Source organism: Anguilla anguilla, chromosome 4, assembly GCF_013347855.1.
Source record: "Anguilla anguilla isolate fAngAng1 chromosome 4, fAngAng1.pri, whole genome shotgun sequence".
NCBI lineage: Eukaryota > Metazoa > Chordata > Actinopteri > Anguilliformes > Anguillidae > Anguilla > Anguilla anguilla.
The window spans coordinates 8808576-9073813 of NC_049204.1; the positions used below are offsets into that span (position 1 = coordinate 8808576).

At 40.0% G+C, this 265238-nt stretch overlaps 17 protein-coding genes and 1 long non-coding RNA gene across 52 annotated transcripts; 8 read left to right on the forward strand and 10 right to left on the reverse strand.

Moving 5' to 3' along the window:
* The first annotated feature begins 2723 nt into the window (after positions 1 to 2723).
* Positions 2724 to 9996, forward strand: cavin4b (caveolae associated protein 4b). The gene is made up of 2 exons (XM_035413082.1): positions 2724 to 3644; positions 9139 to 9996. Exons 1-2 carry the CDS (start codon positions 3276 to 3278, stop codon positions 9787 to 9789), a joined length of 1020 nt encoding a protein of 339 aa, XP_035268973.1. The 5' UTR covers positions 2724 to 3275; the 3' UTR covers positions 9790 to 9996.
* Positions 9997 to 12201: 2205 nt separating this feature from the next.
* Positions 12202 to 74522, reverse strand: dnah5l (dynein, axonemal, heavy chain 5 like). 2 transcript variants are annotated; one of them, XM_035412861.1, is made up of 77 exons: positions 74390 to 74522; positions 73473 to 73695; positions 72387 to 72487; positions 71506 to 71694; positions 71010 to 71084; positions 70757 to 70843; positions 69902 to 69973; positions 69091 to 69192; positions 68389 to 68575; positions 67829 to 67994; positions 67221 to 67314; positions 66971 to 67069; positions 66629 to 66810; positions 66041 to 66160; positions 65146 to 65347; positions 64934 to 65029; positions 64528 to 64701; positions 63932 to 64021; positions 63085 to 63240; positions 62291 to 62430; positions 60655 to 60806; positions 59829 to 60036; positions 59348 to 59435; positions 59139 to 59262; positions 58866 to 59035; positions 58514 to 58606; positions 58064 to 58267; positions 57127 to 57207; positions 56389 to 56790; positions 55323 to 55441; positions 54591 to 54727; positions 53939 to 54101; positions 53709 to 53820; positions 53150 to 53278; positions 52221 to 52420; positions 51694 to 51847; positions 51008 to 51274; positions 50248 to 50376; positions 49259 to 49474; positions 48841 to 48987; positions 48447 to 48619; positions 46668 to 46846; positions 46259 to 46446; positions 44330 to 44524; positions 42895 to 43029; positions 41745 to 41934; positions 41249 to 41466; positions 40509 to 40820; positions 39956 to 40045; positions 39263 to 39499; positions 38737 to 38904; positions 38079 to 38285; positions 35728 to 36057; positions 35129 to 35335; positions 34512 to 34754; positions 33613 to 33767; positions 32481 to 33145; positions 31909 to 32189; positions 31436 to 31651; positions 30521 to 30688; positions 29993 to 30211; positions 29006 to 29182; positions 28090 to 28284; positions 27242 to 27397; positions 26473 to 26655; positions 25776 to 25946; positions 24790 to 25168; positions 22272 to 22543; positions 20805 to 20969; positions 19960 to 20227; positions 19054 to 19175; positions 18388 to 18735; positions 17380 to 17568; positions 16349 to 16481; positions 15165 to 15373; positions 14608 to 14829; positions 12202 to 13333 (listed from the first exon to the last, which is right to left on the reverse strand). In XM_035412861.1, exons 2-77 carry the CDS (start codon positions 73693 to 73695, stop codon positions 13109 to 13111), a joined length of 14040 nt encoding a protein of 4679 aa, XP_035268752.1. In that variant the 5' UTR covers positions 74390 to 74522; the 3' UTR covers positions 12202 to 13108. The 2 variants fall into 2 exon arrangements, with proteins under 2 accessions (XP_035268752.1, XP_035268753.1); XM_035412862.1 differs by having other exon boundaries at positions 13109 to 13333; positions 73473 to 73714; positions 74390 to 74486.
* Positions 74523 to 76394: 1872 nt separating this feature from the next.
* On the reverse strand, positions 76395 to 86808 carry dmap1 (DNA methyltransferase 1 associated protein 1). The gene is made up of 13 exons (XM_035412869.1): positions 86652 to 86808; positions 84697 to 84905; positions 84403 to 84488; positions 83755 to 83859; positions 83434 to 83525; positions 82938 to 83133; positions 81913 to 82071; positions 81471 to 81638; positions 79273 to 79458; positions 78738 to 78809; positions 78252 to 78324; positions 77534 to 77817; positions 76395 to 77100 (listed from the first exon to the last, which is right to left on the reverse strand). Exons 4-13 carry the CDS (start codon positions 83851 to 83853, stop codon positions 77041 to 77043), a joined length of 1389 nt encoding a protein of 462 aa, XP_035268760.1. The 5' UTR covers positions 83854 to 83859; positions 84403 to 84488; positions 84697 to 84905; positions 86652 to 86808; the 3' UTR covers positions 76395 to 77040.
* An 883-nt stretch (positions 86809 to 87691) lies between these two features.
* Positions 87692 to 96985, reverse strand: armh1 (armadillo like helical domain containing 1). Of its 4 annotated transcripts, none has more exons than XM_035412872.1 (12): positions 96098 to 96985; positions 93417 to 93648; positions 92921 to 92989; positions 92666 to 92832; positions 92318 to 92514; positions 92034 to 92118; positions 91491 to 91607; positions 90790 to 90856; positions 90464 to 90593; positions 89542 to 89619; positions 89071 to 89167; positions 87692 to 88513 (listed from the first exon to the last, which is right to left on the reverse strand). In XM_035412872.1, the coding sequence occupies exons 2-12, from the start codon at positions 93620 to 93622 to the stop codon at positions 88491 to 88493; spliced, it is 1236 nt and encodes a 411-aa protein (XP_035268763.1). In that variant the 5' UTR covers positions 93623 to 93648; positions 96098 to 96985; the 3' UTR covers positions 87692 to 88490. The 4 variants fall into 4 exon arrangements, with proteins under 4 accessions (XP_035268763.1, XP_035268761.1, XP_035268762.1 ...); XM_035412870.1 differs by lacking the exon at positions 96098 to 96985 and adding an exon at positions 94419 to 94440; XM_035412871.1 differs by lacking the exon at positions 96098 to 96985 and adding an exon at positions 94419 to 94439 and having other exon boundaries at positions 89086 to 89167.
* On the reverse strand, positions 94513 to 95658 carry LOC118224978 (piggyBac transposable element-derived protein 4). Its single transcript, XM_035412874.1, has 2 exons — positions 95139 to 95658; positions 94513 to 95017 (listed from the first exon to the last, which is right to left on the reverse strand). Exons 1-2 carry the CDS (start codon positions 95152 to 95154, stop codon positions 94611 to 94613), a joined length of 423 nt encoding a protein of 140 aa, XP_035268765.1. The 5' UTR covers positions 95155 to 95658; the 3' UTR covers positions 94513 to 94610.
* Positions 96986 to 97572: 587 nt separating the features above from the next.
* On the reverse strand, positions 97573 to 107428 carry ndc1 (NDC1 transmembrane nucleoporin). 6 transcript variants are annotated; one of them, XM_035412867.1, is made up of 18 exons: positions 107229 to 107428; positions 105990 to 106110; positions 105696 to 105797; positions 105163 to 105337; positions 104788 to 104914; positions 104542 to 104650; positions 104393 to 104444; positions 103931 to 104063; positions 103210 to 103302; positions 102703 to 102784; positions 102129 to 102293; positions 101770 to 102033; positions 101124 to 101236; positions 100791 to 100841; positions 99475 to 99538; positions 98920 to 99020; positions 98477 to 98637; positions 97573 to 97959 (listed from the first exon to the last, which is right to left on the reverse strand). In XM_035412867.1, exons 1-18 carry the CDS (start codon positions 107265 to 107267, stop codon positions 97896 to 97898), a joined length of 2016 nt encoding a protein of 671 aa, XP_035268758.1. In that variant the 5' UTR covers positions 107268 to 107428; the 3' UTR covers positions 97573 to 97895. The 6 variants fall into 6 exon arrangements, with proteins under 6 accessions (XP_035268758.1, XP_035268757.1, XP_035268755.1 ...); XM_035412866.1 differs by having other exon boundaries at positions 101124 to 101239; positions 107229 to 107427; XM_035412864.1 differs by having other exon boundaries at positions 101124 to 101239; positions 104542 to 104647; positions 104788 to 104920; positions 107229 to 107427.
* Positions 107429 to 107937: 509 nt separating this feature from the next.
* On the forward strand, positions 107938 to 112714 carry LOC118224591 (low-density lipoprotein receptor class A domain-containing protein 1-like). Of its 2 annotated transcripts, none has more exons than XM_035412127.1 (6): positions 107938 to 108163; positions 108282 to 108339; positions 108580 to 108720; positions 109480 to 109617; positions 110733 to 110861; positions 111384 to 112714. In XM_035412127.1, exons 1-6 carry the CDS (start codon positions 108137 to 108139, stop codon positions 111542 to 111544), a joined length of 654 nt encoding a protein of 217 aa, XP_035268018.1. In that variant the 5' UTR covers positions 107938 to 108136; the 3' UTR covers positions 111545 to 112714. The 2 variants fall into 2 exon arrangements, with proteins under 2 accessions (XP_035268018.1, XP_035268019.1); XM_035412128.1 differs by having other exon boundaries at positions 108640 to 108720.
* dio1 (iodothyronine deiodinase 1) lies at positions 112130 to 115138 on the reverse strand. Its single transcript, XM_035412126.1, has 4 exons — positions 114699 to 115138; positions 114424 to 114567; positions 113478 to 113677; positions 112130 to 112898 (listed from the first exon to the last, which is right to left on the reverse strand). Exons 1-4 carry the CDS (start codon positions 115027 to 115029, stop codon positions 112833 to 112835), a joined length of 741 nt encoding a protein of 246 aa, XP_035268017.1. The 5' UTR covers positions 115030 to 115138; the 3' UTR covers positions 112130 to 112832.
* Positions 115139 to 115816: 678 nt separating this feature from the next.
* On the forward strand, positions 115817 to 120304 carry LOC118225115 (tctex1 domain-containing protein 1-B-like). 4 transcript variants are annotated; one of them, XM_035413156.1, is made up of 7 exons: positions 115817 to 116212; positions 116334 to 116371; positions 117088 to 117193; positions 117630 to 117823; positions 118346 to 118471; positions 119202 to 119282; positions 119527 to 120304. In XM_035413156.1, exons 4-7 carry the CDS (start codon positions 117638 to 117640, stop codon positions 119872 to 119874), a joined length of 741 nt encoding a protein of 246 aa, XP_035269047.1. In that variant the 5' UTR covers positions 115817 to 116212; positions 116334 to 116371; positions 117088 to 117193; positions 117630 to 117637; the 3' UTR covers positions 119875 to 120304. The 4 variants fall into 4 exon arrangements, with proteins under 4 accessions (XP_035269047.1, XP_035269050.1, XP_035269048.1 ...); XM_035413159.1 differs by having other exon boundaries at positions 115818 to 116212; positions 117668 to 117823; XM_035413157.1 differs by lacking the exons at positions 115817 to 116212; positions 116334 to 116371 and having other exon boundaries at positions 116391 to 117193; positions 119575 to 120304.
* Positions 120305 to 121741: 1437 nt separating this feature from the next.
* On the forward strand, positions 121742 to 133246 carry acot11b (acyl-CoA thioesterase 11b). Of its 2 annotated transcripts, XM_035412932.1 has the most exons (16): positions 121742 to 121925; positions 123787 to 124010; positions 124609 to 124678; positions 126176 to 126236; positions 126488 to 126589; positions 126732 to 126867; positions 127204 to 127360; positions 127962 to 128081; positions 128340 to 128478; positions 129012 to 129067; positions 129213 to 129279; positions 130083 to 130166; positions 130293 to 130426; positions 131299 to 131430; positions 131503 to 131629; positions 131934 to 133246. In XM_035412932.1, the coding sequence occupies exons 2-16, from the start codon at positions 123821 to 123823 to the stop codon at positions 132081 to 132083; spliced, it is 1725 nt and encodes a 574-aa protein (XP_035268823.1). In that variant the 5' UTR covers positions 121742 to 121925; positions 123787 to 123820; the 3' UTR covers positions 132084 to 133246. The 2 variants fall into 2 exon arrangements, with proteins under 2 accessions (XP_035268823.1, XP_035268824.1); XM_035412933.1 differs by having other exon boundaries at positions 121742 to 124010.
* Positions 133247 to 134956: 1710 nt separating this feature from the next.
* On the forward strand, positions 134957 to 154743 carry tnni3k (TNNI3 interacting kinase). Its single transcript, XM_035414307.1, has 25 exons — positions 134957 to 135173; positions 135661 to 135769; positions 135923 to 136008; positions 136364 to 136461; positions 138373 to 138483; positions 138868 to 138966; positions 139051 to 139189; positions 139593 to 139737; positions 140118 to 140222; positions 140345 to 140439; positions 140559 to 140708; positions 141599 to 141685; positions 142036 to 142092; positions 142195 to 142287; positions 142380 to 142437; positions 142802 to 142996; positions 143219 to 143323; positions 143764 to 143816; positions 144569 to 144621; positions 144887 to 145019; positions 145280 to 145389; positions 150494 to 150553; positions 150875 to 151044; positions 153917 to 153996; positions 154280 to 154743. The coding sequence occupies exons 1-25, from the start codon at positions 135134 to 135136 to the stop codon at positions 154354 to 154356; spliced, it is 2508 nt and encodes an 835-aa protein (XP_035270198.1). The 5' UTR covers positions 134957 to 135133; the 3' UTR covers positions 154357 to 154743.
* On the reverse strand, positions 144568 to 148437 carry LOC118225624. 3 transcript variants are annotated; one of them, XR_004764856.1, is made up of 4 exons: positions 148380 to 148437; positions 147771 to 148262; positions 144770 to 147502; positions 144568 to 144648 (listed from the first exon to the last, which is right to left on the reverse strand). XR_004764856.1 is itself a non-coding variant. In XM_035414312.1 (3 exons), exons 1-3 carry the CDS (start codon positions 148429 to 148431, stop codon positions 146028 to 146030), a joined length of 2019 nt encoding a protein of 672 aa, XP_035270203.1. In that variant the 5' UTR covers positions 148432 to 148437; the 3' UTR covers positions 144628 to 146027. The 3 variants fall into 3 exon arrangements, 2 of the variants coding, with proteins under 2 accessions (XP_035270203.1, XP_035270204.1); XM_035414312.1 differs by having other exon boundaries at positions 144628 to 147502; XM_035414313.1 differs by lacking the exon at positions 144568 to 144648 and having other exon boundaries at positions 147420 to 148262.
* A 2194-nt stretch (positions 154744 to 156937) lies between the features above and the next one.
* Positions 156938 to 173911, reverse strand: erich3 (glutamate-rich 3). Of its 16 annotated transcripts, XM_035414303.1 has the most exons (17): positions 173643 to 173911; positions 171873 to 171966; positions 169838 to 169963; positions 168751 to 168822; positions 168366 to 168494; positions 167570 to 167725; positions 166632 to 166826; positions 166351 to 166531; positions 165653 to 165839; positions 165232 to 165476; positions 164952 to 165155; positions 164059 to 164523; positions 161783 to 161920; positions 160408 to 161258; positions 160238 to 160314; positions 159646 to 160006; positions 156938 to 159567 (listed from the first exon to the last, which is right to left on the reverse strand). In XM_035414303.1, exons 1-17 carry the CDS (start codon positions 173660 to 173662, stop codon positions 157108 to 157110), a joined length of 5961 nt encoding a protein of 1986 aa, XP_035270194.1. In that variant the 5' UTR covers positions 173663 to 173911; the 3' UTR covers positions 156938 to 157107. The 16 variants fall into 16 exon arrangements, with proteins under 16 accessions (XP_035270194.1, XP_035270196.1, XP_035270195.1 ...); XM_035414305.1 differs by having other exon boundaries at positions 159646 to 160314; positions 160732 to 161258; positions 173643 to 173910; XM_035414304.1 differs by having other exon boundaries at positions 159646 to 160314; positions 160660 to 161258; positions 173643 to 173910.
* Positions 173912 to 174135: 224 nt separating this feature from the next.
* Positions 174136 to 193290, reverse strand: slc44a5b (solute carrier family 44 member 5b). 3 transcript variants are annotated; one of them, XM_035414308.1, is made up of 24 exons: positions 193076 to 193290; positions 192375 to 192423; positions 190873 to 190946; positions 188019 to 188103; positions 186913 to 186997; positions 186673 to 186801; positions 186019 to 186079; positions 185592 to 185715; positions 185182 to 185226; positions 184643 to 184675; positions 183768 to 183851; positions 183151 to 183263; positions 182437 to 182568; positions 181304 to 181403; positions 180745 to 180837; positions 180409 to 180496; positions 179958 to 180220; positions 179647 to 179741; positions 179020 to 179123; positions 178017 to 178090; positions 177863 to 177933; positions 177339 to 177427; positions 177048 to 177132; positions 174136 to 176784 (listed from the first exon to the last, which is right to left on the reverse strand). In XM_035414308.1, exons 1-24 carry the CDS (start codon positions 193110 to 193112, stop codon positions 176678 to 176680), a joined length of 2220 nt encoding a protein of 739 aa, XP_035270199.1. In that variant the 5' UTR covers positions 193113 to 193290; the 3' UTR covers positions 174136 to 176677. The 3 variants fall into 3 exon arrangements, with proteins under 3 accessions (XP_035270199.1, XP_035270202.1, XP_035270201.1); XM_035414311.1 differs by lacking the exon at positions 185182 to 185226; XM_035414310.1 differs by lacking the exon at positions 184643 to 184675.
* A 2931-nt stretch (positions 193291 to 196221) lies between these two features.
* Positions 196222 to 202926, forward strand: rabggtb (Rab geranylgeranyltransferase subunit beta). The gene is made up of 9 exons (XM_035416138.1): positions 196222 to 196368; positions 197663 to 197770; positions 197883 to 198080; positions 198316 to 198421; positions 198781 to 198833; positions 199101 to 199211; positions 199496 to 199621; positions 201590 to 201739; positions 201977 to 202926. Exons 1-9 carry the CDS (start codon positions 196366 to 196368, stop codon positions 202115 to 202117), a joined length of 996 nt encoding a protein of 331 aa, XP_035272029.1. The 5' UTR covers positions 196222 to 196365; the 3' UTR covers positions 202118 to 202926.
* LOC118226479 lies at positions 199912 to 200587 on the reverse strand. Its single transcript, XR_004765047.1, has 2 exons — positions 200432 to 200587; positions 199912 to 200159 (listed from the first exon to the last, which is right to left on the reverse strand). It is a non-coding gene; the product is annotated as an uncharacterized LOC118226479 (long non-coding RNA).
* Positions 202927 to 211035: 8109 nt separating the features above from the next.
* Positions 211036 to 243159, forward strand: LOC118226595 (adenylate kinase isoenzyme 5-like). The gene is made up of 14 exons (XM_035416359.1): positions 211036 to 211514; positions 214201 to 214387; positions 215520 to 215690; positions 215776 to 215948; positions 217140 to 217253; positions 221468 to 221659; positions 224097 to 224187; positions 227863 to 227939; positions 234994 to 235036; positions 235446 to 235481; positions 239989 to 240152; positions 240793 to 240909; positions 241379 to 241522; positions 242326 to 243159. The coding sequence occupies exons 1-14, from the start codon at positions 211455 to 211457 to the stop codon at positions 242389 to 242391; spliced, it is 1635 nt and encodes a 544-aa protein (XP_035272250.1). The 5' UTR covers positions 211036 to 211454; the 3' UTR covers positions 242392 to 243159.
* Positions 243160 to 250351: 7192 nt separating this feature from the next.
* On the forward strand, positions 250352 to 262944 carry nexn (nexilin (F actin binding protein)). 2 transcript variants are annotated; one of them, XM_035413887.1, is made up of 14 exons: positions 250352 to 250516; positions 254649 to 254737; positions 255181 to 255372; positions 255964 to 256045; positions 256411 to 256559; positions 256825 to 257016; positions 257135 to 257311; positions 257866 to 258054; positions 258173 to 258364; positions 259433 to 259624; positions 260296 to 260517; positions 261975 to 262166; positions 262261 to 262624; positions 262754 to 262944. In XM_035413887.1, exons 2-14 carry the CDS (start codon positions 254711 to 254713, stop codon positions 262765 to 262767), a joined length of 2184 nt encoding a protein of 727 aa, XP_035269778.1. In that variant the 5' UTR covers positions 250352 to 250516; positions 254649 to 254710; the 3' UTR covers positions 262768 to 262944. The 2 variants fall into 2 exon arrangements, with proteins under 2 accessions (XP_035269778.1, XP_035269779.1); XM_035413888.1 differs by having other exon boundaries at positions 257138 to 257311.
* Positions 262945 to 265238: the final 2294 nt, after the last annotated feature.

Below are 265238 nucleotides of genomic sequence, written 5' to 3' on the forward strand. Positions count from 1 at the left end.
GTATCCACAATGAAAACTTTTGTAAATGTTTATCCTTCAAACTACATTCATAACATGTTTCTCCAAATTCAGCAGTTTTGGTTGACTCAAAAAATCGGTGTGCAAATTGAATTAAAAAAAAGCTTTTCCACAGAATTCAGAATAAGAATCAAAGATCAGCGCTTCACTGCATGAAAATAGAATCACTGTTGAGTTGTATTTGGGACAGGGGAGGAGAGGAGGGGTGCGAGAGGGGCAGGCTGACGTGAATGAGAGAAGCTTTCTGCTGTGTAATTATAGGACAGGGCTGAGGGGACTGCAGCAGCTGCCGGCTTCAATTTGAGGAGATTCGTCGGCCCCCCGTGGGACATGCCTGTCGCCCCTTGAGGCGGGATCGTCTTGCTCGCGTCGCTAGGGGACAGAAGCGTACGCATCCTGACCTTTTGATATTCTGAACAGAAATAAAAATAAAAGTGGACCCGGAGGATAGGGCAATAGACAACAAAACCGCCCATGTCCTGCTTCCAATGTTCACTTCACAGCAAACCAAAAAAACCATGGCAATTTGCATCCTGCTGTTTTGTCATCTGTTAAATTATAGAATGTCTTATTGGCAGCAGCGAGGGGGTAGGGGGTTTACAGCAATAATGACCAGCGTCAAAGGACAAAACCCACGAAGGAGGTCTATTTTTAAACATGACAGTATATGGTGGCTAAGCATTAAGGGAGGGGACTATCATGCTATTTTAAGCCAGTCAGAAACAGAATCCTTCAGAGACAAAAGGGAGAGATGTACATGCAAATGCACAAAGACACATAACTAAACTGTATACCCTGCCTACACATCTAAGGATCATTAAACCGGTTTTCAGCACTGAATGTCCATGGACATAAACCATTTTTTATGAGGATTTTTCTGTGTGCCTTAGTCATTAGCTGTGCTGTACATGGTTAGAAATGCATGCTGCTCAAGTACAGGAACTGTAATACATGAATGAATGAGGTTGGGGCCAAGTTTATTATTGATCTTAGCTCTGAAAACCATGATTTTATTTTTTATTTTTTATTTTAACCTGTATGTACCCAGGGTAGGTTCACTGAGCACGGATGCTCTTTTGCAGGTACACCCTGCTTCACACTCATACACATTCACACCTGGGAGCTGCCCAGTACAACCACAATCCTCTATTGTTGGCCACTGAGCAGCTCCACGAAACTAATGCACACTGTATTGTATCCATATATGAACAAGTTTGTAAAGTTGCCATGTAATAATATTTTGGATCCTTGCCTTATGAGTGGTGTTGACTGTGGCGCACACCACACCATTGACATCAACAGAATTCAGATCAATCGAGAGCTATATGCAGCAACCAGCCATTATATGGTGCTGTGTATCATTTGCCCATGGCCTGAGGATTTATCTTGCTAACTTAGCACTAATATTATTGCTCAAAGGTTTTTCTTTCTTTCCAGTTCATTCAAACAATCCTCATCAGCAATATAGATTTGAGTTTAACACTAGGGAAAGGAAGGCAACACAATAGCTGGTAAACAGGTGCATTAATTTCGCTGACTGGTCACCAAAGCATTTTGATCCTGGATTTAGCCATACTGTGGGCAAGGTCAGTTTGCTGGCGCTGCTCTAGAATTACCTCACCAAGGATGAACACTATCTCAGCTTGATAATGCAATGTTATGTCTTGGTATTGTAGTGTCATAACAGACAACTCTACAGAGCCACCAGAAAGAACACCAAAAAGAATACACCATTTTCTGTGAAGCAGAATATAGCAATATAGGCAAGGTTAGACATTACACTATTACAAAATGTGAACGCATAGATGCCTGACATAATACTGATAGAGATTTTACTCTTCCCATCCAGTTATTTCAGTCATTTTCTGTGCAGTCTGACATGAGATGAGGGCTGGTACATCAGAGCTCATGAGGTCCATTGCACATTATCAGGCTACGCCTATGATCTTGTTAAAACCCACTCTCTGGGTCCTTCTACCATGAAGTCAGGAATTGAAAGTTATAACAGACCAATGATTTCATCCACAAATGTATACTTACTGTTATTCAAGAGAAAGAAAAGGGCAACCAAACTATTTATTAATCCAAGCCACGTTTCATAAATGCTATGTGTAGATTCCAGTACAGAATTACTTTATGCTTATTTACCTCTATTCACCTGAATGTGATTACTTAAAAATGATCCCTTAAGCGTATGCAGCCTATCATAACACAGACAATTGCTAGAAGAGTGATTTCTGAGCTCACCAGTGCTTTTTCTTCTTAATGATGTTCCAAACAGTTGATTTTATTTTTCCTTATTTCTCAGCCTCATAATGGCTTCCTTGGCTTTCATTAGCACAGATCTGGTCCTCATGTTGACAAATGCCAATAACAGAGTAACAGACAAAGGCAATCAAAAGCCTGGAATCAAAGTTAGAAACTGAAGGCTCTCTTATACCTCTCTTAAGGAAGTAATTGAAAATGGCAGATTAAATAGAAACACCTGTGATGCCATTTGTCCCAAACATTATGGAGCCCTGGAATGAGGGGACTTTGTATAACAAGTGCCGTAATTTTTAAATGGTGAAAATACCCTTAAAACAGAGAATGCACACTTTAACCACACGTGAATTGTTCAGTACAGAGTACAGAGTACCGAGCCAAGTCAAGAAAAAATATGTCTTTGTCCCAAACATTATGAAGCTCACTGTGTGCGTGTATACTATATCTGTACATCTATGTGTCTGTGTGTGTGTGCATTGGGACATGCATACATGCACATATTTCTAAACTAATTAAAGTGCAGTGTAAAATGGAAAAAATGAATGAATCACTCAGGGTGTAACAGAGGGGGAATGGAAGGGGGACTTCCATTATTCCAGCATCCAAAAGTGTCACCTTACAAAAAGTATTTTTAACCATGAAACATGTGTGGTGTCAATGTTGCACCCCTCGCTCTCCCTCTCTGCGCTCTGTGTGGTATTGCTGCCTTCTCCGATCCGACAGAAATAAGCAGCCCGCACTGGGGCAGGTGGTCTCCACATTATTTCGCTGCGAGTCCCAGCGAAGCTCCAGTCGCAGTGAGGTCCTCTCCAGCTCTTATCTCCTGCGCTCTGCCACACTGGATCTGGGTCCATAGCTCCGAGAATCCCAGGCTGGTGAGAGTCCGTGACCCCGGGTTCTGTTTTTCGCTGCTGAAGAAAAAAGGAGGGTGCTTTCAGAGAGCGCTGTGTCTGTATCTTCACCAGGATCGAGAGTGGTACTGAATCCCAACCATGGCGGACAAATTTGAAGTGTCAGGCGTTGAAGATGAGACGGCTCAGCCGCTGAACCTCCTGTCCTTGCTGGAGCGGGTGGCGGGCATCATCAACGAGGTGCAGGCGTGCCAGCAGCGCATGGAGGAGCGGCAGCTGGAGCTGGAGGGCAACGTGAAGAACATCCAGTCCGAGGTACTCAAGCTGGCCAAGGACCACACCAACACCAGCAGCACGGTGGACAAGCTGCTGGAGAAGACCCGCAAGGTCGGCGCCAACATCAAGGACGTGCGGGTTCGTTTGGAGAAGCAGAACCTGCGGGTCAAGAAGGTGGAGACCACGCAAGGGGAGCTGCTAACCAAGAACAAGTTCCGGGTTGTCATCTACCAGGTAAGCCCAGCAACTGTCTACAGCAACTTGAAAAAGAGTTCAAACAACAAGGCCGAAGCAAGCCATTCATTAAGTTGTGTGTAGGCACAATGCATTAGGCCTGCAGAATCTTCTAGAAAGAAACAAGTCAGTTACAGTCTCCCAGTTTATCACAAGAGATTCATCAATGTTAAACACATGAAGACAGATAAAATGTGTTTTTTCATTGCATGTGGAGACTATTGTAATTCCATGCTCAAAAATAACAGTTCAGTGCAAAGGATTTAACCACAATAAGGATACAGAATAGGCTTTTCACTTTGGCCTTTGGAAGGTCCTTGTGCAGGATACAATCCTGAGCATTACACAGTAAGTAAAATGGAAGAGGGACATCGTGAGGAATCCCCTTAAGTTCTCTGAATATAAATGCTTTGAAACTGTTGTTTGTAAAACATGGATGATGCACAACAATGTAAATAGGGCAACCTGTGTGTTTAAATATGTTTTTGGTGCAGCTCACATAACATGACTGATAGGAAAAGAAGCACAGGACTGCGTTGTGGTAGAATGCTTCTCATGTGGTGGAGCCTGAATGGAGCAAGGTACTTTCCCCAGTAGACCAAGAAACAGCTGATGGGTGGAGTTTGTCAGCCTTGAAAGCAGGCAGCTGCAAGTTCCATCCATAGTGGTCCAATTATTCTTAGCACATGACTTTCCCTGCTGCTACTGTCAGGGACACGTGATGAACTGCAGTCCAGAAAAGGGGTTGTGTGCTGCCCCTATGAAACGTAATATGCTACAGACAGCCAATGTCAGTTTGACAAGGCAGGCTCGCCAGCCAACAAAGTTCTACTTTGAGCCTAATCTTGGCTTGCTATTGGATGCTTCATTCCAACTGCTCACAAGGGTAAGCAGGCAAGCACCAATGCAATGGATAGTTAAGTACTGAGAACCAAAACAAAATTTGTAAAATAATTTTAATCCCTGATTTTAATTACAAATGTTAATATGATATTTTCCATTGGAACACAAAAGATTGTATCTTCTGCTGGTACAGAAAACATTTGTTGCAATCACTTTTAGAATATTAAATGTCAAGGATGTTCACAGATTTGTTTTTTTTAATTTATTTCACAAATTTGATTTCTTTCATTTGATGTTTTATTAATTTGGAATCATATATTATAAATATATCAATAATCAACTTAAAATATTAAGTAAAACCAGTGCCAAGGGTGTAGTAATAGGAATTCATTCTGCATTAAAGGCCTATGATTTACGCTTCACTGGCAAATAACTGCAAATGTAATTGAGCTTTTTTTGGAGCGAAAGGTCATTATGTAATGCATGCAACATGCCGTATATTATACTATGAATCTAACCCCTGAACACTTAATACAGGCAAATTTTCACCTTTTTAGCATCTTAATGCAAGTACTTGGCAATTTACTGCTGAGCACAAATAAAGATAATATATTTTCAAATAACAAACATGCTAATGATTCTTAGATTTTTAAACATCTCTTCAAAGACAAATATCCTCCATACTATTTTCCAGCCGTACTGTAGAAGTATTGTAAGGCGTTTCGTTACAGTGCGGCAATTCTCACATGTCGCTGTTGTTGAAGGAAAATGAACACTCATCCAGTGTACTAAATAGTAGGCAACAGTAGGCAAGTGCACTGATTCAGACATGGCCTAAAAGTACCCAAATTCACGTTGTGCTATATTGCAAACAATTACATAAAGAGAGGTTTAAAAATTTTGTCCGATGATCAAATGACTTAGGTGTACAAATAGACTCCTAATTGGTGAAAGTGTGGACACATGGCCATTAAATTTGGTAGATAATGAAGAATTCAAAGACAAAGCAAATGATAATGAGGCAAACCTGCATTGTGTTAACTTAACACAATGACTCTGGGATTGCAAGTGTGGTTGGAACAAAAACCAACATACACAAGGGTCCCCATGGCAGAGTTTTGGCACCATTGCTTTGTAGTGAATAACAGGGGCGTTCAATCTTATCCGGTCGATGTGGGTGCAGGTATTTGTTTCAGCCCAGCATGTTGATATCTGATTCTACTAAATAATGAATCTTGGTCTTCAATCAAGACCTAAGTGAATATGTAGAATCAGGGGGTGTGTCTGAATCAGCGGACTCACCTACTATATTGAGTATGCTAATTGAGTATACTTTCTTAAAAAGTTGTTAAGTAAAAATACCCAGATGTAATACTTGAGTGGTGATAGTATTGGTAATGAGGCAGTGGTTTGTAGAGGAACAGGGAGTTCGTTCCACCACTGGGGAGCTAGGGTGGAAATGCTCTGTGGTAGGGACGTGTGAGAACCATTTACCTGGATGGCAGGAGGTGCAAGTCGCCCTGCTGCCGCAGAGCAGAGTAGTGCAGTGTAGGCGAGGGTCAGGACTTGATCAGAACCTGGTCCTGGCAGCGACCAGAAGCCTGTGGAGTGACCTGGGAGAACATTGGAAGGTTGAAGACTAGTTGGCCAGCAGCATTTTGAATCATCTGTAGTGGCTGTATGGCACAAGCTGGCAGGTTTGAAAGGAGGAAGCTGCAGTATTCAAGACGGAAGGTCTTCATTGCCTGGACAAGTAGCTAGGTGGAGTGCGTAGTCAGGTATGGTCGAATTCTCCTGATATTGAACAGGAGGAATCTGCAGGACCATGATGTTGCCTTGATATGCTCCTTGAGGTCCAGCTGGTCATCCAGGACCACCCCTCAGCTCTTTGCAGAATGAGAGGCAGTCACTACTGTGCCATCAACCGTGATTGAGAGCTTGCGTAGTAGGGAGGTCTTGTAGGGGATGAACAGCAGTTGTCTATTCAATTGGTTGTCTTACTTTGCAAGTTGAATGGTCAACCACCTACTCACGGTAATAGGGTGACGCAAATGAAAATCCAATGTAGTTTTTCCAATTGTAATTGAAATTAATAAGCAAATGAAATTAATTAGCCTTTTTGCATTTTTATTTGAAATAAAGAACCAGATTATGCTTCTAAACCCATCAATCAAAATGTGATAACAAAAACATGAGCCTTTGCAGCACCTTCAGTGAGGATGTCTTGTGAGAAACCTCACTCAAAAACAGAAAAACGTGTAGGCTAAACGATCTGTCACATTCTCAATTCTTAATCCCCTCCTATCCCTCAACATGCGCTCAAGAATTATTCTTGAAACCTTCCAAACTCATCCAATGAAAAAATATAGTTGTTTAGGGCACTATGTGGCTCTTCTTCTCTCCATGATTCTGTGTGATTCACTCATTGTTATGAACACAGGCTCTTTTATGTGGACGTGCAGGTAGCTTGAGCGAGAAATCCTTGGTGGACAGAGCGACAGACTGACAAGATCCTTTCAGATTAAGGTGTCACCTTAATGAGCGCTACTGATTTCATTGTGAGGAAATTTTTTGTCAATTAATAGTTGCGCACATTGCCAACTCGGGACAGAGCCCTAACAGTGACTGTATGACTGTATTTACAGTAATTGGTAAAATCTTGTGAGTGGCTTTTATTTGATTAAATAATGTAATCTGACACATTGCAGATGACTTGATCGTGCTGGAGAGGTAGAGCTCAGTGACTGGGGTCATGTTGGTGTGAATCATGAAGCTGATTCCTGCTTGTGTGCCTGTTTGCTTTGGTTGTGTGCTGTGTCAGCACTCTAGGGTTGAACTAGGGTTGTTGAAAAAATGATTCCAGTTGTTTCCACTGTGAAACTTCTCTCAGAAGCCACATGTGAATTTTGGAAATGACCATTGACCCAGTATGAAAAGCTAATCATTTCCATTCTGCACTGTCTGTTTTATACAGTTTTATGTTTTTTTCATCCTTATAAAGGGTGAGAATAATTTGGAGTACAGTATGTGCAGAGGTTCCTCAGGCTTTAATTCTGTTTTTACTGTTTAGCTACTCGAAGGTACAATGTAACGATGCCCAAAACCTTAACCGCGACTTTTCAAGATGCAGAGTTGTTATTGTCAATGTTAATGAGAAACCCCCTATGTCCTTTTAAATTCTTATGAAATAGTTAGCAAATATAATATCTATTCTACTTTGGCACGTTACAAACTGCTGCACTCTCAGTAACTATTACTATTTCGCTGTATTATTACAGTAATTACAGAGATATTTACAAAGAAAACTTGAATTGGATTAAACATTTAATTGTGGTCAGTGATTTAATGGGTAACTCGACCCAATGTAAGGGGTCTCTGATCCCTGGACTGAAAGGGAGATCAGTGGGTTTAAACCTGATACTGTGTGGAATTGCACATTCACTGGGTTAGGATTCAGGGCAGCAGCCAGTGAGATGACAAACTGGAAGACACCTGCTCTGCTAACTCAAAACCCTCCTTTTATTGGTGCGCAGATAAGTCTGCTCTAGCCGCAGTATATCATTTTCTGTAAAATTGTGGATCGACACACTTCTCAGCATCATGTTTTTACATTCGTTTTTCAACGTGCACGTTGGAATCACAACTAATTTGGATTCTGAAATGTTTTTTCTACAAAATACCTTCCCTAGAGCCTTGCAGACACTTTTAATCAGTAAAGCTAGAGCCCAATTCGACAGGTTGATTGAAGTTTAACCAATTGAAGTCTCTGATGGTTCAAAACAGCTGACTTTTTACCCATAGGCAGACTTTATGAACAGTCAGTTCATGAGAATGTCTGTATTAATAATGAGGCTGTGTGGTGTACTCTTGTGATTAGGGAGCTTTCAAATACTACGGACAAATCATATCTACCATTGTTCTTAAGGGGACAGCAATCCTTGAGCACCTCTTTTCAACCACTGCACATAGTATTTACATCTATACAGTAAATACCCTGGCTTAAGATCATATGATTTTCAGAATAAAAGCCACAGAATCTAAGCTGCCTCTGCATAGCAGGTAAATAGTCCAGCAAAGATTCAGGTGCAAATACACTATATGACCAAAATAATGCTTGGTCATAGGGGCTGGGGAATCAATATCAAACTCACTCCTACGCCCCTGGTTAATAATCAAATCTGATCATACGCATGTTTCCTGAATGAGACACAATAACCATAAAACCAAAAACAGAAAGGAAACCCAAAGCACTCATTCAGGACTATGCTACACACAATGTCATTGCAAAAATATATAAATTATATGATAAGACAATATATTTTTAGGCATTTTATTCTATGAGCACATTTCATTTTATATATTGTGATTTGTGATTTATATATATATTTATATATAGTGATTTGTTGTGTGAAATATTTTGGCATTTTTAAGTTACAGCAGATTATTATTATTATTATTATTATGATTGTGCATTTACAGTTACAGCCCTGCGATAGATTGGCGGCCTGTCCAGGGTGTATTCCTGCCTCTTGCCCAATGCATGCTGGGATAGGCTCCAGCGCCCCCGTGACCCTGCTCAGGATAAGCGGGTATAGATAATGGATGGATGGACAGATTTACAGTTACAATTGTGACTTTATTCTCTCAACAGGGGGATAATGAGATCCCCTCAGTGCCGGCTGCGAAGGCGACGAAAGGAGCTGGAGCAGAGGGCCCTGCCGACGAGCCGGACGCCATCGATCCCCCGCCCGAGATGTCGTCAGACGAGGAGTACATGGTGGTGGAGGAGGCAACCTCGTCCACCGCGGGCCGCCTGAAGAAGACGGGCCTGAAGCGCATCGAGAGCATCAAGGCGACGTTCTCCCGGGAGAACCTGGCCAAGACCAAGGAGAGCCTGGGCTCCAGGGTCAACCGCCTGGGCGGGCGCATCGTGACGGCCGAGCGCAGGGAGAAGATACGCCAGTCCGGCGAGCGGCTAAAGCAGTCCGGGGAGCGGCTCAAGGAGTCGATAGCGAAGAACGTGCCGGCCAAGCTGAACCTGAAGAAGGAGAGGACCGTGGCGGAGGGCCAGGAAGGGGCGGAAGGAGCCACGGAGGGGGCCGCGCCGGTCCCGCCTCCCAAGGGCCGCAAACCCAGCCCCGACGTCACCTACACCGAAGTGGCGACCGAGGGCAAGATGGAGGGTCCCGTGTCAGAGCTGACTGGTGCCCGGAGAGTGGACGAGGGCAAAATGCAGTTCGGCGACGAAGGCAAAGGGGAAGGGGCGGAAGTGCCGATGTATGACATGAAACAGCTCTCCTAAACAACTGGAGCTCCCTATGAGGAACAAGAGTAGAGCGACACTGCTGTAGAGGTGAAGTTCCAGAAGAATGGTCTGATTTTATAATTTTCTAATATTACAGTAACCCCATTTCATTTTTTTTTTTTTACATACTGACCACTGAGCTCAAAGGAGTTGTAGTGTTAGTTTTTCTTTTTTTTAAGGTTTTTGGAGTTGGGTGCAGTTGGGTATAAAGAAAGCAGATAGGTCAATTAGAGACCTGGGAAGAGGATTTTATGGTACCGACACAGAAGAGTTTTGTTATTGGAAAATTCAGGGGCTTTGGAAGTAGCACAACAGTTTTTTCACTCTTATTTTTACATTGAAAAGGATATAAACAAAATAACTGAGTGAAGCTATTGGAAGATTTGTGAGATTTTTTTTTTGTGGACTATTTTAACATGAACTGGTGTGGTGTTGACTGCCCAGTCATTGTTGTTGACTGGCTGACCACGGAACAATAGAGTGGATTTCAATCTTGAAGCAATCATACTATTAAATGAGAAACTGCAAAAATAAGGTACTGCACTCATGATGATTAAAGTGTAAGAAGGCTACGTCTTGTTGTTGAAAAGATGTTGAAAAGCAAAGTGAAGTAAGTGATATGAATAAAAATAGAAATGGATAATTTAAAGCAGCAGGTTTGTATCTCATGCTCATTTCTGACAAATAATCCAATACATTTAATTTTTGTTAATATAAAAATGTGGCTATAAACTATAAACGATCTCTGTCAGCTGGTCTCTGAGGAGTATCTTCATTTTAAAAAAAGAATAAGACTTTGCATTTCTACAAAACTACAAAAAATGGATTAGGTTTTTCCCATAACACTGTAAAAGACAACACCTGTATTCTATTATATGTGGTTGTCATATTTTACACAGTACTATGTGCTTCTCTGGAGGCAAGTTTTGTCAAAAATATTTAAGTTTATTTGTAAAAACTTGCAGTGAATTATGGGTAATTGTGTTTTAATTGTCAGTGCTTTAGGTACCATGCAAAAATGCAACTGCTAGTTTATTCTGTATTATTGCACAGTGTTTCAAAACACACACATTAAGTACGCTTCTTGCTGCACTACATAGGGAATTTTGCATGATTTTGATTTAGCATTTTGTCCAAATATCTTGCATTTCAAGTGTCTGAATGGACGACTAACCACTTTGCAGCTAAAGTTTAAAACCATTTCTAAACACAATAACAGTTTACAACATTTTTTTGTAACCAATATTAATTTATTGCATTGAATCAATGAATTTATTTTCTGTTTGCTAATTTTCACCTTTCTTGTTAATAATCAGACATTAACCACAGTGATTTGCATGCAATTTCAAAAATCAGAAATGTAAAATTGAAGATTATTATATTATGTGTAAATTTAATATATTTCTGCCACCTTTGTAAAGACTACAGTTCATTTAGCATGGTTTCGATTTGTTTGATGTGATCATATTTAATCTAGCAGAACTCTAGAAGCAAGGTGGAAGCATTTATTTTCTTTTTATAGGGCAGCTTCTGAAAAACTAATGCATTTTCTTTTATGTTTTTATTTCTGGAAGAAAGGAATATTACTTTTAAAAATAAACAGCATAAAAACAATATATTTTGAAGTCATAATAATGTCAAATTTAATCTGAAGAAAAACAAGTTTTCAACTTACAAAAATTCAAAATTACTCACATATATAAAGAATAGCCTATAAGTCATTCATTCAAATTAATAAAATATAAGCATGATATCAAAATTAGGCCGAGCTACAAGAAACTATATTGGCTATCTTAGCTCACTCACATTATACAAAGTAATGCACAAAGCAAGGACACAATGTTTCCAAATTATTTAAAGTAACTTGGCCCTATGTGCACAAGCATACAGTACATTCATGGGGGAAATATATGTCTGGATAGGTTTGTAAGATTCAATATATATATTTTAATAGGCCTAAATATTTCTAATTTCTTGCTGTATTAATTCATTTTGATTTATTTTTGATTTTACAATTGGTACATTATTACATTGGTATCTTATTTTCAAGAACTTGTACATTTTGTAAAATAAACCTGACAACCAAGTACAAACATTTTCTTTCTCGGGTGTAAGTATCCATCTGTGGTTTGAAACACTTTATGCAAGCCCCCTAGTGGCCAGGATGCCATTCTTGCATTATTATTCAATGTGATATCAATGGTTCATCTTAAACCATCATAATGGCAAATATTGTGATGATGTAATCGGGCAGGAAAAAGAAGCATGAAAAACACAAAATACCCACAAGTTTTGGCTTTATTGTGTTAACATGAGAAATGTGTTAATTCTGTCAGTTCACATGAGGTGAGAAGGTACAGAAGTTAATGTTCTTAAGGGCTGGGAGTCTGTGGTCCTCATGGTCATTTCTGTAGGAAACCCTGAAAAGTGCCAAACTCTCAGTGCTATATAGGTATGAGGCATGCTGCCATGTCGGGATGGCATACCTGCCATCGCAATATAAAATCTGACAGCTATGTGTAAGTATGCAGTATCCTAAATTGCACTTTGATGAAAAGTAATCTTGAATCCTTTATAATCACTCAGTAGTTGAGGGTAAATTCTGAATAATATTACACAATCTTTGTGCAGATAATGAAGATAGGTGGAATGTTTGCTGCATACTTATCAAAATAATATCTAAAGGAAAGCCCAGGTTATATCACCAGACCTGATTCATACAGAAGGTAAATTTATTTATTTATCAGATGTATTTTCATTGCAGTTTTTCAAATAATGTGGTTGGGTTAACTGTTCTAATAGTTACAATATTTTGTGTGCAAGAAGGCTTTGCACCTTTACAGAGTACACAAAGCAACCTCTTCAAAGTCCAGAGACAAATGTGCAACACGGATATGAAGACAGCTGGAACTGACTTACAGGCATTATGAAAGGAAGTCACAATGACTACCAGAAATAGATATCCAATTCCACAATCGCAGACAGCATAATGAAATTACAGCCAGTTTTTAGCCTCCCCATTTGATAAGAGACATGAATTAAACAATGCTGCATTAATTATAATTGAAAATATTTAAAAGATGTATAGTATTTGTGTGCCTAGAAAAAGGGCTTGAAAGAAATGAAAGAAAACAACATATTCCTGGCATTAATAGACTGCTATATTAGTGCCATGATTTATATTTGTGTCTATGACAATCCAAACACAATAATTGAGCTGGAAAAAACGAAAACAATTTTTAAAAAAAGGATTCCTCAACATAAAAGAACAACATTCATATATGACTGACCAGCGATGCTTCTGGGGAGTCAGGTCTCATTTGGAGTCGCAGAGCAGAGCCACTCCCCGCAGGGTCCAGTGCTCGGGGGCCTGCGACGTGCGCAGGAACAGGGAAAAGATGTAGGTGAGGTCGGTGCGTCGGGGTTTCTTGTACACGGGGCAGGTGTACAGGCTAACCCCTTGCTGTTGACGTTTGGGATCGGGGGGCGAGGAGGTGCTGATGGCGTAGACGTGGACCACCGGGAGGGACGTGAACAGCACCTGCAGGGAAAGCCGATTATGCCCAGATCATTCAGACAGTGCAGTATGTGCATTATTACGCCCTAACAGTACCTGTTGTCAATTGACTCAAGAATTTTTAGTTCATGTTTTCAGAAAGCCTGGGTTTCAGTCAGACAATGATGTTACCATTATAGGCTAAAGGAATACAGCACCCGGTCTCAATGCCATAGACTTGTGGTGAAATATTCATTTTCTTTAGCTTGGAGTCATTCCTCTAACATGCATTTAGATGCTGTATTCACATAACATATGTTCTATGCTGGGTCTTCATTCAGAGCTTTTTTTGCACCCACGTAAAAGAAATCTCTCGCTTTTGTCCACTGAATAAGATACAGTGCCCTCTCTCTATTATGCTCCTGACCTGGGAATATCAGAAGAGGCAGTTCAATGTACAGAACATCAGTAAATGGCAAGGGTCTCATAAACCCCCTAAAACTAAACACTTTTATTTTTTTGAGGGGGGCGGGGGTGGTCAATGCATTTTGTCTTCAGAACAAAAAATAAACACATGGTAGCCATGTTTTTTTATCATTTTAGTAATGCAATTTGTGTATGCACTGTTTCTAACAATGTTCTGTTAAAAGGCAAAAAGCATGCTCTTACCAGTGATGGACCAAAGCTATTAAATGCATCAGCCTATCAATGCATTTACTTACTTTTTTTGTACTAGTGGTGACTGCCCACTGATTTTTTTCAAATTTCAAGCACTTGTTACTGCCGTTACAGTTGCATTTGCATACCAAAAAATAAAATGGTTACTAATTTTCAACCCTTTCGACCACAGACATAACGTGGTCTCTTCTGAAAGGTTCCCATTGGGAGTTTGAATCACTAAATATTACTGAAACAAAGTAATAAAACAAAGTAAGCTCAAACACAGTGGAAGTTTTTTATCTCGACCAAAATATTTTTTTTTTTGTTGTGGATACAGATGCTTGAGATTGTGCCTGGTGGATTTGGTAACAATTTAGACTCTCCAATTAGCCATCCCTGCATGTCTTGGACTGCGGAGGATATGCAGACTTTCAACCCGACTTTCTGCTATGAGGCTACTGCACCACCATGCCAACGATACTATAACCATAGATTTGATGATATTACATTTGAAATATTCCTGGTTGGGAGGCTGATGCAGCAGCCAAATATATCTACGTATGTGTGTAAGTATCCCTAACTCTCGCAGAAGTGCTAAGAGAGAAAGCAACAGCAAATGGTCATTATTAGATTTCCGGAAAAATCTTTTTTACACCAACCTTGGGAGACGACTCTGTGAGTTTAACGTTTCGCCTGTCCCACCCAGCGCCATCCAGAAACAGCCCATAGATGTAGACTCCACCTATGTCCGCCGGTGGGGGCCCCGTGACATCCTCCCTCATCATCCTGGTGACATCATTGTGCAGGATCACAGTGTCGAGAGCCCAGCCTTTGGACAGGTTCATCCGCGTGGTCTCTTGGCGCATGGCTGTCAAGAAACCCTTACAAAACCAAGACACACAGAAGAGCACATGACACAAGAAATGCAAATTCTCAGACGACACAGTGCAAGAACTGGGTGGGTTCTCACTGGTATGCCATCCTAGTACTTGTGATTTTTGACTGTCTGATTACTAGCACTTCTTACTGAAACGGTACCATTGGAACCAATTAAATACTCTCAAAAAGTGCAAACCCCGCCTTCTGGTCATACTGGCAGGCTCAATTACACCAGGCAAGATCAATAGACCACAGAAAAGCATTTGAATCCAAAACAAATACGCATTTGACCCAGGTCTGCGTACTGTACTCCCTGACCACCATCCTTTGCCCTTACCTGGGGATTAAAGAAGCCAGTCAGCCAGAATTGGTTGGGTCTCCCGCTGAAGAGCCAGGCGTGGAACTGCTGGTTTCTCTCCAACAGCTCTGTAAACCAGAAGCCCAGCGTCGCCGAATCCCAGGAGACCTTGTGCCACAGCCGGGGGATGCGGGCATCGTACATGTTGTCCAGAGCATCCCTCAGGTCTTCAGACATGATGATGGTGCCTGGAGGAGCAGTAGCAAAAAACATCCCTGTTAATCTGGGTGCTTATTTTCAGTATAACCCAATGCCAGGCAGCATTAAGCCAAGGGGGCTCATTTCACGAAAGCAATTTGTGAGGATTTCACTCGCAGATATCTCGCAATATCTCGTCAAAACGTGTTTCGCGAAAATGCATCGCTTGCGAATCGCAAGTAAAACTGCAACAGCTACAGACCTTGCAAATATGGTGTTTCCTTTGATATTGAGGAGATGGAGGCCAGGCTCCAGAAAGAATCTTCTGTGATTGTGCCCACCTTTTACATAACTACAGAGATAATGAGATGATCGAATGATATAGATTTCCACAGCACAAAATATTATGTCTATGTGACCTTGACAGAAATCTTAGGTCTATCATTAATGGAAATATGGCCTTATACCAATCTCGCTTCAAGTGTCTCCTCACAAACAGACATACAGAAGCCCGGGAAGCCTTTGAAGAAACGAACACCTTGCCACCACGAGGGTGGATCTATTATGCTATGTGGATTTGTGGCAGCCAGTGGCCAATGTATTCAACTAAATATCAACAAATTCTGAAAGCTAATATCCCAGAGTCAGTAAACAAAATGAAGCTGAAAGGAGTTTGGGTATTTCAAGGCAATGATCTAAAGCACGCCAAAAACAGCCATCAAATAAATAAAAGATTACGGTGTTGGAATAGCCTTCACAATCCGCAGATTTGAATCTATGGGGGGAGATCTGAGGCAGCAGTGTAGTATAATGGCTAAGGAGTTAGTCTTGTAACCTAAAGGTCGCAGGTTCAAGTCCCCGGTAGGACACCGCCGTTGTACCGTTGAGCAAGGTACTTAACCTGCATTGCTCCAGTGTATATCCAGCTGTATAATTGGATACAGTGTAAGTCGCTCTGGATAAGGGCGTCTGCTAAATGCCTGCAAAACTAAAAACTAAAAGATCTCAAACCTTCACAGACTCACCGTCGATGGCAAGTTTGAGGTCGGTGAGGGTAATGCGGACCCGTCCAATGATGCGCTGCATGCGGTCGATCTCCTGTCGTAGGAATATATTCATGGGCTGGAAAAGCCCCATCTTCTGAAGCCGGGCCTTCACCTGAAAATATTCCAACAGCACTGTCATAGCAACATCTGCTTGCAAACAATTACAACAACAGCTCCAGGTAATGATTCACCATTTAATTTTCCCCCCGTGAAGTACATCTAAATGGAATCCATCAAACAAAAAGACTGCAACTTCCATTGCATTGGGATAGCAGATATGCCACCCGACCAAGTTACAGCTTGGTGGGGTGGCATGCCCCATACCTATACAGCACTGACAGATGAACGATGTGAATGTGTCTTGAATACCACTATTCTAAAAGGGTAAGTCTTGTATTCAGTAGTATGTATTCAGGGGAGTTTACCTCATGCAGTATGTATTCACAGGGAGTTTACCTCATGCAGTATGTATTCAGGGGAGTTTACCTCATGCAGTATGTATTCAGGGGGAGTTTACCTCATGCAGTATGTATTCAGGGGGAGTTTACCTCATGCAGTATGTATTCAGGGGAAATTTAACCTCATGCACTATGTATTCAGGGGAGTTCACCTCATGTGGTATGTATTCAGGGGGGATTTACCTCATGTGCTATGTATTCAGGGGGAGTTTACCTCATGCAGTATGTATTCAGGGGGAAACTACCTCACATGGTATGAAGTCAGGGGGAGTTTACCTCATGTGGTATGTATTCAGGGGGAGATTACCTCAAGCAGTATGTATTCAGGGGGGATTTACCTCATGGAGTATGTATTCAGGGGGAATTTACCTCATGTGGTATGTAGTCAGGGGGATTTACCTCATGTGGTATCTATTCAGGGGGATTTACCTCATGTGGTATGTATTCAGGGGAGTATACCTCATGCAGTATGTATTCAGGGGGAGTTTACCTCATGTGGTATGTAGTCAGGGGGGATTTACCTCATGCAGTATGTATTCAGGGGGAGTTTACCTCATGCGGTATGTAGTCAGGGGGAAGTTTCTCCAGCATTTCGTCTGCCATCCTCAGCACAGCGGCCTCGCGGGTCTCCCCTCCCCCACTCCCGCTGTCCTTCGGCTGAATGTTGACGATGGTGCTCAGCGTCTCATTGGCCATGTTGGTCTGATAGGTGATGTCAGCATTGGGATGGAGCCCAAAAACCTTTTTGGAAATGGAAGCAACAGCAGTATGTTGCTTTCATATGGCTTATGTTTATGTTTTATGGTCTATCACGTCGGGCAGATAACAATGGCTGAGCAATTTTGATTTAATACCAGTTATTCATTAAATGGGATTTTTCATTTCCTTGTCCACATTTTCAAAGAGTCTGAAATTAATTATTGTTTATTACAGGTGTGTCCTTTACAGACTATTATTAAGTAAGTGAGGACTGCAGTTCTGATATTGATGGCTGATTGGCTTATTTAACAATAAATCAAGTAAAGATTCAGTGTTAGAGAGGCATAATTATTGAATTTGTAATACATATCCTAGCATAGGGAAATGCAACACAGACAAACATGGTTTGTCACAAGAGTGCATTGTCATAGACAGACAACTACAAAATAAATCAAAAGGAATAAGATACAAGAGAGTGATACAAAGTTAGCAACAACTTGAAGATATGTGGATTGTAAACTTTAGCACTGTGCTGTATAACCCACATTTGCACCTGGGTGGCACACAGGGTCATAAACATCATGTTTATAGAGTGAAATGTTAAATGGTTTGAGACGGCACAGCATAGAAAAGCACCCCTGAGATATGCCACTCTTTCGTTGTGTCTAAATGCATTTTTTTATGCTGAGCACCAAGTGCAGACACAATGCGTAATATTTTTTTAATACTGACTGGGGGGGGGCTGTAAGTCCTGACTGGGGGCTGATCGAGAAATTTCGGGGCCCATGGTGAACTATACCAATTTGGTAAAATGCTAATTCTTATTCATGCCATTTTTCTTGATTGTTGATCTCCCCTCACCTCTGGAGAGTCCACGAGAGGCATGGTGTCGATATGCTGCAGGTAATCCTGCACGCTTTTCCCCCTGGGGATGACGTAGCCCTTGTAGAAGCAGAACTTGTCGCCGAACATGCTCTCGCTGAACCAGACGCGGGCGAAGGTGTTGAGCAGGCACTTGTCCAGGTCGTCCGTCACCCGGCCGCCGTACTGCACCTCCCCCAGCATGTAGCGCAGGCAGCTCCAGTTCACCCCCCTCTTCACGTCCATCTCGTCGAGGTGGTTCTGCACAAACTGCACGCTGGACGTGAAGTCCGCCTGGTTGAATTCGTACGGAATGTTCCAGCCCAAAGGGCCAAATTTTCGCCTTTCCTTTAATTACGGGGAGCAAGGAAAATACATTTTTAGAGCTATTAACATAAAGTAACAGTAGCAGAACTTTACAAATCCTGAATAACCTGCTGCACTGCAGTACAGTACATGAATTAGAGAATACGTACACAAAACACTACACATTATGAAACACGAATTCAGTCTTTGAAGGAATAAACTGTTAAAATGTTGAATTTTTTTTGCAGCAAACTTCTCTAAAATGTGCAACAGGCTTAGAAAAGCGCACGTTCACAACCCTGGGTTGAGATAACGACTGATGATGAGACAGAGTATCACCCTACTTCCACACAGTCAGACCTGCACGGTGGTGTGAAGGAAGGCCACAGCGAACAGCAGGGGTTTCCACTGCGGCAAGTTGCTGACGTCCAGCTGCTCCTGAGTCACGCTGTTGTACGTCCTCTTCAGCCCAGCTTTCACACCTCGGAACAAAAACATCACATTACATTACAGGCATGTAGCAGATGCTCGTATCCAGAGCAAATTCCATTGTATCCAATTATATGGGTGGATAATACTGGAGCAATGCAGGTTGAGAGTACCTTGCTCAATGGTACAACGGCAGTATCCTATTGGGTAATCGAACCCACGACCTTCAGGTTACAAGACCAACTCCTTTGCCATTATACTACACTGCTGCTCACAGAGAATAATACAGAGAATACAGAGAATAATGCAACGGAGACAATTTCATCTCAAAGAAGCAGAAAAGTTTTTTTTAAAAGCCATGTTATTCCCATACACTATACAAAAACTCAGTTCATAAAATATGTTTGTGTACCAAATTATAGACATCAAAATGTTTCCAACTCAACTAAGCTTTTACTAATGTGTTTCTCTGAAGCTAAACAAGACCTATTTGAAAGCTCACTATGTTTTTTTAATGCGTAGGCCTTTACAAATCCTCACTGCTGGTTATGTTTAGTTATATGACAGCTACCATCTGAAATGACCAAAAAATCAGAAAAAAACTAATCGCAGAAATGGCAAAAGCGTGGAAAGTCACATAACTATCAAAAAATGGCAAAAATCATGGCAACTGTGACACCCATGACTTCCGTGACAAACACCAAGCCGTTGTTATGCTGTTACACTTTTTAATACCATTGTTAGTCCCTGTAACAACTGTAGCCCATGGATTCTATATTTCCCAAATTTGTTTATTATTGACAAAAATTGGTCCGCAGCCTAAATGCTGAGGCCTACCTTGAGGAGGCTCATTGGTGAATTTGATGGAAGACTGCAGCAGGTTGATGGGAAATTTCGGGTGCACCTCGGTGGTGACCCACACCCTGAATCCGTCGTGCATGCTCTCCGACACCGTGACGGTGTCCAGCAGCTCGTCCAGGAAGTCCAGCCCCAGGTGACAGTTCTGCAGGAGCAGCCAGCCTCCGTCGGCCATGCTCTGAGACAGCAGCCGGCGGGCATGCACCTCCTGGCCCTGCCCCATGGAGATGGCCCGGCACGGTGTGTTCTGAAGGGGGGAGGGACAGCGATATCTGTCCTTACATTTCACTCACAATGAAATCTAGACAAACAATGAGTACAATGTCAATTTCTTTTAAAATTGTTTGGCAAGTTCGTCAAGTCCTGAAAATTAAAGGTTATGACAACTGACTTGTATACTACTACTACTACTACTACTAATAATAATAATAATGCTAATAATAGAAATAATCACCACAACAAGCCAATTAGCCCACACCTTTTTTTGAATGACTAGTAATATTCCTAGAGTAACCAGTGCAACCTAGAAATTTCATATAAAAACAAAACCTCGTCACAAACAAAGCTTAAAATACACTGTATTATAACAAATACAATAGGACTATTCAACCCCTTTAACCAGTTTGAAAAACGTTCAACAATCATTTGAAGGAAAACACAAGGTGAGTCCAAGGCACTGAGACTAATGGCCTTAAAGGGTGATTGGCCTGGCTACAGGAGGACATTATACATCTCTCTGGGTAATTTGTGACTCATGACAAGGCCATGCTTAAGAGCCTCAATGAATCAGCACGTTGGATTGTACATGCGAGCGCTCAGCACACCTTGCTTTTGGCCAGCCTCTCTATGTTCTCCGTGGGGTCAGAGCCCATGGACAGGAAACAGATCAGGGGAGTCCTTTTGTCACTCTCTGACCACATGGCCTCCATGTCCAGGATGACACCCTCGGCATATCTGCTCCCCAGCGACTCAGCGATGTAGTGTCGGGCCTGCAAAACAAAGCCCCGCCACTGCTCAGCTACCAGCGCGATGGAAACCATAACAACAATGGAGGAAAATGGTATGCAATTACCCTGAAACTTCTCTAAAGCAGTGGCTTGTAATTCAGGGGCGGGATTCCGACTTGCCACTTATTTATTTATTTATTTTTTTGTTTTGTAACTGATATGTGCTTTCTTTGATATGCTGCAGGTGGTCATGGAAATATACTGACAGGCTAACATGATTTGCCAGTATCTCAACAGTGAGGAGGTGTGCTGTTGAGGGGCTAGGGGGGCGGATCTGAACTCAGAATCGTTGGCTATGCAAGCTGTCAGCTGTCATGCTAATTCCAGAAGCTCTTTTTATAGCTGCCTCTAATTCTGAAAGACGAGACAGTCATCTGTATCTCTACATACATAAATGATTATAGCCCCCATCCGCCTCTGCCAAGTGCCTCCCCCAGTTGTCATGGTAACGGAGTTAATGAGCTTTTCAAGTGATACCATATCATTTAGGTTTGGATTAATAATAATTTGTGACTGATTTATCATACATTTTATGCCAGCGGAGTGGGTGGATTTATCAAACTCTTGTTCACCACAGTCAAATCAACTGTTATTTTAGAGAGCAATGCCTGCTCACATACGTGAGACTGTTATGGGGTTCCAGAGGGTACCGCCCTCAATGGAATTAGCACCTGGAAGTGGAATATGGCTGGGAAAAAAGATATATTCAATATTGCAATTTGGAGAGGAGGTTTGGTGCAATCTGGAGAGGTTTTGGGCCCACCTGTGGGAGAGCGCATGTCAAATTTGCTTGTTCAACAGGCTTGCTCAATCCTCTCCAGACTTTTATCCTGCTGTTGTATACATAAATAAATCTGGTTTTGTCCTCTGTCGGAAGTACATGTGATCACTTCAGAATAAAGGAAAAACTATTTTGGGATTTTGCTGTTGTTTTTCAGAACAAATAAGTCCTGCATGCTTCCAGAGTGAGACAAATGTGTGCTTTATTTCAAGCTTTGAACCATGTCTGTACTGACTGTATATAATTTTGGAGTTAATGGACTTTAATTTAAGGCAAGGGGGATTCTTACAAAAAGCCCTTGGTTTTAAGAGTGGTTTAAGGGGGTTAAAATTCTTTGAGTTCCTTGAATTAAAATTGAGCTGCCATTCTCAGAATTCAATAGAATTATATCAGTCCTGCTTCTGATGACGTCCCGTCTATACAGAGTGATTGTACAAAATGCTGCTTGGCTGAGCCACAGTCCAACTAACCAATGGGACACGGCGGACCAGCACGCATCTCACCTGGGCAATTGTGCGGTCAGGGCACCAGCTGCGGATCAGCAGCAGCTTGCGGAAGGTGTCCAGCTGGCTGTCGTACCCGTCAGGGATCGGGGCCTCCTCCGGGGCCTCCTCGTCAAACCAGGCCTTCCAACTGCGGTCGTTGCGGGCCACCTGTCCCAGGAGTTGGGTGAACGGATACAGGCTGGACAGCTGCACCAGGTTCAGCCAAGTCATATCCAGGATCCACCTCCTGGGCTTGGGCTCCACCGAGTTCAGGTCAAGGGAGGCCCCGCCTGTGGTCAAAAATGGCATCAGTAATCAAGTTATGGTACAAAAGACAACATCCTATATTAAAATAACACTGTCCTTGTTGATTGAATCCGGGCCAGTGTCTGGTGAAGGCTGGCCAGGGGAGGATGGGTTCCCCCCGCTATAGCCGGGCTCCTCTCAAGATTTCTTCTTCATTGGGGAGTTTTTTCTCGCCACCGTTTGAGGGTTTTCTCCCGACTGGGAGTTTTTTTTTTTACCTTATGTACCTGCTATTTGGGGGTTCAGGCCTGGTGTTTGCTCTGTTTGATCTTATTGCTCTGTCTCTTGCCTTGCTACTCTGTAAAGTGTCTTTGTGACAGTTTTTCTGTAAAAAACGCAATACAAATAAAATTGAATAGAATTGAATAAGTGTGTGACTGATCCCTTCACTGGTGTCTTAGATGCTGGTGGGAACGGAGCCAGATTTGTGGAATCACCAGCAGCAAAAGTACTGATTAAATCCCTACCACAGTCAAAGCAAGGAAGGGCACGGACTGATTTCTTTGTGGATCCTGATCACAGAGAATAGTGCAAGAACTTGCTGATGCTCACTGAGGCTATATTGGTCCTTCCTACGTTCCCTGCAGCTGAATAATGAGCTTTTATTTCCATGGAGAGAATCAAAATTGATTGGTGAAGTTCAGTAGCTTGTCTAAATCTGAATCATTCACTCACATTTTGAGTGACACACATAAATGAGGAAATGTCTTGTAATGTGTGTAACGTAAATTTTTGTTTTCAGGATAAATTGATTGCCCAAGATCAGTGGTAATCGACCCCGTTCCTGTAGATCTACCACCCTTGTAGGTTTTCATTTCAAACCCAATTCGGCACACCTGACAACGTAGCAGCTCAACAAAGATCTCTATCTGTTGAATGAGGTGTCCTTTGTTAGGTTTGGAGTGAAAACCTACAAGATGGTAGATCTCCAGGAATGGGTCTGGTTACCACTGCCCTAGATAGAGATACTGTGTATCTGTTTATTTATATTTGTCAATGCTGTAGAAATGCAGTGTGGGACAGTTGCCTGCCCGGGCATGTTGGGAAAAAAGTTTGAGCCCTGAATATACAAAATGAACTGAAAACACCTTGGTGAAACCGTATAGTAAAATTAGACAGTAATGGGTCACAAAATGTCCTATTTCTAGTTGAGTTGGCATGGGATGACCCAGACATACAGGGCTAAGGTACTGAAACTGCAAAGACGTCTACCTTGGAAATGGCGATATAAGATCAGTTCAGTTTACCTGTTTGACATTCATATCCCAGCAACACAGGTTGAACAAGGTCACAAGTCAGCAAGACAGGCGCAATATGAATGTGAAAAGGCCACCTATCTGGGTTCCTGCCAGCTGATAATGTATCGCACCCTTTGAAGTCAAAATTTCTATCACATGCCTGCATGCGTCCCCCAGGTACGTGAAGAAGATATCTGTGACACTGGTGTGAGCGGCGAGATCTTGGTGTTAAAATAGATCTGGATACAGTCAGCAGTGTGAAAATGAAGCTTGTGCCAGGAGATTAGTTTACCGACTACGGGGGGCATGTAAGCACTGAGGGGAGATACCTGAGAACACAGTCCTACTAGAGCTCGAGGAGTAATGTCAAGAATTAAGCAGGGAGACACCAGCTGTGATATATCAATAAGTCCTATAGGCATGCAGCTACAGATAAGGTAATTTTTTTCCGACATTTTGACTATTGATTCAAAATGGTTTAAATGAAATAAGAAAATGAAAAAGAAAACAAGGACTTAACATGAAGCTAATTGCCACAGGTGTTATCACAAATGAGTGATCCTCCCACAGTAGGACAACTATGTTTTCGGCATCTAAGTGCTTCTATGATCATTTATAGAGAGGACTAGTGTATGGGGAGGTTATGATTAAAAAGGTAATTCCTACATGAATCGCCTGATATGGAAGTGAAATTGTGCTTTGTTACCACCAAATTGTTGATGTTATACAGAATGGTAAATGGTAAATGGACTGCATTTATATAGCGCTTTTATCCAAAGCGCTTTACAATTGATGCCTCTCATTCGCCAGAGCAGTTAGGGATTAGGTGTCTTGCTCAAGGACACTTCGACACGCCCAGGGCGGGGTTTGAACCGGCAACCCTTCGACTACCAGACAATCGGTCTTACCTCCTGAGCTATGTCGCCCAGAAATTATCTGAAAAGTGGACAGATGGGGAAAATATGAGAAGCGTCATTTGTGCCGTGACTCACCTTTAATGAGGGTCTGAAAATCATTGTGGGAGATGTTTTTTCCTTGCAGGTCAACCTTCAGAGCCAGCAACAGGGTAAAGAGGAACTTGTGGTCCTCATACAGGCTCCTTGCGGTGTACCGGAAGACCTCATAGGTGAGAAACTCAATGATGTTCCCTATTCTCTTGGAGGTGATTTGGGACTTTGCAGATCTATCCATAGACGTGTCGAAAATGCCCAAGAACTGCCGCAATGATGTCTGATACATGAGGTTGACCAGGCTCATCTCCACAATCAGGAAATACAGGATGCTGCCCCGTGTGGCCACGGGCCGGTACTCCTCTCTCGCCAAGTTGATTTTAGCTTCCGTCTCCGCGGCAACTGTGAGTTTCTCGCTCACCTGTGAAATGTGACGGTGTTACCATGCAACAAAAAGAGCCTACATTGTCAGATTTGAGATATTATAAAATAATATTGATAGCGGGTACTTCATCATCAAGACAATTTAGTACTAATCTCCAGCCTTCGACGGGTACATATTCAATGGAATTATTCATAGAAATTATAGAACTGGAACTACATTGAGAATGGCAAGAAAGGATTTATGAAAGCAAATTGCGAAACTTGCTTATTCTGATCTTAAAATGGCCTTTGTGTCACTGAAATGTTAAATATATAGATTTTTTTGTCTGAGACTATTGATTACTATGAAGCTATCTGTAGTGTAGATGGCCATCTAATTGTAAAATGATTTTGTATTTTCTAATAAAACTGAAACTATTTGTGCAGAGACATTTGACCATTTTACTTCAAAACACAAGTACCTCTGCATACTGCACAAACAAGAGAATATCAAGATTGATTAGAATAAAATAAGATTCATTTTAATATATGTAAATTAAATGCAATATTAAGAGGGAAAAAACATAAAATGACAAGAAATGTATAGATTTTCATGGGACTGGATGAGATACGGTAAAAATGAAAGAGGCCTCGACCACTGTTACCTCTTCCGCTGTGGTCTTGGTGACACGAAGTACTTCGATCAGGGACTCATCTTCCACCAGCGAGCCCTGGGTGCTGGTCAGTCTGTACAGGAGGTTATCCTCCAGCTCCTGCATTTTCCTCTTGTTCAGCGTCACCTCTTCCAAGAGCTTCACACGCTCAGACTCCAGTTCCTTAGAGAGAGAAAGATGGGTAGGGAGGATGAGTAGTTCAAAGGAGAACTCTACCCACATTCACTTTTTTTACCATTTTCTTTCATTCTTATTGCACGACGATCATGAAACATGAGGTATAAATAATTTGGGCAACTATCTTTTTTTGGAAATAAATTATTAATTGTTGAAAACAAAACTTTTCCTCTTTAAAAATAGCCTTGGTGAAAAACATTAAAAACAGCTAAAGAATATTATTGTGCTTGTTACAGTGTTGTTTCTTTTATACAGTTATATTTATATATATATATATATATATATATATATATATATATATATTTTTTTTTTATTTTTTTATTTTTTATTTTTTTCTACTCGGGTGCTGTGGCTAGCAGCCCCACAAAGAAATTCACAGTTAGATCTAGCATCACCCAGGGAAGGGAGGGTTTCAATCAGCCACAATAACAGTATATCATCGCATACAAGCAACACCTACGGATTGACTGGGTCTTGTACCATAAGTACCAAAATCTATGTTAAGACTTGCCTGTTTCTCAATGAGGATGACTCGACCCAGAAGCTGGTCCTCCAGCCCCTTCATGGTGACAGTGAAGTCGATGACCGCTGTCTTTGCATTGACCTCTGGTGTGTAGGCCGGGTTGGCCAGCTTGGTGGTGATATAAAGGGTGAAATCTTTCATCACATCCACCTCTTTGTCCCCCACTTTGACCTGAAAGATGCCACAAAGGTAAATCCAATAATAAATTCAGGTTATTGATCTTGCATTTGTAAGGCTTTCAGTGTCTTGTACCCTTATTTTTTTGTAGTGCAGCAACATAATATCCAGGTGAAAACTGATTTAAACCAATCAGCTCCTTTAAAAATAATAATTAAAAAAAAATAATAATACAGGTATTTTGGCCGATCCTTTGCTTACCATGTGGAGCCATATACGTTGGGTTGACTTTGTATCCAGATGAATCTAATTTATGGTAAATCTAGCATATCAGGCCAAGAGTGACACATTTCTGCATGCTCAGAGTTATTAACAATAGATTGTTGGCCCCTGTACTGGAGTGGTTATGCCCATACTGGAGCTGATACAACTGTTAGACTGTGAACTGTTATTTTGTTAGATTTGGGGAAAGTGTTGAACCAATTAATAAACAGTGTTTTTCTGTAGAAAATCCTTATTGAATCAACTACTTTCCCTAGTATTTGTTGAATGCTTAAACTCAGTTTAGTTCAGTTTAATAAAATATATTATTTTTAATTATATTTGGAAGTTAAGTGTACATTCAAAATCCAGGTTTTACTTTATATGTGGATCCAGATTTTATGAAATTCTTCTCCAAGATGTTATCCAAGGCTGGATCCAGCTCCTCCCCGACATCTTCAATCAACAGGGGGCGCCCAAGAGAAAGACAGTCTTCAAGATGTGTCCGGAAATACTTGTGGTTGAGAGATGTCACCTGAAGCACAGAAGAGAGAAATTATGGTGACAATCTTCTTCTATGTAGTAAAATTACTAAAGCAAGGTAAGGGGTCTAAGGGCTCACCCCCAGAAAAATCTTAGTTTCAGAGACATTGTTTGCTGCATTCTGGTGATTTTTTAATAAAGTATGCACAGTAAAATGCCCAGTGTTATTTCAGCTCTAACCAAGTATATATAGGGGACCATATAGTCCAATAGGGACCATAATGTTGATTTCACATTGAACATTTTACTGAGTAAAAATAGAATAATAAATAAATACTTTTCATTTAAAAAAAGTAAGGTTCAACAAAAATCCAGTTTAAGAATGTTGCACAAGAAAGGGAAATTGTTCAAAATTCTTCCTTCTAGGACATTCAAAATTTACACAAATTGAAACTGTAGCAACTGTAGTACAATAGTTCTGCAAGCAGAATTGATATTTTGTGCAAGCCATAAAAAATTACAAATCAAAGCTATATCCTTCATTTGTAATATTTTGTTGACAGTATTAGCCTGACTATAGCCAGCTGAGTGAGTTTTATACTGTATTCTGCAGAATATTTCTAACATTATCAATACACGAAAATTGCAGTGGAACAATTCCTTACACATCATTTATAATCCTATTGGCATTTCAGAAATATAAACTATTTAACAGTCACCATCAGCGAGGATGGCCATCATCACCTGCAAATCTCGGTCCTTTTCCCTGTTTTTGATCCAGATCTTGCCCTGGCCTTGGGGGTCAATGAGAAGGGGGTAGCGTGAGGCCTTGGTGACAATGATGCCATTCTGGACGGACAGGTCATCATTGGGCAGGCCCTGTAGGTTCCACTCCCCAATCGTGGCATTGTCCACCAGCATGCTGATCACATTAAGGTCCTGTATTGACCACAGAGTTATTAATGAGTCATTTGAATGAGAGTGTTCCACCATAGGCAGCAAAGCATTTTATTTATTTTTAAACAGGAAATCATAAATTATAACTATATCTATAGTTTCCATGGTTTTGCATTTCGTGTTTTCAAGAAGAGCACTTCGCTAATAAATAGGCAGTGGGATTTGTATCAATGGCTTGTGGATGCCCTTAAAGGGTTGGTTCATTTTTTTATAGTTTCTCACCACAAGTTATGTAATAAATTGGGGACATGTCGGGCTCAAACCTCTCTTACATCCAGATTCTGTAGCTTACTCTCTGTTAGCCATTAGCTTTTTTAGCCAAATAACATTGATTTAATGGGAGAATCACCATCTGACAGCAATTTAATAAGCACATCAAAGCACATCCATAAACCAAACTTATATAAACACTTTGTCATATTGCCCAAAACTAACTACAAATACTGTTTTTGGCTATATTGGCACATTTTGATTGCAAGATATTGTAGTTTTGCAAGCAAATAAACATGATTAAGAGTTTATTTACAGTTGCTTTATTAATAGTATCTTCATTAAATAGCTGTCGGGTGGTGATTCTAAAGCAGAAACATGGTTAGGAATAGTACCATATAGGATGGTTAGGAATAGTAAATATAGTAATAGTAAGAGGAGAAACCAGATCGGTTCAGATGAACGGTCTGAATGATCCAAAGTGGGTCCGTACGTCACTGTAGGGAATGCGGTTGTCGGTCATTTCCCGCCTCCACTGCTGCAGCAGCAGGTTGCGGTACTCCTGGTTGAAGGGGCCGGAATAGGACAGGAAACCGGTGGCCAGCAGGACATCTCCGACAAGGCGCCGGATCTGGCTCTGGAAGAGGGCACTGCTCTCCGTCCAGCGCGTCTACAACAAAGACCCGAGAGGAGGACACAGCCTGGGTCAGGGGGGTGCTGTGAAGTATGGAGGCCTAGATATCATACTGACAATGTTAAACATGAGAGCTACTATGCTGCCTGAACATGAAGTGCCTCAGGAGCAGCTAATGGGCATACTGTACAGCACTCATACAGTTTTCTGTATGAAATAAAAAATAATTCATTCTCTTCAATCGACCTACAGATATGAAACTCTTTCCAGATGTTCAAATTTGTTCAATTAATTAATTAATTAATCACTGAAGTAATGTAGCTTCAACTAACAAATGAAACTATTTCCGTCATTTAACAGTATCAACAGTAATTGTGACGTGTCTTCTGAGAATTCAATATGACACAGAAACTTTGAGCATATTTGATAGCCATTTTGTCAGTAAAGGAGTTTTTGAACAATTCAAGTGTTCCCATTGATAGTTTTTTAAATATTTAATCTGTATTTGAAATTCATCATCAATTCATATCCCAGAAACAATCCTCCATATTTGACATTTAAATTTTGGGCATTTAGAAAATGCTCTTATCCAGAGCAATTTACACAGCTTAGCCTTTTCACACGCAATCATTGAACAAAAAAGAAAAAATGCGATTAATCTGTGATTATCTAGAATGTTTTATAATTTCACAGCCCTAGAATAAACACATTCAATGTAATCTTATAAAAATAAATGTGAATGCTACAATAGGTGGAAGAACAAAACAGCAAATGTAACTCTGCAATGTTATAACTTGCAATCAACTATGACATCACAGCTGAGGTCACAAATTGGAATGGACTCACCTTCTCCCCACCCAGACCCTCAATAAGTGCGGTGGCATTGGCCATCTTGCGTCGGCATGCCTGGGCGTCGTCTAGAAGCGCCTGCTTCTCCCTCATGGCACCATCATAAAGCGCCTGCACCTCATCCAACTCTCTCTGCTTGGCGTCCAGCTGCTCTTGGGCCCGGGACAGCTCTGCCTGAGCCACTTGCAAACGTGCTTCCTGAAGCGTCAGGTTAGCCTAAAACACAAGAAGGAGGAACATTCCAGAAGTACAACCATCAGATTTGAACTTTTAGCCAGACTGAACTTTTAGCAAGCATGTTGCATATGCTGCTTCCGTTTGAAGCCTGAATTAATTCATTTGAAGCTTTACGTTCCTTTTTCTGGTAATTCAACCCTCATCCCAAAGATAAGAAAAAGTGCTTTACACACAGTAAGCTAACTGTGTTTGTTGCCCGAAGGTTGTGGCAGTACTTTTCTAGGTCACCAACGCTCAATTACCGCTCAGTACACTGCTATGAAAATGTGAGGCTGTCCTTCATTATACCTTCAGGGGTAACACTTCCTTATTGATGCTGAAGAAGTCTGCCATTGCCTCTGTCCAGGAGCACAGGCCAGCCACATTACCACAGATTCTCTTGGCTGTCTCCAGGTTGTAATCCTCCATCGTCAAATAAGGTGTGAGAAGCTCCACAACTTCTTCTGTGATGGTGTCCTTTCAAAAACATGGAGAGAAATATAATTAGAAGACATAAAAATAAAAAACTGAATTATACATATTCTACCAAGCATGCAATTTAGAACATATGTTCAGTACAAGCATCTTTTTCTATTAATATTTATGAATTCTGTATTTTGCTGCACACTTTGTGAAGACAAGAATCTGCCACTTAAATTAAAATTAGAATCAAAAGTAAGAATCAAATGTAAGAACACATGGAGATTACATCCAGGTTAAACTCCTGAATAACAAGGACATTACAGTATTTGAAGGAAAAAAACAGTATATGCAGAGGACATATTCAATAATACTAAATAATGGATCAGATTTTATTAACAAGGCAGGTAAATCGCATTGTGTTAGAAATGTTTCAAACTTTTCATTCATTCCAGTCAATTCATAATTAAATGCTGAAAATATTTAGCACTGTAGGCTACAGCATTTCTTTATATGTTGTTTTAATTTTGTCTAGCTTCTGTTCACTGTAGGCCCTCCTGGTTTTCTAAAAATTTGAAATAAAAATGGGTGATTCTAGCATTGCACCTCAGATCTGACTTCTAAGTACTGTATCACAGGGGCTAGTTAACATCTCAAAAATGAGCAAGGTGATTTCCCTGTTTCTTTTATGGATGTAATATTGCTCTTGTCAGTCAATGAGACACCACATTTAATGGGCATTTGTTTCTCACCCCTGTAAAGTCATGTAATCAGCTCCCCCCCCCCCACCCCTTTCCGGTATACCTTCTGAAAGCTGAGCAACATGGTGAGGAAGCCCGAGTTGTTCATGAGCTTCTGGGCCTCGGACCAGGAGGGCCGCATGCAGGGCCGCTCGGGGTCCATGGTGACGGTGTCCACCTTGCGCTGGAACAGCAGCAGCACGCAGTCCATGATGCGCATGATCAGGTGGGGCGGCTTGCCCAGCTTCCTCACCGTCGCGATGTCGGAAGGCTTGATGGTCTGTCAGGGGTAAAAAAATCAGTTGGACGTCAGCCAGGTGCAGCTTTTTCAGAGAACGTCAGTCAATAGGAAGACAATATTGCCTATATACTGGAGTGTATAAAACTAGTCAAAATTAAACTGTAAAAATAGGTAAGATTTAAGAACATATGTAATCAACCACCCTAGATCAGCCAATTAGCCAACACATTAAAACTCTAATGTGATGTAGTTACAATACTGTATACCTGCGAGAATTACTGTTCATCAACACTCACCTGTAGGGCAGCCTCAGCTGCAGCCAGAGCAGGCTTTGCTGCCTCCAGCTTGGATTCTGCCACTGCTTTGTCGGCCTCAATTTCATCCACGATTGCCTGGGCCTTGTCCTTCACCTTCTGCACCTGCGTTTTGACCTGCTCGGCCGCCTGAGCCTTGACCGTCACCTCCTGGAGGACACCGTCCGCCTTCCTGGACGCGACCTCGAGGTCCTTCTCCTTCACTGCCAGCTCCTGGGACAGCTGGTTGACCGAAACCTCGGCCTCCATTAGTTTCGCCAAGCCTGAAAGAAAGAAGAGATTTGGGGTCAAGTGGTAGTGAAATTAGGTGTAGTTACTGTAGGCCTAATAGTCGGGACTCAATCAACACTTGAACTATATATATAGCATACTGAGCACTATTGAATGTACAATTGAATATGTACAATTGAATATTGAGTACTATCACATATAGCAGTCTGTAATATGTCTATAATGATCTAATATGAGCAAGCAGTTCAGATATAATATATGAACTGTTTAATATGAACCTGTGATTTTTACATCCAAATTAGAATATCTGTGTCCTGGATTACCTGTTTTCATGCGCTCTGCAAGCATTCCGACGTGCGCTATCTTTTCCGAGTAAATGATCTTGTAGCCCTCGATAAACGACAGGTAGGACTTTGGCGTGACGTAGGTCTGGCGGCGGAAGCGCTCGAAGTACTCCACGCACTTCTCCGCGACCAGGTCCTGGAAGGTCCCCATGGTGCCCACCATGCTGCTCTTGGTCTCCTCGGAGCACTCGATGCGGTACTGGGCCAGGAAGTGCTGGGCGACGGCCACGAGGGCGTCCCGCGGCCAGCGCTGGAACCAGTCCATGGTGCAGCCCGAAATGAGGCCCGGGAACTTCAGCGCCCGGGTGCGGAACTTCTCCCCCACCGGCGAGAAGCACAGGACCACGTGCAGGTTGCTGCGCACGCGGGACAGGAAGTAGTCGTACAGGTTCTCGGGGGAGGGCGGGCGGCGCGGGTGCTCCCGCTTCATGGTGGCGATCAGGTCCTGCGTGATCTCGTCCACCTCGTCCCGGGCGAAGAGGTTGGAGACCTCGCCGGAGGCCAGCACGTTGTTCATGTACTCCAGGAAGGACTCGTCCTTGATCTCGTTGTCGGTGAAGATGAACGTCACGCCTTTCCCCTTCTGGCCAGCGGTGCGATACAGGAGCTTCAGGTCGTCCATCAGGTTGCTGGTGTTGTATGTTCTGCAAATAACATAGACGGCAGGGCATTTATACATCTCCATCAGCTTTCGGATTTGTTGTCAAAGAAGGTAATAACATGATAAAAAAATAATTTTAGTCAACTTACTCCATTATAGTATTAATTTGTATAGTATATGAAACCACAGTACTTAACTACATTTCTGTACTTGACAGACATTCTGTACGCCCAAATGAATCAATACAGACTAAGCTACACTGGTATAGCAATGATAATATAATAAATCAAATGGCACATTTCTCATCAAATCCATTCCAAGAAATGGAAATTGAAAATACTTAAATTTACATTGTGTTTATTTAATCAATTAATCAATTACAAATGATTAATTACACATTAATCTCAATTTCCAAAATGTACAAAAGGATCTTTTTGAAGACCACGCTCTTGGACTGTGCGGCAAACCTAGGTGAAGACATTTATGACATTACTGTGACATCTGGTTTACCTTGTCAGCGTGATCTGGAAGATCTGATACCCAGCAATGAAGGAGGCCAGTCGGGTAAGACTCTGTTTCCCAGAACCACCCACCCCCACCAACAGGGCATTTCCTAGGGGTGTGCAGATGATACGTGAGATCTTCACCAGGTGGATCATGGCATCCTGTTGAAAAAAGAAGGATGATCAGCAAACGCTGACACAGCAAATTCTAACTTTTCTCAGGTAATTCATAGAAGGATATACTGTACTCTAAACCTTCCTGTATGGTTGGGGCCACAGACCAACCCCGACCACCAGTCTCGTAACATAACCGTATAGAATTAACTGGCAAACAGATATGATGTGTAAATCGTTTAAAGTGATGTTTTGCAATTCTTCAGGTCCGGTGATGCATTTGTTAAAGTCAATTACCCACCTTGACATAACCCTTTGCTGAAAATAATAGCTCCACGGGAAAATAAACAGCAATGACATTCTAAAGGTTATAAGACAGCACATGTATTGTGCAAAATGCCAAAGCGTAGGTTGCTTCTGCTTCATGCCTGTCAGTGCCTGTGATTGTGCTCTATTTATCTTCCATTAAGGGGCATGTGTGCTGAAACTGATGATGTTCAGCAAATGTATTCCTCCCCCAAAACCCTGCCTGCTACGTGACTGTAAAGACCTAACCTGTTGCTTAACAACACACACTAAACCATGGAGTGGATGTTTTAGCAGCAGCTTCCAGAAACCAGTGGGAATTATTGATAATATTATTGATCACTGATATCTGGGTAAAAATACTATCCTACCCTGAGCTGTATCTAAAGAACACATTCTGATTCTGGTGCAAACCAGGCTGGGTCTGCACCACGACAGAATGGGCAAGCCCAGAGACGCGCGGTGAAGGCGATGGCGGCGTCTCACCCTAAAGAAGACCAGGTCCATGGGGCTCCCTCGCACCGACTCGTTGTACTGCTGCAGGAACTGGGTGAGGCGCTCCGACAACGCCTCGAGGGACGGGATGGGCTCGTAGATCTTGGGGGCCTCGAGGTCCGCGTCTTCGGGCTCGTCCCCTGTGGCCTCCGGAGCGTCTCTCAGGAAGTCCACAAAGTAGGACTCCCTAGAGGCCTTCTCTATTAGGGCTGCTCCATGGTCCTCTATGGCAATCTGTGGAGGATTTTCTTGTTATTTACTATATTATTATGGTGTCTTGATGCCACTAGTTGAGAGCAGAGTAATTAAATGTGAAAGCACGATTCCTTTCATTCTCACGTAGATTTACTTTTCTCTCATGCAAAAATATGTATGTGGACTCTCAAATTTACCCTGCTTTCACACAAAACTGTATACGTACTTTCACCCACAATTTCTGTGGCAAAAGTCCTAAACCAGTGAGAGTAGGTTGTGGGTTTGACCAATGAAATTGTTAGGCCTACTGCTCTGCTACATTCTCATTGGTTGGAGAAGGGCTCATACTCTGGTTCAGGAAATATTTTTACCCATTCGACATTTCTATTAGAAATTGCTACCATTTCACATACCTTCTCAAACGTCTTCTCAAACCACTCATTGTCCGTGAAGTTTGTGAAGCGATCAGCGATGACGCGGGAACACTCGTGGTGGAAGAGGGACACGAGGACCTCGGGGGTCCTGCACACCTCTGCTGTCACTGTGAGGATACCCTGCCATATTCGACTCAGGTCCCGCAGGTTGAAGATGTAGTGAAACTTAGCAGGTGTTGGCAGCATCTGTATACAGTCAATTACAACCCTTAGCACAACTTAATTAATTTAATTTAATTTAATTAAAGCCATAGGACGCTATTTTGAAGTCATGTCTATGATTATTTTTAAGTAAAAGTCATGTCTATGATTATTTTTAAGTAAAAGTCATGTCTTTGTGTTATTGTAGATAGAAATGGAATATTATTGTTATTCAATAAATGTGTATATATGAACTGAATCCTGCTCTACTACAGATGGCCTAATACTTCCGACCCGTACAATATTGATACAAAGTACCGCAAGCATTTGATGGAAATCAGATCTCAGTCAATAATGCTCAAGCGCAGCTTCAGTGTTTCACAGCACACAGATTCAAACCGAACTGTGTTTTTTTTTAAATTTTTAAATTTTTTTACCTTGACTTTGACGGCCTGCCACAGCCTCCTCGTGGTTGGAACGATGGCGCCGGCCAGCGCGCTCACCTCCGCCGGGAAGCCCCGCTCGGGGCAGAAGTAGCCGTGGGCGACGGTCTGGAAGATCTTGTCGATGGAGGAGTTGGAGGGCAGGGTGCAGTTGAAGACGCTGAACTGCCGCTTGAGGCGCTGGGGGATGTCGTTGCGGCCCCCGCCCGGGTGGATCATGGCGGCGGTGAGCTGCACGTCGATCACGCTGGTGAACTCCCCCGGCCGATCCAGGTTGTAGAAGCCTCCCTGCTCCATGAGCTGCCGAACGATTTCGTTCGTGATCTGTTTAAAAACAAAACAAAAACAAAACAAAAATGGAATACCCAGAAATTGCACACGGTTAATATACAAGTACGCATATCATTACACAGATCAAACATCTCGAATCATAAACATTCAGTTTCATTTTTTAATTCTTTTTATTTGAAGTTTTATTTTTTTAAGGTGTCATTCATATGAACAAAATCAGAAATTCATTTAGAGTACTTATACTCATTACGCTGCTGGTATCAAATTTGTTAATAAGAAAATTGCAACCATGACAGAAGTGTTACATCCTGAATAAACATATACACTTGTCACAAGCACACCTCGCCTCTCACTTTCCAGAGCGACAAATTAAATCCACCCACGGCATTGGGTCCTTTTTTGTTTCAGCCAGACAGACGTTGCACACATCTGGATATCAATTTTCCCAATCTGGTTTGCTGACAGTGTTCAAATCCTTTTTTATGAGAACAAGATATTTAGCTGAGGATGTTAAATCAACCATTCCAGTGAGGTAAATGTGAAACCGTCGGATGAAAGACTCAAGACTACAAAACTCTGAGCTGCACATATTTCTGTTCAACTCATTTCAAACTGGAACTGACAGTACTCTGTGGAATGAGTAGCTACTTTCTCTATCCCGAATTTCCCTTCTTATAATGGGATCTGAAATGTTGTGAGGGATAATGTAGTTTGCGATATATTTATAGTTATGCGAGGAACATTCCAGAAAAAAGTATTACCAACACAAATTTGATTCTAGAAAAACTGACCCGTTACCCCGATACAATATAATTTGAATCAAAGACTACAATTAAATCAGGATTAAGGCTTTTAAGTGAAAAAAATCATATAGTCAAAATAGAGCAAGCTGTATACAATATTCCTTAGACCATTTTTCAATAACCACGTCAGTCCCTGGTAATTGTTGACAAAATGAATGTATACTTTTCCCTGGAATGTGTCCATCGCTTCCTCCAATATCTGTCAAACTGCACCCATGCTAAAGTGTTATATGGGTGCCTCAGGAAAAGGAGCGAGGCACAACTGCTGACAATAATATCATGCCGGGCCTAAAGTAGTAAAGTAACAGCTTGATTCTGATGCCAAGGTTTGCCTGTGACAATGCCCTAGCAACAGGACGATTTGAATTCACGCTTGTGCCTGTCAGCAGCTGTGGGATTCAGAGAGTGAGAAGAGAGCATGGAAACCAGATAGTAGACCTATCTTTCAAGGTAAAAAAAAAAAAGACAGGTATACACATTTTATTCCTGCTTTTCCCTTTTCACTACGAAACCTTGTTCACCAATACTGTGTAATGTTAACTTAATTTTACTTGCGATTGTTGTTGATCTTTGCAAAATATTCTCAATTAAAAAACAAATACAAGTTTCTGAATATTTTGTGTGTATATGCATAACACACTTGCAATAATAGCTGCAATAAAACTCAATTAAGCATGTTCTTTTTTTAGGGAAGTGTTCATTAAACACATTCTGGCCAGCAGTGCAGTTCTTCAGCCACAAGGAAACGTTGATTGTAAAAACTCACTGAAATCAAAAATCTATTTATCAAGCATTGGGAAAACTGTGAATGACATCTATCTGCTGCTCAAAGCTCTCTTGTGCCCTGATGACAGATGATTGCCTCTTGACGTTCGTCTCTGTCGTTGGTCTCAGGTGCACTCGGTTGCTCAAATTTTTTCATTTGAAACTCTGCCTAGGTTCACTGTACTTCCTCTCTATGTGTTTGAAAATCAGTTGCTTTCATGAGGATCACAGTTAACCATTAATTCCATGATTAGTGCTGATGGGGCTTATGGGGAACCCAAGATGATATTGATTGTAATGCAAGGTTCAATCTCTGCGAGTCACATGCTTTCAAAAAATAGTAACCCTACTCATAGATAATGAGACCAAAGCCATTAAGGATGTAACTGGATAGGGATATCACCAATAGAAGACAGATGTAGTTGACATATTGTGTCTGCTTTGCATGTCCGTTTAATAATACGCCCTTCACAAATTAGCACTGACCTGATCGCCCCATTCATTGATCACAGGCATGTTGATGTCATCAACGAAAATGGTCATCCTCTTGCCTGCAGGTGGCCCATATGTAGTGCCCATCCTTTTGTCAATGTAGCTTTCAACCGTCCTCTGGAACATGTTCGGCAGGGTGGCCGATGAGAAGTTCAAGCTTTTAGTCAAGTGTGTCTCAAGGTCATATTTGCTGGTGTAGCCCTAAAGAGCAATGGAAGCAGCATGCAAGTTATGGTTAAGATACTTTAAGTTTCATTAAATATCCACCTGTTAAACTATGTAACCTGAAAGCTACAAAATAACCTTCTGTGAAATGGAGAAATGACTTAATAATGAACTAAAATTAAATTAAACAAATTAAATTAACAATTCAAGAAATTATCATTCCAAATGATAAAGTCTTTGTCATTCCACAAGACTGTGGTTTCAGGCACACATTCAGTATACGTAAATGTCGTGAAATGTCGTGAACTCCAAGGACACTGTTCAGATGGACTAATCCAAACCCAAGTGACGCTCAAAATGATTATTTGTGTTTAGCTCATCCAAAACCAAATACATTACATGAGTTTTCACAGTTAATGATTAATACTCCAGCAATTACAAAAAACTGTGACTGAGAAGAGGTATCAAAAAGAATTGTTTCTAAAACCTTGATCATGACTGTCTTGGCTGTGCCTTGCTCGCCAATGAGAAGCACGGCTTTCCCTTGCTTCATGATCGTCTGCATCAGGAAATCCGTCCGAACGTTGTCCACATTTGGCACCAGGATAGAGGAATAGTCGGGTATGGAATCTTTGGGATATATATATTCAGGCACCTGTTGGAAAAAGGCAGGTAAAGGCTGGTGTACCAGAGTATGTTCTTAGCAGTTGCGGTAGCCACTATAGTAGGTCCTTAGAGATCCACTTGTTATGGATGGCTTGACTGAATAGGGTATGAACCCGAAAACAGTACAAGGAAGTATTCCTTTTCATGCACCTTGTTTTACAGAGTATAATAAGGTGCATGAGGTACAGGTTGGTAAGGCCCAGATTCCATCCAAGACCATGGGGCTGATCCACGGCGTTCTGCCTTAACCAAATGAATGACTCTACTGTACATGTTTAAGTGAGATCACGCCCTAACAACTTGGCTGGATGGCATACAGTATATGCAGCCTTGTGCCTAATATATACCTTCTTAGACCAGTGGTCCCACTCGCCGGACTCATTCACCAGAAACTCAAAGATGGTCTCCTCCCCCTGGGTTTTAGGGAGCTCCAGAGGTGCCGAGTGGGCCCGAAGGAAGGTCTCCATTTTGGCACGGTCCTCCAGCTCCAGCAGGGCGCCCACGGACCACATGACTGCAAACACAAAGAGTCGGGCCACGTGCTGCTGGGCCGTCTGCTTCTCCTCCACGGGCGGAAGCAGACCCTGCAAGCAGCAGTCCTCCATTAATATCCCCATCCCTAATATCAACTCATGCCAAGTTTACATTTTGTTCAAATGTTGTTCAGCCTTAAAGTTGCGATTGGGTACTGAGGAAAAAATAGTATTTTATGTGGGGTGGCTACTTGGTATTTTGATTTTCCGGCTAGCTATTGGGGTTCTTGCTACAGAGTAGCATATTAATGTTTCCCCTGCATTGTTTTAACAATTTTATGTTATGTAGCTGCATTGAGGGCAGGGCCTTTTTCTCTGCCTACCACCAAATCTTGTGGCAAATAAGCACTGTTCTAGGCCAATGAACAAAACAAATCTAACCACAGAAACAAGCATATTTTTCCACTGTAGAACTAAAGGCAGTCTTCTTCAGCCCCAGTAGATCATTTCGGAGATCAAACATAAATCATTCTCTGGCAGAAGAGGAAAATGTGGCTGCTGACTTACTTGCAAAAGATCAATGGCCTGTTTGATGTACATGCACTCCAGGATGTACATTTTTGGTGACAGAGTGGTGGAAACAAAGTTCATTAAATCCTGCAGGAAGAAAAGAGAGGTTACCACCAATGACTGTTTCCAGTTCAATGACATTGTGATTCTGTGATAATCATGCTGGTGTCTAGCAGGAGTGGCAATCATTTCTAATGATTCTATTTAGGAGACAGATCTTGTTCAAGGCCAGTGTTTCTCTGTAATATCATCAGCCAAAACAGTTTCAGCAATAAGGTAATAAATAAATCCATTCAAATACTCAGAGAAGTGATGTACTTCAAATCCAGATATTTCTGATTTCTTGTCTACAGCAAGGTTTTATAGAAAACAATAAATAGAAGATTCAATAAAACAAAATAGCTTTGGCCCAGCAGGGTTCAGGTCAACGTCCATCTGTGAAAGCAAGCTGGGGAAAATTGACGGGGCGAATTCCTGAAAGGAATAAGGAGTAATGGGTAATAAATACAGGGCAGAGTAAGGCAAGAGGTAAAGAGAAAGGCTTTCTGACCTGGAAGATGCTGCTAAAGCAGCCCCACAGCGTGTCGGCCTGTGAGGAAGGCAGTGTCTGTAGCCAGGCTTGAAGGATGGGCTGCCAGTCCAGAACAGAGGAGCTCATGAACACCATGCCGTTACGAGAGACGGTGGCCGGCGAGGCATTGTCGATGTTGTGCGGCTCAAAGACCACTTTGCAGTTGGGCGCCATGGGGATCCGGTCCCCGTTGGCAAGGGTCAGGGTCTTGTTGTCGTCCAGGACCGAGTTCAGGTTTTCAATCCAAATAGCATCCACTGGACCATCCAGCACAATCCATATGTGCTCCCCCTGAAAAACAATGGCATGTTATTCTAAATAAGAAATGATTAATTGATGAGACATTACAATGATGAGAGTATACTTACTGTAACCACACAGAATGAAAACTGTCTTCGCATACTGTCTTGGAGTATCCCTATGTATGCTAGTTTTTGTTCCAGCTAATCTGTTTCATTTAGGTGAATTCTTGTTCCTTAAACAGATTTTAACACAACGTTGATTCAGCTCATTACCATTTGCTTTGTCCTTCAACTCCTCATTTTCCACATAAGGAAATACAATGACCTTTGAGGCGTTTGGTTGATACAATGTTCTGAATTGTTTAGTTTCAAATCAAATGTGGTTGAGTAAAGAGCCAAAACAACAACAAAATGTTTCACTGTCACAATACTTTTGCATATAACTACAGCAGGAAGTAGGCTTTTGATTGCAGCTACCTTCTTAGCCTTCAGAGTCTTCCTCCACAGAGTGGAGAACACCCCGTCCGTCCAATCATTGGTGGCCACATCCAGCGTGCCGAACATTTGGGAGGCAGTGATGGCCTTGGGGTTCATCCTCATCTCCTTGTGTGGGACGCCGCAGTCAGACATGGCTTTCATCAGTGTGTGGATGCAGGTGGTTTTCCCAGCTCCACTGGGGCCCAGCGTCATCATGCCTGGACACGGAGGGAACAAGAACCCTTTTCACGTTCTGAGGCATCAATCTGCCACCTTCAAAAGATTTGGTAAACTGTGCTTCCCCTTGCTGGAACAGGGTGGCAGTAAGCCTTCAGTCTTTATAGTTCAACTCACATTGCAATTCCTTCATCCATTCCTTAACCCCCACCCACCATCGCCAGGAAACAGTCACCAATGATGGTCAATCTACCACGTCACCATTCTTTTCTTTTGCATCAATTTCTGGCACAAGGCGGTGGTGTCCGTGGTTACTGACCGTGCCGGACGCGCTGGGTCTCATAGAGCTGCACCAGCTTCAGCACCCAGGGCTGGTGGGCAATGAGCCCGGCGTCCTCCGTCTGCTTCTGTATGGCAGCCTCCAGGTCAGGGTAGCCAGCCTTGTCCAGGACGATGCCGGGAAACAGGTCGTTGATCAAGCTCATAAAAAGCGGCTCGTCCTCATCCACCTGAAGAGAAGAGGGAACAGGTATTAAGAGATCAGGTCTAATGAGGAAACCTATCTTTGCCCTTCCATAGCATGTAGCATAAATGCGCACAATCATAATTGATGCACGTTTCCAACGAGATTTGTTGAAAAGCAGGTTGGGTGGGGGGGGGGGGGGGTCTGTCTCTTTCTCAGAGGGCAGGGCCAAAGAATGTTATGTTTTTCAAAATGTTTTAACAGCACTGCGAACATTGAGAAGGCTACTGCTGCTCTAATTTATGTTCTTGATAACCCATGCAGACTTATTCCAGTAGATGCATACGTCAGTACAAACTGATACATCTATTGGCAAGTGAATTATAAAACCTTATGGTAAGGTCAACTCATGTCAAGACCTAAATCTGACACTCACTATAGTACACAGCTGTACTTCACAGAAGGTGTGAAGAAGTGCCTAAGAATGACTGTCTACCCTAAATCAGAGAGAAGGTGCAATTGCTTCTTTCTTGAGCCATAATAATCACACTTCCTATATTTCTTGATGAATAATCTTGTCTGTTTTGAAATCTCATGATTTGCTTTGGTACCATGAACCATTTTGGTATGGAAAGTTAATTGCAACTACTTTTTCATTAACCGGTTAACATTATCTGTAAAATGTCAGATTTTTGTAACCATACTAATGTGACATAATTTAGAAACAAAGGTGTTTACTACTCAGATCAATATGGGGCAGCAGTGTAGTGTAATGGGTAAGGTGTTGGTCTTGTAACCTTGAGCAAGGTACTTAACCTGCATTGCTTCAGTATACATCCAGCTGTATAAATGGATATGTAAATAAATGCAATGTAAATGCTATGTAAAAACATTGTGTAAGTCGCTCTGGATAAGAGCATCTGCTAAATGCCTGTAATGTAATGTAATGTAATATGGTAGTGTGGTGGGGTTCACCAGAAGCTGTTGAGTAGCAGTTTAACTGTACCAATTTAGAGAGGTTCATGTCTCGCAGCACCCTCATCACCACCGTCTTCTCCAGCTCCGTGGGGTTGGACCTCTTCACAGCACCCAATGTCCTCAGCACAGAAAGGATGTTCCGCAGGCCAAAGTCATAATGGACCTGGGGAAGAGTGGAACTGTGGGTAGGATGTGGGGTTTGAAATCCAGGGAGTCGTGGGAACAAATCCTCGGGAATCTTTAACTGTGGATTTTACCACATGTGAACATTAATCTGGAGTCTTTGGGAAAATGTCATACATCAGCCTTGATTATATTACTCTGTTGAAAAGCATCAGATACGTAATGCAGTTTTCACAAGATAATTGATCATTTTGATATTAGTAATGTAATTATTGCTAAAATAAATATGTGCACACCAACCTTTTGTTAGACAAATGGTCAAAATGGATAAGCAGCTGTGTTATGTCTCACATTTAAATTGTCTACATTTCTGATACAAATTCAAAAATCAATATTAGAAACACTGAAGGCATTTAAATGAGCTAGGTTTTCTGCAATGCATGTAACCTGCACTGAGGAAGTGTTTTTTTTGTTGTATCCACTTTGTGTTTCTGACAGTTCTGATGAAAATGTGAGGATGTTGGTTGTGTGAGACATACAGTGAGATTACGGGTCCACAAGAAAATATTAAATATCAGAAACTTACTTTCACCTCGCTCAGCAGGGTTAAGTACAGTAAAGGGACTGACCCCACTGTTCAGGGAAACTGACAGCAGCATAGAACAATGAACTGTAGAAGAACAAGTTCATTGACATAACACTGCAGTGACACTTGATCGCGTCAAGTTTTTCCCAAGCAATAACAAAGGATGACTCATATTTCCCAACAGCGCGATTAGAATTTTTAACTTTCTGACTGAATCTCGAGACTAAAAGCAAACCATTTTTTAAAACAGTGTCTCCACATCTTTTTCAATACATGCCAAAAATATCAGTCACTCTGACTACGAAGAGGAATGAATCTGCTTTGTTAGACGGCTTTCTGTAAAAAATCTCCCACAGGAGCACTGAAAACAAAACAAATAATACACCTCTGAAGGAAAAGACACTTTTCAACCTGTTCATTCGAAATCCTCTTGTGGAATGTTGCAAAAAGGGCTGTGGATATGAGATATGCCTTGTATACCTCCCCTATATCAATGAGATATTGAGAATTATTTCTGTTTTTTTTTAATCCCCATTGGCTGACAGCATATTTCTCCACTGGTGTTTCTCCATTGTGCTTCAAAGCTCATTATTCATCTGGCTCAACACTAAATACGTCCTCTAAGTTTTTTTTTTTTTTGACAAATCTAATATTTTTTTCTTTAACTGAACAACCCATGCTGTTTTATAAGTAAAACAAGACGGGTAAATAAGTGCATTAATTTACACAGAATCTTTTTTTAGACATACCATACCTGCTTAGACAGCTGCTCCTCACACAGCTTGTATAGAGTGTAGAACTTGCGGCTCAGCACCTGGTTGTCACGGAAGCCAGCACTGGCCAACTTCACCCTCATGATGATGGCCCTATCAGGGACCATCATGGCCACCGTGCGGAACTGGATCTTCAGATTCTCTGGCAGCTCCTGACGACCCGCGTAGCCCGGGTTCTGTCAGGGGAAAAGAGCAGTCTGATAGATGGACAGAACTGACCATTTTGAGAGTATCAGGGCTGTGCAGGGCTACCTCAGTCAAGCCTTACCATTTACATATTCATCACTGACACTAGTTACATGATGATATCTATCTTTTGTCACAACACAGAGCAGTAAAATTCCCTTTGCTCAAGCCTGTTTGAATTTTAAGAGTCAGCCAAAAGAACTGCTCCTAATGTCATATCAATTTAAAAACCCTTTCCACTTGAACTAAGATGCAATTTGAACTGTTCACAATGACCCCAATCCACCTTTGGCAAGTAGCTTTAATCTCCCTTTGCGTGTCAGCAAAGGCAATTTCTAGGTGACGGTTTCCCTCTAAACTCACTTCACTTTCTGTATGCCACAAAACACAAGAGACTTCAGATTTTTTGGATTGGGTCAGCTTGTGAATGTCAATTTCCTGTTGGTCGTTTGCAGCTATCTGAATGCAAAGAATGCACTGATCTGGAATTTGGTGTAAATAATATTTTATTTTTTATTTTACCACAGTTGTACAGTTAATTTGTAGCCTACTAATTTTACTCGATAACTGATTGTCTCAGGTAAGTAATACTGCTCGGTCAAAGTATACCATATACAAATAATCTGCCTAAGCTGTTTTTCTATTCTATTAGGATTCCACAAGCCTTTGCATTAATTTCCTTGAGTGTCTTTTAGGGTCATCAAAGTCAAAAACCAGCATCCATAATATTTTCAAATCCATTTACTTATTTTCCGGATTAGAGTCAAATGTTTTCCTGCCAAGCCAAAGGTTTTTTAAAACAAGAATGAGGTTTCAATGCGAAAAAGGAATCAATTACCAAAATTAGGCAGCAGGATAACAATCATTTAAAAATTACAACTGCAATGCCCAATGCAATCCCCCCAAAGAGGAGTCCCAAAACCCACTATAGCTTTTCTGCTTCCCTAAGCAGAGATATGAATAGTCTGGAGGGGGAATTTGATTAAATAAACAAAGAGAGGTTTCCTTTGGACCCCAGTAAACTCTTTTGAGTGTGTGCGGTGGTTACGTGATTGGAGACAACAGACAATCACTAATGCACAGAAAAATAAACAGGAGTGAATGTTCTATCAAATTAAGGTGAGGTGGTCCATCTTAGGGACTGAGATAGTCTCTGAGGAAAACAGACTTAGATGAGGACAGAAGATCCATTACTTATGCCTCCCCAGCTGTGGATGATCCATATTGTCATATAACTCATTGGGAATGTGCAAACACAACATACAGGGATTTGTGCGAAAAGCTGAATGCCCTCTGAATAATGATGTCTGCCTGGCTAATTGCTAAAGGAAAAATAAGGACAGTGTCTTGGAAAACTGATGGAGGTGTCAATCAACCCTATTTTTTAATGAAGAGTTGTAAAGGTCAAGGGTACACAGTCAAGGATGTGGTCACATACACTGAGAAGCATGCATGTTTCTTGATTAGGTATGGGCATATTACAAGATGGATAACTACATGTTTTGAGCATTGATGCAAGACACTGAATAATAATTGCCAAAGAGCATGAAAGAACAGATACCATAATTAAAAAACAATGTTTTACAGCAGATGTATTTATCTCCATTCATGTTGTCCATTGGACTGAAATCTGATTGAAGTCTCACATTTAATAACCTATGGAAACTGGATCTGATCATAAGCATTGCAACTCTAAGACTGATCAATATTGTGTCCGTTCTCACCATGGTCAGGAAGATCCCAAACTCCCGGTCCATGTCCACAATATCCCCATCCGTGAACACAAACTGGGCCTTCTTGTTCTTCTTACACTGCAGTACAATATAAATCTGCTGCGCTGCCACGGACAGCACTGGCAGCTCAATTCGATTGAACTCATCAAAGCAGCCCCAAGCGCCAGCCTGCGCCAAACCTGTAGACATAAGAGTTCACATTCAGTTTGATTTCACACTTATTTCCTGACAGGTCAATCTTGTCATTTGACATTACCCTTACTGAATTCTTTGCTAATTAACAAAGTTGTTTATATGAGTCCATTGTAGGCACTGAGTTTAAATTACATATAAATATATATAAATGAGAGGACTTACCTGGAATGGCAAAAGTAAATAAAGAAGCATAACACTATAGTACCTTTATAGATACGTCCCAGGCCTCGGTAGTCCATCTGGTCAGAGCAGTTGAAGACCACAACATATTTGCCCAGGCAGCGGCCCATGTCCTTTGTGGTCTCCGTCTTGCCAGTGCCTGCAGGCCCCGCTGGTGCCCCTCCCATGCTCATCCCCAGGGCCTGTGACAGGGTGATGTAGCACCTGCGCGAGACAGTTCAAGTTCAATTCAATTCAAGTTTATTTGTACTGTGAGGAACACTGTCACAAAGACACTTACCAGAAAAAGACAGTGAAACAGAAAGTTTGTGGCTTAAAGTGTTGTTGGGAAAGGGGCAGCAAATATATCTGTTCTGCACCAGGTAACATAACAGACTTACACACCAAAGGGAATTTTAGGAGGTAAATGTAGGACAAGCTGAAAGAATAGCAGGATTAAACAGTTGAATAGCCTCAATTTCTACAAAACAGGTCTTCTGGCCTGTTTGTTACCAGGAAAAAAAGTGTATACGCATGTCAGAAGACTGATAGATCCAAGTCTCATTAGACCCTGTTTTCAATGGAATTTAAGGAAAGAATTTGAAGGCTACGGTGTATGACTGAGCATACCCTGTTTAATTCCACTCTACAGCCAAAGAAAGGGGAAATGACAGAGTAAGGGAAGAGAAGGGTGTAATGGGTATACTGACTTTCATTCTGTTACAAGTCCTTTCTTTGCAAAACTTTCTTTGCAAAAGTAATTTTGCAAATGTACCCCCGACTTGTTTTGTCTTATGAAATAGCAGGGAGCTAGTTGAACAGAATGTCCTGAAAAGACCTACGGTAAATTTCAAGATGCCTGCCTTTGATTCATGCGTTTGTGACTTGGCAAAGCTAGTTTGCACCTGTGCTCTGGAGTTATGCTTGCGTTGATCACAAAAAGTGGATGACACAGTACATACACAGCAACACCTAAACCCATCTATTTTAGTGCTACAACATTTATGCACTTCATAAGACAAAATCAAATGGAATCTTGCAGAATTTTAGCCCATTCAAAGTGCCTACAATTTCTGTGTGGTAAACAGTCTTAAAGGGGCAGTTTACACAAAAATGAAATTAAGGTATGTTATCTGGAGTACTATCAATCCACCCAGATAGTTTCACAGAAATGTGTAGGGTTTTCTAGAGATCTGCTGCAGCCCAGCCCACCCACATACAACAGGCCATAAGGGACCAGTATTTTTGTGGCACTCAATGCGCAGAAAATTTATATTTGAATTTATATATTTATATTTTAAAAACTTTCCAAATATCAATCATTTGGTACATGAACATTTTTTTTAAGAATTTGTGTTTTCAGATTTATAGACTTTGTCTTTTATACGTTTAAAGCGGGTTTTTCAATATGCAACTTTCAGGATTCAACATGTTTAATCCTCGAAAAACTTCTAAGGCAGGCAGCAAAGAGCAATTACAACAGACTTGCTCCACTACAATTACACAACAACCAGGGATGATTTTGGAAATCAAAAGACCCCTTGGTTGTGGTAGTAACAGCGTCCAGGATACATTGGGGAGAAATACAAGAGGCAAACCTTTCATCAAAAGCTGCTTGGATGACCTTAAAATAACCTGGCAAGTGCTATGCTTCAGAATTCTATCCATTTAACACATGGAAGAAAATATTTACAAATCTAAAAGTACAAACTTTATTAATGAGAATTTTCTGTATAATCTTCAGAACAAACAACACTTTTGTGTTGACGTATCCGGAAACAGTGTATTTCTCAATGATTGAAGGTGAAGAATATCTTTTTCATACCTGTCAGTCAAAGGTGTGATGACCAATCTGTCAGTACAACCCAGGTACTCATTGCAGTAACTGAACTCCACATCTGTGATCTGGATGACACATCTGTCAACATCTTCGATGAAGTAGAAGCGGGACTGCTTCTGCCACTCAAAGTCGGCCGTTGAGCGAATGTTCATGCGCACCTAAGTAAACAGTGTAGAATCACCAAATCATCATTACTGGAAAGGGTAAAATGTTATCGTTATTCTAATTGACTGCTGTGTGTTTGAGTCGCTGCTACTGTCCGTGTATCTATCTGCTGCTTAGCCACTAGACATAACAGTTTCCCGTCATGTTTGTTTAGAACTTTGGTGTGTAGTCTATGTTGTGTGTTCTCTACAAAAAAAGTATGGCAGGAACTCACCAGGTCATCAAAAATGTCTTTCTGATGCACATGGATTGTGATCAGGGTCTCGTACTTTGTCCGTTCAATTTTGCTCAAGTCCCGAGTTGTCATATCAATCAGTTCATTCAGGATGTCTAAGAACTTCTGATTGGTGGTGTGCATGACCTGTTGTGAAAGGGTAAATTCATAGCAGTAAAACCTAATTGTCACAAAAAACAGAAGTGCCCAAAATAATAGACTCATGAGTCCTTTAAGGGCTATCCACTTTGGTGTAGTCATTGACTATTGAATCACAGTACCTGTTTAATTATTCCTTTTGTAGTGCAAATTGAATTCTAACTCTATAAAATGCACTCTAGTTGTGAGATGCATTGCTGAAGTAGAATCTAAACCCTGGCTGGTGTAAACCTAAGCAAGCAGATGTTCAGTTCAGCACCTTTTTGTCCACCTTGGCCACACTGAGAGCCTCCTCTGAGTCCCTGGTCCAGATCATCTGGATGCCTAGCAGGCCAACCTGGGCTGGGAAGACGGACTGAAACTCGACCAGCTTGAGCCCCGAGTCACTAATGGCCATGAACGCCTGGCGAATGATGCTGTGGATGGTCTTCCTCACCCCTTCGAGCAAGAGTCCGAGCCATGCCTCCACATTGCCCTGTAACAGACAGACAGAAGCCAGTTGGATCCTGTCCTGGAGGATGAGCAACGTCCCCCATCATGGTGCCAAGGAGTCACTGTTGGTCACCAGACTCAGTTAAATGCTCTCTGGACAGACAGAAAGTGTTCATCATCATATTTTTAAATGAGTGTTTTTAATGGGGTGTTGTAGACATGACAGACCTAGAAAGTGTTTGTATGTCAGTAGAGGATAAAATGAAGCTAAATGTCCAATGAGGAAACGTACTGTTAATGGACCTGGAGCATTTGTGATGATGTAATCGACAGGAAGTAAAAGAAGAGGAAGAAGGAAAAAATGCAAAAAGTATGGGGATTTATTGTGTCAACATGTGAAGTTTTTTGTGAATTCTGTCTATTTACATGAGGTCAGAACTCAGAAGGTACAGAAGTGAATATTTTTAAGGACTAAGAGTCTGTGGCCATTGTGGCTATTTCTGTAGGAAACCCTGAAAAGTGGTGCTGTATAGGTATGGGACATGCCGCCCCACCAAGGGGTAACTTGGCAGGATGGCATACCTGCCATCCCAATTGAATGTCCTAATGTGTAAAACCATAGAACTGAAAGACTTTCTTTTTCACATCACTGTAGAATATAGCTTTTTTTTATTACTACTTTACTAATTTATACACACATTCTGTGAAGTATTCCCTTCTACTGGAAGTCATTTCTGCTTGGTTCTGCTGCAGAGTCGTATCTACTGAAGACCCAAACTGTGTACAGAACGCTTTACCATGCCTCACGTTGTATACCTGTGCTAGAACTGGTTCTGTCAGCTCCACAGTCTCCCCTTCCTGGGACTGGAAGCTTAGGATCTGATCGTAGTTTTTGTCATGAAAACCAACCCGGTTCACATTGTCAAAGAGACTCAGCAGGTGAGCCTGTGCAGAACAAGGGCAAATCATTCACCTGTTAGATGAACAGCAGTACTCTTATGAATCTGTTTATATTTAACACCACATTGAAAATGATACAAAATAAAAAATGTCCATTGAAATGTATTAGGAGACACTCCTCTATAACAATATCATTTCATTTGCACATTGTTTGAAATGGAAAATATCCAGACTGTATTATTTAACGCAATATAAATGCCTTAGTATTCCATTATATAGTAAAAAAATAACTGCAATAATTCTTACAATTCTTTTACAATTCCGGTCTTCCTACTGATAAACTATTTCAGCTATTCTAAGGAAATTATTATAAATCAGGCCCGCCTCATTTATCAGTTTCTTCATTCAAAATTCCAGATACAATTATTACAAATTAAGTGCAACCTAACAGAATTACACATAATACCTTAACATACATGTCTGTCCATGTTATACTGCATTTTACAATGATACAGTTATAGACGAATAATCTAGTCATAAGGAACAACACAAGACTTAGCCATGGATTACACCAATACACGTTTTCCTAACAGACATGTAAGGGATTCAGATTGTTTACAATACAGTCATAGTAACTCTAGCAAGTTTGCTCAAGGTCATTAGCAGGTTCCTGTACCTGGATGGTGTGGGAGTCTGAGGCCTGGCCCAGGATCTCAAGCAGGGCAGGATCAGAGACAAAGAAAAAGCGAGGGAAGACCAGCCTCTTTTTCTCCAGGTACCCAGTCAGAGACTTCTGGCAGACCTCCAGCTGCTCCAGCAGATGAGGCAAAAGCTGCGCCAGGGTTTCGTCCCCCACGCAGCACTGGACCATGTTGGGAATCTCGTGGGCCCGCTGCATGATCTTCTGCCATGACTTGTCAATGTTCTGGAACCTTTTGGCTTCCTACATGATGGAAGTTGGATGGAAAATTTAATTTTTTTCCTTTTTATTTTGTGGAATTAAGCACATTGCCGACTTGATGTCATGTGAAAAATGTTAACTATTGACTTCAAAACTATACCTACATCTGTAATTATTATTGTTTGTTTGGCTGACACCTCTTGCCGCCCTCTTACAGAGCCAGCCTGCAGCCTTACATCAGTTTTTGCAAAAACGACTTCCCCAAAAACATTCAAATAAATGTTCACTCTATCCACAGGAGGAGAAAATCAACCATGACTTGTTATTGTCTGCCATATAAGCACGGTATGTCATTATGTTATGTTTTGGTATAAATTGTGGATGCCATGTTTTAATTAGTGACTGGCAGATTGACAAATGATTTTTATTGGGCTCCACCCAGGTCCCATAATGCAGCAGACCTGGGGTAGCTGCTTGGCGATGTCCCCTCCCACAAACACAGCCTCAAGGTAGATCCACAGGTTCTGTACGGTCAGCCATTTCTCGATGATCTCTGTAGTGTTGGACAGCTTCTGAACCCATTGCTGAATTGACGGCTTGAAGGGTGCATTATACCTGGAACAGCAGAAAAAACAACATTAGCTAACAGGACGTTTAGTTTTCACAATGCCTATTAGAACAGCTCACAGCAGGAAGTGATTTTTCGAAAATTGGGGGAGGCGCAGCCTGATATAAAATGTCCTCTGTGTTGAAATTCAGAAAGTGCTCTTCTCACTTTATTCATGCATTATATTGGATTGCAAGGATAGGATAAGCTTTATTCCTTATTTTCAACTGTTTCCTTAAGCCCATCTGAGGGGAATTTGATACTCGCCACATTACATATTACATATATTTACATATTTACATTATATATATACCATTACATTATTCACTGTACGTTTTACATTATTAAAAGTGAAGTGGAGAGAAAGAAATCTTTGTTCACCTGTTGCTCATGAGTGAGGCCAGTACCATCAAGCTGTCCTCCATGAGGGACACCTTCTCGGCCATGTCAGAGCCCTTCAGCAGTAGGTCTCCACGACTCTTGAACGACGCGAAGGTGAACATGTGGCCACTCCACTCTCCGACCACGGCCTTCAGCTTGGCCTCGATGTCCTTCTCCTTCACTGCACTGATGCAGATGTCCTGCCCAGGAGAAACGTCTCAATTCAAACTTACAGCGTACCGTATACCACACTTCACGAAAATAATTGAACTGGTGTTAAAAATGTATGTTACAGTTGTCCTGTGTTATGCCACCAGTTAAAAACCAAGGGTTAAAGGTAATAATATTTTGGGGACAATCGTATCTCAAGAATATTCTCTGAAAACTTTGAAAATGATGTGAAAATAGCCTGTAGCACCTTTAACCTGAAACATTTACTGGTATATTTCTTGTGCGGGGCTACACCCAAGCCTTGTTTTTAAAAGATTTAAATTTGGGGCCGAGTGACACTAGGTGGAACCTACAGAGCTTGTTATAATTTACCTACAATGAAAACATGCAAATAAATAAATAACAAAAATGTAAAAATAATATTACCTTGAATTTAAATGATGGGTGAAATTTGAAAATTAGTTTTATGTTCCAAAAAAAAAAAAAAAAATAATAATAATAATACGTACAGAGGTAAATTGTGCTGTACCATCACTTTTAGCCCATTTAATATCAGGCAGGTTATTAAAATGAATCTTATTTCGCCATAATTTAATCATTTTCCCTTAATAACTATGTAAAAGCAGTGCTTGGCAGTTTAATTGAACTCCTTTCAGAAGGCGTCTACACATTTCCCTAAAATTTCTATTAAAATTTTATATGTGTGTTACACAATTTCCACGCAAGCTAGAAACGTGAGTGACAGGATGATGTCACACCTCGATGTCCTCTTTGCTCTTGAGCAGCGGAGCCTCCATGATGTTCCTGAGAGCGAAGTTCTCTGAGTCCACGTCGAAGCTGTGTCCCGTGAGCTCCGAGAGCCGCTGCCAATGTCTGGGCATCATCGCCTGAGAGGACGACACGTTTTTGGGGTACACAGTCGATATACCGTACATGATTTACAGGTAATTAGCTTTCAGGTTCAAGACATGAAGATTTTTGATGTGCTGCCACAGTAGTTCATCATAAAAAATATGCAGAAATACAAAGTAGACATATTAATGCACTAATTAAACAATAAATAATACCACAATAAAATTAAAGCTTTCACCCAAGAAAATGCAAGGACTATCCTGTTGACTGAAACTCTCCTTTCCTTGATGTCACAATAGCCAGTTGCATGGTGCAATTCTCCCAGCTGCACTCTCCACCAGTGCAGAGAGGACTGAATTTGCAGACTATGGAGTATATCAATACCAGCGCTTTGGTTGAACTTTTACCCAAGAGGCCAGATGTACTCAGTTCTGAAAAGAAACAGACCCCTCAAGCTGCACTCACCTTGTTGGCCATCATGTCCAATAGAGGACAGGTCTCACTGAAGTCATCAATCTTCTTCTTCAAATCGTTAAATGCCTGCCACTCCTTTAGGGCTTTGGGAAGCTTCCGGATTCTTCAAAAAAAATGAAAATCATTACTAAACTATTCCCAAATTCCCTGATAAAAATAGCTGAGATTATTTGGAATGCAAGAGCAGAGCATCGAACAGGAGAATATCTTAAAAAATATACCGATTCTGGAAATCCTGGAGTTCATTGTTGACCTTCTCTATGTCAAGATCGCTCCACTGTATGTCGTAGTAGCCACTGACACTTTCGATGACAGAGTTGTAGAGGCTGTAAAGCTTCGACAGAAGAGAGAGCTCACGCTTGATTCTCTGAAGGTCAGGATACTCTGCAGAAGACAGAGGAAAAGCGCACCCATCAAGGACTCACCAATTGTCCCATTTATAACTGCATACTGGTTGAATATATATATATATATATATATATATATATATATATATATATATATATATATATATACATATATATATATGTATATACAGAGCACAGGCTCCGCAAACTTGCGAACCACAGGTGCATTTAGTTTGAATTTACTATAACTTTTTTGTTTCTTTGCCATCATGTTTTGTTCAATACCACTATTTATACCTTTACCTTCAGTTTGGTGTGTTATTAGTGCTGCATATCCAACACAACTAATATGTTCATTGCTCATATCTGTAAGGTAAAGTGCCATTTGATAAATTTCAAGGTAAGCCTACCCAGGTGTCCTTTAGGCCCTTGCAATGCACAGTATCTTTGATTGGTCTGAATTCACGCAACACCTAAAACTTGTTTTAGGATGGGAGCTGCACTCACTGCTCTACAGGACATGTACCTTTCACAGTGAGTCCAAAGAGCTCCTCCCCCCCGGAATAGGTGACGTACTTCCTCCACAGTTCATCGAATTTGGCCTGGAAGGCCTGCAGCCGATCACTGGCTTCACTTGGAGCCATGCCCTCCACCCCAGGGCCACTGAAAATAATATTTTTCATTCCACACTGAAGAAATAACTGAACCGCAACAGCGGGGCCAGCCCGACAAATGCAAATGTCTGTGACTGAGTGAGTGAGTGAGTGATGAAGTTACACCATTGGTCGGCTGAATTATGAAGTCACACCATTGGTCGGCCGATCCAGCCATATACTAGGTTTTGACCTGGTCTTGTTGCATGTGTAATAGATACAACAAAACAACATTGTTCGTATCTCGCTACATTATTTCCGATAACCAAAGGTGGCAGCAAATCCCTGCAACAAACAGTGGGTGCACTGCCATTTGAATCACTGCTCTGTAGTGATTGCTCTGTAGCTTCATTATCACAGGATTAATGACAGCCAGGATCACAAATGCACACATTTCAGTGTCGAATGTGCCAGAATTATATTCATTTTCTCAAATATCAACCACCAATATGAATCAACTTTGCTCATTAGTCATTTACAGGTCTAACATCATTGGTGTCACAAGCCTTTTCTTACATAAGAGGTTAAATGAGCACACATCCCAAATGAGAACTATACATGCTACATTTTTATACACTATTCACCTGATATTCTAATGGGCTTACCGTTCATCATAATCAGAATAAAAGGTCTGCACAGATGTTTGAAAAGTCTCCACACCAGCCAGCAAGTCTGCCTTCATCTTGGGCTGAATGCTTACCAGGGTATTCTGAGTTTGCATTACCTGTAAAAAAAAAAAAAAAAAAATAGAAAAAAAAGAAGTTGTTTGTATTTCACTTCATATGTATGTGCTTAGAGGTTTGTGTAGCTTATGGATTCATGAAAATGACTCACCTACTTGCTACTCACCATAAAATTTTTTCCCTTAAATAAATGGGGGATGGAAAGCCAATCCCAAAAGATTTGATTCTCGATTCCATTCTGCCAATTCCCAAAATCCATTCTAATATTTACCAGAATTGGAGAGGCCAGATGTAGACTTGATTCTAACTCCTAAATTCAAGATTTAATATATCTTAAGATTAAGTTATTAATTCATTTTGATAGGTCTGTACTTGGGATGTGAAAAATGATCCTGTCTATACATGTCTATCTATGTCTATCCGTCTCTGTTTGTTCAACCTAAAAATGACCTGTACTGTACCTGTATTAGGAGAGGAAAAATGAACATAGGTTTTCATTTTTATTCTCACAGCTTAAACCGGAAGTTGTATGAACGAAAGAAAATGGCAGTTTTCTAACCTAATGACGAATGCCATCGCAGCTGTTGTGCTGCACCAAACCACTGATTTTCTAACACGAACATATTGTGACGTTTTCAGCAAGAGACAGCTTTTGAGCCGTTGCACTCATTTACTAACCCCCCCCAAAAATGCGTCTTTAGACAAGCACTGCAAGAGTAGAACTGACTGTTAGCACATTAATACCCAACTTGCAGCCTATAATGCAAATCTGATACACAACAAAGCACAGAATCTAACTGGCTATTTCTCTGTCTAGTATTTCTCTGGACTAGTTACATCAACACAAGGAAGTCGTTTGTGACCATTAAACTATACACAACAATATTGTCCTGCTCTTTCTTGGTAGTGGTTCATATGAAGTGGTGCCTCACATGAGGGGGCATGCAAATTTAGCCTACATGATTGAACTGGAGCTCATTCCCCTCACCAGTGTGTTCAGGTTCTTCCAGGCATAGGCCAGACCGTCCACCCTCTCATTCCCGTCACTGAAGGACAGCTCGTGCCGGTTGAGCAGGGCAAAGGACTCCTCCACGGGGCCAATGGTCCTGTCGATCCTGATCTCCTCCTCCCGCACCTCCCGAAGAGCCGCCATGGCCTCCCTCACGTCCTCTAGGTCTTTAATGGGCCGCTGGAGTCGCTTGCTGACGCCGTCCACGAACGAGTAGATCACGGCCATGTCAGCCAAGGCCTGCCGGTTCAGTGCTGCCCCGAACGCACGCTTCCAGGCACGGCACTCCTGGATCAGGGAGATCTTGAGGAGTTCGGTGTCGAATCGAACCGAGCCCACAGTGCACCAAGCTGGCAGTTCCTCAATCTGGGCCTCCAGTTTCTTCAAAGGAAGACAACAGTAGGAGGTTAGAAGTCCATTTATCAATTGAAGTGATGTATCATAAAAGAGACTGTTGTGGCAAAGGCTGAACTGAGGCCTAACCTGAATACAGTATTCTCCCTGAACTTTAACCTAATATTAAGGTTTTACTTCATGTCCAATGTGGTGTAAAGAGCCAAAAAACTAAAATTGTTTTTTTTGCATTTAACTGTATATCTACTTAAAATGAGGAAAATCCATGCATATCGATAACTTAATTTTCTAGGTACAGCAGGTTGCACAATGAGGATCATTTCAAGGGATTGCAGCAATTTATGACAGACAGGATATGCTCACAGAGTAAGAGCTGATCTGAGAACTAAACTCTGGAAGTGATGGATTGGTCTCCAGGAATTCTTTCACCTGCTCCTCAGGATCCTAAGAAGAAAAAAAAACAATACTGGTCACTGAGAAGGTCACTTAAAACTTCTTAAATTCATAACATGGCTTTAATAATTGGGAGGGGCCAGGCAGAGATGGAGCCCCCAGAGACCACAGTCCATCTACCAAGCATAAATAAAAAATAAAAGGTTGGGGGATTGTTGATACTGACCATATTACATTCCTTGTTTACATGTATTTCTGTATATCCGTGACAGAACATTTGAGCTGCAGCATTTATTACAAACTTGAATACACACCCACTTACACATAATGGTCTTGTTGCATAGACAAAATAGTTTGTATGATACCATGTGTGAGTGCATTTTAACTGCAGTATTTGAAATGCGCATGCCTGTGGAACTACCAACCGCAGCCATCACAGCTCTGAATTTGAACTTGTGGAGTTCATTTATGCACCAGAGTGTGGTGCCATAATCATATGAAACATATTACATTAGACCAGGGTTATGAGTCAAGAATTCAAAAATTGCACTGTAAACTGTACAACTCAGAATCAACTGAAATTAAAACAACCTCAGGTCAAAACCTAGTATATGGCTGGACCTAACACACTTCATCCGGCCGACCAATGGTGTAACTTCATAACTCGGCCAACCAATGGTGTAACTTCATCACTCAGTCACTCAGTCACAGACATTCGCGTTTGTAGGGCTGGCCCCGCTGTTGCGGTCTAGCCAAAAATCAGCAAAAACAAAAGAGACAGGGTCAAGACATCCATTTTTCATCCAATCTTCATCCATCTAAAGAAAAGTTCTATCTATTATCTTTTGCTCAAAAGACATTTTTAGAGCAGATTAGCAGCTATCATACATCACATCCAGGCACTCACCTGGTGCCAGAGCGTGGAGAAATGGGAAAATTCCTCCAGTACGTCTCCGGCATCGGCCTTAAGTGAGGACACAATGGAGCCCAGCTGGACGACGGCTTTGGTGACATCCTTGTGCTCGCTCAGCTGCCTGTCCAGCGGCTTCAGCACAATCTGCTTGGTAGGCAGGCTGTCGTCCCCAGCGTCCCTCACGGCCAGCTGTTCTGCCTGGGACAATGGAGGTAAAGGCTCAGCAGAGTGAGGGCCAGATTGCTGTTTCTTTTAGAGATAAATGTAGGACATTTCCATAAGATTGTCTCATTTTATTATCAGGTCTCAACCGTTACTTCCCAATGATATCTAATCCAGACCTGCAAATTAGCAATGAGTTCACTTGAACTCAATCCCGAATATAACTGTCATCAGACGTTACACGATGTGACATTGTGCACCTTGACAGGAACGTGCGTATACCTGCAGCTGTTTGTGATGAAGATGGGAAAATGTCCACAATGGAATGTCCTTTGCCATGGATAGTGTTGTGTTCACAACTCTGTTGAGAATACTCTAGAAAGCAAATAGCAAGCAAGATGACTCATATTTAATCACATAAAAAACTATGGAGGAATATAGAAAAAAAAGTATATTATCTCAGATTCAATTCTAAAAAAAATATAACCCATGATCCAGGTTTACTGGAAAGTGAATTGAAAATGCACATTTAGTACACTAACTGGGATTTAGTTCAGAAAAAGTGTATATGAGGCATACTTTTATAAACTTATTTTTCTAAGGAAAATGATATGGATCGACAGAGCTACAGTACCTGAATGTCCTCCAGGCTGGGTCTCATGACAATGTTGGGGATGGCCAGCTGGATAGTAGCCCTGAAGAGGGGTGGCTGGATGGTTGGCCTGGTTAGCTGGGAGGATGCCTTATACTTAGAGCTGGCATTATGGAGGCGTCGCCTTAGGGAGTCCAGTGACAACTTTGTAGCTGGGAAAATTAGGACACCGATGATCTACTGGGGAGAATGTCCTACACTAGCTTTGCAGAACTGTTCTGGGGAATGCTCCAGAGTCATCCTGTCTTTCCTCACCTTTGACCAGGGCATCTGTATTTCTTTGGCATAGCTGCCCCATCATCGTGTAGAATCTGCAGGGAAGGCAGGCCTGGCATCGCGTCTTCTGCTTGGCATCAGGGTGCAGGCACTGGAAAGAGCCCTAGACAACAGAAAACAGGGCTGTTCCAAAACCAATTGGTTTATTGGTTGATATGCCTACCCTCAAAGAAGCAACGTTGACCGACCTCCAAGTTTACAGTTTCCGCTGGTTTCATCTTCCTCTTGAGGTCTTCGATCATCTCGTACACGGATCTCTCCACCTGCTTGCTTTGACTTTGGTAAAAACCGCACAAGCAACAAATGTAATACAGTACATCGTACAAAAAAAGTGAATAATGAGGCCTTGTACACGAGGACCGATAAACATATAGAATATGACATATGGGTCTCTATTTCCCAGCTGGCGCATGGCGTGCTACAAGCCGTTGCCCTGGCAAAATGGTATTTTCGCCGTCCACATCTGTAAAATTAGGAAACAATTCACACAGTATGTCGGGAGTTCGGACAATCTCGTGTTCCGTAACAAGCTCTCAAATGATCTCAAACACAGCCCTGCTATAAGATTTCAATATCTGAAACAGCAGGTGAGTCGTGAGGATCCGTCCGTTTAAAAAAAAAAATTTCTCCAACATTCTAGAAGAGTGCATTCTTAGAAGTGAGGCTTACATGCTGAGTGTCTCCCCGGCGCTCCTCACTGTGACCTCAGCCTGGCTCTGGAAGTCATGGACCTGGATGGGCTCTTCCTCAGGCAACACCAGCAGGGGTGTGGAGGACATCGCCTGCAGGGTCCTCTCAATGCGGCACTCCAGAGTGTCCCTCGCCACCTTTCCTACCTGCTCCAGCTCCTGTAGTGCGCTGTAAACATTCTCTATGACTATCACAAAAAAAGGAAAAAAAGAGAGGATTCATTGCTGCAGATTAGGTTATTAGGCCTGGCTATTAGCAAAACTGGCTGATCTGAACATAACTTGTGAGTAGCCAGTAGTTGTTAATGTCATATCAACAGGACCTTTTTGGATAGGTATGAAAACAATATAATTACAATAGAGGGAAATCTATTCTGGATCTGGTGCTAGGAAATGCCAGAATTTACAGCACAGAGTTAGTGGAGCCACTTGGGACAAGTAATGATTCCGCTTATCCTGAGCAGGGTCGCGGGGGGTGCTGGAGCCTAATCCTGGCGTGCATTGGGTGAGAGGCACGAATACACCCTGGACAGGCCGCCAATCTATCGCAGGGCACACACGCCATTCACTCACACACTCATACCTATGGACAATTTAGAGTCTCCAATTAGCCTACCTGCATGTCTTTGGACTGTGGGAGGAAACCGGAGTACCCGGAGGAAACCCATGCGGACATGGGGAGAACATGCAAACTCCACACAGAAAGGCCCCAAGCCGAGATTCGAACCCACGACCTTCTTGCCGTGAGGCGACAGTACACCACTGTGCCGCCCTGTCCATGTATATGTAATATGAAATGGTCTCACATCTTTCTGTGTTGAGAGAGGTCCAGGAGAGCACGGTCAGTCCAGGAGAGAGGGCATCCTCGATGTGGCTGACGAAGGGCTGCATAAGAGGCTGGAGGAGGGCAGGGACCTTGTTGTGGACCTCCTGAAAATCTCGCAACATCTCCTGCAATCTGAGAAAGAACATGTCTTCTGTATGCATTTGCAAAAGAATTAGTTTTTTTTTGTCTTTCTAGAACGCTCTAGATTTCACAGTTTTTCATTGTACTTTTAGGAAATTTACTTCATATCTAATGACATATGCATCGACCTGCTCTGCTGACTTGCCTATTAAGAAATCTATTTGCTTGGACTGTTGACCAGTGGTGGTTGCTGGGCAGAAACTTCCATTTAAACTACAAAAAAACAAAGCACTACAGCAAATTAACTTGCACAGGAGGAATAAGATGATGATGAATATGAATATACAATCCCAGACAAAAAATGTGTTTGTTTTGTAGTACGTTTTGAACTTTGTTTTGAGTGCAAGGGACTTCGTTTTTGCGTCCAAATTCTTGCTCTCTGTGTTATATTATGGTGGGCAGATTTGGGACGTAACAGATGGGAGGAAATAAGCTGTGTGTTCACCTGCCAGTTGATTTAGATCGTCGGCATACTTAATTAAATGAATGAAAACAGGTTGAGACCAATGATCAGGTTAAAGGGAAGTTTTACATCCCATCTGTTTTCATCTCAACAGCTGCCACTGCTATTCATGCTATTCAGAATGAGTTTTACCACCTGCCACCATTCACCTTCATTGAAATCCTCTGCCCTATGGTTCATACATAGCGCCCTCATTTCTAGAATGAGAAAGTAAAACAATTCTCATGCTTGGCTGTACATTCAGTGATGTAAACTGTTATTTTTTCAGATGTGCATTCTGTAAAAACAAGAATTGTTGTTATCACAGCAATTACATTGTACTGTACTTTAGTCATATTGGCAACAGTCCACTGCCTAAGAGCTAACCCCACCCATAATGATTAAGAGGACGATGACACCCATTTTTTGAAATCATACATCTATTGAGGAGGTCCACACATAGTTGAGTGAAACAAAATCTCAGGCTAAAACCCTGGTTAGGCAGGTGTACTATGGCTGATGAGAATAGAACCTATGAGAATATATAGCAGGAAGAATTCAAAATAGTTCACAGAAATTCAGGGAATATCTGACACGGTTTCTGTAGTCCTTTTAATAGCAAATGCCCTTACTCAGATACATTCTAAATGTTTATGTTTAGGTTTATTTTTATATGATATACAACATCAGACCTGGCTCAAATACATATTTGTTTTGTATTCAAATACATTTCTGTGCTCTGTTGATCTTGCCTGGGGTAACTGAGTCTGCCAATATGACCAGAAGGCGGGGTTTGCACTTTTTGAGAGTATTTCATTGGTTCCAATACACCAGACAAGATCAGCAAAGTGCAGAAAAGTATTTGAATCCAAAGCAAATACGTGTTTGTCCCAGGTCTGGACTCCACACTGGTTTAAGACCAGTACTTCAGCAGCACTTCTAAACTGGGATTTTATGCTTAGTCCAACCTGCATTCGCATGTCATGCATCGCAGTCACAGTCACAGTCCCCACAGTCCCAGCTCTCCACTCACTTGACATGCAGGGCCTTCAGCTGAGCTTCATTAGAGCACATGTTGAGGATCACTTCTGGAACCTCAAAGCCCAACTTGTGCATGTATTTGGCTTCATGTAGTAACTCGGGAACAAGAGGGTCCAGATTGACATACAGGTCCTAAGGAGGGAAACGCAGACTGATTAATGATCTGTTATTAATTAACTAAATAACAAACTCATACTGATGCTCAGATATGGAGGGCACATACGTGGGACACTATCTGGGAAAGTGGATGAAATCAGAAAATAGGATATAGCCAGCAAGCACACATGACCTCAGGATAATGGGTGAGTTAACTGCATTTTGGAACATCATTTAGCTCTACCCATCTTATATTCTTTCAATGCAATCAGATTATACAGCTAAACATTTAAAGAAGCAATTCAAGTTAAACATCAAGGGCACAATGACAGTGTCCCACATGGAAATCAAACCTACAACCTTGACATTGCAAGTCCACTTCCTTAACCATTATTCTACACTACCATTATATCCCGCCCTCAGAAGATAGCACAAGCACATTCTGCTAAGAGAATAATTTTTTTCTATCCCCAAAATCAGAGTTCTCTGTGTAACAGAACAGAGGCAACGATGTGAGACAAATGGTTAATCAAAGCTTATTGCACCCAACAAAATATTTTCCTTAGAAAACTGGTGGTCTGTGTGGTTACGTGAATGCATCATCTTGTTTCTTCTGTAGATTATGGGGTTTTATTTATGGCAGTTGCATTCTTGTACCCTTGGCAGCAGCACGTTTTCCTCTCACTGTACCTTGGTTTCAGCGTGTCTGACGAGCAGCGAAGCATTCAGAGCAACCCGTCCCATTTCCACCGCTTGACACCAGCCCCGATGATACAGCAGTTCATACTCCATCAGCACTGCCGCCATCTTGTTATAGCTTCGAATGATTTTCTTAATCTCAGGGACCTGACCAGCCAGAAAAGCAGCCTTGAGTCCTCCGCACGTTTATTTTACGAAAACAGAAGAGGCCTTGAGGTCTCTTCTCATACTGCGTGTGAGGAATAAACTCTTTTACAGTTTTTTTTACATTTGTGTTCATGCAACTGTGGATGCTTTCAGAGGGACATTACACGAAAAAAAAACCCCACCTGATTATTGAAAGTTGCATTGTTTTGAAATATAAAAAAATGAATTACTGTTATTGTAAAGAATTTTGTTAGAATTATTAAAATTGATTTTATTGGTTAAATACTAACACATTATTAGCAAACTCAAATTTAAACTTAAAACTAAACTATTAATGAATTTAAACCAAAATATTACTGATATATTTGATCTTTGCAATAATATTAAAAGCATGTGAGTCATAATTGTGTTATTAATAGAATACTAACATTACATACATTTCCAATTTTCTACTTTTCACCAAGCATGATGGTATTGCTTGGTGACATGAAGACAGAATGGGTACCCTATCATTTCTATACGATTAACTTTTTAGTGTGGCGAGTATTCTGGTGCAAAATGGTTGCCGTGCATCACCCAGGTGGGTGTTACACATTGGAGGAGGCTGAAGTGAGCTTCCCTCCTTAACTGCAAAGCACTCATATGATCATCATCCTCCACAACTGCTTAAAAATTCTGTGTTTAGAAATACCTTTAGTATATCCATTTTATTTTTCAGGACCTTCATGGGTGATTCAATCTTTCTGAACAGTTGACGTGACCACATTATCTTCCCGGCAACCTGTGGTAAAACATGTCATGAGGATATCTGTTGCCAAAAAAATAAGAATGATTTTATATCTCCAAAAAAGCAAAATCTTACATTTCAGTTATCTACTTTTTGAGGTATTGGTATAATTTCCTTTATAGTTCCTTGAACATTGACAACTAAATTTGTTGGTGACATTCATTTGTAATACATGGCCAACAGACCCATAGACAAGGAAGCAAATAGTAAACATGCTGTCACCCACCAATGGGTGGGGTACAATTACTTGATGCCTTACCTTGGTGGTATGAATACAGTAAAGCTAAGCTTTTAATGAATAAACAATAGACTAATTTATTCTAACCAGACTGAAGATTTAATTAGATTCTTGAACAGCTAATTTTTCATTTGCACAGCCTCCTTGTTTAATTAAAATAAAACTGTTCCCTGTTTACCTTAAATAATTAAAAGTGTAGAATCATTCACGTAAGCTAAACAGTACATGTACTGTATATGGATAGGAAGAAACGTGGACTCACGGGGGGCATATTTCGAGGAGTGGGTGGATTGTCCCGCTGCTTCTGATAGAGCTTTCGCACCAGCTCCAGATCTCGGCTGTAGCGATGCAACACGGCCATGTACTTCTCGGTCAGGTCCAGCTGGCTGCCGACAACATTCTCAAATCTGACCAGTAGGTCCAGCATTCTTTCAGTCTGCGGACAAATAAGCAAAAAACTCCACTGAAACCACAATTAACATTTAAAAAAAAATCAATATTGTACATGTACCATAATTTGTGCCTGGCTAAATGGATAGCAATACTAGTAACAGCTGCCTTAAGAAGATCAGATTAGTCTGTGCAGTGCATACAAAGTACAAATTTGAGACAATTTAAATTGGTGACACCATATCAAAGTGCATCATAAATTGATATTGAAGACTCACAGTTAGTGTCTGTTCAAACGAAGTGTCAAGCAGGGCCTGTAGGGACTGGTAGAGTCCTTGGACCTGGTAGTTGAACTCTGTGTAGTCATTGTCAAACTGGACCAAGGAAAGACGCAAGAATAAAAATCAGAGTAGAGTTATAGGTATATTCTGTATGTGAAAAATACTGACATTTCATTTCAGAAAATCACATACTGTATAGGTACTGGTACCTCTAGTTTGCGGTGATCAAGCACATCATAGGTCTTAGACTTGGTGCTGGTCACTATAGTTGTGTAGCGAACATATATTTTCTCAATGCTCTCGATCTTAAGGTGTTGGAGAGCAGAGAGGTTCTCCATGGTGGAGGTCATATACGCAATCTTCTCCAGACGCTTACAGAATGTGTCAAATTTTCCAAAGATGTAGTTCTCACTGTGGCACAGGGAAATGTGGTTAGCACATATAGCAGGTAGGCTAGCGGAGCAATGGTGCAACATTCCTTCCACTTCATCTGATTCAACAATTCACCTGATAAGCCATTGATGGAGTGTCTACCATGGTAAGAGAAAATGTCAGTCATCTGATGTTTGTACCTTAGTGCAGGATTGCTTCATGCTAAATAGCTGACGAATTCCATGCCAAACATCTCCAGGATTTTGAAAAAATGAAGCTAGTTTTTAAATGTGCAATGCAGATTCTGCTGTATGCTGAGTGGCGCAGTGCTTAAAATGACACTCTTTAAAAGCCTACGCACTGCAGGTTTGAGGTAGCAATGGAACATAATTGCCTTTTTCCCACCAGCATGAAATATCCTTCTTTCTCCTCTCTTGCATGCATGCACTCCCCTGGAGTACTATGTGCCTTGTAAAAATAGTTACTGGCTCACAGGTAAGTGCACATGCTTTCACTGCAGTTCACCATGTGCAAGTGCAGAGGTACAACAGGCAAAATGGCAGAAACAAGAAGGGGGGGCATTTTAAGTGTTTTAAAGGACATTCCTACAAATTTATCTAAATATGATGAATTAATTTATCAAACTATATTTTAGTCCAGTGTTAAACACAAGTAATGTTCAAACACTGTGCCCCTGGTGTTATAAAGGTTTTGCATATTGAGATCATTTACCTGAATTCAAACTGTTTGTCATTTGGGTTCTCGCGGAGTTTCTCCCGGACGCGGTGGAAGCACAGCTGATACTCATCGTTAAGCTGAGAACACTCTTTAATCCTACCCAGCAACTCTTGTCTGAGAGGAAACAAAGATATTCAGATCCTTCAAAATCACCACAAGAATAACCACAGCTAACATGGATGGCATAGAGGTTAATCTTCATCCACCTTCAAAAATAATTTAATCTACCAGACCTGGGTCAAATACGTATTTGTTTTGGATTCAAATACTTTTCTATGTTTTACCGATCTTATCTGGCGTACTGGAACCATTGAAATACCCTCAAAAAGTGCAAACCCCGCCTTCTGGTAATATTGCCAGGCTCAATTACACCAGGCAAGATCAATAGAGCACAGAAAAGTATTTGAATCCAAAAGAAATACATATTTGACCAAGGTCTGTCATCTACCCAACCTCCTTTGTTTATCGCCAACCTTCAAGCCTCCTCCATGGCATGGGGGATGGAAGCCCCAGCTTAAACACTGAATGATCAAAGCCCATAAAAGCGTGTAAAGCATGTAACGTTGCATTGGCTGAGTCTACCTGTCATGGTCCCAGATCTTTGTCACATCCTTGCAGAGGTAGGCCTTGCAAGTGCTGATCATTTGGTTGGTGACCTTGACCAAGAGCGAGGTCATGCGCTCAGAGGTGTTGTAGTACTGGGAGATGCTGTGAATCATGCGTATGCTGTTCATCAGTCTTGGGATGTGCTCCAGCATACTCGTCTAGAAGGGAATGACACTGCTATCCTTTTACCGCAAAATAACTTGGCAGTAATATCACGTATCCATCCACCAGTCAAACTGCCATGTGTAAGCCAAAATACTCAATAAAGTACACCATGTTAAGGCATTGATAGATCTACGCCTTTGAAGCTTCCCTTACTGGAGTGCATTTTCCAAGTGGACTGAAAAACTTCTCCAGTGTGTAGAGGTACTTCACATTGTCTTTTGCCTCATTAGCTGCATTGGTGATGTTTCCATCCTTTGAAAGATAATATTATTTGTCACACACACACAGTACTTATACAGTAAATGATTAAATGCACATTTACTAAGGATGTGCCATTTACAGCTTAAGCATAACTCCACACCTTGAAATATAAAATAAACTAAAAAATAAACAACTCACTGACCAGCTCTTTCCACCTCCTCAATGTCCTGGACTTGGCAACCTGTAGTATTCCCATAACTTTCTTCACATGAGGACTTTTAATCTCATCCAAAAGGCTGCCAGAATAAAAAAACCTTTTCAGAACACCTGATTTAAAATAATGCAGGGCATGCCACCTACATATGATCTTGAATTATGTAAAACAAATGTTGCATGTTGTTTGTCCTGTGCATGATTCTTATTGCTTGTATAGTAAGATAGCTTAGAGTGGTTGCTATAGAGGGCTTTTGGACATTCCTAGTGTTTTTCGCTAGTTTGCTAGTGTTTTTTGGGTACCGGCTGGGTCTTGGGATGTAGGTACTGTAGAAAGCATTGGAATCTGATATCTGATAATCTGGCAACCTCAGAATATTGTAGTTACAGGGGTCAGGTATGTGGGATTATATGACATTATATTTTTTGTTGGCGGTTTTAGCAAAGCCTCACTTTTACCCGATTATATTTCTTGCAGCACATTTCAGAGGATAAGCAGCTTGTGACAGTCATTTTTGCCTCTTTCAGAAAAAAGACGCTTCTATTAGGGTTGCAGAGTTTCCCCTGGGAAGTTATGCCAATGGCAGGGTAGCTCACCTGTTAAAAGTGGCCATTCTGCTCTTCCAGTGCTCCAGCTCAGCAGAGGGGCCGATGTCATCAGCCTCCTTCCTCATCTGCTCACTCTCGGTGAGGACCTGCTCGATCTGATGGGCCCAGTGCAGGAGGACCCCCTCCAGTGTCTCCACCAGCTCAGAGTTACCCGCTAAGGGACAGAGAAGGAGCGTGTCTCCACACTGATGCCTGATAATACTAAAGCTTACTGTTGGACCCTACAACTCTGGGCTAAACTGCTTATACTCATAACCAGTGGAATTCGCCTTCATATTAAGTTATAATAGAATGGCATAAAATAAATACTAAATATAAACGTATTGTGACGTATCACTTAGAGGCAAAAATTGCGCAGAATTTATTAACTCATGATACATGTCATTTCCGAGGTTTTGACCCACTTCTGAATTATTTTTCAATATTATTTTGTCCACCGCTGTCTTTTATCTGTCTCAGTCTTGTAAATATAAATGTGGACAATCATGACCTTTTTAAGTAATTTTATGAATGATCTTAAAGAGCCTTTGTGCTGAACCCCACTGCACCTGCGGCTGTGTAGTCCGAAGGACCGAGCAGGTTGTCCAAATTATACGCGGTCTCCATTGGCTGCAGCTCGAATTTGCCCTCCATGTTTTTCCTGGCAGAAGACAGGCTGCAGACGAACTTATCCACCGAACTGAGGAAGTCCTGAATCTGAACACTCCTCAGCCCATCCTTCACTGCACCCCAGTTCTGCAGAAACACAGACAATGTGTGGATCCCAGATTATTGATCAGTCTCACAACAAACATTCTGTAGCAGTAAGTTTGAGATTTCAAGCTCTAGTGATTGCGCAATATGATGTTGCTGCAGACTTGAGTTGCTTGTTAAAAGGTACACACACATGAAAGCAGAGCCATCCCAGTCCCTGGAAAGAGGTGCTGTCTTGTTTTTTCTACATTAGGCATGTGTTCAGATCAGGTGTGTTAAGTCCACCCAATGATCTCTCAAGATCATGACCTCACCAACCTGTTATTGTTGTACATTATGCTCTTATAACTGTGGGAGGTTGGATACTTATAAAAGCTGGGACTAGATACATGAAAATAAAATCAGTTAAAATTAACAATTATGGTTTGAAATATATCACTTTTTTGGTTACATTTATTTGTTTTATTTATTTATTTCATGGTCATTTGTTTTAACTATCCTGCGAAAACCTCATATGACCTTCAGGTGCATATATTTCTTCACTTATAGTCTGGTACCTCTTGAGACTTGAGTGCAGGCAGCATTACTTGAGACAGCAGCTTTTCTAAACTCTGCAGGATGTTCCCACTGGTGCAGTCAAGCATACCAAAATTCACCTCCTGAGATGAAGAAAAGGTGTGGGTGAGAATGCAGATAGAATGACAGAACCTCACAATAATTCAACTTGGATATTTTGATATTTGGATATATAAGAACTACACATAGTAACAATTTCCAGAACACTGTTCAGATTAGGACTGGAGGTGAAGCACCCGTATACTAACCATTCTTTATAATCTCTATCTGCAAACAATTGTTTTATTACAGTTGGTGCTTAAAATCAAGACCCAGTTCTCAGTGTTTATATTTGTAAAATTTTTCAAATATTTGCAAAAAGGCCTGCTGGGTGGCGCATCTTGATGAGGCACGCCTCTAGTGCATGGTTGGGCCCTGCAGTCTGTGGCTGGAAGCCTCACAGGGAGTCGCATAACTGGCATCGGCATCACCGAAGGATGGGAGGGTTTTGGCTCTGTGCTCCAGCACATTGGATTTGAAATTAAACAATGACTATGAGGTTTAGGTGCAGACCGTCAGCTTTAATTTGCAGGTTTTTACATCCATATTGGCTGAACCTGGTAGGAATTCCAGCCCTTTTTATTCATAGTCCCACTTTGGGGGACCAAAAGTAATCGGACAAATGGACACAGTCGTAAATAATGTCGTCGTATTTAACGCTTGGTTGCAAATGCTTGGTAAAAAGTGGTATAAATGAATAAATAACTGTTAAGTGCAAAATGTGTTAAGTGCAAGTGATAAATAATAAGTTACCTGAGAAACATTTGCAGTTGTTATGCCCTTCTCTGTGGTTCTGAGGAAAAACAAACACGTTCCAAATAATCCCTGAAAGAAATAAATAAAAATACACCTGAGCATTAATCGACTGTCACTCTCAACTTTTAAAACAAACACTACTTTGGATGGATGGATGTTGCCGATATGAGTGCAGCTCAGATCTCCTCTGATAGAAAGTGCGTGACCCATCTTCCACACCAGTGGAGCACAAACTGTGCCGCAGGAGATAACTATTGGGTTGTGAAATCATTATGAGTTACTCCGGATTTACACAAAACAGGGCCTTTACCATGGCACTCTCGCCCGAAGTAATTTATTTTCTTACGGAGAGAGAGGCGACCCACGTAATTCCTACTGCACTCTGCCAAACTACTTACAATAATTGTCCTTTCTTTTTTTTTTTGCTCTTGCTTGGCTAGCAAGGTGTTGTCAAGGCCAGCGGTGCACAAACTATGGGTCGGCCAGCCAAACAGGTCACAGGGGATATCTATTTGGTTGTGGTATCGTGTAGCTTACAGAAACATTGCAATGCAATTTTGCTCGTATGGAAAAAGGTGTAAGTATTCATTAGGCCTAATGTTATTTAGAAACAGCTGATTACTGTAATTCTAAAGTAGCACACAGCTAAAAATCCATGGTCTCATTTACTGTGAAATAACAGTATATAGTTGTCATTTAATTCTAATTTATTGTGAATATGTTACAGTAAATTACTGTGAATATTTGCCACCAATTGTTTTTACAGTGTAAAGAAAATACTGATTAATGTTTCTTCTCCATCTCAGACTTAAAGGACATGCATAGAGCTAACATTGACAAACAGGAATTTACCTCAGCAGACCCAGTGGTAACAAATAGCTTCTTCTGCCCCAGGGCAGAGCTGGCAGTGTCTGACCAGGAGAGGTGGGTGGCGTGGCGCTAGAAGGAAAGGCAACAATGGGTTTGTGGAATTACCATAGGGACAGTGCCCAAACACAAGCCACCTGTAATCCCCCATTGTCTGTTTTAAGTGCTTTGACTATTTGAACAAAGCTGGCTTCAAGAGCTAAACAGTGACATTAAAATGAACAAATCTCAGCATTACCGATTTCACTTCTTGATAGAAGAAAAGCAATCTCTTCGATCCATTCGGTGCAAAGAATTCTTCAATCAGGTTGAACTATGGGGCACATGAAACAAAATGTTATGGTTTGTTGTGCATTGGATCAGATGAGGCCATAATCAGTTTCATCCTTTAGTCACCCCACAGGTGTATTATTGCATGCACAGAATAAGTTGGCTTCACATGTGGTCTTAGTATACATGGAAATGCTTTTGGTTGTGCACGGAACAAGCTACTCCATGAAAATATATGAAGAATGCAATATGATTTACATGTGTACTGCACTGACATCATGACAATATTTTACTTTGTAAAATATAATTGTTTTTACATATTTTTGGGATCACTTAAGAATATTCAGTATTTCCACAGAGGAATAAGCAGCTCAGTAATAATGAAACTGTATATCAGAAAACAGGTAGGGTAGGTGAGGTATGTTTTAAAAATCTGTCACTAGATGAGTAATTCGTGGCCTTACCTTGTCATCAGAAATGATAGTCTCCTCAATCTCAGCCTCCCCCATGCTGACACCATCGGCCAGCTTGGCGATGAGATATTTGTGTCGGGCGTCCAACATGGAGCGGCGCTCATCCTTGGCAGCTTTCGCTTGCTTGGCCATTTCTCTCCTGGCTTCATTTGACAGTACTGCTGTCCGTTTGCCAGAGGCCTAAGACAGGGGGGCGCAGTCAGGAGCGTGGATCCGAATCTAGAGGGCCTCTACCTCTGTTGCCCTACATGCAGCCTTCCATCCATCCATCCATCCATCCATCCATTATCTATACCCGTTTATCCTGAGCAGGGTCATGGGGGGTGCTGGGGCCTATCCCAGCATGCATGTTGCCCTTCATGTGGCCTCTTACTGTCTTTATTTTAAACTATTAGAGCAGGACACTGAGGAGCAATACATGACTTCAAATTAAGATAAGATGCACTTTTTTGAACACCGTGGGTAAATTTGTTCTCTGCACATAGGATACTTAGGATCAGCAGGCAACCACAGTGCAATGCCCAGGGACCAACTGCAGTTCTGAGCCTAGTGCCGAGGGCATAGGAGTATACAGTATATAACTTTGAGGCACATTTTTAAAAATCCAGTAAATATGAAGCCCTCAAAATAAAAATAACAAATGAATAGAAACTTCAAATCCACAAAAATGGAGCCAGTACAACAACACTGCAGGTTGACTTCAAGAATCAGGCACTTTTCATTGATTATTCTTAGAAGGTGTAATGATGTAAGAAAGTTTGCACTACACTGAAGTTAAAAACTGAGGGAAAATTACAATCATACCCACAAATTGACTATTCATTTTTCTTTTTCCTCCATAGAAGCCTTGGGGTAATTTTGTAAATACTCACAGCTGTGGCAGTAGAAGGAGAGGATATAGAAGTAATCGCGTGACCACTGCTTCTGGGTTTGTTGGCACCTATGCGCCTGTGCCCTCTGACTCCTGTTTCAGCTGATAAAAACAAAATATTGTGGTCATTCAAAATATATATAATCTATCACATATAGTGCATTTAGTTAAACATTAAAATTGTTATTAATTAACCATTGGAACAATAAGTCCCAGATATCATTGGACATTGTTCACTGTTCATCGTTCATACTGAAATAAACCATCTCCTACTACTGTTTCTTCTGAATGACACCTCCAAACTGAGGTTATCTGCCCTTAATAATAAATTCTCATTGGTTACACTCACCGCAGTGAAGAAAACTATTCTCCATTCATGGTTAAACCATAACTTCCCTATGTGTAAAGTAAGGCTATCGTAATTAAATTGTTCTCTGGAGAGATCTAGAGCAAAACCGAGTTTGTTATTTGTGTATACGTGTGTATTTATTTTTTAGAAGCCGTAAAGGAGGAAATAAGGTAATTGTGCTTTTGTTTGTTTCACAGGATAGTCCACCCACCTTTATTCAGACAGGTAGAAAGCAGTGAGGGTAACAGACAGAGAAGAGACCGCAGGTGAGAAAGTGCCAGGATGGGACCCTAACCCTAACCCCAAACCTCATCTGCATGGGGGTACCTGCATATGGCTTGAGAGTTGGCCGCACTGTGGACTGTGCCAGCCCTCTCTACTTATAATGCATGTCACATTAGAAACATATATCTGGCCAAATACAATAATTTGCTTCAAAAAATCATTTGCATCGTACTGTACAATAGTGCCTTTTATGTTATATGTTATATGTTACAATGGTTAGGAAACTGGACTGGTCAAAAGTCTGATTCCCAGGTGGAGCACATCCTTCTGCAAGGTTCTTAACCTGAATTACTTCAGCAAAAAATATGTCCAGTTGCATAAGTGAATTGTATGTAAAAGTATGTAAGCCATGCAAGTCAATATATGCAATATAGCAGAGTGTCTGCTAATTACCAAAAAAGTGAATCTAAAATGTACACAAAATTCTATGCTGAATTGCTCACAGCGACGTACCCGTCTGTATGAGGATAAGTGGAGGGTCAGCGTCTTCACTGGAAGGTTGGTGCGACGGCGGCTCGTTTTCCTCTTTCTTCTCTGCCTCTGTGTTTTCAAACTCCTTTTCCTCATCGACCGTCGCCCCCGGCTGCTCCTCCGCGGGATCAGAAATCCCGTTCTGGGGACCAGCGGGGTTTTCCTCCCCTTCCTCCCCTGTGTCCACCCTCTCTTCGTCAGACATCTGTAGCCACAAAGAGATTCTGGTAAAATTTCCATGAGTGATTTAGAAAAGTAAAATAATTATGATTTGGCTTCCTTAACTGGGACTGAGGTGTGAAACTATGCAGTAGTAAAATGATGGCATTTCCAAGTACCGTATGTCAACATTTTCTATCAGGTTGAAATTAAAACAGTCCTCTGAAGCTGACATACCTAATATTGTTATCATTATTATTGTTTGAGTTTTCAGATTGAACATATTGTAATGTTCAAGTTGAATTGTGTTTATTGGCACTGCTGTTCACTATGTATGGTTTGAATGAAGTACAGAAAAACTCCTATTGAACAGAGAACATATACAACGATACCAAGTGGCTGCTAAAATCATTTTATTTTCCATATTATTCTGGGATTGTTCATTGGTTATTGTAATTCCATCATATATTACAACCAGACTTTGATTTGGTGAAACTGAACATATTAATGATGTGATTTCTGGTAAAACATTTTATACTAATCTCTGCAACATAAAGCACACCCATACACGCACACACACACAAACACACACACACACTCACTCGTATTGTTGAAAAATGTTATGCCTGTCCTCATACAAACATTGCATTGAAATCTACTTTGACAGTAGATCAAAGTTGTTACTCAGTCTGTCACACACATCATACATGACATACTTCCAGCAGAAGTAAGGAACAGACCTTCAAATGGAAAGAAGTTGTAAGGAGTGTTTCTGTTAGTCCCACTGTTCTTCACACAGCTAAGGCTGCGTATGTGTCTTTAAACTAAGGAGTTAGATTTCTCTTTCCCTTGCCTCTCCTCTAGCAATGTCAAAGTTTGTATGGTGCCATGGAAACCTTCATTGCCATGAGCCCTTTCTAGTCAAACTAATCTTGCCAATCCCAAAACAATAGTTCTTCAGCTGAGCCATTCACTTATAAATGGCTCAGGGGGGCTGATGTTTGTTGCTTTTTCTGCATCTTGAGAGAGCTTTGTGGTTTACACTGTCACCAAAGTTTTGGTAACTTTGGATTTCAGCTTTTGGAAATGTGGGCCAGATATTTGGATTAACTGACTTTTTTCTTTATTTGTGCTGCAACAAACATTTCATCAAAGTGCTATAGAAACCCTTCCAAAACAGTCACAGGAAAAACTGGTCAGACCAGTGCAATCATAACTATGAAGAATTATAACTATTATATATTTCAAATACTCTTGAGTTGTCCCCAAAATAGATATTGTTGAGCATCATTTCCCTTGTTTACAAAATTTAAGAAAGGGTAAGTATTCATAAATAACAAGTATAAACACAGCAATGTATTTCCTTCTATACAGAAGTTCTGTTTTTGCCTACACTGTGGTACTGAATTACTGTGATTTACTGCGGTGCTTTGAAAAGTATTAGTTCTGTATATGTGTGACTATGCCTGGTTTGTCACATGATTCTGAATGAAAGCCAATTTGCCGGGATTAATAAATGTATATTCTATCCTGTGAGACAACAAATTATATGACCTATCACATACAATGAAATTTTACAGCAGTCTTACCAAGAAAAAGGGGAATCAACTATTGTAATTATTAGTCTTACGATGTTTCACATACATATATACTGTACATAGTTTTTCCTACTGACTTTATAAAATCAAATTGTGTGTATGAACAAATTGCTGGTGACTGTACCCGTTGTTGCCTATTCCGACATTTTCTTTGTAGGTGAGAGGGGCTTACTTCTATAATGGTGGAAATGCAGTTGCTTCAGAGATATGATATGCGCTATGTTTTTAGCTACTAATTACCCCTTTTTCTCTCTTGGGACACGTTTAATACGTTGCTGAGGGGTTAACTGTCTCCTAGCGCCAGCCATAAACAAACATTGAGGAAGTATATTCACAGTGGATGCACAGAGTTGAGCAGGTATGTTAGGTCAATAACCCCTTAATCCCGAATGAACAGAAATAAAAATATTTACAGGGTGTTTTCTACAGGGTATATATTATTGTTCTGTACCCTAACTATCCGTTCAGTTGTTACTTAGCTACTAAAACACATTTAATTCATGAGGAGGATTTTAGTGGAAACTGAAATCTACTTTTAAGCTACCTCATTTCTTAGATTGTGAAGTAATATTCAGTACTAAATCTAATTTTTAAAATGTATTATTCAGTGTTTGCAAATAGATATCAACGGAGACAAGAACCACTACCTGTGGCAGCCATACATGCTGAAACCATAACACCCAATCACGTTTCACAGATGATGTGGTATGCTTTGAATTTAGGGCAGTACTGTTTGGCCTCCACACTTCGTTCTTTGTTATCATTCAGACACAATTAAATCCTGGTCTCATCTGTCCACATTACCTTTTTTCCATAACTCTACAGGCTCTTTTAGGTGCTTCTTTGCAAACTGTAACCTGGTGATCCCGTTTTTGCGGCTAACCAGTGGTTTGCACCTTGCACTGTATCCTCAGTAGTTCCGAGTCTTAGTCTAACTCCAAGTTCTGAGTCTTCTGTGGACAGAAGTCACCTGACACATCCATGCCCGAAGAGTGTTTCTGATCTGTTGGACACATGTTCTTGGGTTTTACTTCATTAAAGTGAGAATTCTTTGGTCATCAACTGCAGAGGTCTTGTTCAGGTGCACCTGCGTAAAATTCCTGTTTCAACATGCCCTTGAACAGCAATAAACAAAACAACCACGTGAAAAAAGCAAAATTACTTTTATTACGCAAACAGTGACTGACGCAAGACAGCTGCACAGTCTTCGGATTACTCTCGTCTAACTGGGAGTCACTGGCTGTGCTTTTGTCAGCTACATAGTTCACTTGGTATTCTCAATTGGGAAGAGAAAACTGCCAACCTCTTTGTCCACACGAGAAGGTGGCACATCCTTCAGTGAAGCTTTACTGTGTTACTGTACTGGGAGAAGCAGAATTACCAAGATGGCTGTTCCCCTCTGCACAGCCACTGTTTAATTTTAATTAAACAGACCCGATACGTTTGAACAGGTAAACCGGCCCTTCTGCCAGTGCCCAATTAGTTCTCCATGGTAATTTACACCTCATGCAGCCCCACTGCAGGCAAAGGAAGAAATGGGGGAAATACAATGGACCAGAAAGTTAGTCAAAGTCTGTGTTACGGTGGATTTGTCCAGTAAGGAAGAGCAAAAGAGAGAGCCAGTGGCCTGTACACCATGTGATATCTACAGGGCAAATGGCGATGGTGAGAGGAATGTTGGACAGGTGAACCCTCTGCACTTGTGGGCGGATTCCTAGTGGGTCCCAACATGCTTTTCCCACCACTCACTCCTGCCCCCTCTCCTGATCTTAGGCAGCAATTCTTCATTTGCGTCACAGTTTCTTTGCTTTCTTGATGGACGAAGAACTGGAGGCCGACTCCCTACGTTTGCGCTGTTAAGGACAGAAAAGCAAACGTCAGCAAACCATGGCCACATTTTGTTCCCTCACTTGAAGCTGGATCCTTCGTTTAAAACAGGGTTGGACATTAATGCTTATCCAAGTAAAAATATGTATTGTACCGTAAACGTAAAAATACGTATCATCTCATATTAAATGATAAGGACATTTCACTCAACACTACCCCAGATTGAGGCTGTATTATTCAATTATTTGAGCGCAGACACAGAAAAGGAACATTATAACAAGATTCACCTTTTGATACTATTTTTCTAACCAAAGAACACTACGATCATTTTAAACCTCTTATCTTACTACAGCTGGATATAGCATCAAAAACGAACTGTACACGTTACCGTCAATGGTGCCCAATTTCAAGGTCTTATGACAGATTAAAAAAAAATAATAATAATTTTTTTGGACTTACCGAGTTAGGGGTGAGCGGTGCGCCCACCACATCAATGATGTGCTCTTTAGACTCCAACTTGACGTCTTCGGTCCCGGGTGCGGCCTGTCCTTCGGCCCCGAGGCCATCCCCGGGGGAGGCGCTGGCCCCGCCCGTTTTAAGCAAGGCTTCGTACCGATGGCGTAGCATCTGCTGGTCGTATTCGCAGTTCGCGTGCGCTTGCTTGAGTTCGTACACCAGGACCAGGTCGCTGCGAAGCTCATTGAACATCTGCACGATCTCCTCCGTGGGCATTGGACTCAGATCTGCAAGTGAAGTGAAGAGCAAAAGGCGGTGATTGGTCGGCACTCCGACGGTTGAGCTACGATAAAAACCTCTACGCTCTAAATTGTTTTATCGATTTCTTTATTCTTTGCTTAACTAAGTGAATCCTGCCTAGGTAAAAATAACTTTAAGGTGTTGCAGCACACAGTATAAAATATAACGGTACAGTACAAAAATTTATCACAGAACAGAACGACACAAACTGATTCTTCCTGATGCTTCAATATATGTGATGGCAAATTTTAAATAAGGTTAACAAACCAAAGGTTATCTAAACAATTTATTATAAAACATCAGTAGATGGACTGAAGGATATAAAATTAACGAATTTGTGAGACCTTTGTGTGAGAAATTGGTTAATTTGCCTCTCAAAGCGTATGTCACCTCTGCTACACCTTTACAGCTAAACACTCACCTACGCCCTGTTCCGTCAGGACCTGTTCAATGGCTTTGATCTTCTTTTGTCCAACAGAGCTGGGGAGTTTCATCTGAAACACACAACAACCACTTGAGACCCACACACTCCACGTAGGGTTGCCACCAACCCTAACATTTCACCAACATTAACTGTCTGTGGTACCGAATGTTGCAGAAGGTGATCTTACGATCAGTACAACTGATTACTTCATCCAGAGAACATACTTCAGCTTGAAGGTTATGCTAATCTCTGCACCTGAGTCTGTGTTCCATATAACATTCATTCAAATTAAACATGCAATTTTGAAGTAAGCAGTCATTTTGAACTGTAATGTTAGTTCTACTAGTACGAATAAGATGCCTATCCTTCCCACTATGAATCAACTCACAGAGACCGGCAGTAAGATGAAAATCTGCCCTCGATGGTTAAGTGAAAGTGTTTTGGCCTTGAGGAACGTGGTAGTTCACGATAGACCTCACTCACCCTTTGGCTGCGTAACGTGACTCCAGCAGATTTGAAGTCGGGGAACTTGATGCCTGCCGTCTCAGGAACTGCCTGCCAAAGACAGAACAGGCTTGGTCAAGCACAAGCAGAGCTCAAGGGTTGCCACACAATCGCAGACGTATCGCAATTGGAGTAAGTAAATGTAGTTAGCGATCACTATCCAGTGAGCCACTGAACTTAGGGTCACAAACCGGATATACCACCTGAAATTAGACACAGGATTCCCAATATATAATATACAACAGGGTTCCAGTATCTACGAAGCTTGAACCCCAAATAAAACATGCTGTGTAAACAATTAAAAGGAACACTTTCAGTAATGTGTAATAAAAAAAACACCACCTTCTTATGCTAATATAATAGGAAAAATTATTTTGGTTGACTGACAATCTTCAACTGATGATAGTTAAATTACATTTTTCTTCACTGAATCAACAATTGGCCTAAACAGTGCATTCTAATTGTGACTGAGATTTGTGTGTGTGTGTCAGTTGTGAAGTTACGTGAAGCTCACCGGTTTTTCGGTTTCTCGTTTCTGGGGAAGCTTCTTCTTCGTGGCTTTGCGTTCGGCTCGCCGCATCTCTGTGGTCGTGTCGGCGGCCGTGATCAGCTTCTGCAAGTCCTGCGCCTTCTTCTCTCGCTCCTTCTTCCGAATCTCTATTTTGCGTAGCTCCTGGATAAGGTACTCTTCTTCTGCCACCTGCAGGGCCACAGGGGAACCACATCAGGCAAGGCACGGTTTACAGTTCACAGTTTACAGTACAGTTTACAGTACAGTACCGTGTACGGTTTACATTACAGTGCACAAAGGAGTGGAATATTTTCTAAGACGGTAAGGCATTGTGTTTCTATCTTAGCTTCCACCAACTTTTAAAGACACACCCATATGAAGAAAGTCCTTCAGATTACAAAAGAAATCGTATCCTTCAAATAGCCCTTTTTCACTGTCCTGAGAGACTGATTTAGTACCATAGAAAACTACCCAAACCCCCCTTATTTCATACAATGGCAAATGCAAATACTCTAATGTAAATGCCCATAAATACAAACAACAGGCAAAACTCTCCTCTGAAAGTGAGACCTTGGACCCAGTGCCCTTCAAAAGTGTGAAGACAGTAGTATGGCAGTAAATCAGTTATTTTTGCTGTATTTGAATCTGAGAACAAAAGATGAATATGAGACATTGCTATTTATATGCATGTGTGTTTTACCGTTGTACAGAAACAGCAGTTTTTGTGTTGAGTCCCCCCATTTTCAACTGTGCAAAAGTAGACTAATGGATGACTGAGAGGTGTTATCTGTTGCTCAGGTGTTTCCTTCCGCATGGATTGTCCACACATAAAAGAGCAGTAAGTGTATAATCATGGGTTTAGCTTTAGTTTTTATCTGAGGAGATTACATTTAGAGTCACAAGGCATATACAATCGTGAAGACCAGAAAAACAACTGAAAAACAATTTCCATGCGAGCCGAACAGACAAATTCAATAAGAAGGATAGCACAGAAACGGCTAGTACGTCAAGTACATCCGTTTGGAAAGTCTTGAAAAATAAATGGACTCAGAAATGAACACTATACGGGTCAGGCAAGGAAGTCAACTGCAGTTGATGACAGTTGATGAAGAGCTGTTAAGAAATACAGTAAAACAAGGGTCAGTGACATCACCAGTCTCCAGGGGGGCAGGGGTGATATCACAAGCCACCCAATGCAGAAGACTTATAATTTGTCAAAAAATACTAGATGAGCCAGACAAGTTCTGGAACAAAGTTTTATGGATAGAGGAGACCAAAATAAACCTTTACCAAAAGTGATAGAAAGCCAAAAATGTGGAGAAAAGAAAGAACAACTCATGATCCAAAGCACACCCACCCACCCATCTGTGAAATATGGAGAAGGTAGTGTCATGGCTTGGGCATGAATGGCTGCTTCTGGAACAGGCTCACTCATCTTTATTGACGATATAATTGAGGATGGCAGTAGGGTGAATTTGGAAATGTACAGACACAAAGAAATTCCCCAACCAGGAGGCCGGCTCTTCATCCTGCAGCAAGACAATGTCCCCAAACACACTGCCCACACAAAGCTTTCATCAAGGGGGAAAAGTGGAAAGTTTTGGACTGGCCAAGTGAGTCACCTGATTTAAATACAATCGAGCGTGCATTTCACTTGCTGAAGAAGAGACAGACAGAAACCCCCGAATCAGCTGAAAGATCAACTGCAAGCAACCACAGCAAAGGCCTGGAAAGGCATTTCCCAAGAAGATAGCAAATTATTGGTATTGTCATGAGTCATATACTTGATGCAGTTATTGCATCTAAGAGCTATGCAACCAAATATTAGACTTCATTATTTTGATTTACTTTTAAGTTCATACGTTAACTTACTTTTTGCATAGCTGAATATCGAGGACTCGGAACAAAAACAGCTGTTTCTGTAAAATGGTAAAAGATATACGCATGTAAACACCATGAAATAAAAGATGACTGTCTGTACTTTTGTTTCATATTCATCATTTGATGTGAAATCCAAGTGCCTCAAGTATACAACAAAAAATGGGCATTGTACTATTCTCTGCATTTTTGAGTTCTTGTTCTTCCAGTAGTGGTTTCCTTTAATCTTAGCAGGCTAATTCAGCTCAAAACACAACCTTGATATTCTAACCTCATGGCATAATAAACGGGTCTGTAATGGCACCTAAATTTTGGGGACTCACTTGTTCTGGGGTGCGGCTGAACAGCCTCTCCAGCTGTTCTTTCCTACGTCTTTCATGTCCAGCATCAAATACGTATATCTTTGGCTCACTCCCTGTTGCCGCACGGATCTTGGCAAGTTTAGCACAGATGGTGTAGTAGCGTTCCTTTAGGTCTTCCACAGAACGTTTCTGAAAACATGAGAGCATGAAACCATCAAAAATATTACTCTTGCAGATTGGATACATGATCTAACTCTGACCTGCAACACTGAAAAAGACAGCTGAGAGTACTTAAGGGCCACCATCAACCTAAAATCTAATTTTCCTGTTTTCTCCATCTTTCCAACATATACACATGAAAAAAAAAAAAATGAAAAAGGCCGAGGTCTTGTTCTTGTGCATTATTTGTGGTTCGTGCAAATCATAATGAACCGTAACCTGAAATGTCAAATGAAATACTAACCCTGAACTGCTGATGGTCATAACGGTCATGGATGACGATGAAGCGAAGGTCAAAGCGCTTGCAGAGGTCAAAGAGATGATCTGTCTCAGCTTTGGTCCATCCATCATCGTGAAGATACATCTGATACTCCTGCTCGGAGTACACCGGAACCTGCACCAACTGAGGGCACAAACAAACACTCAACTTCTTAATCCATTTGAAAGTTTTGCGCCTTGCAATAAAAAGAGCCATGGCTAATTATAGGGTCACAGTTTCTCCAGTTTGGACAGTCAGGCCAAAAACACCCCACAGACTGAAGTGGCATATAAGCTCAATTTCATCCCTCATTCTGTTTATTTTGGAAGAGGTTTTATGCCCAGTTTATACTTCATTGCGGTCACAAAAGATCCCAGGGCACTTACTGCATGAGAAGGAGGTTGCATAGTGCGCTCAACAATTTTCAATTTCAGTCTCTCAGTTTGACCAACTAGTCATTCCCAAAGTGTAAACAGATTAATAATAACTCCCCCCTCTCAACCTCAGCAGGCGTATAGTGAGCTCTGCTGCAAAATCATCACAGGCACCACTCAAGTGTTAGATACATGTAGTATATATTAGATGTGCCATAGTACAGTAGACATATGTATTTCAATGATTGTTCCATTTACACACATTCATTTTAATGACTAGAGAAGGTATGTTTGCTAATGTGCAAAGTAGTGGTCACTCAAAGACTTAAACAAAAACAGACTCATAAGATATTATGTTAAGGTATTTCAGAAAAAGTATAAATCCTCAGGAACTCACCCCACAGAACTTTAAATTGGCGAGAACCTTTTTTTTATGTAAAGTGAGCACTGGAAAGCAGTCGCACGACGCAGCTCCTTTTTTTTGTATGAAACAAACAGATTTTGACAAACAGGTTGACTGATGCATCCACTGACCAACTGATAGACGCAAATGACATTAACATCACACGTGCTATGCATTAACATCAATGAAAACGAAAAGCCGAACAATTAATTTTTTTTTTTTTTCCCCCCAACCTTGTTAAATCGGGCAAAGGGATAGTCCTTTCCCTCCTCAGCCAGACGCCTCCAGTGGTGGAATATGGCTCCATCCCTCCGGGCGGGGTTGGTGAAAGGCATCCACTTCCAGGGGCGAACCCTCTTGCAACCCAGTTTGGCCTTGACCGTTCGATAACCTTGGGTTGTGTCACTGGGCAGCAGTGGGGGGGCATCTCTACAAAATAATTGCCAAAATTCTCATCATTCTTAATTTGTCTTGAAAATACATATTTTCAATAAACTCTTACACAGAAATGAAAAAATGTCATTAAAAATGTATCAATTATATTCAATATATGACATATGACAATATATTTTCCATTTTATGTAAATCAAATTATGTACTAAACATTCTGTCAGTGAGAACATGCATATAGTCTAGCAAAGTTCTCCAGCTATGTGCAAACAACTTGCATTGTGACCATAGTTATGAAATTTGGAAAATGTTGGCAATCATTACAAGCAGCATTCATACTTTTTATCTGAATAGAGGAGAGCATAGACTTCTCTGTGCATTCCTTCAGGCCTCTTGAATGTCAGTGTTTCTGTCGATTTCTTGGCCTTTTTCTAAATAGAGATAAAATGCATTCAAATTAATATCAGTTTGACCAGCTTTACCAGATGCACAGTTCTTGATGACATTCTTTAGATTTCTGACAGAGTTTGAGATTTCATCTGAAGTCTAGGGCCTGAAGAAGGATGAAGTTATTTATTAACCAGTGATAGAAGCATTTGTAGTTGAGCTGGGTACTCAGATGTCAGCTACTCGTTTGTTCATACATCACCAGCAGCTTACCTTGTCTGAGTTAATGATGTCCTTTTTATTAATTGGACCTGCATCACTGTCTCCTCCAGCTAACTCCAGTATGTCTCGCACATCTGCACCAGTCGCCATTGTGACCTGTAATAATGTTTAGAAAACAGAAAACTAATCAAAACTATAGATGAAGCCAATATTATTACACTCCATGCCAACTGTCAATAGATATCTCTCACAGAAGAGTTTCATAGTACCCTGTAGCCAACATGCATAATGAACTAGTTTGACAACTACTTTTGTAGCTACAGTATTTTCAGTACATTTTATATAAATCTCTTTAGCTAGTGAGCTTGCGCACTTTGTTCAGTGAAATTAAATACACATTTTTCGTAACTCTGGTAATTGTTTCACTAAATTGCCATGTTTTAAAAGAAGTAATGTTTTCACGGTCATAAAGAATTATGGGGTTTCCTGGGATGCATCTGATGCTGCCTTCAAAATTTGCCAAACAAATTTAGGCAGCACTCTATGATCTACAAATCAGAATATCATTTAAATGTGTGATTTTTAGTGATAAAATGTTCTATGTTCCATGTTTGCGCAGTGACTCCATGCTGCTAAATGACTGGACCAATATACAGTATTATAAACATCTGTTAACTCGCTTGCAATTTCATCCCTTACCTTCTGTCAGTCCTGCCGTGAGTTTAGGGTCTTTCCTGAACTGAAATGTCTTAGGCCTAAGTGTTTTTTCAAGCTGCCTAATTCACCTAGAGGAGAACAAAAAACACCCATATAACAATTAGAAATGGTCCGTGCATTTATTCAGCAGACTTTTGGCGGTTTTGTGTCTTTATGCGGAAATTGTCGGTTTATTTATGAAGCATCCACTGACTTTTAACATATATTTATAAATCATTATGGAAAGTAATTGAACATTATTCCAAGAAAATATCACAAGCACAATCAACTTCGTACCTTTTCTTGAAGTGAGTTGTGGTTACGTCCAAATCGATGAGGATAGCTGCTTTTGTTTATTTCTTAACACCCAGGTAAGCTTTTACAAAGCAAACAGAGTGCCATACAGACCAATCTGGTGTATGACCAAATCTGGTGCTTATTATAATGCTTGTGGCCAGGTGGCTGTTTCTTTTCCATTAATCCCTTGGAGCATCCAGAAGATGAGGCTGTCAACAGTAAAAATCATACAAATTTTTCAAGGACAGATAACTTTTTTGGAAATGATTTGATTTATAGTAAATTAATTTTAATTAATTGGCTCGTTCAAAAAAAGTTTCTACGAAGGTTATCAAATTGCTTCATTCCTTCAGGAGGTGGTACAGGACTGAATTGCACATGTACAAACCTGAAATGGCTCTGGTAGCCACACTGTACATTAAGTTATTGACCTTGTTCCACTTATCAAGTTACATTTATTGTAACCCCCCCTATACTCTAGGCTGCTGGTCTTTCCTTTTTTGTTTGAATCACATAAATTAAAAAAACAAGCACTGCATTAATACAGTTCTTTGTGTTTACAAGATTATATGGAAATTGAGCTCCTTAAAAGAGCTACTGTTATGCAGTTACTCTTTTTGTTTCCTTATCTGACCGATTTCATTCTCAAATCACGTATAGCCTAATAAAAAATTTTGACTTGTTTATTAATGTCACTATTGTACAAATTGTTTTTAAAAAATTTGTATTACGCTCCTTCAGAATCAATAGAACATCCAAAATATTTTTATGATCAGACATGCCTCGGTTAGTTGATGCTTTAAAACAAAAAGTAGAAAAACAAATGGAGAAAATTTTCAGTGATACCATTTTTTTGTGAGTGGTGAGTGATTTTGGAACAGAGCAAGGAAAAGATTGTAGAGTTGGGGAGTGGAGCGCTAACACATGCTCATGAGCGAGGATCGACTCACATGCTCTGATATGTGCAGACTGAACTGGGAAATAAAATTCTGAAAAACCTTTTACGTTGTTACAAGTAACACCAGTGGATGGTGCAAGCATTCTTTGAGAGAATGTATAAAAATAATTTAAATACATTAAGGCATTTTGTGGAGTGATCACTAAGTTAAAATGATAAAAAGGTTAATATTGTACCCTAAGTTTTGAGTGACAAAAATTAAATGCATTTCAAGACATATTGCAATTCCAAATACCACTATTTCTGTAGAATGACCCATCACAATGTGTTAGTATAGCTGCATAAGATAGCTATTAGCTAGAAATAACAGCATATCAAGTATTAAACACTGTTAATATGCGTACTCATAGTTATGGGCCATAGACTAAGAATCACTAGATATTTATTTTCAGCTGCAACTGTGGTCCTGGAAGCACAAATATTCTTACGTTTGCTAATGTGTTATTAGGCATGATTGGTCCTTAGCACATTGGGAACTTAGTGACAGGCTGCTGAGTGTCAGTTTTTTATTGTCTGTACACATTTGAAAGGTTATTACATCTTGAGATGGCAAGATCAAGAGCCACTGCAACACGTTACATTTATACACGTGGGATAAAGTAACATTGCCGTTTAATAGCAATTTTTAACCAATGCATAGAGATTTTAAGTAGGCTACTATTTTACGCGAGTTGATGAGAAAACTGCGCTAAATGTCAAAACGGTTTGCAGTAAACATTCACTGTGCCCCCTGACCAGCTCAAGTCGTGAAGAACCGTGGAAAAAATATATGAAGATTATTTAAACGCCTCTTCCAGCAAGAACAATACTTTGTGTCAAACATGTCTATCCACCAATTTTAAAGAACGGCGGAAAGTGTTCCAAGCTAACTAAGCTGATTATTATAGCTAAATGACCACAGAATCAATGGCGGGGCCTTGGGACCAACTAGGCCAATGTTACGCATTAACGTATACATTTCTAAATATTATAAATAATATAGACTGTTGAAATTTACCTGTGAGTGATCTACTGTCCCTGTTACCTCCTTTAATGATATGTTCTGTAAATAAACGCCTGATCTAAACGTTCCGCTTTATTCTCCTAATAAGTAGTAGAGTATAACAACAAACAAAAAAAGAAAACTACTTCCGGGAAACAAAGAGAGGAAAAAATTGAAATAAAAGTCTGAATTTGCGCTCAAACTCAGTTGATCAAAACTAATGGGAGTAATATTGGTCATTCAATACGGATTCAAACCATATTTTTGTGCAATTGCGAGGTACAACTTTAGAAGAATTTTGCCAGTAGACAGGAGAAATCTCACCCAAATCAAAGAGTGTGGCTCAAAGGAGTTGATTATTATTAATATTATTTGCTTGAATATAATATAAAATTGAAAAACAATTGAGAATGTCATTTGAAACAGGAAATATTAGTAATCCAGGACGTAAAACCTTGTTTCATGAAAATGTTCATAGATAAACATGATTTATGCCCCCCCACACCTTCATTCCAGTGGATTCTATAATTATATATATTCTTTGATATATATATATCCTGTAATTCTCACACAGATCACCCGAATATGGAAGTAAATACCATCAAATTAAATCTGCAATTCGACTTCATATTCATTGTTTCATTTCAAAACAAATTCAAAATGCTGGAGTACCGAGCCAAACCATCAAAAATTGTTTTGCTACAATTAGCTGTAACAGTTAGGACGTTTTGATGATTCCAAGTGCCCTGACTGATAGGGGCCATCAAAAATATTTGAATATATTATTTTCTTTTGGCTCTGATTATAAAGTGCAGAATCACAGCTTTTATTAAAGGGTATTTTAATATGTTTTGTTGTCACCATGTAGAAATAACAGCACTTGTTATAAATATGACTGGCTCATAACCATTACTCACTCATACTGTGGGTTTATTTGTTACTAAGGGCCAGGGAACTGTTAAAATTGTAAATGTATGATTAAAAAGATTTTTAAAATAGTTCTTATCATAAAGTAGTCGTCTAGTCCAGTGCAGAAAAAATGAAAAGACAATACATACTTGCAGTCATTTTACTGATATACAATGGATGGCATCACAGGAAAGGGTTTTCTTGAGACAGTAGCTTGAATAATATGCTGACAATTTGACATTCAAACCACCACAGAAACTTGGGCATCAGTCGATTTCCTCATTTTCCTGTGACACTGAGTGTATGAACAATTAATCATCATAAATGGCCAAATAAGAGAAAATATTACTGAGGCTTTCCCGTTTTGAACTAACATGTTTCAGGTTGTCCCAAAATAAGAGCACAACATTCTACACCAGAAAATGAGGATTTAAAATCTCGGTGGACTTAACGGTTAGTTATAGTGCATCATGTCCCATGTCATATATTTCTCATTTTTTAAAAAGAGGTATTGTGTTAATTATCTTTAATATCATCATTTGTATTTTTACTACTTTGTGTCCAGAATTGTGTGTGTAGTTTACAGCAATATTAACAAATAATAATAAAATAAACAAAAATGTCGGCAACTTTCAGATTTTTTCCTCTGGTAATCAGGAAATGTTGTACAGGCACTTAACTTGTATTCCTTGTCTAGGGCACTAAGAAAGTTGAATAACTTACACAAAGGGGTTTCACTCCTATCCGAAAAGGGCCAGTGCGAGTGCTTTCTTTCATGGCTCAGCACAAAAACACTTTATTCAACAAATGGTTGTGATTCGTTGATTAGTTGATTGAGATGTTTTAGTGCTGTGCTACAGCAAAAGAGTTCCCCTATACTCGCACTTTTTGAATAAGACTGAAAACCCCTGGCTTACGGAGTTGTAACAAATGAAGAACAGGCTTTCAGCTGTCAGTTTCATCAGTAACTAAAAGGAGAGAATAAAAATACGTCACTTACAATTCAACAATGCATTGCTGTTTTAAACACTTTCAATGAAAAGAAAATGTAATATACATGAACGTTAACTTAGAACGTCCCTTTCAGTCAGTGAAAATTTATTACATCAATACTGCTTGATTGCCCTATCAAAAACTTGTGTCAACAGAAATATCAAAAAATATATGGGAAAAACATTAATTGATGGACCAACCAGTTTACCATCAAAAATCTATTTTATGGTGAATTCCCCCTTTAATGGGACGCCCATTCCATCACCTGTCCATTCTTATGCGTTGTTTAGCTACAGACCAAGGCATAATCAGCATAGCTAAGATAAGATACTAGACTAAGGGGGACCAAAACTACCCTGGAACCCAGTCTCTGAGCCACTCAGATTGTATCTTCTGATTGCCAGACAGGTCGATGCTTTGTAATTCTGATAGAATTGGCAGAATCATATTGGTACAGATAAAGCAGCTTGATCTTTGATCTTTATCAGCTCAAGATAAGAATTACAAGTGGAAACACAACAAAAATCCTTACTGGATGAAGTTTTACCTTGAGGAATGTCCACCCTGACTGACAAGAGTATATCTGCTTGAATATCATCAATCTTCAAGTAAAAAGCCTCAGCGTCATTCTTAAGAGGAAATAAATGGGGGGGAAATTAATTATGAAATAAAATCATTTTAAGTACTGTTCAGTTCCTTTACAAGTTCAGTTCCTTACATGAAAACCTTCAACAAAAATATGAAATTAACTCCACCCCATCCACACTCTGAAGCAGTGGTCTGCAAAGACATGCATGCAAAAGGTGTGCCAGTCTATAAAATAGACAGAACATGTAATTGTGCAGGCTGCTGAGCATCATGCTATGTGTAACTATTCATAATTCTGATGTCTGTTACTTGCATATACTACTGCATGCTTAGAAAGTGATAAAACTACAAGCTCTCTAATATAAACATAAAAAAAAAAAACTTGCTTTAAGGGAAAAGGCAAACACACACTCACCATAAATAATTCAAACAATTCAATTCCCATCACTTTACGTACAAGCTCCTCCACAACCGCGTTCATGCGGACAAAGTGCTGTAAAGAATGAAACACAAGGAAACTCTTAAAAGCTTAGCCGATTTCATTAAAAAAAAATATTGTTCATTATATGGGCGCGAGCTAAAAAAGTTCTGATAAACTACATTCTGCAAACACTGTAAAAAGTGGTTTTCCTGCCTTCCAAAATATAAAGGCCTGAGCGTAATTCGCTGTTTATTTGATCTCTATTCTGAATTAGCCACAAATGGCTATTACTGCCACAAAGGATACATGTTATAATTATAGCAAATTATTTTCCTACAACTTTTATGGAGGCACAGCACAGTCCATAGCTGTGAAAAAATTCTAGCTAAAGTGGCCTTATCACCCATGCAAATTAATTCACAACCCACTCAAAATTCAATTAAAATGTAAGAATTTGCTACACTTATAACATGTATTCTTTGTGGTAAATAATGCTTTCAGTTATTTATGCAAATTTCAAAGTTAAACACTTCACATGGTGTTGATCCAAATAACTTTACATCTCATTTGAACAAGATTACAGTATTTCCCTGTAATTTCACCAGGCTCTGCAATGTTTCCCAGATGTAAACATCAGTAGTTTGGCATCTCATTACCAGAGACAACAGAACTCTCTCCACAGCCCTTTGCCAAAGTATAATTGCAAAACATTGTGTGTCACACGGCACTTGTCGAAAGGGTTGTACAACAAAGTATAAATCAGGCCTTAGGGTTTTTTTTTTTTTTTTTTTTGCTTTGTTCAACAGATCAACACTGTGTGGGTCAATTTGACCCGAACACAATGGATATAGCTCATTTCCATTACATAATACATGGGTTATGCTCTTTCCTTCTTGGATATGGATGCAGGGCTCACCTCCAGGGCAATGCTGGCCTGTCGCTGAGTGTCCGTATGCTCCTTATTACCCATGGCATACAGCAAATGATGCACTACACCAAGGGAAAGAAGATCCTGGGACAGCTCCTGGCTCTCCTGAGACAGCATCCTGTTCATGTACACAGCAAGCGTAAAATAATTACCGTACGTTTTCGATTTAACAAGGCACTGTAACAGCTTCCACATATCTGATATGAAGACACAGTATCATTGCCAAACTGTAACCACAGCAGCCATGGAAATTAAATTCAATCCATTCGAATTTTCTACAAAAAACACATTCAAATTATATATATATATTTTACCTTATGGCTCTAGCTGCTGCTGCCTGTTGAACAAACACTGGCAAGGACTCCATCATCTCGGCCATTTCTGTTAACAGTCAACCAGTAGAAGGCAATGAAATTCTGGTTCTACAAAAAACAATTTACTACATCCAATGTCTTTTATGGAAGCATTTGCCGATAAACAAATAAAGCTCCAATAAAGCGTACGCTAAGCTTCCACTCACACGCTATGTGATAATGCAAAGTGAAAGTAATGCAGTGGAATAGCTAAGCTTTGGTTTGCTATATATTTGGCTAGAAGGAAACCGTAAGTTACGTTCGAAGGCTATGTAAATGAGCTTGCTGAACACGACACTGTATAATTACTGTAATGCATACAGGGTTTCCAAGCAGGGGCAAAAGTCACAATGGGTAGATCTTAGAGAGGGTAGTAGTAGCTTGCTTTTAGGTCATTTACTTGGTACTGGAATGTCTAATTAAGATCATTTTTTGTCTGATTGTAAGGTATGAAGTTGCTCTTTTAGACAAACCACACTTATCCCATTTGGCATTCTATGGGAAACACTGTGTGAATTGTTGGATTGCAAATTTCTAATTGTTAAGTACAGAGCCAACTCAAGAAGAAATATGCCTCAGTCCCAAACATTATAGAGGGCACTGTATGTTCATCTATTAATGATACTCATGTATTATTTGACAGGTCATGGAGCAAGAAAGACCTTCAATGATGATGTGCCTCTGAATGCCTTCTTTTGCAGGTTTAAGTAAGGCCACCAGACCTCTCAGTAGAGCCTCTCTCACTTCATACTTGGTCAAATCTCTGATCAGCTCCAGATCTGAAAACCAAAACACATTGATAATACTAAGCTAACGTTTTGCCAAATAAACCATGCCTTACTATCTAACATATACTTGGCATTGCCACAGTAGACTTATGCGAAGCTAAGCAAAGTTGTTGCCCAGGTTACCCATACACCATTTCGAGAAGTTAAAAACTATGAGTACCATGATCCACCAAGGTACTTAGTTTCCATCTGCATAATTTTTGACAATTAGCTACAGAAATTACTGTGTGGACCTTTATCTACATTTTAGAGAAGTTTTCAATATGGAACAGTGACCGGGTCCACAAAACAAGCTGCATGCACTGCATAGGCCAAAGTACACAGGTAAAAAGTAACATCCGGACATCACCACTAACTGAATAAATATTTTTATTTGTGTCTTACTTATATCCGTTTATAATAATGTGATATACTCACTCTCATATTGCACTTCAAGATGAAAAGATTTCAACAAGGTCAACAATGGTTCCACAATGCATGGATGTGCTGTCTTCACAATTTCCTGTGAGAAATTAGAATTGTAAAATGTGATGTCAGGTAAGGGTAAAACATAGGCAGAAGCCAACATGTAACTTCCAAACCTTTAGTCTAGTATGCATTCTAGTACCAAGTTAGTAACTCAACACAACAATTGTGAGAGAATGTGTCGGCTCAAAGCTCAACGCTTTAAACGGAGAGAAGTGTAATGATGATACATCTACCTGTACAACGCGGAGTGTCTGCAGGACGAGCTGCTGGGCATTGGGGGAATTGCAACTCAGCAGAGTCACTAAGCCTTTGTACACCTGGCCTTGAAATCTGTGGTTACTGTGGGCCAGAGACTCAAGCAGGCTGCAGGCTGTTTCTTGGGTGTTCTCCGCTTCTGAATTCACCAAGCACTCAGCAATGGCTTTAACCCCTGTGAGTTATACAGCGATGGGCCATCAACACTACGGCTATCTCTTTAATCTGTAGTTTAAATTTATTTTTGGATTTCATTTCATACTGAAATAAACTGTTGATTTTTAAGAAACCACGGGCTGAATCAACATGAAAGGCTATCTAAATACCATGGCTTTCACAGATGAGCTCTTTGAATTTCTGTCCGGCATTCGAGACAGTCAGTAGCATGAGGAGAGCTTCTGTTTTATCCTCATCACTTATGTCTTCCTGTCCCAGGATTTCCAAAAGAGTCAGAACTCCTCCAACCTCAATGAACTCAATTAAGTAGCGATGACTGAAGGGAGAAAAAAAAGAAGGAAAATAAGACGGAGTGAAATAAACTGCAAAATAAACATTAACTTCTTAAATTACTTCTTGCTTACTTGCTCGATGCGGACAGGAACACACCCACTGCTTTAAGCTTAAGCCCTAAAAATGACCCAGACATATAGCTGGAAGAAAATTGAGTAAAGGAGACTCAAGGTTCTTCTGACGTTTAAACATTGGTCTTAAAACACACTGGTCTAAATTTAAACCAAAACGTCATCGATGACAAATGCAACTGTACCTGTATTACAGAGTAATACAGCATCAAAGTAGCATACGGCAATGGTGGACAACAGTCACAACCTTCTTTTCTCGTTTTATTGAAATTAGTAAGTAATGTTTGAGATAATAAGGCATTCAAATCTAACCAGTCAACCTTTGCTTGCTTCCTATCATCAGATTTATCTTTACGAGCACAAAACTGTTTTACTGATTTTCTTAGGTCTAAAAGCGGTTTGGCAGATTTGACTTAAAAAAAAAAAAAGATTCTGGCTATTGATTTTCCCTGTTCAGTTATCGCTGTAGTGTGGCATCCGACAAAATAAAGGATACGTAAGCTTAATCCATGAAGTGAGCCGGACCAGAAAAAGACTGGCGACCTGTGCAAACTCCACCTCCAGCTCAGGGCAGGTCTTGCCCTCATTCTGCTTGAGGAAAGCAGTCAGCATGCGTTTGCGCACTGCGTTGTTGCCCTGGTCCCATTCCTGGAGGAATGCGTTCACTTTTCTGATTGCAGCCTTCGCTTTACTGGTGGTCATTGTAGCTACTCTCGCACTGGCCACCACTGTGGGGAAAAAAAACAAAAACAAAAAAAAAAAAACATGCTCAGGTTAAATATATTATAAAATCTAATTTATAAATTAGGTTACAGCAGATGATTAGCCTACACATTTATGATGTTTATGAAGATTAAGGAATGTTTTTTACTCTTCTTACACTTGTCATCATAATAATGTAACACAAGATGACACCAATACATAAAAAAATAAATACTAAGTGTCTTTTATATGTAAAATCTTATTTCTTTCTTTATTTTAATTCAGTTTATTATTGCTTACATTGTTATCTGTTTGTTATTATCAGTGTATGCCTTTGCAATGTAAGCATACACTTGCCATGCCAGTAAAGCTTATTTGAGTTTGAATTCGATATTGATTATAGTGTTGTGTTGCCTTATTGTCTGATCAGGTTACCCATTACCAGTCAATTGTTTAGTGTAATTCTTATTTATTTGCAATTTCAAAACAATCAACACAGCAATCTACCCGCCACCATACCCAGTCTCACCAGGGGGAAAGAAAAAACAAGCACAAATGCATGCAATTGCTGTAATGCCTATAAGTGAAACAAAATTTGTTCAAGGATCCTCTCCAGGTATTTTAACCTTTTTGCACGTAAGTTCCAAAATATTTCCAACGGCCCCACAGCGTGAGTTTTCTTCTGCGTGCGCCAAGCTGTTCTGGAACTCCACCGTTACATCACAGTAGCCTTCGCATGGTCTAACCGTAACTGAAATCTTACCTATTAGTTTTAGTAGGAAATTGGCAAACTCACCCCACATCAGCACATACGGCCCACTTGACCTTATGCCGCTGGTCACACCCATCTGCACTGTGTGCAGCTGTTCATTATTTTTTGAAAAGCCTAATAAAAAATAAAAAAGCCGAATTTAAAAAGGACGTGGACATCCCGCTTATCGTGCCACTTCACTGCCAGCTGACTTCCATTCTCCCTAAATTGTTTTTTTTAATTAAAAAAACAGGAAGGTTTTATCCTAAAAATCTGGAAAATTGCAAAGTGTAGATTTGCTGTGGCTGTTCTGCTTGTAGATGCCTCGTAGTGCTTCAGAGTGTGGTACTCTTCAAGGCATGGTACCGCGCACAGGCACGTGTTGCAGGGTGCACACATGAACTTTGTGGCCCTCTTCTGTTTCCTCTTCCTGGATGAGGACAGGCAGACCTTACAGTGCCTCCGCGAGCGCCTGCCTTGGGCCTTCGTCTGCGGGATCATAGACAGGAAGTGCCTCGCAGTGAGGCGCAGGGGGTTATCCGCTGCAGAACGACCTCCACTTGTTGGACGCTGAGGGGTGTGGTGCTCCTCCAGCAGCTGTCGCATCACATTGGCCAGGTACATTTGGTAGGTAAGATTCTGACCTAGAGGTGAGGGCATGGGGGTATTGTCAACTTAATTGTATTTCATATGTGAACTGTTGGTCTTGGCTTAAAATATATAGTTTAATAAATAAATCCACATCCCCTCTCTGCATCTTCCTACCAGAGAAGCTGGGCATCCCCTTTCTGTTTGGCTGGACTTTTTCCACAGGGCCCAGTGCTGTTGGTCAGCAAGTGGTGGAAAAGCTGCTGTACCAATTGTCCACAAAGGGGGTGTGGGTTCCCCAGATAAGGAGCCAGCATTGTCATCACCACTGACCCGGACAGCCCTAGCCCATCATAATGAGTGATGTCAGTGGTTGCTCCAGTGTAGATGACAATGTCCTGAACAAACCCAGTCTTGAAATCACAGAGGATGGAAAAACTTCACCCCAAAGCGGTTCCTCTTCAAAAGGATGTATTGGCGGAATTCCCGTCCACAGCAGCAGGGATTCACCAAAGCACAGATCCTTATAATGGACATGGATCCGATGGAATGCAGACTTGACATTTGTTTAAAAAAGACATTTGTCTTTTAATCAGTTAAAATGATTTCGGTTACATTATACAAATTGTGTTTCTCAAAATACTGTGAATGACCCATTGTGAATTGACGTATAATTTGAAAAAATAAATGTAACTTTTTACTTTTTTAAAATTTAATTAAAAAAAAAAAAAGCATTTAAGCTTAGCAGTTAGCCAGTTAATTCCAGAAGAAAATTATGGTGGGATAAAACTTTGCACTTAGGCATTGCCTAGATTTATTTATTTATTCCTCAATAATTTTTCATTCATTCGGGCATTTTTTGAAGATGAATTCGGCAAAAAGCGTTCAGGATGAGCTGGCACTAGATAACGGCTAAAACCTTGTTTCTAAAAATGCACACCACAAACACAAAATGAAACTCTGGCAACATAATGATATACATTTTCTGAATAAAATACGTTACTAAGCAGCACCTTATTATAGACAAAACATTGGGAATTAATTAACTAACGCCATTATTTTGTATTAATTATTGACACACCAATACATTGAAAGCACCAAATAATTAATTAGCCAGGTAGCCATAACATACCAACCTGGAATTCAGAGACTAGCCGACACATTAGGACGAAAATCTGGAAGGCGTTAAATTATCAAAAGAATAAGGCTGAAGAAATCTGTCTTCAGATGGCGGAAATATGTGAAATTGTAGTGAAATACAAGTTCCATTCGTTTAGCTATACTGTTGATAAAATCGGTTGCTAAGCAACCACGTAATGTGTACTGCAACGAGCAAAGACGTGCGTTCAACACTGCTGTTAAACTAACCGGTCTTTGAAAAAACTGTAAAACTATCCGCTCGTAAAATTCGTGTGCGCCGCTACACGGAGTACAGTGGTACTCCGGTAAACACAATGTCAGGAAAGACAAAAACAGCGATTAATGCGGAGTATTCTTTTCACATGGCAATTCTAAAATGAAACATTCTAGAAGGACAATAATATATTTTACTTTGTTCGGTGAAAGATGTGTTTATAAACGATCAGGGGACCAGAGATTGGCATTCTCCGTGAAATTCATAAACTTCAGTGGTTACTCGAGGTATTGCAGTTTAATAAGCCAAAAAGCAAATTTCCCCTTTGAAGTCCATTCAAAACTATGAATTCACCCTGGCCAAATTAAGTTATTTTGGACAGTAGTTTTAAGCTCTAAATTTTTTTCACATCTAACTAATTATTCTCCAGGCACCGAATTTTTTTTCCTGTGCCTGGAGAACAGGAGATTTCACTATGTGAATAAAACAGGACAATAAAGTATGCTCTTATACCGTGACCATGAATTAAAAAAATGAACCATTTAATGAGCCAAAAAATTGTATAAAACTAAGCATTACTTTTAATCGAAGGAAGCAACTTTTTGCACATTAAACATTTTTGCCCCAATCAATAACACCATATTTAACTTAAAAAAAAAAAAAAAAAAAAAAAAAAAAGACACAGAAACCCCAACTGAACATGAAAATTGGAGATAATTACATTTGTTTTTCTCAAAATTTGTACAAATATATAGTCGCTAAAAAGCAAACAGCAAATAAATAAGCATGTAATATCACAGTGCTACTGTCAGTCCACACTTCTAAATAGGGCCAAATTCAAAATTCAGCTTTCAGATGGCTATAATGTGAAATGGTCATTCAGTTATTAATTCAAAAATCTCTGGTATTACCACCAAAAAACCAGCATGTTTTAAATTTAATGACTGAATAATTGAAATTCATGGCTTCTGTAACACTACTGGTCAAATATGTAAAACAAATCGATTACCTCCAATTCATTACACATACCGCAAATCCTAGCAGAATACACCCAGAATAAGAGGGCCGCTTGTGTAAGCAGTGCTTTGCCCCAAAACCTGTGTTTTCAATAGGGGGGGTCATCTGTGGTCCCCTGATGGTCACGGAGGTTCTGGCATGAGCAAGATCAAGCAATTTAAGAGGCACACGTACAATGTAGATGACATTCCTAGCTAGTACATGAAACTTTCAAAATCAACCTATACAAATTCTGGAAAATGAATTGGAAATTTTTTTTATTTATTTTTATGCCAAACAACAAAGTTGTTAACTGAATGCATATAGTTCCAAGATTACATATCTTAGTTGGAAAATAAACTTTGTAAAACAAACAAAACAAAAAAAAGGAAACTAAAACTGATGTCATCTCTGTAATACTAATACCAATCCAATCATGAGAGACAAGAACCTCCCAAAAACTCTGAGATCTTTAAATCCCAACTGGAACCCAAAAGACCACCGAAAATATTTATAAAGTCTCAAGGCTCAGTGGATTAATAAGCACCTCCAGCAGTAAGGCACAAATCTGTAGGACAGTGGAATTACTCTCTGTACTCCATGAACTGTTGGAGCCTCTTTCGATGCTCTCCTGACATTTGCACAGCACTGCAAGAGAGGAGAAAGAGTGATGCAAGTAGCCATTTCAACAACAATGAAAGGTATCCTAAAAATTATATATTGATCATTTTCTACAAATGTTTCACTGGTTCTCAGCTCTCCAATACTTCAGTGTAAAAATGCTAAGTTGCTGCTCGCCTTTCTCTTTTAGGGCCTGGTTGTCAAGTGGCCCTTATTTTGTTAAATAAAAGCTGAGATATGACGACAGTATTCACACTGGTTGTGGTCCAGATTGTGATCAGTTCTGGTGTATTAGATTCACTCTTGCCTGACATATAGACATCTCCCGGCCTATTTGGGGCCCAGATCAACAAGGTACTTTTAAATTAGTTTAAATATATCCATTATGAGAGTCTCTGCTTGATATGGGGCACATAAAACTTGAATGTTTGTGTACAAGAAAATTCACAATTAATGAATTCATAATAAGAAAAACATATGTACAACACAAGCTCTGCATCCTAATTACAACCGTTAAGGCTGAAGACAAAACATGATCTCTTACTATATGTGCTGGCCAAAAGTGGTTGTAATCCTGTAGATGGCCGTCTTCAGGGCTGCTCTCAGTGCGAAACGTAGAGTTTTGTAGGTTGTATCCTCAAGGTTGAAGGAAGACCGTACAGGTTTGCTGGAGGCATGGGGCAACTTGAAGTGCTTGTCCACTGCCTATAGATAGAAGTATAACAAGAGTCCTATAAAGATGAAGCTTATTAGCTTGATGTATCAACCATGAATCAGCCTCATTCCTCAGCCCTAGTCCCGGGTGAACTCAAGTGTTTTCATGCTGTGCTCATTATAAATTAGGTGTGATTTGAACCTTGAAGTGTTTTTACATTGAAACAAGCTCAGAATTCATACGTATGTGGATTCATCGAAAAGGGTGCTAAAAAATGAAAATTGTGGTGGAACATATATATTATAGCTTAAAACTGATATTTTCTACCTTACCTCTTGCAAAATCAGCATTGAGCTCAGTATGCTGGAAAACGTAGTCTGTACCACACCAAATCGGTCTTCTGTGTACGAGGCCACAACTAGATGGGATAAGCCTAGAATACAAAATAATAAAAATAATGGGGTAGGGGTGGTGGCAGTGAAAGGGGAAATACTTAAACCATACACATACAATTTAAATATAAAAAGAAGACAAACTTTCAAATGTATGTACCTACAGGGCAGGCTGTGCAATGAAAACACCCTTCATCCCACTACGCTATAAGTTCAACAACATACACATTTAAATTAAGAGTCTCTAACACAAATGGCAGGCTAGGTTCCCATTTGGATAAAGCTTGCCAGCTAACTCAAATTGCTTCATAAAAACTGGCCAGTGTTCACAGTAAACCTCCAGTTAACTGGTTCGTTAGCATACACTGCCACTTCACCTGCATCACCCCATTGAGCACCTTTCTGCTGACCCGTTAAACATTTAAGTCAAGCATTTATTTGAACAAATGTTCTAAAAAAACTATACTCTCAAATGAACATATATAAATTTTTGACCTTCCAGCGCCCAAATGTGAGCTTGACTGTCAGCAAAAAGGGCTTGACTTGAGGCTTCTGGAAGCTGTAAGGAAAGAAAAGAAGGGAAACTCATTACATTGACGCAAGTGCTATATGTATATGTATATATATATATATGTATATGTATATGTATATATATATGTATATGTATATATGTACACGTTTATTATTTTTTGCAATTCAATGTTTTTGAGTTGAGTACACACTTCATGATTCTTTAAATCATTAGGTTAAGGTCAGACAACTGCACTGCTGCTCAATCAAGGGAGTCAGGATGACAAAACAAATGTTTTAAAATCCTGAAATTTGAGAATCATCAAATTATCATCTTTGGCAGTATTCAGTGTAGGCTATAAATGTGTAATCATTAATAAATTATGTTCCAATAAAACTGGGCCAGCAAGAAAATTTACCACCAATAAATGCTGGAAGCCAACTCCTTGCCGGCAAGTTTATACTGATTTATATTGAGATTTATATTCATTGCAAATGAGGGCAATGAATTTATTTGTTTGCATAAATAGAATTGAGCTTGGTAAATCGGCTGTTGATGTGTCAGTATCTGCGAGCCGCAATATATACAGAGAATGTTTTGTGCTGCGACTATTTACACAATTTCAGTGCGTGTTTGGCAAACTGAATGTCAAGTAAAACATAAAATCTTGAAGTGTGCACTAGGTGCACTAAGTGTGTTAGAACTTTCAAAACTAGTCAGGTTTTACAGCAAATGAAAGAGCAAAAGAGGCTAAAGGGCTGACAAAGAAGCATGATCAAACGCAATGAAATGGGAAACAAATGGTTAATAAAGGCAGGACATGCAGCTGCCTTATGATTTCATTGAAGTACCCAGAAGATGTAAATCTATCGAAAGTGCAGAAACATTTTACCACAGCACCACAAACACACAGGATTGACAGATCAGGTACTTCCACCATGGTTGCACACGTGCCGGGTTAGGTTAGATGATCAGGGGGAGGAATTAGTTGTTTTGAGCAATGAACTCCTCTCCTGTCGTACCCTCTCATGACATGACCACTGGCTTCCAGCAGCTACGCTAACAGAAAATTGCAATGCTTACATTGGGGTGGAAACGTCACCTCTACCAAAACTCTAACTGAAGCTGAACAGGGGAGCAATGATTCCCAGCATGTTCAGACAGTAATGTCTTACTGTGAGCCTGGTCCCATGGCCATGAGAGTACAGAGCAGAAATGCAGTCTTCTAGGACTACTACAAGTATCTGGAAGGCATGCAGAGTCTATTCCCACCCACCATGCAGCATGCACTTCATCTTACCTTATTAAATAAGTACATTATCAGTGCCCGCTTAGCCAAGAAATTTTTAACCTGAATAAAACATTTGAGAAAATAACAATGGAGCAGAATATTCTTGCATCATGATGATAAGAATTGACAATACATTGTTGCAGTAAATATTTAAACCACAAATAAATCATGAAGTCAATTAGAGTCAAGGGTCAATGTGTTAAAATTAAAAAATAACCAATAAATTAATTTAAAAACAGGATTAAAAACTGAATAAAACTGACCAAAAAAAAACTCAATGAGGACCAGGAGCTTATATGGAAACAGAACCAATAATAAGGGGGAATTTTAATAGCACTTTACCTGCTCCTGTCGGTTGTGGACCCACAGGGTGAGGAAGCTTGGTGTGCGCGTGGCAGGAGAAGGGATGGGCGATTCAGCTGGGGAGGCTGAAGGACTGCCATTTAGAGGAGACCCTGCTGTTTTAGACGAAACGAAAGAGCACAGCATGCATCATGCACATTCAAGTCAGACATGACACAAATAATTTTATTTTCAACTCCCAAAAAACCAATACAGACTAGCTGAATACTCAATTCTGTTTGGCTGGGACGAGTGTATTATTTCTCCACACACACCCAACTACAGTGTAGCGGTGGCAAAAGTTCAACCACTGTTCTAAATTCATTCATTAGTCAACATCCAAACTTCAGAGGCCACGTGAAATACTCCCGGGAAAACAAATCATCACTACTGATATCTATTGGGTGTTGATAAGATAGCCAATCAGTAGCAAGAGTTGTACAGCTTCGTATTCCATGGAAGCTGCAAGGCCTTGCTGCTGATTGGCTGTCCCAACAAAAAAATTGCAGCATCTATAGTGGACATATGAGCAGTTTGACCAGTGGCATGAAAATACAGAGAAGCATAAATAAAGCCTTCGGAAATCAGGTCGTCTACACCTCTGTAGCTCAAACATGTGGAACAAGATCTTCTTCATCACTCCTACCTGTAGAGGAAGTCCACAGCTTGGGCCTCCTCCTGGTCACATGAGGGCTCTGCACTGAGCCAAACCAGGGTGAGAAGGGGTCCTGCCCCCCAACCAGGCGCTTCATGGCAGGAGAAGCAAACGGGCTATCAGACTTGGGGGTGAAGCCAGCTGCCTGGGGGCCGGACATGGCTGTCATAGAAGATCTTAGGGGCATAACTCCAGTGGTGTGGCTCGCTGAACTCACCCAGGGAGTTTTTGCCAGTTCTTCCATACCTGATGCCACTGAAAAATTTACACCAACATATCACTTAAGGTATAAATGGAGTCTTTTTAATAAAAAAGGAAAAAAAAAAAAAAAACAATTGACTGTAATCTACCTGAGCTGTCTGAGGAGGTGGACTGCTGATCTCTGCCGATGGACTGTGGCTTGGCCCTCCCATTGAAGGAAACAACTTCATGGTAAGTCACCAGCCTCTGAGTGAGGTCATTGATGAGAGACAGACACTCCTTACATATGGCACTCCAATTGTGAGGATGACCACCTGGGAGGAAATGTAGTTATGGCAGAATACACTTAATTTCCAACTGGTGCAGGCAGAATGCAGACTGCAACTGTGCGTCTCCGAGGGCTTGTCAGCCACATTAGCCAGTAGCAAAATACCTACATACAAGTTGCAATGCATGAATTGGAGCAACCATTACATTTTTTGGGATGGTTGTTATGCTGTCCATATCTGTACACTGAAAACTCCAGTTTGTGCTGCCCTGGGCATTTATGGAGGGGTATACGGGTATTAAAAACGGAAAAATTACAATAAATATTACGGAGATGGAAAATTTGCTTTATATTGCCAAGCCTGCGATCAACAGTGCTTGCCCACTAAATACGCCATAGCTATAAATTGCACACACAACAATACAGAAAATACAGAACTGTAGAATGCTACATACCAGGCTGACTCAGGCTAAAGACTTCTTGTCTTCTTGATGGGGAGTGTTGAGACAACAAAGCCAAGTCCTGCAGGGCTAAAAACTTAAATTTGAGGTAAAGGAGAAAGAAAAATGTATACATACAATTAGAAAAAATTCAACCAGTTTCGTCATAAGCAGCAATTACAAACACAGGAATGAGCCTCAAAGCAATGTTTTTATTTTATATGCCTCATCTGCCTCATCGTAGTCTGTAGTAAAGCAGGTACCTGAAGCCTGCACAGTATCATGGGAATATACCTCTACATTCACTAGAGGCAGAGCTGGCCAAGAGCTCATTTGAGTCAGGACAGCTACTCTTCTACAGATAAAAATAAAAAACCCAGTGTGGCTTAATAAAGAACAGGCAACATAATATGGGTGGGGAAGTTTATGGTATTTCTAGCTTAAGACCTTTGGCCTTTGGCAAGCCAACTAATAATAACAAAAATATTAGTCTTTTGACAGAATACAAAGTTGCAGTCTCACCTTTAAAATCATTGGTTCTTTGCCACTTAAAACTGCAGGAAGGCATTGGAATATGTCCTCAGAAAATGATGACTGCACAGGTACACTGTACGCCTTCAAAAAAAACAAGATGCAAATTAGTACAAACAATGAACTTTTACTGAGAAGTCACAATGTGCTCCAGAAGTGTTGGGAAAAAAATGATGTTTTTCTGTTGCATACCCAGAAATTGAAATTCATTTTTTAACAAAAGTGCATTTTGTGTTCAGCCCCCCCTGATTTAGGTGAACAACGGTATCGGAACAATTAGTTTAAATAAAATGAAATAAGTTGAAAATCTCTTGCTTATAGTAACTGCATCAAGCCTCCATCCCACTGACTTCACCAGACACTGCTTCTTCTCTTATAATGCTTTTCCAGGATTTAACTGCAGCCTATTTAAGTTGTTGCTTGTTGGAGGAATACAAATGTGGTGATTAACTTGGCCAGTTTAACATTTTCCTACTTGTCAGTCTGAATGTTGCATAGTATGTTTCATATGGTCATAGTCCCGCTGCATAAATTTCTGGCCAATAAGTCGTATGCTTTTTAAAACATTTTTTAAAAACATTTGCAGACAAGATCCGTTTTTACCTCACTGAATGCATCTCACTGTCGTTATCTACAAAAATGAGAATGAACATCTAAAACAGCAAGCACCAAGAGAAGCTGACCGACCAAGTTTTATTGAAAGATTCCAGACCTCACTGATGTAAATCTTGAAGAGAAGCATGGTGGTGTACCAGATGACCAGAAGGAAGGTGCCACTGATCCACAGATGGTAAAGCAAGGAGAGGTCCAGGAGTCCAGCGACTGTGTCCAGGGCAGTGACAGAGCTAGACAGGGAAAACCAGAAAAATAATTTAATACAGCCACCTTTACGAAGATTACATTACACTTATTTAGCAGATGCTTTTATCCAAAGCAATGTACAAAAGTGCATATCATGGTCACTGGACAACTACAAAACACAGGTTCAATAAGGCACCATACTCATTTCGTACAGCTCATGTCTCACGGCATATGCTTCTGCCAATGTAAAGGACTTTAAGATTTCTACTGTGAAATGAAAAGTGCTTCTTATTATTTAAGTTAACAAAAAAGTGAAAAAAAAAAAGGTAAGGAAATTCTTCACACAAAGAGAGTGTATATTATGACATCTTGCCTGTTTTTATGAAGGTTCATTGTAGTACAAATCCAGGCTCTGGGCACATATCCTAAATAATGCAAAAGTATATAAATTCAGATTTTATTTTATTTTTTTAAACAAAGTCATTGCAGTCCTTCTGAATGAGCATTTAACAGTTCGCTTACCGAAGAAAAAATAGAAAATGCAATAGTTCCGTAATGAATACAACGACTGAACTGCACTGTACTTCACAACCAGAGGCAGTGCTCCCTTGAAACGCAGGTACTTGAACTGCTGCAATGACACAAAACACACATTTATGTGGTTGTGTACACAGCCATTACAACAATGTGGCCTAAGTGATGGACACATTTCATAAATTTTCATAACTGTATTCAACATAGTCTGAAATAAACAGAAACTGACGGTACCTGTACGGTGTGAAATGAAACATAGTTCATATTTCTAACCACTCCAAGAAGGCTGTAACTGTATCCAATAAAGGCTCCAGCCAATAGCAAGAAGAGATGATACTCATTTAGACACATCTGATGAGCACTGCCACTGCAACAAGAAAATCAAATAACATATGAGATAATGAATTATAAAAATCTAAATTCATTATAAGATTTAAAGAATTATGCACTGTGGACCCATTCCTGGTTTGAGTTACTTGCTCTTCGGAACTGGAATCTCCATCCAAAACACGCAACCTGGCTTAGGTGACTTACTGATGAAAATTCCATTTGAAAGAATAAAAGGTTCAAATTAAGATATAACAGCAATGCATTAATGGTATGGCTCACCCGCTATCCTCAGTGCATGGGGAGGCTATGAATTTATATCTCCCTCCGATCATCACAGACGCACACCATGCCACCACCATGCCCATCATGCAATGGGCCAACGAGTGGACAAACTGCTGAGGATGAAGCACTTTTCCCAACAGGGCTATCCTGGTGCAAGGGATGGAGGGCACCACTGAAAAAGAGCAAATTCAATATGGTAAATGGACGGCATTTATATGGCGCTTTTAGCCAAAGTGCTTTACAACTGATGCCTTTCATTCACCCATTCACACACACACACTCACACTCACACACCAACGGCGAAAGGCCATGCAAGGTACCAATCAGCTCGTTGGGAGCAATTAGGGGTTAGGTGTCTTGTTCAGGGACACTTCGACACGCCCAGGGCGGGGGATCGAACCGGCAACCCTCTGATTGCCAGACAACCATTCTTACCTCCTGAGCTATGTCGCCCCTGCTTCGTGAAACTCCACAAATTATAAAAAGCTTACTGAGCAAACATGTACATTATTTAAAGAAATCCAACTCACCGGTGTAATATTCCAGGTTGAAGAACCCAACAAACAGCACAACCGCAGTAAGGATGAGGAGACAGAAAATGACGTAGGAGCCATAGAAGAGACTCACGGATTCTGGGATAGAATCATGTTTTGCTTAGACAGGCCCAACCATCCAACCAAAAACAATTAATATTATCACAATGACACTCAGTTGCAACCATAGTTCTGCTCAGGTTTGTAATTTGTAACACTTGTAATGTTATGGGCTTATAGTAGCCATTTTTGATAACAAAACCACAAAGATCAAGGTCAAAATGTGCTTACCAGAAATCCACTGGATGGGATGGAACAAACTAGCTTTGCTCAAAACTATGAACAAAGCTGTGGTGACTGGTAACAGCAACACTGTCCATGCAGTGCTGGCAGCAGCTCTCCACCAAATAACCTGAACAAGATGAGGCAGAAATAAGAGAAAATTATGGAGATGTTATAAAATGCTTTAATAAAAACTGTTTAATGAGGGCTACAGTACCCAAACAATGAGCCAGAATTGCTTCGGAAAAACAGTTTAATGCACATAAAAATGCATTTCCCCATCCTTTTAAACACCTTTAGTACTCATCCTAAGATGTGTCTATGCAAATTTTGGTGGTTCCAGTTCATGGTTATAGGTAGCTACACCAAGCCTGGTTAAGCAAGCAGTTTGTTAAGCAGGAAGAACAGTGCTTAACGAGCATAAAAGGCATTATTTCTTAAAATACTTTTCTCATCTGTTTGTACGCTGTTAGCACTCACGCTAAGCGATGTCTGTGCAAATGTCTGTGGTTCTATTATATTTAGCTAGCCAGGTACATTAAGTAGCCTACATTAAGTACATAACATCCCAGTTCCCGACCAATTGTACGTAAAGTAATGGGGAGCACGACTCAATCTGAGCAAGTATCAGTCCTAATTATTCAAATGCAGCTAGTATGTCAGTTACATGAAACCAACCAAGACTATGTGTTAGGGACATGCTTGTCATACAGACGCATTTTTAGACTTAAGTTGGCAAAGCATTCTAGTTAGCCAACTTATCGTTGGCCAGTATTTGGCATGTTACTATGCTCATTAACAGTGCGGTTGGCCCTTCTAACTAATTATATCAGTTTCTGCAAACTGCTCACATCAGTTGGCTCACATTATAAAGATAGCTGGCTAAATGTATCGATAAAATCCGACGTCGCCTGTTATCCAATTCAGCTAGCTAACCAAGTTAACCGACGAATAATAATACATGACCGGTTGACCTATATTAGCTAGCTTACAGCCCAAATCGCACCCACTGCATGAGCAGCCCATTACAAATTCAGTTTACTAGTCAAAGTGATACGTTACTACATGCACAGAAAGAAACATACGTTGAATCTTGCGAAATACGAATTGCTGCTAGCAAAGCTTATTTATCAATATTAGTTGGCTAGCTAGCTATCCGTGTTGTGATAACTAAGTTAGAAGTTTCGTAGGCTAGTCCTCACAACTGTGGCTTCATTCTAAATTAAAAATTTAACAAAAAGTACATACCTTAGAAAGGAACCAATGACTGTGCCCAAGTAGAAACATAATGTAATTTAGCTAGCAATAATGCTTCCACACGCTGACCAAAACAAACGCTTTTTTGCTGAACACATGCATTGACAAATGCCGAATTTACACTCCTACAATGGAACGAACAGCACTGTGCATGAAACTTCCCATACCGCGCCACTTGCATTCAAAGGACCTTCCTTAGACCCCAATATAGTGCTGTCCCGTGTGCTGCCTGATCGAAATGACAAAACACAAAACGTGCCAATTCAAGAAATATATAAACGTTTATAAATCTGTTTACCATTCAGAACATTTGATCAAAACATTTCAGTTTACCCCATACCATCAACCTGGTTTAAATAAATGGTTCATTGCACTGGTGTTGATCTGTGCCCCAAAACTAACATATCATATGTTACTGCGATGAAACAGGCCTAATTTGTAACTGGACATTCCAGTATGGGGAATAAACAAACATTGAGGATTTTAAAAACTGTTCCAACCCCCGCGCCCCCCCAACACCCCCCAAAAAAACAAAAAAACAAAAAAACAAACAAAAAAAAAACATTCAAACAAACAATGAACTGGTCCATTTGAATGTAGCCTACTTTGTATTTAAATCGCAACATTATAACATATAAAAATATTGTTACAGCCAAATCATGAACTTTGCCCATATGTATTTGCTTTTCTCTTGGTGGGCATGTCTGAGCAAGGAAAATTGAGACCGTTTCTTTTAATGTTTTTGCAGGGTAACCTAGTGACAAATGATCGATGGCTCAGAGCTATTAAACACCACTGAGATGTTAGAATTGTCTGTAGAACAGTTTGGTTGAAAGACGGACAATAAGGCAGGAACTTGAGATTTTAATACTTGGACAACACACAAAAAGAAAAAAAAAATGAAACCCAATAAGACTCATCCCAAGGTAAATTTCTGAAATATGCTGGGAGGGTATTTTCTTGTACATTATTTCTTCAGTCAACTATGGCTGCCATATATTATGGCTGGTGTGAAATGAAGATGTGTTGCTGTGTCTTTCTCAGGCATATTTTGATACCAAGGAATTTGGGTCAGCTGTAACCCTTTTATCCCAGGAGGAAGGTGAGGTTTACCATCATTCTTGCATCTTGTTCAATCTATTAAAACAGCTGAAGGGCATTTAAAAATTATTATTTTACAGTGTGCTGAGTTTCTGTGCTTAAGAAAGCCACACACAACTCCTGAACCATAGCTATGAACGAAAAGTTATCTCTATAAATAGTTAATAAAAAAATTCAGTTTTGGTTATGCAGAGAACATTTTTAGTTAATTTTATGAATGTGTACTGTGTTTTCCACACAGACTGTTGTGGGAATTTCTCCAGCTTTAAGTGCTGTACCAGGAAATGTTTCTGCATCTCAGGCATTGTGCTGTTAAGCCTGCTCACTGTTGCATCTGGAGTCACACTCATCATGATTTTTGGCATTCCTCAACGTCCTCCTGGTGAGATCTTGGTGTTTATATGGGGGTTAATTTCCTGGCTATATTTATTTTAGGATAACTTTAAAAAGTAAATTATGACCATGGCGATAAAAATTGATGCTGTTTCTTCACCCCTTTAAACCCAGGGCTTTTTATAAGAATCATCCCCTGTCTTAAATAAACCCCATTATCTCCAATGACATTCAGGAAGAATAAGGAGCACACCTTTCTGAAGTCAGATCACTTCTCTCTCTAAAACTCAGGCTATCACCACGTCAGAAATTGATGATAGCATTTTGGAGGGAGTCCTCAAGACCTAAGTAAATTAATGAAGCTACATACCCAAATTTGTTAAGGGTATTAAAATGTCATTTGGAGGGGTGCCCCCCCCCATTTCCACTTTAAACCAGAATATTACATTACAGGCATTTAGCAGACGCTCTTATCCAGAGCAACTTACACAACTTTTACATAGCATTTTACATTGTATCCATTTATACAGCTGGATATATACTGAAGGAATTTCGGTTAAGTACCTTGCTCAAGGGTACAACGGCAGTGTCCTTACCCGGGAATCGAACCTGCGACCTTTCGGTTACAAGCACAGTTCCTTACCCACTGTGCTACACTCCGTCAGAATAGTGCTCTTAAAATGAATGTGGTCACATGGCTGCTGTTCCCATCTCAAACCACAATACATTTAGGATTATTAAGATGATGTTACTTGTTTAAAAGTTTAACATTTGTTAATGTCTAATTATACTTTTTCCCACTTCACAGTTAACCGCTTCTGCACAACAGTCCAGAATCTGTCAGGCTTCCTGTGTGATGACAGAGTGACTTGTGTCATGCCATCTGATGTCTGTAATGGGGTTCAGAACTGTCCCAGTGGAGCTGATGAGGACCCACTCATGTGCAGTTGCGTGCAGCATTGTGTAAAATCAGAGACATTATCAGTTAACAACACCCTGACCTATTGCCATTTCAACGGGACACACGCTAGGGTGTGCTGGGTGGTTGCTTTGGTGTTTCTAGGGTGTTAATAGGTGGTTCCTAAGGTGTTAATAGGTGGTCGCTTGGATTTTGCTAGGTGGATGCAAAGGTGTCACTTGATGCTTGCTAGGGTATTAGTAGGTGTTTGCTGAGGTGCTACTACATGGTTTGCTAGGGTGATACTAGGCAGATGCTAGGGTGTCACTTAGTGGTTACGAGGGTGTCGTAGATGGTGGCTAGGGTGTTAGAAGGCTGTTACTAGGTGGTTGCTAAGGTGTTACTAGGTGGTTGCTAGGGTATTGGTGGTTGCTAGGGTGTTATTAGGTGGTTGCTAGTAACAGCCAATCAGAGAGATGATTTGAGGAGCTAATTGCATTATGCAAGGAAATTCACCTAAGTCCAACCTCTCTTGGTTACTGTTGCTAACTGAAACACCTGATTTCATGTCAGAACTTTACAGTCTAAGCAATGGCCATATTGAAAATTTCGGAAATGAACCAATAGGTAATTGACATGTTGTGGAAAATAAGAGAGTGATTTTCTCAGGAAGCAGTCAGAAAGGTTTGCAATATGCAATAGAGGGTTATGTATGTGCAAGAAATAAAAGTGTGTTGAACTGAAAACATTAGAATCGAGGTCAAAGTCTATATACTGCTCCCAATGAAAAAGGGAGAAACCACACCAGCTGATTATTGATGCTGCTGATAACAACACCATCAAGGACCTGTGTTGTTTGTGCACTGCACGGTATGATTAATAAACTACCCTAGGTATTATCAGTTATTAGATTATGGATATAAATCCCCCAAAACCAGGTCCCCCAAGTACCAAGTTGGACAAAATATATGTTTTGTCCATTTCTTATCACTTATTATTAAGAACACAAGGATAGGGCTACCATAGATGTAATTAAGTAAATATTAATCTTTTCTATTATGATTGTAAATACTGAGCACAATTCCACGTTTCTCAGTTAATAATAAAACGTAGCTCATGTGCTATCCTCTCTTTTAGGTAACATGCCACCGTTTTTCTCTTAGGTGACCCACCAAAAAACCTTCCAAGCAGACTAATATTCCAGTGTGGAAACCCTCAATTCTGGATTTTCATTGACAGGAAATGCAACTATATAAATGATTGTGGGGATTGCTCAGATGAAATTGGTGCCTGTAAGTTTGCCTGTTTGTATGAATGTACGGCTCTCACATTCCAATGAATTATACACAGTATATACTGTATGTTAAGGGAAAATGTTTAGGGCAGTGTGTTTTGCCGCACTTGTTACAATGGTATAAATTATTGTGGGTTTATGTTCAGGCCTTTGAACTGGTCTGCAAAAGCATTATGTTAGTATAAAAATCCTGAAAGAAAACTGTCAGCAGAGTAAACAGTGCACTGCAAAAAACAAAACAATGCAATCTCAAGTATTTTATTCTTACATTTACTTAAACTCTTATTTTTTTATTACTTTTTTTGGATAAATTAGACAAAAAATATTTTCAATGAGGTGAAATTTCAGGATTGTCCACTAGTGTCAGAAAATTTCACTTGCAAAGAAAAAGCAACTTAAAACCGACTTGTATTTTCTACTTGAGATTTTAAGTGTCATTATGAGACTAAAACGCTTGTTAAGACAGACTTTTAGCAGTGTGTAATGTAAATTTAATCCTCACATATTGATTTCTGGACAGATGCAGATTGCCCTGCCTGTGGGCCAGGGTGGTGGCCCTGCACCTCTGTGCTGTACAAGTACTGTGAGTGTATCCCTCAGTGTTTGTGCCAGGATGGTCGACAGGAGTGTTTCGACTGGTCTGATGAGTACACTTGCACCAGAACTGCTTGTGCTGAGTGATGTCACTACGATCGATATATTATATATATATATATATATATATATATATATATATATAGATCTTAAGTTACTTTATTAAATGCAATTGCTATACTGACATCACACCCATACATACTTGTTGAACATCTCATTCCAAAACCATGGGCATTAATATGGATTAGGACCCCCTTTGTGGCTGTAACAGCCTCCACTCTTCTGGGAAGGCTTACCAGTAGATTTTCACAAGAAGCAACTATATTTAACCAAAGATTAAATATAAATATGAATTCAATATTCATTGTTTACATACATAGTTTGTTGGCCAAAATACAATATGAATAATTCACATTGGTTATATTGCTTCCTAAGTATTTATGCTGATAACTTACTGTATGCTACATTTTGTAGCTAAAATGTAGTGAACAGTGCTCATGTATTTTATTGCCAGTTAAAAGTTGAGGAGATAATATATTTCTGTGTGCAAGTAATGCTGGTTGCCTTTTTCAGGTTTGCTTCTCAGCAATAAAAATATTGTCATAATCAGTCCAATACTTAAATACTTCTCTAAAAAAACAAAAAAAACAAAAAAAACTGATTTAAAACCTATTTTGTTTTATAACTTCTTTATTTAAATGTATGTTAATAGAATATTTGATTCACATGTTTGAATTCAGTATTCCCAAATGCAAACATTAATTAAATTCCAGTACCTCTCAATGTGCAAAGGTGTTACATTACATTAAACTGATTGATACTACAAACAATGACTGTGACAGTTCATTTCACATTTCCACATCAGATTACAGAGGCCAAGGGTTTGATCTGTAATCATCAAAAATAAATATGAAAAATGTCACAAAAATGATGAGGAATCTTGGAATGCTGGCAGTTTCCATCGAAGATGGCATATGGAAAATATCCCTTTTTTAATCTATTAACATAAGATTACATTTAAATAAAAGTCATATTTTACACTATAAATTTCATGTAGTAATTTAAATGTTTGAATTTTTCACTTAACAGGCTTGAATGCAGAATTTAATCATGCCTCTCCAATTCCAATGCCTCTCAAAATGCATATACACTCACATTTTAAATCAGCTACTGTAGTGATTAATAGTACCACCAATACTGTGACACCTCTTTTTATATTTCGAATAATCAGATTACAGTGGCCAAAGGTTTGATCTGTAATCATCAAAAATAAATACAACAGAGGTCACAAATATGTGGATTCTTGGAACAATGACAGTTCTTATAGAAGATGGCTTGTCGATATGTTGTGCAAGTGTTCTATTGTAAATAAGTTCTAGTTAATCTTTTCCAGAACTCTTCGCACCTCCTCAGGATTGTATCCCCATGGACCCCTCTTGCCCTGGTTTTAGAAAGACAAAAACAGAGAAACACAGGGATGTGAGAACACAGTGTTCATGTTTCACTCCAGGATATAACTGCTAAAAATGAATGGTGGCTAAGCACACCATTAGGTACACAACCATACACTGTGAAAGATGAAACTTCATGGAGTCCATGCAAAATATTCCAAGGCTGTGAAGAATAAAGTTTCCATTTGAGATGAACTATCTCTTTAACAAGGTGCGATGTTAAGGATTTTTTCTAGTGGCCCAATCAGGTCAGTATTCTATTTGCCCCAGGTACATTTCCACTGGCCCAGCTGCCAAAATGTACATAACCCAGCTATAAAATGACCCATCTATACATTAAAAAAAAACAAAAACAAACACCCCTCAAAAACACCTACATTATAATTATCAAACGTTTGAGATGTATATGCATGTTTGAGAAAATTCATGCTCACTGCTAGTTCATTGGCTGTTTTCAGTATTTACTGAAAAATGTCAGTTAAAAAAAAAGGGGAGCACTGTAGAGCCCAGTTTAATTAACATTAATTTTAGTTTTATTGGACCCACTTCACATAATTTTAAAATCATACCTTATATATCACATTTCCTGACTGCAGGACATACAGTCGTTCTGGCAAAGCTCCATATTTTGATGCTGTAATGTCAGTCATTTCATCCACAACGATGGGACACAGGGGCTTTTCCTTCACAAGGACCTGAGCTGCAGCTAAACGTTCCTGAAGATTTGCGTGATTTTTTATATCGACGTTGTTTGCAAAAGACCAGCCATCTGAAGTGAGAACAAAAAAAAAAAAAAACACATGAAATAATTGCCAAAGCAATTTTAATAATGTTGTTTGAATAGAATTGTACAATGACGTGCCCATAATATAACATTTTGCAAAAATCAATGGCATCTAAATCCAATATTAAACCTTTTGGCTTATATAAGAAATCATATTTTGGACCTGCATAGAACACAGTTCAATGGAAGTCCGTAGAGGCCATGAAAGTGTGTGTGTGTGTCTGTGTGTCTGTGTGCGTGCGCGTGTGAGTGTGTGTGTAAATACACACATAGCTAAAAGTATGTGGACACCTGACATCCAACATCTCAACCAAAATTACGAGTAATAATATGTTGGATCACCCTTACAACCTCAACTCATCTGGGTCGGCTTTATACTAGATGGAACGTTGCTGCTTCTATTCATCCAGAAGAGCATTAGTGAGGTCGAGCACTGATTGGTCGATCAGGACTGGCTTGCAGTTGGCTTTCCCACTGATCCCAAAGGTGTTATGAGGGGCTCTGTGTAGGCCAGTCAAGTTCTTCCATACCGATCGCTACAAAAGCATTTCTACATCTACACAGCGTTTTCTATCTGTCACAACATAAAAGCGCAGAGCTGGATAATAATGAAAAAAAAAACAGTATCTACGTTTAGACGTAGGCTAATTACTAAAGTGCGCATGTTACTGTAATTACTAATATTCACATATTACTTGGGATAGTGGTAAGAGTGCGTGAACAATCGCTACCTGTTGCATGTGCCTCAGCAATGTACACAACAAGGAAATCTGCCACAGCACCGAAGTCCTTGACAAGCTGTTTGAATTCATCCAGCTTGAAGAGAAACGGAGGTCAGGTACAACTTCCAAAGCTTAATACCAGGGGTCTGTTATCTACGACAGAAAACAACATGAATATATTAAATATTTACAGAAAACACCCAAACGTTACACTTATAGTCTATAACCGCACAAACCCAGCTAGCTACAATAGCCAGCTAACTTCCGAACGTTTGCTACGTTACCTTTTAAAAAATCGTATATTCGCCCCTGTCTCCCGTCTAAGGTGACAACCGGAGTATTTGGTGCTCTGTCTCCAACAAACGCTTCGTCTCCGAGAGAGATCCATAGGTGTCCGAGAGCCGTTTTTACAAAAGTCAGCGTTGCAAACGTAGGTCCCCAGTCTTCATATTTAAACTTTGGATTCTGGGTCATAGTAACTCGTTCGCCAAGCTTTAGCAGAATTCTCTTCGCCAGTCCAGGTGCAACAATCGACAACATTCGCAAAACCAGGGTCTGCATAAGCATATAGAAAACGAGAAGTATACTCGTCAGGTAAACAATTAGCCTCTGCATTGTGTGGAATATTGATCAAATCCTAACACGACAATATAAATCCACTACAACTCCAGTATTTTCCCGTTTTGCATATGACGACAAAGAAACATTAAGCAGGCGGAAGTGCGCATGCTTTTTTTAAAACTAGGGTGCGTCCATAGCAATGAAGTGTATCCATATCTGAAGAAAAACAAAAATTCAACAAAAAGTTATTCACATATACAGAGCACTGTCTATAAATCATTCACACTTGCAAAATTTAGGCCTGCCGCTAAAATTGCAGATGAAATTATACTATTGTACTTATTTGGCGAAACTGTATTTGACTAACAAGCATATAGTAGCCTACATTAATGGGGCAAACATATGTCTGGATAGGTTTGTAAGATTCAATATTTATTTCATAAGCCTAAATATTTCAATTTTTATATGTATGCATATTTATGTATTTCCCCCTTCTGCTGTGTGAATAATTAAACGTTTCTTGGCATAAGTGTTTGTAAATGTGAATATTATGCTGCTAGGAAAATGTTGTCATGGGGATAATGAAGTATTCTTGGTGTATGTATGTATGTATGCATGTATGTATGTACGGGGCGACATAGCTCAGGAGGTAAGAGCGGTTGTCTGGCAGTCGGAGGGTTGCCGCTTCAAACCCCGCCCTGGGTGTGTCGAAGTGTCCTTGAGCAAGACACCTAACCCCTAGCTGCTCTGGCGAATGAGAGGCATCAATTGTAAAGCGCTTTGGATAAAAGCGCTATATAAATGCAGTCCATTTACCATTTACCATTACAGTATTTAGAGTCCTTTACAATCACAAATGTTGTGAATGTAGAAGAGCTTGAGAAATTTGCAAAATTAACTTGCCATGCAAGTATAAACATATTTTTTCTGGTGTGTAAGTGTTTGTCAGCTGTTTAAAACATTCCTTTAAATGTTTTTCTTCTTCCATGTGGCAAATTTTTTAAATGTGATACTTTGATTTGACACATAAAAGTAAGATGAAAACACATAGGGCCAAGTATGTAAATAAGCTTGAAGAACTCAACACTGTGTGATTTTCAGTAACGTATGCAGGGTTTCCAAGCAGGGGCAAAAGTCACGATGGGTTGATCTTAGAGAGGGTAGTTGTAGCTTGCTTTTAAGTCATTTACTCAGTACTGGAATGTCTATTTGAGATATTTTTGTTCACTGGTGTAAGGTAAGAATTTTATTTTTTTTAGGAAAACCACATGTTTCACATTTGACATTCTATTTATGTACATATTTATGTACATTTTTTTATGTCACAATAGCCTGGTTCTTCTTTCCATTGACATAAGGTGTTCCAAATCTAAGGACTGATGGCTTATCAAGCTGGGTAATGTATATGTCATGTTCTTTGTGTTTGTGTATTGTATATTGCATTGTTGGCAAAGATTTCACTTTTAATTTCACTTCTAACTTAATTTACCAATTTCTAGCTCAGAATAGATGTCCAGGGATTCTGCAAATGTGTTACTATATTAATAATTGCTATCTGGAGAGAGGAATCTAAAAGGTTTCCCTTGCTGCATCAACCAAACTTTTAAGAGCCTATGAAATGCCTCCAAGCCCACATAAGGACACCGCTGGCTTGTTGGGGCATGCAGTTTTGAGAACAGGCATAAATGTTTTATAAGTGTGACAAACGCTTGACTGGGTTGCTCTTTGGATTGACGGTTCCTCAGTCTCTCCCTTTTGAAATACCTTTCAGAACAAGGACTTAGTGTTCTCATTAGTCAAAGAAAGGTGATTGCTTTCATTATGAACAGACTCAATGCACTTGTTTCCCATGCTGTGTGTGCTCACAATACTTGTCTCCGGATTTTTAGTTAACAAGCACCATAAAAAAACATGTAAGATGTGCTGACTTTTATTTGATAAAAACAAGAAAGTGAAGGACAATGGATTATTGTTGCAAATGTTAAAATGCTGGCCCTTTGTGAGTTCAGGGGGAATTTACATACTGACTTGCTCATAAATGCTTCCCTTGTTTACAAAGTCATGGGTCTGGCAAGGCAACAAGGTGAAGTAAAATGAATAACAATGTTTCAGCATTAGTAACCCAGAGAGCACAGCACAGCCTTACAGAAGGGGAGTGTCACAGGACACTGGATTAACCAACTACTGTCAAATCAGTAGTCAGCCCAAACATACATAGGTAAGAAACAGCCTGGTTTAAACATTTTATTCTAATTTTGCAGTTTGGTTTTTAAATATAATCATACAATATAATGCATACATTATGAAAAGTAAATGATCTTGTGAATGTTATGAGGTTAATCAAGATATGAAATATATGTATTTTCCCCCATAGCCCTTCGCAGAATTGTAGAGAGAAGTTATTTTTTTAATCCTATGTTTTATGGTAACCAATAAAAACTTGATCCTGGCTGCAGTGCTCGATTGCAGTGGTTCCTTTTCCTGATATTCGTTGAGTATGAGACATAACCAGTGTCATAAAGATTTAGCGTGCTACTTTCAAAAATATAAATACATATACTGTACAAATTAAACTTAAATACAGTATTTTGAAAATTGCACAGTAATGTATAATAGTATAGTATAATTTACATTCATTATGGCTTTCCCTTAAGGATTTTGCATGCTTTGTGGCTTAAATTTATCTGCGCAGTTTGTTGTGGAAAGACCTGTGGAGGCGTTTCATATTCAGCCCTTTCATTTGAGAATGGATAAATCAAATGGAGGAAAGCATTCCTGGGGTAGCAGAATGACTATGAATTTTCCTGATAAATTCACCCTGGAGAGAAACAGCACTGCAGTGAAGGAGGTACAGCCTGAATTCCACACTCTGGTCAAATGCATTGAAAGACATTGATATAAATGCAAGGTAACTAAATCACCAAAGTCTTTAAATCACCCAGGTATTTCCTAAACATGTCAGAAAGCCCACCTAATGGGCAAAAATAGTTGTAGTCTTTCATGAGCACAAGTTTTATTTTGTTTCATGAGTTTTATTTTGCTCACTGTTCTCAATCATGACCATTTTTTTTGAAGGTTTAATCTGTCGCAGTTGAAGTCCACTGTATTTCACTTGTATACACACATTATTTTAAACTACTTTCATGCACATTTTCGTCATTCCTCAGTTTAGAATCCCCAGTGGAAGCGTGGGATTACGGGAGGGACCCCCCTAATTAGAACCCCCTTGAAAGAAGCCACCCCCCCCCCCCCCCCCCCCCCCCGAAAGAGACTTGAGCTTACCTTCAAAAAACATCTGAGCCCCCTTGGTCCGCTATTGATGTTGAGTCTGAAGTTTGTACACTTGAGCGAGACCTACATTTATGTCCAGGTCCCAGTGGCAGTCCCCCAGCCGGGCCACAGGCTCCCCAATCCCCCTCAGGGCCAGCCACAGGAGGGCATAGCCATCAGTCTGAAGGGGCTGCTGGCTGCTCAAAGGTTTTCCAAAGGACTCAAGGTGAGACTGGCCAGGAACAGAGGACAATGTGCTGTCTATGTCAAACATCTGTAAAAGTTTTACAATATATCAGTGAAAATATTTTAAGTGGAATTAATCAGCATAATTCAAATCAAATATAATGCTAAAAATATTATTCAATTTAATCAGTTGCAGCAAAAAGGCATTGCTTGAAATCCACTCACAAAATATTTGTGATCATCTTCAGAAGGCTTAGAAGGAAGCCGTAAGCTACGCTCAAAAGCTATGTCAATGAACTTGAAGAACACTACACTTTATGATTACTGTAAATTATGGGGTAAATTATTGGTAGTAGCTTGCTTTTAGGTAATTTTCTCAGCACTAGAATATCTAATTCAAATCATTGTTTCACTGTTTGTAATAAGTTGGCTTTTTTAGAAATTCTGTTTACGTACATGAAAATGTTCGTTTTTAAGTGCTCCTGAAAACGCTTTCAGATCAATGGAAGTAATGCAGAATGAGTAAGGAATTAGCTTGCCTGTTTACAAACAGCAGATTGATCACTTAGGGCTCAGAGGGGGATTTGTGTGATTGAAATATAGACATAATAAGACCTTCTTTATGAATAATTTAGACCAAGAATCTAAATTAACGCAACAAAGTCACAGCTCTCCAAATTGTTTCTTCAATGAAAAACTAGTCTAATCCTGTTTAGCTTTTGTCACTTCCGTTTGGTTGTGTACTTCTTTTTATTCCTTTTTCGTATTAGAAACGTGCAACATTGAAACTTGCAGCAAAAAAAGGTATTGGGACAACGTCACTGAAGCCAGTCAAGATCATTAATGAGCAGGTAATACTATGCACACGATACACAATATTTTCACCTATGTGGGCAGGTTGGTCTTAAGATGACACGTGGTCAGCGCACATTGTTGCCATATTGCTATTTTGATGCAGCTAAAAAAGTGTTTGCGTGACATCCGAGCATATCAGTTTGTTAGCATTTATCAAAATGAGGGTCAGGAGTTTCATTGTCTGACATTATTACCAATGTGACATTTTAAGCCAAAGGCAACATCTGTACTTCCCCCCAGGTACCTGATGGCTTTGTCCAGCCTTTGGAACGTTTTCCCTTTGCCCAGGTCACCAAGCTGCTGCGAGGGTTCCTAGCATCCCGCCTGGACGGGGTGACCTATGAGGCCTCCCGTTCCGGTCAGCTGGTTCAGGACCTAAGTGAGGATGTGAAGAGGCTGGTTAGGGCTGTTTGTCCCAGTCACTACAAGCTGATATGCATCCTTACTCTGGGTCCGGTGGAGCGGGAGGGTGCAATGCTCGCTAGTCGATGCCTGTGGGACCCACACTCTGACACCTTTGCTTCCCACACCTACAAGAGCCCACTTGTCTTCTGCACTGCAGTGATATTTGCTGTGTACTGTGAATGACATAACGCAGTCCTGGAGTAAATCCAAATGTGTGTAGTGTGACAATTACTTAAATTACTTACTGGTACGGATATTTATATTCAAACAGATTTACAGGTCTCTTTAAACCCTCTCAACTACAAATTTACAAAAGCAATTAAAATGAGTGAAATTGTATGAATCCTAAAGATGCCGAGGCTTGAGTTTGTAATTTGAATGTTGAGTTTGAAATATTATTTAAAAACTTTAATACAATGCTATTCTGCTTTTGATAGAATTGGTACTTTTATAGAACTGTATGATTAATCAAACAAATTACGTTCCACTAGTGAAGTCTGTTAAAGTCACTAGTGGAAAAGACATACTGTATTCACATGTGTAAAGCTATTGTGCTTGGTTTATTTTATATTTGAACAAACTGTCTTGACTTGACTTGATTATAAATGGCAAATAATTCACATGGTTTAATGTGATTATTTCAACATAAAAAAATGTGAGACATGGTTCTTTGATCTTGCTCTTTGCGGACAAGTTGCGTGTAGTACTAACTATGCATTTTCTTCATTTTAAATTAAATAGTCAATTACTTAGTAAATGCATGTCCTAATATTGGTCCCTTCATCACACAGCTTACTCACTATGTATGTGCATGTGCATTATGGAAAGAATCATGACTAAGCCTGCAACGTTACGTGTACTCATTTTTTGGTAATTTATTCATTTTGGTCCCTGAAAGTATTCACCCCTAGTTCCCCTGGAAACAAGACAACAAGCTAGCAATACATTATGGAGTCTCTCTGACTTGCCAATTCATTGTCTGTGCAGTGACAATACAGGTGTTATTGGACCGCATACTTGTGGAAAAGCAAATGGTTTTAAATAACTTCCAAGTTAGCCCAAGAGCTTTTCAGCTCCAATTTTGACGTCTAGGATCACTAGATAGTTCATGCTACATGTACAGGTGTAAGTATAAAGACAGCATCCTTTGAGGTCCCATGAGCACCAAGTGATCTAATCTGAAATGAAACCAATTCATTGTGATTCACAACACAGTGATAGATTTTTTTCCTAGCATATAATTTTAGTGCCAAAGCACGATATTACATAATAATGAAAAATTATTTGGTGTGACTTTTCAGTTTAAAATAAATGTGTGCAAATCAGACAAATCAATCCAAAGTGCCTTGCATAATGCATACATAAGGGATTAGGCAATGAACAGTGTTGATGCGAAATCATCAGGGTCACAAATGATAGTAGTAGTAAATGCAACATCTTACAACATAAAGTTAGATGCTATAGTCACTACAAGAGTATTGTAATTATATTGTATACTGTAATATTAGGAAGCAAATGTCTTAGGAGATTAAAATTTGCGAAGGTATGGCTAGGGTGGTACGGTGGTGCAGTGGATAGCACAGCAAGAAGATCCTGGGTTCAGTTCTCTGCCTGAGCCTTTCTGTGTGGAGTTTGACTGTTCTCCCCATGTACGCGCGGGTTTCCTCTGGGTACTCCGGTTTCCTCCCACAGTCCAAAGACAGACAGGCTGGTTAATTTCCAACATTAATGAGTGTTAATGAATGGTGTGTGTGCCCTGCAATAATCTGGTGTATAGTCCAGGGTGTATTCCTGCCTCTTGCCCAATGCATGCTGGGATGAAAAAAGTCAGTGCCTGCAGAGTAATTCAGGGTGAAGAAATGTTTTCATTTAAAAGTACTGTTAACAATTTCATTTGGCCGGGGTAAATTCGTATTTTTGAATGGACTTCAATGGGGAATTTTCTTTTTGGCACCAGTTTTACTAAACTGCAATACCCCCAGCAACCACTGGAGTCTGCGAGCTTCACAGAGAATGGCGATCCCTAGTCCATTGGTTGGCCATAAACTACCGTAGCTGGAGAGCTGTATCATGTTCCTCAGCAAGTGGCACTGTACATGAGTGGCACTGGAGGAGCGAAGAAACATGTCAGCCAGCTGTATGCACATTCACTTAAAGTGAAAGGTTTTGTCAGTATCGTCCTTTGTCGTCCGTGTTTAGGTGCAAATGTGATCTGACTTTTCTTGTCTTCTAAGGTAAGTTGGGGCAAATTTAATGTAGACACAAAAAATGGTAAGCAAACGTTCTGATTTAGCTAAGTGGCTAAACAGAATTTTTAAATGCTTTAGTTAATATTTTAAGCCCGTGAAAACATATTTTAGTTGGTAATTAACATTTGCATATAAACACATATTGTGCTGTTAGTATTACTAATGTATTTATAAAGCATACGCGACATTCGTCATGTAGCCTACTGCATGCCGATACTGTCATGACTTAATGTATGACAATAAACGTTCATTCAGTGCGTTGAGTAAATTCGCCAATAGTAATTGCAAATGTTGCTGTGTAATTCAGCTGCAACTTGCTGTATGGAAAGTAAGTGGTTATTATGGTTATGGAAAATGAAGGTCATGTGGCGAAGTAAATGGAATTTCTTGGCTTGGCCAGGGCACGCATGCTAAAGTTATTTTAGTTTGTCTGTTGCTTGTGTTTAGCAAGTCTGTGTGCGAATGTTACGTTAGTTTACTAGATTGGCGCATTACTTGATAGCTCCGGCATTGTAGTTTTGACTGTAAAACGTGTTTGCGACGTTAGATAACATAGTTACCTAACATGGATTAAAGTGGAATTTTGCTAGAAATCCCTTGTGATAAAGTTGCCCCCCTCTTGGAAACGCCGTTGCCCGTTATTAATCTACTTGACGAAGCCCATGACATTTAGAAAATCATATAAAGATTTAAATTGTTTACTTTCTGTTTATTTAATTTTTTAAATAATTTATTTTCTTATTTATTTTACGCGTGTATTAGGGCGGGTGGCATAAACTCTGGTTAGATAAACTTAACTGATTTTACTCTTTAAATGCAAATGCCATCTAATGTTTAAATGGTTTTGACTAAATCAAGTGCCATATATTAATAAAGCCCCGTGCTTCATAATCTGAGGGTGCGGCTTGATTCACGTTTCTATTGGAAATGTGTTTCCTTGATTAACATTAGTATGTGCAGAAAAAACCCACTTAGGCCTACGTACATTATCGGGCGTTTTCACTTACTGTTACCATTATTCCGCACCTCTGTTACAATCATACCGACTTGGTGGTATGAATGTAATATCTGACTGCGAAAACTTTAGTTTTAATTGTATCTGGCTGGATTGAGTTATAAATGCAATTGCATGTGAATGACTACTGACATGTCAAAGCTGTTTGAAGTAAAATTTAATAGTGCTAGGCTAAATATTTTATATGTAAATGTGCACAATCTTACAACTGTTACATTTATAGCAATGCTCTGCTTAATAGTTTAAAGGTTATGCTTTATGCCCCTTTTTTCCAGCACACCGGCCGCCCCTGGTACAAATATAAACTGAATATATGAAACCGAAATTGGTTGATAAAAAGGGTCTATGTTATAGTGACTACTAATACAATGATAAGCTTTGCATCTAACATTCTGACATGACTAAATGATATATTTAATTGGACAGTACATAGTGTCAGTTAAATAAACCACACTGTTTAGTCAAGTGACACAAAAAGCATACATCATCCCAAAGATAATCATCTTTGGTTGCAGGGACTACAAAGTCGATAGAAAGCAGATGTGTCATATGCAAAATATGTGGTGCGAAAGTCATAGATGCAATTGCCACAACATTGAACTTCACAAAGCCCTACAAGTCTTGCTGAAAAAATTGAACCACATCAGCTAGTTAAAGTCTTCCCACAAAGAATGATAAGTCAGATATTAATTGGTTAGCTAACCAAAGAAGTTGCCTGGCTCTCAGGGTAGGTAGTCGCATTCTCCTGTTCTGTTGCTGTCATTACTATGCCACTTACCCATCTGAAGTAGGGCCGGGAATTTCCCTAATTTTCTCTTCATGAAAATACAGTGATTGTGGCGTAGCACCCACCACCACCCCCACCATGGCCTCAGAGGGTCCGGAGACTGACATACTGGATGATCCACTGCTCATCTTGGAGAGTGGGGAGGTGTATAGAAACCCCACTGAAGTGAAGATGAGCCAGATTGTGCTGCCCTGCCATGCCAACCACTGTGGGGAACTCAGTGTTGGTCAGCTGCTCAAGTGGATGGACTCGACTGCCTGCCTGTCTGGTAACGTCAGTGATTTGTGTACAATGCAACCTTTAGTTATCCCTCAACAATTAATGGCTGATTCACAGAGCAGTTCCTTGATATATCCTTTTGTAGAAAGGTAGTCTGGCAGGTAAAAATGATTGAACATTGTAAATACAACATAAATCTTGTTAACATGAATAGGACATTTTAATGAATCATGCAATTTCAGGGCAATTGTTACAGTAATTTCCCTCTCATAGGATCAGTGTTCATGTATTGAACCTGATATTATTGCATTCACCGCCTTGCAGTCATATCTCTCATTCAGCTAACTTTAGCTTAACTGCCCTTGTAATATCATCTTAGCAGTTGCATCCATGCTTTTAATGTGCAAATGTCCAGAAAACAAATATACTTCATAGCATTATCTATGAGACGCGCACTAATATTAATGTATCCTGAGCTCACTAAGAAAGAACATGCTAAATTGGCAACCTTGCAAAGCAGGAGATTATGCATGTTTTTCTGATGACACAATTACATATTGAGTGCATTCACACTTAAAAAATGAAGGACATGTCTTTTGTTTTTAGTTGTGCAGAAGGTCTCATGTCCGTTTTCTTTCATGTTGCAGCTGAAAGGCATGCTGGGTGTTCCTGCCTTACGGCCTCTGTTGATGACATCCACTTTGAACACACCATAGGGTAACTGCCTCATGTCCATTTTAGGTTTTGCTTTCGATATCCGTTGGACAATGGTGTTTTAAATCTAAACTGGGATTTTCTTTGTCCGCAAATGATGCTGTTCTTACGATTTTACTTTTATGCCAATACGACTAGCCTACAATTGTAGTTACTTGATTTTAGAAATAGAAATTACACACATGGTACTGGAAAATGTAGACTAGTTAAGCTAGTAGCTCTAGCCTTACTGTTTACTGTATGTACTGTAAGGGTACTTCCAGGTGCCATTGATGCCAGAGTTGTGAACTGCCTTTAGGACCCGTAGTAGTCACTACCCATAGTGGTCACTACTCTTCTCCCCTTTGACCTACACAGAGCACCAGTTACCTTAAAAAAGCTTGTGGACCCAGTGCTGTGGGGTACAGAGGGATTTGCTGCTGCCTGTCTTGTTGACATTATCATTTTCAGCTGTTCTCGAGGGATCACCTTAGACATCTGGGAAAGGTCTTGACTCACATCAAGAATGTGGGGCTGACTATTCATACCAAAAAGTGCACCCTAGTTAAGGAGGAGAAGCAATACCTGGGTTTTGTGTTAGGCCATGTCGTGATCTTTCTGCAGTTGGGGAAAGTTGCAGTCATCGAGAAACCCCTTAGAAATGGATGCGCCCATTCCTTGGCTTAGTGGACTGGTACAGGCAGTTCATACCAAAATTCTTTGCCAGCGCAGCTGCTGTGACTGAGCTTATAACAAAGAATCTGCCAAACAGAGTTTAATGGCCTGAACAGTGTGACACAGCATTCTGAGACTTAAAAGATTTAAGACTTATGTCATGAGCCTCTTTTGCAGAGTCCTGATTTTTGAATAACCCTTCATATGTCTATGGACACGTCTGGACAAGGCCTAGGAGTAGTTCTCTTGCACAGGAGCCAGGTGAAAGTGGGGCCTGTATTAAGTGGGTTATGGTATCAGTTTATGGGGTTTGTTTTAGACACTGGTCAAAATAAAATACAAAAATAAAGATTGATCACTGAGATTGATCACCATACAACCATTTGACCTCCATGACTGTATGAAGCAGGAAAGTTGAATTGCACTGCATACCTCCTTTTGAGGACACTACGAGTGGCATCTGCTGAGGGGGGAGGAAATGTGACACAATGTATAGTGTCTGTGGACATTTTCATTCCCAATATGCTTGCATGGCTAAATGCATTTTAAATTAAAAATGTGTTTGTGCAATGTATCCTCAGTAAGATAGGAATTGTTTGGGGCATGAACAACCTGTTTGACAAGAAACTTAACAAGCTGGATTTTTGCATAAAATGAAATGAATTGCATGACTGGAGGAGGGGAAAGTGCCATTACATCCTAACTGATAGTGTAACTTCATATAGGACATTTTTAGAGTTTTACAACTAGTAGTGATACTGCATTTAAGTTAAAATCAAGAAATGGAAGATTTGGAAGACTTGCTTAAATTCAAATTAATTTAATCATGTGTCTGTTTTCCTGCAGGGTAGGACAAGTTGTCAACATCAAGGCTAAAGTCAACAGAGCCTTCAACTCCAGCATGGAGGTTTGCAAAGACAGCTCTCATTTCTAGTGTATAAAGTGTACACAGCCAATTAAGGTCCCTTCTGAATTTTTTAAGTCTCTGGGTTTCTTTACAGTAATAACATCTTATATAGTTTAGTAGAGACAACCTTTTTTTGAAGGATTTCGTGGTTATTCTTAAAGGTTTTGATGTTAGTATTGTGTGTGTGTATTGGAGTGTACCCAGTGTGCATTGCTATTGCAGAATTCTAAGACATGTGGTGTTGACTTCAGGTGGGGATTTTGGTAAGCTGTGAGGACCTCTTCAGTGACCAGCAGTGGAAGGTATGCCACGCATTTGCTACCTTCGTGGCCCGACGCACAGAAGCCGGGAAGGTAAGGGCAAATAAGATGCACCTTCGAGGATGACTTCAATGAAACACGGATCACTGAGAACTACTGTGTTGCTTGTCACTCCTGAAGGAGCTCAATAATGTGAAATGTTCATCTGGTGCCTGTCTGTATGTGCATACTGTAGGTGCAGCTGAGGCAGGTGGTCCCATTCACACAGACGGAGAAGATAGAGTACAGCATTGCTGCTGAAAGGAGGCGGATGAGGCTGATCCATGCTGAGACTGTCATGGATCTGCTCAGTAATGACACTGTCCACGAGGGTCAGTGACCATGGAAACAGCCTTGTGTTAGCTCACAGGTCCTTCCTCATTAGGCCTACTGCCATAGATTTCATGTGTAGCTGTAGTCATTTCCTAACCTGATCACTCCGATGACAAGTAGTGGTAATAAATAATGCTGTGATGGCTTTTTTGTTGTTGTTGGTAGGTTGCAACACACCGTAATGTAACTCCAAACTGGAATATTTTACTTTGCGTGTGTGTGTGTGTGATTACATCACATGATTACACGGTATCCCACTTCCATCTAATGGAATACCACAGACGTGTTAGTGTATATAGTGTCAGTATATGGTACACTATAGTATCTGTTTCTAGTGAGAGAGTGTCAGGAGTACGAGGACGCCGTGCCTGCAGAGCGGACGCGGGTGGAGAGCGTGGAGCTGGTGCTGCCCCCTCATGCCAACCACCAGGTGAACACCTTCGGGGGTCAAATCATGGCCTGGATGGAGAACGTGGCCACCATTTCAGCAAGGTGTGTTCCTGCCCGACTTGTACATCTTTGATACAATAGGCAAGGATTTAATCTATTACCTAATGTATGTAAAAACAGAAATGCATTGTTTTGACATGTATTTGACATGTATGTTTTTGACAAATTGCTCCATTATAGATTACCAATAATTGAGTTATTTATCACATTAAAACAAGAACTCTTGTAGTTGAAACCCTATATGCTTTCCACCTGAACTTTGGAAAAGTTGTAAACTTCAGATTTGAAAATGAAGGTGTATTCAAATAACTTTATGTGCTGATTTTATATGTGTACGGTGGAATAAATAATCGCTTTGCCTTTTTCAGAATGGGATTAGACTTTGGAGTTTGCCTTGTTTTTTCTCAGAACTTATTTTAATCACAGATTTGTGGCTAAGGGATGGAAATATCTCAGTCTTGCATAAGACGTCACACGATTGTAAATCATACGCCAAACCGACAGCTACACTTGAGTTAGCTACAACTTTTTACTTTTTCCAGCCATTCTTCCCAAATGGTCCGAATGTGAGCTCCAGGGATTTCACCTACCATTACACAAGTTTTTATTTCATATTAAAATGTGACTCTTGCTTTTCTCTCAGCCGTCTCTGTAGTGCTCATCCCACCCTGCGGACAATTGACATGTTTCATTTTCGAGGCCCGTCCCAAGTCGGAGATCGTCTTGTTCTGAAGGCCATTGTTAACAATGCCTTCAGGAAGAGGTGAGTGTTGAGCTTGGGCCCTGCTCCATGCTCTCTGAAAACCAATTCAAACGCTATCAACGCTGCTCCCTTGGATAATTTTTTTAACTCTTTTCCTAATGTATGGATTTGTATTACTAGTCTTCATTTTCAGAATAAAATTTCAATGCATCATTTGTAATTAAGTAAAAAATGTGAGAATTGGTCAAGGACGTGAATACTTTTTAATGTCATCCTTGACCACACAAGCGATACTGACCCGTCTGTCTGATGTCACAGCATGGAGGTGGGTGTATGTGCGGAGGCGTATCAGGGCGGCGAGCACGTGCGGCACATCAACAGTGCCTTCATGACCTTTGAGGTTCTGGACGAGGAGAGGAGGCCGTGCACGCTGCCCCGAATAAGACCTGAGCCTGTGGTGAGAGCCAGTGATGACAGCATTGATCATGAAAATATGTCACGGCACAAGAAAGGCCAAGCTTAGCATTTAACCAGTTTAGAATTTGAATGCACTCATTTTATTTTATTGCAATTTGTACTGAATGAATACTAAGAAGATATTAAAATTATATTAAAGATATTAGAATGACATTTAATGATATAAAAATTACATAAAATGTCATTCCTGGTCATCACAGTCAGTGCTCTCTATATATGAAATTAGAGTTCAGTTACAATTTAACTACACAGGTATAGCTGCAACGTAATGCATAGTGTTACCAAGAACATGTACTAAAATTCACATTTGCTCATTTGCATGGTCCAGGAATGAAAAACTGATTACATAATATGTGACCTAAGTGAGTTTAAAATTTGCAATTTGAAATGGCATAACCCAAAAAAGTTGAATGAAGACCCCAGACTATGCTTTCCATTATATGCTCATACATAATAAGTTTAATGAAGCTTTGTCCCAGGCAGAACCTGATGATTTTGGTGGTCTTTTGACAGGACGGGAAGAGGCGCTATCAAGAGGCCATTGCAAGGAAGAAGATCAGACTGGATAGGTAGAGTGGAAAGGCATATAGTTTGTACACAAGTGCCTCGACATCATTGTGAAACGGGCAGATCATCTTCTGTCACTTCATATATTCTTGCTGAATTGTGTAAGTAGGTTTTTAGAACCAAAGCACTTTCTGTGTTTTCCAACAGAAAATACATGATCTCCTGCAGGCAAATGGAGGTGCCATTGTCTGTTCCGTGGGACCCCAGCAATCAGGTAATCTAATTATCAGTTTTTCAGCAACCCACTACCGGTTCGTTTGCGTACTTATTTGTCTGGTTGCTTGGTTCAGCCTAAATTTCAGCTCAGCTTTTAAGCTGACATGCCATTCCAGCTTTATTATATTCAGCTTGGCTTAGAGCTGTGTGCTTGTACACAGCTTTTTGAAATTCCAAATAGTTTTTGAATAATTATTTTGGTATTTCGGCAAAAGATTCCCAGAGAGAATGAATGGGGAATGTTCAGCCTTGTGACGACTTAGTACATATGATGCAATTTCACCAAATAGGACACGTAGAAAAACTGAAAAGACACCATGTTTGTTGTGCCTGTGAAGCAGGTGAAGCTGATTAATAATAACCAAATACTTAGAATTGTTTACAGGTAATCTAACTATAATATCACAACAGTCAGGCATCATACATTTTTAAAACTGGATTTTCAATTGCAAATTGGCATACCATTGCATGACAAATTAGTTTAGCTGCCGGTATCGTGAAGCCAGTTGGCAGTCTCAGTCATTTTAATTTATATAACTACACTACATTTCCAAACTTAATAGATACTGCACCCCTAACCACATTTTTTGCTTAGCTACATGTAATGTGTTGCAATTAAGATATTAATTGAATAAAAATGCCTTTAATACAAACAAAGTAATGTAAAGGTAAGTAAATGTTCCCAAAATGTAGGCCATCAGTATCTGCTGACATGACTGGGAAAAATATTGGCTCTCAGTATCCGTCTATAAAATCCATATCACTGCACCCCTAATTAAAAATGTCATTTTTATTTTACAGATTTACCTCAGCTATAACAATGTGTCTGCCTTGAAGCTGCTGGCAGCCAAAAGCAACTGGGTGCTGAACTCCGAGAAAAACAAGGTTACTACATACTGTACACTCAAAATGCATGACATTTTCTGTGAACATATGGTTGTGTAGTTAGCAAATGCATAATATAGTGTTTATGCTCTAGTGGCACTGTACTTGAGTTTTCTTTGGGCACAGGTGAGCCTGTACACCCTGGAAGAGAACCAGGCCCTGTGTTTTAAGGTGGAGACCCATGTGGATGTCCCAGCAGAGAAAGCCTTCGTGTTGCTGTCTGACCTGAGTCGCCGGCAGGAGTGGGACACGCACTATGAGTACGCACCTCCCCCCCCTGCATTCCGTAGCTCCATCACGCGCTATCGAGATCGAATGCTATTGAACTAATTCTTTGCGTTAATCTGCTTGTGTGAACTGCTCATTGTGAATTTGAGAACAGGAAGAAAAGGAACAGTTGAAATTAAGCAGTGAAAAAGTCTTCCACGTTTGTCTCAGTGTAAACGCACGTCTTCTTGACAGATGCTTTTCTTTTCCACTGGCCTATATCATACAGACTGTTAGTAGTGTTTTAGTTGAGGTAAGCATATTCTTAACAAACAGTATTCGCTTATTTACTGCACTTCAAAATACCTCCTTGCCGGATATTGTTATTTTTCCCAAATCCTGTTCTAAACATACCTCCTTGACCAAATTTATAAATTAGGAGTGTCAGTAACTAGAGAATGAGTGGTTGAAAAGGGAATATCAATTGGTGCTTTGATATCCTGTTTGAGGACAAGTAGCATTTTCAACATACATTTTCAATATGTCTGGATTGAGTTAGGCTTGTTGGTGAAACTGACGTCATTCTGTTCTGGCTAGTTGGAATTGCACAAACACATTTTACACCCAGATAAAATATAAAATATTCTTAATCCAATCCTTGTTCGTGCAACCCACCCATAGCCTTTCAATATGGCCCCAAGTTGCATATTCGAAACATTTGAAAATGGAAAAATGTTGCAGATGATCAGTTGAGGGAAAATTTCTCTTTAGAATTAAAAGGCACACATTTTGTTGCAGTCAACAGCCACTACAACTGTCTTAAGCTTGTGCTACAGATAATGGCGGTACACACATTTGTTCTTACCTGTCTTTGTCCCTATACTGTATTTGGAATTTATTTAGTAATATTATCATCTCTGTGTAGGAAGTGTGAGGTGATTATCCAGGTGGATGAGGACGATACAATCTACCGTGTGGTCACTCCTTCAGTCAGAAAGGGCAGCAATGTCCAAGACTTCATCCTGCTGGCGTCCAGGAGGAAACCCTTTGGCACAGGGTAAGGAGCATCCTGCTTTAGCGATATGGATGTCTGTTATGCCGCTTATTTCTTGCCACTCTTCCTTTTCAGTGACCCGTACGTGATTGCTTTGCGCTCTGTCACACTGCCCACACATCCCCCCATGGATGATTACAACAGGGGCGAGGTACTTTGTGCAGGGTTCACAATTTGGGAGGTTTCCAGCACCGTCACCAAGGTACGGCGATACTTTGCTCATTCCTGCTTTATTAAACTTTACAGTGCAGGTTCCCTTATTCATATTAATGTATGCTAATGTGTATCATAATTAAGAATGATGGAAAGTAATATCAGTTATTTACAAGTAATTATTAATGATATCAGAGCATACTGTACAGTACAATTCAGGTTACTTTTCTACGGCTAAAAGTTTCTAGAGTTATAGATATAAATTATTAGTAATGGTATCAGTAAAAGCAGTTTTTGTTCCCTTGATTTTACTGGGAATAAAAATCATTGTTTCCTGTTGTCTGTTTTTCAAGATCTCCTACTACAATCAGGCCACTCCTGGAGTCCTTCCCTATATTTCCACTGACATCGCTGGGCTGTCCTCCGGCTTTTACTGCACCTTTTCCTCCTGTAGCCAGTTCCTTGAGAAGAACAAGGATAGTCCAGCCACCCTTGCATTGTAACTGTATAATGGTGAGATCCTGCCAAGCCTGGGGTGCGGCAGAGTTCCGCAGCCTGGACCCACGTCTCTGGAATCACTGTCTGAACAGCACTGATATTGCATTAATGTAATTTCAAATGAGTAACGTACACAGATTTTCTGAATCTTTTCATTCAAACTTTGATCACTGCTTTTATTTGCTAGTAACGAGGGCGAGCGATGAATGTACGAGGTTATAGCCTCAGTCCACTTCTGTTACTGGAACATTTTTGAAGGGGATACAGTTTCTGGTTTTAATAAAAAGGAGAGCAACTGTCTTTTTTGTATTTTCAAGATATCTTTATGGAAGAAAGTCATGGTGAACAATTTTATCCTGGTATATTCTAGTAATTGAGACAATAAGTTATTTAAATTATTAAGAATTGCTTTAGTTGGTAAGATTTCAGTGATGTGATGCTGTTTTATAGTTGTTTAAGAATGAGCATCCACTGATTTAAATATTTTGCACAAAATATTTAAAATGTGACTGTTTGACTGTGAAAGTATAGTGCTGAAGATAGGACTGGTTTATTAATTATTGTACACAGGCAGCACATATGTGTGTTTGTATTTGTAACTTTTTGAGTTGAGTTCAGTGCATTGAATGTACAATACTATTATTGTAGAGTGTTTTGTTGTAAAGTGTTTTCTACCTCAAATATGTCTGGGCTCTATTTTTATGATGCAAAATTAGTCAGGCAAGCACTGGTGCAGATCAACAAAATTGGCTTTGGTATTTTAACAACATTAAAGATAAAGATTTTTGATTTGTTTTATCTATTAAATGTATTAAAATTGGTTTGATGCTGTTATATAGTGGTATATAGACATATGTCTGTTAATTATTTTCACTAATATTATTAGGTTTACACAGCACCACTGTTCTTCTTAGTATTATTTATAAAATGAAATACAGTTTACTTAAAACAGTGGATAAACCAACTTGATGTACTTATAAGCATGGAAAATGTTTTTAACAAGTGTTCTAATCGATTGAGGCATTGAAATGAATTCCAAATCATTTAAAGAGCAAGAAGAGCATTTAAAGACCATTTTTTATGCTGTCCTCCATTTCAGAGCATCATAATGTGTGGGACATATTAATGTCATGCAAATAAAAGTAGTCAGGTTTAGGGCTTTGTCACATATTCTTTGCATGCAATGACTGCTTGAAGTCTGAGACCCATTGACATCACCAGGTGCTGATTATTTTATCTGGTGATGCTCTGCCATGTCTGCACAGCCACCTTCAGCTCCTGCTTGTTTCGGGGGCTAGTTGCCTTACGTTCTCTCTTCAGCATATGAAACACACGTTCAATTAGATTCAGACCAAGTGAACACATACTGACTCACTACACGTGACAAGTATCAATGGACATAGACATTGCACTGCTCTTCTCATAAATCTGATTAAGTGGTGATTAAATTAGTAACTGATATAATTGCTGTGAATATCTGAACACATTGTCAACCGCTAATTAATTAGGCATCCACAGTTTTTCAGGTTCGAGCTGCACATGAAATGTCTTCCTCAGTCCACGCTGCAGTTTACAAGTTCAGCTTGTGGACTGCAGTACGAAAAGACTGGGATAAAAATGAAAAAAAAAAAAAGCGTTTTAAAATTCCAGTTTGGCTCTAATTGAAGACATTGTTTTCTGTAAAGAGGACCTGTATTTCTCACTCTCCCCCCCACCTACCTCCCTGTAGGGCACATTTAGAACACCAGAGGGAGCATTTTACCCTTACAACATGCCATACTTGTAATAAAGGTTAATCTTACTCAATTTAAGCAAAGAAAAATGGTAAATTACATTTGTTTATTTATTCCATATGGCTTTTACAGTATATCGGTACAGTTAAATTTAAATACACTACAAAGTACTCTGCAACATGGGACTTTGACATTTAAAAAGGAAATGCTGAGCTACAACAGGATGCAAACATCATCTTGTGCACAAAAAGCAGCCATTTTTGTAGCACACATACTCTGCTTTACAAATGATCTGGTCCAGAGTCATTTCTGACCTATGCTTTTTAGGAATTGTCATTTGATTCATACTGCTTTTGGAGACGGAGTGTAGCCAAGTGGGTAAGGAACTGCGCTCGTAACCGAAAGGTCGCAGGTTCGATTCCCAGGTAAGGACATTGCCGTTGTACCCTTGAGCAAGGTACTTAACTGGAATTGCTTCAGTATATATCCAGCTGTATAAATGGATACAATGTAAAATGCTATGTAAAAAGTTGTGTTAGTCGCTCTGGATAAGAGCGTCTGCTAAATGCCTGTAATGTATAATGTATAATGGATGCCAATATTAGATGACAGGAGTAGGAAGAGCCCTGCTAGTGATGTAAAACAACCGTCAGTTTTGGTATCATGTCAAAGAGAGTTTATTTCTGAGGCCCTCTCTTTTGCAAATAGGGGACAGGATGCAATTCAGTCCCCTGGAACACCACTTCAGGGACAGGCAGTTCCACTGGGCACAAGTGGTCCTTCACTGATCCCTTGATACAAATTAGCCATGCTTGTGAAACCCTTTGAGACAGTCCCTTTCACTTCTTTATCTCATCACTTTATCTGTTTTCACAATACATTTTTCTGTTTTCACTGTATCGGGGTTGCATTTATATTCTTCCAGTTGGGTGTTTTACTTGTGATTGTTATATCTAAAGGAAGAGTTAAGTACTTATATTATTGATCTGACATTTTTTCTTCACAGAAGAGGACATGATATCATTATTTTTTTAATGCAAATGTTCTAAAGTATTTGTAAAACCTTCTAAATGATCAAAATGAAGTAAAGCCCAGCTCCTGTGTAGCAATGGAAACAAAAGAACAGCTCTGGTACAGCTCACAACATGGAGAGATCAGCTGTCATTGTCACACATTCCTCTTGGAGACAATTTATTTTTAGCCTGTGACTACGATTCTCAGTTTAACAGCTGCTGGGCTTTTGTGTCTGAGAAAAGTATTGTCTCACTGATTTTCTTTTCTTTTTACAAAACCACAAAAGCTTTAACTGAGGGACTGCTTCAATGGGTAATTACAAATCAAGGCCAACACAAACATGTACAGGTAATTACTTTTTTCTGTGGGCTTGTGTCGTACACACTTGATCATAATTTAATTTCAGAAAACATGTAAAAAGTGGGAAATATATGGGACTTAAAATATTTACTATAGTGACATATTTTTTATGGATTAATCAAGCAAACATCATTGATGTATGACTGTTAGTAGTAGTTTTCAAATGTAATGTTAGTAAGCATTTTGTTCATACATTTCAGCAAGTAATACAGATGTAAGATGCTGGTAACATTCTACTGGAGTCTCACAGCTTTTCCACGTTTTGTTTTAATTGACATGACAAACAAAACTGTTCATCAAAAGTGTTTTGATTAATATTAAACTTTTTTCTTTTTTGTTTAGCATTTTTAAAGTTTTTATTGACATGGTCAGAATTATACACATTTTTGTTGAAATGTGCATGCTGTAATGTGGCAAAAATGCGAATTTGTTAAGTAAGTTATTTTCATTAACTCTTCGTATTTTATTTTCCAAGATGAATGGAAGAAAAAAGTCAGCGAGTCATATTCTGTAATAATAGAGAGGCTGGAAGATGACCTACGAATCAAAGACAACGAGTTGATGGAACTGAAACATGTTTTCAGGTAAGGATAGCAAGAAAAGTTCTTTGGTTGCATGAATAAATAATTTCATGAAAAAGGAATGCTTATTTATGTATAGAATGGTATAGTTTTTAAATGTTCCATGCAATGCTTTTTCTTTTGTGTACTGAGACAAAGACTATTTTCATTGTGTAGCTCGGATGAAGCATTCAATAAAGTCAACTTGAATTATCGTACAGAAAGTGGGTTGTCTCTGCTGCATCTCTGCTGCATATGTGGAGGTATGTGAAAAGTGTAATTGCGTGCTGTTGAATTAGAAATATGTGGGATATTATTGGTTTGATTTTTAGAGAGAACTGAATGTGCTTTGAACTAAATGCCTTTATTGCATAAATCTTAATTCTGCTGTGGTCCAATGTTAAGTATTGATAATTAAATATGCCGATTGAATGGCTAGGTATGTGTACTATTGATATATATTTATCATTCACCAGTCTTCCAGCAAGGTTTTTTGTTTAACCAAATTTAATCTTAAAGACAATTGTGGAATTGTGCAATTCATGAAGATGGCTATGTGTGCATTATCAGTGACATGTTACCTAGAGATAATCCAAAAACTTAACTGCACACAAACAGGGAACAAAGCTCACATCAGGACCCTCATGCTCAAAGGCTTGCGACCCTCGAGACTGACGCGAAATGGATTCACCGCCCTGCATCTGGCCGCTTACAAGGTTCGTGACAAAATGCCTGCCGCCATTTTCTTAGTTTGTCTGGTGCTGATTGGTGTATTCTGAAGATATCAGATGGCAACTTACAAATAATTAGGGGTTGTAATGTGTTGTCAGTTTCTCTGGAATCGATCTAAATGCCTTGACACATTGGCTATTCATTGTTTTGTCTGTGTTGGGCATCTAATTCTATATATCATGTATTCTGTCTGTATTCTCAGACCAGTGGATCATTTAAATAAGTCTTTGTTCCATAATGTGAGCTTTGCTGTTTTCCCTTATACAACTCCCTGAGCTGTACCAGCACTTCAGTATTTGTATACTTCGTCTATCTCCAGGTTCACAACTCCATGTTCACAACTGAAATAGAAATTGAGGTACTGGGAATGGTATGACGCAGCAGAACACCAACTGTCCCATCTCATTTTGCATGGTTCTGGAGACAGCTCTGTTAGTAGGACTGATCTTCACTCTGTTATTATGTTCCTTTGAACCACTGTGTAGTGCAACTTTCTGCTTGGACAAATGAAAAAACTTTTTAACAGCTCCCACAATTTTGTCAACAAAACAAATACTATAATACGTGCAATTCCTAATTCTCTGTGCCATCATTGACTCAACTGTGGCCAAAAACAGGCTGTCAGCTGACTTGACCAGTTCCTTTATATTTTCTTTGTGTGCATCAGTGGCCTGTGGCACATACTTCTCCCTAAGCTCTTCTGCAGACGGGACTGTCCATCATTGCTTACATACTGTTACGGCCGGCTTGACGGGCCGCAACAAACAAATTCCAAATGCGCCAAAAACAGACAGAAACTAATCTAAAAACAAAACCCAGACATTCGTTATGAATTACAAACTAACATGCAAACTAAAACAAACAAAAACCCACAAAACCAAAACAATCTTCACACAAAACGCAAACCACACAAAAGAAGCCCCAAAGGAGATCTCCCCAGCCTCATACTGCAGGGCTTATATTGGACCACAGGCAGGTGCAGGCAATCAAGCAATTAAGCAATTAGGTATTACCGCCACCTGCACTACCCAGGCAAGCAGAGGCTGGGGACGTAACACATGCTTATTGAGAAATGCAATTGATTTGGGGGTTCAAGTTCATCTAGTGGAATATGTGCACTCAATCTCAATCTCAAATAGGTTATGGCAGCTGTCCAATGCTCAAAGCTCACTGCCCTGCTGACAGATGATCCCCCCTGGTGATTGGTATCCATACAAGACTTCAGTTGACGCTTTTTTATTCTCAGGGTTAATTTATTGTTGTTTTGTGTCTGTTTGGATAAAATTCAAACTGTGCAGAATATAGTGAATCCATGTATGTGGTGGATACTGGTGCATAGAGTTACTCTGTTTACTTTCCTTCCTCTCCATGTGTTAGAAAGACAAATATATGAGTCACAATTAACCACTATATACTGTATATATTAATCAGGTGATTTTGCAAAGCCAGTGCCTTTGGGGACCCCATGAGGATACCAGTTGTAATTTAAATTTGAATCCATGTGGGTCACATGCTTTTGAAAAACCAGTGCCCCTGATTAGAAGAGTACATAAAGGCTTATGGTACTTGAGCTTGTTTTCAGGGACTGCCAAGGTAAACTGAGAGGATCAATGCAATAAATAATTATTTTTATATTACAATTGAAATTCTACTGATTAAAGCCCCTTAAATGCCCCTGGATATTTATGAATTTTGCATGTGTAGCAGTGTTGAGTATGCAATTATTGCTCTGTATTTGAGGTTGTTTGTTGAAATTCTCTGTGCCACAGCAGTGTACGTATGTGGGTAAGTAAGTTAAGATCATTTGAATTAGTATCTGAATAAGGCACACACATAGAACGATGATGTATTGCGAAGGTGTCCTAGCTGCAATACCTGGGCACTTTCCTTTCTAGGATAATGCCGAGCTGGTGACAGCACTGCTCCATGGGGGTGCTGACATCCAACAGGTGGGCTACGGTGCGCTTACTGCCCTACAAATTGCCACTGTCGCCGGGCACCATGAGGTAAGCACTGCCTCTTTATCTGAGTGATTATTCCATTGTTTCCCCACTAGAAATGGATTTCTAGAATCAAATCCTAACCAGTGCATACCGGTTTAGACTGTGTCAAGGAGTTCCATAATTGATCCAGTGTCACTCAGCGAAGGAGGTTTCAGGTGGCAGTTATTCTCAATCTCATCACACTATAGTGACTCTGGTTGAACTGGCAACTGAAACGGTCTCTACCAGCTGTGTTAAACTGCAGCCCTCCAATGCTAAAACTGAGTAATAAAAACAGGATAGTTGTTGAGAAAGGGCAGTAAAGTTTGGGACTTCCTTAAGAAACAAGAAGACTACGACCTTACTGCATGGTGGAATAAATGTATCCGGTAATTTTCTTTTTAATAGGCTGCAGATATTCTTCTTCAGCACGGGGCGTATGTGAATGTCCAGGATGCTGTGTTCTTCACCCCACTGCATATCTCAGCTTACTACGGTCATGAGCAGGTAGTTGCAAAAAATAAGGAATCAGAGACAGAGCTTTCATCTAGACTGGGGAATTTCTAATGGTCCTACTTTCCCTCCACCCAGGTGACGAAGCTGTTGCTGAAGTTTGGGGCGGATCTGAATGTGAGTGGGGAGGTGGGAGATCGGCCATTGCACCTAGCAGCTGCTAAAGGCTACCTCAATGTAGTCAAGCTGCTCATGGAGGATGGAAGCAAGACAGATGGTGAGATTTTGTTCACAAGATGGATAGCGAAACATGGGAAAAAGGCCGTGTGAAGGCCTAACTTATCTTGTCCCCCCATTTACATGTGACGCAAAGTTAGACAAGAAGTAGATAAGTCGGGAACAAGGAAACAGGGAAAAAAGGGAATACTTGTTATACCGCCAATGTGGCACCTCAGCAGTCACCATTAATCATTCAGTCACCACATGGCTGTACAGTGTTCACAAAAATGCATTTATCTTATTCATATTTCCCAGTAAGCTGTAGTAAGCTACAAAAAATGAACACCTAGACAAATCGTAATGTGTATAGACCTCCCAGTTGCTCTGTGAACTGCAGTGTTCTGCGACTGTATGTGGTCATAGAAAGTTATTTACAATAGCACCTTATATTTCCTCCACAGTCAATGCTCAGGACAATGAAGACCATGTCCCTCTGCACTTTTGTGCACGCTTTGGCCATCATGAGGTGGTGCGTTTCCTACTGCAGGGCAATTTTGAGGTGCAGCCACACTCTGTAAACATCTATGGGGACACACCCCTCCACTTGTAAGTATGGCTGTATTACCAGGGTAATGCAGAAGGAAATATAGATTAATTCTTACTGCGACTCATTTTATCTTTACGAATGAATAACACATTTAAATATGTGTGAGCTGCTCAAGACTGCTCAGTGATATAATGTAAGCATTAAAAGTAGCTTACTAGGCTAAGATTTAAGCAACAATAAGGGCCATAAGCATTGCAGTTAGAGTTGACCAGGACCTGTGCTTTTAGGATGTGATACTGAAGTACCAGCACTTTACAAAGTGCAGAAAATGCATGTGTCATAATAATCTTTTTATTCTGTAATTCGTACTGTAATGCACTGCAACTGTAACTCTACTGTCAATGTGACATGCACTACTTTGTGCTTATCTCTTCCACAGGGCCTGTTATAATGGCAAGTTTGATGTGGTCAAAGAGATTATTCCGTTATCTGGTACTGACAGCCTGTGCAAGGAGAACATATTCAGTGAGACAGCCTTTCACAGGTATGCCATGAGCAATATAGTTGCCTTTCCCTTGCATGTCCACATCATCTTTATTCCCCAGGTATTTGGAATATTTACACAGACGTTTTTGAGAGACTTGACAATTTTCTGTCTTTTCGCAGTGCCTGCACATTTGGGAAAAACCTAGAGATGGTAAAATTTCTTCTAAGCCAGAATGCAGTCAGCATCAATCATCAGGGAAGAGATGGGCATACAGGTGCATTATGTTTTCTTATATCAAATCATATTTAGTCAAGTAGCACATCCAGTTAGACCCACAGAGGGCATAAATTGTCGAGGGCGTGATCAAAGGGTTTCCTATTTCCCCCACTGCAGGGCTGCACAGTGCCTGTTTCCATGGACACATCCGACTGGTGCAATTCCTGCTGGACAGTGGTGCCGATATGAACCTGGTGGCCTGTGACCCGAGCAGATCTAGTGGGGAGAAGGATGAGCAGACCTGTCTCATGTGGGCCTACGAAAAAGGTAAATCGCAGTGCAAAGGGCTTTTGACTGTTGGAAGAACCAAATGCTGTAACCCAGTAATTGGATTGTATAACCCAGCATTTTTGGAATGGAGGTTTTCCGGGGTTTTCTCATTTTTAAACAGGGCACTGAGTGACTGCTGACTACTAAGTTTTATCACTGTAACACCTATTATAGATACCATGCTGTTTCACATATTTTTCACATTATAAATATAAAAACAAATCTTTAGTAAATTTGGTTGAAAAAGCTTAATTATATAATATGAACAGATCGTAGCAATGAAATTAGACTTATTTGTGATTGATATTAAGCAATTAAATGATGTTGGACTTAACTGCAAGTCTTTATGTCAACAACAAATCAAGAGAAATAGATCATTAACAATGTTACTTAAAATATCAGCAAAATGTGCTGCTGGATGGATCATTCTGTTAAGGCACTGTTGGCTGTGGCTGCTAAACACATAATTAGGAGGGTTCAGTTGGCTGGGATTCACATTTCATTGCTCTCTAGCAACTCCTGCTGATTGATTTGACTACTACTGCTGTCTGGTGACTCATGTCTGTGTAAGCTTGGCTTATTGGCTCCCATGAGAAAAGACGCAGCTGATAACATTACATGCTGCAGAGAACAGTGTATGCATGTCTAAACTCTCCCATGCTTACTGCAGAGATTGCAGAATGAGCATGGCTGTATGGGCCTGGGAATTCCATATTGCAGAGAAAATGGCAGGGGGGTATGATATTATTCCAAAGTGAAACGATACCTACACTCACTTGTCAGTAGGAGACTTACCTACTCCTGATTGGGTTGTGTTTATCACTGATTGGTGGTCAAGGTCTGTTGTGAGGGAGGTGAGTAATTCTATGCCTGTGTCTGTGCTACAGGCCATGATGCTATTGTCACTCTTCTCAAACACTACAAGCGTCCCCAGGATGAGTCACCCTGCAATGAATATTCCCAACCAGGTGGAGGTCAGTAATGAACATGGTGGCACTCAAAGCAAGTGTCCACAAGTTACTTAATAAAGACTGGGCTTGTAATTAGCTATCTTTATATTATCCGCCAGGGATTATTTTACTGTATATTTAGAGGGGACAAAAAACTGTCAGTTTTGAAATTATTAAAGTTTTGCATTTATGTTCATGATTTGCATTTGAGAACAAAATGATGAAAGTAAGATTAAACAAGCCAAAAATGAGACTTTGTATGTTCTGTGATAAGAGGCTTAAGAGATAAATATTTTTAACATATTATGATTTGTCTTTGAGAGTGCAATACATAATCCTGAATTTGCTTTTTGTCCTGTCCTCATGCCTTTTAGATGGGTCCTATGTGTCTGTTCCCTCTCCACTTGGAAAGATAAAGAGCATGACAAAAGGTAAAAAATAAAAATAAAAATAATAAACCATTACAAATGGAAGTTTTATTTTATTTGTGTACTGTTTTTAATATATGTACGCATGACTATACTTTTCCCCAGAAAAGGCTGACGTGCTCTCGCTCCGAGCCAGCCTCCCATCACACTTCCACCTTCAGCTGTCCGAACTGGAATTCAGTGAGATTATTGGATCAGGTACATCTGTAGGAAATCAGACCATTTATGTAATTTTGATGAAGCTCTGTGTTGAAAATCATGCGATATTAACAGTTTTTATGTTTCACCAGGTTCCTTTGGAAAGGTTTATAAAGGAAGATGTCGTAACAGAATTGTTGCAATCAAGCGGTAAGTGTCGCACATTTTGAAATTCACTTTTGAGAAAAAATTAGCCGCAATTTCCTTTGCAGCTGTATATTTTGATTACGAACAACCACGTTGAAGTACTTCAAAAAATATTATGGAATCCTTTTATTTAAAAAAAGACTGTGTACTGGATGGCTTGTAGAGTTCTGATGGTGACTATTGTGAATGTAGTTATAATAGTCTAGAGCAGAAATGACCTGTGTCTGGAGCAAGAGAGAAAAACTATTTTAAAAACTTTTGTACAGTTGTTCCCGGCCTAAAGTTTATTTAATAATAAGGTCCACTGGCTGTTGTTCTCTGCGTTTAATACTGATTTGGACACAACCTTATAAGCTTGGTTTTCCAGGTACCGCGCCAACACGTACTGCTCCAAGTCAGATGTGGACATGTTCTGCCGGGAGGTCTCCATCCTCTGCCGACTCAACCACCCTTGTGTCATACAGTTTATGGGTGCCTGTCTGGATGACCCGAGCCAGTTTGCCATTGTCACCCAATATGTTTCTGGAGGGTCACTGTTCTCCCTACTGCATGAGCAGAAGAGGTGAGGAGGCTGCTCAGCTTTTCCATTATCTATTCTGAAAGTTTTTTTTTTTTGTGTGAAAAGTGCATGAAAATATGAAAATGCATGAAAAATATGAAAATTAGCAAACTGTGTATCTGAAGTGCAGTTACACAAGCCTGCTTTTTTACTTAGACATGCAGGCTATTCCTTCTATTAGTGATCTGTATAAGTTGTAAATCTAAAGACATTTATATTGGACAGGATCATTGATCTGCAGTCTAAGCTCATCATCGCCATCGATGTTGCCAAGGGAATGGAGTATCTCCACAACCTCACTCAGCCAATCATTCACCGGGATCTCAACAGGTGAACATGCTCATTTATCATTATCATCGCATACAAATGTATAAATGCAACAGAGACAATTTATGTTTTAAACTTTTATCTTCCGCATTACTGCAATTTATCATTAAGACTACGATAATTTGAATTCAAACTTCAGGCTTTGTGTTTGTGGATTTCTTACTTGGAAGGCATCATCAGGAATAACCAGCAGGCAGAAATACATACGTCTGATTTTTGTTTAAGTTTGATTTCTACATTTGATTAAACACTTATTTTACTCTGAAACCAGCATGTCATTAATTGTGAGCTAATAACGCATTTTTATTTTGTATTTTGTAAAACTAAATGCAGAAATCAGAGTTCCAGTACAATTATTGAGTGAGCATTATGCCTGTTATGTAATGTTACTCTTATGCTGCTATCTGCATGACAGCATATGACTCTGCAATTGTTTCTGGCAGTCACAACATCTTGCTTTATGAGGATGGCCATGCAGTAGTTGCTGATTTTGGAGGTAAGACACCCATCTTGAAAATAAAACGGTGCATGAATTTGTTTACTTATAATCATAAAACCATTTGTTTGCAATGTAGAACATATAATAGCAGTATGAAAGAGTGTACTTTATGTTATATCTAACCGCATTTTAAGTGAATAACGTATGGTCAGACCTGCACATAAATTAGTAAATTATATAGCTAACTTTGTGTACTTTGCCACCGTATGTTAGCCTAATGGTTAGTGTAGATTCTTATTCATTAAAATTGGAGAAACACACTGGTTTTTCACTAGTTACTATGCAAAATATGATTCAACAGAATTTCAGTCCATTATAATCCATTTCACTATAATGGATTTAATGAAAACTAGAAGTACAAGTCAGAAAGGGGTTGAAATGAGATGGCTTGCCACCCAACTCAATGCTGGTCAGTCTGACTGATTCCACCAATTTATTGCTGGTTCTATCAGTCTCCATGAACTCTATCTTTGCTGTCTGCATGCTCTAGATACAGAGCATCTTTTGGTCAAGAATATTGTGCATTTAGCATTGATTTGCATCACATATCAAATCTATAGAATTATTACCTTGGTTTTACCTAAATTTTTGACACCCATCTATATTACCTGAAAATGGATATTTCCTCTATGTAACATTTTAAACAAAGGTATTCAAAATAAATGTACATTATGATTCTTTAAACAAATGTCTATCAATTACTGTTTGCAATGAATCATTACACTTGCAAAATAAATTTTGCTCCTCAGAATCAAGATTCCTTTTGTCCATGGATGAAGACAATATGACCAAGCAACCTGGGGTTTGTTCAGCATGATTTAATTATCTCCTGGAAAAAAAAAACAAAACAAATGACTGGTTAGAAACCGTACAAGGATGTACTAGATATGTGGATGGTAGCAGATTTTTCAAAATAAGTAAACAAGCTTCGTGTACCCTGGAATACTTACATAATCGTGGGGACTGCATTAATATATCATTACTTTAAGGTAATGAGCAGGTCGGGGGCCCTGGGAAATGTCCTCTGTTCCTGTGTTGGTGATTGTGTTCATGTTGTTGCTAAGCAGAACTTGCGCTGGATGGCCCCAGAGGTGTTCACCCAGTGTACACGCTATACTGTCAAGGCCGACATGTTCAGCTACGCTCTTTGTCTGTGGGAGCTGCTGACTGGAGAGATCCCATTCGCCCATCTCAAACCTGGTATGGCCCCCCCCAAACAGTTAAACGAGTTCATACACGCTTGCAGTTTAGAGTTTGTTTTGCACTATTTTGTGTTATCATGGAAAAACTCTGGATTTCACATTTTTATTGTTGTGATGAATGGTTTTTTATGACCCCAGGAAGGCTGGTAGTTGCCTAGTCACCAAACAATAAAACAAGTGATATACAGTGTAAGTTCAAGAGTTCATGGAGACTACACTGTAAATTTGTTGTGCAAATTTTCCTCTCTTCCAATGTAGCTGCTGCAGCAGCAGACATGGCCTACCACCACGTCAGACCTCCCATTGGCTACTCGATCCCCAAGCCTATCTCCTCTCTGCTAATGAGGGGCTGGAATGTATGCCCAGAGGTGAGTGCCCTTTGAATGCCTATTAAACACACGGGGATTTCCCACACTTCTGTCATATTTGTCATTAAGCAATCATGACCAGGGATGCTGGGTGAATCATCCTTAGAACACTGTTCTAGTGTGTGGATGTGCCCCACGGTCAGTGGTCAATTCCTACACAGTGGCAGTTACAGGCTGTATGAAAAAAATTCTTGTTGCTCTAAACAAATATTATGTCTGATGTTTGTGCTCTGAACCAAGTGGACACTGCTGCTCTCTGTCTCAGATTATGTTTATAGATGCCATTGGTGCATCCATGTTCACCTTAATGACACTGAATCAGTGAAAAACCCTTTCATACAGAGCTTGTGCAAGAAAACTGTGCATGCATAACTGATCGGAGGATACTAGTTTTGCGAAGTTCTCTCTTAAAACTTTCTCTCCCCAGGCAACTCCATGGTCAATTACGTAATGCTGTGTGAAGCTAACAGCCCCAGTTGGCAATCCAGACCAAGGGGCTATCCGCATACTGGAAAAGTGCTTAAACTGCATAAGCCACCCAGCAGCCCCAGCCTGTACATTGCTTTTTAAATTTATTTTATTTTTTATTTTCGTGAAGGGAGTAGTGGTGTATTTCACTGTGACTTGTTTTGGAACACCTATCGGATCTTTTTGTCTAATGGAGTCTGTGATCTGCTACTTGTCCTCTCAGGAATAATGAGTCGAATTTTCCTTTTTGGAGACCCCTCTGCTGAAGGCAGGCATTCTAGGATTAGAGAGGGAGCAGAGGGGACTGCAGTCGTGCTGGGTCTGTTGGATAGGTCATGTCCATCCGGTACATTCTCTGCAGTTCTTGAGTCATTCGGAATTTCAGGGTTAAGAACATCCACTGCTGATGGTGAGTGTGAAGTCAGTGGGTGTACAGAAGTTCCTGTCATCTCTGGAGATACAGGATCTGTAGTGTCTGTTTGCGGATGTCCAATAGTTTGGCTGCTTTGAGGTTTGGTTGCTGTGGTTTCCAAGCTATCCTGGAGGCTATGAAGCAAAATAGAGCTTGCTTCTTTTGCTTGTTCATTTCCCAATTGATGTTTCCGTAATTCTTCATCTTCTGTTGATGTCACAAGGCTTGCCTCCTCTAAATTTGCATCATCATTCATTGATTGGGGGTGGCCTTCTTTGTTGTTCTTAGTATTTATCCTTTGAGACCCAGACGTTTTAGTGCTGTCAGTTGATTGGCTGAGCTTATTTTGAAGGCTTTTCTTGTGTTGTTTCTTGCTTCGTTTTTCTGGTTTCTGTGTGTCAGTATCTCTGGTTTCTGACCGATTTCCGTCACCCTGCTCTGCTGAAACACTGAGCTTAGCTCGTTTTGCCATTTTGCTGGCTGCTTTTTTATTCTTCTCTTTGTTCAGGTTTTTCTGAGCATGTATTCTGCTTTTTCTAAATGGGTTAAGGTTGATCTTGACTTTCAGTAAGCTATTTGAACGAACATTGAGTTTTTTTCTCCCTTTATTTTCATTTGAAGTTTTTGAGCTCAGCTTTTGTGTTGATTTTAGATTGTCTGACTTTTTCGTATTCTGAATTTTTGCGTCTTTTTGAAATTCATTCTTTAGAGCACCAGATTCTCTCAGGTCAAAGCTGACTCTCCTTTGTGGTGGTTTAATGCAAGGTTTTCTTACGTGATGATCACTGTAATCCACATATGTGGGGTCTTGCTTGTGATTGATTTTGTCTTCTGTATTTTCTTCTCTCTTGTACTGCTGGTCAACGGTTTGGTCTATTTTCACCTCCATGGTTTTGCCTCTCTCTCTGTTACTTCCTTGCCAGTACTCAATGGTTTGACTACAGTGTACACACTTGGTGGTGAGGTAGTCTGGCAGTGCTTGAATATTTTGTAATTTACCTTCATTGTAGGGTAATTTATCACAAGATTCTTTGGATGCATTTAATCGCTCCCTACTCTGTATGAAATTGATCTGTTTGGGTGTATTCCTGCTGCTCATGTGAACCAGGTTCTGGTTTGAGGCTCCACGTATTTCTGCATCAGCATTTAATATAGTGGGCATCATGGTGAAATCATGATTACTATTATTATATTGCCTTTGATATATGATCTGGTCTCTCTGGCCTGGGCAATCTAAAAAGAAATCAAATATGTAATTATACATTAAATAAAAACATTGGATTATTTTTATTGTATGCATTGTTATAATCTTGGGCAACCATGAAGTTCATAGAACAGCAAGCAAATATTATCACAAACATTTCTCATCTAATGGGAAAACATTTTTCATCCGCAAAGTACTGTCCATGTCTCCACACAGTTCTTACATAAATAAGCCCACTGTGCCTCACTCATAATGTGCTTGTTTAGATCTTGCCGATTTATTAGCTGTCATTATTACCTTCATTTGAATTCAGGACAAGCCACGGCATGTGCTCTCTGTCCTCCTCCCTCGGTGCCAGTTTCTTCTGTTTGCCAGACACAGTTGCTAACCAACTGTCGCTCTGGACAACAATCGCTCCGCTCCTGCCCGCTCTCTCACGGCCGCCTGTGCTAGATGAGACCAAGCCGTCCCGGTCGCAACTGTGGCACACGAAACAGTAATCCGGCCTCGCCTGCTTTAGGTCCTGTCTCGCCATTTCTCTGAGCCAGGGCTTGGCTTTTGATGTCTCCTCCTCATTGAGCTGCATCGGTTTGGCCTCTGCATTCCCCGGATTAGCGATGGAAAGGATTTGCACTTTGTTGTCATCACTGAAACCCCACCATGGAGCTCTTTGATTTAGCCGACCCTCACCAGGGGTGAACACATCTGTGGACGTGTTCCTCATTGGTTTTTTATTGTTGCCGAGTTCCATTTTGCAGTACATGGCGCCTAGAATTACTCCCACACCTCCTGTGAATTCATGAAGATTTATATAAAATTAGTCACTAAGCATCCAAAGACCCTTTTCTATAGCTATATTAAAGAAACTTACAGTGATACATAATTGCAAAGACGCCAACATCTCACCAGCAAAGAAGAAGGTGGCAGCTAGAGAGATGTCCCTGATGTACTTCTGCATGGAGATTCTGTCTTTTATCTTGACAAGCTTGGTAGTGCTCTTATTAGGCAGCATGCAATTAGCTTCAGTCAGCTGCACCACATTCTGAACAGCTGAGTTAGCTGAACTCAGGCAAACAAGCTGCTCGCTGTTGTACATTTCTTTCCCCGGTGTTCGCAGGTAACTTCTGAGAAAGGAAGAGAGTTCCCATAGCTCACAGGTGCAATTCCACTGATTCAAGACCAGGTTGAGTTTTGAGAGCCAGGGAAGAGAGGAGAAGGCATCCGGTGCACCGTGTAGTCTGTTCCTTGACAGGTCTAGGCTGTGCAACTGAGGAAGGTTGTGGAAGCTGTCTTTGGCTATGTACATGATCAAGTTACCCGACAAATCTAGTGTCTTCAGATTTTTCAGGTTGGAGGAGCTGAAGGTGCTGGACTCCACTCGGGTTATCAGGTTTCCCTCCAGCTGTAATGTCAACAGGCTTCTTGTGTCTTGGAACCATTTGCCATTGATGGCATGAAGAGCATTGTTACCTAGCTGTAATATCTCCAGGCTGTGGAGCTGGGAAAAAGTAGACTCTGGGATGGAGGAAGTAGTGATTTTATTGTGGTCTAACAGCAATGTTCTGAGGGCATAAAGGTTCTGGAAGGCATTTTTCAAGATGTCCGCTATGTTGTTATTGCTTAGCCCCAATACAGTGATTTTAGTTAGGCCAGAGAAAGCACTGTTGTCCACAGAACTGATCTGTCCATCTGTGAGCATTACAGCTCTGGCTGTCAGAGGAACTCCTGGAGGAAAAAAAATGAGGCTTATATTGTGATGCAGCACATCACATTACTACTAACTCCAAAGAACTTCCAGGCTCCTGACATACTATCAAACTGAGCATGTGCCCCAGTGAAAACACCGGGTTCTTATGATTGGAAAAGACAAGCACATTCACCACAAAACACAAAAACATAAAACAAGGCTGACAATTCAACTTTCAACATTAGGTATATTAATTGAACAGAAGAAACGGTTTACTGTCAGTAATGGTGCTGGGTTTTTGTACTCCTTGATAGCATTAATGTTAGAACCATGGTTTTGGTGAGAGTGAAAAAGTAATTTGTGCCAGGTAAAAATATGTGAAATTAGCTCTTCATGAGATTTTCATAAACACACCCATGCAAACACCACCCTTCCCATGCCAGCCAGTATACATAAGTTGCAGTAGATGCTGCCCAGGAGGAAGAGGAAACATGCATGTCAGTTGTGAAATTCTGGTTGCTCCTTTTTTCTTTTTTATGTCTTATTAGTATATTTGTTTGTGGGTACACCTTTACACAATATTTTTTAATCTTGTTCCTCATCCATTCTCTTTCTTATTTCTTATTTTTAGAGGAAAAAAAAAGATTTTGTGGACTTGAAATTTCAGCCTGGGTTGTACGTTCATGCAAGTCTATTGGAAATGAGTATCAGCTGAAGTTATTTTGCATCAGCTGAAGTTAAAGGTTGAAGTGGTGTTCCAGCTTTGGTTTCGGTCAACTCACCTATGATGACAGAGAGCTTGCGGCAGATGATGGCCTCATCAGAGCACACCAAGCAGGTGGCAGGACAGGAGGCAGTACATCGGTTCAGTACACCCAGCAGAGCAAGGAGTACACCTGAGGTTTCGAAGTAGAAGAAAAGAGGATTGGCTCAATGACACACTTTTGTGTACTCAAATGTAAAGAAATGATATATGAAAGCAGAAAAAAGATATAGCCCAACAGAAAATATTTTTGCAATATGAACTGAAACAATGGCATGACATGTTATTTAATTGAAATCAAGAAACAGAAAGGAACCCAACCCTAATGGTCATTATTGGATTGCAAAAATAAAAAAAAAAGAGGCAAACTTACTTCTCATGATTTGCTATTGAAAAGGTTCATTGCTGAAATTTGTTTTTCCTTATAAAGGTGACGGTCACCATTGCTCTTTTTGGGGTAGGGAATATCTTATGTACTGTAAACTGAGAATGAAAAGAAACACAATATTAAGTACGCACAGAGAAGTGAATTGCCTGTTCTACATGTTAATTTCCCTGTCTGTGTAACAGGACAGGCCCGAGTTCTCTGAAGTGGTTGCAAAATTGGAGGAGTGCCTGTGCAATGTGGAGGTAAATATTTTATGTCATCCCTGTTCTGGAAATGCTATTAACCAGGCTGAGACCGTTGCTCATATTAATCTATTGAATGCACTCATGTATTTCTCCTACATTATAAGTGACTCTGGATAAGAGCATTTGCTAAATAAATGTACTGTAAATTGAAATGTAAGTTACACTGACATTACATTGGCCTGTCTGCGCACTGACAGCGTTTTATAGGTTCTCGTACGTACATGTAAAAATCTTTCCAGCGTCAACGTGTGGGTGGCTTTATATACATCATTTGGATGTGTGACTAACGATGGGTCTACGTGCTCTGTGTGCCCCCAGCTGATGTCTCCGGCTTCCAGTAACAGCAGCGGCTCCTTGTCCCCCTCCTCCTCCACCGACTGCCTGGCAGCTCGCGGTGGGCCGGGTCGCAGTCACGTGGCAGCGCTGCGCTCCCGCTTCGAGCTGGAGTACGCCCTCAACGCCCGCGCCTACGCCGTGTGGTCCCAGAGGTAAGGGCGTGGGGCACGCTGCACACTGCAGCCCCTTGGATCCTGCCCGAGTGCGTCCAGGACAGCCTGAGTGTTTTTACAGTTTCAAATAGCTTACTTACATTTGGAATAGTTTTTTTTTTTTTTTAAACATGTTATCATTACTAGATAGACGCACACACGTACTTCACATACGTACATGGCAGAATGTACAAATGAAACGAAACATCAGGTCAAAATGTTCAATTCTAAATCTATATATGACTGCTGCCCACACAGCCTTTACTGGCCTGAGGTCAGCTTTATCATTGACCTCAGGCCAGTAAAGGTTGTGGGGGGTGGGGGATGATATTTCTCCCATTTAGTAGGGAAGATGTATTGTGCTCCCTGTTTGATAGGTTAGTGCACACTGGTACATGCACAGAAATACCTAAAACAAATCCACACAGTGGCAAACCAAAATAATTACATTTTATATCCATTGATATATGTAATCTAAATACTGAGTTGTTCTGACTGAAATATCAGTTTCACATGTTCCTCTGAGTTCGTAGTGTTGCAGCAGTTGCAAATGTTATGAGATGCTGGGAGATAGTGAAAAGTAAGCAAAGAAGGGCATATAGTTAAACATGTATGATGATCTGGTGATTGCCTGCCCAGGTTGCAGATTCCATGTCAGTGTGTGCTGTGCAAACATTCAGGCAGAGCTAACCTGGCAACCGTAACCATGTAAACAGTGACCGGGCAAATAGGCATGTGGTGGACTGCTAGGGTTTCTGGCTTCAGCAAATGTTCTTTTACAGGACATATCCCATTTCGTCTCTTTGTTGCATTGTCAGTTAGGGCAGCTGCATGAATAGGTAGAGGACAGAGTCAACTCTCCAACCATGCATTGTGGCACCCATCATGCACTTGGAGCCTATGGTACATGGTTTAGGTGCCATACTGGCTACTAGGCAGTGGCAAATAAAAGTACAAAATATTACTGTTAGGGGCTATTAAGTTATTTATATATAGCATTTATATATATTTTATTTGTAAAAATATTTATTCTCTATATATTGTACCATGTGGTTTTTTTGTATTTTATCTTTTGATTTTTAACTTTATTGTTTAAAAAAATAATACAGAAGCCATGCATCAGGTGTCAGTTCTGTAGCACAACAAATAAGTTCTTGAAAACTCACTGCATTGTGAGACACAAGGAAGCATCTTTATCAAATTGCCAGTAATTTGGTTATTCAGTTGGCTACTTACTAGCTATATATACATAAACATAATTGTTATCATAACGACATTCTCCCAGAGCAATAGCGGTCTTACCTCATAATTCCAGTGGAACTAAATGCTCAATAGTTGTAATGTGGATTTGGTCGATAAGGCGTAATCCACATGGTATCCTGGGGATGTTATGTTTCTTAAAATGCTGGGGTCAGTCCTGTAAACTTTCTCAAATAAAGAGGCACCAAACTTAAGAGGTGTCTGTGTGACTTGAGGTGTGAAATGATTAGGTTACTGCCAGTGTGGCTGTACTAGGTTCAGAGACTGTTACCTGAGATCCTGAACCTAGGAATTCTGTTCTCATGTTGTACCTGCCTCATAACAAGACCAAAGTACAGATGGCTGACAAATTAAAGGAAAAACCATCATAAAGTGTCTTAGTAAGGTGTTGGGCCACCATGGGCTGCCAGGACAGCTTCAATGCACCTTGGCATAGATTCTACAAGTCTCTTGAACTCTACTGGAGGGATGGAACCCCAATCTTCCAAAAGATATTTCCTTTGGTGTTTTGATGATGGTTATGGAGAGCACTGTCTACCACATCAGTCCAAAATCTCCCATAGGTGTTCAGTTGGCTTGAGATCTGGTGACTGCGAAGGCCATAGCATATGATTCATATCATTTCATACTCATCAAACCATTCAGTGATGCCTCATGCCCTCTGAAGGGGGTATTGTTATCCTGGAAGAGACCACTCCCATCAGGATAGAAATGTTTCATCACATTCTCAGTCACCTGGGGAAGAGTTGCTCTTCTGTTTTCCCTTGCATATCGCACTAATGCACAAGCATCACAGTCATCGAATGTGTGCTTTCAACAACAATTTCCATACCCAATTTACTGATGTCTTTTCCTTAGATCTAAATGCAGATGTCACTCCAGTCACTATTCCTATTGAAACACTAGCCAGTTGAGCAGTCCTTGTGACTGAAGCTCCTGCCAGCCATACTCCAATAATGCACCCTTTATTCGAAGTCACGTAGATCTTTCCATCTTGATCCAAAATCGAGGTCAACTGGGCCTGCTTCGTATTTTTATACATGCCACAGAGCATGGTATGACGTTAATTGCTTAATTGTATCATGCAGTTCACCTGTACGGAAGCATCTGCATTCTTCATGTTTCTCCACTCATTTATTCAGGTTTTTCCTTTAATTTGTCACCTGTCCATATGTGTGCTTCATCCACCCTTATCTTGGAACCAAGAACGATAATGAAATCATTTCTCCTCTCCGGTGTTCCATGCAATAATATAGTTCTGCAGTGTTCCTAAAACTAAATGGTTAATGGTAAATGGACTGAATTTATATAGCGCTTTTATCCAAAGCGCTTTACAATTGATGCCTCTCATTCACCCATTCACACACACACTCACACACCAACGGTGAAAGGCTGCCATGCAAGGTACCAATCAGCTCATTGGGAGCACTTAGGGGTTAGGTGTCTTGCTCAGGGACACTTTGACATGCCCAGGGCAGGGGATCGAACCAGCAACCCTTCGACTGCCAGACAACTGCTCTTACCTCCTGAGCTATGAAACTAATGTCAACGAATATCTAACATAGTCGCATTGCTGTTCTTGTTTTTATTAAACCATATCTTGTTTCTTCAGCACTGCACGGCGTTCTTCTCAAGGCCTTTCTCTGGATGAACTAAGGAAAAGTATGCAGTATCCACCTATTGACAGAAATGGTTAGTATTCCATGTAAGGGTTTTGCTTAATATTACTTGCCTAACCACTCCTTATGTGGTGATGAAAACATTTATTTTTTAAAGTGTAATTGTTCACCACACAATGATAAATATCCTGTTTAAAAAGTGAATAAAATATAGTTGCAAAAGTTGGAAAATCGAGAAGGTTCACAGCTGTGTATGTGGGACATGAACTCTTAGCATAATATTGTTGTGGACCAATGTTTTGTCAGTAATGCACACGGTAATTTATGTCTCAGTGTTCCTTATCTCTCGTCCACAGGCTATGTTTCTGATCCAATGAGTACAATGCGCCTCCACTCTTGCAGCAGCAATGGTAGCTTTGAGGACAGCAACTGAATCCTTACCTCGGGTCCAGAGTACAGAATATTCAAATGTCTAACTGCTTTTTTGTGAGGTGTGATAATCAGCCTTTAACTAATTTCGTTTGAGAGCAGCTACCAAAAGCAAATGCATGCACTTGAGGAATGTGCATTTCTTTTCATACTTTCTTTACCACGTGTCATGTTTGACAGTCAGTAGATTGTACTTATGTGTGTTTTTGAATCATTTATTTGGCACAGTATTTCCACATTACATGTGATATCTTGTAAATATACTTTTTTAGGGTTTTTTTTAGGTTTTGTTGCATTGATTTTGCACATTACACTGGTGTTTTTCTGTCTGCATCAAATGCGTAATTGTCAATATAAATGAGTAAAAACAGTCATAGTGCTTCATCTTCCTTTTTGTTTCAGACTAAAAATATGTTCAGACTGAAAATTAATTTAACAATTTATATCTGCTGTGTAGATAGAACGGTGGTGTCATTTTCACAAGATAAATGATTGGAGAACATAACAATACAATGGTTTACACAATCTATGTATTTATTGTGCCAAAGAATTAAAACATAATACACTCCACTTAATATATTCCATAATTCCATAACTGAAACCTAAGATCACAAAACTCATAAATGTTTCAAACAACAGAAAGTGATATGGAGTTTGTTTATATTCTATATGAAATATTTATGATATCTGTAATTAAATAATAATGCAGTTAAACTGTACATCAGATTATTTAATTGGAAACAATCACAACCAGTATTTCTTTTCATTCTTGGTGAGTGACACTTCCTGGTTTTAGGTGGAGTAGCCAGGTGCTGTTGTCCAAAAATCTAAAAATCATGAAATCATCTTTCTTCCCTATAATGCTATCTTAAGACCAGCATATTAAATTACAGCAAGTTTGTTTCTTTTGTATATTTTCAAGGCGGAAATTGATAAATTGGCAACTGAAGAAAATAACTTAATAAACAAGAAAATAAACAATTAACAATTGATCAACAGCAGTAGCAGCAATCACACATTTTATATGTTTACATCCATGGGTACTTCTTACAAACTCATACGATCAGGTTCTGTGGCATATATTGTCAAGAAATTAATCTTTCGTTCAGACTTCAAACCCTACACTCAATGTCAACCAAAAAAAAATTCCATTTAACCCATTCCCTCAAATTATCCACTTTCTAGGTATAATTCATATATAGGGACTATACGTTTTTCACAGTGGGTAAAGCAATTTAAATCTATGGCTACAATGTAACTAATATGCCAATCTTAATTTTTGTCATACATGTAATTTACCTGGTGGTGTTAGAAATTTTTTTAAAGTGCTTGTTTCCAGTGCAAATAATTTTAAATAATTTATTTCTGTCAAAAATTTAGCCTATTTTGTATTTTCTTGGGGGCTTAATCATCTGGAAACTTGTATCAGAAGTATTTCAGTCTGAAATAGCTTAATCACAGGACTACTTTTTAAAGTGCAACAGTGCAGTGTGTTCAGGGGATGACCAGGTATTGCTGTAGTATGTTTGAGTGTTAAGTGTGATATCTAGTTTCAGTGGCCCAATGACAACCTCTTTCATTCTTCCCTCAGCATGTAGGAGCTATGGTCGAGCGGACATACCAGAGCTGATATCTACATACCGTACATTTCTTGTATACCTTACAAGACATCGGGCATGTATTGTACACAGGTTTAGCTTTGTGCCTAGCTAGCTAATATTAGATGCATCTACTGCTGGTGTGGATAGTGTAGACATTACCTTGACCAATAATGTGCTTGATTGTACTCGTCCGGTTCACATCTTGTCATCAGGAATAATATGGATACATTTGTTATACAGAAACAAGCTGGCCAGCTAGCCAACTGTTTTTGTAAGTAAAAAGGTGTCTTTTGTTACACTTACAATTAAGGTCATTATGGTAAAAACTGATTTAAAGAGTAAACTCATTTTCTGGAGTTTCTGATATTATTTCAGTGAATGTTTTCACTTGGCTCTTGAAATTTTTTGTGTGATGAAGGACATTTTAAATACAGAAAGTTCTGATGACCTACTGGGTTTACAGTGGCTGATTTTATTTTTCCAAAAGGACAACATTCCCATATAATTCTTTATAATGCTTATAGAGGGAATTACATATATTGACTAAATGTCTTCCTATTCCTTGTGCCAAAACATTTAAGTTTCATTTGAAACTACAGCTATTCTCTCCTTTAAATTATCCTGTGTCTGTGCAATTAAGAGTTGACAATCCAGGATCTTCCACTGGGAATAACTGCATGCTTAAGCTCTCCTTGGTAACAGTCAGTTTGGTGGACCCCTCAGTGCCTCCCATTCTTTTGAATTCAGTACTGTTAGTCAGGTCTATTACTGGACCCTGTACCTCATTCATCTCTGCATTTTCTTCAGTGTCCCCACATTCTCTTGAATGTACTGTACATAATTCTCCGGTTTGGAATGAGATATTGACATTTCTAAGCCCTGTGTCTTTGCCTTCTCCGGTGCTGCTTGTGTTCCTACTCCTTCTGCTCCGGCAGCTCACCCTCTGAGACACTGCTCTTTGGAATACATTCATTTATATTCTGTTGTTCAACGATGGCCTTCTTTTGATCCCTTTTTTCCTCTATATTTTCTAGGTGAGTGTTAGATTCGGATGTGAGCCTTTCTCCCAAGAACCCTTCTTTGGAGTTCTCATTTTAAGAATAACTTCTTTCTTTGGATTGTGGATCCTGTATCCCAAGAAAGAAACGTCAGTTTCAGTTTTGTTTTTCAGTTGTGTCCGAGCTCTTTTCAGTACATTCAGATTTAGACAGTTCTTTTGTATGTGCTGTCTCTGATTCCCTGACTTCATCGCTAGAAAAGTCCTTTAGGTCATCTAGCGGTTCGATGAATGTCTGAAAACATCTTGACGCTTGATGTTTGTTCACCCAGCTGGCGACAAGATCTCCTTCATCCTCTTTCATCATAGTTTCTGGACCGAGCACCTCATCTTCCTCAGCTACATTCGTCATCTCTTCCTCACTGGCTCCAGTTTCCATATGAGGCACATGTTCAAGATCCATAACTTTTTCTTCTGGTTGAAGTTCCTTTGATTCCAGTGCTGCATCAACTTTAGCTACTTCTCCAAAAGCCACTTCCCCTGCAGCAATCTCCTGATTTATTTCATTAGCTTCATCTTCATTCTCTTGAAGGTCATCTCCAACATTGGTGTCACCTCTATCAGCAGATATGTCCACAACCTTATCACCAGCAGCATCGCTTGTCGCCGTTCTTTCCTCTGTACCATCAAAACGGCCATCCGAGTCCTCTTTTTCTTTTCCATCATCTTTACTGCGCTCCATCTCGGCCACACTTTCTACTTTTTTCCTCTCAGTAACATTGCTTTTAACACTGTTTGTGTCTGTGTTACAGTCAGAATTACTTGCTATTGATTTCTGAACCCCGGTGAATTCTTTCGCCATAATATTTGATCCAATCTCTGTATTTTCTAAAGCTAGCATACCTGGAACTCCAGGTTCTTTTGTATCATTTTCAAACTTATCTGTTACTCTGTCATCACCCTTGACCTCCTCTACACTGTCCTCTAGCTTTTGTATTGTAATTTCAGTATCTTTCTCTTCATTCACTGATACATCAGACTCTTCTTGTTTTGATGCATCTTGTTGCTCATTTGCCCTTTCCTCCAACTTTCTCTCTCCTGGAAGCGTTTGTTCCGATACCTTGTCTTGATGGTCATCGTCCCCCTTTTCGCCATCCCCCTCCTCAGTAACACTGTTCCCGATCTTATCACCTAACTCCTCTGCCGCAGTCATGGTTTTTATTCCAGTAAATGCCTTTATATCTAATTGTGGTGAGTTAGATTCACTACCTTTCTCTTCGGTGAAAGATTGTACTTCCTCAAACACACTGACTGTCTCTTCAGCTTTGGAATCTACATCTTCTGCTGTCGCCTCATTAACATCTACTTTGGAACCTGTCTCAAAACTCTTTGGTTCCCTATCTCCTTTGTTAAGGTTTTCCATAACCTCTTCGCTTGCTGCTTCAACCTTGTCTTCTCCTACTGCTGACTTTTTTCCTGTCTGCAGACACTCCTCCACCTCTTCCTCATTTACATTTATTTCTTTGTCCTCTCTATTGGCTTCATCTTTATTCTCATGTTCTGTTTCATTTTTCTCTTTCAACTCGGTATCTTTGCTGGTTGCCTCCATTTCACAATTTTTATCTGTGACTTCAGTCTTCTCAGTTTCTTCCTGCTTTCTTTCTATGTCATCTTTCTGTACTTTATTGTTGGCCACACTATTATCTTCATTTCCCCCAGTCTTATCATGAGTGAATTCCTTCCTGTCAGCCTCAGCCATGTCGCCTTGATCTTCTCCTTTCTCTCCCTGTCCATTCTCTTCTTCTGCTTCTTTAGCCTTTACTGTGTTTTCAGTCACAACCTTTGCCACAGCTGCATTTTTGCCTGGAGTTTTATCATTTTTTTCTATGAGTTCATCCTCCACCTTTTCAGACCACCTGTCTTCCTGTGTCTCCAGTTTATCCTGTCTTTTATCCTGTCCATCTGGATCATCCTTAGTAGTCGTGTCAGGAGTTTTAGTTGTAGAATTTTCTCCCTCTCCTGTGTTATTTACCCGAGCATCCATGTCTTCTGACTGTTCCTCAGTTACTTCTGCGTGTGCTTCACACTCTTCTGCCTCAGTCACTTCTGTCTGTGTTTCGGTCACTTCTGCTACTTCTGCCTGTGTTTCTGTCATTTCAGCCTGTGTTTCTGTCACTTCTGCCTGCGTTTCTGTCACTTCAATCTGTGTTTCTGCCACTTCTGCCTGTGTTTCTGTCACCTCAGCCTGTGTTTCTATCACTTCTGCCTGTGTTTCTGTCACTTCAGACTGTGCTTCTGTCCCTTCAGCCTGTGTTTCTGTCACTTCTGCCTGTGTTTGTGTCACTTCAGCCTGTGTTTCTGTCACTTCTGTCTCTGTTTCTTCAGCCTGTGTTTCTGTCACTTCTGCCTGTGCTTCTGTCCCTTCTGCCTGTGTTTGTGTCACTTCAGCCTGTGTTTCTGTCACTTCTGTATGTGCTTCTGTCCCTTCTGCCTGTGTTTCTGTCGCTTCTGCATGTGTTTCTGTCACTTCTGCCTGTGTTTGTGTCACTTCAGCCTGTGTTTCTGTCATTTCTGCCTGTGCTTCTGTCCCTTCTGCCTGTGTTTGTGTCACTTCAGCCTGTGTTTCTCTCACTTCTGCCTGTGCTTCTGTCCCTTCTGCCTGTGTTTCTGTCACTTCTGTCTCTGTTTCTTCAGCCTGTGTTTCTGTCACTTCTGCCTGTGCTTCTGTCCCTTCTGCCTGTGTTTCTCTCACTTCTGCCTGTGCTTCTGTCCCTTCTGCCTGTGTTTCTGTCACTTCTGTCCCTTCTGCCTGTGTTTCTGTCACTTCTGTCTGTGTTTCTGTCACTTCAACCTGTGTTTGTGTCACTTCAGCCTGTGATTGTGTCACTTCAGCCTGTGCTTCTGTCATTTCTGTCTGTCTTTCAGTCTCTTCTGCCCCAGTCTCTTTTTCTAGTGCCTCAGTCCCTTCTGTATGTGTTTCGGTGCCTTCTGTTTTTGAGTCAGTCACTTCTTCCAATAGCTCAGTCCCTTCTGCCTGTGCTTCAGTCTCTTCTGCCCCAGTCTCTTTTTCCTGTGCCTCAGTCTTTTCTGTCCCAGTCTCTTTTTCCTGTGCTTCAATCTCTTCTGCCCCAGTCTCTTTTTCCTGTGCCTCAGTATCTTCTGCCTCAGTCTCTTTTTCCTGTGCCTCAGCCTCTTCTGCCCCACTCTCTTTTTCCTGTGCCTCAGCCTCTTCTGCCACAGTCTCTTTTTCCTGTGCCTCAGCCTCTTCTGCCCCAGTCTCTTCTTCCTGTGCCTCAGTGTCTTCTGCCCCAGTCTCTTTTTCCTGTGCCTCAGCCTCTTCTGCCCCAGTCTCTTTTTCCTGTGCCTCAATGTCTTCTGCCTGCGCTTCAATCTCTTCTGCCCCAGTCTCTTTTTCCTGTGCCTCAGCCTCTTCTGCCACAGTCTCTTTTTCCTGTGCCTCAGTGTCTTCTGCCCCAGTCTCTTTTTCCTGTGCCTCAGTGTCTTCTGCCACAGTCTCTTTTTCCTGTGCCTCAGTATCTTCTGCCACAGTCTCTTTTTCCTGTGCCTCAGCCTCTTCTGCCCCAGTCTCTTTTTCCTGTGCCTCAGCCTCTTCTGCCACAGTCTCTTTTTCCTGTGCCTCAGTGTCTTCTGCCCCAGTCTCTTTTTCCTGTGCCTCAGTATCTTCTGCCTCAGTCTCTTTTTCCTGTGCCTCAGCCTCTTCTGCCACAGTCTCTTTTTCCTGTGCTTTAGTCTCTTCCGCCACAGTCTCTTTTTCCTGTGCCTCAGTCTCTTCTGCTACAGTCTCCGCTTCCTGTGCTTTAGTCTCTTCTGCCCCAGTCTCCTTGACCTGTGCCTCAGTCTCTTCTGCCTTTGCCTCAGTCCCTTCTGCCTGTGCTTCAGTCTCTTCTGCTTGTGCTTCAGAATCCTCCATTTCTTCCTTTATTTCATTTTCTGGATCATCTGTTGCTTCTTCATACTTCTTGATGTCAGCCATAGTCTCATCCACTTCTTTTGCCACATTACTGCTGTCTGTTCCTCTAATCTCCTCTACTTCTGATCCGGTCTCTTCAGCTTCAGGTGTCTTTGTTTCAGTAGTGTGTTCCTCTGCATTTCTCACTTCCTGCATCTGGGCACAATCCACTGATTCTAGTGCCTGGGCCTCTCTGGATTCTGATTTTCTCATCTTGTTCATGTCGTCTTTAATTTCTGTGTCTCTCTGTTCATTTCTGTTTTCAGTGTCCTCTAACTTTTCTTCCTTCGTTCCTGGTTTCTGCAGTGGAGAGACACCTGCCTCCTCTTCTTGCTCACCTGAACCACACAATCAAGAGATCAGGAAAGTCAGTACTTATGTGCAGTGAGCTCCATAATGTTTGGGACATAATGTTTTTCTCCTTCATTTGGCTCCATGATTTTAGATTTGTAATAAAACAAATCACGTGTGGTTAAAGTGCACATTCACAGCTTTGGCTAAGCATATTTCTACATTTTGGTTTCGCCATGTAGAAATTACAGGACTTTTTATACATTTCAGGGTGTCCTTAAATAAAAATGAAGAGTCTGCACTTCAACCAGAAATATGTTTTTGTCCCAAACATTATGGAGCTCAGTGTATATATCCATAGTGATCTGGATTTTCACCTCTCTAGATTATTGAAAATACTAGTCAAAATATGCTTAAAATATCTTATATTTTCACAGGCTATAAACAAAACCTGCAGGATAAAAGCATAATTTCTGTTAAGCAAATAGCCTGGTCAATATTATAGCGGAAGCAAGCTGTCGAACCTAGCACAGCCACAGAAGAGGAAAAGTAAAGTTATACTGTGATGTACCAGTGATTTTCTGCTCCATAGTTTTGATTTCAGGGGGCAAATCCTCCTCTTCGGTGCTGGTATCGCTGAGTTCTGGTTCTGAACCACTGTGCGCCTCTTTCATAATCGCTTCAACTAGCTTCTCCTGCACAGACTTGGCTTGGGTTAGACATCGACAAAACACAGTGATGTGAAGTAGACAAAATATGACGTGAAAACCACGTAGCCTCTCAGCCTGTGTAAATCATATCCCTCTATCCACATTATAACATGATGTAACAAACAAACATGGAAACCTTCCCCTGATATGGTATCCCTACTTAGCACACAGATGGAAATACACAGAATGGACCATACATATGGCACATTTATTAAAGGAAAGTGGTACATTCAGAAAAATTAACTTGAAGAAAGATCTCAGACAGGTTTAGATAACAATAATAAACCAAATTAAACCTGGAACAGACTAAATTAAAAGATTAAAAGATTGCATGCAAACACCCCACAACACATAACCTTTAGTTAGATTATTTTTTACGAATGTAACTACATAATATAAATGAATTTCTTTGTTCTTAATTTAAAGTTTTGAACTAAATCATGAACACATAATTATAAATGATTATGAAATGTGAAATAAATGCAATCAAATAAAATATTTCATTAAGTCTTTAGAAAATAGAAAACAAAAACAAGAAATATATATATATACACAAAATTCCATTCAGAGTTTTGAGAAATTCTCAGTAGTACAAGAATATCACTACATCAGCTCTTGCAAAGGAGGCACATGTCAAAAAATAAAATTTGGCAGTTTCTGGTGGTAGGCTGTTTCAGACCCCTTAAATTGATTAAAATGTGACTGCATTTGCACCAATCCATACCCCTATTTGGGAGAGTGTGAAGACACCTGCTGTTCTCCCCTCAGACATATGTGTTCACCAGCCTACTTCCTCTTTCAAACCGCAACCTGCACCCAAGCTCACAGAGTCAAGTCAGAGACAGACATCTCGTATGCGGCTTTGGCATGCGGTCCACGGGCACCTGATTGGCCAGCTGGAGTTGCTAAAGAACGATGAAATGCAGGACCCTTAACCAACTGAGCCCTCCTGTACGATGGGTGAAGCAATCGCCGATTACGATTGGCTCATATTGAGCCACCGGCCACAGTCGGCACTGCCGTGGCCTTGATTACATCCGAGACCGTGAGGCTCATTCACTCAGCCTTAACCGAATGAGCCACTCGGCAGCCCCGGAAAACATACTTTAATGTTCTTATGGCAACTACCTAGGTCTGACGTTAACAACCACTATTGCTTAAAATCATAGTAGTATATGTTCAGTATGTTTTTACGCATACATAGACACGTATAGGCTATCTGAACTTAAAGTGGACGAGTCAGAGATTAAAAAATGTGTTCTTGTTGTAAAAGATTGTGATGTTGAACTTGAATCAGGTTTTGTAAAAATACATATTTTAGCATTTAAAATTTAAATAAACATTTGTCCCAGCATGGTAAGAAAGATTAAATATTGATAATGTATTTTTTTTCCAAAAATCTTAATTTAATCCTGATTAATTAATGCTTTTGATGGCTGTACTTTATATTCCATGCGACATGTGCCTCCTTTCACCAGACCTGGAAACATTTTTTCACTGGTACGAAAAATATTGAGCCAAAAAAAATTAATAAAATGAAACTGATGATTCACTCAAACACACACATTTAAAATGTGTAAAACATGATTGAGCTTTTTTGGGTTTTGAATCTTTTATAGTTGATTACATACAAGTTTAAATTGGCTTCAATTAGTTACTATTATTTTCCCACCAGCAAAATGAGCCAGCATATTATTTTTTGAAACATGCAGCAGATCATATGATATGAAGACATTTGCAACATGCAGTTCAGTATTTTCAGAAGCCAAACAGATTTACAGATCTGACAGTTCCAGTAGTAAAATTTGAAGATTCTGTTCCTTTACATTAACACTCAAATCGAATGGATACAACTAGGATAAATGTGTGCTCAGATATAAACACCAAATGATCATTCTGAAAATACTGGAATTACAAAAATGACTTTATAGAAACACAAAAAAAAAAAAATCCACACAATCCACAAGAAGCCCAGCATGCTTCAGGACACTGCAGTTTCCTCGAAAGGTTGACAAACTTGTTTTTGAAGCATGCATGTTGTACAGGGGACCACACGACCAGTACACCGAGGTTGAGAGAGCTCAGTGTTCAGTGAGACGCACAGCAGCACACTGTTCAGATGGGTCAGGACACTCACCTCTCTCTGGCTCTGTGTCTCCCAAACACTCGTCTGGCCCGGCTGCATTGTCCCCACTATCTACTGCAGCACCAGATTTTCCCACCTCTTTTCCTTCCCGTAGGTGCATGCTGTCGTTCAAAGGCTCCATACCAGCTGTGTCAGGGCCGTCTCCGTGGCCTTCATGCGCCTCAGGGTCTCCGTTCGTTGTCTTTGTTTGGGGGGGTGCCGGAGAGCTGGTCTCATCCTTGCGGTTGTCCAATTCTTCTGCGTGCTCTTCTGGGCCCTCTTGATCTTTTTCGGCTGCAGGCGCAAAGGCTCTTTCCGCACCCTCTACCTGGGGCTGCTCCTCAAGCGGTCCCATCTCAGTCTCTGAGCGCACTTTTTCATTTTTCACGGCTTCGTTCTCCTCGTCTGCCTCGCTGTAAGAATCTTCCCTGCTCCTCGAGGAAGGACTAAATGAGCACGACGGTGATTTCATATCTTCTGTATAAGAGATAAGGTTAATGGCAAAATGTCAAATGAAGCTTAAAAACAGAGGATAGATAACAAGGTCTGAATCTTAAAAGCTCTGTTTGATAGCTAAAATAAATCAAAATGCCATTCCACAGATTGTCAGTATATATCTTATTTATGTTTATAATGATATATTATGGTTAATTATCTGGTCATTCATATAAAAACCATAAATCAGGCCACAACATTTACATTACCCTTAGAAGCTTCTGAATGTTACACAAATCATGTATGACATGCGATTAAAGGGGAAAATAATTAATCTCAATGACAGATGCTGTGGCAGCAGAATCCAGGACATCTTTTAACATCAGTAGGATCATAGAGTAAACACTAGTAATAATAATAATAATAATAATAATAATAATAATAGATGAAATGGAGTGATGTTTACTAACCAGCCTTGTCATCATCTTCCAACTCGCTGTCAGAATACTTCTCTTCATCCTCCATCTGATGATTAAATATTTCTCCATCCTCTTTGTCATTGATTGGGGAATCCCTTTTCTCACTGGATGAGTCAGGAGCCACAGCTGAGGCTTTGCCCTCCTCCATGTCTTCATCTGCCCTCTCATCATCAGCTTCAAAGTCCTCATCATAGTCTGTGGCACAAGAACCCTTTTTAACATCTGAATACTTGCAAAAACTGAATAATTCTGTAGCTAGTCTGTTGCTTACCATCTTTGGCTTTGTCCTGGTCAATGTCCTTAGCTTCTGTTTCCATGGAGTCATCCTCAACCTGCTCCTTTCTGAGTTCTGATTGTAAACGAGACTGACTATCTTGTTTAATTTCTTCTTCATCAACCACTTTGGCCTCCTCAGCCATCTCTTGAGAATTACCCAGGAAGCACCCTTTCCCCATTTCCTCCTTGGTTCTTTTTGGGGGGGTGGGCTTCTTATCTAGTCCCATCGATATGATGCATCTAAAAGGAATCACAGGTTGTCAAATCAACTAAAGTTCGGATTTTCAATTTTCAACTGCATTCAACGTCACATTCACATTAAGCAAGCTGACACATTGGGATGTACTGATGCAATTTTCAACCACAAAGATGTTAAAACTCATCAAGATTACTAACTACTGTTAGGAACTCCTTACTTGTAACAGGGAGAAGCGCCACCCACACTGGAGAATCCAAAGTGACCATGTTTCCCACCTAATCGGGATCCCTTGCGGTGCTTGAACTCACAACAAGAGCTCAGTCGGTCCACCTGCAAGCCATTCAGGAAGAAGGTGAGGCTGAAGGGGAAGCCACGATGACGCCTGGAGACAAACAGGAAGGCCTCTGCAGGAAAAGTAAATGTTTGTTAGAATATGTCATATCTTTAATACAAACAGTAGAACCTCAGAGTTATGCACTGACCAACAGAACAACAGGTATGAAGCCAAAAGTAGCATATTCTCAAACCTCCTTGTCTTCACAAGTGTGAGCATTACACAAAGGTGAATCACAATGTAAACTCACAATGTTATCAAAATAATAGAAAGGTACATCATTTCTGCAGTATAAAATGGAAGAGTCAACAGAATTTGGCATACAGAAGAGGGAGAACAAAATCAAAGATTTATCTGGTCATATTTACCAAAGTTACAGCCTTTAGAAGGAGCAAAGTATAGTATAACTTTATAAAAGCTGTGTTACATTTTCAATTATACAGTCAAATCTTTTTTGTGATGTTGACAACTGCCTCTATATTTAGGAGGAAAAGACTAATCTGAGCCAACTTCTGATATATGTCAAGAAGCAAGCTACGATTAAATCTTTGGTTTTGCAGATGTAAGAGTAATATGCTGACCTCCCTCCATCAGCCTCCCTTTGTACACGCATACATTCTCTCCTCCACAGTGTTGCTGAAAGACTTTCACTTCATCCCTCATGTCAATGTCATCGTGGGACAGGTGGACCGTCTTCCCATAGTACACCATGGTCACTGATACATTACTGTGCACTGAGGTCTTGTAGAGTTTTGAGTCCTGCTGGAAAAAAAAAACACACATTACGTTTTATTCTAGTCTAATGCCATTGTGCAATGGACAATAATGTTCCTCTTCTGGAAAAAGGATAAGGTCTAGGGACCTGTTCAATTGCGGTAGCACTGGGGGCTGTAGTGGGCCGCAGCCTCCTGCCCCTCATCGTTCCATTTTGAGTGCCTTTTAAAGTCCTCTTGGTCGATGGAGGAACAGGAGTGATGTAGTTGTTGATAATGGGGAGCTGGTACGGAGATAATCCATGCGAAAACTCAGTCACTGTCACGGGCCTCAGGTCTTTCTCCTGTGGAAAACAAGAATACGGTATTTAAAAAATACCATTTTTACTTGTCATACTATGCAGAGTATCATACCAATGTCATTAGTTTGGGGGGGGGGGGGGGGTTCTTCTGGACTACTCCTATAAAGGTACTATAATTTTTAATATACTTTCTTTTATACTTTTTATATGTAGGAGAGAATGGGAGAGTTCGCTCTGTAGGTAAGATTTAATCCTCAGTTTTGCGATACAAATAAAGACTCACCCCCTGATTTACTACGGTAGGCGCAAACCAGGTAGATTTAAAAATAATTTTTATGTTTGCGCCTAAATTAAAACATGCTTTCACCGGGCGGTAAACACTGTGATTAAATAAGCTGTTTTTCCTTTAGTAAATCACAAATTCCTTTAATTCACGATGTTGGGCTCAGTGGTCGATGACTGTCAGCCATCGGCGATGGACGATGGCATCGTCCATCGGCCCAACCCTATTTGTTATTTTTATTTGTTTATTGGGGGCAAGGTGAAGGTGCTTGTTTATTTGATTTTGCGTTGGTGTGGGTGTGCTCTCTCTCTCTCTCCATGCAACAAATGGCGGTGTTTCCCTGAACTGCCGCATATCTCTCCCAGGGGTGTCGCACTGACGTATGCCACCTTTTCCTTACAACATATCACCAGACTTCATTCAGCACACAATGATGAGGACAATACAGGCAACATACCTCTCATACGTGTGTGATGTTACGGAATGAGAAGGCAGGCCTCACCGTGAGGGTGAACTGCTGTTCCGTGTCATCTGAAGAGTCTCTGAGCCTGCTTCCAGGGGAAGTCCGCCGAACAGAGGCGGTGTTTCTGTTGATGGGCTGGAGCCGATGAGGTCGCTGCATTTTCCCTGGAGCTGTGTTAGGCCTGGAGGAACCAGGCTGCAGAACACCACACCGTTAAAAGCAGCTGACGGTGTGTGATGTGGACCATTAATGTAGTTGCTCATAGTAAAGCACTTTATATGGCTTCACAGTACAGTGTTGTCATTTATAGTATAGTACTCGCAATGACTTTCTATGGCATCTTAAATTTTTAAACATTTTTTAATTGAATCATTTTTACAGATTCACTGTATCTTCTCCTCAGCATATTCCTGTGTATTCTGGCTTTTCACCCAATGCCCAATGTCTGCTAGGATAGGGTCCAGCCCCTGGGCCCTGACCAGGAGTAAGCAGTTTAGAAAATAGATGGATGGATGGATTATTATTGGGCTTCTCTCAAATATGCCTTAATTCATTGACACAGAGATGGGAAATTCACAAGGGGATAGACTGGGCTGCACCAGTTCCAAACAATTAATGCAATTAAAAGACAAATGAACATTATGTGCCACAAGCATTTTTCACAGACCGCTCAAAAGCAGCAGTACTTCTGAACAAGGCTTTTGTCTTTTTAAAGGAAATAAATGGTTCATATCCAAATAAATTCTTATTCTCCCCCACATTTCTTTGTCACTGGTTCCAGATAATTAGAAATTATTAAAGAATACACTGATGACATGTGACCGATTTCACTCACAGATTCAGAGGACTCCGAATGTTCTCCCTCTGGCCCAGACGGCTGTCTGCGGCCATTCCTAGGACCAGACGGTGGCTTAGGAGATATTAAAGGGATAACATCTTCATCATATCTTTTGGAGCGTTCCACCTTTAAATACAGATGAGCATTATGATTATGCTACCTTCATTGCAGTGTCTTTAACCTCAGTTATCAAATATAAGGCTATACAGTCAAAAACCAAGACTCTAACAATACAATAACTATCAAAGGAAAATAACATGGACAATTTCACATAAAATTTGCTTGTTACCACCAAGCTTTATGTTTTCTCACATATCCCAGTGTAAGAATGGACTGCACGTGATATTACCAATTAAGTGGTTTTTGAAACAAAGTAATTTACCTTGATTTTATGTACCCGCTCCCTCCGCGCAAAATCTTCCAACTTTCTTTTGATTTCTATCTGGTGGTGGCGCTAGATTATAAATAATACAAAATAAGAAGACAAACACATGCACTAGGAGCACATGCACCTCACAGCACTAAGAGGTCACTATATATACTCTTCTGAAATAAATGATCTGGCTGAAAGAATCATATTTACTGTTAAAGGAGATCAGGGTTATAGTGTGCACACATATGCACGCACACACACACACACACACACACACACACAAACAGATATTAGCACATGGACCATCGTCAAGTTGAATGATTGCTAATTAAAATAATATGTCTTCACCCAAGATACATGGTATGTCAAAACTATAGACAATAATACCTTTCTGAAAATAATGTATGATTAATTAAAAGGACAACAGGTAGTTTGTAAATAACGTTCCTGTTCTCTAAGCTGTTGTTTCCCTTTTGCCTCCTGACAAAGGACGCCTTCAAACCTTTGCTAACCTTTTATGTTTCTAGATGTGAAATGCCAGTCTGTTTGTTATCTTTTGGCTATGGCATAATGACAAACAGCATGCTGCTGTGAACTGAAATAGGCAATATCCATTAGTGTGCAGTGAACCAGGTGGACATTGTTGCACTCGGTCACTAATCATTTTTTATATATGCCATAGGTGCATGTCATCTGGTAAACTGCTGACTTGTAATGGTAAGCTTTTTCAATGCTAATGTTCATTATTTAAGAAACCCATGCTGTTTTCTTAAATCATTTCATTACTGTGTTGCCTTGAGGACTGAAATACCAGTAACATGCCTCTCAGGTCACATGGTCATGAATTTTGACAAAGTTTTACATGATTTACAAAGCCTTTACATGATTTTTGTTTTTTTACATAATATGAGTGTCTTGTTGACGTAAAAACATCAAAACTACTATTTTTAGTATCTAGTATAATATTTTTATATCAAAATATTATTATATTAAAATATAGATTTTTATTGAATGCCCCATTTAATTTAGGTTTCAGCATAGTAGAATATGAAATTATTGTTCTGGAGACTTAACATTTCCCAGAATACATTCTCACCTCCATGTCCAGCACCTTGTGGAAGATTGCCTGGGCCAGACATTCTCTCACGTGTCTCTGGTGATCCCTACGGACCAGCTTCAGTCTATATTCTTTGTCAGGAACAATCTTCCCACTTCTTGTAATCTAGTATCATATAATCACCACAAAGTCATTTATAAATGTATAACACCACCATAATGCTCAGAATAGAAATATATCATAATTAAGATAAAAACCTTTAAAAGACAAAGAGTCACCAGAAACAAGCGGTTAAACCATTAGCTATTTACTTTTTATGGCAGCCAAAATCTGCTGAGAACAAAGTTGGTTTTGCGTACAACACATTCTGGTTTCTTACCGTACTCAAGGATTCCATAAGAACCATATTCGATTAGCAGAATCAGAATGGGAAACCGGAATTGACAAACCCAAGTTTAAACTAAGTTAAACCCAACCCTGTTTCCTGGCACGCCACACATTCTGCGCAGTGTGCTCCTCTTGTCCTCTTGTCCCGAAAATACCAAAAATCACAAGTCGAGCATGCACCGTGCTATTGAATGTGCCCATGCGCCGTGGGGCATTGATTCTGGAAAATAGAGCCCTCAGGGTTACAATGTCGCTGGACAGGGACCCTAGAAATTTCGTTTTTTCTTGCTTATAATCCTTTAATTTCTTACAGCCCCAATTAGACACCTGCTGCATAAGCAGTTACTCCCCCGTCGCGTTTTCGAATTGCACAGGAGTGGAAGCTTAGCATACGCTTCATCAGTTGTTCATCAGAGCATTGTTTGTTTATCGACAAATGCTTGCATAAAAAACACTGCCGTGGTGATGAAGGTTCTTACATTATTGTAAATCGTTTATGATTTGATTGTATAGTTTTGTAATTTTCCTCCTTGTGGGCTCTCTCACTGTTGTGATCAGGGTGAGATCTGTATGTGCGTCTGCGTGAGAGGCTGTTGGTGAAGGACGTGAGTTCCCACACTTCCCACTTCCCTGTGAAATTCCTTTACACGCTTTGACAACGAATAAAAATGGTGCTGAGACACTGCGCCTCGTTTCATGCATATGCAAATTACGGCAGCCTACCGCTTACAAGCCTGATTTACAGCAAGCGAAGGTCAGAGAACACAGCCAGGTAAAACCAAGTGGCTTGATCGTTTCCAGGTGAGTTTAGTTTTAATGATATGGAACCATTATGAACACATTTTGTACATAGAATCTCTTCATAGGGACACCATTTGACTGAAATACAAATAGTCAAAAAAGAGAGAATGGATTCAAAAAAAAAATTGTAAATAATTTTTTTGAGGGGTTCCAGAGGGTACCACCCTCAATGGAATTAGCATCTGGGAGTGGAATATGGTTAGAAAATACGAAACAATTTTTTGGGATTTATTTTGTTTTTCACAATAAATATGTCCTGTATGTTTACAGAGTGAGACTACCAAGTGATCGGGGGATTTGGTAATTGTGGTACAAATGTACTCTCTATTTCAAGCCTCGAACCATGTCTGTACTGCATATACTTTTGGAGATAATGGGGTTCATTTAAGATGGGGGGATTCTTACAAAATACCCTGAATTCGACGAGGGGTTTAAGGGGTCAAACAAAGGAGAAGTTCTCTAAATTAAGAAAAGCTACTTGGCATAGAAAATTCTATGTTACTTTGGTGCATTTCTACACACTTGATTTTTTCCATTTAACTTTAGCTGTTGTTATTTAAAAAGCATTATAAACTGCCTGCTCCGTGTTCAAAACATTTTGGTGTAAAGATGTATACAACAAATTGACTGAGATGTGCATTAAGAATTAATGTTTTATATGAAAAAATGTGATAAAACATTAAAACATAATAGACTGATAAATGTGATATTTTTATATGATAATACAAATATAATTTTATGATATAAGAATCCCATCCTGATGATCTGAAATGTTCATTTAAATGTGCAGAAACAAAAATTGCACAAAACCTTAATACATCAGAAAGAGACCCTGATATAGGCCTATTACATTAACACGCACTAAATTCTAGTTCCTTTGACATACCAGTCCAACTCTCTGCAGATGTCTTCTTATTCTTGTGTTATTAAAATATCCAGCCAGGTGTTTGTCTGTGAGACTGTTGTAGGTTGAAAGCAGACTGTAACAGAGAAAAGAGACAAATGTGTGTTAATGGGTGTTTCAAAAACTACTCAATTTCAGCTATAGTTGAATTCCCTACTGATGTGTTCTGCTCTGGCTTGGTAACAGCCCCGATCTAAACAACAGTTCCTTGGAACATTCTTGGTAACCAGCTTGGCTTCCCCATTGCTTTAATGATTGTTATTTAAATTCGGGGCTCTACAGTGTTCCCATTTAGCAACATTTGCTCCTGAAAATTGATGTGTGCTAACTGGAAAAATAATTTAAAAGCACATCTACTAACTGGAATGTATTAGTGTGCTCTTGGAAAACATTTTAGCACACACCTCTGAAATCATGTCTTTTTTCCAATAGTAGAATTTAAAACCTTTTAATTTATTTTTTATAACATATCTCCAAAGAGTACACTATAGAACTAAATATCATTTTCCTTTATGATTACACAATATACATTGATTTAAAGTCCCACTGCAATCAGTGATATCATTTAAGTATTGTTTGTGATATTATATTAAGTATCCTGAAAGCAATAAAGTGCATATACACTGAAGAGAGATTTGGCATTTGCCATTTGAAGGCAACGCAAGTCATATGCATTTACATTGTAACTAACCAGAAATGCCACTATTTAATGGGTTGCCAGTCACAAGTGTATGTGAGGTGGATATCCATGGAGAATTGACACGCTGTGTCAAAGCTCCTACTCAAATGCCGTTTCCAGTTTTACTGAGTTCATTGTTGCACGGTTTACTACCAGTGTTGTATAATTTAACAACTGAAACTATGGCTGTTCACTACTTTTTTCCATCACAAATTCCCCTTCTGCAAGGCAGGCAATTGTAGGTCAGACAACATAATCTCCACAGCAATAGTTTCAAGTGTACAATTACAGCACTAGATCTTATTACTCATTTTGTATTACTGGAGATGGATAGCACACTTCCCACCCAGTAGGTACTACTGTTTCTTTTCCCTTTCCTGTAGTTCAGTTCTCTCCCTCTCTCTCTCTCTCTCTATATATATATATATATATATAGTAAAATATATATACACATACACACACATACATATACACTGTATACACATAAGTAGGCTATATGAAACAGAATTTTAACTATAAACAATCAATGTTGACATATTCAGCGTATATATATTTCCCAGTCTACATATTCAAGACTGGGAAATAGCCAAGCTATTTTTATTTTCTTTTTCTGTGTACTGCAGAAAGTATGAAAACCCCATGCTGGCACTTAAATCGTAAAATAATGGTTTATAAATGTTTTCTGCGGTGGAACTGCGACATTTCATTAATGTTATCACCAGCTAGCTAGCCCACATTGACTTCTGAAATGGCCACGGAAAGCAACTATAGCGTTAGCAACAAAATAACGCTGGTTGGTGTAACAACTTAACATGTTTTTAAGCTTCTTCTTTTTAAACATTCGCCAACAAAACACAAATTGCGACGCAAAAAGTAAGGACATCAACTTTAGTAATCTGTATGTACCTTTAGGATTACATGCAGCTTTACTATAATAGATTAAGTATTGCAAAATAATCGTTACCTTATACAATGTAACTAGTCTATATTAGAGGCAAACACTAACAAGCAAATGACTGTATCAAATAGCCTAAGCTAGCAACTGTAACAAATATTGTCAAACATTCACTTACCCTGAATTTAGGTAACTCATGATTTAGTCACGTTGCTTGTTACCTATAATTCATTTAACTAATCGGGTCAATATTTCTGTCTCCTAAATGCTAACAGACCACAAGCTGGCAAGCAAACGTAAAAAGGTGAGAGTTGAACGTGCCGGTTCCCTAATACAAAGCTAAAGTCTTCGTTCCGAAGTCACATCCAGCACTTTTGTCTCTGCAGAATTGATGACATATTTCGTTGCTAGGGAAAGCCACGTGATGATGCGATTGAAGCGGTGGGAGCGCTCAGATAAAAGCAATAGCCCAACTTTTTTTCGTTAAAAGATAATGTTTGTTTTCGTGCTCTTGTCAACATCGACTGACGTGGCATAGAAATGGCAACGTTTCAGTTTACGTAGTGTGCAAGCAACGAAAAATAAAAAGTAAAAAACATTCAAAAACAAATGAATCGTTACGCACTACTGGTTATGGCTATGTAGGCCTATCCCCATTAGAATTCGTTAGAGCTGTCAGTGGGTCTTTTTGAAAAATCTGAGACTGAGAAATACTGAGAAACCCTGCTATTCTCTCAAAGGGCAAACACATTCCAGGTAATGGAAAAATTATAAATATTCAAAATCTCTTTTTCCAGGCTGCTGGCAAGCTAGCAACTGGAATTTAGTAGAATAGCAATCCTGACTGTTTGGGTACCAGATAGATTTTGACCCAATGTTGTAATAATATCATTTTATTTTTTTCTCCCTAGGTACCACTTATTTTCACTCTCCAGTCCACCAGCTGAGCTGTACAGCCATTGCAATGGAAGACTACAATCAGTTTACATTTAGCAAAATCTATTTAATCATTCCAACGTATACATTTTTACTTAAAGAGTAACAAAATAAGTTACTAAAAATCATCTTCATGCAGCAATGCATGTCGCACGCCTAAGTTTGACTAATGCTAATACTAGTACCCAAGGGGAGGCTCTGCACCGGCACATACACTGTTGGGTATCACTGCCACCTGTTGAGCTCTATTTGGTACCAATAACTGAATGGAATATGATTTCCCAGTGAGAAACTCTGGTTATACTGATGTCAGGTTAGTTCCAATTATTCATTGCTGATCATGAAGGTTAGGTATGTACAGCATGTGGTCAACATCCGTTAAAATAATTTCACCCATATTGAAACCATTTTTCTCAAAGACTCATCTGTGGAAGTCTGACATGGCAATGATGCAGTTTCCACCTCCACACTATTGGGGATAATAATTATCTATCCGCTATTGCTCGGCAAAATAGTGGGTTTTTTTTCCTTATGATATGATGGTGAAAAATTCTGAAAGGTATGTTCAGAAACAAAATGACTGCACTGAGAAGAAACACCTTTCTCCCTCAACACTGTGTATACATTGAAACAAAAGACCCTATGCACAGTAAAATATATTCAGTGTTAGAAGAGCACTTATAAAGTACATGTGGTCCCTTTTGGACTCATATCTACTCAGAGTTGACTTAACACTGGGCACATTTTACTGTGTGACATGACATAGAATACTATACATAGATTCAAAGTCAGCATTTAAACATTTAACATAATCAAATAATTTATCTTAATTCTCAACAAAGTAAATACAGGTTCGTATGGTGACTCCACTAAATAGTGGCAAGTGATGAACTTTAAATATGAACTTTTGTATATTGAATAGGTAGTTACCACAAAGGCAAATTCATATGATTCAGCTGCATTTAGAAAGTTATCAGAACATTCAACTTTGTCTCTATATAATATAAAGAGACATGTTACAAGTATAAATTTATGGAATTTGATTGCCAGAATGAAATAACTATACTTGAATTGTTCACTTCACTGAACATCTTTGAAGCAAAAAGAGGCACTCTTGTTATTAATGTTATTCCTAGACACAGATACTTGGTTGATCTTACATGGGCATACCCTTCCATCTGGTGGCCACTTGGCACAACTGCAAATAGAAATAAATTTCTTTTGAGAAAGGAGCTGTGTACATACATAGTTGCTTTACTTTAACATACTAACACATAGCATCACTTTAAATTAACTAGGGTGTTTTTAAGGGACGTTAATAGGATAAGAGGAAAATAAAATATTAAGGAAGCTGTACTTTATCAACAGGTATAAATATATTGTCACCACAGGAACATTTATAAAAAAAGTGTACATAACTTCATCTACATGACATTTTGCTTTGGTGACATGTCACACACATACAGTGCAGTGCGTATTTGGATAGTGACACAAGCTGTTGTTGTTTTGGCCCTCAACTCCACTGGATTTTAAATGAAGAAAATGTGGTTGAAGTGCTGAATGGCAGCATTAAATTGAGGGCATTTGCATCCATATTGGGTGATCCGTATATGAATTACAGCCATTTTTGTACATAGTTGCCCCAATTTAGGGGAGCAAAAGCATTTGGACAAATGATAATCTGAAATAAAGTTGTCGTATATAGTATGTGACCCATAGACATGACCAGATGCTGGGTATGTTCCCTGGTGATGCTTTGACTTTCTAGCCCCATGATGACCTGCTTTGCTGGCACTGGCATTTGGTCCTCATGGTGAGAGAAAGCAGCAACAGACTACATATGCCAATGCCACTCCTAGAATCAACTCCAGACCTTTTGTTAGCTTTATTGTGCGTGAGCTAATGACACTAAAAGACTCAGCTAGCCACGAACCTAAAATTGAAGACTGTTTAAAAGGGGCTGTAAATCACCAGATATGGATGTAAATACGCACATATTAAAGCTAACAATCTGCACTTCAATCTCATAGTCATTGTTTAATTTTGTTGTTATTCATTGATAATGATCCAATGTGTTGGATTACAGAGCCAAAACAACAACTGTGTCACTGTCCAAGTGCTTACACTGTACATACAAGACACATACATTCAGAATTACTGGAAAAGATAAAAATGATGCTGAACATAAAAAATTCAGGTCCATGTATCATTTCCTGTGTGCAACCAGGAAAAGACTTGAGGCGTATGAGAATCTGGCCTCAGGTAGATCATCCTTCCTTATTTCCCCTTCTTCCTGTTGTTCTTCTTGTTGAGAATCTTCCTCAGGGAGCTACTCATGTAAAATGGCCGCGATGCTGATCCCTTGTTTTTCTCCAGATCTAACACTGGGAACATGGACACAAGTTATACTTTAAGCAGAATCCCCCATGTGTGAAACCTAAAGTTTGACTCTGACCATTTAACAATGCAGGTACCAGACACACTTGCTTCAACTGAATATTCTCTCAAGAAAATCTGGCGGATGGTTACTGTAAGCAAGATAGTGGTTATACAGTGCTTACAGTTGCTGTTGTGTTCACCATTTTCTTTATTTCTTTACAGAGTAAATATGCTGAGTTTCGTTTAAGGAAATAAATTGTGTACTTACAGAAACAGAGGAATAAAGTGTCTACACACATTGCATAGACGCTGAAGAAACCATGTGCGATCAAATAGGAGCCAAATATTATGGTCTGCAAATGAAAAAAAAAGAAGCCAATTACCGTCAAAATTGAAACCTGCACATCTACACCACATATGAACTGTTTGATTACAACTCTAAAAATCTGGAGTAAAGAGCCAAATCAAGGGAAAAAAAAGTATTTGCCCCAAACGTTATGGAGCTCACTGTATATTATCTGTGTCATATCTGCATCGTTAAGACAGCTGAATCTCATACCAGGAGTGGTATCCAATAATAATTCAATGATGGTACTCCCTCTTGAATAACAGGTATCTTGCGAGTGAAGAAGAAAAAAGCAAGAACTCCTAGAAAGAAAAATTATTATTATTTTTATTAAAGTATCTAAATGTTAGTAGTATTAAAGTATTAGAATATCTGAATGTTTTGGTAAACTATAGAGCAAATAAACAATCTTATGTTTTCTTACCTGTTGCTTTAAAAAAAAAAAAAAACTTTAAAAATCGGATTTGGCTTTAGAAAATCAGCAACCGGAATCGGCCATAAAATTTCATGATCGGTGCACCGCTGTTGGTGCGACTAAAACCATCTGTACTGTGGGCTTTACATTTATTTAGGTTGATTGAAAAAAAAAATATGTGTAATGGTTAAGCCTTTAATTCTAATGGATTGTTAATCCAATGCTGATGCCTCCTAGTCATGTATTTGGTTGAGTAGTCTGTGAAATAATATCTTTATGGCACTATCAACACTTGCTCTAATAAGAGTCGAGGGATACTCACCCACACTCCCTGCAACGAGCACCTTCCCCAGAAAGAGCAAGAAATCAGTCACCTTGTTTAACACTGCCACCCTGCAGAGGAAAAGGACCCCAAATGAGAAGGTGCACACAAAGGGCAATCAGCCAGTGAAGAGCCTGCCCTCAGCTGACCTTACCTCACAACATTCCTCATCAGCAAACCAAAGGCCTCTCGAGCTGACGCGCAGAAGTTCTTCCCATATATTGCAATCTGCAGTCACAAACACGAAGTTAATTTCTGAATAATCAGTATTTGTTGGATAACAAGACCAGGTCAAAACCTAGTATATGGCTGGACCGAACCAGCCAACCAATGGTGTAACTTCATCAGTCAGACACTCAGTCACAGACATGCGCAGAGTAACTTCATCACTCACTCAGTCACAGACATTCGCGTTTATAGGGCTGGCCCCGCTGTTGCGGTCCAGCCAAAAATAGTTTTTTAAAATCTGTTTCTTTTAGATTCATAAAATAAAATTCACAGAGTTCTTGTTCTATATTTAAGAATGGAAGCAGGGATCAGTACCTCACCCTCATAGTTCAACAGACAAAAACCAGTCCACTTGAAGACATTAAAATCCTCATACTTTCCCTTCACTTGGCTTAGGTATGGATAATATAAAAGGAATTCCTTCAAATAAGCATTTATGAATTTTATGAATATTCCCATAAGATATTTAAATCCGAATGACCTATTTTAAATATACAAATGCAGTTTTCAAGTGCAACTGCCGACACAGATCACAAATAGGATTTTAATGTCTCCTAGAATTCGTATATATAGAATTTAAATGTGGTGGACACATGACCATTCATTAGTGAATCAGGACACTCCACATTCCCTTTGAATGAGCATTTGAGAGAGCAGAGCAGGAATTTATCTGCTGACACAACACACATTTGATTCAAGATTTCTGCGGGAGGTTTGTTCACACATCTGTTAAAAAGTGCCATTATAACCTATACCCAAAATCACTGATCCCCATGATGGAGTGGAATACTGTACTGGAATGCCAGAACAAAATACCACTCTTTGCATCAACCAATTGTGTTAAAACTCTCGCTGGCTTTTTTCACCGTAAACATAAGGGGCCCAAGATTTGCTTTCACGAGGCCAGCCCTGGAGGTCCCCTCACTCACCATTATGTACGCATTTCTGTTCATGAATTTTATGAAATGCTCCAAGCACCAGAAGCAGCATTTGAGACAGCAGAGCAGGAACCGTGCAAACGAGTTCTTTGCACCTGTAAAACATGCATCAGTTATCAAGCACTTATCTTTCAGAGTCACTGTTCATCACTGAGAGTTGCAGTCCACTGGCTGATTAAAGGGGCTCCCTACAGTAATAGCCTTTTCCGAATGGCACTACATTGAGTAGCCCAGTATAACCTTACTGAAAGAATGAACTCCCCTTTATAAGAGGAAAAATAAGACTTTGGGGGGTTTGTACAGTAAGTTTGTACAAAAAGTAAGTTTGTTTTTTTCTTCTATGAAAATGCAGATGTGTCTAATTCATTTTACATTCTTGGCAAATTATGCATGTTTCCAGAACTATTTGAAATTTTCAGTGGCAAAAGGTTTATGCTCCTAACATTTAGGAAAATGTGCTGAAAGCTGTGCCGTTCTCTTGAAATATATTCAAATAAACATTAGGTGACCAAAAATACTTAGTAGTAGCGGTCCAAAATCCACGTCCAACAAACAGCATTAGCCGGAAATGATTGTGGCTGTGTTGCCCTGCAGTGCTCTAAAGGGCTCTTGACACACCTTTAAGCTTGTGATCTAGGTACTCCAGTATGACCCTCATAAGCTGCACAACAGCAAGAATCAATGAGCCCAAAGCCAGGGATCCTGTGTGATACCTGTGACAGAAATACAACTCAAATACACTCAAATAAGGTCAGCTCGCACATACACTGGAATAATACATTTTGCGTGTGCGCATGTGCGTGGACCAAAACATTACTATGTAAACATAAACTCAAATTCATCAATAGTATAGGAATAGGCTGAGATGTTAAATGGCTTAATGGCAATATACTACACTGTCCTCTCCGTGGTGTAGAAGACGTTTGTACCGTATAGCCCTGACAAAAGAGGAGAATAGTGGGAAGGCCGGGATGTCAGCTGGCTTCTTTAGTGCCCAGTAGTAGGAGGCGAAGGCCCCAGCCAAGGTGCACTGACCCAGTGCGATGGTGAAGTTGACCAACCAGAGGAAGACCAGCAGGTTGCAAAGTTGCAGGATGAAGAGGTAGCGGTGGTACAAGCTCTCCCCGCCATAATATGCAAATGTGCACTGTGCACCTGGGCACAACTTGGTGATGTTGGACTGACTGAATGTCTATATTAGGTTAAAAAAAAAAAAACAGGAATATAATTAATCTCCCATCTTTTAAATGTATCATTGTACATTATTAACTAACTTTGTAAGTTAATAAAGTAACCAACAAAGGGGGAGCTAAGAAATCTTTAATTCCCATGAGACTGAGCTTGACAGAACTAGAGGAGAACAAGTGAAGGGTCACTTACTTCAGGGTTACATGTTAGATTAGTGTACATGCAGCTTGACCTTGTTGCCATCACTTTGTAGATGGCGTCCCCTGATGATGCCAATGACCTGCAAACAATTCTAGTTAAGGGTGCATAGGAAGACCCAAAAATTATCAATCAAAATCATTACACATTACATTCATGATGTCATACAAAAATAACAACAGCGAAAGCTGAAAAACGCTCACTAAAAGCAAAGACCACTTACAACTCACTAAACCCATGGACTAATCTCCATTTTTGCATTAGCCATACTTAATTTTATCACGACACAGCGGATTGATCTGAATGACTGTATGACGCACAGAAGGATACACAGCTGTGGCTGCCCAATAGGCAATGCAGATGGCAAGCAGCAAGAACGTAACAATGGGGTAGAAAAGAGTAGACATGATGTAGCTGATGGCCCTGGACATCACATCAGGAGGAAGACACAATAAGGTTGGCATGACCAAAATATTGATCCACAATCACACACTACAATCATACAGTAAGACTAGGACAACAAAAATGCTGATCTCCAGTCAACACAGTCAAACTGGCATGGCCAAAATATGTATCTACAATTGCACAGTAAAACTTGAATAACCAAGACATAGATATACAATTACATATTAAGGCTGATATAGACATAACGTTAATCTAAAATCACACAGTCAAGCTGGCATAACTAAAATATTCATCTGAAATTTCACAGTATGGATGTTCATGTAGAATCACATTGAATTACAATAATTGATGAATTCCGTCAGTTTGCCAAACTCTGATACCAATGACTGATGTTGCAAAAGAAAATGTTAATAATGTGCTAACATTAATATTTCCACCCATGGATACAATCACTGAAAAAATACTGCACAGACTTTACACTTACCTGCTCGCTTCTTCGAGCAGTGCAATGGCAATACGGATCCTGTTCCTTAGAAATATCAACAATATTATGATGATGACCTCAATTATAGCCAGGAATATCACTGAAATGCAAAAGACCACAGGAAGCTTTGGTAAAAGGAGCTGACAATGCCTCATAAATGTAATAATTACAGTGAAAATTCCTGTTGGTATACATGTCGAAGAAGACCAACGGCTTGTGCAATGGGAAGACTGGACAGCATTGCTCAAGGAATAGTGATGCGTTGTTCTCCCTAAATTTAACTGCTAGGAAGAGCTGACCATACTGTTCACGACTCTGCATGTGGCTAGGATTTTGCAATGGGACGATTATGCCAGAAACCTTAGGGTGGGCCCCCATGCCACCCAAGATTTGACACTGGTTACTGGCCGGGCCCCAAACCACTGGAATTCATCTACCCGAGATCTGGTAGTGGCAAAAACAAGATCTACATTTTGGTATTTTGTTTTTATTTCCTGTTCTATTGTTTTTTGGCATCACCTGTACTTGCTTAAATCGTCTATATCAAAACGTACCTACTTTCAACGATCTGTTCTATTTTAACTACATACCAAAATTGGCCTGTCAAATGTTTTTATTCTACTACTACTACTACTACTACTACTAATAATAATCACAAAACTTGGTCTATATGTACAATATTTACCTTGATGGCAGCATGTGAAATTTTAAAGCTGTTCGACTATAGACAATAGCGGGTGCTACTGTATAAAAGGGCAATAAATATTAGTTTTCTCTAACTCCTCAATTGCTCGACCAATCAAGGTTAAACTTTGCATGCTTTGTTATTGTTATTATTATTATTATTATTATCATAAGAAGTAGTACTATTCTCCACTATTTGTACTATGTGCTGAACATCAAATAAGGAAAACACTTAAATAAAAATAAATAAATAAATCAATAGAATGTGCCTACTTCGCTGGGCAGGCACATTATAGTGATGGGCTGACTATTGGATGCATGCATCATGATGTGGGGCTGAGTATTAATGAGAAACATTGAACTGAGGACTGGAGAGGCGTATTTTAATTAGGGTGTGGTACTGGGTTTAGAACCATAGCAATCACAGTGCGGTGGATGGGGACACTCACTGAAAATAAGCCAGGTCTGGCTAAGTTGCAGGTAGACTCGGAAGTCAGTCTGGAAACCAATGTCGGTGATGGTGATCTCAGCATCAGGGTTCCCACTCAATGTGCTGAACTCCCAGTAACAGTGAAAGATCCCTGCACGTACAGGCAGCAGTAAAAGCAGGTGCACACAGGAACATCTGCATACATTAACCCACACGCTTATACATATCAGTCGATATTTGCAAATGGGTCCACACAATACTATAGTAAATACATACAGCATACAAACAGGCAGTGGACATAAAGGTGGAAAAATATACATGAATCTACCACCAACTGGAAGTAGAGGAGCATCAGTCACAGGTTTATTGCTTTTTCCAGGGCATGGACAAATTTATTGTGAAAATCAAGGAAATTGAATTTAAGGTAGTTATTGGTTCACAGGTCTTCTATAGGACCACATAAAAGGCATAACAAGTTGAAATAAAAATAAAAAAAATTATTTTATGTGCTCCTTAATATTATATTCAGTACCAGCTCTTTGATTCTACTCATTTCCATTACTTTATCAATGTGCTGCCCTATTTGAAATTTAAAAAAATCTGTGACATGGCATCATAGTCAGTCTCTCCCACAGAATGCAACTGAGCACAAGAGTGTGCTTATGGAGCAGTTTTTGAGTATTGTGGTTTGGGTGTAGTTGTGAGGACTGAAGAGGTACTCAGAGGCACTAACCGTAGGCGATCACAGCAATGACCCCGAAAATGATGATCCATGCGAGGACACCAGTTATGAAACGTAAGAGCACGATGAAAACCAAGCTGACCACCATGGCAATCACCAGTCCTCTGTGAACAATATACAATCCCAGACACGATGGATAAAACATTAACATTTTTCTAAATTAAAAAAATGGCATCACCTGGCTTCTTGTACTGGTTTCCTTTGCTTGAAATGTAGACAGCTAGACAGATATTACTGTTCAGAATTCATGGACTCCCTGGTCTAGGATTTTTGTGGCAATTACCAGAATAACTCCTAATGTGACTCCTAACCAGGTAAAGCATCCTACGATTTATGACCCCCCCCCGCCATCACCTCTGCGTAGTGAGTAAGTGTAAGCTGAGTACACACTCTTTTACAAATATGTCAGAGGACACGTAAAACAGTGGGCCTGAACAAGGCCTGTCTTCCCACAGTATCATCTCCATGTCACATCCAAATTAGGTGAATGACCATGCAGCTTTCCACCTGCCCCCAATCTGTGGAAGACTCCTGCCCATACTCAGGGCCAGATATACTAAAGGACTGCAGTGACAGTGAAGACAGTTGACTCTGAATACAGAGCTTACATTAAAATCCAATGCCAAGAACTGGCATAATCTTCAAAGATCTTCATCCCCACCTCTTTGGCCTCAAGTAGCCCGTTGATGCCTCTGTGAAAAGAGTGTACATGGATAGCAGGGAGAACAGCTGGCACCTGCCTAGTACTTACTGGAACAAACACCAATTACTGAACACGGCAGTTTATTAAGAAGCTGTTGAAATTCTTTGGCACAGCACAAAGCTGAAAAAGCACAACAGAAAGACACACCCAAAAGAAACAACTTTAGTTCATACCACTTCAAGATTAGTACAGTCATTGCAGAGGGAAGCAGAAATATGATTGATGGTCCAAGAATAGCTACCTGCTGCTTTATTGCCCTTGACATTTAATGCCCCATGAATGTAACCAACTCAACTGAATGGCTATGAATAGTGTTCATTGTGCAGATTACATCTGTCCTCCTATGCTTGGCTTTTTATCTGCTGCATATGAACTTGCGGTGTTGTTTATTGGATGCTGCACATGCAGACAAAAAGCCACGCCAGTGAGAAAGCTCAGTAATCATTTCTACAGGGACACATCATAACAGGTGTCCTGTCACTGCACACATTGGCACTGCCAGCGTTGTTCTTATTGTTGGTATTATTATTTGCATCAATACAGTACAAGTGTCTTTGCAGAATGCAGAACTGACCTTGAGGTGTTTTCCTACAAGGAAATGAGGTCAGACTGCCAAGCAACAAGCACTCTACCTCTTCTTTCCTTGGAATCTCTGGAGTGAACCAGGAACTTAAGATTTCCCATGGCACACAGGCTCCACTGTGTGTCATTGTAGGAAGGTTAGTTTGCAGAGCGCTCACAGCAAGTAGGGGTTAAAGGTTTATGACACTTATTTGAGACCTGTCAACTCCTTGTTGCATGGCTGTAACTTGGCTACAAAAGAAAAGCAATTCTCTTGTTAGATTCATCAGGTCAAAAGTTACACAGCAACAGTATCCACACATATTTTCACTGCAAACGGCAGGCCTCTCATCTCCCTCATTAACTCCCAAAGCAACTCTTCTTTATGAATAGGAAGACAAACAAAGACAAGCACTGACAATGACAGAGGGAAATTCTACTGCTAGTTAGAATGTCATGTCCATAAATAATCTGATCTGAGTTTTTCATAAAAGTTATGTCTAATTACTTACAAAACAAAAGTATTGTGTCCAAATCAATTGTCCAAAACAAGGTTCCGAATTCAATATAAAAAGAGGCTTTCTAACCCATCAACCAGAGTACAGGTAAGCACAAAGGGAAAATATGTAGGTGACAATGAATCTAACATGGAAGTCTACTAAAGTCTAAATATATGCCAACATGCAACGATTTGCTGTTATTAAGCACTAGAAATGCAGTATTTCCTATGGGGTGTTCCCCCATATCAATTTTCCTACCGCACCAAGGCTGTCCAGTTTTCATTTGAAGAAAGGGTGGGAACCCTATAACAGTACGATATGCATTTTTAGAATTTGCTCATTCATTCAACAGATTAGCTCCCTGGGAATGATCTTCATTCTGAATGTTTTTTTTTGTTTTACATTAATCAAGCACCATAAACTGAATAGGATGTGCAGTTAAAGAATCAGTATGATTGTTTTTTTGAAAATATACACAAAGCTGTGACCTAATGAAAAAAGGGGTAGGTTGACATCAGAATGCAAACACACACAAACACACACACACAGGTGCAACACATACATACACAGGGACACACACAAGCCGTAGCCATAAAACAAATTTCAACAGTTGTACTACAAATCATCTACAAATTTTTACGTTTTGTGGGGAGACATGCAGGACTTACCTGGCCGCGTCTCTAAGATCAGTCACGCTTCTTGTGTTACCGAGTCCATCTTTGAAGTTTGTTTTGTTGGCAACAGTTAAAGTCCCGTTCCTAGTGATGAAGTCAGGAAAGCACCTCTGAAGGACTGTATGAACAGTGATAATGAAGAATGTGTCAGACCTTTGATACTGAAATGTCAAAAATAACCATTGCGGTCAGTATGACTGTGCCATACGTCTCATGTTCACCAGCTAGGCACAACAGATTGTCCCCATGCATCAATGCTGGTAAACTGGTTTATGACCTTCAAACTTCAGTGTCCTTGAATCTCAGTAATCCCCTGGGTATTAATGCAAATAAAAAATTCTGATTATGGAGACATCCCTGAGGATTGCCTGAATATTTACTCAACAATCACATATGAACACTTTCCATAGCAACGACTTACAGGGCCTGCTTGGCACTATCATTGAGGGACAGTCCTCATCTCGTAGGACTTGTGCAACAGGCTGCAATGAGAAAGAATGATTATGTCCGTATGTCCTATGAATACATCACAATTTTTGTATGAAGTTGGAGAATCTCAGTTTCTTACACACCTACAGCTTAGCAATGGGTTATTCCATCTCAAATCAGAGCAGTATCTAACGAAAACCTTAAATGAGGGCCTTAATTTCTGATCTCAGACTCAAAGAATTATAACAAATGGAATTTATAAAATGAAAACGCTGTCCATTTATGCATTACAAATGGCATTCCTAACAAAGGGGTTGCATTAAAACTACTCCCTCTCAATGTTGTCATTTTATTTACTCTACCATTAGAGTACAAGATTAGAAAATAAGTGTTTTTCACCTTCAGTGTATAAGACTGGACTCATATGAAGGATTTCGCAAAAAATGTTTTGCAGAGAATCTGCAAGCTATAGCTGTACATCTTGAGCTTAGCTGTCTTCATACTGCACCTATACTTTCACTGTTTTCGATATTTAATACATTTTAAAAATCCAAAGCAACAAAAGCAGTTTATTATCACGGGGACACAACGGGGACAAAATGGGACGCAACTCTTCTCAAATAGCTTTTGACATTGTTTCTCATACCTTTCTAGGGTTATTGAAGCCTGGTTTGCAGAACTGTCTGTAGTATTCCCAGTAGCTTTTGTTGTGTCTGTAGTTGTACTGAAAATCTAAGTAGGTTGCAAATCTATCAGGGCACTTCTGAACACACAGCTGTAGAAGATAAAACATGAATAGACTGTCAATGAAAGGACATCACCTCAATAACCATGCGATATAGAGACTAATAATTGTAAAAAAAAAAAAAACCCACTGACCACTGACCTGGGTGGTTGGGCATCGCAGGTTTATTAGAACTATGGGATTGGCACATTGCAATATGTTGAAATAGAATAATATGGCTTTGTTTCTGTTGAGAAAGGAGTGATAATTGAAAACATACATTTTATCAGATGACTGTGCAAGCAAAAGAGGCAAACAAAACAGTGAATTGACGTAGCAGTGAATTGATTGGATTTAGATTAAAGCACTTGAATTCCATGCTTAAGCACGGTACATTCCAGTAGGTGACCATAAATCACAAATATACTTATATCACAGCTCTTTGCATAATATTGATCCATTTTGAATATTGCTAGAAAACTATTTAATAAATACCACATATTTTCACAAAACAAATTAATGCAAATATTTTATCAGCTTCTAACGGCTGTCTAGGCAAGTAGGTCCAATACCATGATTGTCTCAGAGTTATGACAGCAGACAATACAGTCAGTATAAATGGAGGAGTCAGGCTTCATAGAGGACACTGCCTTGAATACATACTATGCATGATTTTTAGCCTTGCTTTAGGCTGTATTTACAATCAAAGAAGACTCCTCCTTTTTTATTTTTATATCTCTGTTTTTCAATAGCTGTCACCATCGAGAAAAACCAAGGCTGAATCTAGTTTTTGGACTAGCCCTGATGTCCTGTCGTTTCGAGTCATTGCACTTGTGCCACTTCACCTGCACCATGGCAGTACCTAGCTAGCTACAAACACTCTCCTGAAACTTGACCCCGCCCCATAGGCTCTGTAACTACAACCACCCTTACCCACACAGAAAAGTGTGTCATGCCCAAAAACATTCCAAACACATTTTAGAAGAAGGACTCGGCAAATGTGCACAAAGACAGGGATTGTGTAGATATAGGTGAGGGTGGTTATTTGAAAATATTTTCACGGTGCTGAAAATTAAGTTACTACATTTCTCCCTGAACCTTGTGCTTCATATAACCCATTGAACTGCTAATTGTATTCTGCAACACATGTACAGTAAGCTGTTTATTCTCGTGTGGTCATTGTATTACCACTTGGGCCCTGAAAGAACAGTTGGCATATGACAGGCAAAAGACAAAAGCAAATTAAATCTTATATCATAATTACTCACGCATTAGGAGTTCCCTGCTGACCACAGAACTGTCCATAGCTATCTGTGGGGAACACAATCTTCCTGGGATCACCATGAATCCAGGCTATAAAAGGAAGATGACTTTGTCATTACAGTTATTACGCTTATATTGATTAGTCCACTGTGACAAATAGACAATATAGTTTATAAATGACGTCAGCCTCTTCATTTTTTTGGGGGGAATTTCTGTATTTGATGCTATGGTTTTAAACAGCATGCATGAGGGAACACACACCAAATCATACGGACATTACATCACAAAGCAGACAAATGTAGCAGAGCACAGCAAAGTAATGTTTCCTTGTATGGGGATGTGAAAACATTAAAACAACATTCAATCGTCCACCACATTTTGATGATTCACAATTTTCGGTTATGCAGGGCTATAAAACGCTATTCTAAAAGTGAAATTAGACATGTTATACATCATTAGAAAGCTTATACTGTCCCCTACTGCATGATCCTGACCATAGTGATGTATATCACTCAGAATTTGAAAACTTACTTCAGCCCGTTGGCCTCGCCTTGTAGGGAGGGACATATGTAACCCTAATGTTCCATGAGTTTTTGTGTTGTGTGAATTATGTTTGTTGTTATAAGAAACCCAGGGATTAATATCCATTTTTCCTATGATAATTGAGTCCTCCCTTTATTATTTCTATAAGCGACTGTAGCAAAAAGCTAGAGAAATGTTACAATGTTATGTAACTGAAAGTAGTTTAGAACTTTAATGGAATGATTGGTTTACTGTAAGTTTGTGACCAAGCATGGGCTGAGTATCTTGTCTGGGGAAAAAAGTATGTTACATTCTGAAATTACTCATACAGGGACAAATCAGTAGTTTGGGTGGCCAGAACTACCATTACTTAACAATTTATTCATTCAATCATTCATTCCTTCTTTTTGAAGTCAGGAGCAGCAAGGCTAAAAAAAAGGCTAAATCAGAAGCTTGGGATGGATGTCTTTAAGTGTTTCAGTATTGTGTAAGTGGTTTTGATGCACGCCATGGACGTTTTTTTGTGTGTGCTTTTTTGTATAATGTGCACTTTATGTTTATTTAAATAGCAAAGCAAAGGTGACTGCTCAAAACTGTAGAAGGCGACTATGTATTTTGGGGAGGATCACGGAAATAATGATACACCTTGGGTGAGGACCATAAACAAGTTTTGGTGTGGCTTTTTAAGACTATTGAATACAAACAGCCCATTCAGAACTGGCTAGCACAACTGTTCTTTGTTAAGACCTCCAGATCATGAGCAGACCAGAGCCGTGCTGCACCTCAGTGCATGAATGCAGTCCTGTGTTTCATTCCTCATAGAAAACACTGAAAAAAGTGTGCAGGAGGCATAAGTGTGCTTTGAGCAGGAGGAAGAGGCCAGAGAAATGTACCTTACCTCACAAATTGACATCTTTTTGGGTATAAAACATTCAGATCATCTTTACAACAGCTTTCTTGGCCCATCTATTTGAGACAGCAGGTCCTGCCCATCCCTCGCCTTCTTTGTGTAGCTTGCCTTTGCATCTCTATGATTAGCATGACTGAAGCCGTAGCTCTCATTTCTTGTCATTAATAAGGATGATGACATTTTTTCCATGGAAAGCAAAATGCTTTAGTATGACATGGCTTGGCCCCCTCTAACAGTATGATCAACAAAACAACAGCTTTTGAGTTGAAGTTCCAGCATTCTTGTGAAATTCCTAACACCTACTCTTCTCAGATACGATTGCCTGAGGATTTCTGCCAAGTGCAGCAAGTATGCATTTCTGTGACTCCTACATACTTTACACCATATGTATGCTCTGTTATAAAATGTATCATTGGGAGTTACATTAGCAGATCACATCTGTATAATGATTTTACATTTAGCTGCATATGGTTTTTCAAATTTGTAGATTTTTCCTGCAAAACCTGTAACTTTCTATACTACTTTAGTTTAGTTAAACATTAACCAGACACTCATGTCTAGTAGGACAATAGTAGGACAACTAAACAAGGTGAATATAAATACATTAACAACATCAACAAACATTAACACTAAGGATGCACAATATAAAAATTCTGGGGCTGATATCAATAATGAATGTGTTTTCGGCCACACTGGCTGATTCTGGTGCCAATATCTCCTTTTTATATTACCACAAGGTAAACTGTGAGTACGTTTCTACATTCATGGAAGAAGTATGTGAGCACAGATGTGAATTTATGATATAAAAAACTATTGTATAAGAAAATATTGCAACCTGCTTACCTGTAAACCTCCATGAGGCACCAAGCAGCCATCTTACAAATCTTACCATCGTGGCACTAGAGACTATTTATATTCGATTTATTTGACTAGTGACATCGTGCAGAGTTTCCTGCAGACCTGTTTATCCTCTGCGAGACACTGGGATTTAATTTTAAGACTAAAGGTCAGGAACAAATATTATATTTGATTGCTCGATTAGGCCTGATTCGCAGTTGGCTTTCCAACAGAACCCAAAGGTGTTGGATGGGGGATGAGGTCAGGGCTCTGTGCAGGCCAGTCAAGTTCTCCCACACCGTTCTCGAAAAAAACATTTTTATATGGACCTTTGGGGCATTGCCACGCTGAAAACAGGAAAGGGCCTTCCCCAAACTGTTGCCACAAGGTTGTAAACACAGAATCATCTGGAATGTCACTGCCTTAAGATTTGCCTTCACTGCAACTAAGGGGCCTAGCCCAAACCATTAAAAACAGCCCCAGACCAAGGAGTGTCTAGATACTTTCAGTCATATACTGTATGTTAGGGGCCTATTAGATTATATACATCCAGAGGCCTATGAACTTCAATGAACAGTGTATCTGCTCACCCACTATTCCAAGTGCAATGTAGCCCAGGATGACGATGATGAATATCACAAAGCACACCACATCAGTGCAGCTCCTTAAGATGAGAAAGAGAAAGAAATCTGTAAAGTCACATCACGGCTGTTGAAGAATTGAGGAAATGACATCATTTTGCTAAGAGCTAGTTTATTTATGAATAATTTAAAAGCTAATTTTGAATCTGGTCTGAACTCTCTGACTTGCAGTGCAATCTGAAAATCGTTTATTTGACATTCAGAGGTTAGCACTGTAGGTATGCTTTCTGTGTGGCACCTCACCATGATAATGGCATAACAAGATATTAGAAGTAATTCTAGTACAACACTTTGCTGGGGAAAATCCTTGATATGATTTTCACTGAGCCACACCGGTCTCCTCGTTATTCAAAAGCGTGACTCACATTAGAAATTAAATATTATCATATGAAAAACAGAGGGGGATACAAAGCTTTCAAATTCTATAGTATCACATTGACTTCATCAAGCTGTTTTCATCCTCACCATTTATTTGCCAATGCCAGATACAATTTTTTTTACTAAAAGTTTTTGGTACATACACTTTATTTTACTTGCATGTCTTTCCATATTGAATCAATCTTTCCATATTGAATCAAAAGGGAGAGCTGTACTGTGTATATTGCATGGTGCCTTGAAATTTACCCCGTGATGGGCTGTCCGCACAAATTTTGATGACCAAATTTCTGGAAGCCAATGAACTTGCAATTTAAAATGATAAAATAGGGAACTCATATCGTGTGATACACATGCTGTGCATGCCACTCTTCAATAGTACCCTAAAATTCTGTAAAGTTACAAGTTAACATTGCAGTTTAATTGCTTTTATGTGAACTGTGTTTACTGTAGTTTTGTGTACTGTCCTGTGTGTCCAATGACCAGTAGAACTCCCCCTTTGTACTGTTAAAAGTAAATTACCAATCAATCATTATCAGTAAGAATGCATTTGAAAAAGGAACAAAAAAAATCTCTCTGTTGCAAATGTTGTGAGCAGCTGGGATTAAGGCCACCTTAATGTTAAGGCTGCTCAGGAAAATTGAGAACTTTTACAATTCAATGCCATGTAACAGAACACACCTTAGAAATTCTGACTTGTATTAAATGCAATTTTCCCGTTCAAGGACATTTCAGATTCCTACTTGCTGGAGCTATTGCAGCATTACAGGGATACGCTAATTATGACAGGCCTCCATGTTAGCCTACACTTGCTCATCTTTTACCAAGCAGTGCAGACAACTCACTTCCTTTTTGATGCAGAAGTAAGCGTGTGAGTGTTCCTCCTCCATCACATGTGATCTTTTTTTTTTTTACTCTGCACGTTGTGCCAATAACATTTTGAAGTGCACCAAAAGTACACCCCACAATTATCACAGCTATTTCTGTGTATCAAATCTCCAAAAAAAAAAAGAAGCTAATTAAAATGATGAAATAACATTGATCACGTTATTCTGTTATGAAAAAGGCAGAGATACCTGTTGTGGATAGGTCCTCTGAATGTTGGGTCAAACTTGTAAGGTTCACCTGCAAAAAAAGCACATAATCATTACCTGAATGCCTTAGGCCAAGTTACTTGAAATAATTTAGGAAACGTTGGATGATACTGCTTTCGAATACAACTTGTTTAATTTGTGCCAGCTAAAATAGCTGATATTCTCTCTTGTAGCATGGCCTAATTTTGATACAAGTAGCCTACTTTTAATGACAGGCCTTAGCCAGTTTCAATTAATGAAGACAATATAGACAGTGTTTTGTATGCGTGAGTAACTTGGCATTTTTGTACGTCGAAAACGTGTTTTTCTTCAGATATAATTTCTTTTCATACTTTGATACTTGATATTTATATTTAGTAGGCTAATCGGATGTAATGTTATTAAGACAATAAAAATGGCTACCAAATTCAGGCAAGAAGTTTCCTAAATTATATTCCATCGCCAAAACATGTTCTCATTCAGACTTTTGAAAATAGCCTATCAGCGACTACACCTACCAGATAAACATACATTAGAGTTGGGTACCATGTACCATCACTACCGTGCGTTTGACAAGTTGTTGAGCGGTAGTATAGAGCATGCTCGCCAAAAAGCACTCAATGCTGGCTTTTGAAGCCCAGTCCACTAAAAATCCCGTTGTTTGTGACATTGCAAGAAATAACTTGAAATAATATGACACTCACCATAGTAAGCAGAAGTTACTTCAGTTTTTGTAGTCATTGCGCCGGGACAGAATCGATGTTTTTGTCTCTCGCGTCCTTCACGATAGGACGGAGAATATTTGAAACCGTTGGTGTGAGCAGCCTGCTGTTGGCACAGTCTTCGCACTGTATAATGACCCTCTCTTTTTGCTGTATGAGGCACGCAACATAACGTCAGCCGTGTTTACAGCACAGTAAAGCGGAACATTTCACGGAGGAATGTTTGAGCACAGAGCCGGACTTGATTGAAATAATCTTAAAGGAGACCTTCAGTTATTTTATTATTTTAGTATGCGAGATTGTTTTTTTATTTTTTATTTTTTATTTTGTTATACTAATAAATTCAAAGCGAGTATTGTGCCAAGGAACTGCGTCAGTGTGCTTTATTGATTTTTTTGTGAAGTTGTGGTTTTCTGAAGTTATTATTATTATTATTTTTTTAATTCTGTACAATAAGCACTATAACTGCCAAACTATGCAGTGGATAATTGCAATATACTGGTAAAATATAGCTGCAAGCAGGATGAGGGGGCCAAGCAGTCCAGCAGGGCAGAGTCGCCATGGCAACTTGACGGATCATGTTAAAAGCGTGGCTGTAAGCACTGATGGCAAGTTTTATGTCAATTGACCAAAGATTGGGTGTAACTGAGATATGAGCTCACGTCCTGTTTGGGTCGTTTGCCTTTGATTTGGCTGTAATGGATGAACGTTTTTGAAAATCAAAAATGCATCAGAGGACTTTTTTGAGGGTTGGTCTGAAGATGACCTGTGCCAAGTTTGGTGAAGATGGGACAAACTTTGTGGCCTGTGAAATTTTTTAAAACCTTTCGATAAAATTCAATATGGCGGCCGCATCAATTAGGTTGACATGAAAAGTTGCCATGTCTCGGCCTTGGGACTTCTCACGGTATCACCAGACACTAGAATTATATATTTTTTAAGCAAACACATCACCAGTTATTAGGCAAAACACATTTTTGCTTATTGCAGCGCCCCCCCCCCCCCCCCCCCCAGTGGTCAAATGACAGAAAAATGTTTGTGCTTCCTCAAAATGAGGTCCAGAGTCCGTGTACCAACTTTGGTTTTGATACATAAAAGCTTTGCTGTTTGGCCCCCAACAATGACCTAGATGTCTTTGGACTGTGCGAGGAAACCGGAGTACCCAGAGGAAACAAAAACTCCAAAATGAAAAGACCGCCCTCTCGGTGTGAGGTCCTGGTCTCGGCCCTGAACTGTGGAGAGCAACACACCTTTAAGCACCTGGGCTGGTTAGTTAACGCAATCCAGCCAGGTGCGTGTGCTCTCTCCACCAGCCTGCGTGTCCGAGACCAATCCACTTCCCCGGCGGACCGAATAACACACCGACTCGAATCACTTTTGTAGGCGTTGGCATCTCTCCGAGTACCATTCCAGTGAGGAACCATATTCGACAACTCTATGGTTTATTTTTTTCACCAAGTACGAGTGTTTTATCATTTATGCACTTAACGTGGCAAAGGTAAATTACATTTTTTGATTGTTAGTCTATGTGCGTATAAGTATATTGTTGTTTAGAAATTCACCGTAGCTTTAGTATCTGGATATTAGCTGAATTGATTGTTTGTCAGAAAAAGCTAAAATACGAACAACAGAAATCAGCGAGACTGAAAAAGAAATTGTCAGACTTGTCAAGAGTTGCTGAAATGCTCAAAATGCAAAAGCTTGTTTCAACAAACTGTGCTGACATGCTGAAGGCAACCATCAGTTCTGTACCAAGATAAGTAATACTATAATAATAAGAGACTGCTGAAAATTAAAAACTCATGCAAATACTCCAAAGAGCTAAAAAAAAAAAACAAACATTTGTGATGACTGCATTTCTACTTAGCCAAAGCTTACCAGTATGTGAGAGAGAACTTGGAATTGGCATTGTCAAGCCTTTGGACAATTAGATCTTAGTACAGCAGCATCAACGCAGAGCCAGGACTCACAATGTCGGCTTTTGATTCTCTTCAGGGACGGACACAAGGCAAGAAAGAAAAAAAGACAGGAAACAGTGTGTGCCCTAATGGTTGATGAGAAGGCGATTAGAAGGCACATGCAATATGCAGATGGGAAGTTCCAAGGGTATGTGGACATTGGCTCTAGCATTGTAGATGACTCTTTGCCAGTTGCTAAAGATGTCATGGTGCTCATGGTTGTGGCCATTAATGAGTCATGGAAATTTCCGGTGGGATATTTCCTGATCGATGGCATGAGCGGAGAAGAACGGGCAAACATCATCAATGGTTGTCTCCACAGACTCTATGACAGTGGAGTACATAAAATCTCCCTTACGTGTGATGGACGTGTGATTCGAGCCCTTCGAGCAACCATGTCTGTACAGGGAATGGATCCATCCCCAACAAGACAATGTTTTTGTTGTTGGTTGTTACTCACTAGCTAGACATTAGACAGCCTCGCTAGGCAGCTGACTAACATATTTCAGATCTAGGTACACAACTGTCTGTCAAAAATATGTAACACACCCACAAACGGCGGACTGTGGGACACGGGAGCGGCACCAGGCGGCGTCGCCTCACACAGTGTGGCTTCACCGTTAGGCCCCAAAATGTAGACCTACATGTTCTAATGGGTAAAGCTGAGGCTAAGGTTTATATTAAATTTCATATGCACAAAATCTGGCAAGAACACTGGGACAATGGGGGAAAGCAGACACTTGCATAGAATGGGAAAAACACGCTGGTGCTGGGAGAGTGACGGCTGGGATCAGAAAGAAGAAAACATTACAACCCGCTTAAGAATTAGTCATAGGACTCAATTATACATTGTTTAAAATAGGTAAGCATCCTACAGGAAAATGCATACACTGTAATGAACCAGAATCAATAAAACACATTATTTTGACGTAAAGCATACCGTAAAGAACAAACTTATTTTTATCATTGAGGAATGGAAAACAGTATATCAATCGAAGGTTTTCAAGAGAACTCATCAGACAAAATATTTGGTTGCATCATCAGCTTTCTAAAGAAAACTGGTTTAGTTGGAAGAATTGTTTTTTTTTCTTCTGTCAAATCTACTGCATCACATTCCAGGCCAATAGGTGGCGGTAATTCACAAAAACGGTTTTACTAGAAAAAGAAAAAGCGTAGGAAGCAGAAGAAGAAGAATATTTTGCATGACAGCGCTGTGTTGTGCTTATGAGGTGTGTGCAGCAGGAGGCAACAGTAATTTCATTGAAAGAAGCAGAAGGAGGATAGTAAGAGGATAGATCCGGGCGTTTCCCTAGAATGGCAAGTGCGCACAAAAGTGCTATTTTATCTTTTTTGAAAGACAAGATTACTTGTAATTACGTATCTACAACTGAAGAAAAGTGTATGTTTTTAATGGAAACTGTTAGATTGAGCTTCTTAGTTGTTGGATAACAATTAGCTAGCCTAGCTATTATCTTTTCTCGGTGGTGATGCAAGCTTATCGAGAATGAATCGTGTCTGACATAAAATGGGGCCCAACTTAACGTTCGACACTGTTCTTACATTGACTTTATTTTAATTAGTAGTGTTTCATAATAAATGTTTTGTTAACTAGCGAGCAATCAGAAGCTAACCAACAGAGCGAACGGCTGACTAGCTTCCATGCAGCTAACATGCTTGCAAGCTAACGTTAGCTGACCTGCTTTGGCACACTAGCCTGACAAGTTGACAGTTGTTCATGCTAATCGTATTGACCAAGGGGAAAGTTTAATTTATCCTCCTACAAGTTAGATTGCTAGGCAAATGGGCTGTATTGACTGGTATCGAAGATAGCGATGAAATCTAAGCGGTGGCTGCCATGGTGAATACATATTAGCTACCGTTAGATTAGTTGCTTTTATTTTCTCGAGCGTGTATGACAACTGAACCTGTTTGCAATAGGTTACATTTTTTATTTGATTGGATTATAAACTGACGAGTGACGTTTACAGTGTCCCGATTGCTGGTCACTAAAAATGGAGGGTTTAATAACTGAGCAAATGGCAATAGGACAAACAGGAATGTAAACAATAAGGTTATGGAATAATTAAGGAAGCTTTAACGTATGTTTTCAACGACCTTCACTGATCAAGAAATTGGCTGTGACCTATACCAGCATATACAGTCTATCCCTTGGACTGAGTTTTGGTCAGATAGAGTGCTGATGATGTCAGCTATGAGGAAACTATGAACTGTGATTTGTGTCAGCTGCACTGATCAAACGTATGAAAACAAGCATCTACCAGCAAAACCGCAATGCTAGAGCTTGTTGCTCCAGTATGTCTGCATACTTTGGTTGTTTGTTCTGATAGTCTGTGTAGTTAATATATCCAGCAGTTGAACTTTTATTGATTTCAATTGATTGATTGATTTTCTTTGTTTATTTGTAGTTGATCTTATTTATTTGGCAGATATTGAGTCACTTGGTTGCAAAGCATAACAAGATAAAAATACATCACAGAGGCAACATCAACCTCTTGTTTTCATTTTTGTCTTGTGGTTTTGATGATGGATGCTGCAGTGCAGTGCAACAAAATTAATGTTTCTTTTATCATTTACCCTCTTTTTTTTCCAGGGGACCCAAGTAAAAGATGTAGTTTTAAAACCTGATGCACCAAACACACTTCTGTTGGACAAGCATGCAGACTACATTGCAGCTTACGGCTCCAAGAAGGATGACTATGTAAGCACAGAGTCTATAGCCCATTGCTTATTTGTCTGTATTAACATTCACGATTCAGCTCGGTAGCCCATTCGATAACGTTGTTTTTGGATGCCCGACTCCTCTCCCGCAGGAATACACCTTATCGGAATATCTGCGGATGAGTGGCATTTACTGGGGCCTGACTGTGATGGACCTGATGGGGCAGCTGCACCGCATGAACAGGGAGGAGATCACTACGTTCATCAGGGCGTGCCAGCATGAGTGCGGTGGCGTTAGCGCTAGCATTGGCCATGACCCCCACTTACTGTACACTCTGAGCGCTGTGCAGGTGAGAAAGGGAGAGCCCTGTTCATCTTTCCAAGGTTGAATGCTAAGAACAGGTCAGGTTGTGTTGTGTCTAGTAGATTTTTCTGCATACTTGAGTTTTTGATTAATTTTGCCACAGTAAGGCATTACCCTTCTGCTCAGCACATATAAGAAAGAACAGTGAGATGTGTTGTGATTGCACAAAACATGGACATGGGTCTAAATTTCCCTGATTTTATATATTTTTTCTCCCCCAGATCCTTTCGTTGTACAATGACCTCAGTGTAATAGATGTTAATAAGGTGGTTGAGTATGTGAAAGGACTGCAGCAGGAAGATGGATCTTTCGCTGGGGACAAATGGGGTAATTTTATTGCAAGGCTTGGATTGCAGCTCGTATCTTGACTGTTCTTATGACATGCAGTTTTAAAGTGGTGTTAAAGATATTGTGTTTACAGCATGTTTGTGTATCATGTAAATTTTTTAAAAAGTGTTTTTTTTTCTTGTTAGCCTAATGTTTTTTCAGCATGGTGTTTGTTCCTGTTACATTATTTATTTGCAAACCCAGTGGCGTTGCATGTGGAATTACACAGGTCTTTTTTTTTTTTTGCTCAAATCACAGCATGCTTTTAATTTGTTTTTATTCAGTCATGATTCTTCAGAATTGGGCAGTTACGAAGTAAATGTTCACATGTCTAAACATTGTATGTTTTTTCTTGACAGGTGAAATAGATACACGATTTTCCTTCTGTGCAGTAGCAACTCTGGCATTGCTGGTATGAATATTTTTTCACCCATCTATAAAATGAGTTGTAGATATCTTAACTACCCATGGGCCACAAAAATAAAGAAAAGATGGCAATGCAATAGTGTTTTTAATGATACTAATGGAATATTCTTTATTTTATTTTTATCATCAAAAACTGTGAAGCGAGGATACTTTCAAACCTAAGTTTCTTGGTTATACCAGTATGCCAATAACAACATGGGATTTAGTCCCTCAGTCCACACTGCAGTACATAATTCAGTTCTTTGTCTTTCAGGGCAAGTTGGATGCAATAAATGTGGATAGAGCGGTAGAGTTTGTTCTATCGTGTATGAACTTTGACGGTGGATTTGGCTGCAGACCGGGTTCAGAGTCTCACGCTGGTCAGGTACTGTCTCCCTGCCTAACCTCTGAAACATGAGAGTCGGATGAATGTCTATGTCCCTTCTCCGTAAGAGATTGTTTTGGTAATTTCAGGGTTACTTAACAATGTGGTTATGAGATGCCGGGAGCACATTTTTTGAGAAGTCAGGGAGTCAGAATTTCACAATACAAGTCAATCAACTCATGCCCTTTTCTGTCGTCATGTTCAAATTTCAGTTTGGGCACTGTCTCTACCTCTCACAATGTTAAAACATTTACAGGGTGTGTTCATTGTCCTGGCTGTTTCAGATCTACTGCTGTACAGGGTTCCTCTCCATCACAGGGCAGCTACACCAGGTCAATGCAGACTTGCTGGGCTGGTGGCTGTGTGAGAGGCAGCTTCCGTCCGGAGGACTCAATGGACGTCCAGAAAAGGTAATGTACTCGTAGAGAGAATACCTAAAATCAACATAACTGAGTACAGGAGTAGCTGCTTCTTTTTACATCGGTAAAATGCTTTGTACACATCCTGTCTACAGTCCATCTATAGGGAAAGATGCGAACTTTGGTACAACTATGAATGTAATCACTTAGTGGCTAAGAAATATAGAATATCTGATGTGTGTCACAGATGGGATCATGATATCTGCTGGGGATTTTTTCCAGTGGCAGGAAAATGATTAAAAATGATTAATTTATGTGAAAAGGGTCTGAAATCTTAAGACAATGTGGGTTGTCACCAATGTTCCCTCTAATTTTTCATGTATCTGGGCATACACACAAGCTCCCTGAGCAAACTGAGGACTACTGTGAGCAACATTAGATATGCACGCTTTATTTTTAAATAAGTAATTTGGTCCACTTAAAAAAAGACAAAAATCTGAAAAATGGGATGTGTAGATGTTATACAGTATGTGAGAGTCCTGCTTTGGCCATGGGAAGAGTCCTGCTTTGCCTGGCTGAGGGTCCTGTTCTGGAAGATATGAGACATATACACCTTTCAGACATAACATTTTGCTTACATTAAAACATTCACATTTTGCACAATGACTTGTGCTGTAGCTTGTGATACAGTGCAAATTCCTGTAACACTTTGTCTGTAAAATATCTAATTACACAGTTTTTCTTGGCATTTCTACTACCCATAAATGATCTAATAGTAACAACATTTAATGATTAATATCCATAAAGACAAAATCTTAATAACCGTCACTAGAATATGCACAAATCTGACTTAAATTTTACCTTATTTTTCACGTCTGTCCTTCTCACTTCTCCAATGGTTGTACACTTTGTCCAGGTTGATGGCTTCGTCTGCTTCTTGCTTTGACTTTATGCGCATCAGCTGGTCCAAATGTGTCACTTCAAGACGATTTCTGGATTTTGTTTTGATATGATTCATTAAACTTCAAAGGCATAGTTTTTGCTTCGCCAGCTTTCTGGTATACTCACATACTTTGCCATGTGATCGTGGATTTGTTGAACTGACAGAATTGATGCATTCATTTTGATGGCAAGTAAAATATTGTCAATGAGAACTTTAACTTGTTCAGGGTCCGATTTTGTTTTGTGTGACAGCTCGTTCCTTTTCTCTCGCTCTTTTGCGCTCTCCCGCAATAATGTACCAATCCCCTGTCCCATCTTGAGTCTTCGTACAGTTTCGACAGCTTTTAAATGACTTTTATGCTGAACGTGACGCTTGAGATAGTCCAGCTTCCATTCAGTCCACATTTTTCCCTCTGAAAACTCACTTGCTACTTTGGCATCGCTGCATGTTTTGCAGAGTAGACCTTTCTCACTTGAAAAAGAAAAAATCTCACCCAATTTCACCGCTTTTTCTTCAATTTGCACATACTCCGACAGCCATTCCATCTTAAAAGAACTGCATTTCTTTTTTACTGTGGCTTGCTGAGTGGATGTGTCGCTGCCTGTTCGTTTCGCCATGATGCGGGGTTTGTATTAGCATCTATTAACCTGCTAGCTAACCTGCACGGCGCATATAGGCAGGGCCCAGACGCAAGCACCGTCAATGCCATGATTGGCTTCGTACCGTAAGTGAACCGTATCGTATCATTGGCTGGACACCTGTCACTCACTGAGTGAGAAACAAAAAAACAATATTATTGGGCGAATTAATTAGATTAGATTAGGTCTAATATTAGATATGAATTAATACGTTATGTTGATGTTGTTTATGCGCTGGATAGATTTTCTTGTGCGCTGAGAATGTGCGGGCAGTGCGCGATTGCGCACGCGCGCAGTTTAGAGGGAACATTGGTTGTCACAGTGCTTAAAAGTAACATTTGTTAAATGTAGTTAATTGTTGTGCTTTGATTGGTGGTCTATGGTGCAGATGAACAGAAGGCCATATTCTGTAAGCATCTCTCATTTCTCAAACTGCAGCTACCTGATGTCTGTTATTCCTGGTGGGTGTTGGCCTCCCTGAAAATCATTGGCAGAATCCACTGGATCGACAAAAGCAAGTTGCGTTCCTTCATCTTGGCGTGCCAAGATGAGGAGACGGGTGGCTTTGCTGACCGGCCTGGCGATATGGCAAGTGACCCCCCTACCTGTTTCCTTTCTCCATTCTTTCTGCTTACCACTGCTCTGTAAGCAGGCTTTTGACATCCTTGAGAAGGTTCATTACCTTGTTTTTTAAAAAATTTTTTTACATCATTTACTTTAATAACAAGCAAAATGAAATGATTTTTAAACCCTGTGACTCAAAACCATGGTGGAAATTGTTTGTAGTGGTTTACTAAGCATGTCCTGTTTTCCTATGGACTCCAGGTGGACCCGTTCCACACCTTGTTTGGCATTGCGGGCCTGTCCCTACTGGGAGATGAGCAGATAAAGGCCGTAAACCCAGTGTTCTGTATGCCAGAGGACGTCCTCCAAAGGATTGGCCTGCACCCCGAAATCCTGAACTAACTCCTCTACCTCCGTTCCACGACGCTGCTGGCCAGGCCTAGAACACCAGGCCAGGGGTCAGAGTGTAACACATGAGACAACAGGTGGTTACCATGTAGCTGAGATCCTGTACCCCTTCAGCTAACTGCAGGATGAGATGGGTTCCTGTTGTAGCTGGTCACTGCACAGGGAAAATGTGTAATGCTCCATTGTTTGCTAGGGAAAAAAGTAAAGATGTTTATTTAAAAAGAGCAGTGTTTGTGAAAAGAGTGAAAAATGATTATAACATGGAACAAGCATGCGGTTTCGATGGCATACAACTTGACAGTAATTTTTAAAAAATCAATATAGTTCTCAGCATTTTAGAAAATCTAATATGCAAATTCAAGTACAATAATGTGATGTATGGATATACATTCACACATGGACCATAATTATGACTATGTACGATTATGTCCTTTTTGATCTTTTGCACACATGTTTGTGTAAAGACCAGCAGTGACATTGGAATGGTTTATTGGATGGTCTGATGAAGCTTGCACTTGTAGATTTTAAATATTGTTGTATCCAAAATGTCATATTTATCTAAGGTTACAGATTCACACTTAATATCAAACTTTCACTGTAGCCTTTGTTAGATGGGCAGGGGGTTATTCAACAATACATGCTCCCTTGACTTTTATTTGAAGTCTCAGCCTTGTAAATGCAAGCCAGTTTTATTTTTAATCGTCTTATCCCCTGTATCTTTTTTTAATCCTAGTCCATGGAGCTTGACAGTGGCACTATTGTCATGTGTTTCCTTTATTCAGTCAATAAACGTATGTATTGTATTCAGTAGCTTAATCATTATTCAGTTCTTCTAATAGATGAAAAATCTTTCATTTCTTCACATAGATTTACCTTTTGACTATATGAATTATCAGGCACTTCTTGGGGACTCATATTTCCTGTTTGAGCACAAGTCAGTAGTTCCCACCTGCTTACAAAATACAATTCTCTACACTTTTGTGAGCGACACATTAACTTTGCAACATGAATGAAATGGTTAATTCATTTACCTTATTACTTTATGTTTCCAAATGTTTGTGGGAAAAAAGGTCCTTCAAAGTGCTTAAATCCATTAAGAAATAATACAAAAGACATTAATGCGGTGGATTCATTACAGTTGGAATGACCCTAATTTTCACTTAATGTGGAAATCATCCTTAATACATTTTACAGTCTTTCGTGAAATAAGGGTTTTATATAATTGAAGTTTTTAGGAAGTGGACCTGCTTGACATTTTAAGTACCAAGCACCTGGCTGTATTTGTGATCAGTGAGATGGGAGCAATTCCCAAGGCCAGCCTTGCAAGTGTAGCTTGTTTTTTCCGATCCTCTCTCTAGCACTGCTATCTGATGATAACTCCATCTGCAAGGCAGGGACATGAAAATATGAAACACAGTCATTTTCAGAGTTCATTGCATACCAGACAACTTAAAAGTGAAGTTTAAAAGTATATTCCATGGGTTGGAAACTAAGTTTGGCCTTTTTTCAAGTTACTAACAGGTTGGCCGGGACATATCCGTTAAATTAATAAGATTATAATTGGGCCTACATTACAAATTGCATTTAGAATACTGCTCACATATCTGAGCAGCAGGCCTACATAAATAAATTAAATTCATTCTCATAAAATTGCCAATATTTGTTGAATTATCACTGCATCTCTGTTCATTGATTGGTGGAATTCTGGGAAATATGTTACCTCGGCCATCAGTGTGGCTACAGCACAGATATCAATACGAGAAAAAGAGTTAACTAAAGCGAAGTAGCTGCCCACATTAAAGCTACTTTATGAAAAAAAATACATAAATTAGGTCACCTGTAGGTCATGCCAGAAGTTTTTTGCTCAGACCCTCTTTAAATAACATAATTAATTCAAAGGTTAACAATTTATCTAAACGTTGCCCCCATCCTGATTTCCTCTGTTATTGCATATTAATAATAATAATAGATTAATCAAGAAGGGGACGAATACTTTTTCACTGCACGGGATGCCTAAAAAGCCATCAAGAAAAAATATACTAGGTTTTCATTTAATGAGGGGTAAAGGTAACATTTTTAATTTCGCAAATATTTGTCTTCAAGACACTACAATTAGCTACTGGGTTTCTGGTGTTGTACTGACACAGTACAGATTAAATGCACATGAGCACAGTGGCATAGAAGTAAAATACAATGATGCAACAATCAGACGTCCAGTCCCCTGACTAAAGCCCGTCCCTCTCCTGGTTCAAGCCCATTCCATGATGCAACCTGGAGGCCTAGATGCATCACCCTGCTCCACTAAACGGCATATTACATTTCTCTGATTTGACTGTATATTTTACCAGCTGTTTTAATACCTCAGACTGTAACCTGTCCAACCCTTTGATTATTTGCTCTGATAGATCCATCAATACATTTGTTACCATTCATTCTATCTTTACTACAACATTGATTTTGCCTGTGGAGGATGGGCTCCCCCTCTATAGCTGTGTTCCTGCTGAGATTTCTTTCCATTGGGGAGTTTCTCTCTCACTATCGTTTGAGTGTTTTTCCTCCCGCTGGGGAGTTTTTTTACACTATTTTTTATTTACAATATCCCTGTAATATTAAGATCTATATGACCAAATGTATCTAGACACCTCTTCATGGAATGCCTGTGGTAATATTCCATTTCATGTTTTCTTGTTCGACAGCACTGAAACCTAGATATAGGTATTAACAATACGCTAAATGTTTTAACCTTGAGAAAAGCCCCCAGGGTGGCCATTGTTTTGGACACAGCAGGATCTGTCATTGAAAGATGTGTGTCACGGAGTAGCCCTTGGCAGCTCATTGTGTCCATACGGCCAACTTAAGTGAATAAGAATGGATTGGGCAACAGCATGTGGTTACCAGTAGATGTTAATTTAATCTGAATGATGTATTAATGCATATGTCTCTTAAATTACAGTACTGGTAATTCATTCCACAGATCGTGTGTGGCTCATTTAATGGAAGTCTGCAATGTTCACATAAAAGTCCAATTTAAAAATCACTGGCTGCATTAAAAAGTCACTAGACTGAGAATGAGTGCCTGAATGACTGGGAGGAACGCTCTTCAGCATAAAAAACATCCCATTCTCTTCTGTGAATTATTAAATAAAGCCATCGCAAATAAAAAATGTGACACTCATTTGACTAACATGATGCCACTTTTCCTTGATAAAGCAATTTGAACTTGGACTGAAGTGATGGTGTTGTCACTGCTTCAAAATTAATTTGATTCAACATACTTATAGAAATGTAGCTATTGGATATAGCAGTCTGCTCGAGATAACCTCCCTTTACATCAACATAATAGCAGACATTAGATAAATGTTTATATTGAAGAAAGGCGTGTGTTTTATCTTCAGGATTCAAAATATAAAGAAAATGAGAAGGAAATAGAATTCACACACTATCCTTTTGTTTTCCTGATTAATTTAGTGTGCGCGCTCCACACCCACACACACACACACAAACAGCAAAGAACATGCTTTCTGTCACGAGAGAGCTGTTTCACACAATGACAGCAGCTGAGACAAAGGCTATGGTTGTTAAGCTACTGCAGAGCCCCGTAGGGCTTCATTACTGTCGGCTGACACTAGATCATATTTACCGCATTTTGGCCCCTGGCGACATCTGTCACTTTTGTTTTGCTGCAAAGGAACTGCTTGCTCCCAATTATTTTCTGAACAGATGACAGGGAATGCAAGTCCTGAGCAACTCAGTTTCCTATGAAGAGCACAGGGGTAATATTTATATTCCACTGGGGTTCGGGGAGGGGGTGTCATTTGACAGGGCTTTTGCCCTGCATACTTGGTTCTTGCCCACACACTGATACAAGTGAATCTTAGTCTGATCTGCCCACTGGAACTTTTCCAACAAATGCCCAGGCTTTCAACCAAACCTAACTGGCTCTGATTCCACTGACAGCCTATCACACAACACATACATTATTAATGAGGGGGCTATGAATAACTTTAATGGTTCTGTGTTCAGAGTGAAATGGCAGCCCCACACTCCCCAGTATATGCAAAAGTGCAGCATTTACATATACCAGGGCTCCCCTGCCTTACAAATCCAAATTTAAACCCTGGATATACGTAACACATATTAACCGTTTGAAAATTTTAAATGACAGGCTAAATAGGTAACGCCATGACATGCAATATTACATAACTCCAACCTGGGAATATTCCTTGTTTTTCATATATGCATCACCACCATGGGGACATGGTGAAAGCAAGTGCGCCACATACATACAAGTAACCAATGCAAACATACGCTTTACTGAATTTTTCGAATCCCAAATTAAACAGACAATTAAAGGAAAACGACAACAAATGCTATGAAACATAATTCAGCTTGTGGTATTCATTTAGGGCAGTTGCTGGTGCACAGTACTTTTGGCTACATAATGTTACTTTTCTGTAGTGTTTTTACAATCCATAAACAGCAGGTTTACAAAAGCGATGACCTGGCTATGCAAACGTGTTTGCCTTTCTTTCTCCAGGTGTATCATGCTTCTGGGTTTATTGTATTCCAAAGTCATTAGTTTGAGGTTCCTCTGAATGGCCGATTTCGACATTATCACCTTGGCGCTGTCCCAGGTACCGAAAGAGTAAGCAGGCGCTCCGACTAAAACCTCTCGCAACCGCCGTGGGTTGTCTGTCTGCCTGCTGCAACCTGTGTTTCCTGAGGACTTTGGTGTCCCAGGTTTAAATTCTTTCTGGTCGCTGACACAATTCGTGTAACTCATACTCGCTGCTGATTTAGACCGCAAATTACTCGTTCTTGAGTATCGAATATTCTTTTGAGCCGGATTGTGCTTTAAAGGTGTTTCAGCCAGCTGGCTTTGATTTGCAATAGGGCTAGGGTTTTCAGAGAGCAACTCCATCTGGTGACTCAGACCGCGCGCTTTCGGTGTCATTTTCGATGAAATGTATTGCGTCGTTTTCACTGTGTCCGATTCATTCATATGTGTCACGGGTTCGCTTCTCTTCGTCGGATCTCCGTGAAATGTAATTACAGGTACAGAGAACACGGTCGAATCGGGATCTATGAGATCACCGTTATATTCTGATAGCAGTTTCGGGGTAGGACACTGCCTGGCCCCTGATGTTTCTGAATCGCTCCTACTTGTGCCTGCATGGAAAGTTACAGCTGTAGAACAGCGTCCTTTACACGGACGCGACACACTTCTTTCGAAACAAGTTGGCGTTCTCCCTCTAAAAGTTAGAAAGTCTTTTTCTTGCAAGTTTTTTGGACTTGGGCAGATGCCACAACTTTGACTGGGTGAGACACTCATGCCACCTGGCGTGTATCTTTCCTCTCTGAAATTGGAGCACTGATATCCTGAATCCGGCGAATTGCTTGTCACTGTACACCCGTCAGGTTGCTTCACGATATTTCCATTGTTTTTACGACAAACTATACTTTCCGAGCCAGACATTACGTTGATGCGCTTGGAATATTTTACTGCTTCTTCCGAAAATTGATGTGGCAACAGGTTATTTGAGAGACTGGAACAAGAGGCGTCACTTACAGACATACGAGAAGGCGTCCGTGCTTGGTGACAGTATCCGCTGGTTTTTGTTATTTCTCCCAATGTCTCTTTAATGTCCCGTATCGCTTGATTTATTACGAGCATTGAATGGGTGAGATCCTTCTCGATAAGCCTCTTGTCAGTCGCATATCTTTTAACTTCGTATGCATTCTTAAAGTGAGCTTTCACTGTGCCCTCGCTCATTTCTCCATAGGTGAGCATACCACATTTTAATTTCTTTTTCCGTTCCATGACCTCGGTTAGCAGTCAGAATCTATACTAAGTACAAACCTAGACTGTGCATTAACTAGTTGAGATTGAATATTCATTGAAACAAACGAGTTGGAAGGAGGCGTCGTGTCAGTGACATCATCGGTTTCCATGAAACTGTCGCCCTCCTGCATCTCAGCCTCGAATATTTAGCCTTGCAATATAATAAAGAGGAATTTCGAGTGCGCCATATTCAAAACTCGTTGTGCGTTCAATAATAATAATAATAATAATAATAATAATAATAATAGATCTTATTTTTAATGCTTTATGTATTCACAATACTACTTATTTAGCATAAATATATAAATGAAACATCTCTTCTTTTAAATGTCTTATCTCACAATTATCTTTTTGTAAGTATTTCTCTGGGGGGAGCTACCCATTGCATAAAGCATCATAGATAGGGCCACAAGTTTGTTTCAACCATGTGACCTGTGGAGATTTCAACTTGTATTTCAATGGTTGTCCTCCAGAGGTCCCCATAGGCACTCCAAAGGCACAACCAAGTGGCTAATCATTGACTTGATGTTTATCAAAACAGTTGAACTAATATGGAGAGACTCAGAGGAAGGAAAGGGAAATGGATGGAAGTCTAAAATCCACCAAAAACCATGTGTTTGAGGGAACAAGTAAAACAGCATCCGCCTGGTGCATATGGATTTAATTCATCTGACAATTTAACAATGCATTACGATAAAAAAAAGACCAAAAAAAAAAAAAAAAGCCGACATCCAATAAAGACATCTTTAAAAGCTTGTTGCCAAATTCAGTGCATTTAACTTGCAATGCCCACATTGTGACACTACAGCCCGAGGCTCTGGCTTAAATTGATGATCATTCTGAATTTTGTCACAGATGAGCCCCTTAATGCCGCCTCAAATTGTGTTATAAGCCTCTGCTTCGGTGTCTCAACCAGCAGCACGTGTGACAAACTAGACTCATCAGAAGCCTCGGTCCTCTAATGAAGGGGTGTAATGTCACCTAAGGCCTCCTAATCACACAATTGTCCCTTCCATATGAAAGCACATCTTTTACCTAGGCTGGAGAGAAGAGAGGAAAGCTTCAGGCCATTGCTGTTGCTTCTATAACATGTACTTTTTAAAAAAATGAATGCATACAGATACAGTAACACTGACAACAAATTAGACTGGAATGTTGAATGCAGGAAACCTTTTGTCATTTTTCATGAGTTTAATTTTCAAGATGTCAGTACTGACATTTTGGCATTTAATAACCAAATTATACCTATGGGCAATTTAGCGTCTCCAATTAGCCTACCTGCATGTCTTTGGACTGTGGGAGGAAGCTCACTGAAGTCTTAAGGAACTGTATTGTGGCCTCTATCTCTTCTGCTTCACTAGGGGATAACAGCAGGGTAACAAACACATAAAAGTCCTCTGGCATTCATCACAAAGACACTGAAAAATCAAAAGAACAGATTGTTCTTCAGCTACACAAATCAGATAATGAGAACAAATAATACATCATTAAATATACCACTGAGTGCTGTAAGGGCAATAATCAGAAGTTTCAAGCATCTGGAGCAGTTGCAAATTTGGAAGATAACAAAGGTACATGTTGTTCCCAGGCAAGAATAACTCACAGGCAAGAATTACAGATCAAGAAATGCAGAGTTTAGTTGCTTCTTCAGGTCACCAAGTCTCAAAGTCAACCAACATGCGAACTCCATTCAAACAGGCTCAGAAGGGTTGCAAGAATAAAGTCCTTACTGAGAACAACCAGCAAATTCAAACATCTGTAATTTACCAGATGCCTTTGTTACTATGACTGGACCCGGGCTCCCACATAATTTGAACCCTGCTAGTATATATTTATGTATTTAGTTATTCTTTGCTTTCACCAGACTCAGCAGGTGCACATCACCTCCCTGAAGATGCTCAGAAGATAAAACTAACAGTCATCTGTGTATTTCATTGCCAAAAAGCCAATATCATTTACAGCTTTTTGTCGCTATTAACAAACAGTACGAATACGATTTGGAGTCAATGCAAACAGACTCAGTTTTCCTTTTGACAGGATGAAGCTAGAGCATTTCAAGCATAAAGCTTAATATATTATCTTAAAATATTTCATGTTCATAACAATTCGAGGAAATTACATTTCAGGCTTGGATCACTCATTAAATACAGCTTTCTAGTCTGAAGAACTATGTGTACCATTTTTCCTTTAACTGCAATAATATAGGCCTCAGCACTTTTTTCTATTAGTGTGGATTTCTTCTTAATGGAACTTTTCTACATGGCCAATGAGAATTTATTAACAAAAAAACAAAACAAAACAAACAAACAAAAAAACAAACAAACACCATATGACATGTTTATTTCCTTGTTTTTATTAATGATTATTTTTATCCAATATTATGAAACCCTTTCCCTTCAACCCAGAAGAGAAAGGAAACTTTACGCACAATTCAACATTCCTTTGCTCACAAATAAGCTACTGTACATTGTCTGTGGCCATATTACGTGCTGTGGTGAATCCATGATGAAGTTGTGCTTTGGTTTTCTCAAGGGGAATACTACCTATAGCCCAGTCATACTGCATTGTAGGCCTTCCAGGCTACACACCAGCCTTTCAATTATGGTTTTCATTGCAGCGGTTTATTCCAATAGCAAACATTTACTGAATACTGGGGGTTAATTTTTTGAGATCATCCAGGAGAAGTACCTGAGGAGAGAGTGGGACATAAAATTCCAACATTTTCCTCCATGGGTCAACCACATAACCCCTAAATATAGGAATTTTCATGCATTCAAAAATACACGAAGATATTTTTTCATATCTCTTGGGTTCTTGGATGACAGCTGGCCGGTTTGACAACATTCAAGTTTGACCAGCAGAGAGAGGTAGAGATTTTCTGATCTGATTCAAAGTTTGGTTGTTCTGAAAGTTTATGCATTTACATGCGCTAATATTAAACTGAGACATCATATTTGCTAATGAAAGATGGGGGTGGGCATTATACATTATTTATGAAAAAATACACGAAAATGAAAAATGACACAAACCAAGCTCTGCAGAATAAACAAATCTGAATTGCAGTGACATATTTATGATACATTTCATTTTTCCAGCGTACTTGTTATCTAACCATTTGTAACGATCTAGGAAATTAATGCTCTTGTGAAGCGTCGTTATAACTCGAAGTCATCTACGAAGCTCCTGTGTCCCTCCACTACCCCCTCAGATTAGTCAGAGTCACTGTAGCTGAGCTCACATCCCACTTTCACTGAATTTGTCGTCCAGATGTGACGTTATTGTTAGTTATTTAACTTGTCCATGTAAAAGGAACATGTCTCAAGGAGACCAATAAAGCGGAGGCGAAATCAGTTCGTTTTCAATCAGGATAATTTTCTGAAGAACCGTGGTGTGACTTGAAATATAGGTGTTTCAAAATAGCTTTAAAAATAGCATATAAAACAACATTTTCAAAAGAAAAAGGGAATTGTTTATCCAACCACGTTAGGAATGAATACCATCGATGCCAAGGAGTATCTCACAAGAAGGGAGATACCTCAACTGTTTGAGGTGAGATAGCTCTGCTCTGTTTTGTCTTATTTTAGAGGAATTTCAGTCAAACGAAGCCTTGATCAGTCGCAAAGAGTGTTGTAATTAGCTCTTAAAACAAGCTGTAAAAATGAAGGAGTACATTGAGGCATACATTCACCATATCTCTGTTTTAGTTTTATTATTTAAAAATGAATTACGAGTTTGCGTGTCGTAATAGGGAACATTACTAGGCTACTGCAATTCGTTTTGGTTACGTTCGGTAAATAATAGCTTGACAGCTTTGGGTTTATGTGTGTATTATTATAACGTGTATTTTCTAATAAAAAATACCACTAATTAGAAGCCAAGTGTTATTTAATGTATCAAGGCATTGGTTGCTCCAGAAACCAGTAGTATTTTGAACTTTCAAATATGAATAATGTCCGTTTACATAAATTTACGACACATCCATAGCAAATAATGGCCATTCATAATGGCTAGCGTCAACTTTTGAAAGCAATCACAGATATGCCTCAGGTCCTCATGGTTGTAATATGGCGAACAATTGAATAATTGTTCTTCTTATTTTCTTATTATTTTTGCTATTGTTACTGTGTTTGTTTTTCATCTTACCGTCTGAAAACAATGTGGTCATCAGTCCTCATTTCTTTTTGCACTGGGTTTGTTATCCGTAATTAATAATAGCCGAGTAATACATATAAATGTGTGAACCATAAGATAATTAAATCTAGAGAAAGACATGCATACGCATACATAGCCGACAAATTAAACTGTAGACTATAACTGTTAGCTGGGGGTTGGTAACCTACAGCAATAGCTAAGGACTGGGGTCATGCCATTTGAAAAGCTTGGTCAATCTGTCGGAACTTAAAATTAAGTGCGCGGTCTACATTACTCTTTACGGTAACCCGATTGTGATGCAAATGTACAGCAGATAAAGTTACTACTAATACACTTTCAATACTACAAAATAAATAAATACAAAAAATTGAGTATTCATTACTTCAAAATGGAGCATTCAATACTAAAACATGGCAGTTATGTTAAACATGTGCTACGTTTTTAATTTAAATTTAATATAAAAAATAATAAAATAATAAAATCGAATAGTTTTCAGAAAACTAAATTCTTGAAGACCAGGCAAAATGCTCAGAAATCACCACTCAATTCTACACATGCTGCTTATTAAAAATTCAATTAAAAACAAAAATGAATTCAAACTGTTTTCTGCAAACTCTAATACATTCCTTAAGTGCAGCTGCCCAGGTATTCATGCAAGGAATTCTATACATGTTTAATTGTTGGAATTTTAAATTATTGGTTGGCAAATTCCTCCAAAACTTCTTTTCAATTACATCCATGGTGCCACATAAAATGACAAAATAATTAAATCAAACCGTTAATTAATTAAATAATAATAAAAAAACAGGATTTTCTGAAAATGAAAATTATAGGATTATGCAGACTCATATACCCAGTGTGAGGGTGGGGAACGGTTAACGACCACACGCACCTACAGTGAATTCAAAAAGGGGGTTTCAGTAAGAGACTTGAGTAAGGGGTAACGAAAAGAAAACTCATTACATTACAGGCATTTAGCAGACGCTCTTATCCAGAGCGACTTACACAACTTTTACATAGCATTTTACATTGTATCCATTTATACAGATGGATATACACGGAAGCAATTCAGGTTAAGTACCTTGCTCAATGGTACAACGGCAGTGTCCTTACCCAGGAATCAAACCTGCAACCTTTCGGTTACAAGCCCAGTTCCTTACCCACTGTGCTACACTCCATCCAGCAACTCAACTCCTAAGGGAAAATATCCCAACACAAAGTAAATGTCTCGGCAGGAGAACGAGACTAAGGCGTAAGGAGTGAGTGAACTTTATGAAGACTGCAGTGCAGTCTGAAGAAAGCTAAAGAAAAGGGGTGCCTCGTAAATGAGGCAGGCAAAAAGGCATTTAAGGAAAATAGAGAATTAAAGCTAGGTGACTAGTAGGACAGGCATCTTACTACTAGTCAAAACAAAAGTTAAATTCAGAAATCCTATACCTTTTTCTTACCACCGTTTCTCTAAGAGGGCTTTTCTCTGTACCTGCTTTCGTGTACGTAAGTATACACTAAAGCGAAGAACAAATCTCACGTGAGGGTATATAAGTTCTCTCAATCAGGTGCAAACAATCGGTCGTAATCAAAAGCAATCACGGAGCTCCCTCAGGCGGTCCTGAAGATTATCACACTCAGTTACCTGAAAGAGCACTCAGTTTCCTCAACAGGGATACTGAGTATCCGATTAGCACGGAACGGCGTCGATTAGCACAACGCAGGACGCCGCACAGCAAACGGAATAAGGAACCATGACACACAGAAGTACATACACATATACTTAGATATTATTCTTAAATTATATCTTGAGCCTAGGGAGCAGTTTCTCAAAGATCAAGAGTGTTTTGAAGGAAACAATGCCAAATGAATAATTCATAATTTGTTTTTAGATTGATAATGTGAATAGATTGTCACAGAGTTTGCTGTTTGCTATTTAAATAGTTTCACATTTTTATTTCAGAAGTACTTCCAGATATTACTAATTTCCAAAGAATCTTCAACTGATTGAATGGTGTTACTGTAACTGATTGATTGATGGATGGGGACAACTGTTTCCTAGCAATTATGACTCATTGAGTCATTGTTTTTGCAGAGCCTGTTGACAGGTTTGATGTTCTATCGACCTGATGACCCAATTGAGTACCTAGAAAGTTCTCTGAAGAAGATCAAAGAGCTGGGAGGAACAGACAAAGTCAGATGGGACACATTTATTGGTCAGGAGAAGAAATCCCTGCCCCCTCTTAACGGAAACCAATATCGAAGGTCCTTCTTCAGAAATGGTGAGTTTCCAATAAAAAACTGGGGAGCGATGAAACTGATATAGAACTTTGGAGGGAAAGTTACATATAGGTATTTATGAAATGTTCCAACTGGAGGACTCCCTGAGAATCAGAATAGAACACCTCATTCAGTTTAGTCATTGCCTAACCTTATGACAGAATAAAGAATAAAAAAAGAAAGTAAAATTAAATGAGTGATCATCATCACAGACCAGCTGGCTCCTAGGGTTACTCTCTGTCTAGGGGAATCTATGCTATCACTGGGCCACCGATCCGTAACGTGAATGGAAACAAACAAATGCTGTTCCCTACGTGAATGCATTAGTGTGATCATCAATCCTAACTATGTGTAGTGCAGTTAGCTTGGGGGGGACACCACAGAGAGAGATCACTTACTGTTGGTGATGGCGAGTTTGGTCCCTTAGCCCGGAGGACGTTTCGCAGAACCAGCCCTTGCTGTTCTTTTATTGTATTTTTTGTTCAGGTTTTTCACTTGGTGGTAGTGGTCCCGAAACGACACGGGAGGATTTCCCTAGTCCATGCTGCCAGCCTGCGTTGTGCCTCCTTTCCCAGACACTGGTGCACTATTCAAATTATCAACTAGTCTGTGAGGTCATCTGGGCTCCAGATGTCATTACACATATCTTGGTCATTTTCATGGAATTATGTTAAATTACATTGTATAATGATCTATAAATATATACATTAAAAGTCAGCAGATATAAACCATAAATAAACCAACAATTGCTCTATAAAGAAAAAGCCACATAAAATGACCAAGGTAGGCGGTTTCTGAAAATCACGTTGATGGCGTATTCCGAAGTGGCATGTGTGGTCATCATAACTCTGTTTCATTCTTGCGAGCAATTAAGCAGATTCTAGTGGAGATAATGTAGCGTGTCTAAACATTTACGCAGTCCACCTATGACATTTCTATGCAGGAAAAACCCTGCCTAGAATACAGGGCTCAGGCTATGCTTATGGAAACCACCCAAACCATTCAGAACCCTCCTAACCAAATTCCTTTTAAATGAGTCACCAGAAATATTGAATATTTGAATGGCTGTTTCAAAATTGTTATTAATAACATTTCTCTGTGGTATTTAATGCCCTGTGTGTGTTGACGTTCCAGTGTTGCCAGACAGCGCAAACTTCTCATACGGGAAACGATACGACTGCCTGCCTCCCATCCAACAGTTCTCCATCGAGAGTGACTCGGGTCTGTCAGAAACGGCAGAGCTTATAGAGGAGTATGAAGTCTTTGATCCCTCCAGACCAAGGCCCAAAGTCATCCTCATCATTGGTAAAGATATTGTACGACTCTCCCCATCTTATACCGTTCTTTTATAAACATGAAATGCCCATACTCTCTCCTTTGGATTTCTCAGGTGGTCCCGGCAGTGGCAAAGGCACCCAGAGCTTGAAGATCGCCAAGCACTATGGGTTTGAGTATGTGTCAGTAGGGGAGTTGCTGAGGAAGAAGATGATCCACAATGCGCCTGGCAACAGGAAATGGAGTTTAATAACCAAGATAATTACCAACGGGGAGCTGGCTCCACAGGTAGTGAGAGCGAAGAATGGTGGTGACCATACTCTAAAGGGCTACTGTGGCCATATTGCATCAATTAACATCAGCTAATTGTTCGGAGAATCAGGGTGCTATGGATTAATAGGGGCGATCCAAGGCCGTTATTCCCCTAACGGACTGTGTGATCAAGGTTGATTATGAGTCTAATAAATGTACGCTCAGTCTAACATTGGCTTCCCATATCTGGTAGGCTGAAAGGAAAGAAAGTCTGAGACAGTTAAAAATAATACAGTTGCTGCAGAATAAAATAAACACCCTCAGTGCGGAACAAATTGTCAATAAATGTAAGTGATATTGATTAAAGTGACTTTGGAATAATGTGGAATGATTTCTGTTCATGTAAGGATACTGAAAAGCTTCCCATGAATCCAGAATTTATGCTGTTTTTGATCAAGGACAATTAATTATTTAATGCGACTGAAAACGCGTATACAACAAATCTTGCATAAAATGTGGTCAGTATAGCAGATTGATATAATGGTTGATGTTTTTGGTGCGGTTCATTAACTTGGAAGACACACTCAATCTGGCATGTATGTTTATATATTCTGCCTTATTATTTGTATACTGCATGAAATGTGATCTGCGGAAAATGATGATAAACAATGATGTTATACCTTTTACATCTAACAAATTTATACATCTTAGGATTTAATGGTGCTTTTAAGGCAAATGAGTACAAAACAAAATGTCCCCACATGATTGTGTGATTTACTCCACAGGGTGCTTGAAGTGTTGTGATAGAGAACAGAGACTGGTTCAGGGTAAAGCTTGAACCTGTCTGACTGCATAATGAACATGAAATTATCCTGCTGTTTGTTGCTGCGGGCCACAGAATATTTCTAAAACAAGCTCAGGATTTGTACTTTCTCTTGTAAAATCCCTCCACAGCCAAATTCAAGCGGGGAAAAATTAACGGTCATGATGAAATCTTTGAAAATTTTGTATTAACATACACTTGTCATTTTATATTTGTTTCGTCACCAAGCAAATAAATATGATATAAAATAAATATAATACATATATTGGTGTCATGGTTGGTGAAACTCCCAATAATGACATTTGAAATGCTGAAATTCCTGCTATGCATACTGTACCTTAACATTAATAACTGTTGCGCAATAGTTGCTGAATAATGAGCACTTCTCTCCTGTTTCCCTCCAGGAAACGACTATTATGGAGATCAAACTGAAGATAATGAAGATTCCTTATGCCAGAGGCCTTATCATCGATGGCTTCCCTCGCGATGTTGCCCAGGCCCTGTCTTTTGAAGATCAGGTCAGCATGTTCACTTCTTATATTCGTATTCTTCCATTTCTATGAAACTGTGAACAGTAAGTGTGGTATGTACCCCCAAAGAGTGATGGGAAATAATGCCTGTGAACACAAATATGAAGCATGCGTGAGGTACGACGATGAACACCACGTTTTGAAACTCCAAAACGAGTTTGAATAGAGCCATAGAGTGAATACTGAATATTTTGTCCTGCAATTTTGAACTCCTGTTTCCTGTGAGTGCTGATTTGTTAATTACTTTTGCATACAGCATGCAAGGTCAACTATCAACATGCAATAAAATCGGAGGAGATTTACATCTTGTTTAATGCAGAGTGAAAGTGGCCCAGTCATTGTCATGCTTCTTTTTGTAATTTTCCACTGGAGACCATTCGATATCAATAACTGTGGAGTGATTTGACACATCAGGCCTGCAATTTTAGAAAGCACATCAAGTTTTTTTTATAAAGCAGATCAAATCAGAAAGCCACACAGCCAGAAGTAGTTAAACGCTAACCGGCCAATATTGGAAGCAGTACGTGAAAAGGTAATTTCGAATGAATCCCAGTTAATTGTCTTTCGGTCTGCAGCAGCTACACAATGAATTACTGTCACGTCCTTCCATTTTAATCAGCTTTGTGCAGACTTTGCCTGAACAGCAGCTATACATGGTAGCTAAAAGAATTGTGGACTCAAATAAGAAATGACTCAGTCAAGGGTCAAAACATACCATACGGTGAATTTAGAGGCTGGGGGAATTTCATTTACTTCAGTTGTAGAGTGGGGGGGGGGTGGGGGGGATCATCTGTGGCTGGGGGCCGAATACTATCGGAAAGGTTTTATGTCATTGTGACTCAGAAAGTCTTGAGGCAGTAAAGACTGTGCATCTCAGTGACTATCATGTCAAGCCAGGCACAATGTAACCCTCACAGAGTATTAAACAATTTGCATATGAGCATTAGTACACCTATCTGAATTTCTTGGCATAAATCTTTACAATCACTCAAAATAATGGAAGAACTTCTGAATGTTGCCGTTAATTCCAAACATTTTTCGCAAAATAGGGGTTTCGCAATGCCACTGTACTTGAATCGGTGTGGGTGGCACAGCAGTGACACGACATGTACAATTGGTGGTTCCAAATTTGGAAGAGAATTAATTTAAAGAAAGGGTACAATTTATCTGTTTCATCAAAGAAAGAATTTTTTAGTGCAACAGGACTCTTAAGAAGGATCAATGTTCTAAGAATTTCAGGGCTCTAGTATCCAGTTTCAGTTTGATCACGAATCAGATTTTGAAGGAACATTCAGAGCAGGTTTTGAAGAGTTCACTGGAGTTTTTAGCATCAGTACAGAATTTACATAAATTCCACCAAAGCCCTTTTGTTTGTTTAACTGACAACCTGATTTTTTTTTCTATCAGATATATGGAACACATACACATGAGTGCATCTTGGCTCTAACAATGATAAAATATACCATATGCAGATACTGTGTTTATGCAAGCATGCATGGATAAGCTAGGGAGGGCAGCAGCAAACCCCCCCTCCCCCAGAGGGGGTACACACAGAACAGATCCAGCAGCAATGAGAACTATCATTATCCTTTAATTATTTGGGATAGGTTGACGGCATGTCTTCGGACGTGGGAGGAAAGCGGAATACCTGGAGGAAACCCACACAGACACAGGGAGAACATGCAAACTCCACACAGAAAGGCTCCAGTTGGATTCAGTCACGGGACCATCTTGCTTTGAGGCAACAGTGCTATTCACTGCACTACAGTGTTGCCCAGAAAGGATAGTCTAATAAAGACGAGGGAGGAGCTCCGGTGGTGTAGGGGTTTTAGACTAACAGTCTGCGTTTTGTTGTGGGGGGGAAAAAAATATTGTTTTTGTATTTTGATTGTAGTGTTACCATTGACTTACATTGGAACGGGTGGCTATAACACCTATACTGGAGCCAATGCTATTATGTCAGAATTGAAAGCACATGCAGAAACCCTTTATTTACTTATGTATTTATTTTTAATTTATGTTTACAGTCTGTAGGGGTTGTAGCTGATCAAGTAAGTCTGTCTCTGATTACATTACTTTAAGACAGTTAGTTCTCAAGCTCTCAGTGTTAAGTGTACATATATTTTTGTTAGAATTTACCGACAATATGCACTTTACTAACTACAAACTAATTTTATAGTGTACACTTATGGCTTGCGGCAGAGTAACGTGTGGAATAATTTTTTTAAAATATGTTTTTGGGCTTTTCAGCTGTATTGGATAGAACAGTGTAGAGAAACAGGAAGAAAGAGACGTGCAACAAAGGTCGCGCGGTCGGATTCGAACCGCCGACATCGCGGCTCGTAACGAGCATGTGGACAGCGCCCTACAGGCTACGCCACGAGACACCCTGGTGTGTGGAATAATTGAAAGGATTGCTGAAATAGCCTACTCCTACAAAAGAATAACTCAACCCACAATACCCATTACCTTTATCCCAACCAGCTTAACGCTGAGGGAGCCCATATATTCCTGAACGTTTAGTGTAGTATAATGGATAGAGAACTAGGTTTACAATTTGAAGGCTGTAGGTTTAATTTCCAGGGGGCTAAGACGATTATACCCTTTATCAAGATAATTAACCTTTATAATTATCCAGCTGTATAAATGGATTGCATGTAAACATAATGCAAGATGTGTGAGTTGCTCTGGATAAGAGCATCTGCTAAAGGTCTAAGATGTGATGTGTGCAAGGAGGATATTCATACTGTATGTAATTTCAGAGCATTTGTAGATCCCATCTCTGTTTATTCACAAAGTACTGAGAGAAACATAACTGAATGTGACTTTTAAAAAATGGATGTAATTCATATCACTTACAAATGTTCAAACCACCACAACAGAATAACTATTGTGTAAAATGTAGCCTAATATTTGGTAACTATGGAAACAAGAACTTTGATTTAGCACTGAGCTTGCACTGCTGCTGTGAGGGTTGTTGTTGTCCACAGAGAAGTTGTGCAAGTAAATTGGACTGCAGAGACCTGTCAGTTAGGCTTGGCTGTACATGTATTTTTATCACAGGTGAACTTAAATAACAAACTCCATGACAAGGAAAATGTCTTTAGTCTCTGGGCAGAAAAACAAGAAAGTTTCAGAGCAGGATTTTTTACCTAGCCATATTGCACACTTTGCAGTAGCACAAGCTACTGTATACCATGTACAGTATAGCAGTGTATTGCATGATGAAATGTAGAGCTAAATTTGCTTTTCAAGTTATACATGTGGGAGATCAGATCAGATCAAAATTAGGAATAATTTATGAAACACTGGGTAGCATTGCTTTGGAATAAGGCTTGTTTATTTTGTGTTAGCTAAGATATCCAAGATTTTTTCTTGTAACTTGTAATCAAATTTTGATATGAGTACTTATAATGACAGACCTATATTTTGCAAGTTTGAATTAATGTCCCATAGACAGTGCTTTGTGAGTGTGAGTAGCTTGGCATTTTTGTACACTGAAAACATGTTTTACTCCAGATTGTATACATCATTGCTAGGCTTCATGCTTCCTGTTCTTCTGACCAACTTGCAGAGAATTCGCATTAATGATGCTGAGTTGGCAAAATTAGTAAAATCTTTAAACATAATTATGCTTCGGAGAGTGCTCGTGTAATGTTATGGTTGAATACAGAATGCTATGTTGAAGCAACCACTCATGCAGATACGTGGGGCTCTCACTCTTCGTAATAAAATTCAAGTGACAATCCCAGGTGCACGCTATTGTTCAGTGTGTCATGCTTGGGGGGTATAGTTGCAAATGAGACTGCAGTGAGGGGGTGCTTGTTAAATGGATGACCCACATGACAATGATGACACTGTATTTAGCATCCTTGTGGAGTACCATGTACTAATAAAGCTAAAACAGGGAGTTTGTTGTTTCCACTCAAAGTTTGGTTGTAGGAGCAGTGAATGTTTGAGTTGCGTAATCTGGGCAGTCCAGCATGCTGGCCATGAGGAGGGGTTAAGTATGTTAAAATTTAAGTTTAGGATTTTCTTGCATGCATGCGTGACAATACCTCCCATTATTGCATTGGGACACCGGGGTCAGCTCATGGAGAATTCCGTCCCCTTAGGGCCCAGCCACCCCTCCTCATTCCAGGCTTAACTGCACTTGGCTTTAGCCGTTTGTCATGAGCCCTGTCTGTCCTCCACCTGCGCAGATATGTACCCCAGATCTGGTGGTGTTCCTGGCGTGCGCCAGCCATAGCCTGAAGGAGCGTCTGGAAAAGCGGGCCATGCAGCAGGGTCGCCCCGACGACAACCCCAAGGCCACTGAGCGCCGGCTGACGAACTTCAAGCAGAACGTCGTCCCCCTGGTGAAATACTTTCAGGAGAAAGACCTCATCATTACGGTGAGACCTTCTTTGCTGTGGGGGGAAAGTTGCCAAAACCAAACCTGACTAACCTACCAATAATCACTAGGAAATTTCTGTTGGTCAATGTGCGGTAGCTCCATTTTATCTGTGCTGTTGCAATTGATAGCCAAATAGCCAATTGATAGCCAAAGCAGTATCTTTAATCTTTGCATTCACAGTAAGCCTACAGAAGCAGGGGAAAAGATTGCAAAAGCGACCTGTGGCTTTGCATGAAAATTTTGACACTGCAGGTTTGCAACCGAAAAAAAATATTCACAAGGCAATTTAAAGAGAAGTGTTTTCTGTGAGTGATATTTCAGTCTGATATTTCATAGGAGCATAGAAAAAAACATTGAACATGGCAGGAAAATAAATTATTTATAAGAATTGCATCTCCATGGTTACATCAGGAGCTAGGAGCTGGCAAAAGCATTAAATCATGTTGAGCAATACACTGAACAAGGACTAAATATTTAATGTGCAAATGATCAATGCTCTCCATGCTAGGAGGGTGCCTGTGGTTGTTTTCATAATTTTCAGAATTGTTTATATGCCATATCAAAATTATTCACTCCCTTGCTAAAGATGCTAAATAAAGAATGTAAAATATAAGTACAGCATTAGCCGGCAATTGCCAAAAAACATGGAAATGTAAAACCTTCCAGACATTCTGACCAAAAAACAAACAAACAAACGAATAAACACAGACAACAGCCTAGATAAGGGCTCTTACAATTTCAAATATGCATTTCTCTTTATTTGTCTGAAAAGTTGTCTTATTTTAAAAAAACAATTCACAGATCCACTTTCAAAGTTATTTTGGTTTGATGAATACAACAATACATACACAACACAAAATAACATAGCTGATTGGCTAACGTGGTCTTTCTTTTTCTATGACTTGCTGCAAGTGGAGTCACTCTAAGCCATAAAGCAAGCTTGCATTCAACTCAATCCTGAATACTTCTGACATATTTGACGCAGCAGCTGTGCGTCAGATCGCTTGCCTGGCTTCACTGAAAGCGGCCAAGTGACATGAATGAGGATTCAGAAAATATATAAATAAATATTTCATTCACCTTCTACTTGACTTGCCGTTTATTGAGGGGGTGACAGGAATTTTTCGGTGCCACTGACCAGAAACGAACAGATTCACTTTTAACATTCAATTGAACAAATAACGTTATAAATCTATTTTATGGGTTAATGCTATTAGCTTGTGCTAGCAAGGCTATACCATAAGGTCTAATTGAACTGCGATTGATATGGAATAAAAACACGCACTTTGTGTAAAGTTTGCTCACCACTGCAGTGAAGCTAAGACACTCAAACCACTATTTCTGTAAGAAATGTATTGTTATGAGCTCATGTGCACACACTGTCAACGTTGAAAGCTCCAGTTTTCCCTCCCTACTTAATCGTTGCGATTAATTTCAATACTTTAAGCTGTACATTAAGTAGAATTTCGAAGTAAGACCAAGAGAGATTGCAGACTATGCTGTCTCCCTTGTGATGATTGATCTCTGCTGCAGCCTCTTGATGAAAACACAAATAAGAATGAAAACAAAATTAAGTCTACTTTGATACCTTTGAGGGATTAAAACAGATTAAAAACTAAATTAAAGCAATGACTAAGCAACTAATTGAGTCACTTAATATGCTAGATTTAATTTAGATGAAACCAACCGAAGAATTGAACAAAGATCACAAGGACTTTTCCAAATCAAGCTTTTAAAAAAAATAATAGGCATGTGTATTTAATATGTTTAAACAAAAAAATAAATAAATTGCAAGTACAGAAATGCCTAGTTACTAATATATACAAAGCACTGTCTATAAGCCATTCATTAAAACTAGCAAAATCTAGGTCTGCCATTACAAATATTGATATGAAAATGAGGCCAAGTTGCAACAAACTATTGGCTATCTTAGCTTGCACAAATTAAACAAGCTCTATTCCAAAGCAATGCTGCCCGATGTTTCCTAATTATTTCATGTAACCTGGCTCCATTTCACGCAGAGCCAAGATGGTGACCGCAAAGTTTTTACAACATGATTTTGCCCATGTATTAGTGTTCAGCAATTGGCTATATTTTTAATTGGCAGATGCAGCAAGATGTCCAATGAGGAGAATTACTGATTGTGGGCATGGAGCATTTACGATGATGTAATCGGCAGGGAAAAGAAGAAGAAGAAGAAGAGGAAGAAGAAAAAACGCAAAATCTGTTTGGGGCTTTATTGTGTGGACGTGTGAAGTTGTTTGTGTATTCTGTCTGCTAGGATTCAGCTAGCAATGAATAACACTGCTGCCAGCTAATCTAGAATTACACCTAAAATTCAATACTGCCAGCAGTAATTAATTTGTAGCATAGTAATTTTGTATTGTTCAGTTTTATCTCCTTGAAAGATAAATGCTTGTATTTTTGTATTACAGTTTGATGCAGACAGAGATGAGGAGGAGGTCTTTTATGATATAATTGCAACTGTTGACAACAAGCTCTTCCCTGCCAAAGAACCCGTAGCAGGTATGTTTGTCTTTAAAATGTAGCCTTGGTATAATAAATAAATAAATAAATAAATAAATAAATAAATAAATAAATAAATAAATAAATAAATATCACACATTCATTTTAAAGAACATTTTAAAGAACTCTTTTTACCAAACCTGGGTCGACAATCATTTAAGCCAACTCCACCTCCACCACAAGGCATCAGTTAATGAATTAAGATATGCAATTAATAAGCCTTATAATTTATGAGGAAAGTACCAATCACTTTAAATTGATTTTTTTTTAAATAGTCAATATTTTAGAATGAAAAGACAACAATTTGTAATACAAACAATTAACACAATATGTGCAATTATCAAAAAGAATACAATTTACTTAAACATAACGTTCATCTCATTCCTTATGTATAATTGTATCTTTACATCTTTGATTGTACGATGTGGTATATGTCTGGTTGCTTGCTGTAGTCTTGAGGGACCAGCTTGTCTGCTGCCTGGGTGGCATTCTTTGTCAGATATGGACCAGCCAGGTGTTCATTGTCCTCTAGGAGATGGATGGTGTTTAGAGAAATCAGAACTCACCCCCCTTGAGGCTGCTGGTTGGCAGGGTAACGAAGAATGTTATTTCCGCAAATCAACAAAAATACCGCGATGACCTCCATGTACCACGCATACTAACAACCCACGCATGTCATGAAAAAGCTGAAAATCCACATTTGTCAAACTGCCACACCTCTGTCAAACTTCATGTGTGCCATACAAAATTGTATGGGTAACTCGGGAAAAATGTAATTAACAGTAATGCATGCCAACCACCACTCAAATGCACTCAGGGATAGAAAGTTATCACACAACATGATGCACATGAATAAATCTCCCACTTTTTAAAATGACTCTGATTGGCTTTGTTATGCATACTGCTGCAAAGCAACCTTCAGTCCTGCTAAAACAGAAAAGAGACTTCCGCAAACTATTAGGGGAGGCACAGAATCGTCTAGAATGTGATTGTATGCCGTAGTATTACGATTTGCCTTCACTGGAACTAAGGGGCCTAGCCCAAACCATGATAAACTGTCCCAGACCAAGGGGTTTATAGATACTTTTGGTCATATAGTGTATTAGTAATAGATACATACGTGTGTGTGTGTGTGTGTGTGTGTTTGTATAATATACACATAACCAACAAATTGTTTCAAATTAACTGCCAGCATTAAATTAAAGACATATTAAAGACATATTAAGTCTATTAAATGAATAAGGGGAGAATCTGTCGTATATTTATATATAGTCTCACTGCAATCCCAGATGATGAATGCTGATATTTTGAACACACAAAAAAAAAAAAATAATTGCATTCTGAAAAACAAATAGAGGAGAAAGACAGAGTTTCAGTTCAGCACAGAAAGAGTAAACAGCTACTAGGGGGAAGTAATTAAGAGCTGAAATGAATTTGGCACAAACATTTGTTTCCTGGTAATGTTAAAATTAGTCTTTGAAATAATCTCTGTGCAAATGACCATGGTTCATTATTTACAACTTTCCACTAGGAATAAATGAATATTTTCTTCTGTAGCTCCTCAACATGGCTTTTGGCCCTCCAGAACAACCTGCTCTATTCAAACCGCATTCATCTGTTGCCAAGGCACGTCTGTTGCCAAGGCAGAAGGACGTGTGTTGCTGCTGGGAAAAACTGAGGCACTGCTGGTGCTGCATGCAGCGATATATTCCTTTTATTGTTTTATTTTTAAAATTGTTTTATTGTTGATTTTACGGTTTTACCATTCTAGGAGTTTTATTTCTCTGTTTATTCATCAGTCCCCTTCTTGGGTGGGATCTTTTAAACATGTGCATAAGCCTGACATCCATTCTATTCCCGGACGCGGTTTGCCCTTGCTGCTGGAGACCGCAAACGCAAGCCCCGGACTTGGAACTGCGATCCCGCCGCTTTGCACAGCTTGGTAGGGCGAGGAACATGGCGGCTGGCTTGCCTTACGCGAGCAGGCGCTATGCAGTGAGCAATGAGCGAGGGAGACTTGGACATGGGAGAGGAGCTGGATGCCATCGAGAGCTAACTGCAGCTTGTGGGTAAGGCAAATCAGCGAGCTTCAAGAATGAGCTGCGATCCCAGCTCAACCTGAGGCGAGCCCGGGGTATTCCACCCCCGCGAACTTCGCGAAACCCCGACCCTGACCCCGAGCCAGGAGGCGGCCGCTCCACGGTGAAAGCCCGACTTGGTGTTTCTCGCCCCTGCTCCCGCCTCCTGCGAAGAATGGCAGCGCCCGCGTCAAAGAGGCCCACGGCAAAAATGGCAGTGCCCACATCAAAGAGTGCCCCCCCCACCATCAGGTCTTGATCTCCCAACCTGCAACCTGCTTTGAAGCCGTCAGCTACCCTACTTCACCCTCACGGTCACAGCTGCTGTGGGACAACACTGTTATCACCAGGGATCCAATAATACGGAGCCTGGACATTACAAATGGTTATCTGCAGATATTTGCATCGTATAACTACAATCTGACTAGAATCCTCTGTGTCACGCATCCTTTCATATTTAAAGCTTGCCAGGTATTAATATGCATATTCCCCACCAAGCTTATCCAAAACAATTGTGCCACACACAGACGTGTCACCTCCAGACTTGACACCTCCAGAGCTGTAGGTCTGGGCTAACTGAGTACAACGAATGCATAAGTGGTTTCCAAGGAGACTGTAAAAGAACAGCTTGCCGCTGTTGAATGACAGGAGATTAACTTTTCATGGTATATATAAGCCCACATATTGCTGCCTGCTTGATACCTGCAATGTACTGTAGTGTTAGAGCTTTAGGGCTGCAGATCTGCTCAAGGCAGATATGTGGTGTTTGTTGTCACTGTCGGTTCTCTCTGTGAGCCATGGCCCGTGGTGGCTCAGAGGTTAACTGGTGCAATCTCCTGCACTGGAACCAATCTCTACGCAGATATCAGTGCCTCATTTCAGTAACACGTGCCTTCAGTAGCTAATGTTACACTCGCTCTGTCGACTCGGTGACAGAAGATACCATTTGCAAGCTAGCTAATGTTAAACTCAGTCAAAATGTCAAAAGCAAAATGGATTAGATTATAAGTATGAAGTATAATTTAAACAAATACATTATTAAAATTTTCCATTTCTTTGTCTTTGCTACAAAAAAATGTTCTTTACTGTAGTTGTTTTTAAGGAATGTATCGGTTTAGGCACAACCACCATTTTAAGTCTCATTTTATCATTGGTATTAACAAAATCTAAACACTACCCATCAGTACTCAAATCACCAGAATGTTGTCAGAAGTGTCAGAAATTTAGCTGTTTAATTGTTTTCCCTCCATTGTTTAATGATAAAAAACACATAAAATGTTAATTTTCTTGCTTTGTCTGGTTGTCTATTAAAGACTCTTACCATTTCAAATGAGTCATCACTGCATTTGCAAACCTTTATAATAGGAATACAAAATAATATTCATCCCTAGCATGGACTTAAAAGTTTTCTTTCAAGTCATCATTTCAAGTGAGTCATCACTGGATTTGTGAACCATGATGATAGAAATAAAAAAGCCAACCATTGCATAGACATTTTCCCTCAGTCTCTCCTTTCTCTCTTTTTCTCTTTATTACTTCCTTTCTCTTCAGAGAATGAAAGGTAATAAGTTAACGTGTCTTGTACTCTTGTCTTCAGGCTCTAGTGAACTTGACCTTAGCCTGCTTGCAGACATTGGCAGTTCAGTAGACGTGGCTTCTGAATCTGAAGAGCAGGTAATGTGTCTTTCAGCTTTTTTGATGCCATTCCATCCACAGTGGGTGCTAAATGCGTTTGCAGTTTCACACTTCCATGTAACACCCGATTGCAACATATACACTGCCAGGCCTGTACTGTAGCCATCTACAGCTCCTGCTTGTTTTGGGGTTTGATTAAGTTTCTCTTCAGCATATGAAACACATGTTCAGTTGGATGCAGATCAGGTGAATGGCAAAATTTGTTATTTTTGATATATACTTAAGGAACTGTATTTGGATTTAAAGGGGAATTGCACTTTCAAACACATAAGATCAAGATGGCGCCGCGATGGCTGCCTCGGTGTGTTGGTGCGCATTGTTTTGCCTTGTTTTGTTTGTAAATTCAGTGTTTTGCGATAGCATCCGGAACTCTTTCACCAGGGAAGAGCTCATGAATATCAGGGTAACAACTCCTGTGGATTTATTTCCGAACATTCTCATCACATCTGCGGAATTACTGGTCACTTTTGTCAAAGGTACGCTCACCCTTGTTCACGCAGTGAAACGCCGGAGGAGAGGGAAACGTGCCGGTGCGCTCGTGCGTCTCCGCAGACGCGGTCTACGCACTCCGTTACCGGGAATATTTCTATCTAACGTGCGATCGCTGTGCAATAAACTGGACGAACTCCAGCTACTGGTGGAGAAAAACAGAGACTTTTCAACATCTTCCGTTTTGTGCTTCACGGAAACTTGGCTGTGTGGATCGATACCGGACTCTGCGCTGCAGCTGGCAGGCTTTCAGCTATTCAGAGCGGATCGCGACACAGAGCGCTCCGGCAAAATGAAAGGTGGAGGTATTTGTTTTTATACAAACAGTGGCTGGTGTAAAGATGTTACAGTGATTATGCAGCACTGTTCTCCTGTTCTGGAAACTTTTTTCATCAACTGCAAACCCTTCTACTCCCCCCGCGAGTTCGCTTCATTCATTCTGGTCGGTGTTTACATTCCACCGCAAGCCCTCGTGCAGGAGGCACAGCGTACGCTCGCCGACCAGATACTGTGTGTGGAGCGGACAAACCCGGACTCTTTCGTTATCGTCCTCGGCGACTTTAACAAAGGGAATCTCAGCCACGAACTGCCTAAATACCACCAGTTGATTAAATGCCCGACCAGAGAGGAGAACACTTTAGATCACTGCTACAGTACAATCAACCGTGCCTATCACGCCGTCCCCCGCGCTGCACTGGGACACTCTGACCACATCATAGTCCACCTGATTCCTGCATACAGGCAGAAATTAAAACTCTGCAAACCTGTTGTGAGGACATCTAAGAAGTGGACCAGTGAAGCTATGGAGGATCTTCGCACGTGCTTGGACTGCACTGACTGGGATGTTTTCAGGACTGCTACCATCAGTCTGGATGAGTACACAGAGGCTGTGACATCATACATCAGCTTCTGTGAGGACAGCTGTGTACCATCACGCACCAGGGTTATCTACAACAACGACAAACCCTGGTTTACAGCTAAACTCAGACAGCTAAGGCTGGCAAAGGAGGAAGCATTTAGGAGTGGGGACAAGGACCGGTTTAAAGAGTCTAAATACAGGTTTAGCAAGGCGGTGAGAGATGCTAAACGACTGTACTCTGAGAAACTCCAACAGCAGTTCTCAGAAAACAACTCGGCCTCTGTCTGGAAGGGCCTCAGACAGATCACCAACTACAAACCGAAAGCCCCCCACTCCACTAATGACTTGCGCCTGGCCAACGACCTGAATGAGTTTTACTGCCGATTTGAAAGACAATGGGACAGTCCTGACACCATCCCCCGTGAACCCATTCACCAGCTCCAGACCACCAGCTCCTCCTCCCCCATCTCAGCAGGAGCCCGGGCCTCTCTACAATCACCCACCTCAGAGGCCCCCTCCCCCTCCCCTATCACAATGACGACTCTCTCCCTCCTGGAGAGGGACGTTAACAGACTATTCAAGAGACAGAACCCCCGCAAAGCAGCTGGACCAGACTCTGTCTCTCCCTCCACCCTGAAGCACTGTGCCGATCAGCTGTCTCCGGTGTTCACAGACATTTTTAACACCTCACTGGAGACATGCCACGTACCAGCCTGCTTCAAGACCTCTACCATTATCCCCGTCCCCAAAAAAACAAGGACCGCAGGACTCAATGACTACAGACCCGTCGCCCTGACCTCTGTGGTAATGAAGTCTTTTGAGCGCCTTGTACTGTCCCACCTCAAAACCATCACGGACCCACTCCTGGACCCCCTGCAGTTCGCATACAGAGCCAACAGGTCTGTGGACGATGCTGTAAACATGGCCCTCCACTTCATCCTCCAGCACCTGGACACTGCAGGAACCTATGTCAGGATCCTGTTTGTGGACTTCAGCTCCGCCTTCAATACCATCATCCCGGCTCTACTACAGGACAAGCTTTCCCAGCTGCACGTGCCTGACTGCACCTGCAGGTGGATCACCGACTTCCTGTCTGACAGGAAGCAGCACGTGAAGCTGGGGAAACACGTCTCCGACTCCCGGACCATCAGCACCGGCTCCCCTCAAGGCTGCGTCCTTTCTCCTCTACTCTTCTCCCTGTATACCAATAGCTGCACCTCCAGTCATCAGTCAGTCAAGCTCCTGAAGTTTGCAGACGACACCACTCTCATTGGACTCATCTCTGGTGGGGATGAGTCTGCCTACAGGAGAGAGATTGAACATCTGGTGTCCTGGTGCAGCCATAACAACCTGGAGCTCAACGCCCTAAAGACAGTAGAGATGGTAGTGGACTTCAGAAGGAACGCAGCCCCACCCGCCCCCATCACCCTGCATGACTCCCCAGTCGACACTGTGGAGTCCTTCTGCTTCCTGGGCACCATCATCACCCAGGACCTCAAGTGGGAGCTGAACATCACCTCCCTCACCAAGAAGGCTCAGCAGAGGATGTACTTCCTGCGGCAGCTGAAGAAGTTCAACCTGCCAATGACAATGATGGTGCACTTCTACACTGCCATCATTGAGTCCATCCTCACCTCCTCCATCACCATCTGGTACGCTGCTGCCACTGCCAAGGACAAGGGCAGACTGCAGCGTATCATTCGCGCCGCTGAGAGGGTGATTGGCTGCAATCTGCCATCCCTCCAGGACCTGCACACCTCCAGGGCCCTGAGGCGGGCAGGAAAGATTGTGGCCGACCCCTCCCACCCTGGACACAAACTCTTCCAAACACTCCCCTCCGGCAGGAGGCTGCGGTCCATCAGGACCAAAACCTCACGTCATAAGAACAGTTTTTTCCCGACTGCAGCTGGCCTTATCAACAAGGCCCGGGACCCCCACTGATGCCACTGTCACTGTACTTTTATCCTGACCCCCACGGACACCAACAGACAGCACCTGTACTGTACTTAAAATCCACTTTATCCCCTTGCACTATTGTTATTGTTGCACTATGTTTATGTTATGTTATGTTATGTCTGTTATGTTTTTTACTGCACTATTTCTTACTGTATTTATCTTATCTTATTTTATGTTCACTGTTACGCACCACCTGACCAAAACAAATTCCTTGTATGTGTAAACCTACTTGGCAATAAACCCGATTCTGATTCTGATTCTGATTCTGATTCTGATATGGGCATATTTTGTTTATATTGTCCTTGTAATGAATGTGTCGACCTTCATTTTTCGATTAGTAATTTCATTTTAAATGTCTAACGTTAGAAACAAGGACCTATTTTTTTTTTTTGCGCAAGTCCACATAGCAGTACGGTTTCTGGTTTTTTCTTCTTCTTCGAAGAAAAGCATAGCGTTGAAGTCGCGCAATGATATGCTGCCTAGGTCTACTTCCTGAATTTGTAAAGGTAAGCAACAAAACATCGTAAAATATTAACAAAACGAAATAACTAATCCAAAAATGAAGGTCGACACATTCATTAGAAGAAAATTTGAAATAAAATAAGCCCATGTGTGTTTTAAAGTGTAATTCCCAAAGAGCAGAACAAAAGATGAATATGAAATAAAAGTACAGACAATCAGCTGTTAATATATGGTATTTAAATGTGTTTACGTTTTACCATTTTACAGAAACAATTGTTTTTCTATTGATTCCCCCTATTTAATTATTGCTATTGATCCATGCTAATGCTCTTGGTTTTAACTTCCTGTCTCTGAGAGGACCCATAGAGTCAAGTATAGATTAACATGTTTCATTAAAGTGTGTAATTAAGTCCTCTGTGTGATTTAGGGATGGCATTAAAGCAAAGCCTGTTGCTATAAAGGTCTCAGTGAATTTGGCTGCAGAATTAGAGCAAAAGATACGGAAGATTATGCTAAAGGTCATGGTAATTAAATGCAATGTTATTTCAAACTTACAGTGCAATGTACAACTTTTATTTGTAAATGTTGTTCTTTGTATTCTATACGTGTTGCTATGCAAATCATGTTAATGAAAGACGGTGACTAGCATCTTCATTCACATAGCCTGTAAATTCTCGGACCATGGATACTGAACAAAATTCAAAAATGAAAAATAAGTTATATGAAGCAGCAAGTTAAATGACTTTCATTACCTATCCAAACCAACTAAACACTTTAAATAAATCAAATGCTGACCTTTGATTGTAACCTAGTTAGATGAGGTCATCATTCAGCTATTTGTCCATGCACACCATTGGTCAATTGCCTGGACAATTTGAACTTTGATTTCTGGAAATTGTGTAGTTCCAGTGATCAGGGGTCCACACCAGTGCTTGACATGAACTTTTTGGCTGACTAGCCATTGCTTTTACAAATTCACTAGCCACAAAGCATTTTCCCCCTCCCACTACAGCCCCCCCCCCCCCCCCCCCCCCCCCCCCGACACATTAACTTATTACCAAACCGTGTGTTTGTCTGTGTCTGTGTGTCTGTGTAGATAGATAGAGAGAGAGAGAGAGAGAGAGAGAGAGAGGGTAGGGAAATCAGTTTTAATAATTAGCCTACACTTCACAAAAGCACAACCTACAATAAAGACTATCTTTAACAAAACATGCACTTCAGGATCGTTCTACATACAAAATCTTTGCATTGCATGAATACTCTCAAAGTGTCAGAGAAGAAGGGTACATTACATGCTCAAGGGTTGTCAGAGATTTCTTAGGCTGTTTTGGCTTAAATTTGGAAAAAGATAAACACAAGAAAACCTTTCTGAATCAGAATATTTCATCACTAGGCCTATATAAATGAATTAGATCATTTCAGGATTACTGTATATGTATAAATGTGGGCACAGAATAGTTATGTAACCATTATTGAAAGATACGGCACTATTATAGTATAGAGTCCTTTTTAGTCATTCATTTCATTTTTTCTATATTCAATTTGAAGGCTTATAATAATATAGACCATACACAGTTCTACATAATTATATGGGCATTGTAAGAATGGTCTGTATTCTGTTGGGGTCAGAAAAATAATAATCCCATTTAAACTAACTTTCACATCATGCATATTATCCAAAAGATTTCATTTCAGCACTTCCATTGTTTGCACTCCTATTGGATTGCTATAATGGTTGCCAATCCTCTACCTCACAACTTTGGTACCACCCACACTTCCTGATCACAGCCACCTCCGCACATGAGTGGAAGTGTCATCACAGGCGCATTACACTGAGAAATGACACAAGGGCATACATATTTATGAGAGCAGTGTGGCATAATGTGGAGATGCACACCTCCATGTAATAAGCCATTTAGGTATCATTCTTAGCACTGTAGTGCCATTTACAGAAGCGTACCTCTTATCAGACCCCCAGACAAAAACTGTGCTGACAGGGAGTCAGCAGGGTGTGATAAAGAGACAATGCTCAATTGAACACATCCTATTGGGTCAGCATTATTCTAATGTACTAAGAGAACCTAATGTAAAACTTAGGTTCTCCATAATACAGGGTAATCATGTTTTGTACTGTTGGAAAGCCGACGTCATGGGAACCAAGTTGATGTCTCAGCTACAAAGGCTGACCCAGTGTGATATGCTTACAGACATAGTGCAAGCAGGATCATTGATGTACTGTTTTGTCATGATTGTGTGTTTATTTGATGACTTTTTCCTTGTTTATGAGGAGAAAAGTACAATGGTTTGGGGACAGTCGTCAACACAATCTCCTGTGCATCATACGCATGTAGCCATCTCACTACACACACATTTTGCACCATTGTATATTGGCATTATTAACATACTGTAGAGTAAATTGCATTCACTTTAACCAGGCATTCATCGTTGACTTTTATCACTGCATACCTAACGGTTTTATGGTCCTAACATACACATAGAACTCAGGATATCTGCACCTCGTAGTCACTTGGCTGTATACTAGTGTCATAGCAGGATGCATAATTGTATTTATGCAGGCTTCACAAGCCAGAGACACATCTGCGTCTGCCAAGATAGATAGAAGTTTGTATAGAGCCACACTCCTTCGTCTATGCACAACTGTTAAAGAGTAACACCGGGTAAGCTTTCAGTAACAAGCTCACACAAGATCCTTCGCCACTCAGATACTTCTGCTGTTTACAGTATCAGAGGGTTTCTTACTGTTGGTGACCACTACATGATAAGTTGTGGTTTCTTACAGTTGGTGACGTTGACGCTGTTTGGTGCATCTTGGGGTTTTGTACAGCATTTTGAATGGAGAAAGAATGTAACAATTAAATAGCTGCTCATATGGTCAACTGGACATCAAACAATCCATTGCAAGGCTATAGATAAATTACCCTCCCTGTGTAGGAACCAAAAGAAGCGTTGATATGGATTTTCCACTAAGACAAAAAGGCCCTGTCAGAGAGGTCAAGGCCAAGTAATGCACAAATAAAATGTAATAACATGGACATTATCTCTCCATTGCAAAGTTGAGCAATACTCAAAAATTCAGTGAGTGACTTAATGATCCCATGTGAACCTTTCTTGTCCCCAAGTAGAGGAGACAAATGACTGATCAGGTCTGACATATTCATGTTTGATTAACTATTTGCTGGTTATATGGTACTCAAGGGAAGCTATGGCTCAGTATTTTTATATGTTTTTATTTTTCATTTTTGACAGGCTGAAGATGAACTGGCTGGGTGCACACAAGACCATGCACAAGGTGAATACGTGCATATTTATGCATTTTGTCAATTTTGAATACCTGTAATCCTAAATGGATCGTGCCAATAGGAGATGGAGGGGAGAAAACATACTGTGAATGTGAGAAAATGTGACATAAATACATTTTATAATAGAATCATAATAATTGTATCACCCTTTATGTTGCAAAGAGTTGAACAATCAAATATATCGAAATATATAAATACTTGGATAGCAAAGACTCCACGAAACCATGGGGATAGCCATGCATGTATTTTTAAATGGTCAGAGAAATTACGCATCAGAGGTTTTATCATGGTAATGTGTGTCAATATAACAGGGAGGGTCATGGTGGCAATGTGGTAAAAACATACACTGCATTATTGCTTTTTCCATTACCTCATTTTATTGTTTATTTGGTTTTCCAGGGAGACAGAAGAAACCCAAGATCATCTTTGTATCTGGTATGTGAACAGTCTTCATTTCAGTTCCTTTTATGACTTTGAAATGGGAGTTTAGAATTTAATTGAGTTTGCATTAGGCAAGTGTGATGATTGAAATGATCTTGCTTACTAATGGTCTGGACATTTTTAATCCTTTTTTAATTCCTTACCCAGATTCATTTATTGTGTAATTAAGATTGTGTCAGTCATGTAATAATATAAAACCCAGAAATAAACAGCCTTTTACCACTTATTATTCTAGCAGTATAGTGTCCACTTTGCAAAAAATAAAAGACTGAAACCCCCAAAGGAGGTTGGAAAATTGTTTCAAATGGTTTTTTTTTTGGTCTTGTTTTTAGTCAGTCTGCTGTATGAAATACTAACTGGATGAAATTAATTATCCTAAAAGTACATTGTACAGGATATAGCCAATGTGAAACTTGTGAAACTTGTGACAGACTTTGTACTCTTTTGGACTGGCTCCTTTGAGCTTACTTTAGTCTCCTACCCATGCTGCAATCTTGGTGTCCTCTTGTTGAACCAGCTAAATTGATGCTGCAGTGTGAACAGCACAGCCCACATTAGGATATATACCAGACTCACAGGTCATTAATTATAAATGTCGTAGCCTGGAGAAGGCTCTCTTAAAAGTGAGGAGAATACATTAATTGTGGCAATTAAGTGAGGAACTGGGTCTCCCTGATGTCCTGGATCTCTGCCACAGAGATTTGTGTGTGTATTGAATGTGAAGCACAGTTCCATGCCCCTGACCTCATTTCCCTCTGTGAAAATTGCTACAAATCACAGTCTCTGGGTGTTTTTTTAAAAGCCAATCTCAAATGGAGGCTTCCAAGAAATTCAGTTTACCTGATGCTCATAAATTTTAATTTTAACTGAGGGGGTCAATGTGAGAGGTCTGAACAGTGCTCAAATAATGCATGAGAACAGTGACTTTTGATAGACCTCATTAGAGATATCCCACTCCTATGTGTTTTATTTCTAGTATGTTTACAAAAGGATGTCTTAAAAGCTAATTGTTTAGTTGTTTGGTGATAGAAATGGGTTAAGGCAGTGCTTTTCTTAAGTGAAATGTAACTGACAGTATTATATGACTTCCCATGAGTATTCAAAAAAATAAAATAAATCAAGAGAGCCTAGAGCTGGTGATTCTTCCATACAGGACAAGCAGAGGCACACTTTTGAGGCATGCAGAAAATATCTAATCAAATTTACTAAACAGCCTGGGCCAAAAAATTAAATTACCAATTTCGCCATGACTAGTGGAAGCAGGGGAAAGAAATAATTGCTCTCATTTATAAAACAAAGTCAAATCTTTAATACTTTGAGCTCTATTTTCCAGAATCAATGTCTTACAGCCCATGGGCACAGTCAATGGAGACGGCACGTTGGCGCATTGGGCGTGGCTAATGAATGTTGGCGTTTTTTGACCAGAGGCGAGGAGCATACAGCTCAAAGCGCGTAGCGGACATGGAAAATCGGCTGGATTATACAGAATATATTATCAGGTCCAAGAGTTGTAACATCAAGTCAAGTCAAGTCAAGTTTATTGATCACATACACATTAGCATGGCAGTGAGATTTTTTTGTTCCTGTTTGTTACTCTCTCATCCCTATGCAATAAACAATCAAATCAATTGAATAATGATAATAATAGTAGTAATAATAGTACTATTACAAACATGCAGTTTGAACATAAATACATGCTTTTCAGCATCTCAGATGTCCTACTAATATCTGTGAAAAATGAGCTAGGTGGCCATTGGGTGTACCCTAGGGCCTAGGACAACAAAAAGTAGCTATATTATTCAGATTATATTGATGGATTATGAAGAATGCTTGTGCCAGAAGTGTGATGATGTCAAGTTGACACAAAGCAACAGAAGCCAAACTGGCACCCTACTGCTAAAATGTTCTTATTTAGTAGAATCTTAAATTAAATAATTTGTTTCTGTTACTGTTTAAAGTCAAGCCCCTCAGCTTTGTTATTTGGATAATTATGTTTGTAAGAGTCTTTCGGGTTCCAGTTTTCAGAATTGCTTAGAATATGTTGTCTGGCTCAAACAGAAGGGGGAGATAAACCAATTTCAAAGATGCCTGCAGTAGATGTAGATTCATGGCAAGCTTTTTTCTGAAAACTATGTGACTCACAAGTGAATCCTGTTGACTGTGAACATTCAGAACCCGTTTTGTATTTTTAGAGCTCTCTTACTTCTGAAATGCCGATGAGCTGTAGGTTTTTCTAATGGAAACGAAGGTACGCGTAGATTTTCCCCACTAAGGACAGAACTGGATGGCGTCTGTCACCAATCAAACAATGTCAGACAGAGGACAAATGTGAATTGGTGCAGTACACTGTCCTGTAAAAACAATGATGTGTGGTACCAGAAACGGAACAGGCATTCGGGGGTGGGGGGCAGGGGGGGGGGGGGGGGGGGGGGGAGGGGTTGGTAATTGAGTTAGTGTCATTTGAACCTCAGCAGTACGGTAGACGGTGCAAATTGAATTCATTAGTCACATCTTCCAGGGCTGTGGCTTAAACTGATTCCCTGTGAATTTCCATATACAAACCGCTGCTGCTTATGAGAGCTGTAGCTCGAGAAGGGTCAAGTACTGTTCATTTAAGCTCAGTGTCCACAGTAATGGAGCTGAGCCATTTCATCCAAAAATTATACAGAGGTATTTATAACTACCGCATCGCGCTGTAGCACACATTTCTTCCACAGTGTAGTGCCTTCGCTGGATTTGTGCGGGCTGTGTGCAGGTCATGTGTTTGGACAGCAGACAGCAGTATGTGACCAGCTGACAGTGGTGCAGGAACCAGCAAGACCATGACCATAAAAGGGACCGGCTATCATACAGAACCTTTCCCTTGTCTTTCATGGCTTTTTAGTCCGATTTGGACACTGCTTTGTCCCCCTCAGACAGGCTGCTTGACCCGGAAGTCTTTGTTGTGATACAGCTTTGGTGTTCACCCAATTAACTGCTCTGTGTATGCACAACCTTTAAAACATAACCTCAGGATAAGGATGTTTTTCACCTCTATGAAGTATGCAACGTGACATTTATGGGCAGAACAGCTGTACGGGGGAAACAGTCCTTTTTTATTTCCACTGTGCAGCATTTCAGCCCTTTCAGTAAAACAGAAGTGCAATTTAGCAGTCAAAGCACACACACTCTTGCTGAAATTCCCATGAACGCAGATTGCATTTAGCCACATATGTGGGTGTATTGTAAGGGTGGGGGGGGGGGGGGTTTGATTCTGGACATCTATCTCCTTTGAGAGCTTTTTAACTGGCTGCATTCGGTTTGGTAATAAACTGTGTGGTGTCTGGTTTTGAAACAGGGGTCCTGTTTGGACAGATAACACCCACAGCAGGAAGAATGAGGCTGCCATCAAGGCTCTCGAAGCATTTTGGTTCCAAGTGACTGGACCATTAGTCAGCTGTTCCCTGACTCACTCTGTAGCTCTGTAGCAGTTGTGCTGTCTCACAGTGTCACAGGAACATGAAGACACTTTAAAAAAGCAAAAAAAAATAAAGCAGTGACACTTTTTAAAAAAGTGTACACTGCTGTGCATTGAATTTTAAACAAGTACTGTTATGTAAGGTACACAACTGCATTCAGTAGGTTTACAAGAGCCTCTTAACTGCTGAAAAGTATTGTCTAACACTCTTTGCGGCAATTCCAAGAGGTGGCAGAATCAGCTATATTAATAACAAGACCAACTATCCTGTCTGTTATGATTAACTATTTATCGACATATCCAGTATTAAAGGGAAGCTCTGCAATTTTCAAGTGCCTGGAAAGAGGGTTGGGGTTGAGGGAGCCAGGATGCAGCCTGAAGAGATGGGCTTTCAGTTTACAGTGGTATGCAAAGGTTTGGGTACCCCTGGTCAAATTACGTTTTTTTTTTTTTTTGCTCATTTTTTACAACCTCTACAGGGAACCAACACAAACATGACATATTTCTGTAAATTTTAAAGTTTTTTTTTTGACTAAATCAACAGATTAAAAAAAAGTAAAACTGTATATGTGGTATATATAAAAGTTTTGCCATCCTCAAAACATGCACAAATTTTTTGCATATCACTGTATGTTGGAAGATAGTCAGCATCTCTGCCGCCTTGACCACCTTGGAAAGCTAATCCCATTTCTGGGTGACGAGGACAGACAGGAAATGTGACCAGGAAGTGCAACCACACAGGAAAGAGTGACTTTTTGCGTTGAGGAAAATGTTGAGGAAAGGAGTAGTCCAGCTGGTGATTATGGTTGATGATAACTTATACTGTAGGGAGAAGCTGTCCCCTTTACTACCTGGTATCCCAGCACTAAGTTCTTTAATTCTGTGGAAGCTGCTACATTTACCAGAGCTTGGAGAAGCTTGATCCAGTGGGTGGAAATGAAGGGGTGGATTATTTTGGTGAATCATTACTTCTGTGTATCTCGCAGCAATGACTGTGTGTTGTGTGTGTATGTGCGTGTGTGTGTGCGCATGTGCATTTTGCAGGAGAGCCGTGCTCAGGGAAGGAGCTGCAGTGTGAGAAAATGGCGGACAGATACGGCCTGCTTCCCCTCTCCACTGGAGACCTCCTGAGCAGCGAGCTGCAGACGGACACAGAGAGGAGCCGCCTGCTGCGGGATGCACTCGACAGAGAGGAGCAGTTGCCCGCTGTAGGACATGCCAACGCCGTCCCTTAAAGCTCGTTGATTCTTATTATTGTAACAGACTTTCGCTGTCTCACACCATGCCTGTGCTGGCGCTGCCATTCTCCTTTACGGTGGCCCACATCAATAAACACTGACATTGGCCTGTTCTGTTGCCCATGGCAACGTTCCTTGGCGCCATCCCACACTGTTTCACGATGGTTGGACACCGACACCCTCCCACTACTCTGAGGAAACCACATTCCAAGAGCCACATGAAATCAAAGCAGGCTGTTTATTAGAAAATAATTTCTATTTAATTTCTGTTTCACTATGGTCCTACTGTTCTTTTACCTGAATGGTAAGCCTTCCTGCCTCACTCTACTTGAGGAGGGCCACTGTAGCATACCTTACCACCCAAGCTGCATATTCTATTCATGCAACTCTTGATCTTATTGGGACATTGAGATCTTGCAGAATATTTTTAATTAACAATTCCTCTCCAGTAGCCACTACAATTTTAAAGTAAATCATTATTAAAGTATATAAAGACATACTATTTTTTATCCTCAATTTGGTATCATACCTCTTGCCACCAAGAATTTAGCAACTGAATAATGGGTGTAATCTGTCTGTGTCTGCTTGTCATTCTCTTTTTTTATTGCAGGATACATTACTACAGCTCCTGCTAGAGGCGATGGGGTCTGCACCAGACCATGTCAAAGGCTTCCTCATAAATGGATTCCCACAAAACATCCAACAGACAGAAGAGTTTGAAGCCAAGGTGGACCAGGATACTGAGGGTTTAGAGTGTATCCATGCAGAAAACAATGAAAGTTTCAATGCAGAGAATGATTTTCACAATATCTTAGACACATTCGATAACTAAATTGTTGTACTGTAGTGCCACCAGGAACCACCAAAGCTGAACACATTACATCAGAACACACTTGCCATTTGGACAAACCCACAAATGTACCTCTGCAGATATTTTTGCAATATATGTATGCAATTGGAAAAGTAAGACTATGAAATGTTAATTAAATATACATTTTGAACACGCCACTGGTCTGAATCACACAGCTCTATCAGGGTAAGGTGAAGGTCCTCGAGACCATGTCTTACACTATCGCCCTCACAGACTGATCATGTCAGGCACAGAAAACAACCCTTGGTGAATATGTAAAAGAGCAGCTATACGTTTACCTGTAACTGAAGTGACATTGCGGTGTCCTGTGCCCTTGTGCTGATAGGTCGGTGAGCCCAGTCTCGTCTTGCTGTTTGAGTGCTCCTCAGACACGATGGCCAGACCCTTACAGCAAAGGCCCGAGGACGGAAGAGACAGTGACTATGAGGCAGTCGCTACCCACTATGAGCGCAAGAAACTTCTATACAAGGTGTGACATCATCCAGAGATAGCCAGAGGAAAGGTGTATTTGATGTTTGGAACAAAGATCATCTAAACTTGTCTTAAGCTGGGGCTATGCATTGTAAGAATGTTCAATGGATGGAATAATGACTTAAGAGATCAGGGGTGGGTTTCCCGATAATGTTGGATTTTCTTGCTCTCTTTGCCTAAAATTGAATATCAATCAAGTGTTATTCTTAAGACGCAAACATGGCCCGCTTTGGGGATTAATGCGCAGCCCTCAAACGTGCAGTACCTCCACATACCCAGTAACTAACCTGTCCAGTATAAACTTTACGTGAAGCAGTGGAAGCCAACCTGTTCCTGGTGATCTACCACCCAGGAGCTCTTCATTTCAACCCAAATTTGGCACACCTGACTCTACTAATTAGCAAATCAACAAGATATCTAGCTGTTGAATGAGGTGTGCTTTGTTAGGGTTGGAATGAAAACCTACTGGTTTAGCTGATCTCCAGGAACAGGGTTGGTTACCACTGACGCAGAGGTACAATCATATCAATGTCAAAGTGCAATTTTATAAATAACTATTTAGTCATGGTATTCTATATAAGCCATTGTTTAATATAGTTTCATCATAAGACCATTTTATAAATTATGTCCAAGATCTAGAGTGAAATTTAATGGGTGTATATGACTGAATATGACACCCACTGAGCATAGAAATATTTGAACAGGACACTGTGCAAGAATATAAGTGTAATTGGGAGAGGTAAGTTTGAGCTTCACGGGAATTGTCTGCCATTTAAATTTGTTCTATCCCTGGACCTCCAGGTCAATGCTGAGGGCCCCCCTGATGAAGCGCTCCAGCAAGTCCACCAGCTCTTTGATTCCTGCTAGAGGGCCTACCTGATAATATCAGCGCTGGCGTTCGGTAGATGGACAGCCAGAGTGCTGAGCCCGGGGCTCTGGCCACCCAGTCTGCAGAGTGAACCCCAGCTGCTGTCCTCATCCCATCAATTGGGGATCCACCCAGCCATATTTAAAAAATAAAGCATTTATGCATCAGTCCCCAGCAACCATCACCAGTGGCACCTTTGAGATCACAACGTCGTCGCAAAAAGCACTATCATCAGACTGCTGTTGTTCAACTCATCTCTGAATGCACGTGCTGTGAGCATTTGATTCCAGAGGGATGGGGTGGGTTACCGCGAACTTGTTTAAAAATGTCACACTGTTTTTGGATAACTGCATATAATTGTTAATTTTTTCACTCATGCATTTCATGAACTTGTGATATTTTAAAGAAATATTTATTTCTGCAGTTGCTTCTTTATAAAATTTGCATGTCATCAGTTGTACATGGATGATTTTCCAAAAAGCTCTAGGATGAAGATCTCTGAAAGAGAAGGGGATGCTGCATTTATGGTGATATTGTACCTGTAGAACAGGAAGCTGTAAAATGATTTTAGTCTTTACTGAGATGTAAACAATTATTGATGTGTTACAAGTATGTTCATGCATACAGTCATAATCTTACAGAAGATAACAACTGCATCTCTGCAATATGACGAAGCTGGCCATTTTTCGCACCACCTTGCGGCTCTTCTCTTGATGTAATCTTTTTGCAGAATACAAAAAATAAATAAAATATATTCGACTAAGTCACACTTTCCCTGCTTCTGTTTATACTGCATTTCATTTCAAGTATAAGTCCTAAATGATGATTATCTCCTCCTTCATATGTTAAGTGAAAAGTGAGGAGCTGTTTTAATGACTGTAGTTCAAAATTCTCTGAGAAAAGCCAAAGCTGATGAGAACTGAGAGCCCTGGCATGATCTTGTTAGAGATTGAGCTAGAGATACAGCTGTCCTCAGGCTATGTCCATCAGGCTGGACTGATGCTTGGTGAGATGCCACTGTACAGAGAGGACGATCTCAGGCTGAAGGTGGCATCTCTTACTTCCTGCCTGTGATACATTAACGCAGACGTTTAAAAAAAAATTGTTTCATTTTAACTTACATTGTACATGTACTGTCACGAAAGGATGAAGCTCAACTGACAATACATTGCCACCCCCTAGTGGTAGGATTACTTAAACATTTTATATTAACAGGCACTGAAAATAAACAGTGACTATACAGAAAAAAGCTCACTTATTAGACTATATACAGGTTAACTGCACTCACGAGCAAGTGCCTGTTAAGCCTATAAGCAGGTTTTGCGTCAATAACTTGTATATATAGTTTGAGTTAGAAGCATTTGACTTGCCTGGATTGCCATGCACCACAGAGTAACACAGCCCTCCACTTGGATTAGAGAAGAATACATTGAAAACTTGGTTAGTCTTAACCAAAGCAATCTGATAATGTGAGTCATCATTCAAAAGAAGTAAACAAGGATCTAAACGAAGTTTGTGTCCATTTAGTTCACATAACTCATTGACCACACTTCACTAAGCTGTCAATAGCTGGACAATCCAAAAATGTGCAATAAAGCTAGTTGAAATAACCATTAATTACCATAGAGGAATGTATCTACTGCACATCCCCAAACATCTATTAAAAGTAATGTCAATAACTGCAACACACATTCATGCATAAGATCAGTATTGAGAAAAATCTCAGGATTGTACGGGCATAGTCGGGGGGGGGGGGGGGGGGGGGTACCCCGCCACCAGACCTAAACAACTAAACTAAACTAAACAAACACACATGAGACACACGAAGACCATATCCCCGATGCTCAGCAGCACCAAATGCAATTTGTAAAATTTACTCAAAGATCTCACAATACTGTGGCTAATAACTAACAGTCTATGTTCTGCACTATTCATAGGCAGCTGCTCCCTCTTGTGGTTAACATTAGTATATAGCATTACATTACATTACATTATTGCATTTATTTGGCAGACGCTTTTATCCAAAGGGACGTACAAAAGTGCATTTCATGGACAACTACAAAACACAGGTTCAAAAAAAAGATGCTTTGTGATGAGACCATTAAATAGTTTCAATTTTAAGAGAAGACGATTGTGTTAATGTCTCAGCTTTTTTTTTCATTCTTAGCCTTGAGAGATACATGGCTGTAAGTAGTATGATTAATAAGTTGATTGTTAAATATTACAAAATAATTATCTGGGCGTTTGTATTTGAATTAGAAGTATGTCATGATTTTTGCACTCATCAAATAAAAATGAAACGTAATTGCCTATTTGCATTTTAATTTGGAATATGACAGGTGTGCTTCCATAAACAGGAACCTCCAGAAATACCATTTTCCAGTGAGCTGATTAGTCAGGGTGCGGTGTCTTCATAGGGGTTGAACACATCCTTAACAAAAACTGCTCCAGAGCAGGTTGGCTCCACAGCCTAAGTGACCATGGCGATTAAGTGTGATCAGAAGAAAGCTACTTTTGTGATACCAGATACTCATGATCAAAGTCAACTGGCTAACCCACTCAGCCTGTTCCATGATACAGGGCCCAGGAAAAGCTAAATTTAACCCGGAGCCACTTGCTCACATTCCCAACTCGGTCTCCTACATCAGCAGAATGCCGCCAAGCAGGGGCCCTGTATATACTGGCTATGGAAACTTCCAGAGACAAAGGCCTGGCCCCCAAGAGCACATCTGCTCTGCTGCCTTCTCAAGAGAGAACGATTTCCAGCTGGATTCATCCACCATCTTTAGAGATCCACATCTTCTGGTTTCATTACTCCTGTCCTTATGTGTTGGCTTGCAAAAAGTCACACTCAGGATAGCAGTGACATCAGCAGTATTTGTATTATCCAGCTTTATTGCACATTTCTTGAAACAATTTTCTCACATTTCAAAACATGAGTTGCAAAAAAGAAATAAAATGAATGTTGCCTTTTAAAAATTATGATATAATTACCAAAAGGTTACACAGAGAGGCACCAAATAAACAAACATTCTAACTTCATGTTTTTGTTCTAATAAGACCACATTATTGACTAAAAAAAGGGTAGAAATTGTACTAAATTGATTTGGCATCATTATGAATACAAATTGTCATGCGCTAAAATTTTTCATAGCCAATATAGAATGCTCCTTTGCAAAACAGCAGGAAACCTTTCATTGCTTTGAAACCCTTTCATTTTCTGATACATATCAAATACCTGTTTAACCAAAATAATACACTCCTGTCATATTTTAAAACATTACTTTGTTTAATCAAAGTGATGTTGTTTGAATTTGATGAGTAAGCTGCTCCATAGAGCAACTTGGCAAAGGGCTACTTTACATTTGTCAGAGACCTTAATATAGTCAGGCTCTGGTAACAGATAGCCATGACATTAGCTGTAGCTGTAAGCCAATATGGAGAGGAAACAGCATCTCTGTTAGTTGTTAGGCAATGTTTTTCAGACGTTTCAGGCTGAAAGCATCGCTCAGTTACGGAGAGGCTGAGTACAGCAATGCCGTACAGTGGTAGGCATGCTGTAATAAAAATATTTAAAAGGCTGACCAAGTCACTATGTCTCAGTTTATGACTCATACTAAATGTTCAAAGAGCATGAATTTACCTGCATGTATTGACACTAAGCATCAAAATAGCTGTGACCTTTGGTCCATAATTCATTGCAAAAACTGGCAACTGCGTATCAGACGTAACTATGAAAAGGAGGAAAGCAACTGTTGGAAGATCTGGGATCTAAATCAAATTGTGCACTCAAGTCCAAAGCCTCGTTTAGCACCATCTTTTTAATAACTGAAATCTTACACCGTGAATCCAGTTATAAAGTGGTCCCAGTTTTGTCACGTGTAAAAAGAACTTCTGGGTTAAAAAAAAAGAATTCTGTCCCATCTGTATGCTACGTTGCATTCTAACAATGTTGGAGAAATGTGGAAAGAAGTACATAACACTACTACTGTGTTTTTCAAACCCCATAAAAAATGAATGGTTCAGTCCTTTAAATGGGAGATGACAAATATAGGACACGCATATGGGTACAGTTTGAAGGGGTATGTGGTAATGAAATCAAAGCATAGGACTGACAATGAGAACCTGGTGCCATGCGAACCCATTCGGCGGAAGATCACACTGCCAACGACATTTCCTCCAGACTTACAGGCTGTGACATGGTTGCCTGGTGAGGGTCTGGAAGGACTGTGTTCCCATCAGCCCCGCGCCCGAGCTGTCTCCGTGGCGATGATGGCCGTTCACAGCTGAGGGGCTATTTTGGGCTTTCCATTGCCCCCCCACTGTGCCCTTCAATCTCACAGCGTCTGAACAGGAGGGTTCACGTCAGCCTCAGGATTTACAGAATCGTCCCCACCTTTCTGTCACACAAGAGGAAGTAACGAAACAGACCCTGAGTCTCCAGTTATTTCAGGCACAAAGATTTCCCTCTTTTTTTGTGATTTTGTGAAATTCATTCAAATGCCTTTATGTTCATTTGGATTGCATTCTCATGGCATTGTTCTCAAAGGTGCCTGAAACCTGAACTCAAAGCTGGTGTTCGACTTTACACAAAATATTCCTTATATCATTTCTGATGCTTCTATTCAAAATGTGACATGTCATACTTAGTCAATTCTTGACCTATATAGGAAAGTATAAACTGAGCCAGGCTCCTTTGGTTTTAAACTGTACAGGGCTAGAACAGAAGCAAAGGTGGACGACATTCATCAGGTGCCTTCCAAGCTCACTATTTATTTTACACTCAGGGAAACTGAGTCTCTGAAGAGTCCACATTTTGAAAAGTAAGTGCTATAATCACTTGCCTTTGACAGTGTGGCTTTCCAAACACTCAATGTGCTGCCAGGTTAAATAAACAAGTGGACATATTTTGACTAGTAAATTGAATAGTTCACTACCCCATAAGGTTAACTGCTCTCAACAGCCTGAACTGCTATAATAGTAGATGACAAATAACGACTGTTTAATAACTCAGAAGGCGTTGATTGTTTAATGTAATGTTTAAAGAGCTTTCCTGTCCCAGCTGGTTTCAAAGTTCTGTCAGCACTGTTGCCTGCATTATGTCAACATTCTTCATGGTAGGCTTTCCTTTCTCCACAAATGAACACCTTCAGCACAGAAAATACTACTATTATAGTAAAATTGCTTGGACAAGATGAACTTTGTCTCACAAACACTGCATACATAAAACACGGACTTAATGCAGTACTAATTATATGAATTAAGCGCTAATTAAAATGAACATGCATCCACAGCATCACATGATTTTCAAAATAAGTAAAAATCACTATTAACATTTCGGGCTATGTTGTGATTTAAAATATGAGTGTATGGACTGGCGATTGTAATTGTTTTGCACAAGTTCAAAAATAGGAAAAGGGTACTCATTGGGATCCAATGAAACATCAGTGAAGAATATCAGCTCAATGGATCCATGTGGAGATACTGAGGTAAAATTGTTTTAGCATGTTAAAGATAAAATTAAAGACCCTCTTTTTGTTAAAGTTTGCAGAAGTCTTTAATTATATGCCATTTTCTGACAAGAAAAGATGAATTAGTTCATTGGAATGCCCCCCCCCCCCAAAAAAAAACAAAACAAAAAAAAAAAACTGTAAGATGGGGAGGTAAACAAAAACAAAAGCAGTCATATAGTCAGGGCCACTGCTTACAAAAGCCATGCATTTTAAGTGGGGTTTAAGGGGCTCTGATGTTTGTTTTTGTCGCAAGCTACCTGTTGCCCAACAGAGGCCACCTGTTTTCCCTTTTCCCTTGTGTCTCGTCTGTGTTAATTGTATGTCATTATTAGATTATGTGTTCTCGTTAGTCAGCACCTGTCTGCTCGCTTAAGTTATTGTCTGTTGTTGTTCTGTGTATTCAGTTCCCAGTATCCCCAGTGTTCCTCACTGAGCCTTCGTGTGAACTTTCCCAGTTCTACTCTAGCCCTTCGTGGTTGTAGCTCTTGTGCAGTTTTCCCTGGTGATCTCGTGTTCCCTGGTTTATTGTGTTTGCTCCAGTGTTTTTGCCTCCTGTGTTTTTTTCTATATTTTTGCCTGAAAGCCAAGTAAAGACTTTAAAAAAAAATTGACTCCCTGGCTTCCGAGTCTTCTCTGCACTTGGATCCTTCCCTTGAATGCTCATTGTGACAGGTTTAGCATTTGTACACCCAAACTCTGCTGGTGTTCGTAGAACTGATTCCCTGTGAGCGATGCCTGGTGCCCTCTTCCTTGTCACTCCCACCCCAGCCTCCAATCAGGCTCCTCCCTCTGCCACTACCCTAAACATTCCCCCGGACTCAAGGGTTAATAAAACAGGGTCACAGACTGATGTGTCCATGCACTGTTGCCAAAGTGTGGATATGTCACCCTGTTTTGCTAACCTTGACCAGACACAATTGATAAATTTCTCATTTTTTGGGGAAAAGAATAATCACTATTGATAATTCTCTGCATGCTATATGGGAGAATACAGCAATGACAATGCATCACCTTGCGTCGCTTAAAAAAAAAAAACCTCAAAAACTCACCATTGTCAGTGGTGGTATTTCAGTGATTGGTTATATATGTATTACCTCTCCTTTTACATACAAAGCTGCACTGCATGCCCTCTCTTCCTTGAGGAAACTGAATTCTTACTGTATTATTATTCTGTATTATTATTAAACACCTGACAGATTCTGAAAACAGGTAAAGGTTTATCCAGCCTTCAATTCCATGTTTTTATTACTGTTATACATTTGACTGATTTTGAAAACAATGGTTTATTCAATCAGCTGCTGACATGTCCATTTTGAATTCCCATTCACAACGGTAGGCTTGTGCAATCACTGCAACATCATTATCAATTCGTTTTGTGCATACTCTGAAAAGCCTGCAGTCAGCCACCTCTTCTTTAAACTCTGTGTCAGCTAGTTTAAGTACTGAAATGGAGGATGCTGCAGTAGAAGATGCAGCAGAACAGGTGAACTGAAAATGCAGAGCTGCCAGAAGAGCAGCTATTGCACAATGAAGAGGGCATACTACCTGTTAGACCCTCACAGCCCAGACAATGACGATGGATAATCTACTGAATGTGGGGCTCCCAGCAACAGTCAGCACTGGCACAGTCCAAATGTGTTTCAATGAAATGTATCCTGCCATGGCACCAAATCAGAAAGGCAAATGTCTATGTAATACTTCTGGGAATACTACGAGACGAACATTTTCATTAGGATAATACTGGGAAACTTTGTCTTGCTACATTATTGTGATGACCCTGTGCACAGAAATTTTCTTTATGAACAGTATAAACGTGAGGTTATACCCACACATCCGCTTCTCCCTGTTACCAAACAAAAAAAGCATACAATGGGATGCCCAAGGTAAACTATTGTAGTTTTGTTAATTCTGACTTCAGTTTCATCAATCAGGAATAAAGATGATGGAAGAATTTATTGAGCAGTACTGTGATCTACTTAACACAGCTTTTACATTTGACCATCTCTACAAAAATGCTATGTAACACCTCTTGGGTGCAGTGGAACATCAGCAAGTTAAAACAATTGTAAGAGTACTGGAGATCCTAAATTGCATTACAGTAAGATACATACCTCATATTCCAGTATATAGTCACATAAAAGCCACCAATATTAATTACAATATTGCACATATAGGAAAGAACTGATAATAGTACGCATAGGAAATAGGATCCCACAGTCCTTGACTTAATGACGAATTAAAAGCCATCTATTTTATTAGGCCAAATCCACTGTCTATTGCCATGTTTATTTTTATTGAAACACTTATTACTGACCAGCACTGGGCAAGAGTATCCGCGCCTGTGTGACTGAACAGCTGAAGCTGGAGCTGGAGCGCCTGGAATGTGGTAGATGGCTAGAGAAACGAGACTTTTATGGAAACTGCCAGTCGAGACGTAACTTCACCCACACGACATTGAGTCCGCACACGGGGAGCGGGGTACACGCGTCTCTGTGCTTAAATATATATTTTTTTATTTGTAGTTTATTCAGTTTCATTACGTTTGATTCACAATTACGGGGGAAATTCTTATCAGAGAGAGGGAGGCGGAGGACAGATCCAGTTGAAAGAGGTAACTGACCCGTATAACATTCCGTTCCCTGAGAAATATTATATCAGTCTGTATTCATTTTATCAATATAATATTTCACGTGTTAGCAAAGTTTGTAGCTCTGTCATTCATATTAGTCGTATCAAGTGAGTTCAGATTCATAGATTTAAATATGAATGTTTTAATATAATTGTACTATATTATACAAGAATTTAAGTTATTAAAAAAGAGGAAATTCTAATATTTTTAAATGGGAAACGAAGATTTAAAAAAAACTTTGGAGAAAAAAAAAAATCTGTGTATTATGGCTACATCTGTCACGCTGGTTGCTTCAAAATATTCCTTGTCGGGGACATTTGTGACACTTAACAACTGACATTTAAAATGCAGACTACCATTTGCTTTTTACGCGGCTGTAAAATTCATTTTTCAGTGGTACTTTTGCAATCTAAATCCAATACTATCAAACATATGAATCCAGTTTGTTTTGAAATATCGTGTCATTAATTGTTGCCATTACGTTTCGAATTTCTAACCGTTTAATAATATCTCGAAAGGTATGAACGCTGAAATAAGACCAGTCCGTGATAAAGCAACTGTATCACAAGGGCTCTGTAAAAACCGCCTATAGACAGTCGACCATGTGAAATGACATACTGTGAAAATGCTGATATTTTATCTTTAGCATTTGGTTTCCTGCTAAGTAGTACACCCTATTCATGCAGATTATTCACTTCACTTTTCTAATTGTTTCGCAGTTGGCTTGATATAGAATACTGCTGAGGCCTCTAAACATTCCTGTCTGATAACTAATCAAACCGAATAATTGGAAATGCTTGAAAATATTAAGTGCCATGAAAGTTTGAGCCTTCCAAAATAGAACTGGAAAATGTCAATTTTATCAGGTAGAATGCTTTACATAGAGGTTGTGAAAGAATCCATATTTAACCTAGCTAAAGATGCCATTTTAATGTGGAGCTTGAATGTCATATCACCATACATATCCAAAATAAATCAAGTTGAAGTCAAGTTGAAATGTACTTCAGAGTTTAATGATCATTTTATGTGCATCGTACTTCACTTATTAACTTCACAGTTACTACCGTTACACGTTGTATTGTATGATAGCGAAATACATATTGAATTGATATGTGAATACTTTCACGGATATCAGTGCAATTGATTGTATTGAGTAACCTTGGTGTACCTTTATTTCTGTGAGAAGTTTAGAATATATCGGATAAGTACACTACAGAGAAAACACAGGGATTACTACAGTCAGACACGATACTCTCTTCGAGAGCATGGCGAACGCTGCCACTTCTCACCCTGAAATCTTACAGCAAAAATAGCCGAGAGCAGATGCCCTGGACACGCATGCCGGTCTCAAATAGACTCTATAACCTGACCAGTGGCACATTAGGTGGGGGCGGAGAAGCCTCACTTCTAATCTGGATGGCACTTAACAGTTAAGTTAAACAGAAATGACTGTTTTCCTGGATAAGAGACCTCATTACTTATTTGAGTATTGCCCTCGCCTTGATGACGACGACTCATAACAACAAATGAACCCATTCACACATTATGTTTCCGCTTAGCAGAAACCGAGAAAGACCAGCGGAATCCACTCGTCACTTGTTTACATGGCACACTCTCATATTTTCAAACAGACATCTGTCAGTAACCTGAAGCTTTGTTTGGCTACGCATTCGACACCTCAGACGTACTGAGTGTTCAGGGAACTCCGGCGAGAGTCAGGGGATAAAGAATATGGTGACATCAAGTTTTCTTAAGAAAATAAATTTCCCTGGAATTCTTAATCTGTTATTCCACTCTCTGCCCACGTCACAGAGGCACATGAAAATGGACTCCGTCTTTAAATCCCACTTTGATTGGGGATTAGATGATACTGGGTAGATGATATGGAAACGTATTGCATTGTTTGTGCTCTCTCATGTCAGATCGTATTACTGTTTTGTTGTGGCAAAATATAGGAAGCACATTCAGTAACAAAATGGAGTACTGGGCCAAACAGAGGTCAAAGCAGAGACAGCTGTAATTATTATAAAAGTAACCTTTTCCCCTGGTATTGGAATCTCAGAGTAAATTTATTGCAGTTGAAATGATCTCTCTGTGATAACATCTGATTGAAATGCTGAGTCATGTCATAGATATTGAGCACAATGGCAATATGCTTTAAGGCTACACTGTACTGTCTACAGCTTTTATGAGTGTGAGCATATTCAATAGTATTAAAATGGACAAACTCAGAGATAATCTATTGTGCATTGAAGTTTCCTTTGAATAACTCCTTAAACCTTTGGTTATGCTCAATGAATATGCTGTCACAGACTGCTTCAAAATGGAAATAGAGGTATTCATAAAAGAAAAAAAAACACCAGACAGAATGTTCTGGCACGAGAGACCAAAACTCCAACAGTATTTTATTTAAAAAAAAAAAAAAAGAAAAAAAAGTTTGTTTATTTTAATGCTTCAGTAGCATTGCAGTTTGATTTATGACTGAAAAAGTGCACTTTGCATAAAACTCCCACAACACAATGTTACTTGGAGAAAAGTCTTGAGTCCACGCCCTGCTGTAAATCCCAGCTAAGAGCATCTTGACCCCTTTGCGCAGATGCCAAATCTGGCCAATTCTCACCAATTTTGGGGTGTTCTATTTAAAGCTTTATAACTCCACATGTGAGCTTCACAGAGACTTGGAAAATAGCTTAAATGAAGCAGGACATTTGCACCATTTACAATATTGGATTTGTTTATATTCCTAATTTAGGTAAAAATAAAGAATTTGGGGAAAATGCAAAAATGAACTTGGTCTCCTGTAGTTTGAAATCAAATACTGAGATCACATAAAAAACAGGTCAAATATTCATGTCCTTGGATCATGAATTCCTTAACCATGAGTGTGCAAAAGCTGATGGTGATATGCAGAACTACTAAAGATCTATGATAAAGCAAAAAGTAAACAGTGTACCCTGGTGTCCCTTAGTGTCTCCAAAACTATCCAAAATGTCTAAATTGTGCATTGCTGTAAATCATAACATAGTCATATATTTTAATACAAATCGTCCGTTTTCACTCATGAAACTTGCTTTTGCATAATTTTCAAGTGGAAGTATTATCTTTTCTTCAAATGGATTGTTCAAGACTATAAATGATCACTGAATCTTGAAAGGGACACCTGTATTTGTAAAAACAATAAGATTGTATATTTTGTTCCATATTTAGTTGCCAGTATTAATAATAGAATGGTGTGGTATAGCTGAACAAAAATTAATCCTGTTTATTTTGATATTTGCTATTACTATCCCTTTTCAGTAACTTTTAATGCGAGAGTAGCAAGGCGGAAACCACTGCTAACCAAGAGAAACATTAATGCTCAATTATCCCCAAGCCTTTTGGGATAACGTTCTATGGACAGATAAGTCAAAAGTGGAGCGTTTTGGACGGCCTGGGTCCTCTTATGTTTGACATAAAGCAAATACAGCATTCCACAGTTAGAACATCATACCAACAGTCAAATAGGATGGTGGTAGTGTGATGGCGTGGGGGATGCTTTGCTGCCTTGGGACCTGGACAACCATTGTAAAAGGAACCATGAATTCTGCTCTGTACTAGAAAAGGAGAATGTCTGGTCACCTGTACGTGAGCTGAAGCTGAAGCGTAATGTGGTTATACAACAATGATCCCTGACAAAGTCCACTTCTGAATGGTGGATATTATGGTGTGGCCCAGTCAGAGTCCTGACTTGAACCTGATAGAGATGCTGTGGCAGAACCTGAAACGAGAATTTCATGCTCAAATGCCTAATTAAAGCAGTTCTGCAAATGCCTAATTAAAGCAGTTCTGCAAAGAAGAGTGGGCTAGAATGGGCTTTTCTCAGTGATGTGAAAGACTGATATGAAATTATAGGAAGCATTCATTGATCAAATAAGTGCAGAGTAAGAACAAATACCAACAGTCCCTGCGGCTTGCGAGGACCAGGAATGAAGATCACTGCCTTACATTATCACTCTCTTTGCAGTTTTGTGGAGTTATTTCAACTACATTGCTGGACAGGTTCAATATAAAAGAAAAATACACAGATACTGTGACAACTGGCTGGTGTTGGTAATCCTTTCTTCTCTTTCTTTAGGTATCTTCTGAAGCAGCACATTCAGAGTTCAGGGTCCAGTCAAGTGTCTGACAAAAGCAGCCATGACTGACGTGGCACAAAAACAAGAGGTACGGCCACCAACTGTCTATCAGATCAGTGGCTCTCTCAGTAGACAGGACTGTTAAAAAATAAACCCTTCTGAACTTCAGTGGCCATGTATTTCACCACTTCTGCTATAGTGATGTTTAATGCAGTTACCTATAGAAAAAATACACTGCTTGGGATTAGGCCCAACATAGGTTAGGCATACTGAGCAGACAGCTAAAGAAAATCAGTTTTATCACAGAAAATCCTGGATAAAATTTATCCAGATTTATCCATAATCTATCTGAAATGTATCTAATATCTGGAATGAAATTGGACTGATGTTCAGCTCCTCCATGGTTTAATCTTTTTCAGACTCTGACCCTGGCTCTGACTGAATTTTTCCTCTGACCGTTCTTTTTCTGTCCTTTCCTGCCCCCCTGCCTATCTTTCCTGTTTGTGTGTCTGTGGATTTTTCTACCTAAAGAAACTCCTTTCCACTTCCAAACCCGTTATGAGGAGCTATGTGCCCAAGGTCGGAAAGGGGGAAGCAAAAAATAAGTTTGAGGCTATGCAGAGGGCGAGAGAGGATCGCAGTAAGAGGCGCAGCGAAGAGGAGCAGAAGAAAAGGAAGGAGCAGTATATAAAGGAGAAAGAATGGAATCGCCGAAAGCAGGAGGTTGACCTTGATAACCCCATTATTCATGTCCTGCATGGCACAGTACTGACACGTTCCTATAGACTGACAGCTAACTAACATTGTACCGTGTTGGGTGTCATCCTTTAAGTAGGTCTGTGTTACATTAAGAGTGATTCATTGAGGATCAGAATAGATATTTCATTAACCCAGACCTCTCATAAAACCTTCCAGACATCCAAAAAACAAAAACAAAAAACTAACATGCAGTATAAGTGATGTAAAAAATGGATTTTTCAGATGAATTCAGCCACACTGTAAGAAAACCCAGTGGTATTTCCATCATGCCACGAGAGCATAAATCATTTTGCAGAAATGGCTGAGAGATAAAACATCAGATGACCAATAAAAGGAGTATGAAAATATCTCCCTCTGTACAAATGGGCAAACTCCACATGCAGTATCCTGAAGGCTCTAGCTCCCTCTCTGTCCACCTGCTTGTTGGTTCCTCTCCCTGTGTCATATGGTTTTGGCCCACTGGTACCAGCATGTCTGCTCAGTGAGCCACAGTGCAAAGCGGACGATCCCAGACGAAATGTCACACCTCACCGTGCTCCATTTGATCCCGCACAGATAAAGGAACTCCTCGCCTCAAGCGATGAGGAAGAGGAGAAGCCAGCCACGTCAGCAAAATCGTACGTCCCGAAGATAACAGGTAGGCAGAGGGGACAGTACTGCATGTGGGATGAGTGAGCAGAGCGTGTGTGTGCATGTGAGTATTATCACTGTGACCCTCAGCCTGGTCATTTTAGTGAGTGACAAGGATAAGGATTGGGTGGCAATGTAGAATAATGTGTAAGGAGTTGGTCTTGTAACCAACAAAGGTTCGAGTCCCTGCTAAGACACTGCCGTTGTACCCTTGAGCAAGGTACTTAACCTGCATTGCTTCAGTATATATCCAGCTGTATAAATGGATAAAATGTAAATGCAATGTAAAAAGTTGTACAAGTCGTTCTGGATAAGAGAAATTTCTGTAATATAATGGATAACAGGCAGGGAATTGTGCATCTGGGTGGACAGGCAGCGTGAAGGGGAAGTTTGCAGAGATGGCGAAACAGCGGCAGGAGGAAGACAGGAAAAGGATGGAGGAGGAGAGGAAAAGGCGAGCCACTCAGGACACACTTGAGAAGGCCAAGATCCAGAGAGAACTGGCCAAGAAGGCAGAGGAGGTGAGTCACTTCCAGCTGAAACCCTGCACAGGCGAAGGACGCTCGGATAGGGAGTGGCACAGCCAGACAAGCACTTGATTAAGCCTAGCTGTCCGTGGGGCGAGATGTCTATAGACATCTTGAGTCCATTTGGTTTGCATTTGCATGACATCATTGGCACACTATATTTTGGGTTTACCTTTTTTTCGGACACTCCTTTTCTATTTCTGTTCCATTTTCCTCCACTTTTAACTGTGATTTTGTTCTGCGATTGAACAAAATGCAGGAAGGAGATGATTCCCTACTTGTGAAAGTAGTTCCAACAAAACCCCCTGGCAAGATAAAAATCAACTTTGAGGACATAGAAAAGAGCCGAGAAGAGGAGGAAAAGAGGAGGACTGAGGAGGAGAAGAAGAAGAGGTACGATGAGCACAGGCGCTCTTTCCGGGACTCCAAGCGACGATCCAGGTTAATGCAGGTAAGGAGCAGCCCCAGCCTGGCATTTCCTGTTAAAAATACTGTAAATCTTTAATAACTAGTAACTGTGTATCTAATGGACCTAACTGGACCAAAATTGTATCTGTTGGCCCCTAAAGCAGGAAGAGGAGGGCCAACCCACAGAGAAGGAGCAGGTGACCCCGGGCAAGCTGAAGCTGACATTTGAGGAGCTAGAGAAGGAGAGACAGGAGATGCAGAAGAAGCAGACGGAGGAGGAGGCCCGGCGGCGACTGGAAGAAGAGAAGAAGGCCTTTGAGGAGGCGAAGCTAGAAATGGTAGCCAAGCACACCGCAGACCAAGCTTACTGCAGACCAAGCTCACATCTCTCATGTTTTCATTAAGTTAAAATTTCATAGTAATGTGTAGATTACTACACAAAGCTCACCATATTTCCTAAAAATATTGCAATGATAGCAACGTAGTTATAACATAACCAACATTCAGGAGCATAGAGCATTGCTGCGCCAAAGATGCCATTTCATGGTGGCAGATATCCCTGCCCAACCCAGAGGGTCAAGCTCCATTCAGTCTGACTGAGGAGTGTTCTAAGTTAACAATAATTTGTAAGGTCTTTGTCCATTTACTTTTATCTACTGTTGAAGAATTTCTTTTTTAGTGCCTGCAAAGCCTGCTAAAAGCAACCTTAGTTGAATGAGCATAAAATTAAAAGAAGAGTTATTGTTCAACGGACAGGGATCCTGTCCGTTGAACCTGTCCCTTTTGTTGTTGTTTTGAATCAAATGAGTGAGTTGGACATGAACTTGCACTTTTGCCATCCTTGTGAAAAACCTAACCTCAGTGCTAAAAACACCCTGCATGGTTGCTTCAGGGGGCTGAGGATGAGGATGAACTAGGTTCCCAGGCCGCAAAGGACGAATTCCGCCCTGGGAAGCTAAAGCTGAGCTTTGAGGAGCTGGAGAGGCAGAGAGTAGATGAAGAACGCAAGAGAGCAGAAGAAGAGGCCAAGAGACGTATGGAAGAGGAGAGGAAAGCCTTTGCAGAAGCCAGGAAGAGCATGGTCAGTGGGATGTTCCACAAAAGCAAAAAAAAAAAAAAAAAAAAAAAAAAACTTATTCAGAAGCCTGGTTAGAACTGTAAAAAAAAAAATGTATTTAGTGCTTCATGTCCCTTTGTAGATCTTTGATGAGGATGATGACATCTTAGCCGCCATGCTGTCCGGGGAGGGCAACAAGCCCGGAAAGCTGAGGCTAAGTTTCGAGGAGCTGGAGCGGCAGAGGAGGGAGGAGGAGCAGAGGAGAGCTGAAGAGGAGGCCAAACGGCGACTGGAGGAGGAGAAAAGGATCTTTGCTGAAGCTCGTAAGAACATGGTAGGTGATTAGAAAGCATTGCACAGGCAGTGTAGCATAATGGGTAAGGAACTGGCCTAAAAGGTCAACGGTTCTGGGGTAGGACACTGTCCTTGTACCCTTGAGCAAGGTACTTGATATTCAGTATAAGTGTAAGTCGCTCCGGATAAGAGTGTCTGATAAATGCCTGAAATGTAGAGGATGTTCCGGACAAATGCTAACATGATGAATGACCAAGCTTTAAAATAAGAATGAAGAATGAGCCACACATTACCTAGTCAACACTCCCAAGGAAAAGTTTTAGTCATTTACCATACGGTTTCAATCATGAATGTAATTCATGTTTGGCTTACGGCAATTTTACTGCAAATATGAATGCTTCATGCACTGCTCTTTCTTGCTTTGAAATAATAAATGCAAATGAATGGCTTGCTAGCAGCAGTATCTGCTTGAGTTTTTTTTTTTTTTTTTTTTTTGCTTTTTTGTCTTTTGCTTAACTGACATAACCTCATTTTAAGTGGCATCTAAAAGCACATACATTACCATGTCACGAGAATCAAACATTTTATAAACAATTTATTCCAATATTTCCAAAAAGTTGTTTTAATTTCAATTCAATATACTGTGAAGTATGATAAAAGCTCAAATGGTAAAAATGCAACACTGTCCCATTCTTCCAAATTATTTTTTGAAGAGCCCAGTGCCGGATCAGGATAAATCAATGGCCACATATGGAGATGGAGAAGTAAGACATTTTAAATTTCAAAAGACGGGTATTTGTACAGTATTCTGTATTGTTGGTGGCTAAAGCAATTTTCCTGGATACATTATAAGGTAGGAATGCAAAATGGAAGAGAAACCAAAAGGCTAAACAAGTAAACAAATGATTCTCATGCATAATTGAAGAGGTGGTTTGTTTGCAAACTAGCACTTGCAATGCATGCTAATACAAGCTGGCTTCTCAGTTACAATTACATGTGCGTTGGCTGCGATTATACCTGGGGAGTCATGTGGAATGCAGAGGAGAATGCTGGAGCAATTGCTTCTGTATGGCTGACACAGATTTTGCTGCTCTCCTGCCCCTGACAGGTGGAGGATGAGGAGGAGCTGGTGAAGAGCGAGTCACAGGAGGCGCTATGCCCCAGGAAGCTGGAGATCAACTTTGAGGAGCTCCTCAAGCAGAAACAGGAAGCAGAAAGGAGGCGCACAGAGGAAGAACGCAGACAAAAGATGGAGTTGGAGAAGAAGGCATACGAGCAGCTGAAGGAGGAGATGGGGGAGGTCAGTATCTCATGTCTCCCTAGTCAAACGCAGGGGTACACGCAATGTCTTCACTGGAGCCCTGTTTCCTAGAGCCCTGGACATGTTCAACTCATACTAGATCATCCTACATTCATTTAACTCGATTTTAAATTTAGATAACGTGGTGACGTGACATCGACTGATACAGCTGTTTTTACCCAAATCTCGGGGTTAAATGCAACATTTCACACTTGATACTTTCGGTCAGGTTTCTTGTGAGTGGTATGTCCCAGAAATGTAATTATGGTGTGTAATCATTCCCAAGGGATGTAGGTTGTTTGAATGACAAAATAATTAATCTCTCAACTAATATTTTCATAACTGAGCCAAATACAAAAACAGTTATTTTCCTGCTCTCCCCTATATTAGACATGACAAAACTGCCCACTGCCTATGGCCTTACATCCTTAACCACAGAATTTTTTGAGCTTAAGTTCAGTAAAACAAGTTAAACAACTGAACAATATGACAAAATACCTGGAAGACCTCAAATTTCTTAGCTGTCGCTCACATGCAAGAACTTAACTTACTCTGTAGCCTCACCTGATGACCACAACAAGTTGATGAATAAAAATAACAATTACTTTTTTAATGTCATGAGTCAGTATTTTTAATAACAAGCATGTGCAATTTCCTGTATTTTGTAAAAGGATGAAGTAAATGAAAGTACAGAGTTGGTGAGCACAGAGTATGAAGAACTGATTAAGCTGAAACGAACTGGAACTATAAAAGCAAAGAACTTGAAATCCAAATTTGAGAAGATCAAGCAACTCACAGAAGCGGACATCCAGAAAAAGATTGAAGAGGAAAGGGCACGAAGAAAGGCCATTGACCTTGAAATCAAAGAAAGAGAAGCTGAAAGATTCCAGGAGGTATTAACATCTCTTCTGCAATTCATATAGGCTTTTCACCCCCTAGTTAATGGTATTCAGGGCAAATACTAATCATACACTAGCTGGGTCTTGTTCTTATTGCCTGAAAGAAATTTCCTAACTCTTGGCTAAACTTGACCACTCCTGACAAAGCTGCCAGTTGCTTTGCCTCAATTATACCTCGTTGCAATTTGTTAATAACCATAATTGCAGGTAAATATGGTTATTACTAGGGTTGTGCTGATTGACGATATATTAAGGGATCTACCTATTTTTATCTGAGATTATTGGTTCGCTACTAGATCTTTTTTTGGAAACAAAGCGAATAGATAACACTTAACGCATTATAATGAGCTAATTGGCTACATATGTTACTCAAAGGAACGTCAGCAATGTCTGTGTAGTTTTCCACTCATTCCAGAGGGTTCATATCAGGCCCCTGGAAATTGGTGAAGTTAACTTTAGCTCCAAGAGTGTCCAGATATGCATTTCTGGCATCTGGTCTGTGGCTGCGTTCATCAACACTGACTAGTGCTTGCTCGCTCCACACAGTTCTTTGATCAACACACAGTTCAGTAACCATGAAAGTTGAAACTACCTTATGGTCATGTCCCTTGTAATCTCTTCATCAGTCGTAGATTCTCCAATAATCGTATGTTGAGTCATATTCTGACCAACCAGTCGTGTCAACGTACAATGAATAAGACTTGTCTATAATTTAATTATCTAATCATGTCAAGTAAAATCACACGTTGATTCTCATTCTTGTATGTTTTTTGGGTATAACAGAGTTGAAAATGACGGAAAACCCCTTTTTTGATAATACTGAAGAAAAATACTTCCTCTTCTCACAAATATTCATGAAATGTCTGTACATGCAGCAACACAAGGTCATTTCAACAATGGCACCAATGAATGTGGCTCACGTAGCTAACAGAAAGATAAGCAGCACCATTAGCTACATTTAGCCAAATTCATTGCTGCCATGGTGGAACACGCAGGCATAGCCACTAATCTTGGTTGAACCACCACACCCAATTGTAAATGCCCACCTTGGTCGTTCTGGCCCACCTAGTTCGAATGCAGGCCCAACTCTATGGCTATGCTGTTGGTAGAAAATACCTTGTTGAAATAAATATATTTGGAAAAAAATAAATAAGGCAATGACAAATACAGAGTGAAGGCAGGATAGGCTTTAGCAAGTTTTAATATTGTGAATGAGACAAGAGTTTGAGTAGATGTGTCTAAAAGAAGTTCAACGCACATCAACGCACCTAGCTAGTTCACCATCTAGCTAGGATCTAGAAGTGTAGACTGTTCCAAAAGACAAGGTGTTCAAAGCCCTGTGATTGAGAATTACTGCTTATGAATGTTTCCATTTAAACAGATTTTGTATAGAACCTTAGTTGTTATACAATAAGATGACTTGATAACGCCTTCAAACATCTCATTTTTAGGAGGATGAAGAGGAAAGCAGTGGTGCACTTGTCAGAGCGGAGGATGCACCATTCAAGCAGAAGGTGGACATGCGAAAACGGTTTGAACAAATGGCAAAAGCCAGGGAAGAGGAGGAAAGGAAACGGATTGAAGAACAAAAACTACAGAGAATGCAGTTTGAGCAGCAAGAGATTGATGCAGCTCTCCAAAAAGTAAATGTGCCTTGTACTGCTTTTTCAGTTGTAGCCACCTTGAATGCATCCAGCACTCAGTTTTATTGACTTGAGATCTGTCATGTTTTTGCAGGAAAGGGAAGAGGAGGAGGAAGAAGAGGGAAGCATCATCAATGGCTCAACAACCTATGAAGACGAAGAGGGTCATGCAAGATCTGGGGCTCCGTGGTTTAAAAAGCCTCTCAAAAACCAGTCTGTGGTCGATGCTGAACCCGTTAGGTTTACTGTCAAAATCACCGGCGAACCAAAGCCCGAGGTGACCTGGTGGTTTGAGGGTGAAATGCTTCAAGACTGTGAGGACTATCAGTATATTGAGAGGGGAGAGACATATTGCCTATACTTGCCAGAGACCTTCCCAGAGGATGAGGGGGAGTACATGTGCAAAGCCGTGAATAGCCGAGGCACTGCTGCCAGCACCTGCATTCTCACAATTGAAAGTAAGCATCACTCTCACTGACTGCATGCTGACGGTCTGCTTTATTCCTAATCAAGGGTGGACTGCATGCTCTGTGTTACCTCGTTTCAGTTTAATTTATCCATAACATTCTTCTCTTCTTATCTTCTAGCTGAGGACTACTGATGCCCTGGCTCCGATGCACTGCTCTACTGGAACTTTTCCTGTGCCAAATTATCTTCTGTAAAACTCCCATCCCTCGTGGTAGGGCCAAAAGGTTATGAAACAGCCAGATTTCTGCCATTCCTTCAGTGGATACAAACCACATATATCAAGCGCAAAAAAAAAAAAAAAAACTGTTTACATAATACTTCTTGTGGATCAGGACCTGAAACCAACTTCTCAACCTATTACAAGTTGTATCTGTGCTGAAGCAGCAGCACAGTTTTCCAATGACTTGACCTTTATTAAAACAGTGGTCAAAGAAGCAATTGTACAATTGTTTTTGTTGTTACTGTATGGCTTCTGGAAATCTAACAGAATAGGAATCTTAATCTGTACTTTTACAGATATGCTCTAATTTGGAAAATAATTTTGTAAAAACTGCCAGAATAATCTGGCAAAAAACAATTGTTTATAAAGTTTTGTATTGAAAGGCCTACCCAAATTAATGTTCCATGTCAGCTAAAATGTTATGCCTCTGTGGATCAGGTTTTTCTATTTGCTCATATGAAAAATGTGTTGGTTTGATAAAGAGTTACACTCCAGTTTTCCTACGCAAGAAGTATTTTCCTCAGTGGAACTAAAAATTAGGTGGACTGATAAAGCAATACAGTACATCAGTGTAATAAGCACTACTTTAGGGGTGACATAGCTCAGGAGGTAAGACCGATTGTCTGGCAGTCGGAGGGTTGCCGGTTCAAACCCCGCCCTGGGCATGTCGAAGTGTCCTTGAGCAAGACACCTAACCCCCAACTGCTCTGGTGAATGAGAGGCATCAATTGTAAAGCGCTTTGGATAAAAGCGCTATATAAATGCAGTCCATTTACAATTTACTTTGCTGGGATTGTGTAATCTGGGTTGTACAAGTAAAAAAAAAAAAATCAAATTAAAAATAGAAAAAGTATTTGATCTTAGACTAACCAAGATATCTGTGGTAGACTTATATGGAAGACCAAATGCGACAAAATGAAATAAATTGATAATTAAAGAAATAAATGAGTAATAAATATGCCTTGAAAGCCAATGTGCAGTGTCCTTCGGAAATAAAAACGTCATGAAATAAGACACGAAATAACAGATATTTCATTGCATATTTAATTATCAATTTATTTTATTGCTTATTTACTTCATTATCAATTTAATTTAGTCACATATGGACTTCCATAGATTTAAGTTACAATAAACTATGTAAAATACAGTACCTTGTGTTTCAATTTCTGTCCATATACCACCATACCACAAAACTGAAAAACTATTTTTCCCAGTATTTTTGCAACATGACCATTAAGTTTTGAGTCACTTTTCCTCAGGGTACACAGGCAGTTGACCACGAAGAGTTCAATAAATGAACACGGCTGCTTGTTCATACCACGTTAACAGATAATGAAGAAAATTTACTCAAGAAAAGCCCAAATTTGAAGTCCTCTACTAAAAACCTGTTGGTAATTGTGGGCACAACATGCAATATGTTGGCGAGACCATGTGAACTACAGTGCTCAATTTTACACTTCCTTCAGGGTCGTTCATTTCATAGGCATTGCAGAAATCATATGCTTCAAATAGTTTCTTTTCTTTTCCCAAGACACTTTGATTTTGGAAAGACAAGAAACTTTAAAAATCTGTGTACAGTTCAAAGTATATGTGCAATATGTTTGAGGTATTATGGACTTCATTACAGCTAAATACACGCTCATGTTTTGCGTTTATTCTTGATAAATCAGACGATGAACAGATGTAACTGAAAACAGTTAACAGTTGAAGCCCAGGGAGTAAACTGGAGCAAACGGTGCTTGTAACTCATTAGAGAAAACCAGTATTTAGAACAGATACAGCTCAAACCCCACCCAGCATTTCTCAGAGCACTTTTCTGTATATACTTTCTGGGACTGGCTTGACATGCTGCACTCTGGCAAAGCTGACCAGATGGGCAATGTTCCCACCTTTTATAACAGAACCGGAAATGCAGTAAAAACAAATATACATCTTGGCCAGATAATGGAAACAAGCCATTGGTCACTCCACCTTGATTTGGATGTGCAAAAGACCAACTTCAGTGCAAAGCAATACACACAAAACTCAGTGTAGCTTATCCTTTAGACGGTGAGTCTCCCGAAAGGCGAGCCACCAGATAGCTCTGGTAAATGTAAATTATTACTATCATAGTGTGTAACAGTACTATAACATAACCATTTAAAAACTTTCCCATGCTAGAGAAAGCAAGTAAAATATTAGCTAATCAGATTTTACTGAACGGAAAGTTGTGACAAATTATAGTCTAGTCTCAGAATATCATTAAAATCAATTTTCTTAAAGGTGAATAAGAACTATTATTAAACTGAAAGTAACCTAAAGCTGAATCGCAGAATCACTATATTAAGTTTACATTAAAACTGGGATCACTTTTACTGAAACCTTATTCTTATTGAAACTGAAAC

Excerpts from the sequence above, each read along its gene's own strand:
- LOC118224591 (XM_035412127.1), top strand. The coding sequence starts at position 108,137 with ATGAAACCCAATAAGACTCATCCCAAG. Across the intron at positions 108,164-108,281 it reads CCAATAAGACTCATCCCAAG|GCATATTTTGATACCAAGGA; the intron begins GTAAATTTCTGA and ends TGTCTTTCTCAG. Across the intron at positions 108,721-109,479 it reads CATTCCTCAACGTCCTCCTG|TTAACCGCTTCTGCACAACA; the intron begins GTGAGATCTTGG and ends CCCACTTCACAG.
- LOC118225624 (XM_035414312.1), bottom strand. The coding sequence starts at position 148,431 with ATGCAGAAGTACATCAGGGACATCTCTCTAGCTGCCACCTTCTTCTTT. Across the intron at positions 148,263-148,379 it reads TGCCACCTTCTTCTTTGCTG|GAGGTGTGGGAGTAATTCTA; the intron begins GTGAGATGTTGG and ends ATGAATTCACAG. Across the intron at positions 147,503-147,770 it reads TGTCCTGAATTCAAATGAAG|ATTGCCCAGGCCAGAGAGAC; the intron begins GTAATAATGACA and ends ATTTCTTTTTAG.
- armh1 (XM_035412870.1), bottom strand. Across the intron at positions 91,608-92,033 it reads TCTTGAAGTGCAATATGAGA|ATCTGGAGCTGATCAGAGAT; the intron begins GTGAGTATATCA and ends TTTGGTTTTCAG. Across the intron at positions 90,857-91,490 it reads GAGGCACATCATCATTGAAG|AAATGGCCGAGATGATGGAG; the intron begins GTCTTTCTTGCT and ends GACTGTTAACAG.
- nexn (XM_035413887.1), top strand. The coding sequence starts at position 254,711 with ATGACTGACGTGGCACAAAAACAAGAG. Across the intron at positions 254,738-255,180 it reads ACGTGGCACAAAAACAAGAG|AAACTCCTTTCCACTTCCAA; the intron begins GTACGGCCACCA and ends TTCTACCTAAAG. Across the intron at positions 259,625-260,295 it reads TGAAGGAGGAGATGGGGGAG|GATGAAGTAAATGAAAGTAC; the intron begins GTCAGTATCTCA and ends ATTTTGTAAAAG.
- tnni3k (XM_035414307.1), top strand. The coding sequence starts at position 135,134 with ATGGGTAATTACAAATCAAGGCCAACACAAACATGTACAG. Across the intron at positions 142,288-142,379 it reads CAGTGAGATTATTGGATCAG|GTTCCTTTGGAAAGGTTTAT; the intron begins GTACATCTGTAG and ends ATGTTTCACCAG. Across the intron at positions 145,390-150,493 it reads GCTGGAATGTATGCCCAGAG|GACAGGCCCGAGTTCTCTGA; the intron begins GTGAGTGCCCTT and ends TCTGTGTAACAG.
- acot11b (XM_035412933.1), top strand. The coding sequence starts at position 123,821 with ATGGCCTCAGAGGGTCCGGAGACTGACATACTGGATGATCCACTGCTC. Across the intron at positions 126,590-126,731 it reads GACGCACAGAAGCCGGGAAG|GTGCAGCTGAGGCAGGTGGT; the intron begins GTAAGGGCAAAT and ends TGCATACTGTAG. Across the intron at positions 131,431-131,502 it reads AGGAAACCCTTTGGCACAGG|TGACCCGTACGTGATTGCTT; the intron begins GTAAGGAGCATC and ends CTTCCTTTTCAG.
- cavin4b (XM_035413082.1), top strand. The coding sequence starts at position 3,276 with ATGGCGGACAAATTTGAAGTGTCAGGCGTTGAAGATGAGACGGCTCAG. Across the intron at positions 3,645-9,138 it reads TCCGGGTTGTCATCTACCAG|GGGGATAATGAGATCCCCTC; the intron begins GTAAGCCCAGCA and ends TTCTCTCAACAG.
- ndc1 (XM_035412863.1), bottom strand. The coding sequence starts at position 107,267 with ATGTTTCTACTTGGGCACAGTCATTGGTTCCTTTCTAAG. Across the intron at positions 102,785-103,209 it reads AAGAACCAATGATTTTAAAG|TTTTTAGCCCTGCAGGACTT; the intron begins GTGAGACTGCAA and ends CTCAAATTTAAG. Across the intron at positions 99,539-100,790 it reads TAATGTACTTATTTAATAAG|CTTCCAGAAGCCTCAAGTCA; the intron begins GTAAGATGAAGT and ends CTTTCCTTACAG.
- LOC118226595 (XM_035416359.1), top strand. The coding sequence starts at position 211,455 with ATGAATACCATCGATGCCAAGGAGTATCTCACAAGAAGGGAGATACCT. Across the intron at positions 214,388-215,519 it reads AAGGTCCTTCTTCAGAAATG|TGTTGCCAGACAGCGCAAAC; the intron begins GTGAGTTTCCAA and ends TTGACGTTCCAG. Across the intron at positions 240,153-240,792 it reads GAGAGGAGCAGTTGCCCGCT|GATACATTACTACAGCTCCT; the intron begins GTAGGACATGCC and ends TTTTTATTGCAG.
- rabggtb (XM_035416138.1), top strand. Across the intron at positions 197,771-197,882 it reads GCTCCAAGAAGGATGACTAT|GAATACACCTTATCGGAATA; the intron begins GTAAGCACAGAG and ends CCTCTCCCGCAG. Across the intron at positions 199,212-199,495 it reads CAGAGTCTCACGCTGGTCAG|ATCTACTGCTGTACAGGGTT; the intron begins GTACTGTCTCCC and ends TGGCTGTTTCAG.
- erich3 (XM_035414290.1), bottom strand. The coding sequence starts at position 173,662 with ATGAGTTACCTAAATTCAGG. Across the intron at positions 171,967-173,642 it reads ATGAGTTACCTAAATTCAGG|TCTGCTTTCAACCTACAACA; the intron begins GTAAGTGAATGT and ends TCTCTGTTACAG. Across the intron at positions 165,156-165,231 it reads CCAGGACAAAGCCAAAGATG|ACTATGATGAGGACTTTGAA; the intron begins GTAAGCAACAGA and ends CTTGTGCCACAG.
- dmap1 (XM_035412869.1), bottom strand. The coding sequence starts at position 83,853 with ATGGCGACTGGTGCAGATGTGCGAGACATACTGGAGTTAGCTGGAGGA. Across the intron at positions 83,526-83,754 it reads ACATCATTAACTCAGACAAG|AAAAAGGCCAAGAAATCGAC; the intron begins GTAAGCTGCTGG and ends ATCTCTATTTAG. Across the intron at positions 77,101-77,533 it reads CACCGCTCACCCCTAACTCG|CGCAAACGTAGGGAGTCGGC; the intron begins GTAAGTCCAAAA and ends TGTCCTTAACAG.
- slc44a5b (XM_035414308.1), bottom strand. The coding sequence starts at position 193,112 with ATGACTACAAAAACTGAAGTAACTTCTGCTTACTATG. Across the intron at positions 186,998-188,018 it reads CAGCAGGGAACTCCTAATGC|AAACAAAGCCATATTATTCT; the intron begins GTGAGTAATTAT and ends CTTTCTCAACAG. Across the intron at positions 179,124-179,646 it reads CCTAGATCACAAGCTTAAAG|GTGCAAAGAACTCGTTTGCA; the intron begins GTGTGTCAAGAG and ends CATGTTTTACAG.
- LOC118225115 (XM_035413156.1), top strand. The coding sequence starts at position 117,638 with ATGCTTTGTGGCTTAAATTTATCTGCGCAGTTTGTTGTGGAAAGACCT. Across the intron at positions 117,824-118,345 it reads ACAGCACTGCAGTGAAGGAG|GTCCCAGTGGCAGTCCCCCA; the intron begins GTACAGCCTGAA and ends ATTTATGTCCAG. Across the intron at positions 118,472-119,201 it reads GGTTTTCCAAAGGACTCAAG|AAACGTGCAACATTGAAACT; the intron begins GTGAGACTGGCC and ends TTTTCGTATTAG.
- dnah5l (XM_035412861.1), bottom strand. The coding sequence starts at position 73,695 with ATGTCTGACGAAGAGAGGGTGGACACAGGGGAGGAAGGGGAGGAAAAC. Across the intron at positions 57,208-58,063 it reads TCTCCACGCTCTGGCACCAG|GATCCTGAGGAGCAGGTGAA; the intron begins GTGAGTGCCTGG and ends TTTTCTTCTTAG. Across the intron at positions 46,847-48,446 it reads ATCACACCTTTGACTGACAG|GTGCTACATCACCCTGTCAC; the intron begins GTATGAAAAAGA and ends TGTCTCGCGCAG.